Raw genomic sequence first — 288,358 nt, forward strand, 5'->3', positions numbered from 1 at the left:
TAGTCCAAAGCAGCAGAGTGTACTGAAACAGGCCCTGATTTGGGACCAGGGAGACCTGCAATTGGACTGTGATTTTATCATTTATCACCTAAGAGACATTGGGTAGGTAAGTGAGTTAACCTCCTAGAGACTCACCTTTTCCATCATTCAGCGCAGATCGTATTACCTGCCTCAGAGAATTAGTTTGTGGATTAATGAGATGAGGGCCTGAAAAATGGCTAACAGTGAACTTGGTCTACAATAGCTGTGTCAGGGACAGATCTGAAGGATGGTTTGGGAATTTTACCTCAAATTTTCTATCAGACTCCTCCCAACCATCCAAAGCAAACATCCTCTGTAAGTAAAAAGTAAGTTTGCTATGCAAATATGCCTTACAAATGCAGCCTAAGACATTTCCTAGTCCCTCACTTTCAGCAGAGCTTCTGCTCTTCAACCCTTCTCTCTCTCTCTCTTTTTAAAAAATTATTATCTATTTTTAGAGAGAGGTAGGTAAAGGGAGGGAGAAAGGGAGAGAAACATCAATCAGTTGCCTGGTTGCCTCTCACACGCCCCCAACTGGGGACCTGGCCTGCAACCCAGGCATGTGCCCTGATTGGGAATTGAACTGGCAACCTTGCAATCCACTGAGCAACACCGGTGAGGACCTAAACCCTTTTCTTATAGAAAAGGTTGGATACCTTTTCTACTGAGCATCAGAACTTGGTGGATTTGTCCTCAGAACTGGCATTCAAGGGCCCCCATTTTATCTTTGTTTGGTCACTGACTTCCCCCTGAAAATGAGGTTCATTTTCATTCTCTGGATATCAGCTTTTCCCTAGAAAGGGGTGAAGCTTGGTGCCCACCTCCCAAAGTAGTTTAGGAGGATCAAAAAACTAAAATAAAATAAATTACTAAATGCAAAATACTTAGTGAATTTCCTCATATCTTATATGTGTTAAGCATTGTTGAGCAGAGGTTGATAACAGCTTAAGCCCAAATCCTGCCCCCTCCCCAAACATATTTTTGTATGGTCTGAGAGCTAAAATGGTGTTTACATTTTAAAGGGTTTTTAAAAGAGAGGAAGAAAGGAAGGAAGGGAGGAAAGGAGGAAGGAAGGGAGGTAGGAAGGGAGGAGAGAAAGGAAGGAAAGAATATGCCACAGAGACATACATGGTTTGTAAAGCTTAAAATAGGAATTATCTGGCTTTTTACAGAAGAAGTTTGTGGGCCCATATTGTAGGGATAAAACTAAGGCTCAAAGAAAGGGAGGATAGTATATAACCTGAGGTCACACAACAAGGAAATGATCAACCTATGCATCCACTCACCCATCTAAAATATATAGATTGGACTCCCTTTATATATACAGATGTAAAACACCACGAAAACATGGGATAGTTAGTATAGTATTTCCCAAAGTGGGTCCCAAGGAGTCCAGATGCCAGGAGTTCCCCAGAAACAACATGTTCTCAGCTCAAATAAGTTCCTGAAACTGTGAAAACTCCATAACCTCCTCTTAAAAGGTCACTATGTATACCAGCACATCAAGGCTCTGAGAAGTCCTGCAGCAAAGAAAATAACCTGGTTCGTTCGTTGAACTCAGCATGTCCCAAATTTATTCAGCTGGAAAAGTCTTGTTTTGTTCTGTTTAATTTGATGATAGCTATGTAATATCATTCCTCAGAAACAAATTTTAAAATCATAGGCCAATCACTTAAGTTTGAAAGCTGGCCCAGTCATTTCCTTGCTTCAGGACCCTGAGTAAGTTATGCAGCCTCTCAGAGACTCATTGGTGGAAAACGCAGTCAGAGACTTGTTTCCACCTACACCTCTGATCCCCCATTTCCTCTCTTTAGAGCTGCATTTCCCACAGAGGCATTCTTGGCAATCTTCCATGCCATTGGGATTGGGTTAAAGGATGTTAGGGCTTTATTTTTTTTCTTTCTGGTTGGATATAATCCTATAATTTCCCCCAAAGACCAAGGCCTCCAGATTACACCAGCTGCACTTTTAAGCCATGTATGCCTTGGTAAGGGAGGATGGAGTGGGTCAGGTTCTAGAACACTCAATCTTAAAAAGTCAAGAATGCAGGACTCATGGACACAGATGGAACACAGCCAATAACAAGATCTGTCAACATCCAGAGACTGGCTGGAACAGGGTTGATTTTTTCCTAGAGGTGCTGATGAAGGAATTCGTAATATTAGAAGAATGCAACCATTATGGAATTCAGCCTACACTCTATAATTAACACAGCACAAAATCATGGAATTTCAGCAAGATCCTTGCCTTAAAATGGTAAGCCTGCTTCACGAAAAGATTCCTAAATAAATGTGTACTTGCTTCAGTTGGTTGGTTCAGTAAATAGGTTGGCTCTCTTTTGCCTCTGGGTTTTTTGTTTGTTTGTTTTTAATTATTATTTATTTATTTATTTTGGGGACCCCTGCTCTGTAACATTCCCCCTTCTCAGACTTAAGACCCTTTATAATCTTATAAAGGACAATGGGTGAAGGTCTCGTGCTCCTCTAGCTGCTTCAAGCTGGACATGGTCGTCGTCCTACCCACCCTTGGGTCCAGAAATCCCTAATAAGAGTGGGGGTGTGGAAGGGAGGGTGGCCTTCCCACATGGGGAAGGATCTTGCAGACTCCAGGTATGTTTTGCCTCTGGGTCTTTGCATGTGCTGTTCCCTCTCCCTGAATCGCCCTTTCTCTTGACTTTTGCCTGACTAACTTGTACCCTTCCTGTCTCTATATCAATGTTACCCGGACCCCCATAAAACTAAGGTAGGTTCCCTACCTGTTGCCATAAATCCTGTATCTTCTCCATTAGAGCGCTTAGCTGGCCTTCTGTTGACTTTGTCTTGCCAACTGGACTATAAGTCCCAGGAAGGCAGGGACTGGCTTTGTCTTGGTCACTGTTGTATCTGCAAAGCTTGGCATGCTTCTAGACAAAGGCACTACTTAACGAGCATTTGCAATAAACAGAGACATTGACTAAGTGTATATGTACACTCTTCGGACTCCTTGATCCTCAGACACATTGGGGAAATAGAGGCAGCTAGGCAGACTCCATAGAAGTGTAATGGAGCTGCAAATGGGACTGACATCCTCTGACAGTAGATGTGAGACTCTGTTTCATACCCCTCAGCCACATCTTAAATAATTTAGTTCCTCCCCAGCAGAGTGTCCATGGCCTCATTCTAGTCTTTCTTGTCATCACTGTAGAGGTTAAGGCTGTTTCAAATAATTATTTTATAACAAATGGGATATTGGGGTAAAGAAAAATTCACCACATTCCCTGGGGTAGGAGAAATGTGTGCCTTCGGACCTTGGATTTAAATAAGCCAGCAAATCCCTGCTAATTCTCTTTCATTGCTGCGTCCTGTCTGCTTCATATCCAGCAGAGAAAGCCAGCCTGTGTCACCCATGATTTATGCCCTGCTGTTTGCTCTCTTCCCCTAGAACATTAAACACCCTGAGCAGAGGGGGAAGAAGAGGTAATCTCAGGATGCCTGGCTGCCAGACGGGTGTCTGGGGCAGACTCTCTGCTCTGGTGGGAAATGGGAGGAGGCTGAAGCGCAGGAGGTGGGGGGAGGAAAAAGAAAAAGACCCATGGGGCTTCTACATAAAAGGAACAAGGGATCCTCTGTTTGCACTAACCTCTGCAAAAAACATTGGCCTCTAAGCTGAGAGACCTGGGTACTTGATTTACTTGTTTACTGAGCGCCTTTGGGCAAGACTTTCCTCTCTTTGAATCTCTGTTTCCCCAGTTATTAAAGGAGGGTCTGGAAGACTTGAGCTCCCCACTGCCTTAGGGATCTGAAGCTAGTTGGTGCACAGACCTTGCAAAGGAGAGAGGCGCATAGTGCAGTGGTTAACCACGTGGGCTCCAGCTTCACCTCCCACTGGCCGTGTAGACTTGGGCAAGCTCTGTTCCTCTCTGAGTCTCATCTGCATGATGGGATTCATCTCCTGGGCCTTCCTCATTGGGTTGCTGAGAACTAAAGCTTCCAATGGTACTGGCACTGAGCCAGTACTTCCTAAGAGTCAGCTATTATTGGGGCTGTTGTTCCTGAGATGGTCCCAAAATGTGGCCTTGGAGTTTCTCTCTACCTGAGTTCCCTGCCTGGGGCCTGGCTGGTGGGGGCGGGGCATCCCCGCCAGCAGTTGGAAACTCTGGGCAGAAGGAAGGAGGAGCTATTTTCAGTGGATTCTGGTTCTATTTGTGGCTGTGAGTTGGCCCAGGCTGCAGGGAAGCTTTGGGTAGAGCAAGCTGGGCGCTGAAACGAGTGTGTTGTCTTATATCAGGAAGGTAGAGAGAGGAGGGAGAGGAGACACGGAGGGGAGGTGAAGAGGAGGATGAAAGGTCCTCTTCTCCGTCATGGTCCTCCTCCCCTGAAATCCCTTTCTTTCCCGTTCTTGTTAATTTCATCTCCTCTGACTTCCCTGGGGAAATTTAGAGGGGGGTGACTGGGTGACTGGTCTTTCAGAGGTGGATTTAGTTAGTAACAGGAGCAATCCATCCATCCATCAATCACGTTAACACAGTGTTCTCAACCACACAGCACTGATTTTCTTTTCCCAGCAGAATTGCGAGTTATTTGTTAAGGCGTGAGTGGTGTCTAAACCACCAAACACCTAAGTCATTTATCAAAGTGTAGAGGAAGCATGCTCATTTCTCCACTGGATCTTGGGGCAGTAACTGGCAATAACCATGTCTCCCCTGCCCTCACTCCCTACCATGCGACAACGCAACTTGCTTGACTTAACTTCTCTGGGTCTCAGTTTTTTCATTTATTGAAATTGGGGGGTGGAGAGGGCATACCAGGGTGACTTTGGGAGTTCTTGAGTTCTTTCTAGCTGCAATTCTGTGATTCTCTGAGGCAATAATCAAATAAGGTTAGGCTGGATCCTTTAATCAGAGGATGGTTGGTAAGATTGGGAGGTTCCAAAGAGAAGATGACATCCTACCCTGTCATTTTCTGGATGAGAAAACTGAGGCCCTGAGGGTGGGGTCAGGTCAGACAATGAGTCAGCTGGGTCAGGAATCCAGGCCTCCTACCTCCGTTTGCAGCAGGCCTTCCTGACACTGGGACACCAGGCTGTCAGGCACCTCTCCCTGGGAGAACAGGGAGGAAGTACCTCTACTGAGCACCACTGTTCGTGTGGTCACTCATTTAACCCCCACAATAATTCATTTTCCGGCTGGAGTGACCCACATAGTAAGGTCTGGTGGCAGGCTTGCCTAATTAAAAACTCAATCACTATTGGAGTGCTTGCCCAAATCCAGTCCTTTGGGTACTATGCTCATTAATTTTTGACACAATCAGCTTTGTACTAATATTTATTTCATATTTTTCTTTAAATCAGTTCATCATTTTAAGAAAATTCAGCTTCATTCTAAGCAAAGAGATCTGTGATGCTGAGTTTGATCTATTATATTTTTCCAAATACATTACACATAACTATTTAAATTAAAATAAAATCCATGTACAAACTAAAAATGCCTTTGTGGTTGAGAAGTTCAAAGGAATACTTTAATTGGTTCTTGAATTTGTTGGCTTTTTAAAAAAAATTACTGAGAACCCTAAAAAGCTCTCGTTCATGTAAGTTATGTCAGTTGATATTTACCTTGCTAGGAATTAAAGCTGACAAAATATTATTTATTCATTTATAAAAATAACATGATTTTAAAAAATATTGTAAACCCATGATATGTTACCATAAATAACTTATTTTTATGAAAAATATTTTTTTAACACAAAAAGTTTAACGAGAAGAATGGCATTGTTTTATATATTTGCAGTTCTCATTAGAATTTGACTTAATAGAATAATTTTGCATTCTCATATTTGCTTCTGCATTACCTGTGGCAATTTGTTTTAGTTGCAATAAGAAGATAATCCAGCCTCATATAATTAAGACAATTGTGATTATTCTTATTTGGTCGTCGTCGGCAGCCGTCCGTCTCGAGAGACGATGGTGTAGCTTCTTAAGAGTCTATCTGTACCGCCGAGAATGGCTGTGCAGGCCGACTCGGGAGTGACACGGTATCTGTCTCCTCCTGTGTTGAATCGACATCTTGCGATGACGCTGGAGTGTCCTCTCCAGTGAAGCTACAGAGCCTGGGCAGGGTGATATGGAGGGTCTGCTGTTGCCCATGCAGCAGACCCCCCCTCTCTTCACAGCTGAAGGGTCCAAGGGAAAGACGGAGTCAATACAGCTTGGCTTCAGGTGCGCCGCAGGAGTTGCCGGTGATGACTACAACGTCAAACCGCCTTAGGGACTCCGGCTCCGGATTTTCTGTCGGGGTTTACTCCCTTAGCCTTTCCCCTGAAGAGGTATGCCGCAAGGCAGCGGAGGTTTTTTGGAGTCAGAGTTTTCCTTCTCTGTCTTTTTTGGTACTACACTAAAAATTGATAAGTAGTAGTTTCTTAAAGTTAGTTGCATAGATTCATATGAATGAATTTTTTGTACTCAGTTATACTAAAACCACTGATTTATCTTGTACTTTGAATGGGTCTTTTATTCATGCATGATTTGGTAACATGATGCATTGGTCATTTGGAAAATATTGGTTCACTGTGATATGCAGCTCTTCTGAATGTTGGCACATTTCATATACAATATAAAAAATGGACTTTTGTTAATATTACCACAATTTAAGAAGAAAAGACAACAGGGATTGGGAAGTGGTCAAGTTCATGGTGGAACATTCAAGTTTTCCAAAATTCTAATTAAGCTAGAATTTTACCATTGGAAACAAATACTATCAACTGTTTTACTTCATGTGACAAGCTCATTTTATACATTTTTTAGAAACTGACTGCCAAATACCCAAGTCTGGAATAACTGTAGTTTGCATATTGACCATTCTTTCAAGTAAAGTCAAGACAGGGTTTGTTTTTTCTTTAACACCACTTTCCCCCTGAAAAAGAGGCTACTTCGGCTTGCAACTCAAACAATCGCACAAGTGCTTTCCCTTGAGACAACCATCATACTTCTGCACATAGCAAAAGTGCTTTCCGCGTGGGGAATAACTGATAAGTGGGTATGGGGTTTTATTGTAAAGTGATGAAAGTGTTTTGGAACTGGGTAGAGGTGATGGTTGCACAATATTGTGAATGTTCTAAGTGTCACTATTCTTTACTTTAAAATGGTTCGTTTGATGCTAGTTAAACTTTGCCTCAATAAAACAATGAAACAAAGTGCTTTATGTGTAATTTCCATTTCATCTCAGAGACTATTGAATAGATCTAGAATTAGTAAGATTATTATTTTTTTACTGTTTTATCAAGGACATTCTTAAGTGAAACTGGCATTTTGTTCAGTACCAGTGCACATTAGTGAAGAGGATGATGGCTACTAGTATACATGAGTACCACTGCCTTGAATTGCTCCCCCCCACATTGTTTTTGCAGCATCAGTTCAAATATCAACATGGTTTTCAAAATATATAAATAACGTCTTAGTATTATAATTAAAATAGTTTTGACCCACATTGGTCCCCGAGAGAGTCTTAGGCTCCCTTGGGATCAGTGGACCACACTTTGAAGACCACTACTCTATGCTGAATTTGAGTTGAATTGACCCACCCCAGCAGTAGAGGTGCAGTGTGGAGCCTGGAAAATCCCTGGAGATTTGAATCACATTAATATGGGTCCAATTCTAGTTTCTATCTGACCTTGGGCAAGCAGTTCCTCAAAAGCTGAGAGTTCCAGTTACCCTGTCTGCTGGGCTGGGAGGTCAAGGAGAAGCTGAAGGGTTTTGAGAATTTGGGGGTAAACCACACAAAACACCCACTGAAGGGGAAGCGACTTTTATCATTAAGCAGCAGGACCTAGTTTTGAGAAGGCTGCATTTTGGGGCCTTCCAGAGGCCCACTTGACTTGGGAAGCCTCCATCAATCAACCTTGCCATCTATCTTGGGCTACTTCAAAGAGTCCCTGAGCAGCTGGAAGAACATTTTCAGCTTTGAAGATAGCAGGGGAAGAAGCCTGAAAGGGTAGTGGTAGGAGGAGGGGAGGAAGTTAAGGGGTAGAAGGAGCTTCTCACATGAGAAATAGGGTGGCAAGAAGCCCTTACTGAGCCTGGATTAATTTTCTCTTTTCTTGATTCATCACATAAAACTTAGGGCTTTGTTTTCAACCAAAGTCCCCTCAAGTCCCATCCATTGTTTGACTTTTCATAGGGTGCAAAAAGTTTTCAAACTCATTACCTTAAAGAACCCTTACACACCTCTGTGAGGTGAGTAATGTAGTGATTAGGATCCCACCTAGGCAATGAGAAAACTGAGGCATAGAAAAGGGTAATAAAGAACAAGTGGAGGCACTAAGATGCAAATTTGTCTTTAGATTCAGATGAGGATTCCTTTCCATTGCTTCTTGTTAGGCTCTGTCCTTTAAGGTAGTACTCAGGGCCGGGCAGCAGTCTTCTCTTTCTTATATAGAGATAATTTACTAAGATCTGCCTGAACAGTAAGCAGGTGGACAGTGGTGGGAATGAGGTGCAGTATGAAGTTTCAAAGTATGCTCTGGGAATCAAATAGTTAGGGTTCAAATCTTGATCTCTACACCTCCTATGTAAAGTGGGGAGAGCAACAATACCTGCTCACTGGGTTTTAAAAATTACATTAGATACACATGTAAGTCACTCATATAGCATCAGCACAACTTAAGGTTCAATCTTGTTAGCGATTATGAGAACAATGAGGCACAAATAATGATTTTATGGGCACAGAGAAATACCTCCTGCATCCTATATATTAGCTGAAGATTCATTTTAAAATTCCTTAGTCTAGATTAAAATCAAACACTGTGATATTCAGCCTGAAGACAGGTCAAAGTGATATGCCCACAGTTGGCCCTCTCCTTGTAGATTCCCGGGGAGCTGTGGGATTGGCTGAATCTTTGCCCTGAGCCTCCTCATTGGCGAAGTCATTCTAGAGTCAAGTGTTAGCTTTGATCTAAACAGAGGCCACCAACTATGGAAACCCATCCTTCAGCCTTTGCCTGAGCAAAGGTTTGGGTAGCAGAACTTATGCCCAGAGGGGAAACAAACTGATGGGAACCTGGAGAAACAGGTGGGAAACCCTGTATTTTATTTGATACTCATCTATCCTTTGCACTTTCTATTTTCTCTCTCATTCCATAAAGGCTATGATCATATAACAGAAGAGGGAAATGAGGATAGCAAATATAAATAAAAGTGAAAAAAGACAAAAAAAAAAAAAGAAAAAAGAAAAAAAAAAAAAAGGAAAGTGCGAAGTTGAGGCTGGAAGGAAAAACCACCTTTAGTATGTGGATCCAAAGTGCCAACAATAGGCCACCACTGAACTTCAAATTTAGCCTTGGGCTTTCTGGAAGCCAAGGTGAAAAGACACACAATTGGCTACATAACACTAATTATCAGAAAGGGAGCATACTTGTTTCTGTGGGAGTAAAGCAAATCCTTTCCTAACTTTGAACTCAAATGTAATTTAAAAAAAAATTGTTGTAGGACACCTAAAAGCAGTCCTAAGAGGAAGTTCATAGCATTATAGGCCTACCTAAAGAAGAAAAAAAATATTTTTCAAATAAACAATCTACCCTACACCTAAAAGAACTAGAAAAAGAATAACAAGACTCAGAGTAAATAAAAGGAAGGAAATAATAAAGATCAGAGCAGAAATAAATTACATAAAGACTAAAGAAACAATACAAAAGATCAATAAAACCAAAAGCTGGCAAAAAAAAAAAAATTGTTGTTCTACTACAGCTGTCCCCTGCCCCGCTCCCACACCACAGTCATTCCCCAACATGTTGTCAAGGTCCATGGGTCACTTTCAAATGTAATTTCTTACTTGGGATTTTATTTCAGGCGATGATGCCCTGAAGTGGGCAATACAGCATAGTTTTTGTTGTCAGGTGGGTTTGGATTTGAATTTTGTTTTAGTGTAGCTATTCTGGGCTGCAGCTTGTTCATCTGTAAAACGGAGATAATAACAGTATCTACCTATTATAGCTGTGAAGATTCAATTAGATGAACTGTATAAGTAAATATTAACTATTAGTTAATCAAGAAATTTGACTGTCCACTACTTGTCACGCGTAATCCTTATCTTCAAGTAGCTTTTTACATCGGAGTGGATAGAAAGATAATAAACATGAAAAAATGGATAAATTATTGCAGAGTACTGTGGGAAAAAAAAATACAACAAATGTAAGGATAGATTTCATTTGACTGGTTCTCTTAGCCATTTTCCAGTAAAGTCAAGGGTATAATGTTAAAATGCAACTCTGAGGAGGTAAATCTGTTAAGGGCCTAAGGTAATACAGTCCTGGTCTGTAGAATTCTGCAGGCTGTTGTGGATGGGTTACAATTTATTTGTTTGTTTGAATACTCACTTTACCCAGCAGAGCATTAGTTTAAGTAGTCAAACTATTTCAAAAATAATATTGTAGTTAGAACCTTGAGCACACAAAATTTACATGCTTATATTAAATCAGCTTTAACCTCATCACAACTACAGGTAAAATATACTGCGTACTAATTAATGTTCTATTTCACTGGTTAAGTAGAGTAAGGCACTGTCATATTCAGAGCTATAGAGCTAAGAAAAGATGCCTCTTAAAAATCTGTACGATCACCTTTGACTTTTCTTGTTTGCCCATTTCTCACCTGTTTGGCCCTCCTCCAGCTGGGCTTCTCGGCCGGCCTTTCGCTCACATGGGCTTATTCTTAAGATATGAAGCTCCGCCCTTACGGGGCGTGATCAACGAATAGGGCCACGCCCCTTCCCTACCCTCGGAGGCCCGCCTTCTTCCGAAGGCCCGAGTGTGCGCGCGCACGAGCGCGAGCGCGCGCCCCCCCCACAGCTCGCGGCCCGGCTCTACGTCGGGAGCGCGCTCTGTGTGGCCGCTGCCGCCATGTTGTTGTGGTTGTGAAAGGCGGCGGCAGTAGAGGAGCACCCCGACGAGACACTCCAGCGGCCCAGGCGCTCCCCCCCGCCGGCCCTGGCTGGGAGCCTCGTGGGGTGGCGGAGGAGGCCGTGCCGTGGCGGGCCTCGCCATGTCCTGCCGCCCGGTAAGAAGCCCACCACTGCTCCCCGCCCCCCCGTCTCCTCCGGGTGTGAGGAGGAGCTGGAGGAGGGGCCGGCCTCGGTCCGGGAGCCGCGGCTGTCACCCTGTGGAGGAGGCGGCGGCCCGCGGGGGGCTGTGGACGGCGTGCGTGGCCTAGAGAGGGGTTTTCTGGGCGGCGGTGGCCGCCGCCAGGGGAAAGCGCGGGGAGTGGAGGCCGGTGGCCTGGCTCGGCCCAGACCCTCGGCGCCGGGGAGCGGGTTCCCGGGCAGGGGCGGCCTTGCCGGACCTGGCGGGAAGGGCCCATTGGGTTAGGGGTGTGAAGCGCTACCTCCGGAGCGTCCGGATAAATGCCTGCGGACCCCCGGGAGGTGAGTGTGCAGCGCTCTCCTGGAGAGGGTTTGGGGGAGTCCCGCTGTGGAGAGAGGCCAGAGGCGGGGGGCCAGCGGAGCCCCTGTGGCGAGAGCGGCGCGGGCCCGGGACTTGTGGGAAGGAGGAGTGGCCGCCCGACTGTGTAGCTGGGCATCCTCCTGACCTGGTAGTACTTGGCTGGGAAGGATGGTTCGGAGGCGCTTGGGAAGGCTCGGGGAACACGGGGCGAAGAGCTCTGCAGATTACCGTGTTATTTCTTAGGTGGAAACCGTGCTGCTTGATGTATTGCACTGTGCTGCTGCGGAGCCCTAAGATCATACGGTTGCTTGTACTTTGGGCTGGGGAAAACTTAGTTAAACATAATGGGGTGCATTTAATTGGTAAATAATGGGGTTAGTTCCACTGTACTAAATTCCTCTGGGGTCTGATAATCTCACCTGTGACATTGGCGCATGAGCTACTGCTGTTAGGTGTTGATGTTTAGGTGTCCTTTCCAGAGCAAGGCCTAAATTCTTGACTGTTTTAAGTATCTTGGTATCTACTTTGTTATCTGATAGGATCTGTTTTTTTCGCAATGAAAAAAAAAAGTGCGCATACTCTTCTAGCTGAGGTTCAACTTAGTTTCTCATACTGTGGACAGTGATGCCATGGAGGCCTGGGTTGAATTACATGAGATGACTTTTTTAGTGTGAAATGCTTGTGGTTTGTACATTGAGAGGTGTACGCTGTCAAGGCACTGTCTGTGGGGCCAGAGTCATGGTCCGTATTGTTTTTGCACAGAATGACATTGTTTTGAGTAAACTCAGCCCAGTACGTATGCGATATTAAACTAAATTTGGAGGTTCTAGAATTTTAGGTTGGCTGCTTATGAAGGCCTCTTTCAAATATCCAGTTTTTAAAAAAACATTTTAAGGGGTTGGCAGGGGGGAGAGAGCGAGAGACAGACATCAACTTGTTGTTCCACCTATTTATGCATTCATTGGTTGCTTCTTGTATGGACCCTGATCAGATATCGAACCCACAACCTTGGTATTGGGACCATGCCGTAATCCGCTGAGCTACCCGGCCAGGGCTATGAAGGCCTCTTTCAACTCTAATTACCTCCCTCGTTTTCAGAAGACCCAGAGCAGTTTTTGTGACCAGCTGCACAGTCCTGTGTGGCCCCACTTGTAGTTAGTGGCAAGCCATGGTAGGACCCAAGTTTCTCAGCTTTTAGGCCAGATTCCTTAGTTCAGGACTTACCTAGTTAAATACTGGTCATCAATATTAACTGCCTGAAATGCTGGTTCCTGAGCCTCACGTAGGACCAGGTGAAAGAAGGATCTGGTCAGCCAGGTTTGTGAATTTCTGCTTTGGGCCACCTTTGCTATTCCAAAAGATTCTCATTAATTAAAACTAACGTGTGAGAGTGCTTTTTGTTTATAGATCTTTAGAATTTGAGAGGTAGGGGAGAAGGGAAACCTGAGAAACAAAATTGAAAATAGAGCATCTCCTAATATAATGGATTTATGTAGGGGAAACATTTGTTTCCAAAAGTTATTTGTAGATGTCTTCAGAAACACACTTGGTAAAATTAGGTGCAGCTTGACTGGAGGTATAGCCAGAGATATATGGAAGAATCCAGTGGAAAGAAGCAGAGAGGGAGAGGCAGTAAGTCTCCTCTGGCTAACAAAGCGGTCCACCAAAGGTGCTTCCCAACATCACAGTGTAGTAGTTTCTCCTAAACCATGTTTCTAGTGAAGTGAGGGTAGGGTGGGTGAATTAGCAGTCTTTTGAGACAAGGGTTGTGAACCAGGAAGGTTTATTGTGAAAAGTTCTTGAAATTTGCCCCAGTCCATGAGGAGTGGTAAAGTCAGTTTTTAAATCTGTTGTAGTTCCGGTAACAACCTTAGGTGGTCAAGTGGGAAGATGAGTTAAGAAGAAAGTATTCATATTGCAGAGGGGTTGTGAGGTACACCCAGCTGTGCAGTACAAGGACCAGAGGCCATGTCTGTTTAGCTCCTGGTGTTTCTAGTACATAAGTGGAGTTCCCAGCATAATACGCCCTTAGATACTTGTTGAGTAAATGAGTAGTATTGAGATGGGGAAAACAACTGTTACTGTGGTTGATAAAAACGTTAGTTAGTAAAAGCTATTTGATATCTTGCATTGGATTAAAGAGCCAGTTTTTAGCTCCTGTGGTTTGGAACTTTGAGTCCTTTAAGAGATTCTGTTTTCTAAAGACTGTCATTGGACACTATTTTGTCCCCTAGTTTTTGGGTCCTCAATGTGTCTTTTAAAAAATGTGTCTTCAAAGAACTTATATGCATGGCCCATGGACATGAACTAAGGCGGGTGGGACTGCTGGAGGGAAGGGGGGTACTCGGCGGAGGGGAGCAAAGGGGGAAAAATATTGGAACTACTGTAACAACATAATCAATAAAATATACTTAAAAAAATCAAGACATTTCTGCACATTGGATATAAAGTATAAAAAAATGTCTTAAGTTTTTTAGGTGTTAGTTACTTTCTTTAGGATGACCTTTTATTAGGTACAGAGACATTTAAAATAATGGGAAACCATAGATTGGCAGAGAGTTTGTGTCATTAATTGTGTGATTGCTGTTGGGAATGTCATTTATCTGGGCTTCAGTTTTCTCCAACCTGATTCTGCAAATCTTTAATAATTTGTAATTGTATTATTTGGTATCCATCTCAAAGATAGAAGAAACTTTTTAATTAAAAAAAGAAACATTCTGCCTGGATTCTGCTTTTAAGCTTATGGATTTTAGATGTCCGAAAGTACTCTGGAAATTGAGTGCAGTTGCAAGTGTTATGTAGAAACAACTTGCTTATGCTGTTGTAATTCACTTAGTGGTGAAATCAAAATGGATTTCGCATAGAGAACTTCATAATTTAGTGTGAAGCCACAAGTTAAGGATGGTTTGGGGGAAGTTTGTGCAATTTATGTGGCCAGTTGTTTCTTACAGTCCATCCAATTTCGTAATTTTCAATGGTGAATATATATGTAGTTTTATAATCAGTGAAATGTAGACCAAAGACAAAGTATGAGATCAAATCTGTACTGAATTGAACTAGTATTCCCAATAAATCTAGAAGCTACTGAAATTAACATTTATTACTACTTTTAATCTTAATTTTAAGATACCAAGATTGGTATCACGCATTCATCTTCACTTTTGTATCTACAAACTTAACGTACCTTTTAAGCTTATATTTGTATCAGATGTTTAAAATGAAAATTGTTGTAGCATGAAAGTGGATAAATCAGTAAATCCTGGGTTCAAGCCTAAGTTGTGCTCCTCATTAGCTGTGTTGTTTCTGGCAAGCTACGTAAGGCCTCTGAGCTTCAGTTTCCTCATTAGGAAAAGAAAGAAGAGCAACTTCTATCTTACAGTGTGTCAGGGAGGATCAAATGAAATGATGTATATGGAAAGCAATCTAAAAATGTAGGGGATGATATTTGAATCCTTTTGTGGTAGAATCTTGTTTTATTTTCTTGGTAGAGTTGGCTTATGAAGCAATGGTAAACTTGCTACCTATTCTCAAGTACAGAATTTACTAATGTAACTGATAATGGCAACAAAAGATTTCTGTTTCTGTACTTTGCCTAGAGAAACCTTTCAGCACTTGCATCTCATCCACCAATAGGAATAATCACAGTGTTGCCGGAACTTCAGAGGGATCTGGGATGTCTCACATTTGTGCCAGGTTTTAAACTTGGAACAGACGTGCTGGATTTCACCCATTTTGTTATATTGGAGCTGTGGTGGAAGGTGGTAAGGTCAAGGAGTTGAGTACATTCTGTGTGAAGTTGTGCTATCTTTTCTAAATGGGAGGTGGCAACGTCATAGGGGTAACGAAATCAATGTGATTTTTAAAAAGCATTAAAAAAGAAATAGAAATATTAGCACATCACAAATGATGGAAGTATGTATTGATTTGGGAAACTTTGGTATCTTTTTAAAAACAGGTGATTATATATTTACTGGTTTGCAACATAAAGTACATTTTTTCTTGAGTTGTGGTGAAACTTTGAAGCAGTTGCTTAGGGACTTGGTACCTGGGCTTTGCAGTTAGGCTGCCTATAAGATAGTAAGGCATAAAACAAATGAAAAACTACAAGGAAATTGTGAAGTTGGGTTAAATTGAAGCTATGCTTTTAAGGGTGAAATATCTCATTAACTGTGTTATAAATTGTTGATTTACTGAACGAAGTTAAGATAATAAACTTATGCTGATGTTCTTACTCTTTCCCCTTAAATGGACTGCTTTGTTGTTACAGAGACACTGTATTGTGTAGGGGCTGACCACTACAAAGCATTGTCTTGGAGACGTCCAGGCCTGGGTCTGTTACGTGCCTGTCTTCACACAAAGTTCAAAATAATTTTATTATGAGAGAACGTAGCACACTTTCCTGATTTCATTTCTCTGGGTTCTAAATTTAATTTATTTTGTAGCTAATGCTTTTATAGTTTAGTTGCAGAATAGAAATACAAGTTCATTTAGTTCTCTAGTATCAGTAGATAAGTAATTTGGCAAAATGTAAGGAATTATATTGATTAGTCTTATTATTTGGAGAGAATTACTATAAAGACAAGAAAGCTAACTTGGAATAGGGTTTTTATTTTTTTGTTTCATGTCTGTCATTTTTCTGTAAGATAAATCTGTAATTGTAAAGTATTTAGACTGGTTACACAAACCACATGGGGCAAAGTAGGGCGTTTAGATTTTATTTATCTTTAGAGAACAGAGAAGGGAGGAGGAGAAACAATGATGTGTGAGAGACACATCTATTAGTTGCCTCTCGCAAGCCTCTACTGGGGATCTGGCGGGGAATCCAGGCTTGTGCCCAGACTGGAAATCGAACCTGCTAAATTTTGGTTCGCAGGCCAGCACTCAGTCTACTGAGCCACGCCAGCCAGGGCCAAAGTAGGGTTTACAGAGTTTTTGGAAGTGCAATAGGCCAATAATAAGGAATTTAACTTAATCTCATTTTAAATTTCAAAATGAAATTGTTATTTCAGTTTATGAAAGCCATAGTATATATTCAGTGTGGAAATTTAAAAAACCTTCCAAAAAACCAAGAATTGAGTTAACCCAGGAGAATAAAGAAAAGTAGACAAAACCCATAATTCCACTTAGGTATAGTATTTGGTGTTTCTTTTTTTCTTATACATTATCTATTGAAATACTTAAAAAAAATATACAGCTTTCCAGGTCTGATTGATGTTCTCTTAATGGGTATTTAGTGTTCTGTGATAGGATATATCATAGTTTATAGCAATTCCCTGTTAATGGACATTTTCAATTTTTTTTCTTCAAACAGTGCTGTGATGAACTAGTTTGGACTTTAAAAAATATATAATTGTCCCCTGGCTGCTGTGGCTCAGTGGATTGAGCGTCTGCCTGCGAGCCAAGTGTCGCTGGTTCAATTCCCAGTCAGGGCACATAACTAGGTTGCATGTCAGGTCCCCAGTTGGGGGTATGAATGAGAGGCAACCACACAGTGATATTTCTCTCCCTCTCTTTCTCCTTTCCCCTCTCTCTAAAAATAAAATAAATAAATGAATAACGTTAAAAAAAAAAGTATATAATTGTGCTGTTTCCTTAGGCTAAATTCCTAAAGTGGGTTACATGTGTTTTTAATTTGAATATACTCAAGATTCCCTGTTGATAGATGTATTTTATTATTTATTTATTTGTTTATTTTAGGAGGGGTGAGAGAGAGAACAACAACAAAAAACATTGATTTGTTGTTCCACTTAGTTATGTATTCATTGGTTAATTTTTTTTTTTAAAGATTTTATTTATTTACTTTTAGAAAGAGGGGAAGGGAGGAAGAGAGGGAGAGAAATACCGATTGGCTGCTTCTTGTACATATCCCATGGGAACTGAACTGCAATCCAGGCATGCACCCCCACCAGGAATCTAACGAGCAACCCTTCACTTTGTGGGAGGACGCCCAACCAACTGAGCCATGCCAGTCGGGGCTCATTGGTTGATTTTTGTATGTGCCCTAACCAAAGATCAAATCTGCAACCTTGGAATATTGGAATGGCATGCTAACTAATAGAGGTACTCGGCCAGGGCTGAGAGATGTCTATTTTTTTATTAAAGATTTATTTTATTAGTTAATTAATTTTTACGGAGAGGGAGAGAAACATTGACAGGTTGCCTCTCACATGCCCCCAAGCCAAGACTGGCTGAAACCCAGGCATGTGCTCCGATCAGAATTGAGCTGGTGATATCTTGCTTTGCCAACCTAGTCACACCAGTCAGGGCTAGATGTCTATGTTCAAGTCCCACCAACAGTATATTAGGGTCCAATTCCACATGTTCTTGCTGGTGATTTATTATCTTCTAGCATGGTGGTAGGAGTTTAAAATAGTTTGGGAATGGTTTTCCTTTGTTCTTTTCTTCAACATTGAGTCTTAGCCTGTGTAGCTTATATCTGTGGAAGGGATAGGTAAAAATGAAAATGTAGTGATGAAGAGTGCTTTTGTGATTTCTAAACTTTTTGATTGCTCATCCCAACATTAAAAAAAAAATTGATTAATCCTCAATCCTTAAGTATTACTTAATTTACAAACAGTATGAGTAGCTGCTGGTTATTGTGCATCTTATAAAATATAACCTAATCCCCCCAAATTAACAAAGATGAGAATTAAAAATAACTCAAATATTTTTGTCCTTTATTTCAGTGGAGCATCTTGGGCACTCTTTCAGTTACATTATATACTCTGCTGTGGATATCACAGCTTTAGACTTCTTAAGATTTAATGTTGGGCTTTTATGAATGTTTTTGGGTGTTTGCACTAGTTCTGAAGATGGTCCAATCTAATTGGATTTTGATAATCTTTAGAGGTATCCCATGCTGTTGAGAGTCAGGTTTGCAGTTAGGGCCAACATATAAACCTTGTTCATATAGCATCAGTTTTGATACCTTTTGTCATTGTTGAGTTGGCTGAATTTGAAAAGGGCAATTAATAGGGCAGGAAACAGTCTAAGCAAGTATACTTCTTTCAGATATGAAGAACTGATATTGTGTAGAGTGTATTTTAAAATGTCTATGCTTTATGAAAAGCAGTTTGGTTATAACATATCCCTATTTTCTGAGACTTAAGTCTCAGAGATTGAGTAAAAGGGATGAATAATTGCTACTTGCTTTCCTTTGCTTGCAAAGTACCACAATTAACCTGTCACTCTAATTCCATTTGGAAGAGCCTGAGCCTTTAACTTTTGAAAATGCTTTCTCAGGCCGGAACTTTCTATGACGAATCTTAGATTAAAAGGTAACTTTTTTCTTAAATTTGAACAAATTTCTTTTGATTTGCCCCTCCACCCCCTATAAGTTATGAAATCAGGAAATTGTGCTTTTGCACTAGGAAAATGAGTCTCCCTTTCTTCTCCCATCATGGAGAACTTAATTTCAGTTACTTCTTTTGGGTTTTCAGAGAAAGAGAATATTGAAGTCTTAGATATTGTGAAAAGAGCAACTCGAAGGATTATTTTTTGCCAGTTAAAAGAAATGAGATAATTTATATTGAAGATGATTGCTATATACAGTGCTTCGGAAAAAAGTCCATGTATCCCTTTTTACTTTAGGTAGCATGATTTATAAGATTCTTTCACATAACACATCTTAGAACCTCATAAGGATTTGAAAGCATCAACTATTCAGGGGCGTTGTGATTCCTTTGGAGCCACATGCCTAGTGTTTGGCATCATATTTAACGAGGTAGACTGTAAACCCTGCAGAAATAGGTACTGATGGCTGTTCTCCTTCACTCCCCAGCACTTAATATATTGTTTAGTACAGAGTAAGCTATCAATATTTATGGACTGTTTAAATGCTTACATATTTATTTATACCTGTAAATAAGTTATATCATTGCACAATAAAATCAACACTCAACATTTTCTATAGTTTGTTCCTTCATCTGTTATGTAGAGAATATGTTTTTGTGAAAGAGGTCATTAATTTTACATCAGCCTTTCAGATATCTTATTTCCTTTTTAAAAAAATTTTTTATTTATTGATTTTAGAGGGTGAGGGGAGAGAGAGAGAGCATGTGTGAAAGCTTTGTTGTTCTACTTATGTATGCATTCGTTGGTTGATTCTTATATGTACCCTGACCTGGGATCGAACCAGCAACCTTGGTGTATTGGGACAACGCTCTAACCAACTGAGCTCTACCCAGCTAGGAAATTACTTTCTGTTGAGGATCGTTTCAAGATGACCAAAAAAAAAAAAATTACTCTTGATGTAGTAATTCCTTTTACTGTGTGTGTTCCTCATACTGGCAAGACTGTGTATGTATGTGTGTATATTTTTTATTTATGTAGTAGACTGCTATTTAAAAAGGAAACATACTCATTAGTCTTTGGATATATTATAATTCTTGAAACATGTACTTCAGTTGCTGTTCGGGCGAATGAATGAAAAGGAGCAAGTATGATTATCTCTCACTTGTCTTATTCTCTCCAGTTCCCTCTACACATAACCTGGCTTACTCTGAAAACACTGAAGAGCATTAGTCTGTCAGAGAATTAGTATGTTATTTCCTTTGTCTTGCTGGACTTAAGATCCTGTTTAGTAAGTGAACTAATACTTTTATACATAAGAGAGACCTTGGAAAGACAGGAATGAAAATATTAATAGTGATTAATTTCTGGCTGGTGGAACGGTCTGGCTATGTTCTGCTTTATATTCTTTAGTAAATTTCCCAGTTTTTTTGGTGAGCGTGTATTACTCTTATAATTAGGAAAAGCTGTTATTTTAAAGTGACTCTTACTGTCTTTAGTTTTCATTGGATGTCTTATGAAGCTTTAAGTTACCAGTGAGAAGGTGGCTAGTTTACTGGCTCCAGTTCCTAAGCAGAAGAGCAGTTGTGGGAAATGGTCTGGGAGGAGTGGGGCAGGCAATCTGATTTGAACTGTCTCATTGTAAACTCTGCTATGACTGAAACAGTCTGGGCTTTGATCATAATTAAACACAAGAGAACCGACATCTAAATTTTCTCTTCCTACTGAGCTCGTTGAGCACTATGAATGATGATGCCATAAAAAGAAAAATCAGATTCTATGAACTCTATAAACACAGCACTCAGACTGAATTCCCAGTTATTCTGATGACTTGTCATTTGGACGTAGGTTCTGTAGCCTTGTGTGTATGCATTTTAAATATCAAGTGGGACTATCGCAATTCATGTGATATGGATTTTGTACGTGTAATTTTAACTGGAAGATATTTAGATAAATGACTTTTATGGCAATACGGTCTTACTGGAATTTTGGTGTTAATACAGAGTTAGGAGTTGGGCCACTGTAAGTTTATATACTCATCTGGTGATATTTCAGAAAGATCTGTGTAATATATCCTATAGAGTTTAAGTGTTTAGATAGAGTTTAAGTGTTTTGCCTTTTTTAAAAAAATATATTTTACTGATTATATTGTTACAAAAGTGTTTTGCTTTTGCTGTTAGTTTACTGCACATTACAGTCTCTTAAATGCTGTGTAAATAGATGATATTCAGAATGTTTTCTGGGAAAAGACATTTGTAATTATCTGCCCTTTATTCTCTTAAAGAATAAGATTAAAGTTGAAGAGCAGTCAAGGTAATAAAGGTAGGTACTAGTACAATATATATGATACAGTGATTTTTCAACTAGTGTGTCGCAAGGATTTTTAAAACATGCAGTAATTATTTAGTCTGGGCACTGATCTCTTTATACTTAGATTTTCAAATTAAAAAAACAAACAAAAAAAACTACAGCTAACATAGAAATAGCTCTGGTGTAAATGAATCAAAATTATACCTATTTTTTGGTCAGATTAGCAAAAGTACAACATTTTTTGGTGTGCCTCAGAATTTTAGTAATTAGTTTATGTGTGCCATGAGATGAAAAAGGTTGAAAAATGCTGCCTTTGTATATACTGCAATTGAAAAGCTTGAAATTTATGTTGATATATGTATGCTTCATTTATTGTAATGGCCAAATAGTATTCAGTTGTGTGACTAGAACACAACTTTAGTCCCCTGGTGATGGGTATTTTCAATTATTTATAGATTTAAAAATTTCCCTCTAATAGGATCAAACTATACATGCTGATCTACAATTTGCTTATTTTCTTCCAATAATAATAGTGTATTGCAGACACCTTGCCTCATCACACAATGTAGTTTTACCTCATTCTTAAGGACTGTAGTTTTGTATTTTTTTAGGACGAAATGACTTGGAGCTACAATTTTTTTTTTAAAAACTTCTATAGATATACTACAATTATTTATCTGGTCCCCTACTGATGGGATTTTTAGCGTTGTTTTTCTAATATATTTAAAAGTGCTATTTGTGTTGGCTATTCTTGCATTTTATACTTTTGAAAACTTATGATTATTTCTACAGAAATAATTCTGCAGAATAAAATCCTGGGGAATAGAATTGCATGCAATAAATATCGATGCTTTTATATTAAAGATCAACCAAAATGTATACAGTATTTGTAATTTTCTTATTCCTGGGCTTAGGTCTGTTCAGAATGGGTGCTGTGTAAGAGGTGCTGAGATGGATGTTTTCAAAATACAAAGCAGTTGATATATTACACTTGCATAGTAAAGGCTAGAAGGAGTCCCAGCTTTAAATAGGTGAGGCACACAAAGCTGTGTTTGGGGAATAGTTTTAGTTTCGCTAGTACTGAATAGAAGATAGAGGATTCAAAGGTAAATTTGTAAAATGTGTTTGCTATAAATTGTTGAAATGAAATCATTCAAGTTTTTGAATTTCTGTTTATTCTCTGTACTGAGCTCTTTTAGGCTTTTGAGATCAAAAGCAATTTTGGGGAAGTTATGTCTGGTAGCAGTGTGCATAACTGGGAGCAAAGATTGGAAAGCAATGAAGAATCTGTACTGTACCCAGAATTAGGTAATAAGGATTAAGACAGTGGCAAGGTGGTAGCTAGATTAATGTAGAAGGTTGTTAATTGATACCCTAAAGGAAATACACAAATATTTGTGCAATAGTTGAATGGGAGGTAAGGGCAAAGATTCTGGGTTGATGGGTTCAGGGCCTTGAAGAATAGTGATAGTACAGAAACATGGAATTGGGAGGAGGAGCTGGTTTTAGAAAAGGACTAAAATGAAATCCTTTACACATTTAGCACTGAGACTAGGGGTTATACAAGTAAAAATGTCCTGTAGGACCTTGGAGATAATGGATTTAAAGTAGGAAGAAAGGTGGGCCTCGTCTGGACTAGCTCTTGAACCTAGAAGAGTGAGCTGAAGATTGAGGATCACATTTAGGGGGGTGGGAGAAAATAGAAAATAGAATTAAAAAAAATCTAACTTGAAATTAAGTTAATGAGGTATAGTGACAGTTAAGTTTGAGATGAAGGAAGATGAAGGAAGATAAATCCAAATAATTGGATTTGTGATCCATACTAGTCATTGGTCATCATTTTCTTAATTAATTTTAGCATACTAAGGGACTAGGGGTGAGGGGAAGATGAGGCAACATGTGTAGAGCTTCCTGTGATGATTCCTTCTGTCATCAGTATCTGCACTGTCCAGTACGCATTGAGCATTTAAAATTTGGCTAGTTTGACCAAGGAACTAAATTTTTAAGTTCATTTAATTTTAATTAATTTAACTTTAAAAGCCATGTGACTAGTGGCTACCATGTTGGACAGCGCAGTGTATGAACTCTTAATATGAAATAGTGATGCAGATTAAGAAGTAAGAGTAGATCTCAGGATAAAATGAAAGCATTTAGTTATTTAAAATTTTTGTTGTAGTGCTATTAAAATGTTGTTGGAATTATATATTCTAGCATAAACCAGATTTTTACGTTTTTATTTTTTATTATTAAAAGTTTTTTAAGTATGTTCATTGATTTGAGAGAGAGAGAAAGGGAGAGAGAAACATGGATGTTAGAGAGAGACATCTGTTGGTTGCCTTCCATATGCACCTTGACAGGGATTGAACCAGCAACCTAGATATGTGTCCTGGCCAGGAATTGCACCCCCACCCTTTGGTGTAGGGGATGATGCTCCAACCAACTGAGCCACACCAGCAAAGGCTACAATTTTATTATTTTTGTTCAGTGTTGACTATAATTAATTAATTGACAAGACCTTTTTTGAAGAGCAAAGTTAAAGAATGTAGTTTGAAGAGAATTATGGTCTAAAATCTCTTTATGACTTCCAAACCCTTTTTTCTTCTATCTAGCCTTTAAAAAAAAAAAAGTTACAAATCATTTTTTACTGATGAATAATAATATTTTTGAGACAATTTGTGTTTTTATTTTCTCCAACTAAAAGTAACTTAAATTTTCTGTCTCAGAAGTCTCATTGAGGAGAGAGGAAGTACCAGCTATATTTGACTTTAAATAAATCAATATCTTAGATATTTTATTGCTTGAGAAATGGTTTGCTTTAGAATGATTTATAGTTTAACTTTGAATATTTGATAGTTTGAGAGAACCTTTCTTATTTGACTTACTTAAATGTATTTTGTTTGCAAGAAGAAAAGTTAAAGCATTTGTGAAAGGATCTACTCTCAAGACAAGATACTGTGTGATTCCATTTTTGTAAAGTTTAAAAAACAGACAAAACTGGTAGATGGTAATGGAAGTCAGAATGATGATTATCTTTGGCAGTGTAAACAAACAAGGGAGACTGTAGGGGTGCAGGGTGCTTGCTGCTAATGTTCCATGTCTTGATCTTGGTAGTGATTTCACTGTGTTAAGTATACAACTCAATGATTCTCATAAACTGATGATATGTGCACTTTGTATGTATATTATACCTCAGTTTTAAAACTTTTACCCTCTCACAAAATTTTAATGAACATAATCAGCTGAATTTATCTCCCTTCGGCTTCATTAACTTTTCTGCTAGTTCTATTCTTAGTGAATACATTTAATGATGACACATATTTTACCTTTTAAAATTATTACATAAAATAAACGTACAGAAGACTGCATAAAACAAATGTATAGCTTAATGAATTTTTAAAATGAATAAATTGTAGGTCTTTTTTGGTATGTCATACCTGTGTCTATCAGATGGAGGGCAATAATTTTTGGAGAGAACAGTTTTGAGGAATCTCAGGATACCATGTCCGTATCTTGCAGAAGATATACTTTGGGCAAGTCATTTTTATTTGGGTCTCAAATTTTTCTATACAAAAGGATAATACTTAACTTTCTTTGCAGGGCAATTCGGTGCAATTCAGGTACAATTATAGGAACATAGAATAGTATTACTAGATTGACTTATAGGCCATTGAATTTAGGTCTTTTACCTTATAGAGCAGAATTATGATATAGAAAGGTAAAATAATTTGTCCAAGGACACATATCTGGTGATTATTAATATCATTCATTAAAACTTCTGAAACTTACATAAGTATGCCAGGCACTATTCTAAACGATTTACATGTACTAACTCATTCAATTGTCTAGGATTAGTCTCAGAGGTAGCTGTAATTATTCCAATGTTAACTGATGTGGAAATTGAGACAAAATGAGGTTAAATAACTCGCCCCCAGGTATTTGAGTTCTTGAACCTGAACTTTTAACCACTTTGCTATACTGCCTAATTAAGTGAAAGCACTTAAAATTTTTAGGCAAATTTAAGATCTTATAATAAATCTCTTAAAGGTTATATGAAGTAAAAATTAGGCTTTTTGAATCTAAATTAGGAGAGGAACCTCATTTGTTGTGACCATCATGATTCTGGAGAAAGTTGACATTAATGTTTATTGCTTGAATTTTATTCCCTCCTTGCGAAGCTCATTTTCTTCTAAAACCATCAGGATGTAAAAACTAGGTAGTTTTCTTTTAAAAATATATTTGTTTTTAATCTTAAGGGAATTTATGACTACTTTACAAATATTGTTTAGATTTCTAGGCAAAATGTTAATAGAAGGGAGTTTTCCATCCTGGAAGAGGATCTAACAAGGTTTAATGTTCCTGCTTTGGTTGTTTAAGTAGCATCTGATCCTTGTTTTCAGAGCAATAATTAAGATTCTATGGTTTAAACATTTTTTTAAACTAAGGTATAATTTACATACAGTAAAACTCACTGTTTTTGAGTATATTTCTGCAAGTTTTGGAAACTCATGATTACCACTATGATCAAGATACAGAATGCTTTTATCACCTCAAAAAATTTCCTCCTGACCCTTTGGAGTCAGCTCCTTCTCCCACCCCCAGTGCCTGACAACTGCTGATCTGTTTTGTTATTATAATTTTGTCTATTCCAGAATTTCATATAAATGAAATCATGAATGATATAGTCTTTGTCTCTGGCTTCTTTTGTCATAATGCACCTTGAGACTTCCATATTTTGTGTATCAGTAATTCCTTTTTATTGCTAAGTAGCATTCCTGTAAGGATGTACCACAGTTTTACTCATTCTTCAAGTTCACTTGGGTTGTTTCCAGTTTTTGATAACTACAAATAAAGCTGCTATAAAAGCATTCATTCTATCACACACAAATATACATGTATGTGCCCATGTAGGTGGGTATTTTTTTAATGGTTAAAAAAAATATGGTGTCTAGACCTGAAAAAGCTTATAATTTTCATACCATTGTAAATTACTTAGTGAAGTTCATCCTCCCAAAATCCCATTCTGGAATGAGAATAATTTGTTATATAAGTAATCTTATACTGTAAATCAGCAGTCCCTGACCTTTTTGGCACCAGGGACTGGTTTTGTGGAAGACAGTTTTTCCACGGACCAGGGTTGGTTGGATTGGGGGCTGGGGGGGAGGTTGAGCGTGGGGATGGTTTCAGGATGATTCAGGCGTATTACATTCAAGCTGACCTTCTGTGTGGCCTGGTTCATAACAGGCCCGGACTGGTACCAGTTTGTGGCCTGGAGGTTGGGGACCCCTGCTATAAGTCATTAATTTTTTTTTTTTTTTTTTTAGTTATTGATTTTCAGAGAGAAGTGGGGGGAGAGACAGACATCAGTTTGTTGTTCCATTTATTTATGCATTCATTGGAGAGGGAGACACACACATCAGTGTGAGAGAGAAAGATCAATTGGTTGGTTACCTCCTGTACACACCATGACTGGGGATCAAACCCACAACCTAGGTATGTGCCCTGACTGGGAATGGAACCCGCAACCTTGGCATATAGGGTTGATGATATAACCAACGGAACCAGGGCCAAAAATTTTTTTTTAAATAAGGAAGTAGGCACACATACTCAATGGATAAATTTAATTGTAAAACTCAGTGCATAATTTTATATTTGTTTTTAGTAACTCTTGAATTGTGAATCCTTGACTTTTCTTTTGTTCCTCTAAGTAGCAGAATGGTTATGTAATTGGTTATGAAAAGTCTGTGAGTAAAACATGTTTAACACTACAGAGTTCCCTCTCCCTGTCCTTCCCTCCCCCAAGGTGGCTGGAAGTGCTGTATTAATATTGGTAGCCAGAGTTTCCTGTAAATAAGACATAAGACATGTTTTGTGGTTTATGGTTGATGACTTGAATTAAACTATCTTTTTCATTCCTATGTAGTGAGCTTTCTTTTTCTAACAATGTAAAGCCAAAAAAGAGCATTTAGGACTTTTTTACCTTGGAAAGGAGATTGCAGACAATTTTTGCTAGTTAATGTTTTAAGGCTTCAGTTCTGACCGCACAGAGGACTACGGAGACCATCCGTGGCTTGACATGTTTGAGAATAGTATGCATGTTTGTATTTCTTTTACTTAGTCTATAATCTTAGTTTAAGCCCTTCAGATTTAAATGTACCCTATGATTGAGATACTTGGTGTACAGAACACTCTTTTAGCAATGTATTTCTTCTGATAAAATATTGGGAAAACTGAATATTGTGTTTAGAACCAAGAGATACTACACTACAAATATGATCATTTGGTAAGTGGATGATCTCATTTTTAGGCTGTCATGTTTCTAGCTATTTCACATGGAAATAGCTATCTGAAGATCCCCAATCTTGACAGTAACGGGGATTGCATATTAATAGTTGGTCATTGGTATGTGGTTGTTTGATATGGACAAGACTTAGGCTCTTTACTTCTCCTGAGACGACAGTATTTGTGCTATAAGTCTAGAATTCCAGAATAGAGTTTTCAAAATTAAAACCATGGGAAAAATGCCCTGGCTGGTGTGGCTCAGTGGATTGAGCACCGGCCTGCAGACCAAAAGGTTGTCGGTTCGTTTCCCAGTGAGGGCACATGCCTGGGTTGTGGACCAGGTCCCCAGTTGGGAGCATGAGAGAGGCAACTGCTTGCTGTTTCCCTCTTGCACATTATGTTTCTCTTCCTCCTTTCCCCTCTCTGAAAATAAAATCTTAAAAAAAAAGGGGGGAGGGGATATGGAGGTAGCAACTGTGAGACCCATGTTACAAATACATTTTTATTAGCTGTATTAGTTGCATACTTTATTTTCACTGCTAACTTGTGAAGCAGTTAGGGCAGGCCATTTTTTACTCTCACTTTACAGGTGAATAAACTGTGTTTCATACCTATCAGTATTGTTTGGGATTGCACTGCTTGTGAATAGCTGAACTAGAACCTAGATCTTCTGACATCAAATCAGATGCTCTTTCCTCTATTGCAATTTAATATGGTGATTAAGAGCACAGGCTTGGGTTTGAACGGTCCCTCCACCACTAGTATGATACCTATCTGTGATCTTAGGCAAATGCCATAACTTATCTGTGCCTCAGAGTTCTCATTCGTTAAAATGGGGATAACAATACCCACCTTTTGGGGCTTTTATGAGGATTCACTAAGTGCTTATTTACAGTAGCTAGCCAATAGTAAGCACTCCATGTATAATAGTTGCAGTTATTGCTATTGTTACTAGAGTGATGATAACACAGCAGTAACACTTGCCTGTTTCCACAGGATCAGTGTTAGAGTTGAAAGAAGGTAAATGCAAGAATATTTACAGGCCAGGAGAATAAGTAGCAAGGGGAATTGATTTTGGCAGAAAGATGGGAGGTGTTAGTGAGTGTGTATGTGTATGTGTGTTTTTTGCTTTTAATCATGTAAGCAATTGGATATCTAAGTACAAAGATGTTAGGAATTTGGAGCTGTAGGGCAAGGTTGAGAATGAGGACCAGTGCTGGAGGTAAATTTTTAAATCAGCATCCCAGATGGTGTATGGGAAATTTACTTTCTACCAAGACAAGTTGTTGCTCTCTCTCTATTGCATGTGGTTTTTAGAGCTATTTGTTCATAAGCAATAAGAAGCTTATCTTAAATTTGCCATTTTTTGTGGTTACACAGAGAATAATACAGAAACTCAGTACATATCCTAGTATAAGTAACAGAGAATCTAGCTCTTTCAAATTTCATAATTATTAAATACTTCTTGATCTCTTTACCACATGTATAACTCATCAGAGCTGGGAAATTCTGAAGTACAAATTAGAGGATTATGCCATCGGGTGTTTGTGTCCTTGTGTGTGGATGAAGTACTTCCTTGGCGTAAGATAATGTTCTTTTAAGCATTCTAAATTAAATGCAAGTTGTTGGAATTTACTTGTTACGGAATACCTGGCCTTTAATATAATAGCTGCTCTGTAGAAATATATATTTTATATATTCACAATGTTTTTTGAATTGTAGTTATAGTATACTTACACCTTTTCCCTCTTTGGATATTAAAGCAAGTTCTATGGGTTTTTGGCACATGCTTTAAATTTATACACTAAAAACATACATGAGCATATTTTAAATGATGGTAAGTTTCTTAAACCTGTAAACCTGTATATATTACCTTTTTAAAAGTCATTCTAGGATTTGGCCGGGTAACTCAGTTGTTTAGAGCATCAACCCAATACGCCAAGGTTGCAGGTTTGGTTTCTGATCAGGGCACATGCAAGAAGCAACCAATGAATGAAAAAATAAGTGGACCAGCAAATCAATGTTTCTGTTTATTTCTCTCCTGGTAAAAAGCCAATAAAAATGAAATTAAAACAAAAACAACTATTCTATATTCTTCTACTGACAAACCTGAAATAAGCTTTCAGCATCTCAAGGTCTAGATTCATTTTGACCATTTGCTCTCATGTCAGTTTTTAAAGTTTATAGGAAAAACTTTGGTGTCTTCTAAAGAGAAGAATGCCATACATGAAAACTTACTTTGTATACCCTGAAAGCATTATTACTGTCCATTATTTTATTCAGAGCTAGGAACTTTCCCATTCCTGCTCTGTGGAACTATTTTAATTGTACTATGTATACTTCTTCTCATACTCCCAACAGTGTTTTACTTCTCAGAACTAAGAGTTAATTATAAAAGTTTTTATTAGTGGGTCCCTTCAGAGATATTTCATGGACCTTCAGAATTCTTGGATATCTCATGGTTTTGTTAACTTCAAAATTCTTTTGTTCATTAACCTGATGCAGAAAAAGGTGACTTCCTTTCTCAAGGGCATAATAAAAAGCTTTTAAATTATTCATTTGCATAAAATAAAATCTACTTAAACAAAATTATCAGAAGCTTTTGCAGGACATTTTTTGACACTTGCACATGAGAGAATCTTTTAATATGATACTACGTAAACCCCCTTCTCTTACTAAAGCATGTGAGTGGCTTTGATAAACACTTTGAGGGAGTCTTTTGAAATGCAGTGTTCTGGCCATCATTTCAACTTTACAGAAATATGGTTTCATGATAAACTCAACAAAAAGCACATTGGCAGCAGTCCAGAAGCTGACTCACCAAGAAGTAATGATAGACACTTTGAAGGGAATGGCCTATCCCAGGGTCCTATTTCAAAGCTTCATGCTGATTACATCAAGTGAAAGGCAGCCAAGAAATCAAGATGAGATCTTGCTGTGCCTCCTGGGAATAATGGTAGAAAGGACTTCCATAGTAGCATGCAAGTAAGATTTTTTCACCCCCCAACACTTGTAGAACGTGGGATGGGAAACAAGGTGAGGATTTAGAGTAGTGGTTACTTTTTTTTGGGCTGCAGTGCTGTTTTCTTCTTGGGTTTGAATGAGAATAGTCTGTAGTGACTAAGGGTTAACTCAAGAAGCTCAGTGCTGTATCAGTTTTCTAGAGCTCAGGGAATATACTTAGCTCAGTAGTAAGCACAAGTATCAAGTTCATGTCAGACACTGTGCTACTGTTTCCTACTTGAACAAACCAGAAAAACCAAAGCAAGGCCAGATTCAGTTCAGTTTTGAGGAACAGACCCTTTGCCCACTGGCAGTACACATTATAGGAGTAAGAATTGTATGAAGGTGGGCTTGCTTCAGACCTGTGAAATAAGTAATACTAACTTGGATTGTTTTTGCAGATTAGAGTGATTGCAGTTCCATTTATATGTTCAATTTCATTGCTTTACGTTTTTCTGGGCGGTAGATTAATCTTTTATAATCACTACCAATGATCACTATAATGTCGACTCTGGAAATAGTTTGTCCTTTCATGTTGTTGAAATTTGTCTCAGAGATAAGAAAACATCTGAATTATCTGAAAATGTTTTTCATAGGTAAAGCTAAGGGAATATGCCACAGTGATAGGGTGACCCATTTTTGATTATCGTACTACTTTCTTTTTCTCAAAAAAAATCTATTGAATATGATAGTACTCCTTTCCTATTGAATATTGTGCAAGATTGCTTTTAGCAATTTGCTATGGGCTTTCAAGTATAATATTTAGGACTGAAAAGTTAGTTTTCAAACTGCTGTCATTTAATATAAGCTTTCTCCAGAATGTGCCTCTCAAGAAGTTAAAAGTGAGTTTCTTTTTTACTTAAGAAATGTTAGTTTGTGATATTTTTGTATAATTTGAGAATATAGATACCCCCCTCACCATGCCCCCCCAGTGCTCTGGGCCTAGCCATTTTATTGCACTGAGAGGAAAAAAAAAAACAAACAACTTTCTCTTAATTTGTGTTTCTTTTCTGCATTTTGAAAAGGAGTGCTTTGAAATTGGCTTCTTTGTTTTTGAATTGGCCTTATATATGCTAGTCCTTAATTTCTCGTATGGTTTAAACTTGCATCTGTAAATTATTTGTTAGCTAGTTTTATGACTTGGGCAAATTATTTTATCTCTTTGTGCCTTAGTTTCCCCCTTTGTAAAATGGGATAATACTTTGTTGGGTTCTTTTAAGATTCAGTGACTAATAAAATGGTCTTAGAAGAGTGCTCTGTGTGTCTATTGCACAACAGCTCTATGTTGGCTGTTGCAAATACTATAAGCAAGGACCTTGACTTTTCCTCTACACTCTTTGCAGCTTTTCATTTTTGTAAGTTTTTCATAGGCTCTCAGAATCTAACAGCTTTGTATTAAGGAATAATAAACATTACCTTGTATTTAATTCTTTATCATAAATAACTATACATTTGCTACATGTTAAAAAAAAGTGTCATTTTACTCTCTCATACTGAGCTTGAAAGATAAGCAAATTAATAGAACATGAGCCTTTTTTCTATGTCTTATACGTACCCAGATACTACTATATGTAGGTCATTGTTGAACTTGAATTCTTAGTGTACATACAGTTACGTTAACAGAAACAGCTTGCTTGGGACTAGAAGTACTGAAAAAGATGACTGGTTTAGTAGCAAACAGTGTCAGTTAAACTGAGTGATGGATCAGCAGATACTTTGGGGTTGCTGGGTTTTATTTGTACCACTCAATTGCTTTGAAATGATTAACCCTGAAACAAAGTAATTTAAAACTTAGATATGCTAGGAAATTTCAGATTCCTTTTCATTTAAAATAAGAAGTCTTTTAAGGAGGAAGCTTTTCTCCGGAGTCTTAGCCATGGCTGTTGTGATTTATAGTCACCAACAATAAGTTTCATGTTATACTTGAGTTTCAGATTTGTGCCATCACAGAGTGAAGTTTTAAAATGAGATTGCTCTGTTTCTTGCTAAACTATCGTGTGTGTGCGCGCACGCATGCACGCACACCCATTAAATTGACCTTTTCCTTTTAGGTCAGTGGTTCAGGGCCAGAGGTTAGATTTTCTTATTTTTTACATTTTGAATTATACCTGGAAGGTTATTGTTAAGTCCTAGATTGTGTCCTTAAATCAGATTTTTTTTGAACATTAGGAACTCCCCAGCACTTAATTTGTAGTTTTAGTAAAAGGAATAGGGTAGTCACTGGGTTTTGTTTGTGTTTGAAGTCCTTGCATTTAATTCATGGAATCAAAATAAATTAACTTATAGTGGTAAGTCAATTTTAGTTTATTCATCATGATTTCTAATTCCTCATTTTCTCGTTGCTTAAGGGTTATTAAACATGTGTATCAGGCCTGGCTAATTTTGTACCTATCCCACTTGTACTGATTGACATTTCACACAAAGGGCCAGTAGGTATTCTTCACTGGTATTGATTGATACACAGACTACAGGAGCAAGCTGTCAGTTTCCTTCTGGGTTTGTGAAGCCGGGGACTGCCTCTTGCAGGAAGCAGGAGGTCTGTCTACAGTGAGAGAGAATGAGGCCAATGAGTAAAGAGAAGCATGAGATAAAGAGATGTATCCGGTAGCACTGAGAGTTGGAGGCCCTACTGTCTGAAGTTCATTCTTTGTTTCTGTGTACCACCTCAGTATCCTTCTGTGAGCCAGTTGCTTCTGATTTTAAGTTAGCTTGGGTTTCTTTTACTTACAATTGAGAATTCTGACATATCTAAATCCTATTATTTAATATGGAGCCCACACTGACTTTATAAGTATTTAAAGATAGTTTGAACTTTAACCTCAGGATAAACATTTAATATACATAGGTGAGCTCAGTTCATATATGAATTTATCTTCAGAATCAGTGGAGTGAAAATAATGACGTATTTCCCACTTTCAGTGGTCTTAAAGGGCAAGTGTTCATGATGGGTATAGAATGGATTGGTATTGTTTTCCAACCATTTATACCTATACAGTGTAGACGTTTCCTTTACAGAGATTATCACCACAAATCAGAAGAGCAGAGAGATGAAATTGTATCGTAGTTATAATTTCACTGATTAGGCATAAATAGCCTCTTTAGTCCTTCCTTGCAAAGAAAGTATGGTAACTTTATGAAAGAATCAGAAAGAGGGAGGAGGAAAACTGAGTAAAAAATAGAACAGAGAAGAGAAAGTTGGAGAGGTGAGGTATATAAGCTAAGCATCAGTGAGCCACTAGTAATTATTGTAGGTTCCATAGATTGTCTACATCTGGATGAGATGCTGGGCTTCTGTGAAATGAATTAGTGATGAAGATGGAGAAAAGTCTGAATTTGTTTTCTTTACACTGAGGTTAAGGTTGATGTGGTGAATAAGATATTAAGAGCAGCTTTCATGTCTTGCTTAAGCTGTTGGCATTATGTTTTGCAAAATCTAGTTCTTTATTACTTGACCTTAATTGCTTGAGTGTAACACATTAGATGAGAATGAAGGGTGAATACTCAAAACTTTCAGAATTATTGTTTTGGAAGCCTTTGATTAACGAGATTAATGTGTAGGAGCCACAGTGAACATGAAGAACTTAAAATATTCCAGTCCCAAAATAAACTTGACCATTGGCAAGAATGTGGTAAGCCAAGTATTTGAGATGCCTGTGCTATGCTCTCCAGCTTTTAGTTTGATCTGTTTTAGCTGGCTTGCCCTATGTAAGTTGAAACTTCCTTTAAGGCTTCACTATGGGTTAAATGCAGTTCATGGAGCTTCATTAAAAGGATCTTAGTTATACAGATCCTCTTGGTCACCTAAAGCATACATTTGAGTTTAGATTTACAGTAAAATGGTCTGTATCCAAAAATATGGCTACTAATGGTTTGACTTTGAGCAAGTCATTAACGTCTTAGTGCCCTACTCTAAGACTTAGGAAAAATATCTTGCCTTACCCAGAGCACTTGTGTATATGCCTCTGAATGTTTTGCTACCAAATGGGGGGAAAACCAGCTTAATTGAAATATAATTTGCACAAAATAAAATTCACCGATTTTTAACTATAAAGTTTGAGTTTTTATAAATGTATAAGGTCATATAACTACTCTCTATATCATCACCCCTGAATGTTCCCCTGTGCCCCTTTGTGATCAGTTTCCTTCCCGCACCCCTGCCTCTGGTGGATACTGATCATTGTAACTATTGTTTTGCATTTTTTCTAGAATGTTATATAAACAGAATAATATAATATGTACTATTTTGTTTCTGCCCTCTTTCGTTTAGTATAATGCTTTAAGATTTATCCCTTCTGTTAAAAGTAGCAGTAGATTGTTTTGTTTAATTGCTAGTTAGTATTTTATTGTATAGATATTCCACAATACCTTTATTCACTAGTTGATGGATATTTGGGCTTCTAGTTTTTGGCTGTTAGGAATAAAGCTCCTGTGAACATATGCAAACAGGTCTTTGTATGGACATGCGTTTTCATCATTTCTCTTGGTTAAATACCTAGGAGTGGAAATTGCAGGGCTGTAAAGTAAATGTATGCTTACAGTTTTATGAAAAAGTGGCTATACCAGTTCACATTCCCATCAGCAATGGATGAGAATTCCAAGAGCTAGCTCTGCATACTTGTTAATATTTGGTATTGCCAGTCTTTGTTAATTTTAGTTATTCTTGTGGGTCTCTAGTATCAGTGTAGTTTTATTTTGTAATTTGCAGATGATTAATGATGATCAGTATTCTCGTGTGCTTATTAGCCATTCATTTTATCTTTTTATAAAAAAAAGATTTTATTTATTTACTTTTAGAGAGGAAGGGAGGGAGAAAGAGAGGGAGAGAAACATTAGTGTGAGAGAGGAACATTGGTAGGTTGGCTCTTGTATGCGGCCCGACCTGGGACTGGCCCGCAAACCAGGTTTGTGCCCTGATCGGGAGTTGAACTGGTGATCTTCTGCTTTGCCGGATGATCCTTAACGAACTGAGCCACACAGGTCAGGGCATAAAGGCATTTGATAGTGAACAGATGCAGAAAGAAGGCTTCTGGGAGTTTCCAGTATCTCTCTTTTTTTTCCAGCTTTTCTTTATTGATTATATTGTTACAATAGTTCCAATTTTCTCCCCTTTACTCCCCTCCCCCAGCAATCCCCGCCCCAAGTCCATACCCATGGTTCGTAAAAAATAACTATCCCTCCCTCTCAGATATTAAGACCCTTTGTAATCTTGTAAAGGACAGTGGGCGAAGGTCTCAAGCTCCTCTAGCTGCTTCAAGCTGGACATGGTCGTCGTCCTACCTACCCTTGGGTCCAGAAATCCCTAATAATAGTGGGGGTCCGGTATCTCTCTTAAGTGCAGAAACTTCTGGGAATGTGGCTGCCATGAATCCAGGGAAATTTTATGGCTATGAAGAAAAAAATGGATAAGAACACTCACATCTGTATAAACAAATATTATCACAAACTTTCTTATCTCCTGTTTATTCCCCTAGAAACGCATTTGTTCTTCTCATAGAAGTCTTTTCTTTCACCTTCTTTAATATTAAATTAGGTATATATGCTCTATCTATGGCTGTTTAGAGAGCACTTCTTTTGTGCAGCCATATGCACATGAACATCTCCTCTCCAACCCGGACCCCACCTTAATCTGTTAGTTTCAGTTTAATTCTCAGGCCTCCAGTATTGAATCTAAGAGAGCAGAGAAAAAGTTTTGTCCTTCCCAAAACTATTTACTTCATCTATTATTTTTTCTTCTTCTCCCCTTTTTGGGATTAAGTATTTTGTAATATTTTATCTCCTATATGAGCATATTAACTGTACTTATTTGTTTTTTTCTAGGCGCCTTATAGTTTACTGTAAGCATCTGTAACTTTTCACAGTCTGCCTTCAAATAATATTTGATGTATACCTCCCCCCTCCTCCTGTCCTTTGTGCTGTTATCATACTTTTTACTTTTATATAAGTTGTACAACCCATAATTAATTGTTGCTGTATTTGCTTTAAATAGTTAATTTATCTTTTAAAGAGGAAAAGATATTTTGTGTTTATCCAAATGTTTTTAGGCTTATTTTTATTTAAAGCTTTGTTAGGATGGGTCAAGAGAGCAGCCTTTGCCTTAGGGCTAGTTTAGCTCTGCTTATAAGTCTTAGGTTCAGTAAGAGCCTCAAAACCCCCACCGAATAAGTTGATTAGCAGGAAGTAAAAACCACAAACAATGACTATTGAGGAGTCCAGTGAAAAGTTCCTCAAATCTTGCAAAGCACCAGTAGGAGGTAGAACATTTTTTACTCCCTTATTCTATTCTTTTCCCCAGCAACATGCCCAATAAATCACCAAGTACCTTCTCCCGAACAACATACCCAACAGAACACCAAGTGCCTCGTTGTTCCCACTATTGTTCACTCCGTTACCCCCAGACGTAACCCATTGTTCCTGCCGTTACCCCCAGGCCAAACCAATCACTAGGCGCCCTGATACCCTGTTCCAGCCATCCTCTATCCCTCCCTTTAAAACCTTGTCAGCCTGTACGCCAGCTGCTGTTCTCTCCTTTGAGACAGCCCGGCAGGTTCCCCTTAATAAATTTTGCATCTCAGCTTCCTTGGTTTCAGTTTTTACTATTTCTAACAATAAGGTCTCAACTGAATGCTCTGAGTGTTCTTGTGGGCTCTTCACTCCTGCTGTCCAGGACCAGACATCTGTGACAACTCTGGTCATTGTTTCTGTTTATAGTTCCCAAGTAGTTGCTCCTTACCCAATGGTTTTTCTTTGTCCACCCTCGGGGGATCTTACCCTATGCATATACATACACAGCTTAGTTTAGTAAAGATTCAAGGATGCCCCAGAAATTACTGCTGCTTCAGCCTCTGGAAGTCACATTTGCATTTCTGATTGGGTTTCTGCTCTGTTTGCATTCCTCTTTTTTGGCCTGGGTGTGGAAAGTGCTTTGAAACAGTCATGTGTTAGGTCTCAGGTAACGTTTCCCTTTTCTCCGGGATTCCAGTCTGTGCTGTCTATTGTCTAGCCCCCAAGACTGTTGTGTTATATATTTTATATATTTTGTCCAGTATTTTAGTTGGTTATGGCGGGAGGGTTAGTCCTAAACCAGTTACTCCATCATTGTTGGACAAATTTTTTAGAAATTGCAAGTTTTTGTATGATAAAAGCTATTACAGACTTTGAATAAATTAATGTATTGCATTTTGCAGGGACCCTTTTGCAGCAGCTGTCCTGAATTAGCCAAATCCCTCACTGTAATTATTTATTACAGGATTTTATGTAAATTAAGGAATGTTTAGCCTTTATAATAGGATTGTAAATAATACCCTGAATCTGCTACTTTACCAATTGCTCACTAATGCTTACAATTGATAGCTGGAACTGTTTCACTGGCCAGTGTAACCACAATACTTTAAGCTTTAAGATATAATGTCACTAATTAATTATGGATTATTCTGTTCTTGTTCTGTAATATCCTGACACCTTCAGTAAAGGATTTTGTATTGGCTTCCACCAGCTGGTGTTCATTAGAATATGAAAATAATTAAAACAATAGGACTAGTCTCTTGAAAATCCCTTTTAACATTAGAAAATGAAAGGTGATGCTGAGTGACTTTTTTCATATGAAGGAGGCATTAAATTTTCACATTTATTGCCTAAATAAAAAGTTGTGTGGCCAAAGGTATCTCTTACATTAATTAGATCCTTGTTTAGGACTAAAGATTTCAGTTTTGTTTTCTTAGTGATATTATTCTCTCTCCATTCCTCATTACCCAAGAGAAAACCCTTCATAAAAGATTTTTAAAATTGTACTGGGATTTGCATTAAATGTTGAAACACTCAGTAGACTTGATAATCTTAGCATGTAATTTTCATCTAATTTTCACCTTTTAAATTGGACCATCTTTGTTCACTGGAACCTTTTATTTCACTGGAACAAGTCTTCAAGCCAAATTTGGCATCACTCAAGAAATAGTGCTAGTACTTAAATATTGGCAAAAGATGTTAAATAATCCCCCCTTATTTTAATTGTCTTCATTACTACTAGGTAAAGATGATAGAAGGTTATAAAAATATTATGCATTTATTAAGTACTTCTATTTTGCTTTCCTTTTATAGCTTTTTATGTTTTAGTAAAATGTCAACGTTATGGGTAAACTGACATATTGTGTCCACGATATACTTGATATGCCTGTAAAAAATCCAGACATTATAAATAGAACAAGAACGATTTGCACAACATCAGTGTAAGCTGGCAGCCAAGGAGAGTGGACTGGCTAGTCATTGGGGGTGGTAGTAAATTGCCATTGAGTGAGTATGCGTACTGTGTGACCATCGCTCTCGAAATGACTCAGTGAGTAGAGCAACGAATCTATATCAAATTTTGTGTTAAACTTGAACATTCCTCTGCAGAAACTGTTGGAATGATTCAGGAGGCCACAGCTGTGGACAACCGGTGGCTGGCAGCTTCATCATAACAATGTGCCTGCTCATGCATCACATCTGGTGCAGAGTCTTTTGGCAAAGCATCAAATCACCCGGTGACTCAGCTCCCCTACAGCCCAGATTTGGTGCCTTGTGACTTCTGGCTTTTCCCCAAACTAAAATCACCTTTAAAAGGGAAAAGATTTCAGACCGTTGATGAGATTCAGGAAAATATGACAGGGCAGCTGATGGCGATTGGGAGAACTGTGTGAGGTCCCAAGGTGCCTACTTCGAAGGGGACTGAGGTGTCATTGTCCTGTGTACAGTGTTTCTTGTATCTTGTATCTTCTTCAATTAATATCTCTATTATTCATATTACATGGCTTGACACCTTCTGGACAGACACTGTATATGAATAAGTAACTTGAAGATTTTATGAGTAAATCGTATTTGCTAACAGATTAAATGGGAGTTGGATAAAGTGTTAAGGGATCATTTGATACCGGTAAGTTGAGGCTTATTTATCTTGAAAATGTAAAATACTTCTTCCCATCTGAAATCATCCAATGTCTTAATGTTGCTAAGGCAGAGAGTTAGTGTTTCAGTTAGAAAAGATCTGTAATTGCTGTTGTTACCTAGCGTGAGATTTACCTGGAAGTGTGGGGAGCATGATGTATACTGTGCTGTTTGGAACTTTATATATATTTCTTTCTTACACTAATTTCCCAGTGTATGTCAGAATAAGGTTTTACTTCTTAATGTACTAAAAAATAAGTCTATGATGTTAAGCAAGCATCTCTACATTGGTCATATAATTTAAAATAACTTCTATGTGTTTAATTAATTTTGAACTTTAGCAGGTAGGAACTCTCTGAAGCATTTCCTCTGCCTTGAGACATTTTCCTCTTTCATGTCTTTGCCTGTTTCTTTCAAAGGATTTGCTTAGGGTTATTAGTACAATAAATATTTATCAAATGCTACCTATTTACTAGGCATTGTTATGCCTTAGGCCTCAGGGATAGAGTTACAAACAAGATTATAAGATATGGTCTCTGACTTCATTCACATTGTATGTAGCCTATAAAGGAAAAGGTATAGGCAAAGGAGTTGGGGAATTACTCGTGTAATTTTTTATTCTTTTGATTCAAGTGAGTAAAATATGTTGGATGGTTAAGATAGCCTTCTGTTTTATTTTGGTGCACTGGAGGTTTTACCAGAGTCTGTCTGGAAGTTCTCAGTCAACTGTTAATTTAAGACAAATATGTCATATATTAAGGGTAAAGGGAATTTTAACAAAAAAAAATTATATTTGTTGTGGATTCTCACAGGTAAGAGGTATACAGTATTATTTGCCTTTAAGAATATAAAGAAAGATGGAGGCATAGGTAGACACAGTTTGCCTCCTCACACAGCCATAGAAAGAACTACAACTGGATCTCAAAACTAGAAACACCCAGAACTGTCAGAAAATTGAGCTGTATGGAAGTTCGACAACCAAGGATTTAAAGAAGACACATTCATCCATGTGGGTAGGGGGGTGGAGTCACAGAGAGGCAGTGTGGCATGGAAAGGTAGTGGCAGCGGAATGGTCCGGAGAAATACCTTAGGAGCAAGTGATCCCAGCCCTAGACCAGACTGCACAGCTCAGGCTTCCAGCACTGGGAATGTGGACCTCCATTACTTTTGGCTGTAAAAACCAGTGGGAGGTTGGGGCGGTGGAAGAAACTGCTGGGTTTTTGTCACTTAAAAGGCCAGCACAGTCTTAGAACATACAGAAACCCATCCACTCCAGGATTCACCCCAGGGCAGCAGCTGGAAGGGCACCAGTTGCACACGGAAGGGGGTAAAGTGACTGGAAATGGAGAGTGAGCACTGGGCAAACCTCCAGAAGCCAAGTGGCTGCACTGTCCCCTCTCTGAGCCCTCACCACACAGCCACACAGCCATAGAGAGGTGGAGTGGGTTGCCTCACCCTGTCAATTACCTAAGGCTCTGCCCCACACTTTACAGGTAGGTGCCTTTTCTACATAGGCTACACTACCAAGATGGAATAAAAGCAGCTCTCCCTAATACACAGAAACAAACACAGGAGGCTACTAAACTGAGGAGACAGAGATATGGCCCAAATCAAAGAACAGAACAAAACCCCAGAAAAAGAACTAAGTAGAACAGAGATAGGCAACCTATCAGATGCAGAGTTCAAAACACTGATTATGAGGATGCTCAGAGAACTCCTTGAATACAGCAAAAAAATAAAGAAAGAAATGAAGGTTACACTAAATATGGAAATAAAGAATAACCCACAGGAAACCAACTGAGAAAGGAAGGAAGCCAGGATTCAAATCAACTATTTGAAACATAAGGAAGTTATAAACATTTAACCAGAACAAAAAGAAGAAACAAGAATTTGGAAAAATGAGGATGGGCTTAGGGACCTCTGGGACATCTCCATATGTATGAACATTGGAATCATAGGAGTGCCAGAAGAAGAGGAAGAGCAAGAAATTGAAAACTCACTTGAAAAAATAAAGAAAACTTCCCTAATTTGGTGAAGGAAATAGACATACAATTCCAGGAAGTACAGAGTTCCAAACAAATTGGACCCAAAGAGGACCACACAAGACACATCATAATTAAAATGCCAAAGGCTAAAGATAAAGAGAGAATTTTAAAAGCAGCAAGAGAAAAGCAGAGTTATCTGCAAAGGAGTTCCTATAACACTATTAGCTGATTTCTCTTAGGAAACTTGGGCAAGTATTCAAAATGATGAAAAGCAAGGATCTACAACCTAGATTACTCTGTCCTGCAAAGCTATCATTTAGCATGGAAGGACAGATAAAGTGCTTCGAAGACAAGGTAAAGCTAAAGGAGTCCATCATCACGAAGCCATTATTACAGAAAATGTTAAAGGGACTTATTTAAGAAAAAGATGATTATTAAAACCATGAGCATTAAAAAGGCAATAAATTCCCAACTATTGACAACTGAATCTAAAAACAAACAAACACATAGCAAACAGATCTGGAACAGAATCATAGATACGGAGATTATTTGGAGGATTATTGACTGGGAGTGGGAAGGGGCAGGATGGGGAAATGGTGCAGGAATTAAGAAGCATAATTGGTAGGAACAAAAATGACAAGGGATGTTAATAATATAGGAAATGGAGAAACCAAAGAACTTACATGGACATGAACTAAGGGGATGGGATTGCTGGAGGGAAGGGGGTTACCAGGTGAAGTGGGGGTAAAAGGGGCAACAATTGGGACAACTGTAATAGCATAATCAATAAAATATGCTTAAAAATATAAAGAAAAGATCATCTCTGTGTATGGTTAATTGAATTGTCTTATTTCTTTACTCCCCACCAGAGACATTTTAGTATCAGGTTAAAATCAACAATTAAAGCTCTTAACGTTTTGGGGAAAAATATCATATGACAGACTACATAGTTTTGCTAGTAGTCACTGGATCATTGTTTCATTTTATGCTTCCTGTCCTTCTCTTTTTTTTTTTTTTCCTGGGGGAAAAATAGTTTTCTCTGGGCCCCACCTCTTCTTAATTCTTTAGCAGGGCACATTTTTATTCCTTTGAAAAAAAGATTTTATTTATTTATTTTTAGAGAGAGGGAAAGGGAAGGAGAAAGAGAAGGAGAGAAACGTGGATTGATTGCCTCTTGAACATGTGCCCTGACCAGGAATCGAACCCATGACCTTTTGCTTTGTAGGACGACCCCCAACCAACTGAGCCACAACAGTCAGGGCATGTTTTTATTCTTCATTCCAAAAATGTACATACTTAAAAGTAATTGACATTTCTGTCTTGCCATGGATTTCTCACTGACACATTTGGTGAAGTGGTTTAAAGTGTCCACTTTTTAAAAAAGATTTTATTTATTTATTTTTAGAGGGGAAGGGTGGGAGAAAGAGAGGGAGAAAAACATCAGAGTGTGTTTGCTTCTTACACGCCCCGAACTGGGAACATGGTCTGCAGCCAGGCATGTGCCCTGACTAGGAATTGAACTGGGAACCGTTTGGTTCGTAGGCCAGTGCTTAATCCACTGAGCCACACCAGCCAGGACTAAAGTGTCCAATTTTATATACGTTAAAAACAAAAGCTAGCCATGAAGAGAAAAAGGGAAGTTTTTCATCAAGCGGTTAATAAAATTATTGTGGTAAAACAATAATAATATACCCACTAAGACATTTGGCTCTTGAAATTTAATAAGTATTTCTGGACTATTAATTATATTTACCTTTAAGCATTTTTCTAGTCTTGGTTTTAATATGTAGGAAATATTTTTCTAGATTAAACTCAACCCAGTATAATTATGTTTACAATGTACTTCAGATATATAACTTTATTTAGGATACTGGTTGATTATTTGTGAATTTTATTTTACTCGTGCATTTGCTATTCTTAAGATCTAAGTAATTTGCTCTACAAATTTTTATCAGATTATTTAGAACTCATTCGTTTTTCCTTATTGGCCAAAAAATTATGAGATCATGGCATATTGTTCGAAGTGACTCATTTCTGCTAATTAGACCATCTATAATAGACTAGAGAAAAGAACATTTTGTTAAGAGTTTTATTATGTAAAAATAAGTCCAGGAAATTTATGGCTAAGATTAGGACTTTAGGAATAAACAAGGTACTTAGCTGAAACCTGGCTCTGGGACTTGACTAAACAATATCTTGCTAAATTTGTGTATGTGTTCAGTTTTGGTGTCTGCTGGTATTTAGAATACATATTTGAATGTCGTATCATAATCATTTACATATTTATGTTTTGCATCTACAAAACAAAAGAAATGGTTGATATTTAAACTTCTTGAATGGTAGGAAGAGTCTTAGAGGCAAAGGAAATCATGTCAAGAACAGTGTAACACACCTATTATAGATAAACTTAAAAAAAATCTTATGTACTATATGTAAATGATTCTTTAGAGTAGAAATTGTTTAACTTTTGACATAAAACATAGATGTTAATAACCTCTGGCCTAAAATAATGATGCTGACCAAATGCAAAAGCTAAACCTTGTGAATTTTGCTTCTTAGTTATTTACTTATTTTTTGCTTTTTGGTATTCTTATTTGAAGGTATATGAGTGACTATTTTTTTCAGGTTTTACTAAATATTGCTTATTTTAAGATTTAAAACTTAAAATTCAGTGTCAGCTATAACAAAAACTACAGCATTTTTGGGGTGTGTGTGTGTGCTCTCTTGTAATGCTACAGTGTCTTAATGAACATTCTGTTACTATTTTAGGAAATTTTTCTTGTGGGTGCTTAAGATCTTTTATTTTATTTTTAAATGCATTGTTTATTTTCTGAAATCCTTATTTCACTTCTTTTACCTTGTGCACACATACATATATGCAATTTCATTGTGGTGAAATATACATAACATGAAATTTACCATTGTAAGTGGATAGTTCTGTATAGTACTAAGTACGTTCACATTGTTGTGCAGCTGTCGCCACTCGCCATCCCCAGAACTTTTTCATCTTTCCCAACTGAAACTTTGACCTATTAAACACTAGTTCCCCATTCATCCCCTTCCCTAGGCCCTAGCAACCACCATTCTACTTTCTGTCTCTGAATTTGCCTACTCTTAAGCACTTCATATAAGTGGACTTACATGGTATTTGTCCATGTAATTTTTAAAAGTATCTTTAATGCTTAAGGGGAAGTTTCATATTTTGACTGAAATGTCCATAGTATTGAGCAAGTGGTTAAGAAATGGGCGTGGGGTATAGGAAGTAGAGCATGTGGGGACCAAGTCACTCTGGAAGGCATCTAGTTTGGCTTCTATACAAATAGCCTTTTAATTTCTTCCAGTTAAATCAATTTCAGTAATTTTTTTCCATAGTATTTGATTTTCCAGTCATTTTAAAAAGGCTAAATTGTATGTGTATACTTTTCAGTCAACTTTAAGATGTGAACAACTGTTCGGCAGCCGTCCGTCTCGAGAGACGGTGGTGTAGCTTCTTAAGAGTCTATCTGCACCGCCGAGAATGGCTGTGCAGTCCGACTCGGGAGTGACACGGTATCTGTCTCCTCCCGTGTTGAATCGACATCTTGCGATGACGCTGGAGTGTCCTCTCTAGTGAAGCTGAAGCTACAGAGCCTGGGCAGGGTGATATGGAGGGTCTGCTGTTGCCCATGCAGCAGACCCCTCCTCTCTTCGCAGCTGAAGGGTCCAAGGGAAAGACGGAGTCAATACAGCTTGGCTTCAGGTGCGCCACAGGAGTTGCCGGTGTTGACTACGACGTCAAACCGCCGTAGGGACTCCGGCTCCGGATTTTCTGTCAGGGTTTACTCCCTTAGCCTTTCCCCTGAAGAGGTATGCCGCAAGGCAGCGGAGTTTTTTTGGAGTCAGAGTTTTCCTTCTCTGTGAACAACTGTATACACTTATAAAATCACTACTCCATTCAAGATGTAGAATATTTTCATTACCACAAAAAAGGTTTCTAATGCCCTTTTGTGGTCATTTCTTCTAGCTGCAGCAAACCAGCGATGTGATGTCTCTGTCACTATAGATTTGTTTTACCTATTACAGAATTTAATAAAAATGATTATACTCAGACCTTTTATGTGAACTTATGAGCTTACAGTTATGTTTGGTTTGTTATTAAGAAAGTGAACTTTAAAAATGATTAACTTTTAAGTGTTGGCTTAAAAATCATGAATTTATTTATGAATCGAGAGTGCTTTCTGAATGGTAACTTGGCAGCTTCACTGTATGCAGTAATTAGAAAAGAATTTGTTTTAAATTCTGCAGTGGAAATAGTGACACAACAAGGTTAACAGTACGCAGGTATCTGAAACAAGATATAGCACAGTGGAAGGGAGATAGCAGTAGCTGATCTACCCCTATCTATTTCTGCGCTTGCCTCTTAAATGTTAGTTTCATTGTACTGTTTACTTTTACATACATTGATTTTGGTTTCTATTGTCCTGTACATGTAGACATTGTTTGGAATAAAGGACAACATCTAGAGTGATAGAGCATTTAGTTTTTTCCAAAGCTGTATTTTTAAAAAATAACTTTCCATTTCTGTAGTCCCCTTAAAAGGGTTAAAAAAGTCCATGTATTTTGTTTATTTTTTTTGAAGTAGATTAAGACAGTAGAGGGGAATGTATCTAATCTAATTTCTAGCCCTTTTGCAAGACAGTGTTACAGATTCATCAAGATTTTATGTTATTGGGTAGGAACTTCTGACAGCCAGCTCTTCTTTCTGCTTTGAATGTGCCTTGATCTCATTGCACACCTTCTACTCAAAGCTCTGCAATGGTTATTCTTTTAAAAAGTACCCATCTCAGTGGTATAGTCATGTTTATAAGTCATAATTATAAATCTTGAGTGCCAGTGTGATCTATGTCAGCCTGTTGTACTGTAGGTTTTGGATTTGAATTGAGAACTTCTCTGTCCTCTGAAAGTACTTTCTGTTTGTTTCAATTCTATTTTAAAAATTAATACAATATTCATATAATAGTACAGTAACCTTAAATTAAATCTTGATAACTTTTTATATACTTACAGACCCATGTAACTACACCCAGATTAAGATAAAACATTTATATTTTGACTTGTATCACTATACTGCCTTTGTTTTTAGTTTCATAGAAGAGTTATTTTTTAAATGTTTCCCTTTTTTTATGTGGCATACTTACTCTATTAGTAAAGCTATAATCAGATTGTTAGGAAGGCATGTTAGTGAACAAGGCAAATTACATAATTTATATAACTAATAACATCATTCTAGGTAGCCTTATGCAGCCTCCTTTTGGTCAGAATATACTTTACATGGAACTAGAGTACAACTTATTTTATCATTTGGATTTTTAAATAAGGAAAATACAGAGTAATAATTAATATGAATATTCACGTACTTGCAGGCTAATTTAACAATATTAATCTTTTTCATGGTTTGGTCAGATTTTAATGATGTAACTTCAGATATAATAACAGAGGAAATAATACGAGGGACTTACCAGTGCCCTTCACCAGTTGTTTACATTTTATTTCATATGTATTATTATTATTATTATTATTTTTTTTTTTTCCCTGAGCCATTTGAAAGTTAAGTTGGAGGCACTGTGATCCTTTGTGTCAAAATACTTTAGTTTATTAAGAATAAGGTAAGGACATTCTCTTATATAACCACAGAGCAATCCTTTGTGTGTTTTTCTGGTTTAATTTTGAAGATAATCTTATATCTAAGTTCTTAGATACATCTCACAGTTGGCAGTATTTCACATATTATTTTAGGTTCCTATACGATCAGAATTTTCAGTATAAAAAGTTTGCTTTACTGTCGGTCAAGACATTTTGAAATTAGAGAATTAAAATACAGTATTCCCTCACTTATCGCGGGTATTACGTTCTAGACTTGCCCCCCCCCCCCCCCCGACCCCCTCCGCCCCAGGCAATAGGTGAAAATCCGCGAAGTAGGAACCTTACATTTATTTTAGTATTTATATATATTTTAAGGCTTAATAAATCCTTCCCACACACTTATAAACTGTTCACAGTCCCTTATTAACCTTTCTCACTCCCTTATTAACCTTTTCCACACTTATATAAACACTACTTACGTTCTTAAACATATTCTACACTCTTAAACCTATGTAACTTTAACAACATATGTATACAGTACTGCAAAGTCCCGCGATATAGCGAAATATCTGCTATAAGTAATTAAATACAATATTTTTAAAAATCCCGTGATACAGCGAGGCCGCAATAAGTGAATTGTGATATGGAGAGGGACGCTATATCGCGGGACTTTGCAGTACTGTATTACGTTGTTAAAGTTACGTAGGTTTAAGAGTGTAGAATAAATATAAGTTTCCTACTTCTCGGGGGGTGGGGGTGGGGCTCTGGAACATTATACCCGCGATAAGAGGGAATACTGTACATCTTGCTGACTTCTGCTTATATTTTATTGTCCTGTTGTCACTAGGTGTTACAGTATCTTTACATAGTTTTTGAACTAAGGAGTACTAATCAGACTTTAGTTGGTCAGTGTTCTTTGTACATTGATACTGTATAAAGTATCAAGATGGTACTATAAACCCAACAGAGCATTTTTTAATTGTCCCTTATCACCACCTCTCTCAGAGATGATATACCTGTGTTTGTTCAACTAACATTCTCCTGTCTATTCTCCCTATAATAGTACACATTTTTAGGGCGATTGATTTATGGATAAGGACATTTCTATTATGTATAAAAGCTCTGGAAGTGAGTAAAATTTCTTGTGAAAATTAAACTCGGGACACTAAAATTCTTTGTACATATCTAACCAAATGAGCAACTGTGCATATTGGAGTAATAAAAGAAGGCGATGGTTTTCCATGATCATGCTCTGTTTGTATATCCTGGAGCCCAGTTATTCTCGTACATGTAACATCTGAAGTTTTCTTTTGTTACATTTGCATTTTAAAGTAAAATTTACATCTCTTACCTTAGTATCTAAGTTTCAGTACTTTATACATTGTCATATTTGCAGAATTTGAGAAGATTCTATTATTTTAGGAGAAAACTGCATTCAAGTGATCATGTCACATCATAGTGAGGTGTCCGTTCTATGCTGGTATTTTAGAAACTAGAAATGTAATAGTTTTTTGACGTTGGGCAATTTACTTAATCCTTGAGAGACTTGGAGTCTTCACTATGAAATGGGCTAAGTATAATAGTACCTATCTTTAAATGTATACAGTTGATCCTTGAATAACATGGGTTTTAACTGTATGGGTCTACTTACACATGGATTTTTAAAAAATAAATATATTGAAAAAAATTTTGGAGATTTTCAGCAGTTTGAAAAACATAGACTTTATGATTTTCTTAAAAATATATTTTCTCTAGCTTACTTTATTGTAAGAATACAATATATAATACATATAACATAACATACAAAATATGAGTTAATTGACTATACATGCTGTCATTAAAGCTTCTGGTCAATAGTAGGTGATTAGTGAAGTTTTCAGGGAGTCAGAAGTTATATGCAGATTTTCAGCTATGTTGAGGGTCAGAGTCCCTAATCCTTGCATTGTTCATGGGTCAGTGGTATTGGTTTATTCTCCAATAATCCTGTCAGGTTGTTTGGTCAGGGGAGATAATTATATTTCTTTTGAGAAACATACCCAAAGAGTGTATGGTTTAACTGGTTATTAGTATATATCAGGGCATTTATTAGCTAGTATGTATAATTAGTAAGTGCCAGGGACACTTTTAATTGCTTCTGTGTATTACATCACTAAATCCTTATAGTAACACTATGAGATATTATTGATATTAGGAGCATGTAAATGACAAATGACCTGTTCAAGATTGCAGAACTAATGCCTGAATTAGGTTTTGAGGAAAGATCAGGCTGACTCTAAAGTTGTGCAAGAATGTCTAAAAACTAATACTCTTTAAAAATGCTGATGTACATTTTATTGAGTTGGCTAAAAAGTCCGTTTAGTTTTTTTCCGTAAAATAAAACACACATTTTTCATTTTCACTGATAACTTTATTGATTTGGATATTTTGAGTATGTTGGCTACCTCCTGCTATTGGCTTCTAGTGGGTAGAGGCGAGGGCTGCTGCTAAACATCTTCAATGCATAAGACAGCCCCACAGCAAAGAATTTGGCCAAAATGTCAGTAGTACCAAGAAATTTCACAAACCACTTTTGACATGTTCAATCAGTTACAGCACCTTCTCCATACACTGCACAAATCTTTTATTTATTTATTTTTGCATTTCAGTTGCATTTTTACCTTTCTTGAAATAATAAAGCATAATATGCTGAAAATGTTGCGTATTTTCTTCCATCTTCAATATTAAGACTACACAAAAATTCACTGGTTTTGTTAAGTTTCTTTTTAAGGGACGCTGATATGACAGCTGTCACATACAATCTAACAAAATTGTTTCGAATGAAGTTAAAGACAACTAAACTCTACTAGAGCCATTGTACGGGAAAAACTAAATGAACTTTTTGGCTAACCCAGTAAATTCTTATCTTAAATACTAATGTTCCCTTTGAAGGCTTTGTTTAAAACAGCAGAAACTGCAATGATACTGCAGAGTAAAAGCAGAAATCACATTCCTCCACTCTGCCACCAATTGTGAGGCGTAGAATAAAAGAAGAGAAGCAGAAGAATTAGTAATAAATTCTGACTTTAGCAAAAGAGTATATACCTTTCTGATTAGGTTTAATGCCTGGTTGAATAATTCCTTCTCTCCTTGTATCCTTTTATTTTTATTTTTAAAAGATTTTTATTTTTTGAGGGAGTGGAGGAGAGGGCGAGAAACATTGATATGTGAGAGCTACATTGGGTCAGTTGCCTCTAGCACACACCCAACCAGGGACCTGGACCACAACCCAGGCATGTGCCCTGACTGGGAATTGAACCGGCAACCTTTCAGTTTACAAACTGGCACTCAGTCCACTGAGCCACGCCAGTCAGGTCTCCCCTCTTATCGTTTTTTGGGGAAAAGTTTAGAAGCTGGAGACAAAACCAGCTATCTAGTCTGAAGTCCCTTTAGATTGGTTTGCATCTCTTCTTGTAATTTGGACCAAGATTAGATTTAAGAAAAATGAAGATTCCTTAATATCCCCAGCAACCCTAGCCTCATAATAATTTTTTTCTTGGAAGTCAGATTATTTGGGTACTTTTAGGTAGTTGTAGTCTCATTAATATACTGATCACATGGACCGAATTGTCCGGTCAATTTTTTGCTTCCTCGCCCTTGCATTTATTCTGTTGTGCTGGTACCCATAACAACACAAACTTACAGCCAAGTAATGCAGGGCAAGTAGACTTCCTTCCTACCCTGGAGCTTTTTCCTGTACTAGGTGCCAGCTCTGAGGATGATGAGCGTGGGAGTTTAATAAAAACCTGGTTTCCTGGCTTACTCCATTAGATTAGATTGTCTCAGTACTAAAATACAGAGGCTTTAAGAAAGTGTGTAGAAAGGTGCCCAGCTTGATAATTAATACACGTTGAGCTTTAAAGTGAATGGATTTTTTGTTTTGTTAACATCTCAGTAAATGTCAGTGGCTGTAATGTTATTATTTAATAATAATAGTATGTAGTAGAACATTATTTAGTTGACACCAAGTTTTCAATTTAATAGTCACTTATTTGCCTTGGTAAATTCTCTGGATTTTCCCATATCCCCCCATACTTGCTTTTCTTCACAGTTTTCTGAGTTAATTTCTTTGAATAAGATATATAATTATAATATTAAAAAATGTGGTCCCCTTATTCTTTACATTTGAGTTTTAAAGTGCTTATGTTTTTGATATTACTGACCTTTTGATAAAAGACATTCTGGAAAATTTGATCTGATTTTTGGATTTGAAGGTGTGCTGCTTTTCCAAAACCTGTCAAGCACCCACTGCTACTGCTAACAGAACTTAAGATACTTCCTGACAGCAGATTAAGCTTCATTATTAAGTTGTCTTATTTTCTATATTACCTTACTTTGTAGTCAGTTCTAATCTTTTAGCTTTATTGTATTTTATCTTTTAACTCATTTGGATTTGGCAGTTTTAATTTCTTTATTAGCAGGGCTGAATCTTTTTCTCAGGAGAAAGCTGACACTTTAAATGGCTATAAAAATAAGTTGGTTGAGTGCCTACTGAGTTCCAAGACTGGAGATTTCTTTATTTACCACACACCGTTTACCTTTGATCACAGCAGTCTTGAAGCTCAAGAGCTACTTGGTATCTCTTTTTGTGCTTTGTTTCTATAAAATACTGTAGGTTTTGAATGTAAAATTTAGTGAATAATAGCACTACATATTATTTTTGGGCCTAATGAAGTAAACATCAAAATGGATTTCATAAACGTGTAAGGAGCTCTAAAATCACTGAATGATGAAGTAAACTCTAAAAGCCTGGGTTTTTGTTTTTGTTTATTTTCAGTTGATGATGCTTCAGTAGGTTTAGACCTTTCTGAAATCTGAGTCTCTGATTTGGAACCATGTATGCTCCACTTATTGATGCATTCATTGGTTGATTCTTGTATGTGTCCTGGCCAGCCGTCAAACCTGCAACTTCGGTGTATCAGGATGACGCTCTAACCAACTAAGCTACCTGGCAAGGGCTCTTTTTCATTTTTTAAATGGTCTTTTTGATAAGCAGAGGTTCTAACAATTTAAAAAAAATTTTTTTAGTGTACATTTTGTTATGTGTATTTACTGTGTTATGTAACTGTCACTAAATCTCCAGAACTTCTTTATCGTTTCAAACAGAATCTCTGTACCCATTAAATAACAATCAAACCACATGATGTGTATAGTTTTCTTGTTACCTTTGCCCCTCTTTTAGTATCTTAATGTATTTGTCCCCTCCACCCCATTTAGCCTAAGAACTTATCATAGTTTTGGGTAACAGTTTTACTTCTTTCTGATTTGTGTGTTAACTTTGTGATAATTTTATTCTAGACCACGTATTCTCACTTGAAGTCATGTTTTTGATTATGACAGGGGAAAAAGTCATATTTGACTTTGTCTTATCTCCCTGCTTCCCATGAGGACAGGAAATGGATGGAGAGATTTTGAGTTGAGTTGAACAAGGATGGTATTTGTGGTCTTCCAAATAGATTCCATTATCCTCAGGACATCTGTAGCTTCTGGCATAAAAGACATCATGACTTTTGGAAACTAGACATCATTCTTTTTCTTATTTCTTTTTAAGTTTTGCAAGCTAATGTTGATTTGCTTATTTATCCACTCCCAACCAGTAAAAACCCTGTTCTCTTTTTCCATAATTGGTTGAAGTTTCTTGAATATCCTTCTCTTGCTCCAGAAGTTACACCATCACCAATTTATCATTCTGATGCATTTTTTTCCCTTCCAAGTTGTCTGTTTTTGGAAAACTTTTTGTAGTGAAATATGACACACACAACACATGAGACACAAAGGTACAGTGTAGTGAATGATAAAGTCACCACTACTCAGGTCTGTGAGCAGAACATCACCAGCACCCCTGAAGGTTGCATGAAAGTAAACATTTGTCTATGGAAAATACACACAGAGCCAAAAGGGAAGTAATCTGGGGAAAAAACTTGCTCTTGATATTACAGAGTAGGGATAAAATACCTGTGTGTATTATAAACACACACGTTCTAAGATTAATAACACAAATTGAGGTTTTTTATTGTACAAAGAATATGACCTCACACCTAGGATGAAAATGAATATGGATACTCTGGAGAAACAAGAAGGCAGATGTTTTCTTTAGGTGGTAGTAAAGTGACATTCATTGAGGAGAAAGTTCATTGTTAGGATTGTTAGCTGGTGTAAACAAGACAGAATACTAGATTAATAGTAAAATTGTTGAATGTTAACCAGATCATTACTTTTTTGTGTGTAAAACTTTATTTAAAGTACATCTGTACAAACTCTTTATCACAGAACATAAAAATTAGCTTTAATTGCCATTTTCAATTAACGTATTTCTGATTTAAGCTCTTTTGTGTTTGTTAAATAGATTTTTATTTCAGCCATCAGTATAATGAACTTTAAATTGTGCTTATTGCTGAAATCACTTCTGTCTTTGATTTATAATAAAAGATTTCTTCATAAATCAAAGTAATCACAAGATCCAAGTTCATTTATTTCTGGAAGTGAATTGTTTAAGTATTTAAGAAAATATTTGATTCTTTCAATATTCATAAATAAAGGTTTTTGCTTATTTGCTTATTTTGTTTATTTTGAGTACAGTAAGCACTCACTTAATGTCATCAATAGATTCTGTGACTTTAAGCAGAACAACATATAAGAAAACCAATTTTACCACAGGCTAATTGATAAAAAACAGAAATTACATTCCTACAACATCTCATTGATGCTTTAATGAAATGACATTCAACAAGACAATGTTATTTGAGAACCTGCGGTATATTAGAGTTTTAGATAATTTAGAAATTGATTTCTAACTGAAAAAATACGGTATAGTTTGAATTATAATGTTACAGAAAATTACTTTAAGTGAGTATTTTTGTCAAGAAGAAATCTATAAAACTAAAATCTTTAAAATAAATTTTTTTCTAAGTATGCAATATTTAATCAGAGTATTCTTTGTTCAGTTCATACAGGAAATAGTAAATGGAATGATTTGTATTTAAGTTACAGAAGTGCCATAATTTTGTCTCTTTGGTTGTTTATAAAAACCCGATATACATCATTCAGTTATGCTATTATTAAGGAAATCAGGCTGAATGTGTGGACTATCTTGTTCTTTAGGACTTTTGGTTGCTGGTGACAGAAATTGAATCAGAGCTTAAACAAAAAAGTACAGAAGGGAATCTTTATTGGCTAAATACTGTAATAGCTCACATAATTGAAGAATTACGGCAGGCAGCTTCGGGACCTTGAGGACTGGAAGTGGGGGTACAGTGTCTCAAGTATTCTACCTTTGTATCTCTGGGCATTGGTATGATTCTCCTAGGCTTCTTCTGGCTCGTGTCTGCATAGTCCAAAGTCTCTTCTTCCTTTTAGTGTCACAATAAGACTTTCCATGGCACCACTAGGCCAAAAGAAATAGCCAGCAGTTCCATTTATGAAGTGGTTACGGCTAAATAGCTTAAGTATTTATTTCCTAACAACTTAGATAATTTGAAAAATTAATACATAAAGTTTGAAAGAAAACATTTAATTTCAGTATGTGTTCCTGATGGAAACTGAACAAGTTCTTAGACCTTGGAATCAGATGAGACATTCCACTTCTATTTACTGTTCCACATTGATTTTTACATGGTACTTTGTTTTTTTATCATAGCAACTGCTAAAACTCCTGCTTCTTAAATGATGTCATTGAGAGGAAAGTTTTGTGAGCTAATGTTAAAATTATGAATGATCTCAGATAGTCTCTCGTATGGTCTGCTAATATCAGTTTGCTGTGTTTCCATCAAAAACTTTAAATAGTCCTGTATTGCCCCTGTGAATTCACTGGTTATCTAGTAGAAGAGGAGGATTCTTATTAGTTCCTTCTTGGATCGTGTGGTCAAGGAAATAGTTTATAATTTGGTCAACCTGGATTTACTCACCCATTTTTATGCTTAGAAGGGCATAATAGTCCATTGTCTGGATATATCAGTTTACCTATTTCCAGTTGTTTGAAAATTATAAAGTGACTGGGGGTGATGAATAATACAGTGTACAGATGATGTGTTGTAGAATTGTGCACCTGAAACTTGTAGAATTTTGTTAACGAGTGTCACCCCAATAAATTCAAGAAAAAGGAAAAATATTATAAATGGCATAAATTAACATGTTGTATATGACGAGGTCTATACAGAAAAAGTCCAGCTGTTGTTAATGGAACAAGAACAGTTTGTGCAGCATCGACGTAACCTGGCAGCCAAGGAGAGTGGACTGGAACGCACATTCATGAACAGTGACGACTTCACTGTACTAGTCATTGGGGGCCGTAGATGCAGCTGAGTGGGCACTTGTACTGTGTGACCGTTGTATTCAAAATGACTGCAAGTACAGCAACAAATCTGCATCAGATTTTGTGTTAAGCGTGAACCTTCCTCTGTAGAAACTATTGGGATGATTGAGAAGGCCACAGCTATGAGCAACTGGCAGCTTCATCACGACAATGAGCCTGTTCACGCATCACATCTGGTGCAGAGTTTTTTAGTGAAACTTCAAATTACCCAGGTGATTCGGCCCCCCTACAGCCCAGATTTGGAGCCCAGTGACTTCTGGCTTTTCCTCAAACTAAAATTACCTGTGAAAGGGAAGAGAGTTCAGACTGTCGATGAGATTCAGGAAAATATGACAGGGTAGCTGATGGCGACTGAGGGAACTGTGTGAAGTCACAAGTTGCCTACTTTGAAGGGGCCTGAGGCACCATTGTCCTATGTACAATGTTTCTTGTGTTTTGCATCTTCTTCAGTAGTCTCTTACTTTTCATATTACATGGCTGAATACCTTCTGGACAGACCTTGTACTGTGATTATTTCTAGCACAGATTCTTTTAAGACTCAACATTTATACCAAATAAAAAAAAAGTTTATAAACAGCTTTGAAAATATTATATTTGTGCTTTTAAAATGATCCTGGTAGCCGTGACTGGGTGGCTCTGTTGGAGAGTCGCCCTGTACACCAAAGTGTTGTGGGTTTTATCCCCAGTCAGGGCACATACTTAATTGTGGGTTTGATCCCTAGTCAGGGCGTGTACTGGAAGAACCCGATTAATTTCTCTCTTTCTCTCCCGTTCCCCCCTCAAATCAATAAACATATTCTTGGGTGAGGATTAAAAAAAAATTATCTGGCCCTGGCTGCTGTGGCTCAGTGGATTGAGCGTTGGCCTGCGAACCGAGTGCTGCTCGTTTGATTCCCAGTCAGGGCACATGACTAGGTTGCATGTCAGGTCCCCGCTTGGGGGCGTGTGAGAGGCAACCACACAGTGATGTTTCTCTCCCTCTCTTTCTCCTTTCCCCTCTCTCTAAAAATAAATAAATAAACAAATTATTTTAAAAAATTATCTGGGTAATTGAAGATCAAAGACCTAAACCTGAGAGCTTGAACTATAAAATTAGGAGAAAACATAGGGGAAAAGTTTTATGACATTGCATTTGACAATGATTTCTTGAGTATAACATCAAAAGCACAAGCAACAACAAAAAAATAGATAAATTGAACTTTTATTAAAATTAAAAACTTTGTGCATTAGAATATACTATCAAGAGAGTGAAAAGGCAACCCAAAGAATGGGAGAAAATATTTACCGATCATATATCTGGAAAAGGATTACATATCCAGAATATATAAAGAACTACAACTCAAAACCTATAAACAACACAACCAGAAAATAGGCCAAGGACTTGAATAGACATTTCTTCAAAGAAATTATACAAATGGCCAGTAAGCACATGAAAAGATACTCAGTATTACAATGCTAGTTAAAACTACAAGGTAGCGCTTCATACCTATTAGGATGGCTGTTAACAAAAAGTGGAAAATATTGATGAGTATATGGAGAAATTAGAACTCTAGTGCATCACTGGTATGAATGTAAAATGGTGTGGTTGCTGTGGAAAACAGTGTTGTGGTTCCTCAAAAAAATTAAACAATTGCAGTATGATCCAGCAATTACACTCCTAGGTATCTACCCAACAGAAGTGAAATCAGGGACTCGAACGGATATTTGTACACCAATATTCATAGCATGATTTACAGTAGCCAGAAGATAGAAATAAAGAATGTATAAGCAAAGTGTGGTATATACATATAATGGAGTATTATTCAGCCTTACAAAGGAGGTTTGGATGATGTAAAAGTTCTGAAAATAGGTTGTTGGTGGTAATTGTACAACAGTGTGAATGAACTTGAGGCCCTTGAATTGTACACTTAAAATGGTTAAAACTGTAAATGTTGTATATATTTTACCACAGTAAAAAAAAAAAAAAAAAAAAGCTGAAAGAAAACATGCATTTTAGATATGTACAATTTGTTATACTTCAATTATATCTTAAAAAAAGTTTTAAAATCTTGGGTGAATTCATCCAAAAATAATTGAAGACTTTCAATGTGATGAAATAATTAATTGCATAGCTTTGAAAAACAGTTTGTCCTAAAAAGTAATATCATATGATGAGGACAGGACTGTGGAACAGAGGCAAGTGGTGAATATATTTTAACTTTAGGAAAGTTTTTAATTATCTCTGGTGGCACCTTCATCTGTAAGGGATGGAAGTATATCTTATTGCTAAATGGTGCAAAACAGATTATAGGGTCATATTCATTGTTGCTGGTGGTTTGCTGTCAGATGAGTGTGTGATAAATGGTTTTATGAAGGGGTTAGGATTGGGCTCTCTATGATGTTCTTGTGTTCTTAACAGTGATATAGGTGATGAAATGCCCTGGCTGGTTTAGCTCAGTGGATTGAGCGTCGGCCTGCGAGCTAAGTGTCGCTGGTTCGATCTTCCAGTCAGGGTACATCAGAGAAGGAAAACTCTGACTCCAAAAAACCTCCGCTGCCTTGCGGCATACCTCTTCAGGGGAAAGGCTAAGGGAGTAAACCCCGACAGAAAATCCGGAGCCGGAGTCCCTAAGGCGGTTTGACGTTTGTAGTCAACACCGGCAACTCCTGCGGCGCACCTGAACCCAAGCTGTATTGACTCCGTCTTTCCCTTGGACCCTTCAGCTGCGAAGAGAGGGGGGGTCTGCTGCATGGGCAACAGCAGACCCTCCATATAACCCTGCCCAGGCTCTGTAGCTTCAGCGTCATCACAAGATGTCGATTCAACACGGGAGGAGACAGATACCGTGTCACTCCCGAGTCGGACTGCACAGCCATTCTCGGCGGTGCAGATAGACTCTTAAGAAGCTACACCATCGTCTCTCGAGACGGACGGCTGCCGACTCGAGGTGATGAAATGGGGAGTATGCTCATTAAATTCATAATGACTTGTCAGCCCCTTGGAGGATAGATTTAGAGTTCAGAATTATCTTGACGACTGAGAAGAGGTTGTAAAGAAAAGGGTTTTAGGAACAAGTGTCAAATAGTATATACTTGCGACAGTAGATAATAAAACAGTGATGAAAATCTAGTTTTATGGGAGAATGAAAGTGAGTAAAGCTTATACTATTCTTTGGCAAATATAATAGGATATGCAGTATATAAGAATTATATTCTCAGTATTACATGGACTCCTTACTTGGTTCTCTTTATGAGCAGTATAGTTAGCATCACATTTTACCGTACTAGCAAACTTTATTTAATGGAGAGGCAGTGTGGTGTAGATGTTTACAATGTAAACTGCGGTGCCAGAGTCCCTGGATTTGAAGTCTGACTTCTCTGCTTATCTGGTATAACCTGGGCAAAATTACTTCTATTTATCTATTTATCAATTCTGAATGGGAACAATGATGGTTACTACGTTAGAGAATTGTTGTGTGGCTAACTGAGGGTTAGTACACATAATACTTTTAAAACTACCTCGCCTATAGGGAAGTGCTCAGTAAAAGTTAAACTGCTAATGAAACAAGCCTAACAGCTGGTCACAGTCCCCTCATTAATGTAAGGTTGGTTGGTTACACTTGTATTGATTGGAAACGTTTCCTGTCCCTTTTCTTGCTGTTGCTTTTTAAATGTTTTATTTTTTAAAAATAAGTTGGCCTTGTTTTTTCGGGGTAGCAGTGCCGTACTTTCCAATGCTGTAGAGTCAGCTGTTCATCTGAATGCAGTGCCATTCAGGTTCCTTGCTAACTATCAGCATTAAATGTATATGTCTGAAAAGTTGTCTTGGCCTCATGGTGGAAGAAACTACGGTATAGTCTCATCTATTCGTGAACCTGTGTGCTCTTCCTTTGACAGTTCAAAACAGATTGAGAAAAGCACAGAGAGGAATCCAAGTTTGGTGGTAGAAGCAAAATTATTACACAAACAATGGAACATATTTATGATTTAGGAATGGCTTGATTGTAAGGCCTCAGAGAGATCAAAGAGGAGGATTAAGACCATTTTCCTCTTGTCACTTTTATATTTCATATCCTTGTCTTGAAGCAATATTTTTACCTTTACAGAAACCACCCTTATTTTGTATAAAAGGAGCATATTGATAACAATTCATGACTGATATTACAGTTGCTAAATTATGTGTGCTTGCAAAAATGCAGTCAAAGTTTAGTACTTGGGATGCTAGAAGAGTTCTGGGGATATGGTTGGTAGAGGAAGAGCCGGTTTGAGTATAGGAAATAACAAACACCGGCAAGGAATTTGGAATGAACGTAGAATGCCCTAGAGGGGAAGAGTAACACTCTTTTGGGGAAGACCTTGTCTTTGAGAGGGAAGGTCTTTGTTTTACGGACATCTTATTGTTGAGAGGGAGGGTCCTCACTGTGAGGAGACCTTGATAAGTACTCTGATAGTTCCCTGCGTGTATCCCGAGAACGCGTGGGGAATAAATCAGCGTTGCTTGGCTCACCCAATTAAGTGATTTCTTCTTATGAAGCCTTAAATGCCTATGATTAAAATTTTTGCTTCAGCACAATCACATATTTTTAATTTTGGACTTTGAAAGTTTATAATGAGTAGTGAACACCTAAAAAAATTTAAATCCTAAGGATTTTGTTTTGACCTGAAAAAAGGCACAGAGAGATGTTGCATTTATGGTAAGAACTACAATATAGTGGTTTTAAATAGACATAGGTATGCTTGAAACATTTATTCAATGGGTGGGTAATAGAAGGCCCCAGTTAATTTCTCATATTTATCTAAATTATGTTTATTTTTTATTCAGAAGAGTTATTGAGTTATGTTCTTCATCCTCATTAGAATTAGCATTTATTTAACATCTACTTGAAGACACTAATACAGTAAGTGTATAATTCTAATGTTATCTCCATTTTACAGATGAGGAAATGGAGTGAGCTTCCTTCCCAATGTAACACAAGTAAGCTTGTAGCCACAGTTTACATCAGAAACAGTCTGATTCAAGAACCTGTCCTCTTACCCTAATAATGCTCTATTGTAATTCCTCTCATTAGCAGATGTGTAAGGCCCTTGGGTTCAAATGTTGAGTAGGAAAATGGCCTGTCTAGGATATCATGATCTGTCTAGTAGGACAGATAGAATTGTAAATAATTATAATGAGTGTAGTAGGTGTTACAAAATAAAGCTATATCAAAAGTGCACAGTGAACTCTGCACTGAATCTTTCATCATGAAAGTAATTTTCAGTACAAGAATTGAAGGATACATAGGATTTATCCAAGTGGATAAACCGGTATGAGTAAATCAAGCAAAGGTAAAAGCAGTAATAAAAGCTCATGCATGAAAAATTTAAAAGCAGCCTCAAGTTGTTTATTCTGGATATGAAGTTTCTGAGCAGGGATGTTTTAGTGAAACTTGGGTTGATAGGAATGGGATATGCCAGGTGATGCTAAAGAGGAATTGACTATAATCAGTTTTGCTGTAAGTTCAGTTGTAATTGGTTATTTTGCTTCTTAGGTAATTGAAGTCTAAATAAATTTAATTCAGAAACATGTTTGAGGACTAGTTTACTAGACCAAATGGTGGTGACACTGGTGGCATCGAATATAAAGATGGAAATTGAGCATTTCAAAGAAGCAGTGGGAATTGGTATCAGATTTTGATTTTGGAAATGGAGTCAAAGGTTTCTAACCTTGAAGACCTAGGCAGACCAAGATTCCCAGTGGAGTAGTATTAAAAAAAAGACATGGTGAGGGATAGGGGAGGGGATCTGTGATTCTGTTCAGGATAGGTAGAGTTTGGAGGTGCTACACTGACAGTCCAGAGGATATCTGGTACTCTGCTAGCAGTGGCAGTCAGGGTGGGGAGCTCTGTGGGGGAAGTAGAGGCCTTGAAGGCACAGGCTGAATCTTCTGCTTGAGTGAAGGACTGGATACTGTCGCATGTGGCCCTGGTCAGGCATGCTTATGGGTTTCAGACTTATGGATTGGAAAAATAGGTTGTATGAAGGAAAATGAGAGAATAAAAGTAGCCTGAAGAAAGACAGTTATATAGCAGTTTCTATACATGAAGGTTCCTCTGGTGGCAGGTCAGCCACTGTCAAAGTCTGGCCTTGACCCTTCTCCCCTGTAGGAGGCAGGAAAGCCATCAGCCTGACGAAGACGAACGTTATGGCTCAAGGCACGGGGACTCCCCCATGCATCACCATCGACGGATACACCCTGGAGGTTGTCAACGACTTCACTTACCTCGGGTCCACCATCTCGAGCTCTCTGTCAGTCGACTTGGAGGTCAACCGGAGAATCGCCAGGGCAGCCACAGTTATGGCCAAACTGAACCGGCGAGCGTGGAACAATTCCAGCCTCACTGAGAAAACCAGACTGCGCATCTACCAAGCCTGCGTACTCAGCACTCTCCTCTATGGCAGCGAGACGTGGACCACCTACGCAAGGCACGAAAGGAAACTCAACAGCTTTCACATGAGGTGCCTGCGACGAGTCCTGCATGTCGCCTGGCAGGATAAGGTTCCCAACACTGAGGTGCTGAAGCGAGCCAACATGAGCAGTTTGCATGCAGTTCTTAGTGAGAGACGCCTCAGGTGGCTCGGCCATGTCAAAAGAATGGATGCAGGCCGTATTCCCAAAGACCTCCTCTACGGCGAGCTAGCAGAAGGCCAGAGGATGACAGGGCGCCCAAAACTGCGGTTCAAAGACATCTGCAAAAAGGACATGACACAATGCTCCATCAATCTCAACACATGGGAAGTTCAAGCAGACGACCGCCTAGCCTGGAGGCTCGCGGTCAGGCAAGGTACGTCACGCGCAGAGGCTGCGCGCAACGAGGAGGCGGTCCAGAAAAGATCAAGGCGGAAGCAGCGTCAGCAGCAGCAACAACGGCCATCTGCCTTCACCTGTAACAAGTGCGGCAGGGATTGTCACTCCCGAGTCGGACTGCACAGCCTTTCTCGGCGGTGCAGATAGACTCTCAAGAAGCTACGCCATCGTCTCTCGAGACGGACGGCTGCCGATGACAATACATGAAGGATTTGTACTAGTGTACAGTGCAGTAGCACCCAAACCTACATGATTTTTTTGCAGTATCTGTAATACCAACTGGGAATGCATCTTAAAATCAATGGCATATTATAGTTGGCAAGGTTTTTCCTTCTTAATGGTGTGTTAATTTAATGGTGTGTCTTGAATTCAGTGGCATCTCAGAGTCAAAATGCACAATATTTTTTCAATGTTCATTAGCATAAATATATAGTTTTTGTTTTTTAAAAGTATTTGTCTATGTTCCATTTAAGTGTTTTTAAATGTTACCAATAGTATTATACCACACCATAGAAACACTGATAATTGAGAAAATAACTGTATGCTGTAGAATACAGAGTTAGATGTTGAGTATATATAAATTAATAGAAAAGAAAAAATATAAACTCTTTCCAAGGTCTTTATACATCTTTCATTTTGGCATATCTAAGTGTCCTGACTTAAAACAATAGTACAGAATGTGTTGTCCAGTCATAGGCCTGATATACCAGAGAGCTTGAATATATGCATTATTCATATCAGACATTAGTTCCTTTGATAAGCTATTGTTATTTTGGAAAATTCAAAGAAATATATGAATAGGTCAGATTGACCTTGAAAGTATGATATTAATAGTTATGTTCACATGCTTATTGGAAACTTGTGTGGACTTTTTTTCATGCTGAGTGGAACAGTATTTTAGTTTTTGATGTATAAAAATATATTCCATAATGTGTATAGGATAGGTTTATATTAGATTGTATGTTTGAGAAGTTTTTCATTTTGTTTTAGAGAATATTTTACCAATATTTTAACGTATTTAGTGTAAATGAAATTTAGACAATATGCTTTTTATAAAGCAGCTTCCCTCTTCACATTAATGGGTTAAGCAAAATGATAGTTTAAGAATTTTTTAAATTTAAGGGTTGGTTTTTGTTTTCAGTGTGAACCCATGACTAGTCTGAGTTAATTTAAATTTAGTCCTGTAAAAACAAAAAAAGGAAAAATAAGCGATTAAGCTGATTTCTTCTTAGCCCTGACTTAACTTAGTACTTTTGTCCTCCATTCCCTAAGTAAATAAAGCATGTTGCTGAATTCTCCATTTTTAAAAAATTTTTTTTATGAATTCTACTTCTTGACTTTCACCGAATAGTCCCTTTTCTTGCTGTATTTGGTGGCAATCACGTGTGTCCTTCTGTTTAGGTGAGATAAATATTAGTAGTAGTTTAAAAGGAAGGGTTGGTCTTTTTCTGGGAATCTGTTGAATTGTATGGTTTTAAAGGGATTCTTAAGAAGATGGTGTTACAACAATTTCTGTTTCTTTGTTTTTCTGGCTATTTAATAATTGAGGAGAACTGCTTTGAAAGAGTAGGTATTTGAACTTATCATTTTAAACAAAGCCTACATTGTAGTGTTTAGTTATTGAAGGATTTTTTTGTTTGTTTTTTATTGGCTTATTTTAAAAAAATATGAGTAGCCCCCTACCTATTTACCAGTATATAAATTTTAACAAGGCTGGTAGATAGTGGATTCTTTTCATTGCACATAGCCTCTACTATTTGAATTTTGTCTCTCTCTTCTTAATGGACCTATTGGCTAGCTGGAGTGAACAGTTTTTAATTGTGATGACAGCAGTTAAAAATTCAAATCTGCTTTTTCATTGTTAAGTTGTATGCTTAAAGGATGAATTTGCATTTTTAATAAGCTTTCTGATCCTTGTCCATTTTGATGCCTGTTACTCTGCATAAAACTAAGTGGAGGGACCCAGAATTTGAAGAGTCTTTTTATAGATGGAGAAAGGACCATTAAGATTCCTAGTATGTAATGTTAATAACAGACTAATAAGCCATATGCAGATTAGCTAGGTTTGGGATACTGATAGCTATTTTTGCCTGTAGTTTACTCCCATATTTTTTCTAGAATTACTGTTGAACATCTCAAGTACATAGGCAAAATAGGAAAATTAATGCTTATTTATACATGAGTATACTTTGACGATTTATGGTAAACTTACCTTCAAATTAAGTTGTCTTTCTAGAAAAGAAATATTTTGTGCAGCTTTGAAGGGATGAGGATTGGTGTAACAAGGGAGGGATTTGGAGATTCTGTTTTTGTTCCTTTAGGACAGGGTCCAGAAGCAAAGCATATTACAATAAATAGTATAAATTTGCAGGTTTCAAAATGACATTGGTATATTGAATTTTGCCTAATTTTTGAGTTGCCTTTTTAAAGGAAAATTACATTTTTGGTTTTCGCTACCTATTTCATTGATTAGTTTTCTTTTTCTACTCAGTTCAAGAGAAATCAAAGTGATTATAAAGAGCAAGTCAAAACACAAAGAGAAATGTTTACATTCTTTTTTTTAAAGTATGTTTTATTGATTATGTTGTTACAGTAGTTCCAATTTTTTTCCCCTTTGCTCTCCTCTGCCCAGTACCCCCTTCCCTCCAGCAATCCCACCCCCCTTAGTTCATGTCCATGGGTCGCTCATTCAAGTTCTTTGGCTTCACCCTTTCCTATACTATTCTTAACTTCCCCTTGTCTATTTTGTACCAACCAATTATGCGTCTTAATCCCTGCACCATTTCCCCATTTCTCCCTCTTCCCCCTCCCAGCTGACAATCCTCCAAATGATCTGCATACCCATGATTCTGTTCCTATTCTGATTTGCTTAGTTGGATTTTGTGCTTGTTTTTTAGATTCAGTTGTTGATAGTTGTGAGTTTATTGTCATTTTAGTGTTCATAGTTTTGATCTTCTTTTTATTAAGTACGTCCTTTTGACATTTCATATAATAATGGCTTGGTGATGATGCACTCCTTCAGCTTTACCTTGTCTGGGAAGCACTTCATCTGCCCTTCCATTCTAAATGACAGCTTTGCTGGATAGAGTAATCCTGGTTGCAGGTTGCCTTTCATCACATTGAATACTGCTTGCCAGCCCTTTCCTGCCTGCAAAGTGTCTTTTGAGAAATCAGCCGATAGTCCTATAGGCACTTCTTTGTAGGCAACTCTCCGCCTCTCTCTTGCTGCCCCCAGAACTCTCTTTATATATTTGTCCTTTTTAACAGATTGTATGTGATCTTTAGTTTTAAGCTTTCTAGTCACCACCAGAAATATCTTCACCAAGACTTCATGGGTGATTTATTTATGCATAAGGATTAAGTTAAAAGGAGAATCCTTGTAAAATAAGTGATTTTAAAAGGTACACATCAGATTTGCTGAAGTTACTTTGATCACAGTTAATCTTTTCTGAGAACATGGTTAAGGCTTGCTTTTGCTTACTTGAGATGTAAAAGCAATAAGGTGCTCCTGAAGTTGCAATCAAATCTTAAAATGCGAGAGCACAGTTACAGTACTTTGCTTTTGATTTCTCAGATTTTGGGGTCAGTATTTCAGCCAGTTAAATGAAGACAAATGATCTTAAGTCTTGATCAGTCACTGACTGTTTGACATTCTCTTGCAGAACCTCCTTTGGAGGGATATACTCAGAACTTCTCCCACATGAAAAAAACAAAACAAAACACAAAACACCTATCTCTGCACCCCGTGCCCCCCTCCCGCCCTAATGAATCACACTGTGCCACTACTGTAGTCAGTCTGCAGTCACAGAACTACCAAGATCTTTGGTCATTATCTATTGAAATGGAGATTTTACTTGTTAGAGTGAACATTATCATAGTGTTGGTGGTTCAAGAGACTTTTTAACCAGTAAAAGACTTTTTGATATAGAAAAATGATTGTAACATGGAGTTCAGCTGATGATTTCTGACGACATACTGTATTTTATTTTTCAAGGAGAAGGTTGTGTTTATAGCTTAGGAAATGATAATATTTTAGCTGTTTATCTGTGTCCTGCAGCTGGCAGAGGAATGCCAGTACATTGATTGTGAATTTGTGTTAGGATACCTGAAAACTTTGACTTTACTTAGTGTTTCCAGAAGAGGTAGAAAAGAGAAACAGATTAAAAAAAAAAAAAAACATCTTGTGTGGGGATCTCAGAGTCAGGATGCTGCCTCAATTTCATATTTAGTGTTCTTTTTTATATTTTTCAAAGCATGGTTCTAACAAGCAGGGGGGAAAAGTCACACTTGAGTGCATTCAGCCTGTGAAATATTCCAGTTGACACTAGGATTGCAGCTCCATAAGTGTAGGAACTTTGTTTTGTTTACTACTGTATCCCCAGTGCCTAGAATTGTGCTGATCACCCCAAAATATTTGTCAAATAACTGAATCTCTACCACAGTGAAGTTATGAGAGGTGAATGCATCTGTGCTTTTAGAACTCATTCCTTGTTTCTGTTTTTACCTATAGTTCACTTCAACAGCAAAGGTTTTAGAAAAATTGAGGTTTGGGATCCTATTCAGGGAGTAAGACCAAGCCACAGTTTTATTCAGCTGACAAATGCTTGGGTTTTGGTTACCATTAGTGATTAAATCATTTTCCTACTGTGGAATAATTCTACCCAACATAACACAGAATCCAAGTTCGGAAAGGAGATATCATCCACCAGATATCTGAAGTTATTAGACATAAATGAGGAAACTCTAAAGCTGAGACACTCGCCCAGAGCAGTGACAGTTGTGAAGCTACTTCTTAAAACTTAACACCTCTGAATTACTTTGTATTACCTCCACACTCAAGCTTGTTATGAATGTTTCTTAATATGTAGTGCATGGGTAAGAAAAGCCATTTCTTTTACATCGAAAATAAAAAAATATTCTTTAAAATTATTCAGTGTTGCCTTCAGAATGTTTTGGAACTCTTAATTATCCTGCACTTGAAAGTGAGACAAGACTATGCAAAAAAAATTTCTTTGTCCTTTTGAAGTGAAAATGTACCCTAGTCAAAAAGAGTACAGCTTAACTCCCCTCCCCGCCACACACCACTTTTAGTTTGGATTTTTTAATTATAGAAATGATCCAAATTGGTGTGCTTCTTTGCCCTTGTTGTAGTTGATATGGTAGGTGGTATAAGGTGATCACATAAGCTGTCTCATAGGTGTCCATTCCTTCTTGGCTTTCTCAGGGCTTCCATGCCATTTCCTCTTAGTCATTACCTCATTGTCTTCCATAAAGGGACTTTGTGTTAGGTTCTCCTGTCTAATGCTCTCAAACACAGTAAGCCTTAACGAACAGAGATAGCCAGGGCAGTATGGTGGGACAGGGGTTAATTATGGTCATCCTTAAGTTTCATCTCCAAGGGGAAGTAAAAAAATATTAGAAGTTATCTGAAATGAGAGAAAACTTTTACAGTCACATATTATACTATGGATAGGATTTTATCTATTATAAGAAAACTCTAAAGAGTAAAAATCAATATTAAATAGATAAGATTGGATACCACTGTGGTCTTAAAAGCTATCCTCTCTTGAATTACTCCTGTCCCTTTCTCTTTACTTAAATTCCACCCAATTTGTAAGATCCACTTGAAATTCTCCATTCTCTCTGAAGCCTCCCTGGGCTGTCCCTCCTCTGAATTCTGTGCTCATGCATGTCATTGGATGGTTAAACTTAAAGTAACTTCTTTACTTACAGTGAGCTATGTCACATCGTGTTTTGTATGTACAGTAGTCCACCTCTACCCGCAATTTTGCTTTCTGTGGTTTCAGTTATCCATGGTCTGAATTACCTGGGGCCAACCTCAGTCTAAAAATATTAAATGGAAAATTCCAGAAATAAACAATTCATCAGTTTTAAGTTGCACACTGATCTGAGTAGCATGATGAAATACCAAGTCATCCTTCTCTGTCCTGCCTGGGATGCACATCATTCCTTTGTGCAGCATAGCCACCCTGTATATGCTGTCTGTCCCTTTGTCATGTAGCAGCCATCTTGGTTATCAGGATAAGTGTTGAGGTATTACAGTCCTTGTGTTTGAATAACCCTTATTTTACTTAATAATGGATCCAAAGAACAAGGATAGTGATGCTGGCAATTTGGATATGCCAAAGAGAAGCTGTAGAGTGCTTCCTTTAAATGAAAAGATGTATATATATTGGAAAAAACAGTGTATATAGGGTTTGGCACTGTCCATGGTTTCAGGCACCCACTGGGGGTCTTAGAATATATCACCGTCAGAGAAGAGAGACAAGTATAATATTAAGTGGAATGTGCCTTCACATGTACTTGTGTGTGTGCATGTGCGTGTGTGTGTGTTTAACAGTTAAGGACAAAGAGACCCAGCATTTGTTGCTTTTTTTTTTCAGTTACAGTTTACATTTAATATTACTCTGTATTAGTTTCAGATGTACAGTATAGTGGTTAGACAGTCATGTACTTTACAGAGTGGTCTATTCGATATTTCAAATACCCACCTGGTCCCATACAATAGTTATTACAATATTATTGGCCTTATTCCCTATGCTATAATTTACATTTCTGTGACTTCTGTAACTACCAATTTGTACTTCTTAATCCCTTCACCTTTTCTACCCAGTCCCCAGACCCTCTTACCTCTGTCAATCATCTGTTCTCTGTATTTATCAGTCTGTCTCTATTCTGTTTGTTCATTTATTTTGTTCTTTAGATTCTATTTGTAAGGGATAGCATATGGTATTTGTCTTTCTCTGACTTATTTCACTTAGCATAATACCCTCTAGGTCTATCCATGCTGTCATAAACTAGCATCTGTTTTTTTTTTTAAACAAATGTTTATTCTTCTAAAGTAAAATTCACGGATAATATAATGTACCTACAGTCATAATTTTTAAAATTTGATAATAACCTTAATATAATATTAAGGAAAAACAAAAGGAAAAAAATTATGTATTCCAGTATTCAAATACTCAGCAAAAATTATACTATAGTAAGAAAAGGTCCTAGAAATTTACAAATCCCTCAACTTTTCTGCTGTACTGTGTTGTTCCTTCTTAAACAATTTAATAAGACCAGTCTTGAAACTTAATATGTTATGTATCTGAGGTTGCAGATTATGAGTAGCTTTATTTCATTTCCAATACAGTGTGTAGTTAATATGGCATGAGTTAAACTTTTTAAATTAAAAGTTACTGGGAGCCAAAAATACTGCTTGTAAAATAGTTAGAACACTTTATTATTGCATGGTTAGGTCTCCCTTTTATGGTTCTTACTTAGTTAAAAAAAAAAAAAGTCTGGAGGTTAGGGGAATAATGTGCTTTGCTGACAGACTCCTTCATTTTAGGATTTAGATATTTTGTATAGTCTTATTCACATATGTGACTTTATGTTATGTAATCATCAGCCCCAAAGGATGAGTTGTCTGCAAATAGTGAGAGACATCCTTGCAAAAGGAATCAGATCGATAAGGTCTTTTATTTCTGTAGAGGTCACATTGTTGCCTAGTTGTGACAAGAATTCTTTGTATATAGGCTATTCCCTTACCCCCATCCCAACTCCCCTGACCATTTTTTTGCTTACACATAAAAGATCCTTTATTAAAACACCGTAAACTACCAAGTCTGAGCCTAGCCTTTTGTAATCATAGTTTGTTTTTTAAAATTTTCATTGGAGGGCACGCTTATTGGTGTGAGAGAAACATCCATTTGTTGCCTCTCTTAAGGGCCCTGACCTGGTTGGAACCCACAACCTAGGCATGTGTACTGACCGGGACTTGCACCTGTGACGTCTTGCTTTACACTAATCAGCTGAGCCACACTGGCCAGGGCTCTTGTAATCATAGTTTTTTTAAGCATTTGTACTGTAGTGACAGTTTTAGTTGAGAAGCCATTAGAATGATGCTTTATTGATTGAGGAAAACCTTTAAATAGGAGTATCTGTAGGTTTCTAGAAAGTTCTGTCAGTACAATTCTGCAGTTTCTAAAGGTATGCTGAGGTCTGAGGGGCCCATTTTGTTCAATTAAACATTCTAAAATCTTTGGTTCACTAACTAGTCCACATTGTAACAATTTTAAAAATAATGTATTATCCTGGCATTCTAACTTGTAGAGAAAAGTCATGTGGACAGATCTAAGTGGTTTAACTTGATTCTTAGGGTATTTTTCATTGTATAAAACTACTGGTTTTTTCTATTGCAGATTTACTTGTGAAACCATCTAGTAGAAAAAGTTCCTTGGACAAACTTCATTTGGTAAGTTTGGTTTCCCTCCACTACTCTCACTGCTGTTTTGAGGCAGCTAAAACGAATTTACAGATATATTTTGGGATCTGTTTGTCCATGTACACAATTATTTAGATAAGCTCTTATATTTTCTCTTTAATGTTAAATCTTTAAACATGTTTTTTCATTAGGACTCAAGCAAGATTGCCTTTTTCAAATGAAATTAATTATATTGTGCATGGAGACATGTATTTAGGTGGAGATTAAATGAGTTGTAGCCCTAATCTTTTGTTCCAGATAGTCCTTAACATCATGAGTTCTTTTAAATTGAAACATGATTCTTGTTTTGAATTTTCTTAAATTGTTGTTATATATCTGTATGAAAACTTAGGCCTCATTACTAGACCTAGTGGTACTAATCTGATGTTTAGCTAGAAAACAAGTTCTAAAAATTTTTAGTTCTCTCCTCAGCATGGATATTAATTCCAGAATACCTCTCACATCCTTACACTTTTACTCCATCTGTACTGCATTCTAAATCAAGCCACCTTTCTCCTTCTTGTAATTGTCTCCTGCTTCTCTCTTTATTCTTTTTGTTCTTTAATCCAGTTACTACACAGTAGCCAGAGTGATGTCAAAATCAAATCATGTCACTCTGCTGTTTAAAACCTGTCAATGGCTCCCCATCACACTTGGAAGATAGTTTATACTTCTTACTATTTACGTGATCTTTCTCTTAATACATTTCTTCACCTTTAAGTTGGACAATCTTTTGACTCAGTACATTTTAGCTACACTGGCTTTCTTCTTTTAGTCCTTCAAAAATGCATGCTGTTTGTTTTCGGTACCTTGCCTTGCCACTAGACCTTTTCCGACCACCTTATCTAAAGTAGAACTCCAATAACCGTGCCCTCACCCCACAGTCTCTGTCTCAGTGTCGTTTGTTTCCTTCATCACATTTAGCAGTTTATAATTATTATTTATTTGTTTCTGTCTTCTGTACTGTAATATGAGCTCTTTAGTACAGGAACTAGCCCAGTGTTGTATTGTCTGACACATGCTAGGTTCTCAGGTAATTATTGACTGACTGATCCACTGAAGAGTCTTTATTTGGTGTAGAAATGGAAGGTGGTCCCCTCCTGTGCTTCTGACACCTTCCGCCACAACAGTCTGTCTATTACCACCCAATAGTGAGAGCCATTCTTTAAAGTAAGTCACTCATGCCTCTCTGCTCACAGCTATGCAAAGCTCCACATGTTCTGGGCCCTGCTGCTGCTTTATTGTCCTCTATTCCCTCACATGAATCTGAAAGAGTTTACTTTTAGTATTGAATGCCAGACTCCCTAAAATATCCTGTATTCATGGAGGTTTAGCAAACCAGAAATGTTGGCTTTGCATGAAAGTAATTTTTTAAGGCAACTTCTTAAAGATGATAGTGCTCTTACTAGCGTGTCTTTTAAGTTTTTAGTTGGGTATTCCTTCCCAACCCCTTTTGTTGTTTTTAAAAACCTGGTAATGGTATTAATAACACAGTTTATGTGAATTTTTAGATGAGTTTAGAATACTGTGGAAAGAACACAATTTTTTCAGATTTTGTCTACTAAGCCAGTTTGGTTCTCACAGATAGATCAATTTTGAATTTATAGATAAAATATCCTATAATATTACAAGAATATTGTTTCTATGCTAGCATGTTGGTTTTAATCATTATTGCTGTATTATTTTCATCCATGGTGTATAACATTTTTCATATTACTAGCAACACTGGGAATGTGAGCCCTTGCTACTTTTTAGTCCAAATAGGTTAGGCCCAGGAAGATTTTCACAAAGCCATATGGAGTTTACCTTTGACTAGTGAGAATTGGCTGGGTAATATTCAACTTTTTCTTGGCTGACTCTGTTCAGGTCTTTGGTTCTGTGTATATGCAGTTCCTTTAATTAGGATATAACCAAATAGGGGGAAATTGCCAATTTTGTCCCTTCTCCCTCTTTTTAAAGATCCAGGCATAAAGGAAAGAAAAGCTTTGTCAAACACTGAAGAAGGGAAGGGGATTTATCCTCCCAATCTGGGCCTCCTGTCATGGTAAGTAAATAACAAGCAAATGACAAAATTGGAATTGAACTCTTACCTTGACAACTAAGTGAGCATTAATACACCCAGAGTTACCCATTTTTGTTGTAATCATTTCACTTTTCCTTTCCCAGAACTCTTCTTGTCTCCTTTTATTGTTTACTTAATAGTAATAATTATAGAATATTCTAACTTTTAATTCTGTGAGTTAGATATTATCTCTCTTCAGTCAGGTAGTAGATGGAGTCAAGCCTAAAACCCATGATTCTTGGACTGTAGGTTTCTTTTTCTTTTTTCCCCAAGAAGCAAGATGAAAACGTGTACGTGTGTGTGTGTGTGTGTGTGTGTGTGTGTGTGTGTGTGTGTGAGTGAGAGAGAGAGAGAGAGAGAGAGAGAGAAAGAGTGTGTGTGTGTGTAGAATTATGATACGGTCATACACTATTCTTTACAAATTTACCTATCTGGGTGGAAGCAGTTCTCTATTTTCCCCATTCTGTTTAAGGCAGTATTTTTATCCCAAAGAAGGTGAAGAAGCTCTGCACACTCCTCCCCACATCTTTGACTCAAAGAGCATTTAATGGACATTTCAGTAACTTGTGGGCCATTTAAGACCCAGGCCCAGTCCAGGCAGAGAAGATGGAGCAATGAGTCAACCACATTTCTATCAATCCAGAGAATATGTAAATAGTGCTTTAAGGCTTAAAAAAGAATGGTCCTCTGGAATATTGTCCTGCTTCTACCTTGTGATATTTCCTGGATGCAAACTGTTTAATGCTGGTGCACAAAGAAGGAATTGAAAAGGCCATGTTAATTTCAAGCTTCATTAGGGACATGAGTGGAAAATGCTTTGCAAAATTAAAAACAAACTGAAACAGAAAAACTAGTTGTGCAGAAATGTCATATTAAAAGGAGGGGAAAGGTAACTGCTCTCATCTCAAGCTGGCCAGTTTTTTCTTAGTTTATGGGCATGATAACTATGTATCTTAGACCCAAACACTGATGTACTTTTAATGTACAGAGAATAAAGAAGGACTGAGTTGTCTTTTTTTCTCCCCCTTTTAAAAAATGGATATCTTGTAATTTGAGTAACATTCTCTCTTATACTCTGTTAAAAAAAATAATTTGTTTGTTTATTTTTAGAGAGAGGGGAAAGGAGAAAGAGAGGGAGAGAAACGTCGCTGTGTGGTTGCTTCTCACTCGTGCCCCCAACTGGGGACCTGATGTGCAACCTAGTCATGTGCCATGACTGGGAATCGAACCAGCGACACTTGGCTCACAGGCCGACGCTCAATCCACTGAACCAAAGCAGCCAGGGCCTCTCTTATACTCTTAAAGATTCTTGTATGAGAGATTGAAGTTTGTCTTTTTTGGGAGGTTAAGCATTAGGAAAATTTGTTTTCATGTCTTGTTATGAAAAATCTCAAGCTATACTAACAGAGAATAGTATAATGAACTCATATATGCATCAGTCAGCTGTAGTAATCCATAGCCACTCTTATTTCTTCTTACTCCCTCACCCACACCTATTTGGATTATTTTGAAACAAATCTCAAGCTTTATATCAAGGTAAATTCTATTTTTGATGTTCTTCAATACCAGTTAAGAATTGTAATTGGAATTGACAATGAAACTGATCCTTTCACTTTTGCATTTTACTAAGTGTTCATACACATATTTCATTTCACTCTTAGGAGTAGATACAATTTTGTTTTGTTTTGTATTTTGGAATCCTATATTTGAGTTTAGTTAATAGCATTTTCATTCACCAGCAGTCTCTGCTCCCCATGTTTTTAAAATATTTGTCTCTATAATGTTGACTTCCTCTCTGAGGTGTGGGTTTACCTCTCTTACCTGCATATTTTAGCCAGTAGGAGGAAACTACCCTGAAACAATGGTCTCTGATCTCTTTTCAAGATTTTATAGGTAACCCCTCTGACCTTATGGAGCTGGTGGAGACTAAAAATGCCAGATTCCACAATGCCTGGTGTTCCTCAGCAGTACCAGGAAATCGACCATATAGAATACATTCTCTCTAGTACTAATAAAATACTGCTTATATATAGTCTAGAGGAATTTTGTTTCCAAGCCTCTTATCATGCCAGCACTTGCTAGTTTGTTTCTTGCTTCCCTTTGTCTCCTTTCAACTCCTTATTTATCTCAAGTTTGGCCTCCTTTTTTACTTATGAAATTCAAAAACTGTGAAAAATATTAGTTAATTCAACTTAAGTTAGCCAAGTGATTTTTTGAATCACCATTCTTCTAGAAAGTTAATGAGTAGTTTGTCCTAATGTTAATTAAATCCTTGGGGATTAAATGCATTTTTGCATTGCTGGGCTAATTTTCAGTTCTCTTAGGTTGAGAATCATTCATTGCATTTTCAGTTTTCAAAAGCTGTTTTGATTATATACATTGGCCTGGATTAGCACTCAAGTGAGTGTGCCAACAAGAATGAAACGGTATTTTAGCTTCTATTTTTTTTTCTAAGCCTGTTACATAATTTCAATCCTGTAATATTTAAAGGTCAGTAAAATAGGTCAAGGAGTCACTTAAAGAAATAATGGGTACCTCTGTAAATGATATTGAAGAGAATAAAAGTTTAGGACATGCATTTATCTGAGTTAAAAACTAATGTGATGCTGAGGAAAGCATGTTTATGATATACTTTTATGTCATAATGTTTAAAAAGTTCTTCCCCATATTTTCTAGCATTTTTTACCTATCTCCTATTGGTTTATGAGAAAAAGCTTTCTAAGTTTAAGATTCCTCAGATCTTTTCTCTTCAGTTCTAAGTGTAAATACTCAGTGTTCTTTTAAGTCAAGAGCTACCTCTTAAGAATGGAAATAGAGGACTTCCGGCCAAGATGGAGGCTTAGACAGACATGCTTGGTCTCACTCTACAACTAGAAAGGAATACAACTACCTCAAAACAAAAGATAACCAGAAATTCCAGAAAATAAAACTACATGGAAGCCCAATGTATGAAGTTATAAACCAGCGGTGCTCGTCCAGACGGGTAGGAGGGGCGAAATCGGAACTGGAACCCAAAGGTTGGGCGGCACTGTTTGTGGTAGCAGCGGGGATAGCGGCAGGGGGAGCAATCGCGGCTGCTGTCGAGTCCCGGCAGCTCGCGACCCCAACGCTGGGAAAGGCAGCCCCCTTCATTGCCTCGGACGGAGAGGCCCAGAGGGCGAGGGGGACGGATCCCGGTCTCCCAGCGGAGAATAATGGCAGGAATCCATCTTGCACCCCCACCCCCACACAAAGCGCCACAGCGCAGAGAAAAAGGTGCAGATCGCTGCTGGTCGCCGGGTAGTGACTAGTACACGGGGCTCCACCCCCTACAGCCTGCCCAGGAAGCAAAGCAAAACACAGATCTGTCAAAATGAAGCAGACAAGGATTGAAATCCTGGTGACGCAGCTCACCAGGCAGCAGATGAGGAACCTGACAGATGAACAAATAGGAAACCTTTCAGAGGCTCAGTTCAGAGCTATAGTTATAAGGTGGCTTACAGAATTAACAAAAGATTTGGAACAAGACAGGGAAGGAATGAAAGTCACTCATACTGAAACAAACGAAAACACATATGAGACAAGTGGTAAGGAAATAAAATCCAGAGATCAAATCAACAAACTGGAACACAGGGAAGGAACAAACAGTCAACCAGTGCAGAAAGAGGAAACAAAAAGTAAGGAAAGTGAGGAGAGGTTCAGAAAACTCTGGGACAGCTATAAGAGACTGAACATTCGGATTATAGGATTGCCAGAGGGAGGAGAAGAAGAACTAGAAATTAAAAAATTATGTGAAAAATATAATGAAGCAGAACTTCCCTATCTTGGGGAAGGAAATAGACTTACAGGTCCAGCAAGCACAAAGAGTTCCAAAAAAACTGGACCCAGGGAGAACCACTCCAAGACACATTATAATCAAACTGTCAAAAATTAAAGATAAAGAGAGAATCTTAAAAGCAGCAAGAGAGAAGAAAAGAATCATGTACAAAGGGGTCCCAATTAGACTATCAGCTGATTTCTCAAGGGAGACCCTACAGACAAGAAGGGACTGGCAAGAAATATTCAAAGTAATGAAAAGCAAAAACCTATAGCCACGAATACTCTATCCAGCGAAACTGTCATTCAGAATAGAAGGGCAGAGAAAGTGCTTCCAGGACAAAGTGAAACTGAAGGATCATCAGATCCAAACCACTGTTATATGAGATGTTAAAGGGACTGGTTTAGAAGAAGGAGGATCAAAACTATGAACATTAAAATGAAAACTGCATCACGAGAACCAACAATAGAAGCTAGGGAACTGAAACAAAGGCAAACTAAATAGGCAATGAGAGTGGAAAAAGAACTATAGGTATGGGGAACATATTGGGGGGAGGTCAGCAGGAAGGGGGAAGGGGGAGAGGAAGGGAGATGGTACAGGAATTAAGAAGCATAGTAGGAGGGAGTGGAGTAGACAGGAAGAGGTTGAGAAGAACTATATGCACAACCAATGGACATGGACTAAAAGGGGGGGGGACAACTGGAGGGAGGGGGGCCACCGGGTAGAGGGGAGCAAAGGGAAGGGAAATGGACAATTGTAACAGCAAAATCAATAAAACATATTTTTTAAAAAATGGAAATAGAATTGGTTACAAAGAAAGCTAACACTTATAGAAAAATGAGTTTCTTTCAAATATGACTGTCCCTTATTATTCCTTCACTCAATCATTGACCTCAGAGGAAATGACTGGAAAAGCATAAGAAAAAGATTCTTAGATGTTCTAAATTAAATTACAGCAGCTGGAGAGTGAGAGACAGGAATAACCAGTTAATAGCTATGGGTCAACTAACAAAAGACTGCTCACATTCCTGAATGTAAATTGGAGCTCTGAATCAACCTCCAGGTCTCTGTTAGCCCCACCACTAGATGCCACAGTATCTTGCATATGTATGAACATTTAGGACTATTGCAATCAAAAATAGTAAATATTTCTTCCTTTCAGACTGTACCTCCCATAGAGCTGCCCCCCACTTCATCTTTCCTGCCTCTTCTCTGTATCCATTTTTTATGTTCTTTCAAAACAGCTTACATCTTTCTTTACCAAAACATGATATAAAAGCACTCATCAACTCCAGGATGGTGGGCATCTTACCTTTACCTAGCACTGTTGCTGGTGGTTTAGACTTGGTGCTGTAGGACCTGGTCCTTTTCTGGCTAGTGTATGGCTCAATAAACCCCTTCTTTCAGAAAAACTTTCAGCTGGGAAAGTTCATGGTGGTTGTTGCTGTTTGTTTAATGAGGATAAAATGGAACAGATTGACATAAAACTTTTCTTATTTATTTTGATGTTTATAGGAATGGAGCCATTTTAAAAAATGACAAAAGTCTATGCTTAATGACGTTTTAGAATTCTTGTAGCATTTCATGAACCATTTATAAAGTTGTTAACAATTTTATTTTTAGAATTTGAAGCCACTGATTTCTTTCTACACTTTAAATATCAAACTTTTAAAAAGGACTTTGAAAAGCTTGTGCCTCAAGATAAAATGGCCCCTTAGAGGGGATAGAATGGGTTCAGTGAGCTAGTAGCAAAGACGCTGTTTTTATGGGTATTATTCAAGTCTCTGTATGGCTCTACTGTCATAGATTAGCAGCAAGAGAATGGTTCTGAGAAAGCCCGACTTCAAATGATACAGCTTTAATTGGTGTTTAATATTGGAGTGTAATATAGCAGCAGTACTCAGACTCTTTCATCTGAGGACCTCTTTTTATAATCTTAAGGTATAGAGCAGTGGTTCTCAACCTTCCTGATGCCGTGACCCTTTAATACAGTTCCTCATGTTGTGTTGACCCCAGCCATAAAATTGTTTTCGTTGCTACTTCATAACTAATTTTGCTACTGTTATGAATCGTAATGTAAATATCTGATATGCAGGATGTATTTTCATTGTTACAAATTGAACATAATTAAAGCATAGTGATTAATCACAAAAACAAAATGTAATTATATATGTGTTTTCCGATGGTCTTAGGCCACCCCTGTGAAAGGGTCATTCCACCCCCAAAGGGATCACAACCCACAGGTTGAGAACCGCTGGTATAGAGGTTCCCAAAGAGTTTATTTATGTGGGGTATATCTGTGTATATTTACTGTATTAGAAATTGAAGCTGAGAAATCTTTAAAATGTCTATAAATTCACAAAAAAACCCCAAGCCAATTAAATGTTAACAGAAATAACATTTTTTATGAAAAGTAACAGTTTTCTAATCCAAAAACAATTAGTGTAAAGTGTCATTTTACATTTTTACAGATCTCTTTAATGCTTGGATTAATGGATGATAGCTGGATTCTCATATCTATCCCAGCATTCAATTGCTTACAACATGTTTTTTGAAATATATGAAGTAAATCCAGCCTCATGTAGATAAGTTAGAAAAGGGATGTGTATTTTAATAGTTTTTCCAGATAATGTGTATATTCTTCTGTATATTACACCAAAACTTGGCATGTAATAGTTCTTTTAATGTTGGTTGTAGTCTGTCTTGCAGTTTAAATGGATCTTTTTATCCATACATGATTTTGTAACATCATGCATTGAGTAATGCAGATCTTCCAAATATAGACATATTTCTTTAAAAATCACATGTTAGTATTAGCACTGATCTCATCAGAAAAGTCTTAATTGGGAAATGGTGAAATTCATGGTGGCAGATGACAGGGTTTCCAAAATTCTGATTTTCATATAAAAGCTTTAACATTGGTAACTAATAATGTTATTTGGAGGAAAAAAATCTGCCAAATGCTTTAAGCTGAATTACCATAGTATGTCAGTTATTCTTTCAACTAAAAATGGTACTTAAAAGGATTAAGCAGTAAAATTGCCAGTTATAAAAACAATCACAGGGATGTATGCCCTGGCTCGTGTGACTCTGGGTTGAGTGCCCTAAAGGTTGCATGCCTGGGTTGCAGGCCAGCTCCCTAGTCGGGGATGTGCAAGGGGCAACTGATAGATGTTTCTCCCCCTCTCTTACTCCTTCCCTTACCCTCTCTCTAAAAATAAATAAAATCTTAAAAAAACAAACAAAAAAACAAAGTGCTTTCACATACAATTAAAAAACAACAACACAGGGATGTAAAGTACAGCATAGGGATTATAGTCAATATTGAAATAACTATGTATGGTGTCAGAGGGGTACTAGACTTAAGGTGATCCCTTTGTAAATTATATAAATGGCTGATCACTATGTTGTACACCTGAAACTAATGTAATATTGTATGTCACTAACTGAAAAGGTAAAAAAAATTTTTTAATGGTACTTAAATGAAATTCATCTTGTAGCTGCAGCAGTTGCACAAGTGATTTGCCTTGAAACAACCATAATACTTCAGTATGCAGCTTAAATATTTCATGTGTATTTCCAATATAAAAAAGACTTTACTTAAGGGTCAAGATTTAATAAAATTTATCATTTTCTCCCGCTTTATCCAAGTACCTTGATTATACTAGGGTGCCAGCAGTTTTGCCCACCAGTTCTTTTTGCACGGTCAGTACAAATGTCAGTGCAGTGAAAAAAGGCAGATAATGTCAGTATTACTGTGAAGGTGGTTTTGACCTCATAGAGCCCCTGAAAGGCTTTCAGAATCTGCAGGCATCACTTGGAGAACGCACTAGTAGACAATATTATGGTTTTAAGATTAAGATTGCTCTTTGGTAAAACCTTAAGTGTTATTTATAGGTAGGATTTTTTTCTCTCTTTGAGGAGGAAGAATTGTTGAAATTGTGGTAAGTAGCATATACAGAAATGTCTATCCACTAACTAGTGGTTTTAATTCTTAATTCTGTCAGTTGAGAACCATATGACTCTTGATCTTACAAAGTTTGCTGTGTAAACAGATTGCATCATAATTTATACTTGGACTTTTCTATTATATTGCCTTTCTCTCCTGTCGTCTTATATCAAAAATTTGTAATGTAAAAGACTTTTTTTTTTTAAGATTTGATTTATTTATCTTCAGGGAGATGGAAAGGGAGGGGGAAAGAGGGAGAGAAACCTCGATGTATGAGAGATACATTGATCTATGCCTCTCGCATGCTACCAGCTGGGGATCCTGGCCCACAGCCTAGACATGTGCCCTGACTGGGAACTGAACAGGCGACTTTTCGGTTTGCAGGCTGGCACGCAATTCACTGAGCCATACCATCCAGGGCAAAAGACTGCTTGTTTAATACATATTAATAAGCTCAATTCAAATGCCATGCAGATTAGAGTTTATTGCTGCCTTTTTAAAAAAAAATTGCTTTAATAGAAATAAATTATTATGGAATATATGACATACTAAACTAGGGATAGTGGTTCATACATATACTCAGTTTGAGAAATTCAGTTCTTAAGCTTTGTATTATGGAAATTACACATATAATCAAAGTAAACACAGTGGTATAATGAACCTCCCTTTACCCCGTTTCATTAGTCATCCCTCATAGACAATCTTGTTTCATTTATGCCCCACTCACTTCCTCCCTATCTTTCCCTCTACTTATTTTGAAGCACATTGCAGATACCACATCATTTTATTCCCAAATAGTTCTGAATGTAGCTTTCAAAAATTAGAAGGTTATAAGTTAAAGAATAAAACCACTGTATTTTGGTTTCTCTGACAAGTAATGTCCTAGCAACTTATTAGTGTTTAATATAAATGTTTTCAACCTCTGTTTTTTCTTTGCATCAGTGTGTTCTCTAGCTAGAGGTACCTAATATATATTGGATGAATGTATTGGGGATGAATATTTGTTTCTTAAGTTTTCTGCCTATTAATTTTGGTCACGATTAAAACATAGCTGAAAAACCAGATACGGTTTGAAATTATTGAAGAGTTTTGTATTTTTTTCAGGACGAAGAGACTCGGCACAGCCTTGAGTGCATCCAGGCCAATCAGATCTTTCCCAGGAAGCAGCTGATCCGGGAGGATGAGAATCTTCAGGTAATTACAGGTCACTTTGATTGTAAAAGAAATATTTAGCATCATAGTAATAATGTAGCAGAACTCGTCGTCGGCAGCCGTCCGTCTCGAGAGACGATGGTGTAGCTTCTTAAGAGTCTATCTGCACCGCCGAGAATGGCTGTGCAGTCCGACTCGGGAGTGACACGGTATCTGTCTCCTCCCGTGTTGAATCGACATCTTGCGATGACGCTGAAGCTACAGAGCCTGGGCAGGGTAATATGGAGGGTCTGCTGTTGCCCATGCAGCAGACCCCCCCTCTCTTCGCAGCTGAAGGGTCCAAGGGAAAGACGGAGTCGATACAGCTTGGCTTCAGGTGCGCCGCAGGAGTTGCCGGTGTTGACTACAGCGTCAAACCGCCTTAGGGACTCCGGCTCCGGATTTTCTGTCGGGGTTTACTCCCTTAGCCTTTCCCCTGAAGAGGGGAAAAACCTCCGCAAGGCAGCGGAGGTTTTTTGGAGTCAGAGTTTTCCTTCTCTGAAAATAAAAACATCACTAGAACATCAGCAGAACTAATGGTTTGAAATAATGTATTACATATCGTTTTTCCCTTTTAAACCATGCACATAGTAGAAATGCAAGCTGGAAAACATCTCCTTTTAGAAACACTTATTCCCTGAAAATTCACTGTTTGAGATGATCATCTCTGTTTCATTCCTTCAGTATAGAATTTGAATAACTATGTATATTTGAATGACATGGATATAAATACAGTCTCTTGTAGGTCCCTTACCCACTTACATATTGTGTTTTAAGTTTGAGTGACGGAGAATTTATCATCCTTTCACCTGATGTATGTCTGAAGACTTTGGTTTACTGCTTCAGAACTTTGAAGGATTTCTGCTTCCATTTCAAAGGTTCCTTTCCTTGAACTTCATGGAGAAAGCACAGAGTATGTGGGCCGAGCTGAAGATGCCATCATTGCCCTTTCAAATTACAGACTTCACATCAAGTTTAAGGAGTCTCTTGTTAATGTAAGTGATTACCAACTAAAGTAGATAGAGAAGGGAAGTCAAAAAAACTTGTTAATGTTCTCAAAGAGAGGAGTGTTACACAGGGTTGGGTGTGAAAACTGTGCTGTGCTTTTCTCTCAGTTTAGAACCCTGGAGGCACTAGGTTAGCAACCAGTTGTAATGCTTGATTTAAAGTGATGCGCGTGGTTGTCAGCTGAGGTGTCCATTGTTTAGTAACACTGAATTGATTTGTGCTAGGTAATGCTGTGTCGTTAAGCTCTATAAGGGTGCAAAGGCTATATAGACTTACTTTTCAATCTTTAATAGTTACTTCTGCCTCAGTTGAGACAGTTTGCTGGACCTTAATGGGAAATGATGAGATGTATTGAATACTTTGAGTTCAGTGCAGACTATCATAGAATAAAGTTAGTCTAATGGCTCCTTAGTGGTATAAGTATAGATGTTAAGTACAATGTTTATTTGTTTAATGGACTGTGTATTACTGAGAAAAGGATGCCTCTCAATTTCTAAGAGTGCATTTACCCTTCTTAGTTATGAGGGTACTCTTAATGAACTGGTTCTTCCAATGCACTGCCATTGTTGATAGTTTTAGTTAATGTGCCCTTTAATACAGAGGCATAAAAGTTCATGTACATGCATCAAATGAATGCCTTTTTCCTTCTTTACTTGCTAGCATTGTGCCTTTCTGTACTTTGGTTTTAGCGAAGAGGAAGTGTATTATGACATCTTACAAAAACTCAGGACTGTAATTTCATTCAGATTGTGTGTTTTGAGGTTCATTTGGGATTCTTTGAAATCTATCACTTGAGTTTATTTTATTCAGTGGTCCAAAAGTTACCTAGCTCCTTCATCACTTTTTTCTTTTTTCTTTTTTTGGTCTGAAGACTCAAATGGCTGCCATTTTCTTTAGAGTCAGCTTTTATTATTTATGTAGTTTTTTTTTTTTTTTTTTGTAGATAAGCATTTATATCCAGGAGCCATTGTGGCCTGAATTCCTTCTGGCTGCTAGATTTGGGCTATGATCATAGCTGTTATATAAGTTTTCTGTTCGTCATCTAATAATACAACATCAGATTCATCCAGGAAAGAGGCATGCTGTGCTTTCATACCATATAGCACTGTGTTAAGAAGAGTCCATTTGGAATTGGGTGGTCGTCGTAGGAGGGGACAGGATAGAAACTCCCTGTAAAATCCCAGCAACCAGAAATCCCTTACCAGCTACTGTGAAAGTAATGACAGCCATATAGTAGTTCTTGCTGTTCACAGTTTTACTTTCTGTAGTTTCAGTTAGCTGTTGTCACCTGTGGTCTGAAAATACTAAATGAAAAATTCCAGAAATAAACAATTCATAAGTTTTTAGTTGCACACCATTCTGAGCAGTGTGACAAAATCTTGCACCATCCCTAATAGCCCCAAAGTGCAAGAGTAGTGATGCTGGCCATTGGGATATGCCAAAGAGAAGCTGTAAAGTGCTCCCTTAAGTGGAAAGGTATGTACAATAGTTCCCCCTTATCTATGGGGAATATATGTCAAGGCCCCAGTGGATGCCTGAAAGTGTGGATAGCGCCAGACCTTAAAGAGGGGTGGGCAAAAGTAGGTTTATAGTTGCTTGTGTGGAAGACCATATAATGCAAGAAGAATAATACAAGGATAAACTCTTGCATACTCACAACTGTAAACCTGCTTTTGCCTACCCCTGTATATATTGAGATACTATGTTTTTCCTATACATACATACCTATAATAAAAGTTTAATTTAGAAGTTAAGCACAGTAAGAGATTAACAATAGCTAATAGTAAAATACAATAGTGATAACACTACATGGTAGTAAAAGTTATGTGAATGGCTTTGGGGCCATTATTAAGTGAAATAGTGTTATGTGAACACAAGCACTGTGATACTGCGACAGTCGATCTGATAACCAAGATGGTTACTAAGTGATTAATGGGCAGGCAGCATATACAGCATGGATATGCTGGACAAAGGGATAAGTCTTGTCCTGTGCGGGATGGAGCAGAAGGTGTGAGATTTGATTACATGATGATACTTAAAATGGCATGCAATTTAAAACTTATGAATTGTTTATTTCTGGAGTTTTCCATTTAATATTTTTAGATCACGGTTGACCTGTGGGTAACTGGTATCACAGAAAGCAAAACTGCCAAAGAGTGTGGTGGTGGTGGTGGTGGTGGTAGGGGCAACTGCGTGTATAGGAAAAAACATAGTAGGTTCAGTTCTCTTTCTGGTTTCAGGCATCCATTGGGGGGTCTTGGTATATATCCCCCACAGATAAGGGGGAGCTGCTGTAATAAGTAGAATTTCTGAATTTAATTTTGTGTTTAAGTTATGTTTAAATGGCTGGAATCAATGAAATTCTACTTAAATTGCATGTAAGGATGATATAGTTTCATATCACTGCAATTTTTCCATACAGTCCTCTTATTTCTCAGCTTACTGGTTTATGGCAAAGTATTTTAGAGAGTATTTTTAGATTTATTCTGGAATAGGGGCTGTTGGAGAGAGAGCATGGATTTCATCATGTCATTCATCAACCTTAAAGCCTTTCGGTGTTTCTTTACAATTGAACGCTTTAATGATGAAGTTACTTAGCATGATGTCAGGGTAAGTGGCTCTTGGTCACTGCCAGCTTTTCTATTTCCCTCTTTTCTCTCTTCTCCCCTTGGTGTTAATAAAACTACCCTCCTTGAACTGTTCAGCCATATCTCACCCTCTGAGCCCTCTCTCTTCTCTCCTGCCCAGGGAACTTCTCTTCATCTCTTAAAACCCAAATCAGGCTATCACTTCTTCTGTGGGACCTTTGTCAGTCCCTGGCAGTTTATTACACTCCTGGCTTCTTCTGTACCTTGAACATACCTTTACAGCATTTACCAAATATGTTGTAATATTTTTGTTACTCATTTTTGTGTCTTCAGAATCCAGCATATCTCCTGGCACCATGATATTTAGTAAGTACAGGAGTGGGCAAAAGTAGCTTTGCAAATAATATAACTAAATAATACAATAGTAAATAATAATATGAGAATAAACAGTTTCATGTACTAACAACTGTAAACCTACTTTTGCCCAATCCTTTATTATGTGAATTGAAGTTACAGTGGGCTTGAAATGGTTATTAGATCATTTATAAACCCTTTCTAGGTTTAAAACTCATTTTAAAACAACATCTGTATTATAGGCCCATGTTATCGTCTCTAAGAATAGCTGTGTAAGTAAGTTGTTTGCTGGAATTGTTGGTCCCCCTTTGTGATTGAGGTATATACTTAAGAAAACTGATCACTGTACATACTTTTGACCCATTTCCTCACCTAAAAGTTTTTTCTCAGATAGCATCGTAACCCTCTAAGGCATAGAGCCTCCATGTCACTTAAAAAGCCCAAGATAATGACTTTGTATAGAAAGATAATTGTGCAAAAGTATTTTGGCATTGCAGTGACTTTAAACATTTCAGATGGAGAGAGACTGGGAGTTCTCCATACAAATAAATTAATTGCATCACAGTTAGTGCTCAGGTTCCTAAAACCTGTGGTTACTCCAGGAAGTGGGCCTTCCTGCTAGGTGTTGGATGGAGACCAGAGAGTTGGTGTAGCCTTTCCCTCTCTTTTCCTCCCTCAGCCAATAAGTATTTCAGTAAAATATGTGAGCTCAAGAGACTCCCTTTAAAGGTTATTAAATCTAACTCAAACACATTTCAACTGTCAAAGCCCAAATGTGGTAGTGTATATTGTGGCATGCTTCAGTTTGCATCATTTTGTGTGCTTTTAAATCAATAAATTTAGTGCTTTAGAAAATAGCTTGTGAAGTTTTAAATAGCTATGTGATATATATTCTCATAAAAAAATTTTATTGTGGTAAAATTGGTATACAAGATTTCATATATATATATTAGAGGTACACAACATAATTCAATATTTGTATACACTGCACAAAATAATTGTTTACTATTTATCACATACATTCTCTTTTAATTTCACAGCATATTGAGTGAAAGTCTATAGACTTAGATACCATAATATCATTACTTTAATCCACACTTTCACTGGATATCAAGTTTTCAATTTCTAGGGTCACGAACCTCTTTAGTAGAGTTTATTGGTGGCATTTAAGGTATGAGTTACTCCCATTCTGTGCTTTGCCCAAACTGTACTTTTATATATGTACAGGTATATTTCTCTAATGCTCAGCTAATTTTTAAACAAGTAAGTGTTCAAGTGGAATTCATGAAAGTTTAAAACAGTTTTTGTTGTGTAATTCAATAGACTTCATCCCAGTCTACTGCTTCTGAAATCACAGTAAGTAGCATGAGACACCTAGATGGGTTTGCACATGTGCTTGGAACAAATTGGTTTTGAATGCCAGTTGCTCACCTTGCAAGTCAGCAAAATGCGTCCTTTCTGCATGAGTCTCTTCCCTCTTACTAGACAAAGTTGGAGAGGTACCCTATAATGAGAACAATTTGTGGGGTGAGGATAAAGCCCCACAGCTTATATATAAGCAGGTAGACTTGTGATCTTCAAAAAATGTAAGTAAATATCAACTAGAAATCATTTGTAAAATCAACATGAGTATTTCGAAGGACATTAAAACTTCTGTTTCTAGGGCTATCCTGTTTAGTGCGTCTGAGGAACAAGGTGGGAGTGTAGCAGCTGGAAACACCTTTCTTAGCATTTTTCACATTTTCCATTGTCTTAACTGTAGTACAGCAAAAATCTTTATTTCCCAAACATCAGTAAGAGGTTATCATTAACACTTAATGCACTTTGGCCTTAGTATTCATATACCAGTAGAAGCATTTGAAACCAGTGTTGGAAAAGTAGATTATGAATACCAAAGGAGAGCAATAAAAATTTGTGTCTTTAATTTGCGACAGTCTTCCTTTTAGGACTGGCTTTTAAATGATAAGATTTAGTGCCCAGATATTCCATAGTTTATTACAGATTTTAGGCTTAGAATCATTACTTGATTTATTTTCACTTAGTTACTATCATTTTTACTTCAAATGTGTATAAAGATTAGTACTTCCCATTCAGGCTTTAAAAAGGACATTTGTGTTTAAAAGGTAGAAATTTTCCCACTTTGAAGTGTTAGTGCTTAAGAGCAATACACATGTGCATGCGTGCACACACACACACCCCACAGAGTGAGGCAGTTCTATGGCTCTTTAATACCTGTGCATGTCTACTAAATTTTTTCACTGCTGTTCTGCTTTTTTGGATTGATGCTCTTACGAATTTTGGCGTTCATGATGTATCTTCAGGTCTTCTGGGAAATTGATTAACAGCACTGTGTGTGTCTGATGCATTACTTTGAGCAAGAGTTTGGTGGAATTTATAAGAGGAAGAGCACTGTAAAGGGCGTTAGAATTTCCTGGCAGCTAGAAGGTAGAGGAGAAAATAACAAAAAGAAAATTAGTTGCTACAAAACATTTGAATTAGTGGACTAGAGAGGATTTGAATGTGACTAGATTTCTTACCACTCTTCCATGGATAATCCAAATCGCCTCTAAGGAATCTTGGTTTAAATTCCATTTTCCCCTTAAAGATCCCTGGTGGAGAGGCCTTAGTGTGATAGAAGAGCCAACATAGCGCTCATAAAGAAGGGAAGGGCAATCTTAAGAGAAGGTGCACCATTACTTACATAATGGAAGGAGCCTGGGCTGGAGAACAGGCATGAATTATGGTCCTGAGTTTGTCACTAGCTTACCTTCCTGGGCTGTAAAGTGGTCTGGCTCTCGAATCCGTAATTGTTTGCTTATGAGATTGGATATTGGATATATTTAGTTATAGAAATGGTAAGAGGTCCTCTTCCTCTGTGAGGACAGGTGAGAAATCTAAAGCAATGGAATGGGACTTAAAAATGTAGAGAAGCTTAGTATGTTTTGGTTGGAGAAATGAAGAGGGAAAGAAGGCCAATAGTGCCTTTTTAGAAGAGAAGGTACTCTGTGGAGGGAACAGTGAAGATGGGGACATAGAGGGAGGAAGAAGAAAAAAGGAAGATGTTCATTTGATATAAAATCAGGTATTTTTCTTTTACATGTTCCTGTTCTTGCTGCGTATTAAACTTCAGTGCATGTAACAGTCTGCATGAATATTAAAATCTGCTGTTTTTTTGTATCTATGCCTTGAGTACATGTGATGTACTCTGGTGGTTTCTAGTATCTGCATATTAGCAACTAACATTTTTATTCTTTTCCCCTAAATTTGTGATGTTAAAATACGTGAAAATTTGTATATCAAGTGCATTTTAGGTAGCAGATTTTTTGCATGCTCTGAGATGTTTCATTATTCTTATTTTGGAAGTCTGGGCATAGGTCCTTAGTCTCTGGTCCAATAGGAGGGATATAAAACTTACCTATTCTCTGTAGCTAAGTAGCACAGGCTGGTGTCCACTTTCTCCAGCAGCTGCTAATAGCATTAGTTGGTTTTCAAGTGATCAGAGGGGACCTGGGATGCAGGTGACTGCTGAAATAGCAGCCTCTCCATGAGGATTTGTGAAGCTCACTCTCGCTGCACCCCAGGCTCTTCCCATTCCATCTACTTGGGAATTCCTAAGTCGTGACTATATGAAATTCAGAAAGCAGAGGCTGGTGGCATATAGGAAGGGGGGAAGCTCGTCCAAGAAGTCTGGAAGCATGCAGAATTTTAGTTGGTAAAATTATAGAAAATTGAGATTAGAACTCAGGCCCCTTAATTGTCAGTCTTACAATTTTTTGCCCAGGGCTGAGGGGGATGATGAAGGGAGAGGGCGGTACATTAAAAAAGAAAAACAATATGAGAGTCTGTTACAGAGCACCCAAAGGACTGTTCAGAGTGAGAATGAATCAGCATTCCCTTCTTAATCTCCTCTTCCTCCTTTACTGAAATACTGTCATTGTTGTTTTCCTTTTTAGATGTACAGGTGTTGAAAGAATTTTTAGCTGTATCAGCTGCAGTTTCTCCCAGCACATTGGGGCTAAGGACTTAAAAACAGAGGGCCAGTGCTCCTTTTTTTTTCTCAGAACACAGGCACGATGTCATAGTCTTTCTCTTACTCTCAGTCCTGTTACAAGTGTAAGGGAATTTTGTAGATTATAGACTTAGAATTAGACAAGAAGGCTCTGGTCCTCAGGTAGAAACTTCCAGCTAATATTTGAATGTTACTATTTTGCTTTCTTCTCTTTTTAAAAAATCCCTGCCCCAGTTTCTATTTCTTTGTCCAGCACTGGGCTTATTTTTGATCGCCACATACTAGTTCCAAGGGTTCTCTGCTAACTTTGGCAACTGCATGGTGGGACAGGGTTTCTGAAACAGCTTAGCTAACATGATGAGGGCCACCCTCTGCAGGCAGCACTCCCTTGTTTCTGTCTGTGTTGGAGAAAACTGCCTCCGTCTTTCTCATGCTAAACAAGAATTGTTGGAATGCTAATTGCAACTCCCATAGCTGTATTTTGGCTAGCATGACACAAGTGATAGTAGGTCTAACCTTTCCCAGGGAGTAAGGGTATCCACTAATTTTTTCTTTAAAAACCAGGCTTTCTTTAGAAGTGTTGAAAATTGCTTTTTGAAGTCAGGGGTTGAGTCCAGATATGTGGAGGGAGAAGGGGAGGAGTTTCATGTCAACTTGAAGATTTTTCACCCTATTTAGATGCTTTTCCTTCCTATCAGTCTTCTCCCTTCTTTGATCCCCTTTACTGTTGTATTTATCCTCCTGTGTTCATTGAGTAGAGTCCGCTGACCTGATTGACAGGGAGAAAATCATTCTAGTTTGCTCATTTCTCAAGTTCCACTTGGCAAACAGGGCCCCTCAACTGGTCTTTTAAAACAAATTAGACCTAGCTAGTTTTAGGGCTGTTGCCCACTGTGTGGCCTGCTCTTTCCTCCTTGGTACCTGTGTCCTGTTCTACTGAGCAGAGAGCCTGGCCAGCAGCTACTGTCTTGTTGTCTTTTCTGTGCAACTTACACGGCAGTTTAGACTTCCAGTCTTTTTCAGGATGCTCCTTTGCTGAAACAAAGCCACAGGCTCACTTTTGTCATTTGGGTTGAATGAATGACAACTATAGTCCCACTAGCATTTGATCTGCAGTTCTTCTCTGTAAACAAGACAGGGTCTCCATTCTGGTTCCGTGCAGCTTTTGTGTCATTACCTATCACAGCTGGTTATAGCATCTCAGGCAGTACAGTACTTCGAGTGATAAGCTTGTGAGTTTGGTGCCTGAGAGATGGCATATTTCCCTGTTCTTGCAGAGGTGGTACCTTCTCTTCCTGACTCCAGTCTTTGATTTAGAGATACAGAAAGGGAAACCCTAATTTACTCGGGAGTAAATCACCTGAGTACCATTAACCCAGATAAGTTTGCAGTTCTGTTTGCTCCTTTCCCCTGTGGAACTTTCTAATCACTCTTATTGGACACACTGACGAACTGCAGGGTCAATGCCTTTTTGACTAAGGGGACTTTATCTCTTTTAATTGCAGGTTCCATTACAGCTTATAGAAAGTGTTGAATGCCGAGATATATTTCAGCTTCATTTGACTTGCAAAGACTGCAAAGTTATCAGGTATGTGGTATGTTTATGCTGCTGTTCAGTTTGTAAATTATTTTTAAAGAATGGATCCAGCCCTGGCTGGTATGGCTCAGTGGATTGAGTGCCGGCCTGTGAACCTAAACTAAAGGTCGTCAGTTCAGTTCCTGGTCAGGACACATGCCTGGGTTGCAGGCCAAGTCCCCAGTTGGGAATGTGCAAGGGGCAACTGATTGATGCATCTCATTCATCAAGGTTTCTCTCCCTCTCTCTATCCCTCCCTTTTCCTCTTCTGAAAATAAATAAATACAATCTTTAAAAAAAAAGAATGGATCCATGGTTTGGTAACAGAAAAACAGCTTTTTGAGGATCATTCTTGTTAGGAATATTCTTCTGAGTACTCAGTGTCTGAAATATTTTAAGTTACTTTGTTATTTGAAAGGTATTTTGAAATTTATTATTTGGAAATATTTATTTACAAAAAATTGCAAAACAATAGTACAAAGAATACCTGTATTGTTAACATTTTACCCCATTTGCTCTGTTGCTTGCAGGGACCGTGTGTATGAGTTGTGTGTGTGTGTGTGTGTGTGTGTGTGTGTGTGTGTGTGTGAGAGAGAGAGAGAGAGAGAGAGAGAGAGAGGGAGGGAGAAGAAAGAAGGAAAAAAATAGGGAGAAGGGGAGAGATTCTTTTACTGCATTATTTGAAAGTAAGTTAATATAATCATGGCATATCACCTTGAACTACTTCAGTGTACTTTCCTAAGAATAGGGATATTTTCTTACATAATCACAGTATTATTATCAACTTCACTCTTTTACACTTATACTACTTTTATCCAATCTAGTACTCTTGTTCCAAATTTGTCATTTGATGTAATAATGCCCTTTGTAGCATTCTGCTTCACCCCCATCTGGATCACAACAGGATCCAGACAAGGTCAGGTACTACATTTAGTTGGCATAATTCTACAGCCTCCTTTAATGTGGAACATTTTTCACCACCTTTGTTTTTATGACATTTTGAAGAATATTATCTTTTATTTTTAAAGATTTATTTATTTTTAGAGAGAGGGGAAGGGAAGGAGAAAGAGAGATACATCAATAGGCTACCTCTCACAAACCCCCAGTTGGGGACCTGGCCCGCAACCCAGGCATGTGCCCTGCCCAGGAATCGAACCAGTGACCTTTTCGTTTTCAGACCGACACTCAATCCACTGAGCCACACCAGCTAGCGCTATCTTTAATTTTAATAGACTGTTTCTTATTGTGTCTCTCTGTGTTTCCTCATGATTAAATTTAGGTTGTACATTCTCAGCTGTTATACTATATGTATGAGGTTGTGTTCTTTTCAGAGTATTGTATTACGTCTGGAGGCAAACAGTGTCCATCTGTCCCTTACTGGTGATGTTAACTTTGATCACTCTATCAAGGTGTCATCTGCTTTCTATATAATTTCTAAATTTTCTCCTTTGCAATTAATAAATAGTCTTTGGGAGGCATCATGAAACAATGCAGATTCTTTGTTCTCATCAAATTTCTCCATAGATTTACAATCCATTAATGTTTTTATTTGATCTTAATCTTTAATGGTTGCAAAATGATGCCTGAAATGCCTTTTTAAATTTAATAGCTCTGTAAGTTTTAAATTCTTCAAGTTTTTAGTTTATCTCTTTGGCCTATTCTGGAGTGCCAGTAAACATTGTATGTGGGCATATTGATGAGCCATATTGATTGGGACAAGGGAGAGTTTTAAGTGACATTCCTAGATTTAAGGTAAATATTTAAAGTTGCTTTTTAACCTTTGAGATTTGGCTTGCTTTTGATAGATACTGGCTAACAAAATAAGTTTTCCACATGTCCAGGTTTCTTCTTTTTGATATTTTGTACCATTGGCTAAAATGTGTTGGCCTGTTTTTATTATAAATTATAAACATGTGAATGACCACCGCTCATGCTTCCTTGACTGCAGTTATCATTTTACCATGAGTAGGCACTCTTGAAATGTGGCCTCCCTTAGGTTTCATTGCTGTCTGTCTTCTGATTATATCCATACTTGTTTGGCTTTACAAAGGTGTCAGTTTTCAACTTTTGAGCAGTGTCAAGAGTGGCTTAAGAGACTGAACAATGCAATCCGACCACCTGCTAAAATAGAAGATCTCTTCTCATTTGCATACCATGCGTGGTGTATGGAGGTCTACGCGAGTGAAAAAGAGCAACATGGAGACCTGTGCAGACCAGGTAGGCCTTTTCTAAAATATGCAAATAGTGGCTTAATCGAACTTAACATGAAACGGGACTCCTGAGCATCCATATATTCAATCAAACGTATATTTTATACAGCACCTAGCATGTGAACATCATCCTCCTAACCTTAGTAAAACATGTTTCCTGCCTTTCAGAGGAAGAATAGAACACAAGATTTGACATCACAATGTACTGAACCTACAAACCAACTATATTAAGATTTGATGGTGGTTTTGAAAGCCTGGTGGAAAGGAGCAATTATGAGTGTTGTATACAGGTCTGGGAAGACTTCATGTAGAAGTTGCTTTGAAGTTCGAGTGAGAGTTCATTGATTAGAGAATGGGGAAAAGAATGATAGAGCAAGGAGCATGAACAAAAGTATAGAAGTTTTAGGTTAAGCCACATAATAGTGGAGTACAGAATGGTCTTTCACTGTCTTCAAATTTTCAAGTCATAGAGGACCTGTTGTCACCCCTTTCATGCCAAGATGATGAAACAGAGGTCCAGAGAGGCCAGGTGACTTCCTTGAGGACAAACAGAAGCTGAGCCTGTACTGGAACCTAGACTTCCTGATTCTTCATTGAATCTTTGTCCCATTTACTATCTTTCTCCCTCAGAAATGACTTTTACTAAGTTCATGTCATTTCTCTGCATGTAGTTGTCTGTGAACTTTATGTTGCTATAAATTGAATCTTTAGTGTGTCCAGTTTGGGAGCAGTCTTGAATTCCTAAGCAGTAAAGTGTTCTGAGCTTTCTTCCAATAAAGTTTACTCTTAGGACGTTTTTCTTTAAACCTCAGTTATGAATCCTGAATCTTCAGTCTTAAGAGTTCTGCCTGGGGTAATTTGAAATGTTTGAGGCTCATCTAGCTGTGCTTGCGTTAGCTTGTTCCTGCTCATTCACTGGTTGAACTTTTTGGTTTATATACTTATTTAAATAAAACATAACAAACATTATCTGATTTTTAAAGATCCTTTGATATGTATTTTTGTTTGGCCCTTATGATCTCATCAAATAGGCAGGATAGGTTGGTATCTGTTTTGGGAGCCAAAGAAAAGGAGACTTAGAAGTGATGCTGTTGCCAAATCCCACTGGTAGGTAGTGACAGAGCTAGAACTTAAACCCAGTTCTCAGCTATTGAAAGCTGACTATATGAGGTGCTGTGGATACAGAGATGAAAAACAGAGGCCCCTGCCTGCCCTTGTTGAGCCTCAGGAATCCAAGCTTCCCACAGGCTCGGTCAGGCCAGTGGAACTCAAAGTCATCTGCAGGCAGTTGTACAACTGTCTAAGACCCAGTAATATGCTGTTTCTGGTTAGACAAGATGTGTTTAATTGGCATTTCACAGAAGAGACGTCAGAGAAGTGGGCCTGATGCTACTATACAGAACTACTCAATTCATCTGTCAAGCCATCAGATTAATGTTGAAGTACAGAACAATCACCAAGAAGGTCATTACAATGAGAAGGAAGCTGAGCATATGCGAGACAAGTGTTAAGCTTTTAGCCCATTTCTTTCTTAGCATTTGAAATGGAACTAAGAGCAGAGTCAAGAGGTTTGCAATGGCTTTTTCAAGTTTCATAGATGAACTCCTAATAGCAATGCTGATACTTCTTCCAAACTAGATTAAAACTTAGAAGACCCAGAACTGTGGTCACAGGGTGGCTGGCTTAACTATGACAGGTTCAACAGTCAGAAATTTAGATTTATATGAATACAAGATAATAATGTAATTTTCCCAATTCCTTCCTCTGACCCATTTTATTCTTAATAGGATAGGCAAAGAAGAATCCATAGACGTCTTTACTAACTGTTGAAAGACTAATCTAACTTCTACTACTCAGCGTCCATGCTTGTGATCTCATGTGTTGGGGCAGATTATACAATGGCATCACTTAGAAATATTTCAAGTGCTGCCTCATCCTAAAGCCAACTTATAAAAATGTGTTTGTCTGGTATACACATTTTGGTGAGTAATGATGTTGCTGCCACCAACATGCAACACTAGTGAGAAGAGACAGAAAAACCAAGTTGCCTGGCTTTTAAAATGCCACCATGGTATTTTTCAACAGCAAATTTTTCCTCTATATTTCACAGTAAAAATATATAAAAGGAAAAAGCCATATATACACACTCATGCAAACCAAGTCAGTGAAGTACAATAAGATTCCATGTGACTGGTGGTAGCTTAACTTCCATGTGGACTGTATATACTGGGAAGAAACAAAATAAAAACTTTACCTAAGTTCCAACTAATTAGTTACAATGGCATGGCATCACCTTGTATATTCATAATTTCCAGAATGTTTTCACAAACATGGCACATAGGAGGTACACAAACATTTACTGAATTGAAAACTCTAGCATAGCATATTTGATCTTCAGGATACCCAGATCAGCTTGGGCAGAAGAAAGAACAAGAATGTCCCAGTTTGAAGAACAAAGGAAAACTAAAATACAGAGAGGACAAATGTTTTACCCATTTTTTTTTAAATTAAATGGCAGAGTATGAATTTGATTTTAGTTTTCCCAGTTCCTAAGTGAGTACTTTACCCACCAAATGCCTCTATCCTTCATAAATTCATGAAAAAACAGAGGACCCTGTGGACAGTTGTAAAGGCTGGTGGCCGAAAAATACCAAATATCATCAGGAAGGGAAGGATCTGGGGACCAAAGTCATCCTAGCTCAGGACGAAGCCATCCATAATTAAAGACTAAAGTGAAGTTCTGACTTGGCGTATCTTAGGAATATCCTAAGAGCTGGCTCAAATTCAAAAGATGCGACTAAAATTATCCAGGGAATAAGGAATCATCTAAAAAGGTAAAGAATTTTCAGTCTGTGGTTGTGACAGCACAGGTTAGGAGAAAGCCAGCCTTCTTGACTAAATGCTGGCAACCTGAAACTAGGGCAATACCTTTGAAGTTAGGAGTCTTAAATCAAATGTACACATAAGAATAGTGCATTTCGTTGTGTATAAGCTTTACTTTAAACAAAAACTTGAACCAACAAAGAAATAAAAATTTAAAAAATACATTGACATCTCAATAAAGAAGAAAAAAGAAAATGAGTGATGCAGTGATGCTTGACAGATGAATTGAGTAGTTCTGTATAGTAGCATCAGGCCCACTTCTCTGACGTCTCTTCTGTGAAATGCCAATTAAACACATCTTGTCTAACAAGAAACAGCATATTACTGGGTCTTAGTTGTACAACTGCCTGTTTAGTATAAAGTAAAAGCCCTTGCCAGCAGAGTCTGTCTTCTGAGTTTGAATATACCTTCCACTAACTATACATTAGATGACTCTACTGGAACTTTTATTCATAGAAGAGAATGATCCTTCATATTTGAAAATTAGGAGAGCTAGTTCTCACCTTCTCTGACTTCAGTACTGTTCTTCATGACATAGGTAAGGGCCTAGGCCTTCTATCCCAGGCCTTTAAGCTGTGTGTAATTGTGGGCTTGAATATTGAGAATCAGCTAGGGATCTAGAATTTTTTTTCCAGTGGGATGGAGGTGGTGGTGGATTTTTAGACTATTGCTTGACACTGGTTGTGATAGAAGGACTTACTGCTTTTTAAAAAAAGTTTTCATTCCCATAAGAACAAGAAATACTAAATGTTAAAAAGGGGAAAATCCTCATTTGAAGATGAGGGTGGAGAAGGCAGACAGGAAGGGCTGAAGTGGAAATGTAAAGCCAAACAAAAAACTGTGACCTTAATATTTAAAATAAATTGGGATGGCTTCTGGTCAAGATAGTGGTGTAGTAAATGCAATACTTGAACCCTCCCACAATCACATCAAAATTACAACTAAACTGTAGAACAACCATCATTCAGAAATGCCTGAATGAAATCTAGCTGAAGGGAAATCCTATAACTAAGGATATAAAGAAGACACATTGAGACTGAACCTTGATTTTGTTTGGGGTCAACCTGTGCCCAGGAAGAATGTCTAGCTCCCCAGATCTTTGAAGCTAGGTTTGGCTGTGACACAGTTGTGGCTAAAGAGATAATTGTGGACTTGCCATCTGGAGATGTGAGACCATGGAAATGGAGCAGACATAGTGAGAAATGAGGCATTGAACATGAGGACCAAAGCTAACTCACTAAGGATGGTGTTGAGGCTAGAAAGCCTGGGTCTTGCCAACATTGTAGAGCAGAGACAACAATCTTAGATTGCCTACTTCCAGATTTGCTAGTACATTTTTAAGCTACAGTTGGCTGAGCTCTCTCTTACTTAACACACTATCCTGAAACATACAGGTGGACCTCAGCTTTTACCTCATTTATAGAGCAGTGCTCTCCCAATTCACTGTAAGTTTCCTGAGCGCAGAAACAAAACCTTCTTTATCTAAGCGTTCTCCATGGTGCCTAGCTAAAAATGCTGAAGATCTAGGGAATACTGAAATAATTTTAGATTATAAAGGGATACAAGAAATCTAAAGCTTCTTTTACATTATTGATTCTTAACCAGGATCATACATCAGAGTCATTGTGTGTGTATATATGTGCATAGAAATACAGATTATATATATACACACATGCATACACCACACACATATATGCAAACATATGCATACCTGGGCTCCATTTCTAAACCAGATCAAGAACGTCTGAGATGGGATTCTGGCATCTGTATTTAAGAAATAACTTTATATGAGATTGAAATTCTATCTTCTTAAGGTTGCCAGGAAACTTGGCTTTAACTTTATGTATTATACATATCCACCCATCTCTGTCTCTCAAATAGTACCATCTAGAAAAGTTTGTCATTCATGGGCTCCCTAAATTTTTCAGTCATACTTGGACCCTAGTGGCCAGAACCCTCTCTCTTCCCCAATTAATGAAACATAGTTAAGTATGTATCCAGAGCCTTTTATATTTTAGCCATTTGAGAGGAATACAAATTAGGACAAGCAAGAATTAAACTGTGGCTAGCTAGTCTAGAGCATTTTCAATGAGGAAGCCTCAAGAATGTGCCTAATAAGGAGTTATAATGATAGCATCTCTTAAGGAATTAAAAAATTTCAAGGGGACTAAATAGTGCTGGCTCTGGAAGGGTTAGAGTAGGGACATGGGTGCAAACCAATCAGGTACAGGTACTCTGGGGCTTCATAGTAGGACTATTTCTAAAAGTGGGTGGTAGGTCTATGGATATTTGCTATCTATATACCTTGCATATGCATTAGGTATATGCTTGTATGAAGTGGTTCATTAAAATATTGAGTAATACAGGCAAAAAAATTAAGTTAGGATATTAAGCATATCTAATGTTGAATCAATGAAGACCGAGTTCTGAGAGGGATATCCTTAAGGGAAATATAGCAATATATGTGCTTTGTATTCACTTTTGGGGCTGAATAAACATAAGTGAGTGTCTTAACAACTTGGCAAAAAGCCAGTGAATTGATGCAAGATCTGTAGCTAGAATTTTTTCAGAAAGTAGTGGTTTTCAAACACAGGGTATGATCCACTAGTGGGTCATAAAATGAGTTTTAAGAAATGAAATATGAGCCTGGCTAGTTCAGTTGGTTAGAGCATCATCCCCATACTCTGAGGTTGCAGGTTTGATCCCCAGCCAGGGCACATATAAGAATCAACCAATGAATACATAAATGAACAACAAATAAAAATTTTTAAAAAGAAAATAAATATGAAGTGTAACATTTTGTATAGAAAATACTAACATGACATCACACATAGTAAGAGTGGGTATTATTTTGTGAAACTTTAAAAAATAAACATGTATTGAATTGTGATGTAAAATATAAGTCTTATTGTGGGTTGTGATGGTCAGTTTCAAAGTTTATGAAGTCACTGCTTTAGAGATTACAAATATAATTAAAACTCACTCCTTGTTCTCAAGGAACTTGAAATAACATTTTCTGTGCTTCCTACTCAGTATATATTTCTTCGTGTAGCTCAGAATTTCATGCTCTAGTTGGTAGTTCTAAGTCCTTCTCTATGTAGTGAGTTGCCAGTGGTGGTGGTGGTTAGGGGTGGTGGTGATGATTATTTTGCCAGTGCTTGTTTTAAAATTATAGGATTCTTTCAGGGTATCGATGTGTTTAACTCTAAGAGGTACTAATGTAAAAAGACCGTTAATTAAAGTACTTTAACCTTTTGCAAAGAATTGGAGATGTGTCACAGGATGGGAAAACTTTTCTCATTAATTAATGAACCTGGAAGTTGCTGTGGTGTTACAGCTTTTAAATTAGGACTCCCTGTCCAATATTCTTTTTTTTTTAAGATTTTATTTATTTATTTTTAGAGAGAGGGGAAGGGAGGGAGAGAAACTTCAGTGTGCAAGAGATACATTGATTGGTTGCTGCTCTCACACCCCCAGCTGGAGATCTGGCCTGCAACCCAGGCATGTGCCCTGACCGGTTATCGAACTCGCCACCTTTTGGTTCACAGGTTGGCACTCAGTCCACTGAGCCACACCAGCCAGGGCTGTCCAATATTCTTGATGGTCACTGTTTCTTGAAAGTTGTAGACAGATGGCACCCCAATTCAGATCGCTATTTTTCTATTTGGAAACCTGCATTGCTTCTAAAACTTTTCCAAAATGGAATACATTCAGCTGATTACTTATTCTTGCACCTCTGAACCTCATCTTGTTATAGCATAAAACAGATAATACCTAGTTTAGTTAAAGCTCAAGAATAGCAGTTTAAATGGGAAGTAGTTTTATAGAATTGTCCTTCATTCAAATAATTGCTGTTTCCTATTTTGAAGCTCCTCTCCCAGGGAGAGAAAAACTGTACTTTGATCATCAAAGTAGTCCGTTTTGTGCTTTTATTATTATAGTTTCTCCTAGCCCCCACCAAGCTTTATTTTACAACATATAACACTGTATATTAGAAGTACTGCTGAAGAATTTTTTTTGTCTGCTTTTTATAAAATTACTGCCTGAGTTTTAAAGGAAGGAAGTTATTTCACATTTAATGCCTTGTTCCTCACTATCTTAAGGAAGAGAAAGCCAAATTCATTAGGGCAGATGTAGACAGGTTACACATGTTTGGGTGGTCAGTCTTACAGATGCTCAGCACTTTACATGGCAGTATGGTGTTTCCTGAGATTCTTAGGTACTGGCAGTTATAGAGTTCTCAATTCTCTTATCTGCAATTCTGTAATCTATAAGACTGAAATTGAAAGATTTTTCTTATTTCACTTCATGGCTTGAACTGATCTGAGCTAACATGACACTATTTGTTACTTTATTTATCACATTTAGTGTGAATTATCCATGCATTTCATTGTAGAAATACTAATGTTTGGTTAAGTAGACCCTGTTGAGAGTGTTAACCTAATACATGTACCACCTCAACATCCAGAAAATTATCAAGTTCTGAAATCTTGACTAAAGGGTTTCTGGTGGGGAGTTGTATATCTATATTACTGGGTTGGCCAAAAGTCTACTTAGTTTTTACTGTAAAATAAAGACACATTTTTTTTTTTCATTTTCACCACGAACTTCATTGGTTTGGATATTTTGACTATTTCCCTCAATGGTATAATGTTGCTTGATCTCAATTAATGTCTCGATTTGATCACTATCAACTTCAACTGGTCTACCCAACTGTAGAACATCATCCAGCAAGAAATTTTGCAAACCACTTTTGACATGTTCGATCAGTCACTGCACAAATCTTTTTCTGTGTTTCAGTTGCATTTTTACCTTCCTTGAAATAATAAAATTATTGCCAAAAATGTTGAGTATATTCTTCCACCTTCAGTATTAAAATGGCTACACAAAAATTCACCAATTTCAATGTTTTTTTTTTTTAAATGCACGCTGATATGACAGCTGTCACAATACAATCTTAACAATGTTTTTGAATGAAGTTAAAGACAACTAAGCGCTACTAGAGCCATGGTATGGAAAAAAACAAACTTTTTGGCTAACCCAATACTACGTGAACTGTTGATGTTATTTCTTATGTATACCTTCGGTCTGAGTGTGGAAGTAGATAAGCAGCCAGAGTAGTGGCAAGAATATGGGTTTGGGGACCAGACAGACCTGCCACAGTAACCTCTCTCAGTTTCAGTTTTGTCCTCTGTAAAGTGAGCTCAGTGATAATTCCACTCAGAGTTGATAGTAGTGATTAGATGAGTTAGCATACTTATTGATCAAAATTAATTTCCTTATTCCTTCATTTAGTCTTACCCTGACAGGGATTTTTTTAAAAACTAAAATATATGTTGTTTTATTTATACAATATCCCCCCACCCCACCCCTTAAAAAATAAGTGAGCAGGCAGCCATGCTTTTATTCCAGGTATTTTGCAAAATGGTATTTATTTTTTCTTTTCTGCTGTTTGGCTTCCAGGGGAACACGTGACATCAAGGTTTAAAAATGAAGTGGAGCGGATGGGTTTTGATATGATCAATGCCTGGAGGATTTCCAACATCAATGAGAAGTATAAGTGAGTTGTATGGGCCCCTGTGGACTGTGTTTTACAGCCAGTGCCTTTGCAGAAACCCTGTTTCTCATGTGGCAGAACATTTGAACTTAGACCTTCTCATTCAAATGGAGTTTGATTTATTAAGTCTAAGTGCATAATCTTTAGAGTACTTCTTCAGCCTTTTGTTCCCATTGCTGTCACTGAAGTGGAAAGTGATCATTAATAGGATTCTGGAACCTTCCTTTCAACCCCTTCCAGATCTCTCTTCTTCCTGGCACATGCATGTCTAGATAACACTGAGCCTACCTATATGATTTCATAGCAGTGATAAAACACTTAGGAGCTAGTATTATGACTGTTTTACTTCATATCCCATGAAATAGACATAAACACTATTTTGTTCTTTAATATATATATTGATCTAAAACTAACTTCACAGCTATGGTAATATTTAACCATTAAATATTAATGTAACCATTATTAAATAATTCTCATTACCTGTTTCCTTAACAGGTATAAATACTTTGGTGAGGGAGGGTAGTTAACCTCTGTGACTTTTGTGACTTTCTCTAAAACAAAAGAAGATTGTCCAGAAGATTTAAATTAATATACTCCTCTCAAGTTTTCTTGCAGCAGTTGGAGGCATTAATCATACTGTTGTCCTTTGAGCTGCCACAAATTATGATAGAAGTTTTCCTGGAGGTTTTGTGGCTAGCCATCAGAGCATTTCATTTTTCTGGGAAAAACTACAGCTAATTACTGTACACAGTTCTTAACATGGACCATGGCCAAGAAGTTAAGAACCTGGGGTGTTGTGAAGAATTGGGAGCTACAGACCAGTCACACTGTAGCCTGTTCTCAGTGATAAGTCAAAACAGAGAAAGGAGGTGGAGACTGGAGGAGGGGCTGCAGAGAGCATGTGGCTGCTATAGGCTGCTCATGTGTAACTCACCTTTCCTATACTGGAAACTGCTTATCTATAAGTGAACAGCTAGTACTTGCTGAAGAGCTGATTACTAGGTGGTGTTATGTATGGGACAAGGAATATAATGAACAGAAAATGGTGAAATAAAAAGAACTGAATTAAGTCAAACTTGTTGAAAAAAAATGTGAGTTAAAAAACCATTGGTTTTCAAAAATCCTTATTTTATATAGGTTTTAAAAAATTTAACTTCTTGTCTATGAGCCCACTACTTCACCTCAAAACTAGTCTTCAGGAAATTGAAAAGCTTTTTCTACTATAAAAATGTATTTCTAAATTTAAAACAAGATAAAATGTACAGGACTTATGGTAAGAATATTAACTATGATCACTGCATCCTACATTATTTTTAGGAGTTTGTGGGTAGGTGTTAGGAATTTTCTAGAGCTACTCTTGTTATTAAATTCCTGATACTTAATCTTCTGGAAACAGAATAGGAGAGAGAGATTTAGTGCAGAATGATCGAAACCCCCCTATTCCTAAGCCACTTTGTGTTTTTTCTGCCTGTTCCTGTAATGCATAGGATAGTTTAGGGCAGGTAGGGTGGTGGTAGTATAGGTTTAGGTGTAGTGGTAGTAGTAGTAGTATTTTAGGATTTGGATTAAAGGTCTTAATTGCATTCACTGTTGAAAGGAATATTGGGTTACTCGTGGAGAGACAGCAGATTGTCCTGTAAGTAAGAATCCTATCAGAAACCCTGCTTCCTAGGGCACCAGCTTGACTGGTGTGCAACTACTAGTATCTTCACGAATGAACACAGTGCTTTTGTCCCCTGAGTGTAGTTTGTTATGAAATATATTTTATAGAAATTATGATTAGTAGCTTATTAACATTACTGACTTGGCGGAATGGGACTACGATATATATGCAAATAGACTGACCTGTGGTAGTTTCTGTATACCCCTGGCTGCATCTGTTACCTATAATTAGGACACTTGTTTGGTTCACATCAAAGAATACGTTAATAATCCTATGAGGTCTCTGGAAACTTGAAATTGAGGCCTCTTGTCCTTGTTTCCCTTTGACAAAAGCCTGAAAGACTGAGGGTCTGGTAGAGGTAACACAGACACTCAAGTTCTGTAGTTGGACTGGGCACTTGTATAGGTAGAAATGACCCGTGTGCATCTGTTAGAACAGAGAGTTACAGTGGAGTAATTGCCTCTCAACTCCCTGTTTTTCACTAATAGCACTGGGGAACACAGTTTTTGTTGAGTTAGCTCTGACACTTGTTTTTGACTAACTTGGCATCTGAATCTAAAAATGACCCGTTTTTCTCATATCATGTCAACTTTTTAAGGTACAGGATACCCTCCCTTTGTCCCAAAAACTATACAAAATGTCCATACAAAGGAAAATTTGCCTGAATATACTGTTTATTTAGTTATTTTCATATAAAGACTGTATATTGTTACTATAAGTCAAATTGTGTACAAGTAGTCAAGTTCTGCTACCAAACGTACATATTAAGGTATTTTATCTTTTCAAATGACAGGCTAGGAAATGCCAAAATGAGATACTTGGAACAGTCTCCTTCAGTTGGCAAAGCTTTCACAAATTGCTTCATGAGACCCAGTTTTATGTGCAGAGGTGGGATTATAATGTTCTTCTGTCAACAAGTGGCTCCTGTAGAATGTTTGGATCACCAGGTTTGAGGTCAGATCTTGGAGGCCAATTCGACTCCACCCAGTGCTTCTCATGAGCTCTGCTGTCCCACATACACAGAAAACAGGGATACTTGGTATATCTGCGTTGCTGACCAAGAAGGAAGGAGACCATTTTGAAGGAAGCAGACCATTTTAAGGTCAACACAGATGATCCAGTTGTGCTTGTGATATTGCCACAGATCAGTGACTCTGTATCTTTATATTCTTCATGAAAACAAACTGAATGGCCAATTGGGACTGCACCAAATAAATTGCCATTGTGGAAGAGCACACACTTCAAGCTCTGCTTTGAGCTATTGATGAACAGTCGCCATTCAGTTGCATTGTAGATTGGAATTCCCAATTCTTCCATTAAACCATGTATGTTATAGCAATACACAAAGCCACCATCACTTCAAAAGTACTGCAGAAATGCACTTTTTATTGATTGAAAGTAGGATACCTTCTCTCCTTTTTCAAGCAAGTTTTTCTCATGCAGTCTTGATGCTAGGAGTTCTGAAACCTTTTTGCATAGTCCCAAATCTCGTGCCAAATCATTCAACTCATGCTGATCAAATCCCTTATGAACTGAGTCATCTTCAGTTTCAAAATCTTCAACGTTGCTGTCACTTAGATCTTCACCATACTCTTGTTTTTCAAAAGAGAGTAGTTCAATGAAAACTGGCACTGGAATTTCACTGAATGAGGCACTGGGCATATAGCTGATGGTAGAATAGGGTACTCTATTTTACATTTATTTTTCTTTTTATATCCTGTTGTTTTCATTATACAAAAGTAACAGTCACTTGAATGATCTCTGGGCTTTCTCCAAACCATAGGTATACCAAATGACAATTATCACGTGTTCACTTCATCCACATCCGTAAACTCTAGACACGCTGCTTGCTCACCTTGTGAGGGGCCCAAGACTTATCTTGATCACAAGTTTTACTTTAAAATAACGCAAAATGGGCTTGCCTGACAAATGTGCTAATGTTTGTCCTTTGACTGGGAATGGTGAAACTGCCACAGATAAAACAAAACGAATCAGGGTTGTTTAGGCACTTACGATGAGAAATGGCAGAGGCAGACGTGATCTGAAGGAAAGGAAATAAGTATGTATGTAAATAAAAAAAATTAATTCTGCTAACTCCTTGTATACAGACAAGAACTTGGACTACACTTCGGAATACGATTCACTATATAGAGCAGCACACAACCTCTCACCACACTGTCTCATGTGTAACTGAATAGCCCAGACAGGTATGAACCTGTCGCTGGTCTCCAAGGTCATCCCCCACCCCTCCGCACTCGAGGGAGGTTTGCTCTCAGCCAATAGGAGAGCACTAGTGCTTCCTTCGATCCAGGCTCGATCCAGCCTAGAGTGGTCGCATTAAGATAAGCTGTACAGAAAAAACTTGATGTGATAGAAGAAAACTAACTGCAGTTTTGAAATCAGCATGCCTATTTAAGTCTAAAACAGCTGAAAAATTGAATTCAACAGGAATTATGTTAAAAATTGTTCCCCTGTGTAGTTAGGACTCTAGATTCCCAAAAGGCAGCATCAAGTGGAACAGTCCAAGACAGTATCACTTGATATACTCGTATGTATAAGTAAACACATAAGGTAGCCCATTCTGCTGAGCAGCCCAAGACTCAAGTAATACTTCTCATTGCCTTTAACTGGCGCTGCAGTGACTTGATCAACATCCTTATGCTGACATTACCAAGTGTTTCTCCCTTTTTCTTACCTTCCCTGTTAGGCTATGTGGTAGCTATCCACAGGAGCTTATAGTGCCTGCCTGGATCACTGACAAAGAACTAGAAAGCGTAGCAAGCTTCAGGTCCTGGAAGCGCATCCCTGTTGTCGTCTACAGGTAAGTAAGCCTGGCCTGGTTCAGCTTGGTCTGGTGCTACTGCCCACTGCATGTGGTCTGCTACCTCTGATGTTGCTAACCTGGGAAGGAAGGGGAGGGTTCAGGAAACTTCCAGGCAATTCTGTGCTTCCTTATTGCTAAATGCGCTGGTCCAGTCACACACCAGTAATTATTGCAGCCAGAGCACTAGCTGATGATAACAGTGACACTGTTAAAAAAAAATTTATCAGAAGAGTGCCAAGTCTTGGTATTTTAAGATTCTTGTGACAGTCTATGGGAGGGTAATATGCTTATTGTATTTAGCTTCAGATGTTGGCCTTTGGATCGAGAAAGATGAGTCCTAGAAATTTGGGAGTATAGAGTTGAGTCACTTGTGATTGTGGCTGAAAAACTTTGACACTTGGAAGAGCTCTGTTTTGAGAGGAAGCATTAAATAGGCTAGAAGATCTTGGCTGGATAGAAGATTTTATAGATCAAAGACAGGAATCTTAACATGCATTTACTGAATTCAGTTGTCTGTAGATTGCAGTAATGATTCCTGAGGTTACTAGCAGGGAGGCAGGTCCTAGGAGGGGGTGGTAGGGTGGGGACAAGCACAGGTTTTGGAGTTTTAAGTCTTTTCTCTAATATTTTTTGCTACGGCACCTCGAGTAAGTTTCCTAACTGACCTCAGACTGTTCCTAACTAGTAGAATGGGAATGATGTTCTTACATGCACATGTGCTGTGACATCTGAATGAATCTATAAACACTAGACTTCTGAGCAGTATCTGGAGTAGGTTGTATTTCTGATGGCTGCTTTTATAATTCAGTAACTATTCTTAGTTCTCACAGAATCACGTTAAAACTTTAAGTCATTACCTCTTATTTTCAAACTGTTCCAGATGTCATCTCCTTGTAATATTCATTCTCTGTTTCATTTCCCCAGTTTGAAAACTGTTCTCTTAAATTGGGACCAAACCAGTGAGGCTTAGTTAGAAACTCTTTCATGCTGGGAGGCGTTCCATTGAAATAAGTGAAATTGTAGGAAAGGATTTATCTCTTTGTGTAATTCCCACTGAAGTAACCAACTTGTTAATTTAGTCCCCTGAAGGCAAGTTCTGATAGCCTAGGGGAACCCATTAAGTTTTCAATCTCAATTTCATCACTGTTGTTGTCAGTCACTCCTAGAAAGTAGGTCACCAAATTTACCTATCACTCGAGTCGTAAGGATGACACAAGAATTAGAGAGCAGTGAAAAATGAAAGGTTTTATGAGCCTCATCAGTGATTGGCCCAGCTCAAATGGGGAAAGCAGCCAGCTGCTGCTCTGTGGCCAATAGCTGTGTTAAGGCAGCAACCCTGGCATTTGTGTGGTTTGCTGACTTTGAACGTAAGGGGGAGGGGTTTTCATTTTCAAAGTAAGGGGCTTTAGGTGAATTCTCCCTGTTGGTAGAGAAGCCTAAAGGGGCAGGTTGAAGAAAAACTTCTTAGAATAAATATGGGGAGCCTTTTTTTCCCTTCTAAAATATATTCTAGAGGGCATGAACCATGGGTCCCTGCACCCCTTTCTGGAGACCATACAGTATATATAAATGAACGTTTTTTGTTTGCAATTCCTCAGAGAAAATCTCTCAAAAGATTACAAATGAAAGTTTTTGCTGTAGTCCACATAAAATCAGACAGGCTTCCAGGAACTGGCCTCTGTGTCAGAACATGTGTCTTGATCTCTGAGCTCCAGACTGAGTTGGTAGATTGAGGTAGTTGAAGAATGTTTGGGGATATTTTGCCACTCTTTGCTCTGCCAGCCTCGATGGCGGGGTGCTTCTGAATCCAACATGCATTTCCTGAATTTAATTGTCCGTAGACTGCAGTAATGATTCCTGAGGTTGCTAGCAGCAGTTACTTGACATCACCAGTTGATGAGTGTTTTCTCCTACTGTGATGAGAGTGCTTAATTGAATTTTTCATTGAAGACAGAGATTGCTCTAGCACAGCAAGATGGTGTGAAGGGCTACCTTCTTCATGCATTGAGTATTTATTACAAACTTCTAGTCATTTAGGAAGCTGGCCTAACACCAATTTAGGGATACTTTAAACATTTCATTGTTTAATCTTTATACCTTTTTAATGGTTATGTTTGTTAAAATGATAGAAATGCTCTTTAGTGATTTTTAGCTTTAGTGCTTTAGTTCTCTTTCTAAAGCATTTTCTAAGACTGCAGAAAACCTGCCTACTGCAGTAGTTCAGTTGCAGTCTCGCTACTATGACATAGCCCTTAAAACCCAAAACCCAGGATGAAGACTGCCATCTACTGTTCTTCCTGGGTTCTTCTGGGAGGCATTGAAGAGAGAGATGTTCAGGAAGGGCCCTGCCAAGCCTCTTAGAGGGTTGGCATCAGTCAGCTCATTGGTTACCCAGCACCTATTACCATATGCTAGTAGGCATTTTAAGAATCAGTGAGGTTTTATTTTTAGTTTGGCTCCATTCAGCAGGTGAGCCAGTGGAGTGTGTTGGCAGTACACAGTATTTGTCTCCCAATAAGGGAGGATTTAAAAACTACAAATAAACTGGTGGTTCCAGTAAAATTTGATTACTGCCAAATTTAATTTATTGCTTGTAAGCTTTAGGATTTAAAGCAAATAGATGTATTAGTATGTTTTTGTTTAAATCCATACGTATGCTCTACATGTGCATTATGTGTGTATGCACATATGTGTTTAGAAATAATTTTATTGGGAGGTCAGACATTGGTGGTTTCCTCTGGGATATATAGTTGAAGGACATTTAAATTTTTTTGCCTATGAGCTTTTTATTCTACTAATTTATTTTTACAGTGAACTGATTACTTTTATAAATTTAAAAAAATGTCTTTATTGAGATTCCCCCTAGTCCTGGGTTACCACTAATCTACTTTCTGTTTCTAGATTTGCCTATTCTGCACATTTCATATAGATGGAATCATACAGAATGTGGCCCTTTGTTGACTGGCCTCTTTCACTTAGCATAACATACTCATGGTTCAATCATGTTGTAGCATGTATTAGGACTTCATTTCTTTTGCTTGCCAAATAACAGTACTTTATAACTTTTTAATTGATGAAATTGCCTAACTAAAATTCCTAATTAGGAAAAACTGGGTTTTAATAGAATCTTAAAGTAGACTGAGTATTTTTTCTGGTCTTATTTTTTGAAAAAGGATCTATGAGAGTATGGCTTATTGAGGTTTATGCTGCTCCTTTCCGTCGGAGAGCTTAAGGAGGGTAGAGGGTAGGTGGCTCATTGATTTGTCTGTAATAAGAGCAGTTTGTGCTCTGGGAAATCTCAGGAGATTTTGTCAGCAAGTTTTCTTGGGGACAAGTAAGTGTTTTAGTCCCAAAAGTGGGATCTTGTTTTGAAAATAATCCCCAAGCCAGCCAGTTGCTGCGGTGGGCCCTCAGAAGTCAGGGAGGAAACAAACTTTCTGTTTTGGCATCTACTAGGTTATTCAGGTGCAGTATAAAAAGAAAAGGTGCTTCATTATTGATTAGCAGAATTAGTGTAGTATTTGTGGATTGTTTTTTATCTCATTTTCCAAAAAATAAATGTAAACATATAGATATTTGCTTTATGAATATTGACTTGTTTTCTAAGAGTACACATTTATCTTTCTTTTTTTTTTTTTTGTAACACTAAAGAGATTTCTAAAATGGTATGTTAATTGAGAAAGGTCCAGGTAGGTTTTGTTATTCATTCTCGGTGCTATATAAGATTTCTGCCCTGAGAGGACTTGAAGCTAACTCATCACTTACATGTAGTCAAGCTATTCATTAAGGTGTTTAAAACCCACAACTTCCCTTCTGGTATGAGCACAGAGTATCTGAATGGGGCCTCTGGGATGATACAGTTGTTGTGTCTTGTTCCCTCCGCAGGCACCAGAGCAACGGAGCTGTCATTGCACGCTGTGGACAGCCAGAGGTCAGCTGGTGGGGCTGGCGAAATGCTGACGATGAGCACCTGGTGCAGTCAGTAGCCAAAGCTTGTGCCTCTGACTCCCGATCAAGTGGCGGCAAGCTGTCAACTCGAAACAGTTCTCGAGACTTTCCCAATGCAGGAGACCTCTCTGATGTGGAGTTTGGTAAGGTGCTTCCTAGACCCATGGCAGCAATTTTTATAGCATATAAGAGTGTTTTCTTCAAATGGCCTTTTCCTTATGAGACATAGAATTTATTTCATAAAAAAAGAGCAAAGCTTCAGTTAATGGGATTGTTTGAGGAGTCAAATTTGGCTTAAGAGGACTAGAGTGTGTTTTGTCTGTCTTGCCACAGTGACGAGAATGGAGTATATATGTAATAGGGGACCTGCAGTGTTTCCAGACTATGGGGGAAAACACCAGGCTTCATTAAAGGACTACCAATGTAGAAACATGGTATAAGAGATTGTAGGCAAAATAGGAAATAAAGAGAGAAATCCTACGTATCAAGAGTTCTGGTTGGGTGGATTTTACTTTTTTTTTGGTACTGTAATATGTACCTGTGTTTCTTAATTTGCACAATTCTGGGAGAGACAGGTCATTAGTATTTCCCCCTCACTCCTGATGTTCCTAGATTCTTCTCTGTCAAATGCTTCAGGAGCAGAGAGTTTAGCCATCCAACCTCAGAAGCTTTTGATCTTGGATGCACGTTCCTATGCTGCAGCCGTTGCGAACCGAGCCAAAGGAGGAGGCTGTGAATGCCCAGGTGAGGTGTGCAGTGCTTTGTCCCCCAACATTCTTTCCTTTTGAGTTCAGCCTGTGCCCAACTAGGTCTTAGTTTTTAATACGAAATGAATGGCAAACCATATTCCTCACCTATCTTGAGAGAGCCAGAGCTCCTTGAATTCTTTTTTTTTTTTTTTTCTTTTTTATATCCTCACCTGAGGACATGCTTATTGATTTAGAGAGAGGGGGAGGGAGGGAGAGAAACATTGATTGGTTGCCTCTTGTACGCTCCCTGACTGGGGACTGGACCCATAACGTAGGCATGTGCCCTGACAGGGAATTGAACCTGTGACTCTTTGGTTTATGGGACAACACTCTAACCAGCCGAGCCACACTGGCCAGAGTCTCTTTGCATTCTTAACACTACACTCTTTTTAGGGGAGAAGCAGAGGAGGAGGTGTAGTGAAACCAAATAATCCTCCTTCCCTGTGCCAACCTTTGGGTGATAAGGAAAGTCAATCCTCTTCCATAATAAGGTCTGTTCATATTTGGAAGCTGCTTCTTTAGTGGTTCAATTTCTCAGCCTTCTAAGAGCTTTTTGTTGCCTTTGACTAGTGGGTATGCTCATCACTGGTCTCACAGAAAACTCCTCACATGGCTTCTACTTAGAAAACCTGGTGTGGAAATTGAAGCAGTTAAATACAAAACTCTAGGAGAGTGCCTCTCTCCTAACCTATGACATCCCTACTGTTTGAATGCTGGCTTTCTCCTTTGATGCCAGTTGTGTGTCAGTGGAACAGATAGAGGCACCAAGCTCCTTATTCAGTTGTCATCTAAGCTGCAAATTAAAAGCAGTGGTTCCAAGGTGAAATATGAATGCATGAAATGCATTGTTCTGCCAGGTGCTTTTCAAAGAGATTCCAGAACTATAAGTTAGCTAAGGTCCTGGAGAATATTATGCTAAGTGAAATAAACCAGTCAGAGAAAGACAGATGCCATATGATTTCACTCATATGTGGAATCTAATGAACAAAATGAACTAACAAGGAAAATGGGGACAGACCCATAGATGGAGAGCAGGATGACAGCTAGTTGCGGGGGGCGGGGGGCGGAGGGGTATAAAGGGCCCAAAAGGTAATGGAAAAATATATATAATAGACTAAATTTTTAAAAAGTTAGCTAAGGTCAAAAAAGTAAACCTGAAATGAGACAGGAGTATATAGATTTTTTTTTTTTTTAAAGCAACAGCATCTATTTTATGTCAGTATCTTCACAAATCTAACCCTCCTTTTTGCAAAACCAGCTAAAATTCAAGCACTATTTTCCTCTCATAATAAAGGACTGGGCTAATATAGGCATCAAAACACTGCAGTTTCATTAGCAACTACAATGGGTTTGTCAATAGGCATTTTGCTTCTTTTAAATTTGGCTGTGTGGGCTTTAAAATTAATGTATTTGTTTTCTATTTGTTGTTTTTCTTTACAGAGTATTACCCAAACTGTGAAGTTGTGTTTATGGGGATGGCAAATATTCATTCAATTCGGAGGAGTTTTCAGTCTCTGAGATTGCTGTGCACACAGATGCCAGATCCGGGAAAGTAAGACCTTGGCCTTGGCTTTACTTTTGCATTGCTTTTTTTTTTTAAATGAGTTCAGAGGTGTTTTTTCTTCTATTTCTTGGTAAACGTTCGTTTTCTTGTCAGTCTGTGGGTATTCTTTCTGCATTAGGAGCATGGCAGCATAAATGAGGAGCCGGGATTAAAATCTAGCCCTTTGAAAAGTTTAAAAACATGCAGCATATAACAAACCTCAGCCCTCAGATGGAAGCATTACTTTCTTGTTTATCCTGAAACCTTTTCCTTCTCTTCTACATTGTTTCTGGCCCAAAGTAATGTAATTCTTTGGTTTCTGGCATCCTGTAGTGACACTTACCTTCTGTGAACTGAGATGTTTACCATGAAGAATCAAAATTTATTCATCATGATCTAAAAAGGGTTAAACTTTTAAAAAACTTGCTATTGGGTTAGTTCCTTTTACATATGCTTCTGATTTCTAAACTGCCCTCTCATTTTTTTAAGAACGTTACCATGATTTTTATTGCTTATTAAAAATGAATGGCTGGCATTTGCAGTGAGGAAGGTGAAATAACACCCCCTTCTCCTAAGGGAACTGTTTGAATATGAGATGAATTAGGAGGAATGCTCTGTAAAACAAATATGGACAGATAAATATTTAAAAGCCCCCACTTCACTATTTTAGGAAGCCAGAAATGGTGCCAGAGAACAGAATTTTTTCTGGTATTTGTACGGGAGCCCGTAGCTATTTCCCTGGGTTCTATTTAGTAGATCTCATGATCATATCAAGTTTTGCAGCATTCTTTGATTTATTAAATCAAATAGCTGACTGAACCACTTATGCTAACTCCTGGTAGCAAATGATTAAATTCATCACAGTTGCAATCAGCCCAGAGGGTGAAGCACTTGTCCTTGGGGAGAAGCCTGACTGAAGAAATGAGCTTGCTGTTCTGCTTTGAGGATTAGCAGCTTGCATCTGATATATATTTACAGAACCCAGTTAGTAGCATTCTCTTCCTTAAAGGTGGGGCATAGAAAGGAGGATTCAGGAGATCTGCCCGACAGGTTGACTTTGGTCAAGTGGCTTAATCTATTCCATCCCTTTCATTTTCCTATTTAGAAAATGAAAGGGATAGAATCAGTGCTACCTTAGCCTCTGATATCTTCCATATATTAAAATTATAAAGCTATTTTTTTCAACTCAGTCAAAAAAATGTAATTAATGCTTGTCTGATCCAAATGGGGGATTTTATTAAAGAAGTAGGTAATGCTGTCTTTTTTTTTTTTTTTTTTCCAGTTACAGTTTACATTCAGTATTATTTTATATTACTTTCAGGCATACAGCATAGTGGTTAGAATACTTTACAGCCTCCCTGTGTTTGTTTCTATGTATTAGGTAGAGCTTCTTTGACCCCTGGTATTAGCATGGCACGCATAAGTTCGGTGAGGCGGATCCTTAGGTAATCTCCTGGGTGGGGCAACCCTTGTGAACTAGGTTGATGGAGTCTCAGCTATGGTGGCACTGCTCTGTGTCTCTTCGTGGGGAAGGGCTCAGAAAAGGGACAATGGCCTCTGCCTGGCCTCTAGAGTTTTGTCGAGGAAGAAGCTGTCCCCCGGCACTTGCCCTGATGCCACACACTTCAGTTTCTCCCTGTATGCCACCGGTGCCCTTCAAGCTGCTGCCCCAGTTCTGGAGCCCAGAGGGAGTGAGTCTGCATAAGTTCTAAGTCCATTGTGGACTGTTAAGGGGAAATGCCTGAGAACCCCTCCATTTCTTCTGCTGTCCAAACCCCCACTGGTTTTTACAGCCAGGAGTTATGAGCACTTGTCTTCCTGACACTGGAACCCTGGGCTAGGGGTCTAGTGCGGGACTGGGATCCCTTGCTCACAAGAGATATCCCTCCCAATTTTTATCCATACGTGGGTGTGGGACTGCCCATTTTCATGTCTCTGCCTCTCCTATGTTTGAATGAATGTGACTGCTTTAATTCTTTGGTTGTCAGATTTCCACACAGCTCAATTTTATGATGATTCGGGGTGATAGTTGTTTTGTAGTACAGTTGTAATTTTTGCTGTGGTTGTGAGAGGTGAGCTGTGTTTACCTATGACTCCATCTTGACTAGAAGTCTGTATGTGTTTTATAAAGACACAGCTTTTCTGTTTGTTTGGCAGTGTTTCATTTGGAGGGAAAAGTCTTTGGGAATTGCTTTTTAATTTGACAGGTATTTGGCATGATACAGTAAAGTAAATTAGAAGAGTCAGCATTTCCTTATCCCCTTCTGTTTTTATTTTTGTAGTTGGCTCTCAGCTCTTGAAAGCACAAAGTGGCTTCATCACCTATCCGTGCTTCTGAAGTCAGCGCTTCTGGTAGTGCATGCTGTGGATCGTGATCAGCGACCGGTGCTAGTGCACTGCTCAGATGGCTGGGATCGCACCCCTCAGATTGTGGCATTAGCTAAGCTCTTGCTGGACCCTTATTACCGAACCATAGAGGTGGGTACATCCAGGAAGTAGTATTTGGTACTTCAGGGTGAGTGAGGGAAGTATTGGAGGGTTTTATGATCAGTTTTGGTCATGTGGTTAGTTCTAATGCAAGGGACATCTCCTTGTTTTTAAATCATTGCTGTTTTACTTTGAGCTAAATTTGGTGGTACCACAGTTCTTGCCTCTTAAATTGGGAAGATTGTAGATAACTAAGTATTGAGAATACAGACATATTTTCCTATGTAGTCTGCCTACTTGAAAAAGTTTTGGCTAGCCCAGGAAAATGGGGCTTCTGGAGAAGGATCTCGGTATACTTAATATGGTTGTAGATATCAGCACAGAATGCTCTGTGGAGGAAGAGTTCTACTCTGAAATAACCACCTGTCGGGTTAAAGATGTAAGATAAGCCATAAATGTATGCTAAAATATTGGGATGGCCAAAAAGTCTGGTTAGTTTTTTTCTGTAAAATAACAGACACATTCTTCATTTTCACCAATAACTTTATTGATTTGGATATTTTGAATATGTTGGCTACCTCCTGCATGGTGTAAGGTTGATTGTTCTCAGTCAATGTCTCGATTTGATTGTTATCAACTTCAACTGGTCTACCCAACTGTGGAGCATCGTTCAGCAAGAAATCTCCAAAATGAAACTTCACAAACTACCTTTGACATGTTCGATAAGTCACAGCACCTTCTCCATACACTGCACAAATCATTTTGCGTTTCAGTTGCATTTTACCTTTCTTGAAATAATAAAACATAATATGCTGAAAATATTGCATATCTTCTTCCATCTTCAGTATTAAAATGGCTACACAAAAGTTCGCTAATTTAATGTTTATTTTTTAATACACGCTGATATGACAACTATCACAATACAGTCTAACAAAATTGTTTCGATTGAAGTTAAAGACAACTAAGTGATGATACTAGAGCCATCTTAGTGGAAAAACTGAATGAAGTTTTTGGCCAACCCAATATATGTAAATCATGTTAGGAAAGGATTTACAAACATGACTTTGTAAGTATAACATGAAAGACAAATTAAAAAATAAAAAAGAAATTTAGAAAAAAAAGTGACATTTTTATAGTAAATGAAAGAGGCTGAAAATATACATTGACTCAAGAAAGGCCTAGATAAATGCTTAGTACCCTTTTAATGAGTATGGAATAGAGTTGAGGGAATGGGAAAACTGGCTTAAGCATGTGTCTTATCAGGAATGGAGCGTTTGGCCTTGAGGCTGGATCTGGGGTTTCTTCTGATGGTCTTAGTGGGAGGCTGTAAAAAGGATTCACTGCTAGTGACTCCAGGCTCAGGACTGGCACAATCTGGATAGATAAGCACAAATGGTCTCTCTTGGGTGCTTCCTTGCAGGGTTTCCAGGTCCTCGTGGAGATGGAGTGGCTAGATTTTGGTCACAAGTTTGCTGACCGATGTGGTCACGGGGAGAATTCAGACGATCTGAATGAGCGTTGCCCAGTGTTTCTGCAATGGCTTGACTGTGTTCATCAGCTTCAGAGGCAATTTCCTTGCTCTTTTGAATTCAATGAAGCATTCCTTGTAAGTTTGGGCATACGATTCTTCATTTGGGGGCCTTCTAAATTCATGGGGCATCAATGCAAATGTTAGTGGGCCAGTTTTCCCTTGAAACTGCATCCTTTTTAGAATTTAATAGAGGGGCCATTCTTTCTCCTTATTTTTTAAGATAAAAAACAGTAATAAGCAAGTGTTTATTTATTCCCTGAATCCAGGTGTAGTAGGTTTGTAAAAAACCTTTGAGTTGGTTTAAACTAAGCTTTTAAAATGGATGATAGAAGCCCTAAATAGGAGCCAGAAATTGAAACAATAGAATGTCCTCTGCTCCTTCCAATTCATCTACCACACCTTCTATATCTGTTCTACTCTCTGTCTCTTCCCCTTTGACAGAGAACATGCTATCCTTGCCTTCCTCCAGCATCTCTTTCCCTCCACTCGCTTACCAGCTCCTGTCTCCTCTGCTCTACTCAGCTGCATGGCTCCAGCATTTTTTCTCTCTGCCTTTTGCACTGGCATAGTTCCCTCTACCAGGTAGTTGCCATCAGCATGCAGACATGGTGTAGTGGCTCTCATTTCATCACACTTTTCTCAGTCCTGCAACCCCCTCTAGCTATTATCTCATTTCTTCACAGCAGAGCTCCTTAAGTCTTCTATACTTACTATCTCATTATTCCCATTCTCTCTTAAACCCACTCCAATCAGATGTTCACCACTTTATCAGTGCTGCTCTTGTTAAGGTAACCAGTGACCTTCATGTTGCTAATCTAGTGATTAGCTCTAAGCCTTCATCTTTTAAAAAACATTTAATTCCCTTTTATTTAAAAGTTCTATCTGTGTACATTCGTCTCTTTTATAAATTGAGGAATAATTCCCATTTATTTAAATGGGAATTATTTAAAAAACATTTAATTCCCATTTATTTAAAAGTTCTATCTGTGTACATTCGTCTCTTTTATAAATTGAGGAATAATTGACATATAGTTTCAGGTATATGGCATAATGATTCGATAATTATATATAGTGTGAATTGATTACCACAGTAATACTAGTTAACATCCATCACCATAAATCGTTACTTTATTTTTTCTTGTAACAAGAACTTTTCAGATCTATTCCCTTAGCAACTTTCAGATATGCAATACAGTATTATTAACTAGTCACCATGCTTTACATTACATCCCCGTAATTTATTTATTTTGTAACTGGAAGTTTAATAAACATTTTGACTGTCTTCATCTTTGATCCATATTTAATATTTGGCACAATTTAATCAATTCTTTCTTGAAACACTTGAAACAATTGACTTTCAACATGTACTCTCTCTTAGTTCTCCACTTCACGAGCTGGTCCTCTCTGTCTCCTTTGCTGGTTGCTCCTTACCTGCCCAGTTCTGAAATTTGGAATGCCCCGGGTCTCAGCCTCCAGGCTACTTGCTTCTCTGTATTTCCTCTCTAGGTATTTCATCCACTCCAATGGCTTTAATTGCTTTCTGTGATTCCCACATTTCTACATCATCAGCTCAGACCACTCCACTTAACTCTAGTCTCTCATATCCAACCGTGACTATTTAATAGCTCCACTTCAATGTCTTAATGGTATTTCAAACAACATTTTTGAAACTTAGTTTTTGATTTCCACATCTCCCTACCACCAAAACCTGGTCTTTCAGAAGTTTTCCATCTCACGAAGTAGCAACTCAGTCCTTCCATTTATTTAGGGCAAAAATTCATCATCCTCAACTCTCCTCTCCCATAGTCCACATTCAGTCTGTGAGCAGATTCTGCAGCTCTGCTTTTAAAATATATCTAAAACCTGATTATTTATTGTTGTCACTGCTGTTTCCACCCTGGTCTAAGCCACCATTATCTCCTTGCCCCAATTTGAGAGAGTCAATCCAGCAGCCAAAGGGATCCTTCTAAGCATAATACAGACCATATCATCCTTCTGCGGAAAAACCTCCAGCAACTTTGTTTTATACAGTAAAAGTCACAGTCCTTAACTGTGGCCTGCAAGGCTCTCCTAGAGGTTACCTGTCTAGCTTCATTTCCTGCTGTTTCCCTTGTGCAGTGTCCGTTAGTCACACTGGCCTCCATCTGTTTCTCAGAAATCACAGGCATACTCACCTTATGATCGCTGTGCTTGCTGTTACCTCTGCTGAGCATTTGCCGTCCAGATACCCACATGACCTGCTTTCTTAATTCCATCACGTCTTGGGCTGGGGAGGCTTTCCCACACTGCCTTGCATGTGTCCTGTCCCTCTTACTCTGCTTTGTTGTTGTCTGTAGCACTGGTCATCCCTCTTTCACAACTCGAATAAGCGCCATCAGGGTAGGAAAGCTATCTGATTATTGTTGTATATCATCCCTGTAGAAATGTCTGGTGTATGTGAGAGGCTCTCTAACCATTTTTTTTGAATGAAAAGTTGTTTAGAAGTATACTCTCAGTTCAGACTTGGGTTGCACACTGACTTACTCCTGTTTGGTTTATATGCTCTTTCACTCTTGAGAATGACCATTAACTTATGACTTCAGAGACTTTTTGTCAGGGAGGCAGGAGGAGTGGGTATGCCAATTATCTCTCCACTCTTTTGATTCTGGAGTAATGGTGGTTGGGGTTGGCACTCTGAAATTGGCCTTGTGAAGAGGCAGCTATTGCTTGGTTTTACTTGGTTTTCCCATCCTTACTTAGTGTGAACTGAAATGCTCTCAGGGGTGTCTGGAAGGACGTTTCCCTGAAAATGTGTACCCTGTTGCTTGATTTTTGCCTCATTGGACTCCCACAGGTGAAACTGGTGCAACATACCTATTCCTGCCTCTTTGGAACATTCCTGTGCAACAACGCCAAGGAGCGAGGGGAAAAGCATACTCAGGAACGTACATGTTCCGTGTGGTCGCTGCTTCGGGCAGGCAACAAGGCTTTCAAAAACCTCCTGTATTCCTCTCAGTCGGAAGCCGTATGTATCCTTTCCTCTGATCAGCAGGAGGAATTTGCGGGTGGGGACACATGGGAATTTTTTTGAGTAGTGACTGTTTTCTTGAAGGCATCTCTGTTGTCTCTGCGTGGGTTGGTCCCATTTTTTTCTACCACTCTGTTCTGAGAAAGTACTATTTTTCTGGTGATGCTCTTACTTTTTGTTCAGGGTGGTTTGATTTAATATGCATCTCTACTTTGCCCTCTAAACATCAATCTTTTTTGGAACTTCTGCCCGAGTTAACTTACTCCTAGGGTGTTCTGTCTAATGAGTGGTAGAGGCACTTAAGTTGTTCTCTAGATGCCCCAATAGCTCAGAAGGAGCTGCTTCCAGGCCCCCAGCACCCTTTCAGCATCAACAGGTGGTGATATCCACTGCAGTGTCTCTCAGAGGGCAGAAAACTGACATTAGCATGTGTCGTCTTTGTGATTCTCTGCTTACATGGAGAACTGGCAGGCACTCTAAGACTTTGTTCCTCAAAGGCACACCTTCTGTTAAGCAAAGGAGGCACTTACATCTCTGTGTTTGATACATGGTAATGTTCCTTTTGTCAGAATGCATCTTAAATTCTAAAGTCAAAAGGAGGCTAATTAGGTTATATTGCTTTGCTGGACTATTAATTTGCTTCTCACTACATTTAAGTAAAGATTTAAGCTAACTGCTTCTCTCTCTCCTTCACTGTGCCTGCTGGGGAAGTAACAGTACAGGAAGAAATTTACCCTTTTCACATGATTAATTTAAATGATCCTATAAAACAGGTTTGACAGTATCTTCTAAAGCCAAGTTTTTGTACCAGGGAACAGACAGTCACCATCTAGTGAAATGACTCATTTTCTTATGCAGTATAAGCAACAAATTATAAGCTGATGAAAGTCAGTAAAGGTGACCAGAGAAGTGGATTTTTAAAAAACCCTTTAGATGTTCATGCCCACAAGAGCCTCTCAGGTGGAAAATGTTGCAAAAAACTCTTGGGAGATAGACTTGTATCCACTGATGCTAACTCCCTTTGGAGATATGCCAAGACCTGTTGGGTGTTTCAGTTTGGTGCTTGTTCTTAACCCTTCTTTCTAGACATTTCTAAAAGACTTGTTGGGACTTCCTTAAACCTGTGTCCTCTACTCTCTCCTCAGGTGCTGTACCCTGTGTGTCACGTGCGTAACCTGATGCTGTGGAGTGCAGTGTACCTGCCCTGCCCATCCCCGTCCACCCCTGTGGATGACAGCTGTGCACCATACCCAGCCCCTGGCAGCAGCCCTGATGATCCACTCCTGAGCCGGTGAGCCCAGGATTCATGCCAAGGCCTTAAGTCTTGTGTGGTGTATTCCTCTGTTAGGACACGCCCAGGGTTGGTCAGAGATCCTGCCATTGGCTGGCTCCACAGGTTTTCTTAGATCTCTGAAGTTTTCTTAGGAAAGGATTTAGAGTTCTGGGCTACTAGGCACCGAGCAGTTTCTGTGAAGCAAATCCTATGGGTTCCTTCTGACCCTCTGGCTTCTGCTTCAGCCACTGAATTAACTTTATTAAATTCAGACTGACAAAAAATTAATTTAAGATAATGTAATATCAGAAAAATAGCAATACTTACTTTCCTTTGCCACTAGTTGAGAAACACAGCCTTGAAGAACGTCTTTTTAAAATAGCATTTGCTATTAGCATGTTTGTGTATATCGAACACAGGTTAGGGGTGGTATAAGTGGGAAGCAACAGACTTAAAGGATTGGTCCTGGAGCTTTGCCCTTCTAGCAGTGTGAGCCTCACTTCAGAGATGCCATAGTTATATGAGTAGTTACAGTGGACCCAATTATGAGACAATAGCCTGTTAAAACCTGTTGTCTCTTACTTCCCTCTCTGAATAGCCTCAGAATCTCATTTCCCCAAAATTCCTTTCTTTTAGGCTACCAAAGACTAGATCTTTTGACAATCTGACCACAGCCTGCGACAACACAGTGCCTCTAGCCAGCCGGCGCAGTAGCGACCCAAGCCTGAATGAAAAGTGGCAGGAGCACCAGCACAGGCGCTCATTGGAATTGAGCAGCCTGGCTGGTCCTGGAGAGGAGCCTCTGGACCCTGACAGTGTGGGGAAGCCAGCCAAAGTGCTGGGTGGCGCAGAGCTGTCTGTTGCAGCTGGAGTGGCAGAGGGGCAGATGGAGAACATTTTGCAAGAGGCCACCAAAGAAGAGAGTGGGATAGAGGACACTACCCACAGGGGGAGCATGGAGCAGGAGGTCACAGAGGAGGCTCTCTTAGAAGGAGGAAGCAGGGGGAAGGTCCCTGAGGACTCTGCCATTGTACTTCATCAGGTGCCACCACTGGATGCTGCTGTACTGAGGAGCCCTCCAGACATCAACCTTCTTCTCTTCTCACAGGGTATTCCTGAACAGCAGGGTGGGCAAGGTGTTCTTCCCGGTTCTCTCCAGGAGCCCCCCAGGGAAGAGGATGTACAGGAGGTCCCTGTGGAACAGCTTCAAAGAGGAGCTGTGGCAGAGGACAGGGAGGAAGCAATTCTTACAATGCCAGTAGATGCAAAAATTGGTTATGGTACCTCACAGTCAAGTTCTCTGCTGCTCTCACAAATCCCATTTGAGGCCAGAGGACCAAACATAGACAGTTCCTTGGACATGTTAATGGAAGATAAAGCGAAGTCAGAAAGTGGGCCCCAAGACCACCATAGACCTTGCCTAGTAAACAGTAGCAGGTTCAGTGGCAAGGACATGCTTCCTCAGGCCATGGAGCCCAGGACTCCGGAGAGGAGCCTGGTTGAAAGGCCTCAAGTGGGATCTGTGGTGCTTAGGACTTCTCCTGGGAGCACCCAGCACCCAGCACGTTCTCTTTGTGCCTTGCCTGCAACCGAATGTAAAGAGGGGCTTGTGTGCAATGGTGTTCCAGAGACTGAAAATAAGGCCTCAGAGAAGGCCCCAGGGCTTAGCGCCCTCCAGAAGTACCCCACCCCCAATGGGCACTGCGCCAATGGGGAGGCTGGTAGGAGCAAGGACTCACTGAGCCACCAGCTGTCTGTCACAAGCTGCAGCTCTGCCCATTCACACTCGAGGAACTTGTACCACAAGTGGCTGCACAGCCAGTCTGGGAGGCCGTCTGCAGCTGGCAGCCCTGACCAGCCTTCCCGCAGCCACCTGGACGATGACGGTATGCCTGTGTACACAGACACTATCCAACAGCGCCTGCGTCAGATTGAGTCAGGCCACCAACAGGAAGTGGAGACCTTGAAGAAACAAGTCCAGGAGCTGAGGAGTCGCCTGGAAAGCCAGTGTCTAACCAGCTCTCTACGCTTCAATGGGGACTTTGGGGATGAAGTGGTGAGTATGCCATGGTCCATACCTGCCCAAGGAAATGGGGCACACTGAGGCTGGACACCTTTTGTGACTGGTGCATGGTGACTGGTACAGAGTTCTCAGAGAATTCAAAAGGTCCAGAGTACCCCTGCTGGAGAGACTGGAGATCAGCCTGAGCCATGTGAAGGCAGTCTGCCTCTCTTTCTGCCTTGCTTACTTTCCATGGGTGTCTTGTTTAGGCAGTTAGACTAAGGAATAAAGTTAGCACTCACTACATGGTTGGTCACATATCTTTGGAGAGAGGATCATATGTTAAGAAGGGCATGGACTCCTGGGCAGAATGACATTTGTAGGGCAACGTCAAATATTCCTGCTAAATTGTAGTTCCTGTTCTACTCCAGTAGCTAGTAAACTATTAGAGCCCCCAAACATGGGCTGGACCTTGTGAAAGTTTAGTTCTTTCTTTTTTAACAGATACTTGTATCTACTCCGTAGTGGGTGATGGCAGTAGAAATGGGGAGAAGTGATTGATTTCTGGCACTGTCAAGTTAGCACTGCTGGAGCCTGGTAAATGGAAGTGGGAGTACCTGAGGCGGGGTTCTCAAGGAGGCGCTCTCCTCACTGGGTGCATTGATATTCAGGTGTTGAAGTACAAGTGTGAGCCTGGCTCTGAGGCAGTCAGCGTACATTAAAGGCGGGCTCATCAATGACTTTCAATTAAAACTGAATTCTTGGTTTTTCCTTCATACTAATGATGATGTCTCATTTCCCAGAGTCCTTCAAAGAAAGGAGGACATGCACAAAGCACTCATTTTCAACACACAGATTATAAGTGGCAGGGTTGGATTGACAGGCCCACTGGAACAGCTGACACTGAGTTCCCACTCACTTCCTGGCACCCAAGGCCCGTCTTTGCACTCCAGTCACTGCACACAGCCGTAGACCTGTGTGTATCTCTCTTCCAGCTGAGCTAAACCCTCTCTCTACACCTGCTCAACCCAATTCTTGAAGGCTGATGTACCTATAGATTGGACAGCCGTAACACCCAGGCCCACCCAAAGTCCCCAGTACTCCCTTCTTTTCCAAGCCCTTTCTTCTTCTGGGAGGAGACCAGGTTCATTTTCTTCAGCTGTATTTGTTTGCCAACAGACTTCAATCCCCGACTCGGAAAGCAATCTGGATCAGCACTCTTTGTCTCGCTGCAGCACAGAGATTTTCTCTGAAGCCAGCTGGGAGCAGGTGGATAAACAGGACACGGAGGTACAGGCTCAGCCCCTGTTCTGAGTGCCATCCATGCAACCGTTTTGCAGTTCTTCTCCATCCCATCCCTGCCCCCTGCCCCCTGCCCCTGGCACAGTTAGCCTTGAGCCTCTGTGAATCTCAGCACCTGTGAATCCCCATTGAACCTAGAATTTCTGAGCCAGGGAGACTCAGCAAGCTGGTCCTTTCTCATTGCCTGTATGAACTGGAGCTTTGCTAGCTGTCCGTAGTGACCAAAGTTGCTGCTTCCTGCCATTTTATCTCAGGGGAGTTTGGAGTCCCCTCCAGGAAAACGATTTGGACGCCTTTCTTGTACTGCTGACATCAGACCTGCTGGTCTGGGGCCACCAGAGCCAGAGTCCTTGTGACTTGCTGCCACCAGCATGGCTCTGTTGACTCCAGCAGGATGGCCCATTTCCTGTCATTAACCTGGCCCCATCTGTTTTACAGATGACCCGTTGGCTCCCTGACCACCTGGCTGCCCACTGCTATGCGTGTGACAGCGCCTTCTGGCTCGCCAGCAGGAAGCACCACTGCAGGTGCCACTGGGGGGCATGGTTGGGTGGACCAGGGTGTGGGGCTGAGATTTGGCCCACGGAGCCTGTAGATTGGAGAGGTGCAGGCATCTGGCTGGCAGTATTCTTGTCTAAGGCAGGCTCCAGGGTCCATAGGACCCCCAACTCATGCTGTGTGCCTCTGAAATTGGTGTTTGCAGAACTGTGTTTGGTGTCTTCCTTCCAGTTCAGTGATCATGACTAAATTTTGAAATGTGCAAATTATGTCCCTTTCTGTTTCATTTTGCTTCCCAGATGGGTGGAGCAGCAGCCACCATCCAACCACCATTTCTTACTTCTAAAATAAAATTGCTTCCCATTGAACAGTTTTCCTGCTGTGGCAGGGAACTTCATTTTCCTGCTCCTTACTCTGTTCCCTGACCCCATACTTGTTTTCCTTGTGCCAGTGGTGAGCAGAAGTGGTTGGGGGTAGTAGTGGGACAGCTGAGGACATAGTCTTTAATCCTTAATACTCCTGACTTTTCCTTTCCTTCCTTCATGATTAGGTAGTGAGTTGCTAGGGATGCTTTGCCCCAGCTGGGGTGGTGACTGGAGGATGTTCAGTGTTCTTGATACAGGAAGTTTATAGGAATCATGGCATAACTTAAACACCTGAGTGAACCCATATTGAAAATGGGACCACCTCTTTGTCTAGTAATGATACTTCTAGAACTCGGTATTTCCCCACCCTGCACCTCAAGCTCAAATGTCTTTGGTTGGCTTCTCCTCTGAGCTCTTTCTCCCCTCCTTGCAGGGACACTGACCGTGTTGATCAAACGTGGTGAGCATTTGCAACAACCTGTCTGTAATGTCTGCGCATCTACAATAACTTCACACTAACACTCCCATTTCCCCCTCTCTGCACTCACTGGGATGTAACCTGGGGCTGGGAGCACAGGCAGGCAGGTGGGCTTGGGAGAGAACCAAAGCAGCCAGCTGAGGAGACCATTAGAGCTGAGTCAGGCTCCAACCCTGTACTCCCCTCCTGGATGGCACAGGTCAACTGATCTGTCTTGTTGGAGACAAGAAGCATTGCTTCAGCAGGGGCTGGTCTTGTGGAGTAGCTTGTTGAATTTTTAGACCTATTTCTTTTGGGCCAGTCATTCTTTGAGATGCCAGAGTGATGCTAATAACTTCTCAAACAGCATCACTACTCTTTCTATTTTTTTGTTTGTTTTTTTAAGAGACCGAAATTGAACAGAGGTTTTCTTTCCAGAGAACTGGTGTAACATGGAAGACTTTAAGGGAAGACTCCACTTAGGGTCTGTCAGGGTCTCCTGAAAGAAGACAGATTAAAAAGCTTAACTGATTAAATTCATGTCAAACTTTTGAGCTGAACTCTAGCAGGTATGTTAAAATGTAAATATTCAGAAATAGGTTTAGGTAATTTTTCTGTGTAACCACAGGTTCTTGCTGACTTAGGCTTTTCAGAAACAGAGTTGTGAAGTACTATACTACTATATTCTAAAAGATGAAGTTTGTGCGTTTTAGTTCTGTCCTTCCATTGCCCTGTGTCTAAACTTTTCCTTTTGTTGTATTCTTTTGTCCTGAAAGGGTATTCAGTATCCTCTCCTCCAGGCCTAAGTGGTCCTTAATCCAGTAGTGGACTTGCATTCTGAGGAGTGTAAATGAAAAGATAGTGGTTTTGACTAAGGAGAATTTCCCTTTGCTGCTTTCCCCAAGTCTTTGGCAGCTGCGTTAGGCTCCTTGGAGTCTCCTGTTCTTGGGCTCATTGGGATTGATTTGTCCTGTAGGGCCCAGCAAAGGTGGGTTTATAAAGTGAACAGAAACTCGTCCTCTGCCAGTTCCCTTTCCTGTTAGCTGTGAAGAGTATCTGTTTGGGTGTGTAGACATGTGCTGCAGACACATCAAAGTCGGGTTTTCAAGTGGAGAAGAGGGAGGCCTGGGGCCTGGGTGTAGTCAGGCCTTCAGGTAGAGCTCTGATAGTCCCTGGAGATGCATGGGGGCAGGGGATTGAGCCATAATTGACTGATACCTATCTAATGGGGTCTGTGTGCACGTGTGTTCATCTGTGTTCTTGTACTTTCACCCTGAGCATGTGTCTGTCACTGGTTGCTTGTCTTCCGGCTTTGCATGTGGGAAGCAGAGCAGTCCTAGGTGGTAGCAGTTTATTCTCCCTGTTGCTGTTGCTGCCTCTGAGCCTCGGGAGAAGTGGTCCTTTGGTCAAGGCTCCTCACTCCCCAGCTGGGCTGGGTATGTTTCTGTCATCTGCTGGGCTTGTGGGAGCTTCATTGGACTCTGGCCTCTGGCCTCTCTGTGATCACAAGCTACATAGATTCTGTTGCCCAGGTAGTGTGGCCACTGGGTTTTCCTGGGCCAGGACTTAACCCATAGAGCTAGCAACTGCTTCTGCCCTGGTTCATTGGTTCTCACAGATCTCTCTTGAGCAAAATCCTCCTGTACACCTGGTAACCTTGAGCCATAGTGATGAGACAGCCAAGTGAGAAAGTGGCTGTTATTGCTAGGTAGGGATTCCCTCCCTGCCTGGCTTTTTCTTGGCTAGACAAATGAAAGTGTTTGCTCTTAGAGGAGTCTCCAGCATATCTGAATTATGTACAACAAAATTCTGTCTTCTAAGGTTGGTTTCCCCACCCATACTTCCTACTGAAACTAACTTGTTTCTTCTCCTTTTCTCAAGGAATTGTGGGAACGTATTCTGCTCCAGTTGTTGTAACCAGAAGGTTCCAGTTCCCAGCCAGCAGCTCTTTGAACCCAGTCGAGTGTGCAAGTCTTGCTATAGCAGTCTGCATCCCACGAGCTCCAGCATTGACCTTGAACTGGATAAGCCCATTGCTGCCTCTTCAAACTGAAGCTCAGTGACCTGGGGCGGGCAGAGGCCAAGCTGCTGTTCCTCTGACAGGCCCACACAGCCTGGGCAGATCAAGGCCCGTGCACTTTGGAATGGGGGCGTGGAACCACCTATGCGGAGTGACAGAAATTTGGGATGTACCACTGGATTGTAGATTGATTTTTCTTTCCTGTTTTTTTTTTCTCTCCCTTTTCCATCCTCCCTCTGCCTCCCCAAAAGAACAAAGTCCCTTGGTTGTCTTTAAAAAAAAAATTTTAATGGAATACCAGAGGTTGCCAGCCCCCCTGAAACTATAGAGCTGCCTGTTGTCAGGAGATGCTGAGGGTTGGCTTCTTCCTCAGGATGGAAGGAGGCTGGTCAGGAGTGGAGGCCTGAGATAGTGAATGGGGAAGAAAGCCAGTGCTAACACCTGCGACCATTCCTCATGCCACCACCGCATCAGAGCTGGTTGGGAAAACCTCTGCTGCTGAGGAGGCTGGAAGCATCTTCCCTTGCGAGCACCACCCTGGGTGCCCTCTCCCTCTCCTCTCACAGACAGATGAATGGGGTTGGCATATGGAGGGAGGAGCAAAGCATCAAAGGATTACAGTGAAAGGACCCCCCTTGGGGGAAGAAAGGTGTATGCTTCTCTGAGGCAAATGAAAGGGGAGGGGCTGGGGGTGGACTGCCAGCATGTTTTCCCGCATGGGATTCTGTTTTTAATTTGATCCAGACTGTCTAGGGCTCCCTTCACTGTCATGGGTCTGCCTCCCTCAGCCAGGCTGTGTAGTGCTTCCCACCCTCAGATAGAAAAGTGCAGACTGGTCAGAGCACAGTGTCCTGTTGCTGTGGCCGAGGACAAAGCCTGCTCTGAACCCAGGCACCTGGAAGCCCCCTCTACGTCTTGGTTCCCCAAACAATCTCTCTTCCTCAGCTAGCACAGGGAAATCCAGACTCAGGGTTCCAAAAATTCCCCATTCCCAAACCAAACAAATCATGGACTCCCCCTTAAGGGGTAGAATCAGCCTTCTGGAGTACAAGCCTCTGGAAAAGGGGGCATGTCCCATACAATCAGCCTTCCTCCTCCTGTTCTTGGAGCAGCAGTGCCCCGCCCTGCTCCTGTGCTGCTGGCCAGCAGTGAGGGCCCACTTGGTAACTCTGCAGTCCCTAGGGAAGTGACACAGTCTGTAGGTAATTCAGGGCCCCTTTCCTCAGTAAGCTTTGATGTGGTCCAAAAAGAGCCTTAAATCAAGAGTATTTGTGGTGGTGGGTATTGGGAAGGGATGGAGAGTATTAGTTCGTGCTATGTAATCTTGGCATCCATGTTTTGTGCCTGCCCTCCCTCTCGGGGGAAGGGCTCTGCTTGGCTCTGCTAAAAGCTGCTAACTGGTAACAGGGCGGATGATGGTGAGTGGTGGAGGTGAGACCAGGGTCTCTTCTGACTCTTTGGAAGCCGTTCCCTGGCCAAGGGCAAGTTCTGTCTCAGGAAGGTGGCTCCTGTGTGTGCCTGGATGTAATTAAGACGTGGCCCAGAAGCCTTCCCTGGAGCAGCCAGTCCAGGCAAAGCCAAGAGCATCTGAGCATGTCTCCGACTTCCCAGTGGCAGCAGGTTGCTCGGAGTTTGAACTTAGTGAAACAGGGTGTAGTCCTTCTCCGAACTCTGTGTGGTCTGCCCGTGCAGGTAGGGAGAAGTCTTGTCTAATTGGAGATTGTGCAGTTCTTAGTGACAGGTGCCAAGAGGTTATGATACGGGTTTCTTGGGTCTGATGTACAGTGTGAATAAAACGCTTGCAGCTCTTAGCCCTTTTTTGATCAATGAAGCACTTTTTTATTAATGTTTTCCTTTGTATGTAAAGGAGGAACCGTAACTCTCCGTAGCTGTACATATAACCCTTTTTTCCTAAAGAGGAGTCGGTCAGTGCTCCTGTATTTTTCATTTTTTGTCAAAGCAAGAAGTAAATACTTTAGAACTGTTAAATATATAAATAAAGTGAATAAAGTTTAGTGTTCCGCATGGTAGCATTTGCTCACACGTTCTGATTCTTTCCCTGTGGTTTATCTCCTCTTTATCCCTTTTCCCTCTTACACAGAAGCAGTTTGAGGTGCTTCTGGGAAACTGGACTTGGGCAAAGGAAAACCTGACTTCTTTTCAACTCTGGACTTTGGCAAGGAACCATCCAACGATGCCCAAGCACTAAAACACATCTCCTTGGTGGTTCTGCCCGTAGCATCTCCAGAGCTGGAAAGACAAAGCAGCCAGGCATCTTAACAGTCAATTGGTTTTTTGGCAGCTGCTCTGACTTTAGGGCAGGCAGTGCTCTGGCTCCTTAAACCCACCTACCCAGGGCACATTAGCTGCCCCTCTAGCCTGCATGGAAAGATGTTGTGGGGAGAGTGGCTAGGAAGTGCTTCTGTGTTCTTGGATGAGAGCATGAGTGGACAGAGACCTTGGGGTAGAAACTAAATTGAATGTGACTGGATTATGTGCCTAACTAGAGGACTCTCCTCCTTCCACAGAGGGAAGAGCTCTATTCCTTAGATCTGCAACTAGCTGAGCAAGGCCATAGCTTCTAATCACGTCTTGGCTAGTTCTTGCTCTTTACAGAGGTAAATCTTCTTTACCCTCTGTCACTGTTGGGCACCCCTCAGGGAAGGTACGCTATGCAGTTCCTCCCTAGGGAAGGTTGGTGTTGAGTGGCGCTCAGTGCTGGGGTCCACAGCCTGACCTCTCTGTGATGAGTTGGCTGGGCTTTGAAGAGTGACCTGCTCAGAGCCCCTCTTGAGGGCCTTAACTCTTTGGGGCAGGCTTTCTAGAGTCACTTCCTAGATGGATGTACTCTGCTTAGAATACACAAGCATTTAAAAACAACTCAGCTGGTTCTAGTGTGAAAGCTGAGAGTGCCTTCCAGCCCATGTTTGAGAATTGGCCTGTCCTCTGGAAGGAGAAGGTGCTATCTCAGCTGCCTTCAGTCTAGCAGGGAGCCTAGTCTGTGTTCAGACCAATTTGTAAAAAACCTATGTGTCCTAACCAACGTGTGTCTACACACAGCTCCTACTGTTTAGCCCTGCAATCTCTGGTTATTATTGACAAGACTGAAGTAGATAGTTGAAAGACGGATTAATAGAATATCAAACACCTGCTTTCAGTCCTTATCCTCCATATATCAGGTAAGAATCATCCAAAGGTTATAGTCACTAAAATTATTTTATGGTGAGAACCACTAGCACGGAGTTGCAGTGGGGCTTGGTGACCCCAGCACTGAGCTAGAGCCTCTAGATCAACGACCCTGAGATACCTGCACCAGTGTGGTAATGGAGACCTTACTGTGAGGTCTCAGGCAGCCTAAGTGAACACATGTTAAACACCTGAATGTACACATGAAAGACAATGTTTTAATATTTAAAATGACATTTGAACTAAATGTTTGCAGAAAGCCCTTGAAGCACTGCCACAAAACCTAGTTTCAAAACCCACTATTTGGTGGGAAGAAACTGGGTTCTGAGCCCACAGATCGGGGATGGAATACCAGCCTTGTAGCTCTAGCTGAGTTACCCATGGGCAGGTGAAGAACAGCATTTCCTCATCTAGATAGAGCTCAGCATGTGCCACGGGAGAGGGGGTTGAAGGTGGGTGTTTAGCAAATGCTCCCCTCCCCACTGTCCATGAGATGAGATGGCATTTGTCTGAGGCAGACAGTACCTCCATTCCCCCTCATTAAAACTAAAGGACAGCTGGCCCCGCCCTGGCTTCTTCCACCTTACAAAGATAAAATTTTAACGTTGAAGCATTCTTATCTGAGTTCTACAAATTTCAGATGTATCACTGGTTGACTTTAAGGTTCATATATGTATTTTATTAAAGAATTTAAAAAAATTATTTAAATAAATTCAGGTCTGCAGGTACACTAATGCTTTAAGACCATGAAAGCAATGGGACCTGGGCTGAAAAGAAACTGCTTGTGGGGGTTGAGGCGGCATCTAAGAATTGAGTCCTGTGGAGACTTATGTGGCCTTGGCTGAACAACTGATGAGTTTTAGGTTCCTGACTAAAGACCAAACCATATGATGTAGACTAGCTGTCCAGGCTGGGGAAAGGGGCAGGCAAAGCAGCTGGGACCAGCTTGTGTGGTCTCTAGCAAGAGAGCTCCTATGAGGATCCCAGAACCCAAGGTTAGGAAAGGAAGTGCAGACCTTGATGCAGATGGTGGTCCTACCACCTCCAATGCCACAGGGTCCAAAGTGGCTGAATATATTTAAGGCTTTGTCATCCACGTTAAAACAGATGTGAGTTAGTGTTAAGTGGTATTCCCACTGTATTCTGCCAGTTCCTAGAACTGGAAGTTCTTTAAAGTCACCCAGGAGGCTCAGGTACCAGCTGACACACTTTTGGATGGCTCCCATTTTTGAAGTCCCATTAGCTATTGGGACATGACCTCAGGGGTAGTATGATTCTCTTCCTTCATTTGACTTGACAAATCAGCCAGCTAATGCCTCAGAGACTCCTACTGCTTCTCTACCCCTTCTCAGGTGTCCCCAAGGACTACCCACCCATACACTCCAGCTCCTGCCCCAAAGCATTCCTTCTCTAGCAGCCACAACGCCACAGCCACAACACAGGCAACCTTGATAAACCTGCTGGTCCTGCCCCTGCAATTGGCCTACAGGGGCTCTGCCTGACCGTCCCTTCCCTGCTCCCTAAGTATTGTAGGTGTTCTTGAAGTTCAGTTCTCTGCCCTCTTATATATATGCTTCCTTGGAGATTTGTAAGTCAAGTATTTTAAATGGAGGCTTTTTAAAACCACACTGCCAGGGATGCAACAAAGACCTCCATGGGCTTGGGAAACTCTGAGCATCAGGTGTTTCCTCCTGAGCCAGTCTTTGAGGCCATGCCTCAGGTGCACACCCCTCCACCTCCAGGCAGCTCTGAGGCATTAACGGGGAATAATTCTCATGAACCTAAGAATTCTGCCAGCCCAGGCTTGCCAGTTGAAAAGAGGGTTCAGCTCTCCTTTTGGTCCTCCGCATGCAGGATATAAAGCACTAAGGTGTTATGGTTTTTTCCCAAGTAGTCCTTGGAGTGGGGGTGAACATTGGTGCCAATTTGCCCTCTGCCTCCTCACCCCCAAGTAGGAAATTAACCACCTTTTCCCAGATTGTAGTTGAATTCCTCCTAAAACCCACACCTACCTTCCCTAGGACTGGGAAAATCTCCATCATTCAGTTTGTTTATGAAGCTCAGTCATAGGAAGTTCTGAACCATACCGAGCAGGAATGAACCAGAGCACCTAAATTCACTGCAGACCGCTGCCTGCTGCCCCCAGGGAGGGCAGAAGGGTGGTAGCACGGGCTTCTGCCTCTTCTGACCATTTGTCCTAGGTTACCTTTGCCACGCTCATAAGCTCCATGTAGCCCTGCCTTCCAAGGTATTCCGGACTGGGAGATCACTGTCAATGCCTGAAACCCCAGATGTGGACTGAGGACAGGAGCCTGGGTATCTGAGGTCACCCAGTCACCCCTCATTGCTGGGGACCCTGAGGCCACCAACGGTCTCTGCTTCTAACAGCTCTGGATACACTGGGTGGCTCATTTATGTAACAACTGAGGGCCATGGCATTTGTCTGTCTCTGGCACTGTTTGACCTCAAGTGTGCCAACTGTTAGGAAAGACTGGGCAGATAAAGAAAAAAATTAAACTCTCCCAAAAGAACTGGAATCTGAAAAAGCCTCTTAAGAGTCAACCCACTTAAAAGTGGAGACCATATTTCATATGGTAGATAATGAAAAAGGTTCGCTTGGAACTTTATCTTGCAAAATGAAACTATTACTAAAATAAGTATCTGTTAACAGCAACTATAGGCTATTTTAGAACAAAGTATTTACATATATTTCCCTCCCACAATTATATAATTGCACAGTAGGACATTCCAGATTTGATTTCCACAGTGCAATCCATCAGGGTCATTTTTGCAAGTCAAAGACTTCCTCACTTTTCCTGAGGGCCTCTCTTAATCCTTTTGCCCTTTGATATTCAAATCATCCTCTATGATGCACTTAAATAGATTATATGCAGCTTTGCTCTTCATTTGTTAATGGATCTCAGATCTTATTTGCCAATGACTACCCATTTGAGCATCAGTTTTTCCACCAATACTTTCATGACTATGAAATTCTACATGTTTGGCAAAACTTAAATTGTATTTTGGCACCTATTTTGTTGTTTTCAGTGTCAGCATTTTACATTTCACAATCGGGGGAGAGGAGGGCTGTAATGGATGGAGGTTGTTAAGCAGGGAGAATACGTGGAGCACAGGGACAGATCTGCGTTTCAGGTCAGTTGGCAGGAGACACTGAATCTACTGGGTTGAGACAACTCTCAGCCTAAAGAAGTGAGAGACTGGGGTCTCCCTGGGGAGTGCCTATGCGTGCATAGCTCTGTGTTGCTCTGACCCAGGGATTGTGGGGCTTGTGTTCTAACACCTTGATCGCTTATTTAGGGTATGGCCTTCACCATTCTACTCTGCTTTAATTTCCCATCTGTGGGGATGTTTGTCCTATCAACCCACCGAGGATCCAATGAGGAAATAGCTCATGTTTTACAAAGTCTAGATGCTCTGCGGTGTGATGGGTGGCATCCTGCCAAAGCTCACGCCTGACTGTCTACCATGACTCCCCACAACTTACCTGATTTCCAGTGTAGGTCCAAGTTGAAGGAGGCAGAAATCCTGCTTGTTTCCATGCAGCCTGCCTGCTCCGAGGCAGGGGCATGCTTCCCTTTACCTGTAGCTGCCAAACCAGAGAGAGGAGGGAATTACGGCAGGTCTTTCATGTTAGGGCCAAAGACCCCATGTTGCCTGCCCTGTAACCTGACACCTGAGCCAGGCCTGGCAAAACAGGCTACGACCAGTGGTCACTGTGTCCTCGGGAGCTGTGGCCTGCAGTCACACAGGACCGGGGCCGCTGCCTGTGCTGAAACAGAGGGTCTGCGTCACCGGCCATGTACCCACCCAATCACAAGGTTCCCTCCGCATTAACAGAGGTGACTAAGGCATAGCTGCCACATCCTGCTGAGAACTAATTATACCCCACTTTGCCCCTTCCCCTCTCCCTTAATCATTTCCAAGAAACAAACCTGACAGCAATCCCTAATAAGGGACATTGTTCTTTCACAAACACCTATACCCTGGACTCTGGAGCCTACCAGCAGGGTGACCCATCCCCCTTGAGGGTTTGCTCCAAGCCCTTAAAAATCCCTCTACTCCTTTCCTTGGTGCTGCAGCCCACTCGGACTCAGACGCCTGCTTAAACGTCCTTCAGTAAAGGCTTTGAACTGCTCCACCCAACTTCCTCCCTTCATCCGGGCACAAACCTAATATTTCAGAGGACAGTACAGACTCCCGGCCAACCCCAGCTAGGATGGTCCCCAAGGTGACAGATGCAGTCATTATGGCTGGAGTGTTGCAAGGAACAGGTTTTCTGGCTAGGGTAGGGAGCTCTGCCCTAGGGTGCTGGGAATCTCCAAGAGATGGGCTCCAGGGCACAGCCTCCCTGTTAGTGCAGGGGAGGGCTGGGCGAGCAGGTGGGCTCTGACTGCCTTACCTCCGTTCTGGCTAGTGTGCGTGTGCAGTGGGTGATCCCTGAATTTTCCTTTTTTTTAAAGATTTTATTTATTTACTTTTAGAGGAAAAGGGAGGGAGAAAGGGAGAGAAACATCAATGTGTGAGAGATACATTGATTGCCTGTTGCACGCCCCCAACTGGGGACCTGGCCTACAACTCAATTTTCCTGACTGGAAATTGAACAGGCGACCTTTCAGTTTGCAGGCTAGCACTTAATCACTCAATCCACTGAGTCACGCCAGCCAGGGCGATCCTTGAATTTTCTGAACACAAATCTTTATCATGTCCATCCTGGGAAAGGAGGGGCACCAGAAGTGACTCCTTGGCCAGTTTGTGGTGTTTCTTCTGTTGCTATAAGCTGCTTTGCCTGGCCGCCTTTCTGTGCATACAGAGATGGCCCTGCACCCCATGGGAAGCAGAGAAGAGGTGTTAGGCAGCAGGCCTGCTAAACCTGACCATGGCTTTGGGCAGGCAGACCATGCCGTCAGAGGTAAGTGCACCCCTCTAGACTCAGAGTAGATGCACACTTCAAAGGAGCCCTCCTGTGCCCTTTGCTCTATGGTACTCTAGTCCTGCTTTGCATGTCAGTAGCCCTGCCTGACCACAGTCCCACCTACCAGTCCCCCATGCCCACTGCTGTGTCTGCTTCCCCTCCCTTCCCTTCCCCCTAAACTCCCATAGTCTCTGAAAGCCATCCAGGACAGCCTTACACTAAGGCATGGAAAATGCACAAGCCAGAAACAGCAAAAATGTCCATCAACAGGATGAGGGATAAGTAGTTTGTGAAACATGCACAGACTAGAACATAGCAATGGATGAATCAACTAGTGACACATACAATCACATGGATGAATCTCAAGAAATACTGAATAGAAAAAAGAATAAAATTATGCATAATACGATTGCATTCTTTTAAAAGTTCAAAACAAGGCAAAACAGAACTATTATTCTGGGATCAAAGATAAGATAACTATACAAGCCAGGGCCAGTCCTCTCTAGGAGAATGGAGCAAGCAGGTTGGGGAGGATACGTGGGCTGTGGAGTGCTGATGTTCCAGGTCTTGGTTGGAGTGGTGGGTTTCGGGGATGCTTATCTTAGAATTCATCAGCCTCCACAGGTGGTTTATGTACTTTTCTAAATGTATGTTATTTTCTAAAGCTAAAAAAGAAACCAGCCCTCCCCATTCCCTGCTTTGGGCATCTCAGGGTGCTGGCCCTTTAATGTGCACATCTTTTGTGCAGTTGGCCTAGTGGGAAACATCAGGTGGGGAGTGACCAAGACCTGAGGAGAAAGGAGTTGGCCCAACTGCTCAGGTGGCCCTGGATCAGTGAGCCAGAGAGTTCCACCTTCATTCCTTCTTGTGGAGTGTCACCTGCCCCTAGTGTTGTCACACCCCTGCCTGGCCCCAGTGTATTCTCAAGGAAGTTTGGCTGTGCTGCCCTGGCGCACCTGGTTTCTTGGCTGCTGTTAAGGCTTGCCTTGGGTGGGCCTTACCTGACCTAGGTCTGTTTCTTATGGAAGGGCTCTGCTATGATGAATAACCGTCAGAGCAGGTTTAACATACAGCTGGTGGGATACTTTTGGTCTCCATTGTTTGTTTATGTTAATGTGGTCATCTGTCCACTTATTTATAGTTGGGGGGACATTACAGGGACCCCATGCCTGGGAACCTTTGATTATGTATGAGGATACCATTCAAATAGAAAAATATGAGTTCCTACTTCATGTCAGGCACCTCATTAGAAAGCCAGGATGCTTGTCTTCACGGAGAAGGCTGGTAAGTGTGATGAACGCCGCAGACTAGCTGGTGGTCTGTGGGAACTTGCACTGAATCTGTGGCAAGTCAGGGGAGGGACCCCAAGGGAGTAATGTATAAACTAAGGTCTGAAGGATGAAGAGAAAGAGACGCTAATTCACTGAGTGCATACTGTGTGCTAAGCCGCTTGCATCATTTCATTTAGCCCTGACATAGGTATTATTACTTTACAGATGAGGAAACTGAGGCTCAGGAAAGTGAAGACACCTACCCAAGGTTACCCAGCTAACATCAAGCAGAATAAGGACCTAAACTAGTTTGCACGATTCAAACGCCAGTCAGGGAGGAGGCTGTTGTCATGGTAATGGCCAAAAATGATGGTGGTAATGTCAGTGGCAAGAGGTTCGGGCTCAAGAGGGACACTGAAAGGAGAATTGATGGGACTTAGTGAGCGGTGAAGATTTAAAAGAGGAATCAGTCAAAGATGAATCCTGGTTTCTGCCTTGATCCACCCGGTTGGATCGTTTACCAAGGTGGAGAAAGGGGAGGAGCAGGTTTAGAGGGAAAAAAAATCATTCATCTACTTTGATACATTCTACTTTAGTGTTTTAAAGAAGGCTGATTAAATGAAAACAAAAAGGGAAAATTCCATGCCTAGAAACTGCCCCCTCTTCCCACCTCCTCAATCCCAGCCCAAGCAGATTGGGACCAAGAGGACCAAGAGAACACTGTCCTTGGCCACACCACCCACTCCCTCCTTGGTGCTCTGGCCACCCTTTGCTTCCTCTGGGTCTTTCCTGACCCTCCCTTCTCTGCAGAGGGTCTGCCAGCAGGGGAGCTGCTCATGTGCCTGAGCTCCTTGGGGTAGAATCCCCCTCCTCCTAGTACTCAACCATTGGTGTGTGAGCAGCCTCTGCAGTTGCACCCCATGGGGAGCACTGGACGCCATGCTCAGAAGGGCCTTGCCCTTGGTTTAAAGGTCTATTGCTGTAGTCTTGAAACTCCTACTAGATTTAACAAGGGCCCCACATTTTCATTTTGTACTGGGTCCTGCAAATTACGTAGCTGGTCCCATATATGTTTGCAGTGTAAGGATGTGAGACAGTGGCAGCCTATCCCATCTGGGAATGAATCTCATTTCTAACTAGAAGACCTACTGCTTTAAATCAGAGGGAGATAAAGGAAAAAAAGAAAAAAGAGTGCTCTTCCTTTGTCTCAATGAAGTACACAGTCTACATGCAGTTTTATGTTTCCTTCTGGGTAATAACTTAGGAGGGAACCTTGAGAATAGAATACAGAAATAACAAATTATGGGCCATTAACTGTGGTTAATTGTTTCTTTATAGCTTAGAGCAGTGATTTTCAACTGGTGTGCTGCAAGAATTTTTAAAACATGGAATACTTGACTATTTAGTCAGGGACATTGATCTCTTTTCCCTTAGATTGTCAAATTAAAAAAATGACAACAGCGAACACAACAATAGCCACCCAGTGTGAGTGAATCAAAATTATACCTATATTTTTGTTGTCAGATCAGCAAAAAATATATTTTTTGGTGTGCCGCAGAATTTTAGTAATTAGTTTACGTGTGCCATGAGATAAAGAAGGTTGAAAATTGCTGGCTTAGAGTGGAGGCACGTCTGAGTTGCTCTGGCACTCAGTTACAGGTAGGAATGTAGTTCTGCTGAAATAATAGCCTAGGGTCCCTCAGGAGGTGGAGGGAAAAGCAACCGAGTAATCTTAGCCTGGTTTCTGAAGCCGAAACTGCCACCAAGGCCTCACGTCTGGTTAGAGTGTGTTCTCTCACAAGCCTAATCACTATGCTGTTAGGGACCCTTACCCAAGATCCCCTCAGCTCTGCAGCATAAAGGTGGCCTGTGTGCTGTATGGACATCCAGCTGCAGCAGCCTTCAGGGTGTAACTCAGACTTGTACCTCAGGTTGGTCTCATCTGCCACTGAGGCTCCAAACAGCTCCACATCCTTGCTTGCTTAGGCAAACGCCTGCTAAAAAAAAAAAAAAACAAAAAACGACACCCCCCCGCCCAAATGTTTGGATTCCTTGCTTTAAAAAATGCAGAAATGCTTCACTGCCTATAATCAGAGCCCTTTGCATTCTAATGAGCAATGGATGAAGCACTACGACTGCTAAGTGGAAAGTCGTCCAGTGTTATTCACTTACAGTAGTAATAGCAAAGACTCAGTAAGTGTAGTACCCAGAAAATATAATCTACCCCTAAATCCCTTGTTCTCAGAGACATAACCAGTATCAACCCAAATTGACTGTTGAAAGCTTTTTTGAATGTGCTACATCATCCCATTTATTCTCCAAACTTTGCAAATCACTTTTGACATGTTCCGTCAGTCACAGCCCCTTCTCCATACACTGCACAAGTGTTTTTTATTTTGCATTTCAGTTGTGTTTTTTCCTTTCTTGAAATAATAAGGCATAATATGCCAGAAATGTTGCATATGTTCTTCCATCTTGCACAAAAAATCACCAATTTTGGTAAGTTTTTTAAATGCATGGTGATATGACAGGTGTCACAATAAAATCTAACAAAACTGTTTTGAATGAAGTTAAAGACAACTAAGTGCTACTAGAGCCATCGTATGGGAAAAAACTGAGCAAACTTTTTGACCAACCCAATAGGATCTTATAACCCTTTTATATTACCCAAATTAGAAATCTTTCCCATTTCTCACCTGTGACTGTTCTAAACTTTACTTTCTCTGAGATTCCTAGATCATATTTGACCATCTCACTCTGAGCAGATGAACCCTAAAAAAGGAAGAGAAAACCCTAATGCTCTCTCACCTGACCTCTAACACCAAGATGATATTGGTATATTTTTACCACCTTCAGTCTTGTCTGAGAGGATAAAGCCCCCCTCCTTTTTTCCAAGGCAGGGAAGTGCTCCTGGTCCAATTCTCTCCTTCTTCCTCTGGAACTTTATGCCATTAGTCACTATTATCTGCAGTCACTCCTTTGACACAAGATTGTTCCCAGTTTACCAATATGGGTGTCTCTCCTCCAATATAATCATCCTTGCTTTTTTATTTTTTATTTTTGGGAAAATTTTGCCTGGTTAGGGGGAAGACAATGATTAAAGCATATTTAGAAAGAAAACCAGTATAGTTTAAGTCAGAAAGGGGAGAGCTAGGAATGAGTTGCTCAGTTCGGATGTTTCTACAATAATCGAGGTAAGAAGTAACTGGGGCCTGAGATAGAGTGATGACATGAGAATGAAAGGAGGAAATGATGCAAGAAAAGGTATGTAAGTAAAACTAATAAATCTCAGCAAATAATTGCAACTGGGATAGAGGGAAAAGGAAGAATAAGAATGGTTTTCAAGCAGACTTCTATGGCCACATGTCAAGAAGAATACAGACTTTACAGAATTTGTTCAGGAAAGTCACTAAACAAGCAAATAGCAACAAGCTCTGCAAAGGCAAGGGATCTGACTTCCAGAGTTGCCACACTACATTATTTTAAATGTCCAGTTTTCATTAACAATTACAAGACATGCAAAGGAACAAGAAAAAATCATGTATACACACACACACAGTCAAGAAATTATCCCTGAAGAAGCCCAAACACTGAACTTACTGGATAAAAACTTTAAGTTAAAAAAAAAAAAAAGTTCAAATAAATAAAGGAAACCACGGACTAAAGAATGAAAGGAAATGTGAGAATGTTTCTCACCAAATCGCTGATTAGTACACTTTAAAGTGGTGAATTTCATGTATATCAGTAAAAAGGACATTTTAAAAAGAGGATGGTTTTCTGTATGTACACTATCTTTGAATAAAAAGATTCACATGTACAAAAATAATGGTTTCAAATGAGGATAAGTGGAAAAGTAATACAATCAATAGAAATAGGAAATTGAAGTGCATCTTTTGATAGATCAACCCTATTATGCATAATGTGAATACATCCTAGTTAATCGCTTGGATAATATTTGGATTCTTCCAACAACATATGTGCATTCACTCAACATGTATTTATTAAACATGTCTTATGTCTATGCACTTTTCAACAAATAAAGGGGACGGGGATGTCCACAGGTTATTGGTAAAGTCATACTTTGAATTCTCACAATGCCTCTTACTATAATCCATCTTTCTGTTCTGTGCACTGTGACTGAGGCTAAGATAGCTCGTGGCACATCTGAGAATGTGGCTTTCACACAAATCTGGCTTTCTGGGATAGTTTTCTTAGGTGCAAGTTAAAGTAAACCTCTAATGATGCTTTCTTGCAATTCTTTCTCCCTTCCATTCTTAAAGCTATGTAGGTAATCCTTTTGTGATATCTTACTCACTTTCTAGTTTTTCAATCTTTCTCTGGGTAAGAAGGTATTGATTTTTGTTTGTTCGTTTGTTTAATGAGAAGAAATGTTAGAAAAGCCTGCCTTCGATGTTTTGTATTATTGCATTCACAACATGTGAAGATCGTAAGTACTCTGCATCTTAAATTAGGAACCTTGTCATCAGAGATCATTAGTACTTACACATGTAATTTATTATTAGTTTAGTATAAACTAAGGAAGAAAAAAGCCCCTCTTGTGGCTGAGGCTGCACTATGGTCTCATAGGAATTCTAAACCATTTTTTGCTGTCATTTTCTAAGCATCAAAATGTGTATGAAGTAAAGGGCCTCAAAATATGGACTGTCTACTGATAAATTTTGATCACCTCATCTCAGATTTCTGTGCAGATGTACCAAGTAACAATCATAAAAAATCAGTTTAAAATCTATTCATTTGAAACTTTTTTCTATTAAATGATAAACGTTAAGGGAAATACTATCTATTTTACATGTCACCAAAACTTCATAGTCAGCAAAAGAGAGAACCAAGTAGTCAAATAGAATATTGCTATAATCTTTGAGAATTCAATGACATCCTTGACATCCAGTCATTTCTTAGTGGGGGCACTCATGCAGGCAGCAGCCTGTCACTTACATCCCCTGTCATTTCCTGTTCCAATTCATTAAACTCCAGTCTTTCCCCAGAAACACACAACCCACTTGGAGATTCTTCAGCCAGTCAAAAAAGAGCAATTCAGGAGATGCAGAAATTGATATGCAACTCTTGAATAGGCAGGAGGGCTATAATAAATTGCCACCTACACATGGAATTATATTTTGTAGGCTGACAGTGAGTAGGCAGAAGCAGTAGGAATGCATATTTATATCTTATAGTCAGGACTTATATCATATTGATTGGCTTCTCTTTGGCTGCCAAAGAATGAATCAAGTTCAGGAGCTAAAGCCAAGTTGGTAATCTTTTATCTGTGCCGTTCTCTTGGGGAAAAAAACAAAAACAAAACTAAGTTAGGCAGTATAGCACTTTACACACACAGGCTTTATTCAAAACCTCAGTTATCTAAATCATTTTGCCTCTTTCCTTCTCAATACTTAAAATTTTAGGACTCCAGAGTCACATTCAAAAACACATTTATAAATTCCACTGACTACCCCTCCCCCAGTCACATGACTACTGCAAGCCCAAGTGGAGACCAGGATAAAATAACACCCTAACATAGAAATGAGAAGGCTTGAAATAGTACAGCTGACATGAGAGAGCCATATTTGACTTAACTTCAGTGAGGAAGACAGAGATGAAACAGGACTCCCTTTTCAGCTCTTAACCATGACTGAGGCACTTGGGGTTGCAAAGGCAGCGTTTAGCTTCCAGAAGAATGATGCTTCCAGGAGTGGAAAGAAAGGATCTTACACCTCCTTTACTTTAGTTCTAAAGTGGTGGGCAAATGTCTGCCTTTATTGGTTTGAAGTAGTCTAACCATTGCCAAAGAATGAGCAAAGGAAATTATATGCACAAGCTGTCCTCCTAAAATGCCAACTCCTCTGTGAAACTGTCTTGATTCTCTATTCAGAAGGCACAGCTTCCTTCTCTACACTCTATCATATAATTTATACCTCCATTAATATTTGCAAACTATTTTCTTTGTGAGTAATGTGTTTACAATTTTCCCTCTCTTATTAAACTGTAAACTTCCACAGCTCTGGGACCAAGTCATTATCTCTCTGGTCCTCACAATGTCAAGCAGAATGCTTTACATTGGTAGGTGCAAAATAAATGCTTAATGAATGAATATATATGGTGGTGTCAGCTTTATGATAACTGCAAGTTATGATGATTTTAAGAGTTCTAATAGAAGTTGAATGCAGCCCTGGCCAGTGTGGCTCAATTGGTTGGAGAGTCATCCCGTAAACCAAAGGGTCACAGGTTAAATTCAAGGTCAGGACACATGCCTGGGTTGTGGGTTCAGTTCCTGGGTGGGGGTGCTAACAAGAGGCAACCAATCGATGTTTCTCACATGAATGTTTCTTTCCTTCTCTTTGTTCCTTCCTTCCACTCTCTCTAAAAATAAATAAATAAATAAAATCAATAAGCATATCCTCAGATGAGGATTAAAAAAAAAAAAAAAAAAAAACTTGAACACTGGTTGATGTGGCTCGGTGGATTGAGTGCCAGCCTGCAAACCAAAAGGTTGCCAGTTCGATTCCCAGTCAGAGGTGTGGGAGAGGGAGCTGATTGATGTGTCTCTCACACACAGATGTTTCTCTCCCTCTCATTCTCCCTCCCTTCCCCTCTCTCTAAAAATAAATAAATAAAATCTTTTAAAAATTGTTTTAAAAAAAGTTGAATGCAAAAAGGATAAAGAAACCACACTTTCTGCTTAGATGTTCCCTCCACCTCAGTCTTTTCTCTGTATTAGGCATCACTGTATACTTTGAAGAGGCAGACGCATCTAGAGATGTCCCCTTGGGAATACATTTTATATTCACTATGTTTATTTTTATAACTCTCAAGTAAACCATCTTTTGAAGAAGATTTCCAAGGTTAAACTGAACCTGATGGGGAAGAGTTTCAATCAGCCAGGCAAGTAGTATCTCTGCGTCCTCTGACAGTCTGCTGTCAGATGCCTGAGAAGCAACTCCAAGATTCTGAAAGCTGACAGCATGACTCCACAGGACTGTACTAACTAGGTATTGTCTATATAAAATGATCAAGAAAAGAAAAGGAGAACCTGAATTTCTTTTAATTGAGAAGGAAAAATGGTCTTTAGTTCTCAAAAAACAAGGGTCTAACTAGAGATTGACTAATGAGGAGGGACAACTATTTCATGTACAAAGAGTAGAATGAAATGGGTCTAAAGAAAGGTCAACTTTAAGCAAAGAAAGTCATCTCAGATAAGATATCTTCCCCCTCTATTTTCATCTGTTTCACGTTTTACAGGGTTTGGCAAAACTTTAACAACTGGTTACTTGGAAATTTCTAAGCAATTATCATTTTCTACCATGATATACAGTACATTTTTTTTTTTCTTTCCAAAACAAACAAGATACTTTGCTTTGACAGGGACAATTTCCAATCGCTTATCAGTAAAAGATACAAAAAAAGCTGCGAAGTTGCCTGAATATCACACACCACTCTTGAGTTCATTAGGCCTTATCCCTAGGCCTGGATTTAATCAAAAGATGAAGAGCACAAGCCCAAAAGCTTTTAGGTGACTGGAAACAAGTCTTTGTCTTGGGATTTTTGTGTTTGAGTTATAAGCCAGGTTCACAGAAAAGTAATCAGAAACGAGACTGACTGGAGATAAAAGAGCCTTGAAATGAGAGGTGTGAGACCATAGGCTGTACTTGTGACTTGGTTCCTTAAGCTTAAGGACCTTGGGCAAATTACTTAAACTCTAAACTGTAAAGAGACTAGACGTGGATGATTTCTAAAGGCCCTTGTAGCACTATCAGTTTTTAATTGTCTAATATACCTTAAGTTATAGATTGGTTCATTTACTTATCTATTTGAATACCATCAATGAATATAATAAAGGACAGTGTCATTAAGGAGTTAAGTCAGTGAGAAAAGCACAGATTCTATCTATACACAGCTCCTAAAACAGTTGCTCATTCATCCACTCAAGTTCTAAACCAGGGTTACAAGGAAACCAACAGGGAATGAGGATAGAAAGGAGTAGGAGAAACTCCATAGCTCGTAGGAGGAGGAGAGTTTAATTTATTGTTTCTGTCCAGCAATGTTTACTGAGTGATCACTGTGTACCAGGCACTGTGCCGGGCACTGGGGATCCTGGGGTGACCATGATAGACCAGACATCTAATGAAGCTTACTTACATTCTAGAACGTGGAGAGAGAAAAACAGGCTAAAATAAATCCATACTGAAGAAAGTAGTAATAATGAGAGAATAACTGTATGGGAGATGGGGGTGGAGCATAGGGCAGAAGAGGAAGGCTCTTTGGAGATGGTGGTAGTTGATTGAGCTAAGACGGGAAGGCAGATGAGAATGAAGAGGGCTAGTGACTCAGGCAGAGGGATGCAGGTAACTGCTGAGGTTGGAAAGAGCTGGAACAGAGAGACCATCTGTATGGTTGGAGCTTAAAGAGCAGTTAATTCTGGAAAGGATAGGATTAAAGCAATAGTTCTCAATTAAGGGCGATCTCCCCCCTGCCCCCCAAATACCACCACCAGGGAACCTTTGACAATGTCTGGAGACATTTTGAGTTGTCGCGATTTGGGAAGGGGGTGGGGTGGAAGTGTACTGCTGTCGAGGCTGAGAAATGCTGCACTAAAAGGACTATCACAGCCCCAATTTTGGTTTTAGTCATTATGTTATAAACTCATGTTTTCACCACCAAGTTGAATCTTCTTTTCCTTCACTTGCAGAAACAAAGTTAAAAACAGATTTCAAGTAGCCCAGTGCTTCATTCACTCCCTTAGGAAATCTCATGGCAGAGGTTCAAGGGACGCCAGGAACCTTAGAAAAGCTCCACAGGAAAGGTACAAGACGTGCACCTGAACACAGGAAAAGGGATCTGGGGTTACCTCTGCGGGAGGGGCCGGGATTAGGGCAGGTGTAGGGAGAGCAGATTCATGTTTGAGTTCCACGATTACAAATTAATGTTAAAAACAATGCGATGTTGGGTCCAAGCACAGGGAAGAAGGGGAGATGCGCTCAAGGACCGAAACCTCTGTCGCCTGGACCTCTAAATGCCCCTTCCGCGTTGACTCCGGGGCCTCTAGGCTCCAGCTTCCTTTCCCCCTCGCCACCCGGCGCTGGCCTCAGGCCTCTCTGGGACCCAGGACCCCGGGTCTTGGCCCGCGTGAAGCCCAAGGTCCCTCGACCTCTAACCCAGGCCCCTACCCGCCCGCGAGGGCCTCCCCGCCGCTGCTTCACCTTGGAGGGGAGGCGCCTCCTCAGGAAGCCCCGCGACACGTTGTCTTCGACGTCCTTGTTGCTCAAGTTGAAGGCACCGTCGGGTCCCTGGGTAGCCTCCACCCCGCGTTTCTCCCGGCTCCGCGAGCTCGGCGCGGGTCCCTCGGGCCCGGGAGCGCCAGACGAGCCCTCGGAAGGGCGGGAAACGCGGCAGCAGAGACGCGGAGCCGGCGCCGGAGGCCGGAGGGCAAGTGGACTGAGAACAGGGACCGGGCACGCCAGGGTCCTATTAGCCGCAGCTCCCCCTCATTTGCGTATTCATAAGCCGGAGAGAGCCTGGACACCTGAGCAAGCAGTGAGAGGTAATGAATTATTCATGAGCATCCCCGCCCCGCCCAAGATCTCGTTAGTTATTCATGATCCCGGGAGGCCGATTTGAGCCGGAAAAGACCGTTGAGTCCCGCTCTGAGGGAGTGAGGCCCCCCAGCGGAGGTGAGGGCTGACCAGGCGCGGTCTGCGACAAAAAGGCCGCTTGAGGATTGTTAGTTCTCTCGTCTTTTGTTAACTTTTTTCTTTTCTTTTTACTTGAGAGTTTAAGTTTGATTTGAAATTATATCGCTGAGGCCCCAATTACTGTGAGGAGAAGTTTCGGGAAGTCCGGGGCTGAAGAGAAAGACAAGGGGCGGCTTCTAGGTTAACATCTACCCGTTAACGTTTGAGGATGAAAAATTTCACATGTACCAGGGGGAAAAAAAAGAAGTGGAGAAAGTTCTCCTGGGAACGCGCGCATTCCTACCCTCTAAGTGGCTTTTAAATTCAGATTTTGGTGGTAGAGAAGGAATCAGTCTTGGAGAGGAAGCAGCCCCGGTAATTAGCTGCCGAGTGGGTCTGTGTGTTACAGAGAGGCGGATGTGGAACTTGCGGGATTTATTTTAGCTAGGTCAGGTTTTCTCCAGCCATGGAGGGCTTCTGCCCGAATCAATGCCTGGCGCAGACCGAGAGGTGGGGATGAGCCCCTACAAATGACCTACGCTCTTCTTTCACTTTATCCGGGATTTGCCATTTAATCTCTGTGGACTTTAGTCCCCCAAACAGTAGAGGGGAGAGAGTGTCTTCAAACTCAAGATTAGCCAATCACCAAAATGTGTCCGGAGCACTGGACAGGGTGTGCAGTACATCATGTACTTGGCTGATGGAAATGGGGGAGAAAAAAAAGAATACTTATTGCTCTTAAAGGAGTGTTTAATTTAATTAGGATGATAATCTAATTTCTCCCCCACTGGGCCATAAATTTAGTGAGGTGTGAACAGTTTTTCATCTTTGTAATCCTAGGGGAAGCCTGGCACATTGTAGTCGCCCACTAAATGTTGAATGAATGAATAATTCAAGTAGCATGAAGATGTTAAAAAACCAAAAGAGCATGAACAAATACTTAGTTAATATAGTGGAAACCATTTACTCTTAGTGAACATGGAGTAGGGGAATTATGAGGGCCAAATGGGATTTGTTAAAATGGTGAGTAATGATTTGGGAAAACAAACTTCGTGAAAACCTTTGAGTCACTGGTAACCTTTGGCAAACCGAGTCTCCTCACTAGACTTCACTTTCCTCTTTTTTATAGTTTTATATTTTAAATTTAAGTTCATGGTTCATTTTGAATTAATATTTGTATATGGTGTGAAATTTAGGGTGACGTTCTCCCCCCCCCATGGATGTCCTATTGTGTCAGTACCATTTGTCATAAAGACTAGTCTTTCTCCACTGAATTATTTACCCTTTTCCTTATAAAGAAGGGATTGGATTAGTTGTAGAGGATGTCTCCTGTTCCTCCCAACTCTATATTGTGGAGCCCACTGATGTTGATTGACATGCATTTCCATTAAGTAAAGCCAGACTTCATATTATGCACATGTAAGGGAGGTCATCTAGTAGCATTTTAGAATTGGATTTTGTTCACTCCATAAAACTGGTATTTTCTTGTTAAAAAAAAAAAAGTGGTTGTGGAAGATTGGGAAAGATAGGTGGAGAGCTTTAGGAAATCAACTATTACTGTCTTTGGGCGAACATAATAAAACTTTAGTTTTTGCTCCACTCAGAATGGCCAAAAGAAAAAAAAGTGGCTTAAGGCCTTCATAAACTTAACAACAGCTGGTTTATCTTTATCTGAATCTTGGATTCACAAATAAAAGGGCAAAACAGTAAGTAACTGTGCCACCATTTAAGACAGGGCAGTTGAGATGTAGGTCAAAAGGTAAACCCAGAGTGAGTTCTCATTTGAGAAACCATAGGAATCTTTCCTCTGATCCTTGTCACAGAGTGGACATATCAAGAATAACAGTGAATGCTATTGATGCCCTCTGAAGTTTCAGATGTTTGTGGATCCAATAAGCAAGCAAATATATAAATAAAAGACTTTGGAAAATTAGAGTTCTGATCTTAAGATCCATAGTTATGAAGTCACTCCTGGATTTTTAGATGAGTCAGAACAAGGTGATAAAAAATTTAGTTATTTTGTAAGAGTTCATGATTTTTAGAATCATACCACATGAGAGACTGTCAGCTTGTAAGCTTTCAAAATTAAGCAGTTTGTAACTGGATAAGAAGCCACTACAAAATACCTGCTCAAAGGGAAAACAGCAGTAGGAACAGAATAGTTAGAGGTTGAAAGGGGTCTGGCTATTTAAAAATATTATTTAGATCTTTTTTGCCTTCCTAAAGCTTATTCTAGAACACCAGAAAGAGACACTACAACCACTTTTAGATATAAGCAAGCAAACCCAACAACAAGTAAAGGTTCTGGTAGTGCATCATTTTAGATGGAATAAAAGCAAAGGGAGGCAGGAGAGAGGTGCTGGGCAAAGGGGAGGAAAAGGAAAAGAAATTGGGACAACTAACAGCATAATCAATAAAATGGTAAAAACACAACAAAACCAAACAACCAACCAGGAAAAAAAGAGAAATTTTATTTTGGGGAGTCATTGTAGAGCAACCCCTAAATTGTGAGTCAAAAGTCTTGAGTTTTTTTCTTAGTTCTGCCACTAAGTGGTTGATTGACCCTGGATAACTCAATTGACTTTTCTGAACTTTGATTTATTTTCCTAAATAATCAGACATTTAAAGTTCTTTCTGCTTCTAAAATTCTATAATTCTTTTCTAGACACTTAATTTTGCCTTGTTTTTGTAGTGCTTCTCTGTTGACTCAGCAAATATTCATTGAGCATTTATGTAATTTGTTCCAGTACTTTGATGGTGCTGAGGATTTAAGTATGAGCTAAACTAGACACAAAAGGTCACATATTATATGATTCCATTTATATAAAATGCCAAGAATAGGCAAATCCATAGACATTAAAAAGTAGATTAGTGCTGGCAAGGACTCAGGGGGCGGGGAGGATGGAAAGTGATTGCTAATGGCCATAAATCTTTTGGAATTAGGTAGTAATGATAGTTGCAAAACATTGTGAATAAAACCCAGTGAACTATTGTTATTGCTGACGTTTAAAAAAGAACTTTAAAACATAAATAATGAGCTAGATGGACACAACTTTGCCCTCATGTTAGCTCATGATAGGGTGGGGTGGGTGCATAAATGCAACCACGAAACAGTCTAAATCGCAGTAGGCATATAGGCCAGACTGCCCTGGCTGGTTTAGCTCAGTGGATTGAGCGTCGGCCTGCGAGCTAAGTGTCGCTGGTTCGATCTTCCAGTCAGGGCACATCAGAGAAGGAAAACTCTGACTCCAAAAAACCTCCGCTGCCTTGCGGCATACCTCTTCAGGGGAAAGGCTAAGGGAGTAAACCCCGACAGAAAATCCGGAGCCGGAGTCCCTAAGGCGGTTTGACGTTGTAGTCAACACCGGCAACTCCTGCGGCGCACCTGAAGCCAAGCTGTATTGACTCCGTCTTTCCCTTGGACCCTTCAGCTGCGAAGAGAGGGGGGGTCTGCTGCATGGGCAACAGCAGACCCTCCATATCACCCTGCCCAGGCTCTGTAGCTTCAGCTCCACTGGAGAGGACACTCCAGCGTCATCGCAAGATGTCGATTCAACACGGGAGGAGACAGATGCCGTGTCACTCCCGAGTCGGACAGCCATTCTCGGCGGTGCAGATAGACACTTAAGAAGCTACACCATCGTCTCTCGAGACGGACGGCTGCCGACGAATATAGGCCAGACCTAATGGTAGTGGTGAATCGGGAAAAACTTCTTGATAAAATTATACTGAGCCATGTCTAGGAGATGAGTAGGAATTGGAAACAGAGGAGGATGTTTCAGACAGAATGAATATTACAAAAGTCTGAAAGCTGGAGAGAATATAGTTCTTCAGGGTAATTAAAGTAAATAAGAATAGCTGATGCATAAAAGTGTAAAGGGGGAAAAGAGTGAGGGAAATGGTTAGAGATGCAGCTACAGAGGCATGAGCTAGATCTTGGAGATATGGAAGGAGTTTGGATTTTATCCTGCGGGTACTGGGGAGCCACTAAAGTATTTCCGTCTAGTAAGTTATATAATCAAGTTTGTAATTTAAAAGGAAAACTCTGGCTGCAGTACAAAGAACAGACTGGAGAAGGGTAAGATCAATAACAAGCAGACTGGTGGTTGGAGTGGTCCACGCAAAACAAGGCTGATCTGATCTGAAGCAGAGATGACAGTGTGTTTCAAGTGAGGAGTGGACATTTGAGAAATATTAAGGAGACTAGATATGGGAATGGTGGTGGAGGTAGAGGACAGGGTTGAGTCATAGTTTTTAGGACTGAGCAATTAGGTATTTGATGGTGTCATTCACTAAACAGAACAGAAATAGGTTTTGGGGAAGAAAATTCACATTTGAGTGTGTTGGGAATATCAAAGTGGAACTGTCTCATAGACAGAGGTCTTGATCTCCAACTCCCCAGAGAGACCAAGACAGGGATATATATATATATATATATATATATATATATATATATATATATATATATATATATATGAATCATTAGAAGAGAATTAGTAATTGAAATAATGGGAATGTATTTATACATCCAGGGAGTGTATTTAGAAGTTAAAAAAAAAAAAAGAGCTTCTAGGACAAAACCCTGAAGAACTCCAAAAGCTAAAATTGGTGAGGGAAAAAAGTCTGAAGAGGACAATGAAGAACAACAACTGGGAGGCTGGAAAAACCCAGGAGTTTGAATATTAATACATTGTAAGATTTTTTAAGAATAAAATCCTTTATTACATATAGTGAAATGTGTATGGGACAGTATTCAAAGTGTCTTTCAAATAATGACTCATTTAGTCCTTACAACAACGTTATGAAGTAGGTACTATTACTATTCTTATTTTACAGATGGAGAAACTGAGACACTCAACTTGCCCAAGATGCAAGTGAATTGCAGACTGAGATTTGATCCTAGGTAGTTTGGCTCCAAAAGAGTCCACATGCTTAACCACTATGCTGTGTTACCTGTCAAGATAAACACTTGCCTGGATAAACAGTATAAGAGCCCTGAAAAGTTAATTTATTGTCTTCATTTTACAAAAAGGAAACTGAGACCCAGAGAGATTAAGTAATTTGATCAAGTCACAGAGGTACTAGGTAATTGAGCAGAATTTGAACCCTGGTTCTTTAACCCAAAGCCTCTTTCTACTAAATTACACTGCTAGTTATTTTTCTCTGTATATATATGTGTGTGTATATAAAAATTTAACTTTACTTATTTTATAAATGTTAATTCCTCAAGTATTTACCAAATGCTAATAGTGACTTGCTTTAAAATCTTTCTCAAAAGCAAATGCCCCTTAATAACAAAATAAACTAACAAGCAAAATAGAACCAGAGACATAGAAACATGGAATAGACTGACAGTGGCCAGAGGGGAGTGGTGAGGGTGTTAATGATGTCTAGTCAAAGAACATGGACAACAGTGTGGGGGTTGACTGTGGGAGTGGGGGGTGGGCTCGGCAGAGGAGGGCAAAGGGGGAAAAACTGGGACAACTGTAAAAGAATAACAACAAGAAGAAGCAAATGTCCTGAATGTCTCAGAATTTTAAGTAATAGCATTAATTTAATCCAGGTTATTTGTATATTCTAAAAATATGGATATAGTAATGCACTGTGTTCTCATCGTCTAATGCAATTCTTAGAGCTTGATTCTCTAGAACTGTCATCAGAATGTCTTATTTATGATCATAGAGTAGTGTTTTATAAACACCAATAGAGAAAGCTATTTAAAAATCATTATTCTTGTTATTTATTGTCCTAAGACTATGTTTTGATGGGCCAGAACTAGAGCTTAAACTCTTGTAGTTATTTCCCCCCATTTTATTTCTTGAAGTTATTAAGGGAGAAAATTGATATGTTGAGTCAGATTTGAAGGTTATACTCAGAAATGAAGGTTATACTGTGAAGTCAACAAAAGATACCTTGGAATCTTTAAGGACCAAAGCAGTATTAAGTGATTTTCAGTCTCATATAAAACATTGTAAAAGAGTGGCCCCTAGTGCTGCTCTGAAGTAGTATGAGAGAAATTAAATATTACCTGTTTATTATCTCTGTCACCACCTTGTGGCCTGAAATAATTCTGCCCTCTTTTATTGCCAAAATCTTTCAGAACCTTGCATTAATCTACACACAAAAACAGATCACAGGCTATCCTGGGTGATCCAGAATGGAATTTCTTTAAATGGATTATTTTAAAAATATTTTGGTCAGAACTGTATAAAACCTTGAAAAGAAGCCACAATTTAAATTAAAGCCTTTGAAAAGAAAAAGGGAGCTTTCTTTCTTTCCTTTTCTTTCTTTTTTCCTTCCTTCCTTCCCTCCTTCCTTCCTTCCTTCCTTCCTTCCTTCCTTCCTTCCTTCCTTCCTTCCTTTCTTCCTTTCTTTCTTTCTCTTTCTTTCTGTTAGTAAAGCAATGGAAGGGAAAGCTAGAAGTATTTTAAACAATGTTTTTTATTGTGTTTTATTATGTTATGTGTTTCACATAACATAAAATCCACCATCTCAGCTATTCTCAAGTGTACAATTCAGTGACATTAAACTCATTCACAAAGTTAGACAACCATCATCACTATCCATTTCTAGAGAATTTTCATCATTCTGAACAGAAACTCTGTGCCCATTAAACTTCTCATTCCTTCTGTCCTTCAGTCTTTGGTAAACACTATTGTACTGTCTCTATGAATTTGACTATGCTCCTTATATAAATGGAATCATGCAATATTTTTCCTTTTTGTCTGGCTTATTTCACTTAGCATAATTTTATCCATGTTACAGCGCATGTCAGAACTTCATTCCCTTTTAAAGCTGAACAGTTTTCTATTGCATATACCACATTTTTAAAATCCAGTCAACTGCTGATAGACATATGGGTTCTTTCTACCTTTTGGCTATTGTAAATAAGACAGCTATGAACTTTGGTGTACAAGCATCTGTTTGAACCCCTGCTTTCAATTCTTTTGGGTATATACCTAGAAGTGGAATTGTTTAACTTTTTGAGAAGCTGCCACACTGTTTCCACAGCAGCTATACCATTTTACATTCCCACCAGTAGTTTTAATTTCTCTCCATCCTCACCAACACTTGTCATTTTCCATTTTTTTTTGAATAGCCATCCTAATGGGTATGAAGTGTAAACATTAACTTTTGAATTGACTTTGAAAATCAATTACACATGAAGTTAATCAACAGATTTTTTGTGGTGCTGCTGTATACAACGTACTGTTACACTCTGAGGGAAGAACAAGAAAGAATAAAATATATTGTTGCCTCATTAGGTGATTTACAATATTTTTCTCCCCAAAATGTATTTGTAACAAGTAAGTAAACTTCATTTTCATTGGGTGGTTAGAAAAAATAATCCAGAGACTTGATGTCAAATTTATAGAAGATTGATAGCAGAGATTAGAATGTTATTAAACTAATTTTTCCAAACAATATGATCAAATGCTAGTAATATAGTTTTTCTTCAGAAAATTCACACAAGGATTATGTTAGACAAGGTCTCTAATTGATTTTTTTTTTTTTTTTTTTTTTTTTGCAGGTTAGACTTCTTAAAAGAATCCTGATACAGTGCTATGATGGCCACTGCTCAGCTCTCTCACTCCATCAGAACTCACAAGGAATCTAAGGTATTTATTAAGAACTAAAAGAAAATCAATGACTATTTAGTGAGTTAGTTCAGAATCAGGACTTTAATCTTTGGCATTTTTTCAAAATGCAGCTTTATCAGTTAATTGGCACAAAAATTTCTGGCAGAGTGTGTCTACATTTTAACTGCCTAATGGACCAAAGATGTTCAGAAAATTAGTATAGATTCCTACAAAATACCTTACTGAGTGCTTGCTTCATATTTATATATTTAGATTTTTCTAGGGTAAAAGAAATCAGAAACGAAAAAGATGCCTAAAGAGAATGGTTCTTTGTTACACATTCACTTCCTGCAACAATTAGGAAATTTCTGATGCACAACATGAGGTAGTTATAAACTGAGGAGAGAACAATGAGAAAAACTTGGATGCTGGGAACCTGGGGGAGCAGGTCAGGTCTCGGCAGCCTTGCTGGGGTTCACCTGGACAAGTTTATCTTGTCCCGTGGCATCCATTAATCAATCATTTATGTATTCATTGAGAGCTTAATATTCTATAATAAATACTGTAATACTGTGTTATCCTCTGAAAGAATAAAAAAAAATCGTTATCTTCCAGAAGTTTATAATCTGGTTAAATTCAGACTTACAGGAGTTAAGGCAATATATAAAGTAGTATATGCATTACATATATGTGAAAAAGAATAAAGCAATACAAATTAGAAGAATTTATAGCCCTGGCTCAGTGGATCGAGTGCCAGTGAGGGCACATGCCTGGGTTGTGGGCTGGGTCCCAGGTTGGGGGACATGTGAGGGGCAACTGATCAATGTTTCTCTCACACATTGATGTTTCTCTCCCTCTCTCCCTCCTTTCCCCTCTCTAGAAATAAATAAATAAATAAGAATTTATAGATTTTGGATAGACTGGCATAGTTTGTATATTCCTTATGAAGAATATGCAACTTAAGGGGGACGTTGAATGATGAAAATTATTTGGAGAGAGGAGAGAAAAGAGAATTCCATGTGGAAAACCTAGAGTATATCTTGGCTCAGAGTAAAAAACGAGCATGACATGTTTTAGAGAATAATGAAGAACCATCGTTACTGGAGTGGAGTGTTATCCTGTTGAACAGATATAGGAAATAAAACTGAATAGGAACTTTGGGGAAAAAATAATATGGATCTTAATAGCCAGGCTTAGGAATTCATGCTGTAGTCTGCAGTCAATAGAAAGTCAGTGGATTTGGTAAGGAGAGTGAGAAAAATAATTGTTTCAGGAATATGAAGCTGTAGCAGAAGTAGAAAATATGGAAGTTGAAAGAGAATTAGGGCAGAGAGAAAGCAGTCATCTTTCTGGCTCAAATTCAACATATTCACCAAGCAGCCCCCTGACCTCATTTAGTTTTCTAAATGTGCTTCCTTCATGAGGGGAAAATGCTGAGCTGAGTATATGAATTGCTATCAGCTTGGTAATTATTTTTCTTTTGATGTAAACAGATCTTTGTAGTTTGGATGGCATGAGTTATTTCCCCAGTATAAGTGACTGTGATTTTGCTATTCAATGCTTACAATAACAATAACTATAGAAGCTAACACTTATTCATCACATACCATGTGCTGGGCACTGTGCCAAGGGCCTTATATTATTATTTCAATTAAACCTTGCAATAAGGAAGAAACTAAAACTCAGAGAAATAAAGTAACTTGCCTTAGGTCGTGTAACTTGACAGCTACGCTGTCAATCATCACTTATGTCATTCGTATATTATCTTACTCAAATAATTTATAATAGTGTTGTTTTATTATGAACCAACAGTATTTTCATGTATTAGATATTTATAAAAACGATGATAACCCTTAAAATACTAGACCAGCTGAGCTGAAAAAACAAAAACAAAAACAAAAAACTCGGGATATAAAGAAGTAACAGAACTCCAGAGGCCTTTTCTTACTGTTGATTTTAATTACTGCAAATAGGCTTTTAGATTCTATTGTTAAGGTAAACATTTTTATACTTTCAGGTTATTTAATTTTACAAATAATTATTACTCAAGTATTGCCTCTAAGTTTTGGCATGTTTTAAATAAATTACTATATATGCATGTCATGCCAGCTATTACCCAATTACCAAAAAAGGGCCTTAATTTTTCAGGATCCATGGGTATAAAGATCAAAGAGCAATTTTCTATAAAATCTTATACACACACCACATACACATCAAAATCTCCTTCAGCTTCAATATCTCCTACTTCTGCTACAGCTTAATATTCCAAAAACAATTATTTTACTTACTCATCTGATAATACCTGCTGACTTTCCATTGATTGCAGAATAAAGCATAAATTCCTTAGCTTGGCATGTAAGATCCATATTAATTTCTCCCTAGAGTTTGTCATACTTGCAAGATTAATAATTTCATTACATACCTTTTATTTAAATTCCAGGGAGAGAGGAAGCGGGGAGGGACGGGAGAGAGAGAAAAGGGAAAGAAACATCAATGTGAGAAGAACATTGATCATTTGCTTCCTGTATGCACTGGCCCAAAACCTAGGCATGTGCCCTGACCAGGAATCAAATCTTTTGACTGAACCACACCTTAGGGGTTGGGAAATGAGGCAGCAGAGCTAGGCAAGGATAAGATTTAGATACACAGTTCTCAAATGCCACTCTATGGCACTTGAACTCTATTCTGTATTAACACTGGGAGTGTCATGATAAGATTTGTATACTTTAAAGTTAATGAGGGCAAAAAAAGAGTTAATGATGGCAATACAAAGGACAGATTGAATAAGAGGAACTGTTGGCAGGGAGATCGGGACTATTACAGTGATAAACGGGTGAAGCGACTATGCCCTGAGCCAAGACAGTCATAGTAAAAAGGGAAAGGAGAAAGCCGATTTGAGAACTCTTTTAGAGAAAATTAATAGAATTTAGTGATTGGATATGGGGTATGAAGGAGAGAGAGAAGCCAGAGATGACTCTACTAGTATCCTGGATAACTGGAGTGATGCTGATTCATTTGTCTGAGAATGGATCTTGAGATCAGGTTTCAGTCAGGGATGATAGAGATAAACTGAGTTTGAGGGGGTCTACAAAGTGGTCTAGGTGCAGATGTTCAGAAAATAGAAATATAGAAGTGGGGCTCAGAACAGAAATGAGGACTCAGTCTTCTTTGTATTAGGCTATGGCAGAAGCAGTGAGACTAGATGAGATTACCCAAAAAGAGAGCTATGAAAAGAGTCAAGAACCGAAGACAGAATCCTGGGATGGCACCAACATTTAAAAGGCAGAAAGACTGGAAAAAATAAAAAAGATTGCGATATATATGCAGAGGGATAGTGAAAAGTCAAAAGAAAATAGTGTGAGGGTAGCTGAGAGAAAAGAGGGAGAGTGTAGGCAAAAGTGTCAAGCACTGCATGAGGGTGGAGAGGAGGCGGGTGGCAGGTGCTTGGTGACTTTGAGGGAATGGTAGAGAATGGATGAGGTACAAGACAGACTGCAGTGGGTTCTGAGGATGATGTGAAAGGGAAGGAGATTACAGCAGTCCCTCTCTATATCGTGGTTCACTTATCGCGGCCTCACTGTATCACGGGATTTTAAAAAATACTGTATTTAATTATTTATTGCAGATTTTTCGCTATATTGCAGGATTTTGCACTACTGTATATGTATGTTGTTAAAGTTACATAATACAATTGTTTAAGAGTGTAGAATAAATGTAAGGTTCCTACTTCACAAGGGGATCTGGAACGTAATACCCGCGATAAGTGAGGGAATGCTGTATATAATTATAATTAAACTCCAGTTTTGCCTTAAATCCATGGGTCATTGTGAAATGAATTATGTTATTGAATAGTTCTGAATTACTTGGGTAACTGTCTCTGTCTTTCTCATCTGCCTTGTGGAGATCTAATAGGATGCAATATTTAAAGCCTATTTCCTTTTGATTACCTAGAAAGGTATGAGATTTAAAGTCTTGAAAAATCTTTCCATCATATCTGTGGTAATAGTGCGATGGGTTGACTATATTAAAGAATACTAATCTTTTTCATCTTTTTTTTTCCCCAGGAAACAACTTTCCCATCCCTAGTTACTAATGAGCATGAGTCATTGATAATGGTGAAGAAACTTTTTGCTACCTCTATCTCATGTATAACATATTTAAGGGGTCTGTTTCCAGAGAGCTCTTATGGAGAACGCTATTTGGATGGTAAAGTTTAAATGGTTACTTTGGCTGTTTTAGCCCTTTTCTCTATTTGGCAGGAGTAAATCTTTAATTTCTGAGAACATGCTAATTCCAAGTCAGTGTCCTGTTCTTCAAGAACAATTTGCTAATTCATTTTCCATTTAAATTTCAGCATAAGTATTGGTTATACTTATAGGAACCATTGATTTCTGGCTAAATACCAAATGACAGACTGAGGAGAAAAGGTGTGTTAACCTAGATGCATAAGAACAATGTATAGGGCTTGCTTAAGGTGAAGATAAACCTTTTACTAAAGATGTACGCCTGCGATGTGACTACCCACCATGACTTGCCCAGTTAGGAATTTATGATCAGATCACCCTGTTGCCAGTGGAAATGGAGTTCTTGAGATGTTACAAAAAAATCATTTTGGAGACCATGCATGGGAGGATGAGTTGTAGTGGAAAGATTTATAGAAGCTGGAGCAAACACAAAGGACTGTCCCCAGGTGTACAGAGTCTGTGTCTTATCCATGGCCAGGTGGTTCAGCCCCAACCCACTGTGGAAGAAGTCCAACTTTGTCTTCATCAAGCCCAGAGAAAGACCAAGGTCCAGAAATTCTGTGTCATTAGTTCAGTCCATCCCAAAGCTTAGTCCAGTTTCGTCTCTGTCTCTATCTGGCTAGTTTAGTCTCTGGTCCTAGCTGTGCTCTGGCCAATGCTGCATTGCTGTACCCAGGCTCACAATTGGAGCCACACTTGAAGCCCACACTTTGGTCTGTGCCTCTGCTACAGAGATGCCTCCGTTGCTATGGAGAGGGAACCTGAGAGTGAATGAATGAGCCAATGAATGTGACCTAAGGCCTTTGTTAAGCTTTGATTATATTACCTTGGGCTTGGGGAAGACCAGGCATCCTTTTAAACTAACCAATCTCTTTCCCAGTTCTTTGTGGGCTTGTGCTGGGCCCTTTCCCTAACCAATCCATTTCCTAGATCTTCCAGGTTTCCGTGTCCCTTATCCAATGCACTCCTTTTCCCAGGCTAGACTAACAGGCCTTTATGTTTACCATCTTGGCTGCTCCTGTGCATGCCTCATAGTAAAAGGACTTCGCCCTGCACCATCTTGACTTCTACTGGGAATGTGCCCAGCAGAGGAATTTCCCCCTTATTGTTCTATCTCCCTGCTCCTGCCTCACCCTGGAGGGATGTTAATGCCTTTGTCAGGGCAATTCAGCTATTCCCTAGAATGTGTGAAGCAGTAGCTTCTCATATAATTAAGCTTAGTCAATTTTGCTCCCTTCTCTATTATTAATATCTAGCTACCTATGCTAACAACTCTGTGAGGTTACTTTTAGTTAATGGACTTGTCAGATGTGTTACAGAGCCTCTTTTTTGTCTACACCTAACTATGTAGTTGAATTTCAGATGTAAATTAATATCTGAGAATAATCCATGGAAAAAATTTCATTCTTTTGTTCACTGAGAGGAAGAGAAATATCAGAGAAGTGATTTGAGAGTGTGGTGTATATTTTAAATTAGAGATGGTCCAATGCAACCTTCTGATTACTTAGAATTCAACAAAAGCAAAGAAGTAACACAAGTTGATTTTGTAAGCAGTTTAGTTGTGCAACTGTAGGGAATGAAATTTTTTTCTTCTACGCCTTTAAATTCTTCGAATTGTCTAGTAATTACGTTGACATAAAACAGATTAACACGAGAAAAACAAATTTAATTTTGTACATACAAGAGCCCCATACAAATATGAGACCAAAGACAGTCAGGTAATTGAGGCTTATATGTCATCCTGAGCTAAGGAATAAGATAAGGGCCTGGGAATTTCAAAGGGGAGGAGGGCAATTCAAGGAAGGAAACAGGAGCAGGTGTTTGGTAATCAGATGTTTTTCCTGTTATGCAGATAAATTTTTCAGATAAAAAGTGGATTGAATGCTGGCCTGTGAACCAAAAGGTCATAGCTTCAATTCCCTGTCAGGGCACATGCCTGGGCTGCAGGCCAGGTCCCCAGTTGGGGGCATGCAAAAGGGAGCTGATTTGTTTCTCTTGCACGTTGATGTTTCTCTCCCTTTGTTTCTCCCTCCCTTCTCCTCTTTCTGAAAATAAGTAATTAAAATCTTAAAAAAAAAATCTCTGGTAGTAGTTCTCTTTCCAGGCCAGGCCCCCTATCTAAATTCTTTTAGTAAGGGAAAGGGAAAAGTTTACCTTGAGTCAGTTGTCTTGATTGTCATCAACTCCAAATAATCCACAGGCTAAAGTGGCACATTTTGGGATGTCATATTCTGCCCCCCTTCGCTACATTGTGTCAGAGTAGATGACTACACTGTAATCAAAATTGGAACTAATCTACGTATCAATGTAGAATTTATTTTTTTGATATTTAGAGATTCTAAATGTTTTTATTAGCTATAAAACTAAGTTATGTAAATAAAATAGTTGAAGGAAATACCTTTATTTACCATGGATAATTTTAGTACAGCAGTCATTTAGTAAATGAAAATAGACTGTGTTTTTGTATTTTTGTAGACCTCAGTATAAAAATCCTCCGACAAGATAAAAAATGTCCGGGGTCACTGCATATTATCAAATGGTAAGTAACTGAAATTTTACAAAAGTTCAACATTATTTTTGTTATGGCTGAAATAAGTCGAAAGACTTTATTTAGTAACATCATGTCTTTAATATGATTTATTTCTGTCTTTTTAAAAGTAACTTTCTACAAATTTGTAACTACTATTCAGTATTAAGATACTGATTTAGCATTGTTTTTAAAGTAAATGGATTTTCATAAAGAAAGAAAAATACCAATCAATAGTTAATTACTCATCATAGACATGTTAGTGTCCTAAACACCATGGATGCCAACAAGAAAAATAAGATGTGAATCTGTACCTCAGAATTGCTTACCTATTATTTATAAAGTTCTATCAACATATTAAAAGGTGCTGGGAGGTTGGGAGGTTGTTTTTTTTTTTTTTTTAATCATCACCTGAGGACATATTCACCAATTTTTAGGGGTGGGGGGAGAGAGAGGGAGGGAAGGAAACATTGATGCAAGAGAGAAACATGGATTGGTTGCTTCCAGCATGCACCCCAACCAGGAATTGAACCCACAACGTAGGCATGTGTCCTGCCCTGGGATCAAACCCGCAACCATTTGGTGTGCAGGGCCACACTCCAACCAACTGAGCCACCTGGCTGGGGCAAAAGATACTGAGAGCTTTAAATAATTGATTAAATGGGAAGGTAAATGGTTATCAGTTTAACATACTTCAAAGCAAAATATGTAAATCAATTTTGTGCTCAGAAATCTTTTGGCTTTACCAAATTGACATCAAACATTTATTTCTTGACAGGATTCAAGGTTGTTTTGATGCTTTGGAAAAGAGATACGTAAGAATGTTTTAACATTTACACTAGGATCAAAGACTTGTCTTTTATCCTTTAAAAAAGTTTAGCCTTATTTTGTGGTTGTGTATTAACAGTATACTAGTGCCTGCATTTGCATTCATAAACCAGTTTCTTTTTATTTTATATCTTTGTTGTCCCATTGATGTCTTGTTTCCATCAATTAGAAATGAAACCCTCATTTTTCACTTTTACATACTCATATCTTTTGACCACAGAATTTCCTCTTAAGTCACTGGAAGGGATCCACAGGATGTGGGAGAGGGGAGACAAGAATCTGGCATTTAGCACACTGAACATGTTCAAAATAGTGGTGATTTAATTTGCAGATATGAAAGGCAAAAAATGGACTTGAAAAATCCATTTTTATGTTATGTTATTTTGTTAATTATGTTTGGTGCATATATATAACTTGCGTCCTCAAAATACCTAGTATTGTAGCTCAAAGTTTTTAGAAATGAGCTTGAATTTTAACTGCATCAAATCTTTTTTGCGGCCCAAGACAGCTAGAAAGGGTGTAAAAATGGAAGCTCTAGTCCTAGTTGAAGAGACAAGATATATATAAATGAACTTTCTATCATTGCTTCCCCCCCTTATCTCCATCTGTGTCTTCTTTTCACTATCACCTCTATCATAAGTATAGTAACCATAATGCTCATTAGAAAGTGATGCATGCTAAAGGATTGTGTGCCATGGAAGTATGGAAAAGGAAGGGTTACATCCAGTAAGGGGCAAGAGGGAGATCTTTGGGAGAAAATGACTTTTGAGCATGAAAGGCGCTTAGAATTTGGATAGGCTGAGAGGGGCAGAAGGTCATCACCAACATACTGAACAGCGCCATTCATTCTTCTTCATTCATTTAGCAACACTCCCTGAGTGTCCATCATTGAGGGGCAGTACAATATAGTTAAGACCTTGAGTTCACTTAAGGATAGACTTAAGTGAATCCAGTTTTGCCACTTGTGAACGGAAAAACGTCCAAACCTGTAGAAAAATTTTATAAGAGTTTATTTGATACTTCTAAGAATAAGTTTTGCAGTTTCTTTTATGCATTTGAGATTAAGGAGGGAACTAAGGAAGATTACATGAAGGTGGGAGAAAACAAAGTGGGGGCTGGATTACAGGACTGTAAGATTATATGCTCTCTTGAGGGTGGTTATTTGAAAGGTGTGTTAATCCTAGATACACAAAAACAATGGACAGGGCTTGCTTAAGGCAAGGATAAACCTTTTCATAAAGAGATATGTCTGGAGCATGACTACCCAGCTTGACCTGCCCAGTTAGGAATTTATGATCAGATCATACTGCAAGGTTAATTTCTGTAGAACCCCTTTTTCTGTCCACACTCTTTCATACCTGCGTGACCTTGGAAAGTAACCTACCTCTTAGTACCCTAGTTTCTTTACATATAAAACAGGGATAACAATAGAATTTAGCTCTTAGGTTGAGAATTAAATGAGTTCATCTAAATCAGTGGTTTTCAAATGTTAGCTTGCATCAGAATCACCTGGAAGACTTAAAACACACATTGATAAGCCCCACCCCAATTTTTTTATTTGAGAATTTGCATTTCAGACAGATTCCAGGTGATGCTGAAACTGGTGGACTAGGGACCATACTTTGAGAACCACTGATGTAAAACGTTGAGAAGAATGTCTAGCACATAATAAGCACTATGTAAGTGTTCTCTTCTTTCTCTCTCCCTCATCGCCTCTCTCCCACTCTCCCTCCCTCCCTCTCTTCTTTTCTCCCTTTTTTCCTCCCTTGCTATTCTGTGCCTGACAGAAACCTGAATCTGATCATGTCATTCTTTTGCCTAAAAACCTCCCATGGCTTTTAAAACAAAGTTCAGAATCTGTCACATGATCTATAAGGCCTGTATGATCTACTCTCCATCTGCTTTTCCAAGGTGTCACTCACCATTGCTCACTGTGTTCAAGCCACACAGGAATCTAGAACATGCCAAGTGCCTTTTACCTTTCTACATATTGTTCACTTTTGCCTGGAAAATTCTCTTCCCCACCCAATACTCTTTACCTGGCTAACTCCAATTTATCCTTCAGGTTCCTGACAGCTCTGGTCCCCTAGCCTAGACTGTCCCTCTGTTTAATGTTCCCAAACATCCTGTGCTGCTGTTTCTTCATAGCAATTAACACAATTGACACCATCTTTGTGATTTGTTTGTTTGTTTGTTTAACATTTTCTTCCTTGCTCATATGCATGTTCTGCGAAGGGGCCATGTTTATTTTTAACTGAATGAACTTTTAATTAAATAATTAATATAAAATAGAGTTGCACTGTGTAGTCTTAAAATCAACTGTATGCAGTAACTAAAATAACCACACAGTGTCACTAAAGTTTTAGTCCTTTGGGTGAAATAGGTGAATAATTTGTTATGAAATTGTAGTCCTGAAATTTTCTCATTTGTATTCTAGTTTTTAGAAATTTATCATAGGCTTTATTATATCTCTATATAGTCACCCAGAGAGAATCTGTTTATAGTAATGTATATATGTAGGGAGAGCAAGGGTTTTATAGATTTATATCAGACTTAAAGCTTTTTACTTTAGTAGATTAATTTCTAAAGGCACATTTTTTTGAAATACTTGTGGCATATTTAATTTTAGTTATAATAAATTCTTTTTATATATTTTACCTCCCAAACTATGGTATAACTTATAGAGAATAAGGATAGTTTTTTTCTTTTTTCTTTTTAAATCTCTCCTCTTGCCAGCAAAACCCTGGGTGTCTAATAGGCACTCACTTGAATGAATAGTTAGTATCCCTTTTTCTGGTCTTCTGCATAATATTTTATTCTACTTAAATCTTTGGAACCTCTCTGAAATCAGATTTTATTTAGCCTTTAATGAAAATAACAATAAGATAGGTGTGAGTATATAAAATATAACAACAGTTTTTTTTTCTCTTTAAGCTACACATGGCAGTACTTACAGTAAGTACACATTTAAAGGCCAAGCCTCTGTCTCTACTTCATTGCCTTTTGGCAAGTGAAGTATTAAAACAGTACTCTCCCTCTACCCTCTTGAATTTCTTTATCTGTCCTATGATATTTTGGAATTTTTAAAAAATAGAATATATCAGAAGTTTTAATAAAAGATCACAAACTATATATTTCTTTGGTATATTATAGTACATGGGAAAATATATAGAATATGCTATCTGCTTCCTCTGTTGGCTATCAGGATTTCTTTTTTTTTTTTTGGTTACTTTACAGATTGAAGTTTTGTAGACTTTTGAAGTTCTAGATACTTCTGGGTATAACATGGTGAATGTAATTAAGAAAAGAAAGAAATTATTTAAAGTTTATTTGTAGCCCAGTACTCACAAATACCTGGTTATCAATCTCCCTATAGTCAGTGTTTACAGAATACTCTATAGACTATATTTACAAAATGAACTTATTCTATCTCTAGCTTGAACTATATATTTTAAGATATCTATCTCAGTACTCAATTAATATAGCACAAATTGAATTCTTCACATAGAACATGTATTCTGTGAGGAGTAATTAATATCTTTCAGAAATTAAATGCTGTTAATTTTTCCTTAAACAGCTTTACACAAATCCCAAGGAACCTGAGGTAAGAACACACATAGAGATGGACAATATATGTACATTATGTTTTAATATTTTTACCTAAGTTGAGGCCATAGATTATGTTACTAGACTACCATATGAGCAAAGTAACTCATAGCTCATTCAGGGTGTTTTATTATAAACTTCACCAAGTTTATGAGATTTTAAAAACCTACTTAGAGACATTGAAAAAAAATAGCATTGAGTAGAACTGAGCCTATTCTCTAACATATTACATTAAGAATCTCTGTATAAGTCGCATTTTATATATTTTAACTGATTGTGACTCTTTTCTGTTTGTGGCCTTTCAAAAGATGTGGCATAGTTCTAAACTTTTTTTTTGCCAGCTAAATTCTCCCCCTTTTAACCTTTTCATAGATTTCCAGAGTTTTACCTCATTGCTTCTTTCTCCAAATTTCTTCCTTTACTTATTGAGTTCTGTTCATCCTCAGGCCAGCGTAAGTCCGGATATTTCATGAAAGCCTCTTCGCCTATTCTGTTCACACTAATGTCTTTTCTAAATTCCTTTTTCAGCAGGTTCCCACAATTTAACACTCATTTTTGATTCATGTAGATTACTTTATTTTCCCAACAAGATTGTAAATTCTTGAGGACGAGAGTCTTATCTTCCTTTCTGTCTCCCAAAGGAGCTTTGAATGGAAGCTGTGGCGGTGGCACAGAAATGGAGGGAGAAGCCTTCCGTTCTTCTTATTCTATTCTCTTAATTTTCTTACTAGCTTTCCTTTCCCTTTCCTTTGCTTTCAGTTTTCCTTCTCCAAGCCAATGGATTTAGCCAAATTAGTGGCATTCAAGGCTAAATTAAGCATTTTTAGTCTTTATATATCCTTTCTTGGCAAGATTATAAATAGCTATTTGAGCAAGGTGGAAGAAAAAACTGGTACCTGCAGATGGCCTAGTGCCAAACTACCTCTCTTTGTCTTTGTCTCTGTGTAATTTCAAAGTGGTTTTTTTTTCCCTATAGGTTTAAGGGGAAGTTTCCCAAACTAAACCCTCCTGATATATTGTTAATGAATTGGTCACTTCCTTACTGCAATAAATTATTATGTTTTCTTATGCATGCAAAACTCCTACTCTGAAACCAGTGGTTTTGAGGTAGTGAAGTGCTAAGCAAATTGGGCTACTACAGAAAAATCTTACAAAGTCAAAGAAAGCTATTAAATGAGTTTTGCTACATGCATTTTATATATATATATATATATATATATATATATATATATATATATATATATATATATAGTATAGTCTGTCCGGAAGGTATGCAGCCATGTACTATGAAAAATAGAAACATTTATTGAAGAAGATACAAGATAAAAGAAACATTGTACATAGGAACAAGATACAAGAAACATTGCACATAGGACAGTGACCCTCAGTCCCCTTCAAAGTAGGCATTTTGGGACCTCACACAGTTCTGCCAGGCACTATCAGCTGCCCCGTTGTATTTTCCTGAATATCATTGATGGTCTGAAAGCTCTTCCCTTTCAAAGGCGATTTTAGTTTTGGGAAAAGCCAGAAGTCGCAGGGCACCAAATCTGGGCTGTAGGGGGTTGAATCACCTGGGTGATTTTAAGTTTCACTGAAAAACTGCAGTTACCAGTTGCCCACAGCTGCGGCCTTCTGAATCGCCCGAATAGTTTCCATGGAGGAATGGTCAAGCTTAACGCAGATGTGTTGCTCTACTTGCTCAGTCGTTTTGAATGCGATGGTCACACAGTACACACGCTCACTCAATGTCATCTACCGCCCCACTGACTAGTACCGTGAAATCGTCATTGTTCATGCATGTGCATTCCGGTCACTTTCCTTGGCTGCCAGGTTACAGTGATGTTGTGCAAACCATTTTTGTTATATTAACAATGGCTGGACTTTTTCTGTATGTGTGTGTGTGTGTGTGTGTATGTATATACAAAGTATTGAGGTTAAGAAACAAAACCTTATTCCATATTATATGATAAGTTCTGAGCCATCATTTATGACCCAGAAAAAATATTTTGAGTGCTTACAGATTCTTCCCTATAGCAGTGATCCCTAACCTCTCTGTGTTCACAGCACACTCTTGAGTACTAGAACATTTGGCAACAGGTTTGAGGGTATTTAAAGACTCAAAAGGCCCCCCAACAAGTAAGCAATAATTACAGTTTATCTGTGGTGTAACAATGTTCTTAGTGTCTGAAAGTACCCATGGGGTTACACTATTTTGTGGTTGCTGTTAACATCAAGTCACTAATAGAACTATTTACGTCACCGATCTCATTCTTTTATATGCTCACAAAACACCATTCTCACATAAACACAGTCTTTCTTTGGCATTTAACTGACATTGTACCATGTTTCTTGACTCATATCTGTAGAAGTATACCCTCCCCTAAACAAAACTTCACAAACAAAACTAATATTAATATATACCTGAAGTAAAAGTACATTTTACACATGGATTAAAATTTGTAGCATACCTGTGAAGAGTCTGTCATGGTACAATTGAGACCTCATGTCTTAAATAAAGTGTGCTTACTTAGTCTGGATGCCAACAAGAGTTTTGAGCATTGCACAAAGTTGTGGTGCTTCTGCACTTGAAGTTTTGAGATGAGCTGACTAAAGTAACTGAAATAGTCAAGAGGGATAGTGTAGCTTTTCTACAGAAACACACTACAAAATGTGTCGAGTATATTAGTAAGAAGTGTAAGCCAAAATATAAATATGTTAAGGAAAGATTTCCATAACTCAATGCATGATAGATCCATAAAGAATTACTGTATATGAATATTGTGAGGATACAGTTCTTACTGTTTCGCCCTCTATTCCTTTGCGCCCATTGGAGGTGGTTCAACACCCACTTTTTTCTAAATAATTTTTTTGTATATTGATTATGTTGTTACAATAGTTCCAATTTTCCCCCCTTTGCTCCCCTCTGCCAAGTACCCCCCTTCCCCCAGCAATCCCACCCCCCTTAGTTCATGTCCATGGGTCATGCATACAAGTTCTTTGGCTTCACCCTCTCCTATATTCTTCTTTAAAAAAAAAAATTAGTTTTTTATAACAATAAAAAATAACAATTTCCCCCTCTCAGACTTAAGACCCTTTATAATCTTGTAAAGGACAATGGTCGAATGTCTCGTGCTCCTCTAGCTGCTTCAAGCTGGACATGGTCGTCATCCTACCTACCTTGGGTCCAGAAATCCCTAATAAGAGTGGGGGTGAACACCCACTTTTAATAGACTGCTTCAGGAACTGAACTTGAGATGGTTCCTGTTTCTAACCACAGTATGCTTTTAGAAACTTCATTTTAAATTTTTTAAAAGATTTTATTTATTTTTAGAGAGAAGGGAAGGCAGGGAGAAAGAGAGGAGTGTGTGAGAGAAACATCCATCAACTGCTTCTAACAGTTCCCCAGCTGGGGACCTGGCATGCAACCCAGGCATGTGCCCTAACTGGGAATTGAACCGGTGATGTTTTGGTTCTCAGGCTGGCACTCAATCCACTGAGCCACACCAGCCAGAGCAATCTTAAAGTTTTTAAAATCCTGTTGAAATCCTAATTAAGTATGAACTTTATCTTGGCTGAATATTTCTTCATTCAGCAAGTATTAATTGGATTTTCTCTGTGCCTAGCACTGTTCAAGGTATAAAAACATAGGAGTTAATGGGATAGATAAGGTACCTGCTCTCAGGAAGCTTAATTCTAATAAGGGAGTATAAATAGTACAAAAGTAAACAAAGATTAGCAAGCCAATTTCAGACAGTCATAATGCTATGGAAAAGATAAAAGAAGGTGGCCTGCTGGAGAGTGCTGAGGTGGGGAGTAGAGGAGAAAGGAAAGGAGGACAGTGCATGGAAGACCTCCCTCAGGGGCTACTGTTGGAGCTGAGGCTGCACGGCCAGAGCAGTCAGCCTACGCAGGTCTGTGAGAGGCAGTGGCAGGTGACTGGCAGAATTGCCTTGCAGGTGCTGGAGTCAAATCCCAGTTCTACCACTTGTGTTGCTTCATCTAGGATGATAATACCTATCTCGGAATGTTGGCTACGTAAGAATGAAGAGATGTAGAGAATTTAGAGCATGTTTCAGAGTACAGCTGTGCAAAGGTCCTAAGGCAGGAAGACTTCTCGTGTGTTTGTGGACAGAGAGACCGTGCTGAGCCTCTCTAGGTTAGTGGGAGGGAAAAAAGCAGGAGATAAGGTCAGAGAGATAGGCAGGGGACAAATGAGTAAGGTCTTGTGGATCAACATAAATTTTGGTTTTAGTCTAAGGGCAGCGGGAAACCACTGGGAGTTTTAAGCAAAAAAGTAACCTTGTCTGATTTGTATTTTCAAAAACTCTTTTCGTCTTTAGAACAGAGAATGTATTATAAGAGGAGTCGTTCGGAAGCAAGCAGATCAAACAGAGACAGATGGTGGTGGTTTGGACAGGGCAATAGGAGTGACACTGAGAGAATCAGTTAGGCCTGGGATATGTTGTGGAGACAGATCCGAGAAGATCTACTTTTTTGCCAGTGGTTTGGAATGTGGTGGGAGAAGGAAAGGCTGTATACGTTGCCATTGCTTTGGTCTGTATAGATATATTCGGTGTAATTAATAGAAACCATTGATAAGTAGTTTAAAGGGTCATCTTTTAGGCAACACGTTAGTATAAAAAGCAGGAGAACATTTTATGTGGGTGTTAAGAAGAGACTAGTATATATATCTTCTGCTGTAAATATACCTTCCTTGATCAATCAGTCAGATTGACGTTATTAAGGATTAGCATCTTTTGTAAAGCAATTACAAACATAAATCTTTTTTTTTTAATCCTCATCCAAGGACATGCTTATTTGCTTATTGATTTCAGGAAGAAGGAAAGGGAGGGAGAGAAGAATCAATGTGAGAGAGAAACTTCGATTGGTTGCCTCCTACACACTCCAACCAGGGAATGTTCCTGCAACCTAGGCATGTGCCCTGAATGGGAATTGAACTCATACCTTTTGGATTATGGGATGACGCTCCAACCAACTGAGCCACATCAGCCAGGGAGAAACATAAAACTTTTATTAGTTGCTTCAGCAACCAAATAATCGTCGGCAGCCGTCCGTCTCGAGAGACGATGGTGTAGCTTCTTAAGAGTCTGTCTGCACCGCCGAGAATGGCTGTGCAGTCCGACTCGGGAGTGACATGGTATCTGTCTCCTCCCGTGTTGAATCGACATCTTGCGATGACGCTGAAGCTACAGAGCCTGGGCAGGGTAATATGGAGGGTCTGCTGTTGCCCATGCAGCAGACCCCCCCTCTCTTCGCAGCTGAAGGGTCTAAGGGAAAGACGGAGTCGATACAGCTTGGGTTCAGGTGCGCCGCAGGAGTTGCCGGTGTTGACTACAACGTCAAACCGCCTTAGGGACTCCGGCTCCGGATTTTCTGTCGGGGTTTACTCCCTTAGCCTTTCTCCTGAAGAGGTATGCCGCAAGGCAGTGGAGGTTTTTTGGAGTCAGAGTTTTCCTTCTCTGATGTACCCTGACTGGAAGATCGAACCAGCGACACTTAGCTCGCAGGCCGACGCTCAATCCACTGAGCTAAACCAGCCAGGGCCCAACCAAATAATAGGCTGTTAAAATTATCATCTACTAAAGGATCTACTCTTGATATAATTTAACAAATGAAAGATAGCTCAGAGCATCAAAGCTAGAGTTGGTTGAGAAACATGGGCAGGCAGGAAGAATAGACATTGTTTGCTTGACAGGGAAATTAACACCCACCATCAGTGGAGAGAGGACACTGTGTAACTAGCCTGTTTGAAGTGAAGCTGTTGCTATAGGTGCCTCTAGCCCCACATATCTCCCCTGTTGTACAGTGGTCCCTTAAGATCCTCCAGGGATTGGTTCCAGGATCCCTGTAGATACTAAATCTGCAGACGCTCAAGTTCTTTATATAAAGTGGCGTGGTATTTGCATATAACCTACGCACATCCTCCTGTACACTTTAAATCACTTGTAGATGACTTATAGTACCTAATACAATGTAAGTGCTATGTAAATAATTGTTATACTGTATTGTTTAAGAGAATAATGACAAGAAAAAAAAGTCTATACAAGTTCAGTACAGATGCAATCATCGTAGTCCTGATTACATTGTGCACGTCAGCAACCACGTAACATTTTTTTTTCCGAATATTTTTGATCCGTGGTTTGTTGAATCTGCAGATGTGGAACCTGCAGATACAGAGGGCCGACTGCACTCACAAAGCAGCCCTCTGAACTGGTTTGACTTCTCAAGTAGACCATCTTGCTGGAATAATATTTTTTCTCTTTTAAAATCAGCTTTCTTATAAACCAATCTTCTTCAAGTTTAAGCAAATGAGCTAATTTCCCTAGGACCTGATCACCTGTGATTAATGGGGTATCAGATCTTATAACAGAGGAAAGTAACAAGAACATTGAGACTTTTTCTGATCAATCTAATAACTCACTCCCACGTTGTCAAGAAACAAATAGTGAAACAGATGAATGAAGGGTGTTTGTGTGTGTGTGTGTTCTGACTTAAACTCATACCTTTTGCCCATCTTTAATGCCTTCTCCAGCTCTGTGGACACCCTACAGTGTATCTGGGCCTCCAGCTCTATGGACACCCTACAGTGTATCTGGGCCAAATGTTTGCTTCAGCTATTAGACAATAATTTTATTTTAAGTGGATACATCTATCACGACGAAATATGCCCTTCTTTATTTTTAGCTTTTTTTTTTTTTTTTTTTTTGTATTTTTTTTTTTTTTAATTTTGGTTTTTCAATTACAGTTGTCCCCTTTTCCCCCAATTTCTCTCCCCCACCCAGCCCACCCCCTCTCCCGCAATCATATCCCTCCCCGCTGTCCATGTCCATGAGTCCTTCATACAGGCTCTTTAATTAAACCCTTCCCTTACTTATCCCCCTTCTCTCCCTCTCCCCTCCCCCCTATTGACTGCTACTCTGCTTTTTGTTCTATTTAGTTCCTTTGTCTGTGTTGTTCTTTAGTTTCCTGTATTAGGTGATATCATATGGTATTTTTCTTTCTTTGCCTGGCTTATTTCACTAAGCATAATTCTCTCTAGTTCCATCCATGTTGTTGCAAATGGTAGGAGTTCCTTCTTTCTTTCTGCTACATAGTATTCCATTGTGTAAATGTACCACAGTTTTTTGATCCACTCATCTACAGATGGGCACTTAGGTTGTTTCCAGCACTTAGCTATTGTAAACAGTGCTGCTATGAACATAGGGGTGCATAAGTTCTTTTGAATTGGTGTTTCAAGATTCTTCGGGTATAATCCTAGTAGTGGAGTCGCTGGTTCAAAAGGCAGTTCCATTTTTAATCTTTTGAGGTAATTCCATACTGTTCTCCATATTTTTAGCTTTTTTATTAGTGAAGAGGGCAGAGAGTGGTAGTACCTAGTTTTTAGTGCAGTATCCAAAAAACAAGTCCTGAAATCATAGATCTTAGTTCCTTTTCTAATTTTCCCAGTTTTCCTGTTGCCATTTTAGTCTTCCCTGAATTATTGCAGTGGCCTTTTAATTGCTCTCGTGGTTTCCACTTCTTCCCTTCTGCACTCCTAAAATAGCCACGTGATCTTTAAAAACGCAAATCACTCGCATGTATAAAACCCTTCGATGGACTCTGGTTTACTTAGAATAAAATTTAAACCCTTTACTGTGGCCAACAGGGCTCCCAAACCTGTACAACCTCATCTGCTACACTCTCCCCTTTGCTCACTATTGCCACCCACTCAGCCTCCTCTCTCAACCTCGAAGAGGCTTTCTTTCCCAGTTTAGAGCCTTTGCATTGCTATTACCTCGGCCTGGGACACCCCCATCCTCCCCCTGGTCTGCAGGTGACTGACCCCGCTTGTCACTGAGGCTCAGCTCAAACATGACCTCCTTAGCAAGGCCTTCCTTGGCCCTTCCAAACCAAATCAGCACCTCTCCCCTTTTGTACTCTCTGCACAGCTGCATATGGCACTTATTACTATCTGAAAATATTTTATTTGTTTACCTAGTTATTGACTGTCTTTCCCACAAGGCTGTATATTCCAGAAAAACAGGGACCTTTCTGTCATGTTCACCACTGTGAATTCAGTGCCAGACTCAAAGTTCAGTAAATATCTGTTACATGAATGGTTTCTCAGCTGGTTCCACTCTCAATTTACCTGTGCTGGGTCACATACTTGACTCCATGTCTTAGTTTTTCCAGCTTTAAAATGATAATAATAGCACTTGCCATCTAACTCATTTTTAGCACGGAGGAGAAAAATTGTTATGTCTATATCTGCAAATATTACTCCTGAATAATGTAAAGCTGTGAAACAAACAGGTATGTAGGAAGTACAGTAGATATGCAATTAAAATGTTTCTTATCTATTATCAGATAAGATTCTGGATTTCTTTTTAATGTATTGTTTATTTTTCAATTATAGTGTACATTCACTATTATTCTGTATTAGTTTCAGGCGTACAGCATAGTGGTTAGACAATCATATACTTTACAAAGTGTTCCCCCCTATATTTCTAGTACCCACCTGGTTATGTGCACAGTTATTGCAGTATTATTGATTATATTTTGTATGTTGTACTTTACATCCCCATGATTATTTTGTAATTACTAATCTGTACTTCTCAAAGAATTTCTTTTTAAAAGTAATTTCTTTTTCTTTTTTTTTTGATGTTTCTAGAAGGTGACTGAGATATACCAGTTCAAATTCAAATACACAAATGAAGGAGTCAGTATGGATTTTGACAGGTAGAATATAATTGTTTAATGAGAAATATATATGATCGAGGTAAACATAAGCCTCTTGAGGTCAGAGATAGACCTTTTACTTCCTATGTAACTTTCCCAACAATCCTACCAAAACAAAAAACAAAAAAACAAACCTGTTAAAAAGAGGATTGTAATAATTGTTTAAATTTCTGGTGGGAATAGGGGCTTCCTTTGCTTCTTTCCTCTTTTTCTCATAGGTATGTTAGTAGGGGCTAAAGGCAGTTACGTTTCGTGGTTAAGAGTTCCAATTCCTAAAGCACAAAGATCTAGCTGGAACCCTAGCTCTGATTATTACTGATAATATAACTTTGGACAAATTACTCAGCCTCCCTAAATATTAATATTCTCATCTGCACAGTGGAATTAATAATATTTACTGCTTATGGTTGCTGTGATTATTAGTTATAATTCATATATAATGCTTTGCTCATGCCTGGCACATAATAAACACTCAGTCAATGGTACCTAGTGGTGGTGATGGTGGTGGTCCTTGAAGGCAATGATGCTTGGTAGACAGTATGGCAGTAGAGATTATTTATATTATTATATTATTTATATTAATGAGGATGTTCATTAAAGAACTTCATAGGCTCTATCTATCCACTGAACCAAAACTTCTCCATCTCAATGCCAAGATATAGATCCTCTCTGCACTCAATATAGCCAGATTGAACCTGGGGTAGATGAAACCCTTGAGATATTTGCTTATAGACACAATCATTCTCATCTGCTTACCTCAGAATGTCATACAAATATAATTTTCTATGTGTGTCCCAGTATGGAAATGACTGGAAAGCATTATACTTTTCTATAAAGTCTAAAATTCCAAGTTTTAGTTATACTAATGGGTTAAATAGCAAAGACAAGGACATTTGCTTCAGAAGGTCCTTAGTGCAGATGGAGATTTTTGTTGAGGAACAACATTCATGTTCTTCCCAGGAGTTTTTGGGTTTAGATAGAGCTAAATATTGCTGACGAGATGGGATAGAAGTGGAAGGGGTCGGAGATTGTGAAAAGTGCTGGGTAATAGAGGACTCCATGTCAGGGGATGAGTTTCTCTGAAAGGAATGACTCTGAAGAGAAGTGTGGCCTGATTCTAAATTTTCCATACTATTAGCTCTGTTTTATCATTTACTTCAAGTTTGAGGATTTCTCTCTAAGATTTACTTCCTTAATTATTTTCTCATTTGTAAAACTTACAAATGCCACTAGGATGGATGTAAAGAGGAAGTTCTAGGAATGAGAATTAAAATACTAACCATCATAGCTAACACTTGTATATAGCACTTTACAGATAGTTCAGCACTATTCTCTTACATAAAACAGTTGCCCTATATTCTCTAAAATTCAAATATAAGTACTACTGACAACCAGACTAATCTCTTTTGTTATGAAGGCATTTATGTCAAGAGGTGAGCAGTAAAACAAATAGCCAAATATTTCAGCTACTAAGAAGGAAAGAAGGTAATACGTATTACTAATTTCCTAGAAACCAAAAGTAGACATTTGTTTAAATGATCATGGTAAAGATAATTTCCCTTTTAAAAGAGTACAAGGGAGTCTTGAATATGATTTTACATAAATATGATGTGTACTAAGGATCCCATGAGCTTACATGGCTATGTCTGGTTACCTATTTCAAATTGGTTAAGTCCTCGTAGACAAAACTTAAAGTCGTTCAAAACTAAAATAGGAATAAATGTATTTACTAAATAATGTTTGTTTTATGAATTCACACTGCTTCCAATAGTTCAATTACTTAGGATTATTTTTCCGTATTGAGTGCTTACTATGTGAGAAGCATTGTGCAAATATATTATAGTCACACTTCTTCCTGGAACCTACTCAAATATGAGACTAATTGGAGAAGAAATTTTTGGAGAAAAAGAAAGAATGTTTAGAGTTGGGAGGTAATTTAGTCCAACTTGTTCATTCATTCCTTAATTCAACAGATGTTTATTGTGTACTTGCTGTGCTAGGCGCCAAACAGTCTGTGGAGATGGGAGGTATAGCCGTTCACAGTCTAGAGGCAGACATACAAACAGTTATAAACAAGGGTGAGGAATAGAGTTATCAGGGAAGACATTCCCAACGAGGTGACTCATGAGCTAGTGTTAAAGGATGAATTTGGGTGAGTCGGGAAGAGAAGTGGGAAAAACAAAATAAAGCAAAGTGCAAATGCACATGGATTAGAAGTAACTGGGTAGCAAGTGCAAATGAAGGCGGAGGTGAGGGCATGGCTGGTCATGAAAGGCATTGGACCATTCTCAGAGCTGATTGAAAAGTGATGGGTGTAATAGAAGAATTTTTTAAATTTTCTTTTTTATTGATTTTAGAAAGAGAAAGGGAGAGCGAAACATCAATTTGTTGTTCCACTTATGCATGCCCTCATTGGTTGATTCATGTGTGTGCCCTGACTGGGGTTCAAACTCACAACCTTGGTGTAGTGGGTTGATGCTCTAACCAGCTGAGCTACTGCACCAGGGCAGTAATAAAAGAATTTTAAGGAAGAGAGTGACATGAGCAGGTTTTCCTATTAGGAATATTATTTCAGCAGTGGTGTAGAAAATATTTTTCAGTGTGAACAAGAAAAAACAGGAAAAGCAGTCATTGTCATAACCCATGTAAGAGTGAAGAGGGAAAACTCCTGAGAGATAACCAGATGATAGAAAGGCCCAGAGCTGATGATTGATTTTATACTCGAAGAGGTTTGGAAATGTGTGTAAGCTTATCTTACAAATGAGCTAACTGATCTAGAGAGTCTAAGTGATTTGACTGAAGTCATTCAACTGGTTAGCAGAGCCAATATTAAATGTCAAGTCTCCTAATTCTAAATCCATTGTTCTCACCATTATAGCATGTGGTTACTTATAAGTCAGATTTTAAAAAGTCAGGTCCTGTTTAAAATACCTCAAGGGAACTTGCTATGTAAGAAGCCCTTTGTATATACATTGCAAACAGTATAATCTCAAATTTACATTCTAAAAATTGTCTCAAGAGTGTCCAGATGTTTAATTTATATTTATTTGATCATATAATAAAAAGTTTTGGTCCTGACTGGTGTGGCTTAGTTGGTTGGGCATTGTCCTGAAACGTGAAAGGTTGCCAGTTTGATTTCTGGTCAGGGCACATGCCTGGGTTGCAGGTTTAGTCCCGAGTCGGGGCGTGTATGAGAGGGAACTGATTGATGTTTCTCTCCCTTTCTTTCTCCCTCCCTTCCCCTCTCTCTCTAAAAAAATAAAATTATATATATATATATATATATATATGTACTTTTTCAATATTGTATATGATTGAAAAGTATGCTGTTTTTCTTTGTGATTGTAGCAGTAATACAAGCTTTGAAAGTGGGACGAACAGTGAAGATATTAAGAAAGCCAGTATTCTGCTGATCCGTAAATTGTACACGCTGATGCAGAACCTTGGACCCCTTCCTAATGATGTTACTCTTACTATGAAGCTCCACTTCTATAATGCAGGTAAGTGGAGACCTCTAGTCAAATTCCTTCTTAAGTGCTGAAGTAATATTTTACGTAAATAGAAGGATTTTGCAAGCTTCAGAAAAAGATGTTCGTTGCTACACATGAAAGATTAATCTGATTTGTTCTGTTGAAACTCAGTTTTCTTGTTTTCTGCCCTTCTTATTTTGCAGTGACCCCACATGATTACCAACCCCCTGGTTTTAAAGAAGGAGTAAACTCACACTTGCTGCTGTTTGAGGGGGAGCCTGTAAACCTGCAAGTGGGAATGCTCTCAACTGGCTTTCATAGCATAAAATTAAAAGTCACAACCGAGGCCACCCGAGTGTCTGATTTGGAGAATAATCTCTTTCTGGAGAATAGCACTACTGAGATTTCCCATCAGGGTCTGGACTGCGATGAGGAAGAAGAGGAATGCAACAATCATGTAAGGCAAAGCTTTCGTAAGCCTCCATTGCTTCAGTTAAACACAGTTGATGTTTTTCAGTTACTATAGAGGTCATATCACAGTATCAGGGTCTAATGGAGAATGCCAGGTATAAAAATTGAAACAAAACTACCCCCTAACCTTAAGGAGTATTTATTCTAAATGAGTACTGTCTTTAAAAAGGAAATATAATACACTTCGTTAGATAAAATTGTCCATGACAAGGAGAAGAAAAATACTTTCTAGTATATTTCTTTTATAAAAGATACCCATGAATTTAGAAAATTTTGGATTTTCTTTCTTTCACTTACAAGAAATAAACATACTCAAAAAGAATCTTGAGACGTTGCTAAAAATAAATGAGAGATTTATTCAAGGGTCTTAGCATTTGCAAACTGAAAACATAGCTAAGCAAAAACCTAGAAATGTTCCAAGGAGAAGGAAAAGTTAGAAGTTGTTATGGTGAAAAGTACATTCTTGAGAATTATCAGTCCTTCATTCTTAACCCTAGGGTTGATCCAAGATAGTTATCAGTCAGATAACAGGCACTTAGAATGTTGGTTGCCAGGTGGTCCAGAAGATGGGTGTGATGAGGTCTGGTCACACCCCACTGGCCAAGATAAGGATGTCAGGTGGATGTATACGTGACTCCTTCAGGGGGTAATTAGTGTGTTACCTGAAGGTCCAGATGTATTTCTGGGCGTTGACGCAGGACTGGACAGTTGACATATATCTAGGCATTACTCAGAACTGGAAAATACAAAAAATGTAAGTCTCCAGGGTAGAATAACAAGAATAGTGTCTTTCCTCATGCCTCATCTTTCATAATGTTAACAATTTTAGCAGCTTGGTTAAAGTGACTCTATTTTATATATTCCCTGTCTTCACTTTTTTCTCAGTATTTTGGAATTAAAAAATATTCTAGGTGTTTATTTTTATTCACTGAAAGTATAAATAAGTTCTTGATTCCTGGGGTAATTAGGTTGCAGGCGGTGGGGGAGACAGAAGTTATGGATAAACTGAAGTCAGAGCGAAAACAAAATAATAGTCAACTCCTGGTTATGTGGATAGAGATGAGCTTTGGGTTGAGGTCTCTACAGAGAGCCAGGGGACTGGGGAGGGGCCCCTAGAACCAAACAGACCCTTTACCTTCCTACCTCCTCCAGGGGAAGCTTGGAGTTGAGTACTTGTGAGGGCCCCACTGTGTTCTAGGTAAATCCACACTCTGTTGTCTGGATAATAAGGTTTACTGAATGCCAACATTGTATTAAAAGGGTTTTGAGATAAACATGAAGAATTTTCAGATGCCTAGTAGAAGAAGATGCTATAAAATCTTTCTAAGGACTATGTTAAGATCAAGATGCTAATTTATTTGCCTGAGATAGTTTGAGGCCTATTTAAAGTAGATGTCTATAGTAGGTAACCTTTGAAGGTTCCTGCTCTGTATTATGTTTAATACATTGAAAAGTCTTAATTTAATTAATATAAATAACCAAACAAAGCGATTTTTAAATTTTTAGTAAGTATTTTCACAATGTCACACGTGATAATGGCTTTAAAATTTGATACAACTTCCTTCGGATTCTGGTCAAGGAAGATATAGCTAACTAACATAGATTGAATTAAAAAATAAAGTTTAAGAAGAGAATGAGCATGTGTCATCTGGACTTTTATCTTTTAAAATTAAGAGTTGTTTTTCCTGACTGAAATGAAAACAGGACAGCTTGAGAATGAATAATTCAATTGATAGATTTAATAAGACATGTGATGACACTCTCTAAGCATACATTTAGTAGGAACCACATACAATTGACCTTTGAACAACATGGGTTCGAACTGCACTGGTCTACTTATATGCAAATTTTTTTTCAGTAAATGCCTGTACTGTTTTGGATCCACCCTTGAGAGTTCATGGATGCAGAGAGCCGACCTTAAGGGTTAATCTTATATTGGGGATTTGAGCATCTTTGGATTTTGGTGTCTGTAGTAGTGGTGGTAGGGTCCTGGAAAGAATCCCCAGCAGACATGAGGGACAACTTAAGTTTTGGGTGAGTTAAAAAAGGACTCACGGACAGGGACAACATTGTGGTAATTGCAGGTGGTATAAGGGGACTAAATGCTAATGGGAAAAAACACAATAAAAAATTTAAAAATAAGTTTGGGGTGAATTAAAAGTTATACTTGGATTTTCAAATGTGCCAGGGTTGGCACCCCTGACCTCCACATTGTTTAAGGGTCAACTATATACAAAGATCAAGACTTTGTGGTAAACTCTGTCAGTTCAAGTTCCTCTCTCAGCTCTCCAATCACATGAGAGAATAATTTTGTAAGTCTAGTGAAATTTTCTGACATTTTCCCACTAAGAATTCTATTGTTCCTTCATGGAATACACACACATACACACATTTGTATGTACAACCCTTTATTGCTTTAAAAATTATTTTGGAATATATCATGCATACAGCAGAGTATATAGAAACAGTATGTACAGTTTAAAGAATAATGAGAAGATCCATATTTCCTCCATTCAGGCTGAGAAGTAGAACATTGTCACTACCTTAGAAGCCACCATATGACCTTTCCTTATTGCACCCCCTCCTTCTCCAAAGGTAACACTCTACTAAATTCTATGATGACCCTTCCCTTACTCTTCTTTATAGTTTTACCACCTATGAGCATATCCACTTGTTTAAAATTTTATACAAATGTAATCATACTTTAGGTATCCTCTGATTTACTTGACCATCAAAAATGAAATTTGTCTATTTGTTTGCCGTTGTTCATTCATTTTCACTGCTGTAGAATATTCTGTCTACTCATAATATACATTCGTTTTAATTGTTATAAACATTCATGTACACACCTCATGGTACTCGTGTGCATGAGTGTCTCTAGGGCATATACCAAAGAGTCCTAGGGCTTGTAATTTTCAACTTTATTAAGTAATGCAAAACCGTTTTCCGAAGTAGTATCAATTGATACTCTACTAATGGTGGAGGAGAATGCCCTATGTTCTTGTCAGTACTTAATATTATCAGAGTTTATTTTTCTACCTATCTACTGGATGTAAAATAATAATATCACATAGTTCTGATTTCCATTTCCCTGATAATTACTGAATTTGAGCATCTTTTCATGTGCATTGGCCATTCTGATTTTCTTTTATATAAAATAACTTCAAGTCTTTCATGCATATTTCTATTGGTCATTCATCTTTTCCTCATCAATTTTAAACATACATTCTCCATAATAATTATTTTTTGTGTCTTAAAATAACATAAATTTATTACTTTATAGTCCTCTAGGCCTGAAGTTTGATATGGTCTCACCAGGCTAAAATCAGTATTCTGCCAGGCTGTGTTTCTTTTTGGAGGTTGTAAGGGAGAAGGGAGAATCCCCTTCTTGCTCATTTGGATTAACTGGCAGAGTTCAGCTCCGTGCAGTTGTAGACCAGGGTCCATGTTTCCTTGCCGGATGTGAACTGATGATGATTCCCGACATCTAGAGGCTGCCGCTTCCCCTTGCTCATAGTCTCCTTCCTTTATCTTCAAAAGCATCAACGGTGGGTTGAATCCTTCTCACGTCACATCTCTCTGACCTGCATAATTATTCTTTTTTACTTTTCCATGTCACTACTTTTTTTTTTTCAAGTTTGTGGCTTTTTTTTTTCAATTTTAAAATGTCTTTTGCTAAAGAGTTCTTAATTTTAATATAGTCAAATATTTTCCTGTAATGTGTACTTTTGAATATTCTTAAAGAAATCCTTCTTTACCTGAGTCATTTATAATATTCCCCTATACTTTATTCTAAAAGATTTTTATTTTTACATTTAGGTTTTTATTCCACCTGGAGTTTATTTTTATTTGTGGTGTGAGGTAGACCAGACCCCTTAACACTTTTTAATCCAAATATAATATATATACAGAAAAATACATCATAATGATATAGCTCAATAAATATTTACAAAATGAACACCAGGGCTGATGGGAGGGTGAGGCAAACAAGGTGAGAGTGAGTACCTCCTTAAATTTTGCCTCCTAGGTATCTTGTTTGCCTCACCCTTGCCACAGCCCTACCGAGTAAACATGTTAAATCAACAGCTAGATTGAGAAACAAAATACTACTAGTCCCCCCTACCCACAGAAAACCCAGTTTTACTTTGTAGTCACTGTTCCACTCAACAAACATAACTCTCTCCTGATTTCTATTCGCATGCATTGGTTTTTCTCATTTTTATTTTACAGATGTAGACATAGAGTATGAACCATTTTTTCACTCATCATTCTCACTCTCTGTCTAGTCTTACAGGCATTTGGGTAATTTCCTATTTTTGACAATTACAAATAGTATCTTTCTGAACATGTTTTTTAGTGAAATATGTACACATCTCTGGTAGGAATAGAATTGCTTAGGAGTAGAATTTCTGGGTCAAAGGATATGTGTAGATTTAGCTTTTAATAGATACTACAAAACAATTTCCAAAGTGGTTGTGCCAATTTACACTTCCATCAGCAACATACGAGAGTTGTGGTTTCTCCACATCCTCACCAAACTTTGGCATTTTCCATCTTTTTAATTTTAGCCCTTCTGGTGGGTGTGTAGAAGTATGTCATAGTGGTTTTAATTTGCATTTTGCTGAATGACTAATGAATTGAGCACCTTTTCATACGTTTATTGGCCATGTTGGATATCCTCTTTTGAAAGTGTCTTTTCAAGGTTTGTCATTTTTTTGTCTTCACATCTATTGAGTTGTCTTTCATTCTTATTGATTTGTAAAAGTCGTTATACATATTGGTCCTTTGTCAGATACATGTAGTGTAAATATCTCTTTGACTTTGAGTGTCCTTTTTGCTCACTTAATGGTGTTGTGATAAAAAGAATATTAATTAAGTAATCTTAATAGTCAATTAATTTGACAGTTTTTATTTAAAATATTTTGTCTAAAGTTTACAAAGGTGCACTCTGTTTTTCTCTCAAAAGAGGAAATAACTACCAAAAAAAAAAGAGATTTTTAAAATTAAAAAAGACTTCCATGAATAACTTCATACCAAAAAATATAAATACCTAACTTTTCTCTTCACCACTTTCAGGTATTCATATATTTTGGTATGATTTATTTATGGAGGTTTCATAATTAAAAAAAAAAATTTCTGTTTCTGTAGATATTTCCCTGTATCCAGTGCTGTTTATTTGTGTCTTGTGTGTTTTTCTTGGTTATATTGGCCCCAAATCAGTATTTTTAATTATTCTTTTCAAAGTCATCTTTTCCTAGTACTGATCAGTTCTACTGCTTTTTTAAATTTGTTTTTATTTTATGAGTGTCTTACTTTTATCTTTGCCTTCTTCTATTTCTCTGGTTTGGTTTTGTCTCCATCCATTGATCTTTCCATATATAGATATATATCCTACAAATACCTCAAATCCAACATCTCCAAATGGAATTACAGATTCTGACTAAACACACTCTTCTCCCTCCCAGGTTCCTTTCCTTGGTGTTGCATCATCACTGTACCAACCAGCTTGCCCAGGAATGCGTTCAACTCTTCTTCTCTTCATACTTCTCCCATCCTTTTGTTTACCATTTCCATCTGTTTTGCCTTTGAAATATTTCTCAAATCTGGACCCACTGCTGCTGCGCTGATTCAGGCTGTCATCATTGCTTTCCTGGTGCACGACAGCTAAGTCTACTAATAAGTCTCCCTGATGTCAGCATTGCCTCTCTAATCTGCCTTCCAGAGTGACAGAGAGTGAGGGCACTAAAACTATGATGGTCATATTTAAATACTGCGAGTTGATTTATTTTGTGTAATTTCAAAGGGCAGAATGAAAGTCAGTAAATTAAAGATAGTAGTGGGGAGAAGAAAGAGGTTGATTTTGGCTCAATGGAAGGAAGAACTTTCTCTTTAAAAAATTTAAAGCAATACTAAAATAACATTAAAGTAATTTAAAAAGCAATGCAGATCTTCCAATTGTCCTATCATCCTATCAATACTGTTTTTGTTTTTATATGTTCTATCCCCTCCAGTTTTTTCCCCACAGATATACATATTTGTATATAGTTTTAATCATGATGTATATGTAAATTTGTTTTACTTTCATACTTAACATTAATTTTATATATATATATCCCACCTTAATCTTCATGTTTTTAATTTTAATGACCTCTGTTTCATTTAGGTACTTGCATTACCATTTTCCTACTTTTAAACATTTAAGTTAATTCCTGATTTTTCTATTATACATAGTGTTGTAATAAATAACTTTGTATGCATGACAGAATTTTCCCTTATTTTCTGAGGATATAGTATTAGGAGTTAAATTTTCAGAAACTTACAGCTTCTTCACGTCTTCAGAATGAACTTTCTAGCAATGACAACTATTTAATAAATCTGGCTGTCTTGAGAAGGGTGAACTCCTTGACACCAGCTGTGTTCAAGTATAGAGATATATTGTGTGCAAGAAAGAGTATAGATGATTGTCTCTAGGGTGTTAAAAGAGAAAATTATGACTTAGGGGGGAAGGTTAAACTAGATTGCTCTGACCTCTGATATCCCTTCTATGCTAAGATTCTCTGAGATATTTTTTAATTTCTAATAAGAGCATAATGCCCGTCTAAGCACTGTGAGGAAAAGAGATATGTGAAATACAGTCTCTACCTTTGAGAGATGTTGCTAAAGAAATAATAACCATCCAATATAATGAGCAATAATATTAGAGAATGTGCGAATGATAGAAATAATATTAACTAGTAGTATTGAGCATGTTCTCAGGGCTTTACATGTATTATCACTTTTAATATTTCCCACTATTTTATATTATTATCCTGATATTACAAATGAGGGAACCGAAACTCAAAAATTAGGCGAAGACTGCATACACAGTGAATGAGTAGCAAGGCCGGAATTCAAATCAAGGCAGTTTGACTCCAAAATCTGTGTTCTTAGGATACAGAAATAAGGATAAATTGGCACTGTGTGGGAAGGTTTCATTGAGTTGGTAATTTTATGGATGAATCATATTTTTATTGGCAGAGATTAAGGCAGAAGGCATTCCAGGCAAGTTGGAAAGAACTTCTGTCTCTCTGACTTGGAACTCCAATACTGAACTTAGCACACCTTTCCCATAGCCTACATGACTTTGCTGAAATCTCTATTTTTGGTAACCTCTAACTCAAAAACTTTTTTAAATCATAAAATTTTTCTATTAAAATAGGAAGTTCATAAAATTTTGATCAAAAAGCTTATATTGCTTTTTTACCAGTGATCCATAGTTAAGAAGTGATTTAACATAATCATCTTCTGAGAGTATTGTAAGATTGAAAAAAAAGATTTTAATATAATTTTCTTTTGCAGGTTATTCCTTATCTTGGTCACAGAAAGACAAATATAAACATATTTGTACCAGTAGTTGAAATTATTCAATATTTGTACTATTAATTTTCTGGTGTGATCCTTAAGATCTGAGGGAAAATGTAAAAGTGAGATGGTAATTTGGCAGTGGATTCAGAAATGATAACAAGCATACAGACTTGAAATTTAAAAATTCTTAAATTGGCCCTGGCTGGACAGCTTACTTGGTTAGAGCATTGTCCCAATGTGCCAAGGTTGTGGGTTCGATCCCCAGGAAGGGCACATACATGAAGCAACCAACGAGTACATAAATATGTGGAGCAGCAAATTGATGTCTGTCTGTCTGTCTGTCTCTTTCCCTCTCTCTCTCTCATTAAAAATTTTAAAAATTCTTAAATTATGACAACTCTTAAAACCTAATTCCACCTGGTAAGTAGGACATGGAACTCAAGTAAGAGACCAGCAATCCTAGGACAAAACAGGGTATGAAAACACTATCCTAAATGTGTCCTTATTTAATCTACCTCTGTCACACCTTCATCTCTCATGGGAATTAAGGGGTGATTTGGGCTTAAAACTTGTGAGTAAGGCCACACAAATGCAATGGCTGCTTCACAGCACTCTGGGAACTTGGGCCTATTTTCTCTGTTGTAGTTAATTGGGCAGATAGCAGTAGACATACACACTTGAAAGAGACTCCTGGATAGTCTTCTTTGAAGAACTCACCTATATGGTGACAATCAACACATGTTCTGGAATTGGATATAGAATATTATTTCACCTTTATGTTAATGCTGAGGGAAAGATACTTCTTTCTAATAGAGGTAGTTAATCCCGGCTCCTTAAAAAGACTAGTAATTACTGACACATACAGACAGCTATAAAAAATGGAGGGCTAATGTTGTCTAGGTCTACTTTAGAGACAGATGGTCCTAGTTTATTAAGTCATTACAGCACTTTGGTAATTCATATTTTAATCAAAATTTTAGTTACGGGTCTATATGCAGTAATTTTCTAATTTCCTGAGATCCTTATGAGTTCTTATACTTCATGTTAGAAAGGTTTTTGTCTAGGCATTTCCTTTGTACTTAGGAATCTTGATCCATAATGGTATACGTTTCTCATTTGTAATGCATTAATTCAACTGAAGCATAAATAATTCGTATAAATGATGTTCTTTTTAGGATGACAATTTTTTTTATTATAAGAACCACAATAATTTCTAAAGAATCAATTCCATAGTTAATCATTTGATCTAGTTAAAATGAATAGTCTGCTTTTTAAACATATGTTTAAACATACACAACACATATATCCCACTATTTCCCAAGTGTTTGCATTTTGCATTGAGAAAATATCTATACTTTTTTGGTAAATGAAGGTAAAATAAAATAAGCCACCTAATAGTCTCCCAATATATAATTTAATCTGAGTTATGTCAATAACTTGTGCTTATATTTTTATAACTAGAATTCTGTACAGAACTGCGTTGTATGGTAAGCCATGATCGCTTTTCCTTTCTTGCATAAGGTTTTGTTTTCCCTGTGGTTAATAATTGTTTTCATTTTCTTAGTTTTCTCTATACTTATTCCTAATTCAACTTCATTTTTTTTTTTTGCTGATTATCTAAACTTGAGCTGTCCAAAATGGTATTCATTAATCACATGTGGCTATTAAAATATAAATTAATTTTAATTATGTAAAATAATTTTAGTTCCTTGGTGACACTAGCCACTTTACAAGTGCTCTGACTAGAGACTGCTGCATTAGACAGTGCAGATAGAGAACATTTCCATCATCAGCGCTGGTCTAATCTCTCAGATGTTCAGAAGCAATAATTTTATCCTCAGTGAGAAATTTCTCCTGGAGTGTTTCAACTTTGACCAAATCTGGATGATGCTGTTTCTGCTTGGTACCTGCCTCTCATCCTAGAATCTCCCTTCACCATTTCCAGGGAGTTATTTGTGTTAGATCTCCTATTTCCTAAATTGGTTTACTCTCTCATTTTCATGTAGTGTATTCTCTGGTAAGTTTCATAGAAAGGTGTGATGGAAGGTAAGTTTTTGAGGGCCTATAGGCCCTACAAATATCATTATTCTATCCTTAGAGCTGATTGAGAGTTTGGCTGGAAATAAAAATCTAGGAGGACAATTATTTTTCATGAAATATTGCAGTCATTGGTTTTTTTGTATTCTAGATTTCACATTTACTGTTAGGAACTTAAGCCATTCTGATTCTGTGTTTTTGTATATTATCTTTTTTTTTTCCTGTGTGGAAGCTTTTTTCCTCTGAAATTTCATAATGTTGTGCCTTGGTGTAGGTCTATTTTCATTTAATATTTGTGCTTGTCACTCAGTAGCCCATTTGAATCTGGTAACTTGGGTTTTTCTTTAGTTCTCTTGAATTATTTTCTTGATAAAAATTGTGTCCCCTCAAATTTTTGTTCTTTTTTCTGGATCACCTAATATTTAGAAGTAGACCTCCTATACAGATACTGTCTTTTTAAAAAAAAAAATCTGTTCTAATTTTCCATATCTTTGCACTTTTGTTCTGCTTTTATAGATAACTTCTCAACATAATCTTACTCTTCTACTTTTGCTCTTGTGTTTTCATTTCCAAGAGTCTCTTGTTGTTGTTCTCAGAATGTTTTCTTTATGGCATCCTGTTCTTCATGTTTACAGAATTGTCTCTTACCTCAGAGGATATTAATTCTCTCTAGATAGATTTATTCTTTCTGTATGTCTGTGTTTGTTTTTTCTGTTTCTTTGCTGTTCAGTCCTCTACCCTCACCACCTCCCCTAAATCTCTCTCCTCAGAAGTCCAAAGATGGCTGGTAGCTCTTGGTTGTCTGCTCATATTTAAGAGTGAAAGGACTAGAAAGTTCTGAGCTTGTGGATGATTGTGATTGTGACCTTCATTGTAGAATGATCTGGTCAGGCCTTTGGGAGAATTCTCAATATCTGTATTTTTAAAATTTTCCTGTGTCAGTTTCCTCAGACTATATGTTGGCCGCCAGTGTTTTGGGAGTCAAAGAGCGGGCTGGGAGTCTCCACATCCAGTGTGCATACTGTCACTTAATTCTCTGTGTTCAGTGCCATAACCCTGCCTCCACTGTGCTTTGTAGCCACTGTCCAAAGACCTCTGCCACGCTCACCAGAGAATAAACTTCTGATTTTATGCCTAGGTGGGCAAGGAGCAACTGTTTAGTTCTGTAAAGTTGAGGAAGGTATCTGAGGAGTCCAGCTGTTTCATAAATGTCTTTCAGTTGGTCTTATTTTACCTCCTCCACCCACCCTCTTTATTCTCTCTTCCAAAAGTACCCGGCGTTGGAAATTCTTTAGACTAATCTATATTTGGATGGTCCTTGGTTTGCGCCACTGCTGGTTTAAGTTATCGGCTATATTGGTTACCTCTCATCCATCTGTTTTCCAGCTTCCAAAATTTCATTGCTGTTATTTTCTCTCTTGTTCTTTCTGTTTTTTGAGGTTTCTGCTCTTTAAATAAATCTCTTTACCGTCATTCTAATGGGGTTTGGGGAGGAGACAAAGTAACATATGTGTCAATCTACCATCTTTACCTGAAGTCAGTAAATATATTTCTTGAAACAATGTCAATAATTAGTTTATAAGACAAGCAATGAATGTTTTTCTTTAGGCATTTTGGTGACGAATAAAGATAATATTACTTGCTTTATACAAGGTTTTTGAGAATTGATAAAGTCTTGCTTAACAAATTTAACATGAAAAACACTTCATAATACTATAAAAATACCACAAAATTATATTTAAAATAATTTATATCTAAATGGTCTGAAGAAGAGAATTTTAGCTTATAGTCTTCCACTTGGAAATAAACACCTCAGCTGGGTAGAAGGCCACTGGATATAATCATATTATTTGAGCATTTGCATCTTTTTGCTTTTTTATAATATGTTTGTTGATTTTAGAGAAAGAGGAAATGAGAGAGAAACATATATTGGTTGCCTCTCATACATGGGATCAAACCACAACCTAGGCATTGTGTCCTGACCAGAGCGGAACCCCCAGCCTCTTGGTATACAGGATTAATGCTCCAAACAATTGAGCCACACAAGCCAGGACCATTTATCTGCATGTGTGGTTTTGTTTTTATTTTTTATGATTTGATTTATTAACTATTACAGAGAGGGGAAAGAGAGGGAGAGAAACACAGCATGTGAGAGATACAGCAAATGGTTGCCTCTCATATGCCTGCAACCAGTGGCCTGGCCTGCAACCCAGGCATGTGCCCTGACTGGGAATCAAATTGCCAACCTTTCAGTTCATAGGCTAGCAGTCAATCCACTGAGCCACACCAGTCAGGACTATTTGCATGGTTTTAATTTCTCATCCATACTGTATTATTTCAGAGCTTGCCAGAGCATCTGTAGTTTGAGTTGAGGGAAAAAAATATTGGTAGAAGATAGTTTGAAAGTCTACAAAGATACTTTCCAGTTAATTAATTATTTAATTAATTAATTTTTGTGTTCAACAACAATCTATTATGCATGTACTTATTATAGCTATACTTTAGAAATGATATGCTCAAACTTTTATATCTGAAAGTGTGACCTCTCATTTCCAGGCCCACATAAACCACATATACAATCAACCCAAGTTAGAATCCCTAGTGATACTATACAATACTAAGATGATCTTTAGATTTACTGATTTGGTCAGAAGAATCAAACCAAATCAGAGAGCAATGACTTTCCAGGTGCTGAGTCATGTGGGTTCTTCAGGGTTGCTCTGCTGACAGAGAGAGGCTCACCACCACATTTGTTTTCTTCAGGTCAAAAAATATGCTTTAAAATTAATATAGATCATCTACCTTATGCTGTATTTAAAAAAATAAAAATCCTGGGCTTATAGAAACTTCCGGTATATAAGGGCTTTCACATGTTATCTTTATTCTTCACAATTCCAATTGGTTTACACTTACACAGCTAGTAAGCAAAATACCTTGAATGCAGACCTGTTGGTTTCAGTAGTCTTTTTTTAAAAATAATTTATTTATTTGTTTGTTATTTATTTTTAGAGAGAGGGGAAAGGCGAAAGAGAGGGAGAGAAACATCACTGTGTGGTTGCCTCTCATTCACGCCCCCAACTGGGGACCTGACATGCAACCTAGTCATGTGCACTGACTGGGAATCCAACCAGCAACGCTTGGCTCGCAGGCCAACGCTCAATCCAATGAGCCACAGCAGCCAGGGCCTGGTTTCAGTAGTCTTAATGCTATACCAAAGACAGCTTTTTGAGAGCTATAGATGTCAATAATAAAAAATGTATGAGAAATGCCTTTTTACCTCTTTAAGGAAACTAGATTTTCTCGTGAGTCACTCTCTCCTTTTGGTAAGAGAATGGCAGGCAATACATGTAAAGCAGGGTTCCTCCTCGCCAAGAGACATTCCAGGAGTTCATCCCCAAGCAAATTGCAGTGTTTGGGATACATATTATTTTCTTTAACTAAAATTTCTGGTTCTGGCCTTGGCTGGTGTGGCTCAATGGATTGAGCACCGGCCTGCAAATGAAAGGGTTGCCGGTTCGATTCCCAGTCAGGGCACATGCCTTGGTTGTAGGCCAGGTCCTCAGTTCAGGGTACGTGAGAGGCAACCACACATTGATGTTCCTCTCCCTCTATTTCTCCCTCCCGTCCCCTCTCTCTAAAAATAAATAAATACACTCTTTTTAAAAAGTAAAATACAATTTCTGGTTCTGAAAGAAAAGTGATCAGCTCTTTTACTTTCTGTGAAGAGCCTTGAGGGAAATCTTCATCTACTAGCTTGTTCTCCTCAAAATACATCATGTCCAGAATAGCCTGTGTGTAAAGTTCTAGTAGATTTGATGGATTTGAGCATTCATTGTCTTCTCCACACAAGAGTTTTAATTTTACTAGAGCTGCAGAAGTCTGAGTTAGAAAGTGATCTTTGCCAGCGGCCTTGCTGAGTTGCTGTGTGTGGGCCTGAGCTAGGTCCCCAAACTGCTTTACACTGGAACTTGCAGTCACCATGGCCAAACAGGAGGGTGTCCCCTCTATTAATTTGTAAGAACACACAGAAAGATCAAATTCCTCCTCTTGGTTTGGGATGCTTCGTGTCATAATTCCAACTTTGTTCAAAAGCCAGACTTGGAAGTTCTCAGAGTAGAAGGAGAGGAGGAGAATTCGAATGAAGTTAATCCCCTTATGTAGAAAAGCCTTCGTATCATGCTTATTACACCTCTAATTAGTGTGCTGTTTCTTTCCTCACCAAATTTCTCACAGGATGCTGTCCATTTATTGCGCCCCTCCTCACCTGCTCTTCAAAGAAAGCTGGTTTTTTCTCTTTGTTTTCGTAACTACTCTCTTCAAATAAACAATGAGTTTTTAATTAACTGATCTCACAGTCTTTACTTATGTTTTCGTTCTTGACCTATTTTGTGATGTTGGCTGTAACTCCGTTTTAAATGTTTCTTCTTATTTCTACGATACTTTACTGTTCTCATTCTCTTTCCAACTGTCTTACCTGTTATCGGTTTCTGTCCCTTTTGTTCCTCCTCCCACTCCTAACTGCTAGTGAACCTGACATCACCAAGGTCTCTGACCACGTACTTGGCAATCGCTACATACTTTCCTTTGGAGGATCTGTCTGTTTTCAGGGCTTCAAGGATCACACGTATGGTGTTGACTCCCAAATGTCATTATATTGAACCCTGACCATGCCCCAGGGCTCCAGTTCTATATCTTTAACCTTCTCTTGGATATTTCTGCTTTGATGATTCACTGTCATGTCAAATCCAGTGTACTCATCTTTCTGTTCACCACTGCCCTGTGTGTTTCACACCCAGAACAAGTTTTCCAGCCTCCCAGCATCACCTTTATCCTCTCCACGTCTTAAGTTCAGAATCCTGAAGTCATTCTCCTTATTTAGTCAGGTATCAAAATTCCCCCCAAAGCTTCCCTTTCCAGTCTGCTCTTTCTGCCAAAACTCGAGTCCAGGCCTTCATCCTCACATTTGAATTGCTGCCACAGCCTCCAGGCTCTCCCACAGCCTCCTGCTCCATCCCGCATACTACGGATAGTCTAATCGTCTTTAAATATAACTTTCATCATATCACTTCCCTAATTAAAGTATCTCATGACTCCTACTTCCTACAACATCAAGTCTAAACACCTCTAACTGGCTTTTAGGCTGCTCATGATCTGGCTCCATGTTGCCTGTCTTATTTCCCACTGTTACCCAACATGTTCCCCTTCCTTGTTAGGTTAGGTTTTCTGTTGTTCTTTTGGTTTTGGTTTTTTACTGTCACAAGAACAAGCCAAGTTAATTTCTGTCTTCATATCTTAATAAATATACTTTCTCTTGCCTGGAACACGATTCTCCCTTTCATTGATGCCAAATTATACCTATCTCGCAAGAGAATTGTCTGTGCTTGCTGGAGTCCACTTCCCTGCTTTCTATTCTCTTTCACCTACCTTAATCAGGTGTGCATTCCCACCACTCCACTGTCCAGTTCTCATTGTTTTCCTGTCAGCAGTCGCTTCCTCAGTCTCTTCCATCTCAGTAAATGACACGGCCATTTACCCACCTGCTCTGACTAAACCCTTGGAGCTGTCCTTAGTTTTCCCTTGTAACCCACATCCAGTCCACCAGCCAGTCCAGTGAGCTCTCCTTTTAAAAAAAATACTCATCCAAGGACATGCTCATTGTTTTTAGAGAGAGGGGAAGGGAGGGAGAGCGGGAGGAGAGAAACATCTATGTGAGAGAGAAACACTGATTGGCTGCCTCTTGCAGGCACCCCGATCAGGACCAAACCTACAACGTAGGCATGTGTCCTGACTGGGAATCGAACCTGTGACCTTTTGGTTTATGGGATGACACTCCAACTAACTGAGCCACACCAGCTAGGGCCAGTGAGCTCCCCTTTTAAAGCATATTTCAAATCTGACCACTTATCATGATCTCATTGCTACTCCTTTAGCCCAAGTAAACAGTACTGCTGGAATGGTCTCCCTGTTTTCATTTTGCCCTCACAGTTTATTTGACGTAAAGCATTGAGTCATTTTTTAAAGATATGACTCTGTTTATGTCACTACACTTTCAGTGGCCTTCAAGGCTACACCTGATCTGCTCTAGCCCAAGGCTCTGACCCTAGCTCCTGCCAATTTCCCCTCATTCCTTCGCATCCAGCTTCTCTGACCTTTTTTTCTGTTTCTAGAACAAATCAAACTTATTGACACCTCCCTTACACATGGGTGGACACATTTCAAAATAATCACTAGATAAATTTGAACAGAATAAATGTCTTCAGTTTCCACGATATTTGTCTGTAAAATATGTATTATGTTAACAGGAAAAAATAAGAAAATGTATAATCTTTTTAAAAATTAATATTTTTGTATAAATTTATTTTTATTTTGAAATACTTTCTAGCTTATAGAAAAGCTAAAGTACAACACAGATGTTTTTTCTGAACCATTTGCTACACCATTCCAGAATGCTGCAGTATACAATTCCTAGAAGCATGGACATTCTCCTATACAATCACAATACAGCCATGAAAACCAGGAAATTAATTTTGGAGATTAATCACTACCTCAACTCCAGCAGGTCACAAGGAAATTAATCTAACCCTCAGACTCCATTCAAGTTTTTCCAGTTGTCCCAATAATGTTCATTATAGCAAAAGGATCCAGGTTAGGTCACATGTTGCATTTAGTTGTTAAGTTCTTTTTAGCCTTCTTTAGTTTGGAGCAGTTCCTCAGTCTTTCCTTGACTTTCATGACTTTGGCATGTATTTATAGAATGGGCCAGTTATTTTATTTTGGGGGGGCAGTTATTTTGTAGAAGGTCCTTCAATTTGGGTTTGTCTGATGTTTCCTCATGATTAATTTCAGGGTGTGCATCTTTTGCAAGACTACCACTGGTGCCAGGTCCTCATTGCTTCCTGTCAAGTGGCACGTGATTTTGATCTGTCCATTACTGATGATGTTTATTTTGGTCACTTGATTAAGGTGGCTTCTGCAAAGCTTCTCTACTGTAAAGTTACTTTCTTCCCCTTTGTAATGAAAAAGTAGTTTGTAGGAAAGTACTTTGAAACCATGTAAATTATCCTGTCCCTTATTCAAGTTCCCATTTATACATTACTTGTTTATATCAGTATAGACTCTGGGTGTCTATTTTATCCATTACTGTTATTTATTTTGATGCTCTCACTGTCTCAGATTTTGCCAGCAGGAGCCCCTTCAAGCTGTGTTTTTTGACATGCCCCACTTTCTTACATTCTGGCACAATAGGCTGTTCCAGGCTCACCTTGCACTTGCCCTGTCCCCTGGTTTTTTAGTGATTCCTTTTAGTCACCTAGATGGGGAATCTTTCAGTGAAGAGAGCTCAAGAATATATATATGAACACACCCACACACATAGGCATATACACATATACATCTATATTTGTCTCTATAGAGAATCCATGAGTTCACACCTATATGGACAATTCTGATTCAATACTATAGAAATTATTCTAGTTTTTTTCACTGTCCATGCTTGTAATTTCTCCATCAGTGAGAAACCTGGCTCCCGTTATACTTAACATATTTACTTGTTTTTTATCAGTCCCCTCAACTGTAACCAAACTTTCATCCTTGCCACCTTCCCCACCGCATATAGATATCCATCTCACCCCTCTAGGGCTCTGGACCTCTGCCCCTCAGACACCCTCAATACTTGTGAGGCCCTCCTCACTCCATTCAGCCTCTGGCTCCTCTTGCCAGGCCTGTCCTCCACGTGGACACTCTTCACCCTGCTCAGGTTCTGACACCCTTCCATGGGTATGCCTATCTTGCTTTGCCACACCCAACACTGGCATTAGGACTAAGCTATTCATCAAGGGGTGGGAAGAGGAAGAAGAACTAAGATCAGTGTTTTATTTATCGAAGACTTCCTAGTTAGTGTAGATTTGACTACAAGTACAGAAGGCTATGACATTTCTGTTCCCTTTCCCCTAAAAAAGCATATCAATTAGTCTGAAATAGCATTGTAATCAGTGGACAAGAAACCAAATTATATCTGAAAGAACACCCAACCTAGATCAATGTAGAAACAAAACATCCAGATTTAAAATAAAAATAAAAATAAATAGATTCCTCACATTTTTCTATCTGTTGTTCAAATATTTTGGTATTTAGACACAACCTCAGAATCACTATTAAGTGCTAATGGTTATGATAAGTTTATGAACCTTACATTTTGAAGATGGTAGTTTCGGATGCCTGAGACCCTTGGATCAAAATTAATTTTATCTTTTAAAACTGAGAAATGCAAATATTTTGTCACAATAACATTACTGTCAACTCAGTTTTACCACAAGACTTTGCAAAGCAATGTCTACATTGAATTAACTGTCTTTGGAAACTTTAGAACTAAAACCTCTGCAAGATCGCCCTTGATAACCATTTCACAGATAAGAACCCCTGGTGAGGAATCAGGATATTGCCTTCAAAGAGACTGCAACTCCTGGCGACTACAACTTCGCTAGCACAAAAATACCAAAGTTTGCCTCCAAACCCTTTAAAGATATAAACTAACCATTTCAAGAAGTAGCTTTCTCATTTCTACTCTTCAAATTTTCTTTGTCTGAGAAGGGCAAATTTAGCCTTTCTTCTAAATCAAGATATGATATGACTGGACTTTTGTTTAATTCTAAGCCAAAACATTCCCAAACTCCCACCGCATTCCTGTGAAGCCCTAAATGCTATTGAAGTGCTCTCCTGGCCATGTCTCATTGCTTTAGGGAGTCAAGCACTCCCCATTCTGTACCCTCTTGGAGACCATGAAAGGGAACACAGCCTCCATGACTGCTCCGACCAGGTGGGTCAGATTAGCTTTACAGTCCACTTACGAGGAAGCTAACAAGTCTCCTCTGTGGGTGTTTGATCACACTTCACAAAATTGCTGATGACCTCATGAGCCAAAGAAAGCAGGTCTCACATTGTGGACTAAGCCTAAATATTAATACTACTTTATATTTATGTAGTGTCTTTTTTCCAAGGAGCTCCAACCTCTTTACAGACATTATGTCATTAATCCTCAAAGCATCGCTGTTTGGTACATGGCAAATATTCTCCCCCTCCCTTTTTTTTACTGTGATGGAAACTTGCAAGTCAGTGATGGAACCCAGCCCCCTAGTTCTCAGTCTTTGCACTATACCATGAAAAAAACCAGATGAATAATTTTTCAAGCTTATTCATTGCTTCTTGGGTGGGATTTGAGAGGATGTCTCAGTTTATATGTATTTCAATTTTCAGTGTCTCTAGGTTCTTCATTTTAAGTTAAGCATTTTCAAGCATATGTAGTTCATCTTCCACTATTGCATTTATAGAAACACTAGAAATTTGTAGCTGAAATTTGAAGTGACTTTGTCACTGAATATGTAATTTTACTTATCACTCAGAGATCCTTATATTTCTCATGCCCCAAGACAAGTTAGATTTTTTTTTTTTAATCTCCATGTCAGCTCAGGACACATTTCATTTAGAGCAACCACATATTTAATTTATATTGAGTAATTAACATGTACCATATATTGTGCCAAATATTTTCAAATACATGTATAATATTCCATGAGAACCATTTAGATTAAGTCTCGTGTGTGGAAACACTCTCTTAGAATAGGGCAAGAAAAAAAAAAAAGCACTAATAGAAATATGGCCTCAGCTGCTATTTAAAAAAAAAAAAGCTCAATTAACTTTAATTCCCTTAATGGAAACCAGTGTAAATATTTCCACAAAAAGGGAAAATGTGGGTAAATTCTAAAAACCACCAGGAATTAGCTCAATACACCCCCCTCCCCTACACACACACACAAATAAAACTTAAAAGATTGGTTCCTGCAGACTCAACAATTAATGCAAAGCAGAGAAAAGAACAAAACACAGCTGTATCTAATGATGACAAATATTTCTTGATTTCACTTGGTTAGACACTTCCTAATCAGGAATATCAGAATAGCGAATTACAAACTACAGTGGCATAATTTTAAACACTCACAAAAATCAGTTTCACATCTGATTTTTAAAAATCTTTTATATGACCAACGATCTTGCTGTTGCCAAATTGGGGGATGTCTGTACATTGCTGAATTAGATAATGGTGGTGAAAAGAAATACTGGGGAGAAAAATCAGAAAAACTCCTCTAAAATGAGGAGAAACTTTCAACTTTTAATCATTAAATTCTGAAAGCGTCAGAGTAAAGCGTGCCAGATGCCCTGCAACAATAATTCTAGTCTACTCTGCTCCCTGGCCCAGCCTGATGTGAAATAGCCCTATATTTCTAAATAAATAGTGTTTAATTTGAAACTTAGCAGCCCTACCCCATCATGGAAACTCTTCATAGGTTGGAAAATATGTACAATATGTCATACTTTAGGTATATAATCTAGCCATATTCTGTAGCATAGCTACACTGCAGTTTATACTCAACAACCTTGAGTTTTTAAGAAAATATATTCATAACATTCTAAATGTTTTTTTTTTCTTGTCATAGGAAATATTAGCCAAAAGGAATACCCTGTATTCCAAGTAAAAATTTAATGATGGGGAAATTTCGAAAGTGGTAGTCGAAAAAGCTGATGTTTGCCCTAGAAAGGTTGCCATGCATGGTTGTATCGCCTGATTGTGAACGGCTCAACTCCAGGGATACCTAAAACACAGAACACAATAGGAGTGGTGTCCCCTGGAGGTGAGCAATGCCTGGCAGCCCTGATTTTAACTAATTAGGAAAGCTTTTGAAAAAATGCTCCTGTTTTTTCATCTGATTCACAACTGAAGACCAGTTGCGACCTGCAGTAGGACTTTTATTATTCCTTAGGTTTTTTCTGTGTGTGTGTGCAAAGTTCTTAGTTTTTCCTCTCCATGTTGGTTCCAAAAGACTCCCCTCCTGACTGAGCTTCAGCACGCTGTTCTGGCATTCCCCCAGCTCTAGGTTTTCCTGAGTCAGGGAAAACGTGCACAGTTTGAGAAGAAGCTCGTCAGACGTGCTCAACCAGCCCCGGACTTACTTATGAAGCCCCTCCCCCTATTCTCCTTCGTCCTCCATTCCTGTGTTAAATGTTGGTTCAAGTTTGTTGTTTACACGTCTGTGTCCCTTACTGCCTTGCAACACTCTGCTGCCCATTCCTGCTGCGCCATCCTGCTTTCCCATCACCAGCACAGAACTTAGCACGGTACCTTGAATCCCTGCTTTCCTGACCCTTCTCTCTTACCCTTCCACTCTTTGATTTTCTTTTATTTTCTTTAGTCCTGAGGGAAACCTGTGGTCTCTAGACAGCAAAGATAACTGGAGGCAATGGGAAGAAAGCCCATCTCCATAGAACATGCGATCGGGAGTGACCCTGCAGATTACAGTGCTGTTTGGTCATAACCCTCCGCCTTCTCACTTATTCTTACTGTGGCCAGGCCTGCTCCCCCTTTAGCAAAACAATTTGAGGAGAATGATAGTGTGAATTGTATAGCAGTTTAAGTTTTTTAGTGGTACGATTGATTTCAAAATGAAAACAACATACAGTTTCTGGAAGGATGTACAAGAAAGTGGCTGAAAGTGGTTGCTTTCTAGGGGGGAATCAAGTGGTTCTGGGTGGCAGGGAAAGTCTCACTGTACCTTTATTTTGCCTTTTGAATTTCATACTATGTGACTGTGTTAGTAATTGAAATAAATAAAAAATGGAAGCAGGCAATTAAATAACTAGACTTGAACTGAATTGATGCCATAGAAAATTCTGTTAATTATCAAAAATTATTCAAATATGTTAAAAATAGAAGTAGATCAGAAAGAGAGGTATGATTGTTTTCATTTTGTTTTAGGAACTGAAAAGGTTTCACTGTTTGCTGGAAAAGTAAAATACAAACTAAGTGTCTGTGCCTCATATAAAACTTATCCTCACTCTAAACACCTAGCTATTTCTCTTTAGGGTTTTTTTCTTTTGGCTTTTTATTCAAGTGAACTTAAGGCCAATTTAAAGTGAAAATCTGACTTTATTGCATGGATCTTTGCCACTTTGCCTCCACCTTGTATGGGAGAACGAAGTATTCAGGGGATGCCAGAGTTCCTAAGTGTCATCTCCTTTGCCCTCTTCTTCCTGCCAGCGCAAGAAGGCTGTTATGACCTGAGGTTTGGATATCACACTGATAGAGCTTTTCCATCTCACACCAGAGAGACCGTTTTCTGTATATTTTATGGCACCAATCTCTATAGTCATTTCTGTACTTACTGTGTTCCTTTCAACACCTGCTAAAGTCCTTTACAGAGACTCTGATTCCAGCAAATGACCTACATAGCAAGTCTATGAGAAGCAGGGTATCACATTTCCACTTCTGTATCTATTATCTGTTTATCTCTTTTTTTGAAGAATCAGCAAACCTATGTCTAGTGTAATTAATATAACCATCATGTCATTGCCTGTTGGTTTCCTCCTACATGCCACAAACCAAGAAAAAAAAAGGTTTTCATTTTTATAATTACTTCAAGAATGTGCTTGAGTGTGATTTTTTTAAACTAAATTTATTGGGGTGACGTTGGTTAATAAGGTCATATAGGTTTCAAGCGTACATTTCTGTAGTACTAGGTCTGTATATTGCACTGTGTGCCCATGTGCCCACCACTAAAGTCAAACCATCTTCTGTCACCATATGTTAGGCCCCCCTCCACCCTCTTCCGTCTGGCAACCACCACATTGCTGTCTGCGTCCATGAGTTTCGGTTTTACATCCCACGTGTGAGTGAAATCTTACGGTTCTTAGCTTTTCTGACTGACTGATTCCGCTTAGCATGATATTCTCAAGGTCCATTCATGTTATTGCAAATGGCGGTATTTCATCTTTTCTTGTGGCTGAGTAGTATTCCACTGTGTATATGTACCACATCTTCTTTACTCAGTCTTCTATGGAAAGACACATTGTTTGTCTCTGTGTCTTGGCCACCTTGAATAATGCTGCAGTAAGCATAGGGGTGCATATATCTTTGTGAATACATGTTTTTGAGATTTTTGGGTAGATAACCAGGAGAGGGGATTGCTGGGTCATATGCTAACTCTAGTCTTAAATTTTTGAGGAACTGCTATGTTGTTTTCCATGGTGGCTTTTCTAGTTTACATTCCCACCAGCTGTGAATGAAGCTTCCCTTTTCTCCACACATGTTATTACCGGTCTTGTTGATAATAGCCATTCAAACAGGCGTAAGGTGGTATCTCATGGTAGTTTTGCTTTGCATCTTTCTAATAGCTAGTGAGGTTGAACATTTTTTCTGTTTGCCATTTGTATGTCTTCTTGGGAGAGGTATGTGTTCATTTTTCAATTGGATTGTTTGTTTGTTTGGTGTTGAGTGTGTTTTTATGTGTTTTATATGCCTATCTTTAGCTCCCACAGAATTAATAATTACTCAGGCATTTGAAACTAGGAAAGTATCACTTTTCTATTGAAAAGTATATAATAACATTTTTGAATATTTTATAACTGAAAAGTAAGCCAAATGAAGTTTAAGGTTTTCTAATGTTCTTTCATTAGCTTTTCAGTTTACAAATAAGAATAGTTTCATAATAAAGCTTTCATCACTTTGAAATAAAGGAAAACAAAGAGATCAAGTAATAAGCATGTTGAATATAAACATATAAAGTAATAGAAGACATAATTTTAACATAATTAAGAAGCAAATTAATGTGGTACTTTATGTTTTAATTTTAACTTTAATTATACAAGTTACATGTGACTACATTCTCATAGATAATTTAAAAATTACCAATAAGGATATTTCATATCTTTGACTTTGTATTTAAAGCACACACACCCACACATACATGCACATAAGATAGCTAAATGTGGCTATTAAGAACTTGAAATGTGGCTAATTTGAGTTGAGGTGTGCGGTAAGTACAAAATACACTGGATTGTGAAGATGTAGTAAGAAAAAATATATAAACTCAATAATTTTTATATTGATTACATATTGAAATAATATTTTATAATTTGATTAAATAAAAATAATTATTAAAATTTAATTTTACTTGCCTCTTTTCACTTTTAAAAATATATTTACAAGACTATTTAAAATTATATAGGTGGCTTGTAATTGTGTCTTGCATTCTATTTCTATTGGACAATGCTATATATGTATTTATGCATATATATAATGTATATACATATATACACATATACATATGTGCATATATTTGATTTGTGGACATTTTTAAAGCATAAGTATGATAATACTGTCTTTTTCTGAAACTTGCTTTTTTCATTTAATATATATATCTTGGAGATTTTTCCTTGTCAGTATATTTATATTAACCTCACTCTTTTTAATTACCGCATAGTATTCCTTAGTACTAAAGTACTCTGGTTTACTTCAATTTCTGGTATTAATGGAACATTTAAATTGTTTTTGCTTTTCCTTAGGAACATTACTTCAGGGAATGTCCTTGAACGTGACTCTGTGTGCATATGGGAGCATGTCTCTAGGGCAAATGCCTAGGGATCAGAGGATATGTGCATTTGAAGTTTTGTAGATTGTCCATCTCTTTTATTGTATGCCATTCTTAGTTTTACTTTTTTATTGTGGTAAAATATACAAAACATAAACTTTATCATTTTAACTATTTTTAAGTGTACAGTTTGGGGGCACTAAGCACATTCACGTTGTTGTACAACCCTCACCATCATCCATCGCCAGAACTTTTTTCATTTTCCCAAACTGAAATTCCACACCCATTACACACCAGCTCCTCATCTCTCTCCCTAGTCCCTGACAATCACCATTCTACAATACTTTCTGTCTCTGTGAATTTGACTACTCCGGGTACCTCATATAAGTGAAATCATACATTACTTGTCCTTTTGTGCTTGGCTTATTTCACTTATCATAATGTCCTCAAGTTTCATCCATGTTGTTGCATGTATCAGAATTTCCTTCCTTTTTAAGACTAAATAATATTCCATTGTATGTATATATCACTTTTTGTTTGTCCACTTATCCATTGATGGACATTTGTATCGCTTCTACCTTTTTATTTTTCTTTTGCAATACAACGCAAAGTTTTTATTCATTTTTTGTTTTTTTTAAGTGTATTTTATTGATTATGTTGTTACAGTTGTCCCAATTTCTTTTCCCTTTGCTCCCCTTTCCCCAGTATACCCCCCTTCCCTCCAGCAACACCACCCCCTTTAGTTCATGTCCACAGGTCATGCATATAAGTTCTTTGGCTTCACCCTTTCCTATATTATTCTTAACTTCCCTCTGTTTATTTTGTACCAATCAATTATGCTTCTTAGTCCCTGCACCATTTCCCCATTTTTCCTCCTTCCCCCTCCCAGCTGATAACCCTGCAAATGATCCCCATACCTATGATTCTGTTCCTGTTCTGGTTGTTTGCTTAGTTTGTTTTTGTTTTTATTTTTTAGATTCAGTTGTTGATAGTTGTGAGTTTGTTGTCATTTTAATGTTCATAGTGTTGATCTTCTTTTTCTTAAATAAGTCACTTTAACATTTCATATAATAATGGCTTGGTGATGATGAACTCCTTTAGCTTTATCTTGTCTGGGAAGCACTTCATGTGCCCTTCCATTCTAAATTATAGCTTTGCTGGACAGAGTAGTCTTGATTGTAGGTCCTTGCTTTCCATCACATTGAAGACTTCTTGCCAGTCTCCTCCTGCCTGCAAAGTTTCTTTTGAGAAATCAGCTGATAGTCTTATAGGCACCCCTTTGCAGGTAACTCTCTGCTTTTCTCTTGCTGCTTTTAAGATTCTCTCTTTATCTTGAACTTTTGGCATTTTAATTATGATGTATCTTGATGTGGTCCTCTTTGGGTCTAGCTTGTTTGGGACTCTCTATGCTTTCTAGAGTTGTATGTCTATTTCCTTTGCCAAATTTGGGAAGCTTTCCTTCATTATTTTTTCACATAAGCTTTTGATTTCTTGCTCTTTCTCTTCTCCTTCTGGCGCCTCTACGATTTGGATGTTGGTACGTTTAAAGTTGTCCCAGAAGTTTCTAAACCTCTCCTCATGTCTTTCAATTCTTGTTTCCTCATTCTGTACTAGTTGAGTTTTTTTTTCTTCCTTATGTTCCAAATCATTGATTTGAACCCTGGTTTCCTTCCCTTCACCATTGGTTTTGTGTGGATATTCCTTCATTTCATTTAGCATAGCCTTCACTTCTTCCCTTATGTGTTTGCCATACTTAAGCATTTCTGTTAAGTCTGTGAGAATTTTTATCACCAGTGTTTTGAACTCTGCATCTGTTAGGTTGGCTATCTCCTCATTTGTTAGATTGGCTATCTGCTCGTCACTTAGTTCTCTCACTGAAACCTTGATCCATTCCCTTTTTTGGGGTCATACTTCTCTGTCTCCTCATCTTGACAGGCTCCTGTGTTTGTTTGCCTCTGTGTCTTAGGTAGACCTGTCACACCTGTTAACATTGTAAGGGGCGGAGCCTTAGGTATTCATCAGTACAGGGCAATCTGTTTCACCACGTTGTGGCACTGTGTGTGAGGGAGGGGTCTGAGAGGGAACAATGCCACCTGCTCAGCACTCGCCCCTTTTCCAGGCACTTCTACTTCCATATGGGACTGACGCCTCTCTAGCTGTTGCCCTGGCCATCATTCCCAGAGTGGGTGGGTTTGCAGACATTCTAAGATTGTGGAGACCCTTTAAACAAGCGGGCTCTACTGAGAGACTGGCAGTGTTTGCCTTTGCTCCAGCCCCTACTGGTTCTCACAGTCAGAAGCAATGAGGCTTTATTTTCCCTGGTGCTGGAGCTGTGAGCTGTGTGGTCTGGTCTGGTGCTGGGAACGCTCCCCAGGTGTCCCTCTTAACTTTTACTGTGCTTTCCACTGGCCTGCCGCCGCCGCCGCCGCCGCCGCTGCCACCTCACCATGTCCTCTCTGCCCCGGCTCTGCCCATCCTACCTGACTGGATGAGTATTTCTTCTTTATATCTTTGTTTGTTGGACTTCCATGCAGCTCCATTTTCTGGAACTTCTGGTTGTCTCTAGTTTTGAGGTAGTTGTATTCCTTCTTACTTGTGGAGGGAGAGGCAGCATGTCTATCTAAACCTCCATCTTGGCCAGAAGTTCTGCTTTCACCTTTTGACTATTGTGTACAAGTATCTGTTCAATTTCCTGCTTTCAATTCTCTTGGGTATATATCTAGAAGTGGAATTGTTGGATCATATGGTAATTCTATTTTTAATTTAATGAGGAACTACCATACTGTTTTCCAAAGCAGCTGTACCATTTTACATTCCTACCAGCAATGCACAAGGGTTTCAATTTCTTCACATCATGCTCAGTACTTCTTTTCTTTTTTTAATAAAAATAATAGCCATCCTAATAGGTGTAAGTGATATCTCATTATGGTTTTGATTTGTGTTTCCCTAATGATTAGTGATGTTTAGATTCTTTTCACTTGCTTTTTGACCACTTTTATACCTTCTCTGGAGAAATGCCTATTCAAGTTCTTTGCTCAGCTTTTAATCAGGTTGTTTTTTGTTGTTGAATTTTAGAAATTCTTTATGTATTATGAATGTTAATTTCTTATTAAATATATAATTTGCAGATATTTTCTTTTATCCAATGGGTTGTCTGTTCACTCTTGGCAGTGTCCTTTGATGCATAAAAGTTTTTAATTTTGATTAAGTCAAGGTTGTTTGGTTTTTCTTCTGTTGCTTGTGTTTTTGGTGTCATATCTCAGAAATCCTTGCCAAACCCAATGTCATAAAGCTTTCCCCTATGTTTTCTCTTATGAGTTTTATTGTTTTAGCTCTTATTTTTAGGTCTTTGATCCATTTGGGGTTAATTTTTATATGTGGTATAACGGTCCAACTTCATTCTTTTGCATGTAGATATCCAGATTGGGATTGTATTGACTAGATACAATAATCTTAGGAAAATTGATATTTTTATAATAAGTCTTTGCATTTGTTGAAAAGATTTTCCTTTCCCCATTGAATGTCCTTGACACCCTCGTTGAAGCCATTTGACTTTCTAAGTGAGGTTTTATTTCTGGGCTTTTTATTCTATCCCTTGGTCTATATGTCTGTCTTCATGTTAGTACCACAGGTTTTGATTACTGTAGCTTTGTAAGTAAAATCAGGAAGGAATCAGGAAAGGGGAGGCCTCCAGTTTTGTTATTTTTCAAGACTGTTTTTGGAATTTCAGGGTCCCTTGAGATTCTATGTGAATTTTAGAATGTGTTTTTCTATTTATGCAAAAAAAATGTCATTAGAATTTTGACAGGGATTATATTGAATCTGTAGATTGCTTTGGGTGGTATTCACATTTTAATATTAAGTCTTCCAATTTAGAAACATGGGATGTCTTTCCATAGTTTTATCATTTTATATTTTGCTTAAGAATGTCTCAATGCTGAAATTATAAATAAATTTTTCTAAATTTTATCTAAGAAGTTTCTATATTTGCTTTTTACATTTGTCTCCTTAAACTAGCTGGTTTTTGTTTTTGTTTTTTCCCAGTGTGAGAACATTTTCCCATTGTGTTGGTACCACTTGAGTTGTCTGCCTTTTCCTTGATAATTTGAATGCCACTTTTTATCATAAATTAAAAACCCATGGATCCCTGGCCAGCTGGCTTCATTGGTTAGAGCATCGTCCCATACACCAAAAGACTGTGGGTTTCATCCCTGGTCAGGGCACATACCTAGGTTGTGGGTTCGATCCATCAATGTTTCTCTCACCTCTGCCACTCTCCCTTCCTTCCTCTTTGTCTAAAATCAATAAACATATTTTTTAAAAAACATGGATGCATACGTTTGGTTTTAGACTATTAGTCTATTTCACTGATCCATATGTCTGCTTCTATATTACTGCTATCATGATTTAATTACTCTAGCTTTATATTATAACTTGTTATCTGAAAGAGCAACTCTTTCAGTAGTTTTAAGATTTTTTCATACATTTTCTCTTCTGGGTGACTATTAGAATCAGCTTTAAAGTTCCAACAATACAATCAAAATTCCAAAATATTGGAATTGGAATTTTGATAGGGATTGTATTGACTAGGTACAATAATCTTATGAAAAGTGACAGTTTTATAATAGTAAGTCTTTGCTGTCCTGAGGAAAAAAGCATTCTAGTTTCTGTATTTCTATGGCCCCAAGGAAACTTTATGTTTGCTTGGATTACACCTAGATTGCCTCTGTAAAGCAATTCTGTGCAACTGAACTTTCTGTGCTGATGAAAATGTCCTGTATCTGTAATGCCTAATATGTGTTATTGAACCCTTCAGTTGGACATTCACATGTGGCTATTGAACACTTGAAATGTGACTGATGCAAATGAGGAACTGAATTTTTAATTTTATTTACTTTTGATTAATTTAGATTTAAATGGTCACATGTGGCTAATGGCTACCATAATAGATAGTGCAGCGCTCAGATATGTGGATAACTGTGTAATTGAACATTTTTGTAAGTGGCGAAGGTAGGTAGCAAAAAAATTATTGACACCTACTGTTGAAAGACACTGCGTAAGGGATTGTAGAGAGTCTGAAGACCATAATATTAAATACAAATGAATTCCTAAAGAACTTAAAACTCAGTTCCAGGTAAAGGACAAATTGCTTAAAAATATTTATGCTGTGAGAAAAACACAATTACAAAAACTATGCCATGGGGATTTGCTAAAGAAAGAAAGCTCGTATATGATTAAAGGAGCAGAAAAGGCTTTGTGGGTGAAATACTTTTAGAGACTGACCATGAAGGAATTATTCAAAATTTAAAATGAGTAAGTGATAGAAGATTTTTTTTTCTGAAATGTGGAAGAAATAAAGGAGAGGAAAAGGAATGAGGTGTGTTTGGGGAATGTAACTATATTAGCTTCCTAGGGCTTCTGTAACAAATTACCACAAATTTGGTAGCTTAAAACATCAAATATATTCTCTCACTAGAGGTCAGAAGTCCAAAATAGGTGTTCCTGAGCTGCAATTAAGGTGTAGACTGAGGCATACTCCCTCTGGAGGCTCTAGGGAAGATTCTGTTCTTTGCCTCTTCCAGCTTCATGTGGCTGCTGGGATTCCTTGGCTTGTGGCCACATCACCCTGTCTCTGCCTTGGTGGTCACATTGAAAAATGGTGGCCCATTCTTTAGCCTCCTGCAATGATCCAGTCTGACTGGAGCATGGGATACCTGAGGCAGTAGGAATGATAACAGCCATTAGTCACTGAATGACTTGCATATGTATTATGTTTACCAGGTGTTCTATTGTGCCATTAGATTTACTCATTATAAGAACTCTGTGTAGGCATTAGGGGATGAGAGAGGAACCTACGGTAACTATGTTTTTGGCCTTTGATGACTGGGAAATAGTGATTAACACAAATTGAAAAGGCATGAGGAAAAATTGGTTACAAAGGGAAAACAATGAACTTGGCTTTGGCTGTGTTTAGTTTGAGGTCCCATTAGTTTATGCTCAAAAAGGATCAACCCCAGATTAACTCTATATAGAGTTCTGATGGCCTCACTGGCAATTTCCTACCTTTGTTTTCCTCTTTGGGTTGAAGAAGCAAATTAGGAGGAGCATTAAATTTGAAATCAGGAGGTCTGGGTTCAAGTCTTTCACTTACTAAATGTGTGAACTAGACAAGTCATTTCACTTCTCTGAGCTTCAGTTTCCACATCTGTAAAAGAGGAATAAAAACCCCCTCCCTGCCCTCACACTGTTATTGTGGGGAATAAAGGAGATAACATTGTTCTTACCATAGTATACGGTCTGTTTTTAGCATTCAAATGTTGTAAAAAGGAGAGCAAAAATTTTAATATGTCAAACTCAAGTTTTAAAATTTTTTTTATCACATTTTAGGTTTAATTTAAAAGGAGCCAATGTCAAACTTAATTTTTAGTTTGAAGGTGATATATCTGAAAGTTCTCTGGATCCTAAGCAACAGTTAACATTAATTTTAAAAGTCTATTATTGACTCCCTTTTCCATTGTCCATAATTTCACAAAATGTGTCTTAAGCACCACCCAAGACCAATCCCCCCACTTTCTAAGCTGATGACCTAAACACTACTTCATAGAAATAATCAAGGCCATCAAGTGTGAATCATTCTATTTCCTGTTCCCATATTTAAAGATGTACCTATGTTTATGTGCCCTTTTATCTCCTTCCTTCTAGACCTCAACTAATGTCATATCTCTTGTCCAGAGCAAATACATCTTTCTATATGTGCTCTTGATGCTATTTCCTCCATCCTGAGCTCCAGGACATATAGTCAGTGCCCCAGTGGACAGCACCTGTAATTCAAAATCTTAAAACAGAGTCATTATTTCTCACTCTGCCCTCCCCACCGTGTTCCCATCACCCACCCCCTCAGCTTTCTTTGTTTCCCATCTTGGGCAATGGCATTACCAGAAACATGGGTAATTTTTGTCACTTTTCACTCTTTGCTTTGCTATCCCTGTGCCCATTCCAATCAATGATCAAGTCATGTCAGGGTTTGGGTTCAGCGTTCATTCTGTCTCTCCTCGGCCCTCTGCCTTATTAGCCCTGTCCTCTCCAACCTCACTGCTGCTCTGTTCTCGCTCAGAAAAGTTCTCACCTGAAGTAGCCTCATTGCTTCTTGTCTCACTCCTCCCCAGTCCACTCTTCACACTGCTGCAATAGGGCCTTTCAAAAACAACTATGTCCTTCGAATCCTTGGTGGCACTCCATTACAGTACAAAGTCCTATCTTCAGAGAATGAAAATGTCTAACCCTGTGCCCTTCCTGTTAGCTCTACTGAACTATTTCCAATTCTCCAGAGGTATTTTGCTTTATATCCCTGTACCTGTGCTCCTTTTGTCTGAAACGTTCTCTCTGTAACATCAATCCCTAATGCCACTTGCCTGGTGAATGTCTGCCCTTCTTGCACTACTTAGTTCAAACTTCACAACCCCTTTGAAGCCTTGCCAGGCCTCCCCAGGAAGAGCTGATAAGATGTTTTTGGAACCTTTGCTTTACCCTATACATGGCTCTATCATTTCATATGTAACCAGTTTGTTTCCCCCACCAGGCCCTCTTTGAGGACATGAGTGTGTCTTGACCAACTTAGTGTCTATAGTGCTTATTAGCATGTCTGGCACAGAGAAGGTGCTCAAAAACATTTGTTGAATAAATGAATTAATTATAGAACTTTTAAAGCCATATGATGCCTTAGAAAATGTGGAGGAAGAATTGATATAATAACTTTTGAAGATTAATAAAAATATGTGGTTACGACTATAAGGACAATACGTATTTACCTCTTAAATAAAGATAACCATAGTCCAGAACCCTGGTTATAAACTACAGAAAATCAAGAATGTAAACGAATGAGCAAACTTCATTAATCCCAGTAAAACATGAGACACTTCCCAACATATCAGAGGGCTCACAGCTCCACTAGAGTTGGAGGTAAGTGTTCTTTTTAAGCATTTGATTTCTTACTCCCCATTTATCACATGTTAACACAAGCTACATTTATGCTAATAGCATTTATTTTATAATTGCCATTGATATGCCTTTTATTGTGCAAGAAAGGTAAATGTCAAGGGAAAGGAATCAAAACTACAATAACATTGCTGCTATAGCAACTTACTTATAGGGAACAGACCCTCTCTGAATCATAAAATGTCTTGATCTGGTAACTTCCAAACTCAAATATTCTATACTTAACACTTGATTATAAATCTATACTGGTAAGGAAGGAACTGGTTTTCTAAACTTGCCAGATTTGACCTGACAAATTTTAAAGTAAGCAAATTTCACAGCACTTTCACCCCACGCACATAAGCTATTCGCTTATTTCCTGGTTGCCTGGGGCTGCCCCCTTGCTCCCTGCCTTGGTTCCCCACACATACCTACTTCTTAATGCGAAATAAGTACTGTGCGCTGACTGCTCTCTCTATGCCGAAACTTACCTGTCCTTGTTTCCAAAGCCTGTGAGGCCCTGCTTTCGGCAGGCTGCCACTGGGAGACCATTTGATGAGTTCACTTACACTAACATCATACTGAATAATAATTCCAGGGGGATTTTCATTTTTAACGGAAGTGTGTTATATGCATAACATGTCACCCTAAGAGCCCATCTAATAAAGGGACATTTCTCACTGTCCCATATACCATCCACATCTTTTCATGATTCAGTGTCTTTAAACATGCTGAATCCTCTGCCTAGAATAACGTCTCCTGCCCCATCCTCCTACCATATCCAGCCTGGTGACTTCCTATTCATTCTTTAAGATCCAAGTCAATATCCTTCTGGTAAGAAGCCTTCTCTAAATTCCCCAGGCTGAGTTGGTCATTCCATCTTGACTTTTATAAAACTTTGTATACTAGCTGTCTCCATTTCTTTTATTTACTTATTAAACTTTGTGTACTTGCTATCTCAATTTTAAAATATATTTTATTCACTTTCTTCAACTGACTTCAAGGTGACTTCTGCCCCCACCGATCCATTGCACCTAGTGGTCTCCGTGTGGCTAAATCAAGTGGACATATTTCAGTCCTCATCTTTCTTGACCTCTTAGCAACACCTGGAAGTACTGATCACCACCGTCACCCCTTTTATTTTCTCTACTCCCTTTTCTTAAAACTCTCTTCCATTGGCTTTCTTTTTCTATTTTTAAATTAAATTTATTGGGATAACATTGGTTAATAAAAGGATGTATGTTTCAGGTATTCATCTGTACTCTGTATTGTGTCTGTACCACCCCAAGTCAAGTCTCCTTCCAGTCCCTTGGCTTCCTTTATATGACAATTTGCTAGTCTTCTTTTATCTCTCTTTCTCAATCACCTTGGTTGGCTCATCTTCCACCTAATCTCTAAATGTTGGAGTTCCTTAAGCTATGTCTTGGCCCCTTTCCCTTCTCACGGTCTGAGCTCTCAATAAGTAAACCCTTCCACGCCCATGGAATTAATTAGCCTCCATATCCTGATGACTCTCAAATTTATATCTCCAACCCAGACATCTCTCTTGAGCTCCATACTTCCATATACAGCTACCTATTCAATATGTCCACTTGGGGTTCACAGGTACTTCAAACTCAACAGGTTCAAAACTTTCATTGTTTTCCACCTGTGAGAATTGTACCTCCATTTATGAAGTTAGCTAAACCAGAAACTGGAGTCATTATTGGCATACCTACCTCTCCTTTACCATCATACACAATTGGCAATTTTTTTGACTCTGGCTTCTAAATATTTCTCACTGTTGACTTCCCTCTACCTGCGCTACTATCCAAATTATCACCTGACTACTACAATGGCATGACATCACCCTGTATCCACTTCATGCCTCAAGTACCTTTCTACACTCCTGGAAGAGTGCTCTTTGAAGATTCATTCACTCATTGAAAATATTTATTGAGCCCTTACTAGGAGCACTTTGTGACCAAGACCCTGATCTCCTAGAGCTCTATTTAAGAGCATATGATTGGGGGGACCTCACTTAATTGTAATGGGGGTAGGAAAAATTCAGGAAATATATTTTTATCTGAGATATGAAGATTGACTAGAAATTAATTAGGCAAAGAGAGGGCAGGTGGAGGGGAAAGAGCATTTTAGGCATAAGGAACATTATATGCAAAGGTCCGGAATCATGAAGAAGGAAGATATAAGAAAACAGAGGGCAGAGAGTGAGGAATAGGGTGGAAGAGATGAGGTTGGTATTGTTGGGTACAGCAAGGCCCCGTGGGGTAGTGACTCTAATTGGGAGGTATTCAGGGGGTTTCGGAGCCCCCTCAAATGGCCTGCTACAGTAGATGAGTGGGTGAGCATTTTCCTTTCTTTCTTAAAATTTTTGTGAGCATTTTTCTGCGGTGAGAGTGCATAGCTTTCACCCAGGTCTTATAGCCAATCTGTGACGCCTCTCCCTCTATAGAAATGTGAAGAACCACTGATGGTGTATGAAAACCAAGGTATGGGCTTGGTCCTAAAGGCAGTGAGATGCCATTGGGAATTTATAAACCAAAAGTGACCAGATTGTAAAATCTACAGGGCAGGGATTTTAATCTCTTTTGTCATTGGTGGGCCCCAAGCACCTAAAAGAGTACCATGCACAGAACTGACACTCAGTAAGTAATTGCTGAATGAATGAATGCCTATGTGGTTATTGAATGAACGTCTATTATAGTGTATTACATTATACTTTAATCATGTGCTTTATGCTTCTCCCTTATAAGACTCAATTCTTGGTAACAACTGTGTCTTTTTCATCTTTATATTACTAGCATTATAGTACTAGTGTACAGCACAATGGCTGGCTTAAAATCAATTTCAAAATGCATTTATTCATTCAGCCAGTAATTTAAAGGCATCTCCAGATGCCAGGAACCTAGAAATAAAAAGATGACTAATATAGTATCTGGATAAGAAGACTGGTAATAGGCCTGATAATACTATGCAGTAAATGCTACAGAAAGGGTAAGAACAGAACACAGCCCTAGAGGTGAAAGGGAAGGCCAGTAGACAGAAGAAATGCAAGGGCTGGCCCTGGGCCCGGTGATAAAGGGAGGAGCAGAGCATGGAAGTGGGCATGAAAGGCTAAGTCTAGAGGGCAGAGAGCAGGGCCCACTGGAGAACTGCAAGTGGCTGAGAAAGTCTAGGGCATGATGATGGGCCAGGGCCATAAGGAGTCCAGATTTTATCCTGAGGAAAATGGGAAGTCACGAATGGGTGAATGATGAATTAGAAGAGTGATGTGGTCGCATTTAATATATGACTACTTAGGCTCCAGAGCAAAGAATGAATTGGAGAAGCAGTCATTGCAGGCGTTCCAGGCCCAGTAATTGGGAGAGGTGATGCTGACTGGGCTAATGCAGAGGCAGGGGCAACAGAGAAAAATGGGTGGGCTTGAGAGATGTCAAGGAGGTAGGATCAGTAGGAATTATGACCAGTTAGATATTAGGGTGAGAATGATGGAGCAGCCATGGATGACTTTGGTTGTTAATTTGGACACATCCAAGGGGACCTCAGAGGGAAAACAGATTGGGAGTAGGCTCAGGGAAGCAAATAATCAAATTCAGTTTGGACACATTGCATTTGAGTTTTCTTTGGAACATGCATGTGGAGACTTTTAGTAGGCAGTTGGTTACACACACGGACCTGGAATTCAAAAGGCAAATCTAGGTTAAATATTTAAATGTGGTGATCTTTTCATCTTTAGCTATGCACATCTAGTAGTTTTGGTTTTGTTTATTTATTTGTTTGTTTATTTATTTATTTGTTTTTAGAGAGAGGGGAAAGGAGAATGAGAGGGAGAGAAACATCACTGTGTGGTTGGCTCTCACTTGCACCCCCAACTGGGGACTTGACGTGCAACCTAGTCATGTGCCCTGACTGGGAATCGAACCAGCAACACTTGGCTCGCAGGCTGACGCTTAATCCACTGAGCCACACCGGCCAGGGCACATCTAGTAGTATTTTGTGTTGGCTGCTCCACTGTTCTTTGTCAGCCTACAGGAGGAAAAGCAAGGCTGACGGAAGGATGCTCCTTCAGAAGGAAGCAACACTGAAAGCACAGGAATTGACACATTTGGATACAAAAAAAAAAAAAAAAATGTGAGGATCTTTGCTTGTACCTGGGAACTGATTCCTGAGAATCACACCCAGTGAGTGTAGAAAGGAGAAAATACAGCCAAAGACAGTCACAAACACTCAAATACCAAACTATTTTTAAAGTAAATGAATAAAGAAATAAATAACAAGTGGGCTCATTTAAAAGAAGAGACCCCTTCCAGTGCTATTCAAACACTGCTACCAACTCAGCTAACTGTCCTATCTGTGCTTAAGGCAAAACCTGCTCATTGTCTTCCTTAATGGAGAATACATTAGCAAACCAAAAATGGAAAGTAGGAAATATCTTCAGGGCCCTTCCCAGACATATATGTAGATATTCTACTCCTGAGGCTCTTTTGTTAAGTGGATCATAGTAGCTTCTTGTTAGTCTGTGTACAAGAAACACTTTAAACAATATTTGTTTAAAGCAGTGGTTCTCAACCTGTGGGTCACGACCCCTTTGGGGGTCGAAGGACCCTTTCACAGGGGTCGCCTAAGACCATCGGAAAACACATATAATTACATATTGTTTTTGTGATTAATCACTATGCTTTAATTATGTTCAATTTGTAACAGTGAAAATACATCCTGCATATCAGATATTTTCATTACGATCCATCACAGTAGCAAAATTACAGTTACGAAGTAGCAACAAAAATAATTTTATGGTTGGGGTCCACCACAACACGAGGAACTGTGTTAAAGGGTCGCAGCATTAGGAATGTGGAGAACCACTGGTTTAAAGCATGATATGACATGCATTAGAAATCATTTGATGATCTTCGATGTTGCTTGAATCACCCAGAGAAGCTGTCTAGCCTGCCTGAGCATTGACCCTTTGCTTGCCTCGTTGACTTTGGCATCAAAGGTGCAAACTCAGTCCATTGACAGACACCTGAAAAACGTTTTGTCATATGGGTGTTTGTTGGTTTATATAGTTCATATAGATTATTCATCTATGTTACGGAATGTCTCCTGACAGATCATGTACTTGCTTTTGAAACCACTAGCTTTCTGTAAACCATTCAGTGTCCCCAGGCCTCACTGGTTTCCTTGAGCTTGTATACATTATTTAAAATGTTGCCGTTAACTCACTGCAATGAAATTATAGTTCTGAAACTTGTAATAAAACTCTGGTTTACTTTTGAGCAAAGAAGAAAAAGAGAACAAAACTATCAAACCATCAGGTCAGCTTGTCATTTGAGGATTTGTATATCCATTTTCTTCTCTTTTCAGTGTACCCAGACTTGACAGAAGTAAGGATAATTTAATGAAAAGCACGCCTGAGTAATATTGCTAAAAAAGCGAATCTTACCAAGTACTTTTTCTTACAGTCACACTGTAACAAATAGATAAAGAAGTTGGTTTCTGTGCTGTGAGTTTTTATGTTGCTATTTCCCTTCCTTTAGAGCAAAACATTTAAAGCTTTACATATCTAAGCAAACCAGTTATTTGGTGAGCAGCTCTATTTCTTTTCTCAGAGTTTTATTGTTTTTATACTCAGTGTCTTAGTTTAAGCCAAAGGGAATTTGTGGTTTCTGAGATCAGAATTTCAACTGCTTTCTAAAACGAAAAGAAAAGTTAGTGGTTAAATTAACCATTTGTAAACCAAATTTTTTATTCTAAATGACACTGAAATGTTTTATTGACATTCCCACTATTTTGTAGTAATAACATATCAATAATAATAATAACCTATATCTATAACTAAAAAGAAAAAGGATAACATTGGAGCCTCTACTAGATATTCTGACAAGTCTTGCTTAAAAATATTTATCTTATTTTGTTTTCCTACCAAAGAAAGAACAGAGGACATGCAAAAACCTTTCCTCTCATCTAATGGCTAGAAAACATAAAATTATCCTCTATATGTTTTCTGGAATTCCAGGCATTAGAAATTGTCTGACAGATTATAATACATTTAGTTGTTCATTCAGTTAAGCAAAAATAAGTTCTAAAATCTTTACCAAAGCTGAGTGCAATGGAGAATTATATACCTATGATGACTCACTAATCAACTTCCCTTTAATCAATAACATATCCTTCTCTTCGAGAAGGAAAAGGAGGCCCTGGCTGCTGTGGCTCAGTGGATTGAGCATTAGCCTGTGAGCCAAGTGTTGCTTGGTTCAATTCCCAGTCAAGGCACATGCCTGGGTTGTGGGCCAGGTCCCCAGTTGGGGGCGCGTGAGAGGCAACCACACATTGATTTTTCCCTCTCCTTCTCCCTCTCTTCCCCTCACTCTGAAAATAAATAAATAAAATCTAAATAATAATAATAATAAAAGCTAAAAATAGAAAATATGTTTTTTAAAAAAGTATAAGAAAAAGGACCATGGTCCTTCCCAATTCGTGAGTCTAACCTATGATGGAAAAGATAAGCCTATATATTTCTGCTAACTGAAATTGGGACTTAAATTATATTTATCTCTGAAACAATCAGTGCCTTAGAACTCTTCTGACCCTTAATTGCTTCTTGTTGGCCCCCACCTTGACAACTCTTCCCTCAAGAGTTGAATGTGCTGAATTCACTAAAGAGCGCCAAGAGACTGTCCCTGAAACTGGCTGCCTCCAGGGGACCTCAGCTCCTGAAACTTGGAATACCAGACTCTGATACTGGCAGCAGGGCCAAACCAGCCCACAGGAAAGCAGGTCTGGATCCGTTATGCAGCTAAAAGGATTAATACTTGGTCTCCCTGGCTTGTATGTGCCTTGTGCAAACGTCAAAATCTTTGCTGAATTGTGCCTCTCTCTGGTGATTCTCACAGATTCAAAGAACGAATATTGTATACAGTCAGCAAAGTTCTGAGAGCTCCAGGAAGAAAAGGAAGGCCAGCGAACCAGCTAAAGTCTTCGTCCCTGACAGAAAATGAAAGTTAGATGCCTTTGCTACATTTATTCTAAAATAATTTTGTTTTGCAGCAAACTGCATGATATGTCTTAGTAGGAAAGTAAGTTCCTATCACAAAAGCCTTTTACTGAATTTGTTGCTCAACTTATTTAGTCGGGTTACTAAGTGGTAAATTACTGGATAGCACATGTGTTCACTTCGCCACAGGGAAACACGGTCACCAGGGCTGCCTTGGGATAGCATTACTTCAAGACTGACAGAGAGGAGACACCCCTCATATTTAGAAAAGAACCACAGCCGCTATTTTGAAAAGAAATAAGCTGTTGTTCTCAAAGGAAAGAGGGTTTTCTTTGCATAGTTAAACTCCCCAGGTATTTAGACTACTGTGAACTGTTTTAACTTGCTGTAACCTGTGTACTGGAATCCCTCTATAGCTCTATTAGAATTCCCACAGAATTGCATAGGAAGTATGTGCTGGTGCTTATCCAGGTGTGATTTTTGTGTTAACTTCAGCCACAGGTTGATCAGCTAACTGTTGAACCAAAATGCACTCTCCCTGTGAAGCTGTTCACATCTGGCCCTAAGCCCTGAGCTGCTGGCTGACGTGAGACTGGGCAAGAGGCTGCCCTGCTGGAGGCTGCATCCCTTTGTAAGGCCCGGGTGGATTGCTTCCCAGCAGATCTTCAGTTTACACATTAGTCTGTAACTTGCAGGTGATGTTACTGGAAGAATTTTGATAGACTTAATGAATTATAAATGACTTAAAGTGTTATTTTTATTATTCATATAACATGGAATGTAATAATTTAATTTAAATGGATAGGATCAATAAATGAAACGTTAAGTATTCTGATTAAATAAACCAAAATGCAAGGTGTTTTTTGCTCATCTTTTCTTCTTCGCTTACATTAATGTTTCTCCATGTAGAGTAGGACATCAGCACCTGGGGTGCTTCTTAAAATACAGTTTACAAGGCCTGCTTCATTTTTACTGAATCAAAATCTCAGAGCATGGGGACCTATGAAAAACTCCCTGAATTCTAATGCACACAAAAGACTGAGAACCTGAAACCTCTGACCCAGACTAATAGGAGAATCTCTGGGGCCTGACATGCACTTTAGCTAGCAGAGGGCTGTGTTATCATAAGAGAGGAAAATCTGAGGGAGCCTGCCTGTCCAGCACTGACCTTTGCCAGACTCTCGATAACTTCTGACCTTCTGTAGGCAGCTTACAAACCGGGGTCTTGGATTGGCCTGTGCCCCAGGGCCCGCCATGAAGGAGCCTTTTCTCTTCTCCCAGCATATTAAGTGCAGGCATATAAGCTTACTTTGCCACTGAAAGGAGAAGGAGGGGAAAGGTATTGCGTTTATTGTATCCTTGATAGAATTGTAGCCTGACTCACCACAATTTCTTTTAAGAGAATCATATAAAGAGATTAGCTGTCTAGTAGAGGGATTAGGTTTATTTTGTGTCTCTCCAAAGAGTAGATCTAAGACCAAATTGTTGAAAGCTACAGGAGGTCAATTTGGCTCAGTATAGGGAGGAACTTTTTAACTCCACAGGCTGTCAAGATTTTGAAATGGGCTGCTGCCTTGCAAGATAGTGAGTGTACCTGCAAAACAAGTGTTTGAACACAAAAAAAGCTTTACAAAGATTTTAGGAGCCTTTCACAAAGCAAATTAGTTATATGGAATAGTCAGTCTGGATGTCAGAAGGAACCATTTTCCTTAAAAGGAGAATTTAGCTCTCAATCTGTGCTTATAATTTTCATAAACTTAGCCAAAGGTTAACAGATCCTTTAAGTCGAAGTCTAGAATCTGAATCTGTCTAGAAATTTTTTCTAGTGATGTTATCGTCTTTACTAACACGCCCTGTCCCAACGGCACAATCTTTTATCGATGCCAATAGGTGGAAAATGTATGTCTAATGCAGGGTGAGTGAGGCAACAGAGAGAAGTTGCTGGGCCTGTGCCCTCGGCCGGGTACACAGGGAAGGAGATCTGGTATCAGGAGGACCTGAGAACCATGAAAATGGGAACCAGCTGATTTTACACAGCAGAGCTCATGTATGCAACCAGGTATCAAGATTGGAAGGTATTCAATTCTATTTACTGAATGATTTATTAAGAGAAAAAAAAATCTTTTCCCTAGTCTGTTCATTTCTGTCCTCAATGGTAATGAAATGAGCAAACACAACTTTCTCAAGAAGCTGGAACTTCATTGAAAAGAATGAAAAATGGGACCCTGAGCCAGGGAGCTGGGACTGCCCCTCAGGAACCATTCCCTCACCCTGGCTGTGCTTGCTTCACTAGCGTGATTACCAAGATTAGATGACGGTATGGCTTGGAAACTGGGACATTGTTAAATTAAAAATTATGCAGGGGAAATTTGACTTCAGCTGTTTGGGGGTTTTTCTGTCTTTACAGAAAGTTGGTCTAGCTGGAAAGTGATGGGTTAGGCTCTTGACTGCCGCCAGTCTTTGAAGCCAGGCACCAAAACCGCACCTTCATTTCCCCTTTCTCAGGTCCTTCTGGTGTCTGGGTGCTTTTGTTCTCCAGCTTACCTCTGCCAGGAAGAGGCTGGAAATGAAGCCACACATTTTATCAGTGTCAGAGCTGCACTCACACAAGTTCAACGTCATGTATGTGTTTTTAAAATAACATTACCCATTAGAGCCAGTTTTCATTGGGTCTTAAAATGTTCAGTTAGCCGTGGCTGGTGTGGCTCAGTGTATTGAGCGCTGGCCTGTGAACCAAAGGGTTGCTGGTTCGATTCCCAGTCAGGGCACATGCCTGGGTTGTGGGCTAGGTCCCCGGTTGGGGGCACGTGCGAGGCAACCACACATTGATGTTTCTCTTCCTCTCTTTCTCCATCCCTTCCCCTCTCTCTAAAAGTAAATAAATAAAATCTTAAAAAAAAAAAAAAGTTCAGTTAATTTATGGTTTCAAACCCAGCAGTCTTGGATCCTTAGAGATCTCCACAGATTCTTAGAGTAAAAATAATTCTTAGTTTTAATCACCATCCTTCAGAAGAAAGACCTAGATGATTAAATGAGATATAACATGCTCTGCTTGTAAGAGTTAAGATAAAGTCCTCCACATGGTATGACTCTAGATTCTATACAAATGAGAAAATGCCTTTCTTTGTCCCAAACGTATCCTCTTTAGAAGTTACTAGTTTATTTTCAGGGTGATTTTGTGTTTGTGTAATGAGGCCCTGGCTGAGACTTGCTATGAAGTTTTCAGTTTCCATGGAGGACAAGAGCCTGAACAGGCCCTTTAGTTACTCATTGGAAGGCCACGGCTATCCAGAAATGGAGAGAGTTGAGGTACTAATCTGCTCATATCATTTCCCCTTGGGTGTCCTACATCTTTGCAAGTAGGGTTTGACCTTCTGGGAATGTCAAGGTTGTTGAGACTGACTCATGTAGGAGGAGGTGGTCTCACAAATACTGCTGGTTGACTGTGTGGGGGCAGTGGGTAGACTGAACTGGCTGGAAGCAGCACATGAGATTTGCTCAGTAGGGAACCCTGGGGAAAGTCTCATTAAACATTTTAGTCTGGTTTTAACTGTGCCATGAGGTTCAGCACTACAAGGGTTTCCCCATGGCAGGAGCTGATAGGCAGGCTGATTAAGACAGCCGAAGGCATCTAGGACAGGCTGGTGGAACACAAAGCATTCCTCAGGGACTCAAACACTTAGGGATAGAAATCTGGTATAAGAGCAGACTTTTTTTGGGGGGGGGTCTTTATTTGAATATTGCAGGACTCCTCAAGATGGGAGAAGTTGGGGCATCTAGGTTCCATTTGGATACTTACTAATCAGTTCTAGGGTAAGCAGGCAAGTTAGTTTTTCATCTTTCTTTTAGAAAGGTAATTAAGAAAAAGCCTAGGTTGCTGACTTCAAAACCTGACTGCAATTTTTTAGGCAAGTTAGAAATTCTGTAGCCCTCATTTTACTCAATCTGTAACATGTCGATAATAATGATACCCACCTAGTAACAAGCTTGTCCGGATTAAGTGAGGCAATTCAAACAAACTGGCCAGCACACATACAGTCAGTGCTCAACAGACGTTCCTCATAATTGCTAATTCTTTTAACTTGGCGTGCCTTCTTCCTCAGAATCCCTGTGCCATTTTTTGCCTGCCCAGAGATACTGCATCAACTGCTTTGAGCACTCTCTCCACTCCTTTCCTCGGATCAAAACTCCCTCTCCCACAAGACAGTTTGATGGAAGGGAGCATCAGATTAAGCTTAATGTGCTGCTCTTCCACATTTGCATTTTAAAACAGAAGCTTGTTAATAAGAACAATTAACCTCACCTAGAGAATGCAATAGAAGAAGAGACTGAATAAGCAGGGAAGAAGAGAGTCTGAGAACTTTGTGGCTGACTTCAAATATACACGGAGCTGTTGTGAAATGCAGGGAAACACAGACTTGATCAGTGTTGTTCCAAAGGCAGGACACAGACCCTGTGGGGATAAGTTGCAAGGAGGCAAATATCGGCTCAACATGTTGAATGAAGAATTTCTCCCCCATGCTCTAGCAAAGTGCCTAAAACTTGGAAGGTGACCAAGATTTTAATATTTTTGTTAGAAATTTGAGCTGTCAGCCAGCGACTGCTTCTAGCTGTAATGAGTTCCCCATCACTCCAGGTGTTCAAACCAAGTTGTCCAGGATGCTGTCCCTTTGGATAAGAATTGAATCAAATGTATATGGAGGCCTCTTCCAGCGTTATAATATTTTATAACAATTTTATTAATGGTAGAATTTCAATAGCAGTATTTTGGAGCAAAGGAATATTTTATAAGTCCTTTTCCCAAAAAACAGTAAAGTGGTTATAACTGAAGATTCTGGAGTTAGACATCGCTTGGGTTCAAACCCTGGTCATCCTACTTACTAGCTGTGTGTCTCTAGGTGAGTTATTCGCACTCTCTGTACTTTAGTTTCCTCATCTGTAAAATGGGAGCAGTAATAGTCTTCCTCACAGAGTTATTGTGAGAACTAAATGAGTTAACACAGGTAAAGCACTTAGAAGAATACCTAGCACTTAGAAAGTTAATGCTCAATACCTGTTAGTTATGAGGTATTACCTGATACCCTTGCCACTCTACAGCTTTTTACAACTCTTCAATATGTGGCAGGAGGTTCTTTGTAGCATAATCGACCCTGACCTTGTTTTCTTCCTCAATCATATGCCAGCCATGGCCATTGCAACCAGCCAGGGGACCTTCTGTCTCTAGCAAGCAAGTTTTCAAGCTAAACAAGCAGAGAGGACTGGTGATGCACAGTTCATGAGGGCTCCCCCCTGATGAAACACAATCATGGCCTTGGACCTCTTAACCCTGTTACAGGCCTGGCAAGTGGTAGAAACCCAGTGAATATTTTTTAGTTGCATAGATTAACTTGGCAGGGTTCTTATTTCCTACAATGTATTTATTTATTTTTGATTAAGTAATAAATTCACATGATTTAAAATTCAAAAGGAATGAAAGGCTATAGTGAAAAACATCCCCCCCACCCTGTCCCCAGCCACCTAGCTCCCCTCCTTGTAGCCAACTAACATAGCCACTTTCTCATCTATCTTTCCAGAGCTATTTTAGGCATTAGTAAACAAACAGCAAGTCCTCCAATAACATTGTTTTGTTCAATGTCATTTCATCATAATGTTGATGAGATGCCATAGGAGCCTATCTCTTATTTATATCAATTAGCCTATGGTAAAATTGGTTTCATTACACGTCATTTTGCTGCAATTCCAAAAACTACCAATGACGTTTGGTGAGGACTTACAACTTCACTAGCATAGCACATTCGTTTCTTTCCCTCCTTTTAAAACAAATGGCAAAATACCCTGTGTTTGGCATGTTTATTGAAGTGGTCGCAGAAGTGGGGGTGAGCATAGGCACACTAAGGAGGAATTAGAAAAGAAGAGCTCAGAGACAGAAAATCAACCAGGAGACTTTTGTATTGACCCAGATGTAAAGTGATTAGTGGGTAATCAGGGAAAGAATTGTTTGATTGGGTTTTCTTTTTTTAAAAAAGCTTACACCAGGGTAACCACCACCACAATCAAGATATAGAACATTTCCGTCACCCCCAGACATTCCCTTGTGTCCTTTTATAGCCAGTGTTCCTCCCCAGGCCCATACACCCACTCCTCTGCTTTGACAGTTTTTTGGCTTCTGTGTTTCAGACCTACGTGGCCCAGCGGGACCTGCGCTCAGCAGAGCTGATCCTAGTATCAGTCAACATCAGCGGTGCTTACTCTGGGCCAGGCCCTCTTCTAAACACCTCCATGTGCTTATTCATTTCATCTTTTCCACAACCAAATGAGGCAGGGACTGCTATCCTCTCAATCAGATGAGATATCTAAGATACAGAGAAGTTAAATCACTCGCCCAAGTTTATACAGCTAGTAAACAGCAAAATTTTGAACCCAGAGTAATCTGCTTCCAGAGACCAGATATGAAAATAATCCAGACAATATTCAAACTCCAACAGAAAGACTTTAGTGCTATTTAACAAGATCGGGGGGGGGGGGCAAGAAAATTCTTAGTAGGCTAATAAAAAATGGATTTGTTCAGCCACCTTCAGGTTTGCTTTAAATGCCGGGTAGCCTTTTTTGATAGGTGTTAGCAGGGAGAGTTTCATTCCCTTTCCTTCAAAGTGCACGCCAGCCACGCTGCTTTCTTCTAAGAAATTATAACATTTAGAAGTATCTCTTTATGTTAAAGAACTGGTGCGGTCAGGGCATTACTGAGAACAACTATCTCTGCCCATCTATGGGTCCCAGAATATGCATGTCATTCTGAAACCACAAGGAATGCGGTTAAATCCCCCTGGTCACATCTCTCATCAAAGATTTATCTGTTTTGCTTTGCCTCCAAAGAGCTTTTCTCCGGGACTAAGATGTTAATTCATAGTGATGTCTACTAATGGGCCCTTGCTAAAGAGGAGTCTATTAAAGGAATTAATTACATTGCAGGCTCAGAAACTTCCCAGCATAATGAAATGACTCCCCAGCTGTAATAGTATGAGAAACCACTGAACTAAATCATAACTGAGACAAGTTCCTATAAAGTGAGAGGCAAGTCTGCTAAGATAACTGCAGAAAAGAGCGAATCAGGATAGCGAAAATGTTAATAATGAAACCAATTTTCACTCACTTACATACCAATCATATTTTTCCAAACATGTTCAAGTTGTTATTACCAACTCTTATTTGAGGCCCATGTTTGCCACTTATTAATATTGCCAATTAACCTTAAAATGCAACACTGATGTGTTTTTTAAATAAAATTATCTCCAGTGAACATAGAGTATAATAAAATGGCCTTCGGTTGCACTCTGTGGCGTTCAAATTTGAGAGAAGGTGGTGAATTTATCTTTTCTTAAAGTCTAGGCTGGCTTCAATACAGTGCTGCCTAAAGCCTGGGGAATAGATTAGATGACTTCCTGGTCTCTTATTCTTCTGTATGGCCCATTTTCACACTGTCCAAATTTCCAGAGATGTCTACAGCAGAAGAAAAAGATAATGGCAAAAGGTTAACTATAGTGCTAGGGATTGTGCTAGTTACTGGTAAACCACCAATTCTTTGGTTTCTAGGTAGATTGGGGACGGCTATGCAGGGTAGTGTGATGTAGTGAATTTACTAGAGATTTGTCAGTTGAAATCTGGAGTTCAACCTTAATCATTGTTCTTTTTTTTTCTGGACAAATCATTTATATTCTCTTTTCCTCTGTTTTGTCAGCTGTGAAATGCGGATGGTTGTGACCCACCAAGGGTTTTTAACAACCAAGAGGTAGAAGCGGTGAGTGGTGGCAGTCTACCCCGAACCAGGAGTGGTGCTTGAAGTCCCTCTGCCTGGGCTCTGGGATAGCTTGGAGGAGGGGGATTCAGAGCTCCCTTGGGGGACCAGCCCATTCATCAGTGGTTCTAGAGACCAGACGATCTCTGGCCCCTCCTCCAGACGTTGAGATTATTGTTGAGCAAAAGTGAGACTCATCTGAACCTAGACTAAGGTGAAGTGTTAACTGAAACACAGGCTTCAATCAGATGAACTCAGCCTTAAAGATGGGGCCCAGGGGAAAGTTTTTTTTTTTTTTTAATTAATGAAACTCATTTATGATTACAGTGTACATGGAAATCATTTGCATGCTATAAACTTTTTAAGAGATACTGATGATGACACTATATAAAGTGAGTTTGAAAAGTTGCAGAGGTTGCAAGATGATAAAACAGCTTTCGTTACTTTGCTCTTGCTTAGATTTTGTGTTTCTTAGAATGGACAAGCTACATAAAACCTAACCTAGTTCTAGCCAGAAATCTAACAGTTCTAATGGAAACTGTTAAACCAATTCTGTAACCAAAAAGATAAATAGCTTAAAACTGCCAGGTATCAGAATTATTGTAATATTCCCTTTATCAAAAACCTATAACTGAAATTTATAGGTAAGAATTTACAGTAAGCAGCAGTACTTGGAAACTTGTCAGTTAAGGTTTCCCATTATAGAAGAACTGCTGTAAGCTTTTTAACCCTCTAAAGTCAGAAAATTAAAAAAAAAAAAAAAACTTTCACAATTAGTTTCTAAGGAAATTATATAAAGGTCAAGAGAAAAGCTTTATATTGTCATTGCCAATAGGACTCAGATTTCTAAATAAAAACCAGCTTTTTTTGAGGGGTGGGGTGGGGGGATATATAAATAACAATCAATTTTGTTTTCTTGATATATTTCTTAAAAAGATAGTTACTAAATCACGTTGAAGTGACTTCATTTCTTCCTTCTTCCCCAACCTCCTCAAAATTGAAAATACAACTAATATTTGCATAGGTTTATTATTCACGTTTAATCATGAATAATTCACTTTGTACAGACAGCTGGGTAAACAAGAGATTTGGAGTTTCCTTCTTCTAGAATATTTTTCCCTTGGCTGAAAGGAAACAACATCAGTGTGGTTTTAAATGATTTTCAGTGCCATCTTACCCTCCCTCCCCGGGCAGGAGGCACCCCCCTTTGGAGCTGTTTACTTCTTTTTTTTTTTTTTTAAGTTATTTGTTTCTGTCAGTTCTTGGCTACACCTTACCGAAACACTTTTATTACAAAATGACAAACGAGCTCAATCATTCAGTTCTTTAGTCTGCAAGACAACATCAAGTATGTTTATGGATGTGCTTTTGTGTAGATACTCTCCTAATGTTGGGAAAAGATCTTTCTGAACTCATTCTGCCTCGTCATTATATCCTTCATCTTCTCCTATCACTCATTAACAATTTCACAATTATTTGATTATCTACCACAAAGCCGGTTCTCATTTCCCTCTGCTCCTCCCAGGCCTACGTGAGGAAGTGAAGCACGTATCACCCAGCACAGGTTTATCCAGGGCATTTCAACCTGGGCAAGGGGCATAATTTACCAAAGGTCAAGGATCCTTTCAGTCCTGTGAACGTCATGAATCAAATTGTGATGGTATAACTTGTGGTTTCGGAGAGAATTAGACTTGCTGTAATTCAGCTATGACCAAACTGGCCGGGGGGGGGGGGTGTCACAGTATACCCTTGGGAAATTCCTGCTCTTTGTCATAACCTGGCAAATAACTTTTAAGAATTTAGCCACCCATCAAATGTCATCTACCTACCCTAACTATATTAGTTGACAGCAAACATAAACATAGGGATATATATATCCTCTCTTCAGCAACACGTATCATAAAATATAAATGTAATAGAAACATGGTCAGTAACACTCCAGAGAAAATCAACTACAATTTGACTAAAATTAAAATTAGTGTTTTCTTCACTTAATAAACACATAGTGCTTACTATGTGCTAGACATTTTCTTTTCTTTTCTTTCTTTTCATTTTTAGAGAGAGGGGAAAGGAGGGAGAAAGAGAGGGAGAGAAACATCAATGCGTACCCTGAATAGGAATCAACCAGCAACCCTTTGGTTCTCAGACCGGGGCTCAATCCACTGAGCCACCCCAGCCAGGGCTAGACATTTTCTAAGCACTTTATACATATTAACTCTTTAATTCTCATAAAAACCCTATAGACAGGTACAATCTTTATCCCCATTTTACAGATGAGGACAATGAGACACAGAAAAAATAAGTAATTTGCTTAATGTCACCACAAGAAGTGGTAGCGCAAGGATTTGAACCAGTCAGCCTGGCTGCTAAGTCTGTGCTTTTGAGCACCGTGCTCTACAATGAGTATGATACCTGCTTACGGTGGGAAGTTTGGAAGACTCAGAAAAGCGTAAAGAAAAATACACCCATTTTAGTGTATTGCCTTTGTGTATGTGCGTGTGTGTGCGTGTGTGTGTACAAAAAAGCATTTAACTTAGTGGAATCTCTCTCTCCCTGGCTGTCTCTCTCTTTCAGTTAGCTATATCTTGTGAACATTCTCCCATAGAAAGGTACTAATTGGATTGAACATTCAAACAGTTTTCTTAGTCTGCTTTGTAGATAGAAGCCTAGCCCCGTTTGGAAGCACTGACCATTGGTGCGGCTGATGGGGCTTACTGATTTAGTAGAAGCCTGGTTTCCCCACACTCAAAGAGCTTCCCTGAAAATCGATTACGCTTGATTTCTTTTAAGCGACCTGAAAAATGTGTCGTAGCCTAAAAACATAGAGTGACTTTTCACTTCAAAGCATTTCATGTTATGTCCACTTCATACTGTTCAGTTTTTTTAGGGGCAGGACAAGGGGGTTAGTCTTGGTGCAAAGAAAAAATGTAGGCTAGTCAACAGGAAACCTAAAGTCCTTGATACAGCACAGTGGCCTCCAGTCATACCCTGGCATGGCTGCTTTTTTTTCTTTGATATGTGTTGCAAAATAATAATTTAAAAAATGTTTGAAAAAACATCTGGTAAGCAAAACTGTTATTATATGCCAAGATATTGAAGAGCAGTCTCTGAAGCCAAGACAGTAATGGTCATTGCTATGACCCGCGATAGCTTTTGGCTCAGTCACGTGCCGTCCTGTCAACAGCCAGAGAGGTAAACAGCACAGATATGTGCTGACCTAACCTCAAAACCTCTAAGGAGCACAAGGAAATTGGCTTGAAGAGACTGTTTCTCTTTTTTCCTCCTAGTTAATTGAATTTCTAGCTCTGGTTAAAGAGGCAAAAACAGAAAATAGTATTCAAGAGGGAAAGTCAAAGAATGACACCGATCTATTAAAAAAAATTAGTCATTGAGTCATTAGAGACACAGCTGTATCAATCTTCATTCTTTCCTTGAGCTGTTTCAGCCATTTGCAGGTGAGGAAGTAGAGAGGAGGGCCAAGGGCCAACCTTTTCAAAGGGCCCTCTCTGGGAATCACTTTCGTATGCACATAAATTTCCACAATAAGTACCTTCTGGAGTTTGCATGAAACTGAATTGCTCTTTCAAGCTTCCTGTCCAATGTTCTAACTTGAGTTGTGCTACCAGAAAATCAGGTGTATCTCAACTGCTAAGTCCAACCTGGCTTCTTTTTTTTTTTTTTTTTTGGAAACCCTAAATACACCCCTCTTCCCACCCTCTTTTCCCTTTAAATTACCTTTTACCCAAAGTGACTGGTCCTAGGTCCCCTTGGAGCTGTTGCAGACAGGAGTTATTTGAAATTTAAGATATAATACCAGGGAGCCAAATGGATGAAATGAACCTTTCCTTTGACCCTAAAACTAAGGTCAAATCTGCTGTCTCTTTGTCACAGGTGTTTTGAAAACTAGTTCTACTTCTTTCTGTCTGAGTCTTCTAGTCCTGGGGGGATGACAAGGCATTGGGATAGGGAACTGATCACCCCTTCCAACCCCACGGCCTGTTAGCTCTGATTCCATAAAGACTCCTTCAAGGGTGGGATGGAGGTTCTGGGCAGCAGTGAATGATGAGGACCAGACTAACAACCTATCTCCAGAAAGGGCTTGAGTAAATATAGAGCCCCCCTTGCCGTAGGATTTACAGCGTGCTTCTTTTTTTTTTTTTTTTTTAACTCTTTTCAAATTTATTTGGTTCTGATTTTTTCCCCCGCTACTCTTTTTTTTTTAAGTATATTTTATTGATTATGTTGTTACAGTAGTTCCAGTTTTTTTCCCCCTTGCTTCCCTCTGCCCAGTACCCCCCTTCCCTCCAGCAATCCCACCCCTCTTAGTTCATGTCCATGGGTCGCTCATACAAGTTCTTTGGCTTCACCCTTTCCTATACTATTCTTAACTTCCCCCTGTCAATTTTGTACCAACCAATTATGCTTCTTAATCCTTGCACCATTTCCCCATTTCTCCCTCTTCCCCCTCCCAGCTGACAATCCTCCAAATGATCCCCATACCTATGATTCTGTTCCCATTCTGGTTTGCTTAGTTGGATTTTGTTCTCATTTTTTAGATTCAGTTGTTGATAGTTGTGGGTTTGTTGTCATTCTGATGTTCATAGTTTTGATCTTCTTTTTATTAAGTAAGTCCCTTTGACATTTCATATAATAATGGCTTGGTGATGATGAACTCTTTTAGCTTTACCTTGTCTGGGAAGCACTTCATCTGCCCTTCCATTCTAAATGATAGTTTTGCTGGATAGAGTAATCCTGGTTGTGGGTCCTTGCTTTTCATCACATGAATACTTCTTGCCAGTCCCTTCTTACCTGCAAAGTGTCTTTTGAGAAATCAGCTGATAGTCTTATAGGCACCCCTTTGTAGGTAACTCTCCACTTCCCTCTTGCTGCTTTTAGGATTCTCTCTTTATCTTTCACCTTTGGCATTTTAATCATGTGTGTCTTGGTGTGGTCCCCTCTGGGTCCAGCTTGCCTGGGACTCTACGTGCTTCCTGGACTGGTATGTCTATTTCCTTTGCAACATTTGGGAAGTTTTCCTCCATTATTTTTTCACATAAGTTTTCAATTTCTTGCTCTTCCTCTTCTTCTTCTGGCACCCCCATGATGCGGATATTGGCACGTTTAAAAGTTGTCCCAGAGGTTCCCAAGCCTCTCCTCATTTTTTTCAATTCTTGTTTCCTCATTCTGTACTGGTTGATTGTTTTTTAATTCCTTATGTTCCAAATCATTGATTTGAACCCCGGTTTTCTTCCCCTCACCATTGGTTTTGTGTGGATTTTCCTTTGTTTCACTTGGCATAGCCTTCACTTCTTCCCTTATGTGTTTGCCGTACTCAAGCATATCTGTCAAGCCTGTAAGCATCTTTATCACCAGTGTTTGGAATTCTGTGTCTGTTAGGTTGGCTATCTCCTCGTCACTTAGTTCTCCCACTGAAACCTTTATCCGTTTCCTCTTTTGGACCATACTTCTCTGTCTCCTCATCTTGACAGGCTCCCATGTTTGCCTCTGTGTCTTAGGTAGAGCTGTCACTCCTGTTACGTTGTAAGAGGTGGAGCCTTAGAGATTCTTCAGTACAGGGTGATCTGTTTCACCATGTTGTGGCGCTGTGTGTGTGGGGGGGTCTGAGAGGGAACAATGCCCCTTGCTCAGCACTTGCCCCTTTTCCAGGCACTTCTCCCACTTCAGTATGGTTCTGGCTCCTCTCTAGCTGTAGCCCTGACTGTCAATCCCAGAGTGGGCAGGTCTGCAGGCATTCTAGGACTGTGGGGGCCCTTTAAACAAGCAGACTATGCTGAGAGACTGGCAGTTTCTGCTTCCGCCCCAACCCCCACTGGTTTGCACAGTCAGAAGCAATGAGGCTTGATTTTCCCCAGTGCTGAGACCGTGAGCTGCGCGGTCTGGTCAGGAGCTGGTAACGCTCCCTAGGTGTCCCTCCTGACTTTTTAAAACGTGTAACTGTGCTTTCTGCCGGCCTGCCGCTGCCGCTGCTACCACCACACCATATCCTCTCTGCCCCAGCTCTGCCCCTCCTACCTGTCTGGATGAGTATTTCTTCTTTATATCTTTGTTTGCTGGACTTCTATGCAGTTTGATTTTCCTCCAGGAAGTCCCTTTCCTCCAGAAGTCTGAGTTGCATCAGATGCCTTTCTCTGTGGCCCTCTCCTGTCCTTCTTCCCACACTAGCACCTAGAGCACACTAACTACCTGGCTGCCCACCCCCCTTACTTGCCCATAGCTCTCTGGGGGCCTGAACTACGTCGGTCCCAGCCCCTACTGCTGACTCAGGGGGCATTTCAAACCCCCCACCCTTTTCTTTGCATTTCAAAATCCCCTCAACCTTCAATGCCTTACTCCAAATAGAAGAGTAGCTTTGGGGTATTAAGTGTAGCCAATAAATACAATATTTTTTAATCCAAGTGGGGAAAGAGGGAACTCAGATAATAATAATACCATGAAATAAATTAGCATTAATACTTATATGGCACATTCATACAAATATCTCAATTTATTCTGATAATACTCCAATGAACTGGATTGGACTTCTACTTTACAGGGTATAATACTTATAACTCAGCAATTGCAAGTGGCAGAAACCGTCCTGAGTTAGCTTAAGAAAAAGAAAAAGAATTTGTTATAACTGTGCAAGACTGCTCTGGCTGATATGGCTCAGTGGATTGAGCTCCAGCCTGTGAACCAAAAGGTCACAGGTTCGATTCTCAGTCAGGGCACATGCCTGGGTTGAGAGCCAGGTCTGCAGTTGGAGGTGCTCAAGAGACAACCACATATTGATGTTTCTCTCCCTCTTTTTCTCCCCCCAAAAATAAATAAATAAAATCTTAAAAATAATAAAGGCATTATTTAAAAACAAAACAAAACTGTGCAGGACTGTCTTGTGGAAGCCAGGGCATGCAGTCAGCTGTTGGAAAGGTACTGAAGCTGGAAAGGGCAAGGCATTTAGAAACCCAGAGTACCTGGGGTCTTATTTCTGCTTCTTTCCACACGTACAACTCATTCTTCTCTCTCTACGTAATGGCTCTTTCTGCTACCCAGTTTATTGATGAGGAGAGGGGCTGGGAGGGTAGGGAAGTTCCCAGAGAAAAAGGGTCTCTTGCAGAGAGGGTAAGAGACTTGTCTGAGATCAAACAAGGCTAGGTGGAGCCAAGATGAGAGTAGGAAACAGACACTAGCTTTACCCAAAGGTCTTCAAATATATTTTATAATCAAGAATTAGAATTATTGAGATTAGGCGGAGTTATGACATGTGGATCAAACTATGCATCCTACAGGGCCCATGCAGTACAAAATGTACGCACTAAATGTCCATTTACAGAAATGGCCTGTTGGCAGTTTGGCAGGAGAAACATCTAAAGCTCTATGGAAACCTTTTGCCAGAGCTTAAAATCAAATTAAAACAACCTCATATTAAATCCCAGGCAAGAGAATTCAAAACCAATTAAGTTTATAAGACAATCATGTTTAAAATGCAATGATAATTCCAAAATTACATTTAGTAATTTTGAAATTCATTTCATTTCAGTAGAAGTGGTTTTTAATATGATCCGACTGGTTTTCAATTTGCTTTTAAGAATTCTGTAGACTCCTAGAGGCAAAAGAGATAAACCAAGTTCTGCCACTGGATTTCTCCCTTGCTCTGGTCCCTGCACCCATCCATCTGGGAGTCCCCATCGCCCCTCTAGGAAACCCTGGTGTTCTTCTGAGCAACGGTGCAGACCCATCTGAAAAATTCTAGTGGAGCCCTGATGGAAAAATAAAGCCCAGAACAGGTTCTTGAACCTGAATATACAAAAATAACTGGGGAGCTTTTTAAATATATATTATTGATCATGCTGTTACAGTTGTCCCAATTTTTCCCCCTTTGCCCCCCTCTGCCTGGTAACCCCCTTCCCTCCAGCCATCCCCCCTGGGGAGCTTTTTAGAAATATAAACCCTCAAGACAAATGCAAGGAGTCTGTCATCATTCCCTGGTGGCCCAGCTGGTTCTGACACAGGGGCTCCTCTAGTCCACTTTGGCAGGAGCCATTGGTCCGAGGTCACCTGCTGCAGAGCTGGAACCAAGACCCAGGTCTCCTAGCATCCAACCCAGTGTTCTTCTCACCATACACCACCAGCTCTTCAACTCACCAATTGTTAAAATACAAACTTCACTATTTTTCAAAACCAGAATCAATCAACAACAGAAGAGTAAATGAAACGTGGTGACTGCATACAATGGAATATTATGCACCCTTAAAAATTAAGAAAGAAATTCTGACACATGCTACAACATGGATGAAACTTGAGGACATTATGCTAAGTAATATAAGCCCATCACAAAAAGACAAATACTGCATTTATTCCACTTATATGCAGTACTCAGAGAGTCAAAATCCTAGAGACAGAAGATAGAACAGTAGTTGATAGGGGCTGGGGGAGAGGGATGAACTGGGGATTAGTGTTTAATGGGTGCAAAGTTTCACTGAGGGAGAAAAGAGTTCTGGAGATGGATGGCGGTGATGAATGCACGTATTGCCACAGAACTGTATACTTAAAAGTGGTAAAAACAGTAAAATTGTATGTGTATTTTACCACAATTTTAAAAAAGGAATTCACCTTTCTTTGTACTTCAAGCAGATTTCATCTAACATTTTATGGGTGGAAAGACACATTTACAAATCAGCTGTTTTCTTGATGAGGGTTCTGGACACCACATTGATCCAGCTGGTTTAATTGTGGGCCTTCAGTTGAATGGTTCTGTCTTGAGGTCACTTCCATGATGTTGCCTTTTCATGCTGCTGTTAAGTTCTGTGTTAGCACCTGTTCACACCTCGGCCTAACACCTGCTAAGGGGGTGACAGAGGCAACCATGCTCTTGTATGAGGCCTGTTGTGGAGCCTCATCCCAGATGGAAAGAAGAGCAAAAGGAAATGAGGGAAGGACAAGTGGAGGCTGGAAAGAAACTGGAAACAGTGGAAGTGGCCCCAAGCCCACATGAGGTGAAAGCCAGTAAGTATTAAGATTGGAAGCTTTAATGTGGCCCTTTTTCTAGAACAGCTATAGCATTGCAAGTTCCGAGAAATATGGACAAACTTGTTGAAGATAGTGACACACTGAATGGAAATAACTGGAAAATGGGCTTCCTCCTGATCTTGGAATGTCCCAATATGCAGAAGTTATAAAGAAAGAGCAACTCTTAAGAGCAGGCTGAAAATCCATGTTTTAAGTTCTTGGCCATAGCTAGGAACCCAAATTTCATTCTTAGCCGATAAAAGGAGCACAGATTGCCCGTGAGCAAGACAGAGGAGTGAGGAAAGAGCGAAAAAGAAACGAGAGAGAGGTCAGTGCCAGCTTTCAAGAGATGGGTTTTCTTTCCCTTCTCTGAGAAGTTTACCTGGTGGCCGTAAGTTCATGGTGTTGGACAATTTTCCCGATTTGGGGGGAAGTTACTTATGAGGAAGAAGCCGGCTCCAGACAGCTCAGTGGGAAATGTGAAGAGTCAGTGCCTGGGTGGTTTTCATACTAATCCAGGGTTTATTGAAGCTCAGAAAGCAAGCAGCAGAGAGAGTTTTTTAAATGAGATTTTTATAAGGAGAGTCATCGACACTTCGATAAAAAGGAAAGTTTCTCTCTGGCCTGAAGGTAATGGCCAGCCCCAGGAGGCTGGGGAGAGGTGGGGACTTCTCTTGTGAGTGCTGTGGCAGGTCCAGGGAACTCCCACGTGGCAGAATCATTCCTTTCTGAGCCCCCTCCCAACAGGGAATTAAGTTTTCAATTGCACTTGGGAGGAATTGGCTTGGATGATCTCACAGAGCTAACTTTTTCCCCTCAGAATGGTATGATGTGGCATCAGCATCTCTGCCAGGTTCTGCTGCTCCTCTGGGGAAGGGAAATGCAGGTGGACTGCATTTGTAACATTTATTTCTTTCCAAGTTGTATGGGAATGAACTCGTTTTAAATCTACAAAGGCAGTTAAAGAAGCCCTATTTGAAATCTTTTGTAAATCTAAACATGCTTCTGAAAGGTGAGTTAACACTTTTGAGAATATTTTTTGCTCAGAGCTCTGAATTTTGATTTGTCTTCTTTGCTGCTGGAACATTTAGGATGCTGTAATGTTGTAGTTTGGATTAATCATCTATCACTACCCATCTTGATCTCCCAGAATGTTATAGCAAACAGATTGTTTTCCCTTAGTGTGAAAAAAAAAAAAAAATCCAATAATTCTACACTTTCCTTGGGGTTTATAATACTTCACTAAATTTTTCTTTTACCCTCCCCCCCCCCAATATATATATAATTTTCAAATACACTGAAAGACCACATCATCTGGCCCTTGAACACAGCTTAGGCTGAAGTTTATTTATTTTTTGTTTGTTTGTTTGTTTAAATATTTTATTTATTTTTAGAGAGAGGGAAAGGGAGGAAGAAAGAGAAAGGAACATCAATGTGTGGTTGCCTCTCACTCGCCCCCAACTGGGGACCTGGCCCACAACCCAGGTACGTGCCCTGACTGGGAATTGAACTGGTGACCCTCTGGTTTGCAGACCTGCGCTCAACCCACTGAGCCACACCAGTCAGGGCTTAGGCTGAAGTTTTAATGAAGGGTGTAAGTGGATGCTGATTTTAACTGGTCAGCTGAATCCACACACTTTGTTGAGTAAGGGTCTGTGCAAGGAACAGGCTGGACATCACAAGGGGAAGAGCTGTGCCATTCAGAAAATCTGCCCAGGTAGCCTTGAGAAGCCTCAGGGAGGATAGGGTTAATGAATTCCATAGGGACTCAGAGCAGAGAGAGGCCTGGTATGGTAAGGGACAACTTTGTAGAGGGGGTAACTTTCAAGCTAGATCTTGAGAAGTCAGGATATAGATACTCAGAGTCAGGTAGGAAGAGCATTTACCAGCAGAAGGAACAAAGGAGCGACTGCTCAGAGGTGTGAGGATGGAGGAGCATTCTGGGGCAGAAAATGGACCAAAGTGGCACTGTTGACAGAAAGGAGGGGAGGGTAGATCCTAGAAAAGCTTCAGTATAAATTACGAATTAAAGGTTTGTAAAAACTTATAAAAGAACAATGATTGTTAGGTTTCACTAAATATGGATTCACTAGAAACTAGTCATTTATTTATTTTTTGTAAGGTTACTAGCCTGGAAAACTAGAGGTTGTTGTCAAGGAGATTCTTGCCATTTGGCTGGAAATTTCCATGGTCCTGGAGTGGAATGGAAGGCCCTGGATTCTGCTGTGCATCTCAGTTTCTGCAGAGCATCTGTCATGGCCAGGCCCTCAGTGAGATTCTTGTTAAGAGCATGGTTGGTATGAGTAGACACATCACCAAAGGGAGTTGGTGACTTAATGGGTTCTATCTTTGCCCCATTTCATTTTCCCATGTTCATTGATGTTTGCCAACGACATAAGGAAGCACACAAGATGCATCTATCAGAGTTTTGGATAACATGAAACTTGAAGGGAAAAATAAATGTACCAGGCCCTGGCCAGGTAGCTCAGTTGGTTAGAGCAGTGTGCCGATACACCAAGGTTGGGGATTTGATCCTCGGTCAGGGCACATACAAGAAGCAACTGATGAATGTATAAATAAGTGGAACAACAAATCAATGTTTGTTTCTCTTTCTCTCTTTTCCTTCCTCTCGCTTTAAAAAATCAATAAATTAAAAACAGAAAAATAAATGTATCAGTCAATATATCAAAAAATGTCTTCAGGGGCTAGAACAATGGATAAAAACAAGCAGCTGAAATACAATAGGCGTAAATATGTAATACTGTATTTAGGGTAAAAAAAGTCAATTTTTCAAGAAGGCATTGGAGAAATGTCTCAGCCACAGTTGATATGAAAAGAGACGTGGGGCTTTTAATTTGCCACAAATGACCCAACAGTGTGATGTGTTGGCTTCCCAGTGTCAGGCACTGCATTGGGCAGAGAACACACTGGAAAACAAGACAAATTCCCTGTCCTCACGCAGCCTGTAGTTTATTAGGGGAAAGGAACTAATAACACCCCCCCCAAAAAAAAATCACTAAAATATGATGGGACTGGCAAGACACAAACAAAGGCTGGAAAGAGTGATAAGAGACCCACTTTTCCTGGGTTGGTAAGGGCACACTTCTCTAAGGAGTGGCTTGTTCATGCTGAAGGAAGGAGAGGCAGGGAGGCAGACATTTCAGGCAGGACAAGGAGTGCACTGGCCCTGAGAGCGAAAGGAGTTTGAGGGGTTCCTGAGACTGAAAGACCAATGAGGCTTGTCCATATTCACGCCTACCAACATCCATTCTCCCATCTGCCATGGTGTTGAGGTACTACATTTCCCAGCCTCCCTCGCAATTGAATATGGCCATGGGACTGAGTTCTCCTTAATGTGATGCTAAGAAATGGTCTGTGTTGGGAGCTGGAGTCCTTAGGAGCCAGGCACAACGCCTCCTCACACTCTGTTCTTTCTTAAAGACTACATCTGGGACTTGGCAGCAATCCAGCTTGGAAACATCCTATAGAATATTGAAGCCCCAGGTAGAAGGAGCCTGGGTCCCTGAATAACTGCAGACAGCAGCGGCCACTTGCTAACCTGGATCGCTCACCTCAGACAGTTACCTGAGAAAAAAGAAAAACATTCTACAGTTCTTTAAGCCACTGAAATACCGTCACTTCTCTTACTAACCTGTTACAGAAGCAAAGGAGATACTTGCTCTACCAACTGGTCCACACTTAGAACACTGCATTTAGTTCAAAGGGTCGTTTTCTTTAAAAAGAAACGTTGACCATTTGAAGTGTGTTCAGGGAAAGGTAAGGAACATTTAGGAACCCGAAAACCAAGTCAATGAAAATCTGTTAAGGACACTGCAGTTGGTTAGTCTGGAAAAGAGATTCTCAGGCATGGCAATGAGGGCTGCCTTCAAACCCCACGGAAGCTGAATGAAGCTGAATTGGAGAGGCTGCTATAGCACCGAGGGTAGCTGGGATTTATGATGAGGCAGATTCTGATTCAACATAGGGGAGAAGTTTCTAACAATCAGGGATGATTTGAAAAGTATCAGTGACTTCTCCCCACCACTGTGTCCAAACAGAGACCTTCTGCCCACTTGTAAGGTGACGTTTACAGGGTGATTGTAGCATCGTTGTGGAGGTTCTAGCAAATTCTAGGATTTTAGAAGGGGTAGATAATGCAGGTTGAAGCCAGGTCGTAACAGGAATTGAATGTCAGTTTGGATTGAATCTTAGAGGTAAGGGGAATCTTGAAGGTTTCTGAGCAGAGTAGCAACATAACAAAAGCAAGGAACATTGCTTTGGCCAACATAGGAGGAAGAAATTCTGATTTTCATAGCCCATGTTGGTTAATTGGTGCTTGCATTCTCTGAACCATAGTGATTTAAGGAAAGCCAAGATTAAAGAATGTTGACTTTAATTACTTTATTCTTGGATAATCAAAAAAATACTTGGGGGCTAGCAGTTTTTAAAACTTGTCTTCCAAGATAAATAATCATTTTAGTCCAAGAAACTCAAAGTACTTTACACCCTAGTATCATTCAGGCTTGTCACATAACTAAGCTGCTATGTCTGGGGCAAGATTGTCAAACCTCCTCTCTCAGATGAGGAAGACTCACAAAGAGGGCCAGTGAGTTGTTCAAGGTCATGGTGAGTCAGTGGAAGGGCAGGAGGCTTGACTGAGGTCTCCAGTACTGCCCCCAGCCCATGTTATAAGGGCACCCTCAACTAGGAATATCTCCCACATACCAGAAAAACCAACATCAACCAATAGTCTTTCCAGAATTGGAAATTACCCAAGACGTTTCAACTTCAACCAACTTCATTTTGCAAATAAGGAGAGTGAGGCTTAGTGAGGTTGCACAGGCAAAGGCCCAGCTATGACTTGAACCCAGTTCCCAGGATTCCTTGTACCACCCCACCTACCCATACAATGGGAGGCCCAGGAACACCCGGCATGTAATTACCGGGAGTCAACTGGGCCATCACCACGAACCCCACTGTCTGGAAGCACAAAAGGCTCGGATTGGCTTTGGCCACCAAAGACAGGAAACCTTCTGCAATCCTTGAAAACGCACAGCTGAGGGGGTGGGGAGAATTGTCTGAGCCTCCTACTACAAAGTCAAAAGGGAAAACATGTGTTTCCCATTTGTCGGGATGGGAAAGAAAAACTTTTCCTTTCACTTAATCTCAGTTTAAACAAACAGAGAGCCTGCCCTTTTTGTAAACTCATCCAACGTCAAATATTGTTCACCCACATGGCATCGGCTTACTAAGCCACTACAGAGCCTCTTTCCTCACGTAATGCCCTCAATTAGAAGGCACTTCAGCTTGAAGAGGGGCGACTAAAATAATACACGTTTCCTCTGATGAACTGGGCCAGAGTCAGCTGATGGAATCAGATTTCCAAACCTATAACCTCTGGTTTCAGCCAGAGACCCAAGGCAATACAGCTTCAGTCATGACTCAGGATTTTGGGAGTGAAAGCAAGCACGTCAAGTGATGTAAGAAAATTTCCCCATTCCCCCATCCCGCTGGTGTCCTCCTCCCTCGGGAATTCCATCTGAGAGCGTGGGGGGAGGGGCTGCCTTGTCACCGGGTGCCTGGGTGCCCGGCACACCTCCCACCACCGCCGCAGTGGCCAGCGTCAGCGCTTGACAAAGGAAGTACTCAGTTACAATTGCTTTCCTGTTGGCCTGCGCGCTCGGATAATTGCTCCGCGATGTGTGTGAGAACCTCATAAAGTAAACCAAGAAACAGAAGGGCCAGGTCTGGGCTAAAGGGAAGTGTCAAGTGGGGGAGGCTGGTGATGCAAGCCTACCTTTGAAGTCACTTTGTTTGCGAAGAGTCTGCTGTGTTCTCTCTTAAGGAAACTCCACTGGAATGAGGTTTCTGTGCATGTGGGGTTTAGGGCTATTGTTTTTGGCTCGGGTTTTCACCTCAAGCCCTAGCTAGGACATGTATAAATCCCATAACAACAGCCTGACATGAAATTGCTCACCCTCTCATTACATCAGGGGACTTTTACTCAGGCGATTTTGAATGCCTCATTGTTTAATAGGACAGGAAGTTTACTCTTGGTGTAAATGAGGAATCTTTATTTTTTTTCCCTCCTTACCGCCTTGGAAGATTTTTACAGAGGCCTGCCTTGTCATCCCCAGTCTAGCTCCTTCCATGTGCTGCCCAGGTTCCTTCTCAGAAAAGGGGTTTTTGAGGACCAGACTTTCAGGCAGGCTTTTATCTGGAGGTGATGATGCTGGGTGATGGGCGAAGGGCCACCCAGGGACAGGGAAGGGCTGGATCTTCCGAAATGGGTTGGCTGTTCTCTTTTCAGTTTCTTCAGTTCTGATCTGGACCTTTGTTTATTTCTTACACACACGCACACACACACACACACACACACACAGAAACCCCATCGCCACACCTCGTGATGCTTTTTTCCTTGGGATCTGTCACATGGTGACCAGCACACACTGGGAACATCAGGCTAGGACTCTGAAGGCAGAATGTGTCCGACTAACTGGCCTTAGCATAAAGATATCTAATTCAGAACCATGACCCTCCCCTGGAGCAATTCCCTGAGAAGAATAGAAACTTCCAGAAGAAGTCTTGCAGGCTCCCCATCTCATGACATAATCTGTAGGCAAACGTTTTTTGAAAGGCACAAGGAGAACCCTTTCAACCTTTTGCTGATGACCGCAGCCAAGAAGACCCTCAAAGAAAGAAATGGTTCACATGTACAACTACTTTTAGTCAGAGGAAACCAGATAAGAATGATGAAGAGGTAAATGACGGCGACACTGACCTTGTAGGATGAGTAAGCTCTAGGGATTTTTTGTTGTTGTTGTATCTGCAGAATCTTTTTTCCCCTACATACCCAGAGAGACATCAATAATGAGTTAAAAAGGAAAAAAAGCCAAGCACTGTGCGTAAGTCCTAGAGATGAGTTAAAGTTGAAGCATCATTGCAATTGCCCTCTGCATGCAGCCTCATCATGAGCACATCCCCAGGACTCCCAGTGATACCTGACAACATACATGCTTAAATATTTCCTTTGTTTAAAACTGCAATATTGACCGGGACTTCTACATGCACACGTGTGCATATGCGTGCGCATGCTTTCATTTGCACCAGGTCTCTTACAATTAAGCAAGAATCAGCAGCCTCATTCCTGTCCTAAACTTGTTCTCAGAACTGCTTTCACACTAGAACAGCGGTTCTCAACCTGCGGGTCGCAACCCCTTTGGGGGTGGAACAACCCTTTCACAGGGGTCACCTAAGACCATTGGAAAACACATATAATTACATATTGTTTTTGTGATTAATCACTATGCTTTAATTATGTTCAATTTGTAACAATGAAAATACATCCTGCATATCAGATATTTACATTACGATCCATCACAGTAGCAAAATTACAGTTATGAAGTAGCAACAAAAATAATTTTATGGTTGGGGGTCACCACAACATGAGGAACTGTATTAAAGGGTCGCGGCGTTAGGAAGGTTGAGAACCACTGCACTAGAATCACCTGCAGAACTTTAGTCATGAGACACTGAGTGTCTCCCCCAGACATTGTGATTTAATCAGACTGCACTTGGGATCCAGGCACAGTTTTGTTTTTTTTTTAAAGCTCCGCAGTTATTATAAGGAGCCTCCAGAGTCACTCACTATCCACTGAACTGGGCCAGCCCCCTAACTGGCCCACAGGATTAGCCACGCCCACCAGCTCCTTGCACAACAGCCCTCTTCTCTGGTATTTGTCTCCTCTCCCTGGTCCTAACCCTGGCTTCACTCCAGGAGTCAGCATTTGGGATCTGGCCTCCCCTGTGACCATCACCATGGCAAAAGTGCTCTTGAAAACACCCTCAAGTATAACAACATTTTAAGTCACAATAACAATGACCGTGGCACTGTGTAACACCTCCAGTCATTCTTACTGGAGGTGAGAAACACCATGCTGTGCTCAGTGGCACTTGTTTGCCCGGCCTGACCAGGCTGGACTGTTCCTTGGTGAGTCTGAGTCCCAGCTTCACATGGGGTCAGTGCAAATCCATCCCGTGCAAGGCACAAATAACTACATGTCACGAACTTTCAGGGCCATGGGCCTGGCCCAGAGCTTGGCACATCATAGATGCTCAGCAAACTTCTGATGAAACTGAGAATATTAAGTCTGCAAATTCAGGGTGTTTCCCTAACCTAATTTGGTTCTGGAAATTCAAATAAATGGATTGAGAAAAAGATGTCCTGGTGATTACAAAACCCCCTCTCAGAGAACACAGTGAAGTAGCAGAGCTCGCCAAGGAAGTGCAGCAGCTATCAGCAGATATGCATATGCACCGAACCCTCCCCGCCTCTCCTACCTGGAAGCTATGGCATTTCATGCCATGGCAGAGAAAGGACTCAGCTCAGGGGCTTCCTTCCTACGAGAAAGCAACTTAGTCGGTGGGGTTACAAACCCCTCTGGGTGGAGACGATGCTCCACGCTGTAGGTTGGAAGTAGGGATTTTCTCCAATCTCTGAGAGTGCCCCAAATTCTCAACATTGCCGTTTTGTCTTGGTTGGGCCCTGTCTTACATATCACGCCTCACTTTGAGGTCATTTCTGGAAGGGGATAATAGACACTGAACCAGCATCTGTTAGGGTATGGTACTGTTTTGCATCATATGCCTGAGTATTTTTAGTTCATATGTTCTAATGTCTGGTCTGACACGACTCTCCCAACCCCACCTCACTCTCTTTTTACAGAATTGTCCTTGCCATTTTCTCTCATTTATTAAATACAGATTTGTTTCTTAAAAAAAAAAAAAAAAATCAGTGAATCATCTGGGGTTTTGATTGGAATCATAATGAATCCACAAATTAATCTGTTGCTACAGAAATGTTTGAAATTGAATTTTTCCAGTTAGCAACACCTATTTTCTTTGACTCTCTTAAATTTTCCCAAATAATTGTGTAGTGTTCTTCATCAGGGTCCCACGCAGGTTTAAGGGAAGTGGTTTATGGCTTCAGATGCTAATGTGAATGGGATATAAGGATTCTCAGCTTACTGATGTACAATAATGCCTTTACCTGGGTGTGTTTATCTTATGTTCAGTCATTTTTCTAAATATTGCTATTATTAACACCAGGAGTTTTTAGATGGTCCATTTAAATTTTTAAAGAGTGAAACCACTGTGTTACCAAGTGTGATGTTTTGTAGTGAGGTACAAGTCAGGGGGATAGTGGCCCAGTGCATTAGTGTCCTGGGGCTGCCATTCCAAAGTACCATAAACTGAATAGGCTACATCTAGAATTTTAGGTCCAGCTCATGCACTGTATTTCAAGATGTCCATTGAAAAACTTGCTCTTATCTGTATGATATGAAGAATGGTTGTGGAAATTACATTCAGCTTGAATCAGGGAGGCATTTAGAGGAGGATCATGTCTACTTGGTTATAGGGCTTTTGTGGTACAACTAATCTGTGTTGTTCCAGAGCGTGACTGACATTCAGAGGGAAGCAAATTTGGGCGCAATAGAATTTGACTCAAAGATCCAAGGGAGTTCTTAGATTGAGGCCATCTACCAGGGCCTCTACCTGCAGCAGTAGTAAGTTATCTCATCCTGCCCCCAGCTGACAAGTCCCTGCTGAGGCCTAGTAAGTGTCAGGCAGCCGGCCTCAGGCCAGATGCTGGGGTGATGGCAGGCTCCTGAGAGATACAGGTCTCCCCCTCAGGACGCTTACATTCTAGTGGCCCCAAAAGGGTCCCGGCAGGTGGGGTGGGCATGATGCTCGACATTATGGAGACGATTCTCTATGACGAGGGTGCGGCCAGATGACCACTGTGCCCTCTCAGAGCTGAGGCACTATAGCCTTTAGGATCCCTGAGAGGTGAAATGAATTTAAGGAAAAATAAGAAAGGGTTTAAATGAACACAGAGGCGCTTTCACCAGCGGGACACATGCAGAAAAGCAGGTTCCCTCTTCCTACCACGAACAGCTACCCTGGCTACTGCAGAGGAGAACTTTTATCTGCATAAGCCTCAGGCTTCCCTCTCCTGCTTCCATTACAGCAGTTCTCAGCCTTACCCCACCCACCCTCAGGAACAGACGCTCAACAAACAAACAGCCCAGACCCCCTGGGGCTGCTGGGGCTAGAGCCACTTCGGTGGGGAAACCAAATCCCTCTCCCCATCACAGCAGACAAAACAGCCTGGGCCCTAGGTGTTTCCCCTTCTGCCTGGGACACGCAGCCAGGGAAAGCAAAGTGAGAAGCTCTAATTCAAGTGTTTTCAGCAGAACCAGGCCCGGGGGTGGAAGGGAGAGGCCTTTGCTCTCAGTGGCTGCTCCTCCTTAAAGAGCCAAAACACAGCTGATGCCAAGGAAGTTAATCTGCCCTGAGATAGGGGCAGCCACGCCCTGAAGTGTAGAGGGAGCAGGGCCCAGGGCACCCGGGGCCCAGGAAGCTGGGTCTGCAGAGCTGGTGATGCTCAGCAGGGAGCAGGTCCAGCCCTCCAGGAAAAAGACCCCCTCTCTTTGCTTGAATGCTGCCCTTTGACCATGTGAAAAGATAAACACACTTTTAAAAAAGATCTGTCTGTCGTCGGTGCTGGGAAACGTCTGGTACTCAACACCAAGGAGGTCTGCGAAACAAAGAATCCATCTGGTGGTGATCAGTGTTCCCGCCCCCACCATCCATCTGCTCCCTGCTTCCTGACACATGCGCACAAGTGCGCACATGTGGCTGCACGCACAAGCATGAGCACATATCCTCCCACATATACATATATAGGCACACCTGGCCGCACACACCAGTGTGCACGTGTTCACCCCATGTTTTGCCAGTCTGTGCATACACCCCACACATGTCATCACACATGTGTGCATACACACGTGCATGTGCCCTCACACATATGCATCCACACACTCTGCACACACCACCACACATAAATATAGACCCTCAGTCCTCATGTATGCATGCAGCTATATATATGCACATGAGAAGATAAATACATGTTTTTAAAAGATGTGTAATAGGTGCTGGGAAATTCCTGATACACAACACCAAGGAAGTCTTGCTAAGTAAAGAATTCTCATGCACAAGCACACACATTCTTACACATAACTGCACCTTCACATATAACACACATGTGCGTACACATTCTCATACACATGTCCTTGCACATGTGCACACATAGGCTTGCGTGCTTATGTGTATCTTCAGACACACACATCCTTACATAAACATGCACCATCACAACTTTACACATGAATGCACACTCCACACACACGCGCGCACACCTTTTTTGCTGATGGTCCTCTGGGAGTCGATTTGACTCGTTCCTTCTTGATGAGGCAAGGCCAGTGACTTGCTTATTGGGCCAGGTTTTAATCTGAAGCCCACGGTCTGTGACCCAGGTTGTAGATGGCTGGTAGCAAAGGCCCAGAACCCAGGCCACGCACGGACTGTAGGCATGCTCCCAACATCTCTGTCTGATGGTGAGAGCCAGACCTTCGGAGGGGGGCCCAATTGGGCCAAAATGGTCATCTCGTAGCTCAGTGACCTTGGACAAGTTACACAGCTTCTCTGACTTTTAGTTTCTTGTTCAAAAAAAGGGGACTAATATCACCTACTTCAGGTTTGCTAAGATCAAGATGACGTAGGTGAAGCGGGCTCACATAGTAGGCGTTCAGAAGAGAGCTCCTTCTACTTTGCTGCCCTTGGTCTCCAGAACTCTCAAGGCCACCCTGTCCCAGGGCCTTGGGCACGTGGGGGACGGGGTGGATGAACCCCGAGTCTGAAATACTACAGGCAGTTAGTGCTGTTTCTGGGAAAAGGACCCTTTAATAAGGTATCCAGCTGTCCCAACCCTCCCTTTGTGACCGGCCAAAACATTTCCGGGGATCTTCTGAGAAAGAGACTGTGGTCAGGGATTTCAAAGGTGTTGAGAAAGGTGTAGTTTTTTGTTTATAAAGCTACGATGGCCAGTTGGGGAAAGCAAAGAGCATGGGAAGCTACTGGAAAGGAGATCCAACAAAACAGAACCTGAAAGAACTCCACAGGCTGCTTCGTGAAACATCTGGAAACACGCTAATGCGCACGAAGGAAGGAGCGCGGCGCCAAGCCATCTGCTGGCACGACCTCTGAGAGCTGCCTGAGGGGCTGGAGCAGACGCTGCGGGACTTTTCCCTGAGCTATTGCAGCTTCCTCCTGGAGCCTGCCTGGCGTGGCAGCTGGGACAGGGAAACATGGTCTGAATTCTCTTCCCACCAACCACCAACAAGCCTCAGTTTCCTACTTCGTATGGCCAGGAGTTCAGTGAAGATGAGCAAGCCCATATTTCTGCGGAAAAAATTAAAACATCATGTTGTGAGTGCTAGACACCATGCTGAGTTTTGTGCATGCAATTGGTATGTCCATTTTATAGACAGTGTAACTGCTCAGAGAGGGTATGAGCCTTACCTAAGGTAACAGAGCCAGCAAGGGGACAGGGTGAGGCTCTGAGCCCAAAGCCATTTGTCCCCTCATCCCTGTGCTCCCCTAATGAAGAGGAACAAGTGTTCATCGGCCTGGCTCTCCTCCGCACTCAGGAGCCAGAACCCCACCCCCACCCCACCCCCGGAACCAAACTGCCGGAAACACATGACATCAGCCAGCATCCTCCTTTCACAGACACCGAGAAGAGTGGAGAAGCCAGCGCATGGCCCAAGGTCACGTCGCGCCCTGTGTCCCCATCCTCATTCCCGGACTCCACTCTCCCCAACAGCCTCTGGACAGAGCCGGGGAAAAACCTTCAGAGACATCCCTGGGGAGGACAGCTGGAAGCTGCTCAAGTGACGCCATGATGGGCTGATGATGACAGGACTATATCTCCCCCTTCTGAGAAATGCTCCGGCAAGGCACGTCCTGGGGGGCGGTTGGAGGCACTGGGCAGGGTTGTGTTTACAAGTCATCTGGAAGCCAATGTGAGGACCAGAAAAAGCTGCTGCCTATTCAGTGTAGTGTCATTCCCTGAGTGTGGTCACGGGAGGGTCAGCTGTGACAGGAGTTATTCAGAGAGAGGTTGGCTCTACCCAGAATCCCAAAGGAGGGCAGGGACATTGCCACTATGCCGTTTGCAGCCTTTGCACTGTGGGACCCAGCGAGGGCCCATTACGCACTTGCCCACCTGCCCGGAAGAAAGTCTCACGTCATTGCATCAAAAGGGTGACATTCTAGCACAAATCACCATTGTTAAGCAACTCCCGTGTACCGGGGATTGTGCTCGTGTCTTACCCACATCCTCTTGCTTCATCCTCGGTACTAGGAGTGAAGTTGGAACCCTTATCCACCTCCGTTTCCACTTGAAGACACTGAGGTCCAGAGAGGTTTGATGAGGTTACAAAGGTAATAAGGATGGAGCCAGAATTCAAATCCAGGTGCTCGAGGTCCTGACCCAGGCTCCCACCCACAACACCATGCTGCACCTGTCACCACTTCCTGGGACCTCAAGTGACACCTGAGCATCCCTGAAGCAGAAACAGCCTGGCCATCATGACCCCCTGCCCCACTTTCTCCTCTGAATTAGGGACCTGGACAGAGGCAGAGCTCCAGGAGATTCCACCCATCCCCTTGTCTTGGCCTTGCTCACCCACGGATGAGTCAGCTGGAATTTTTGGACATCCCAGGCTCACAGCCATGGTACCAGGAGCTGTCAGGAGGCAGGAATGCATGGAATGCCGCTCCCTGCACTCCTGCCCGCCTGTGCCCTCCTCCCCACCCCCCACCCCCAGGCCAGATCCACAGAGAGGTTGGGAAGGTGAATGACACAATGTTTGTCAAGGGTTTGGGATGACAGGTGCACCCGAAGTTGAGGACAAAGACTGATTCTTTTCTTGAGGCTGCCGGCACAGTTTCCCATCCCTCCCACGCACGTCTGCGTTCCAGGCCCGGATGCTCCAGGCCCTGAGCTCTGGTGAAGGGCAAGAAACCACTGATTAGGAAGCAAGAAGAAAAAAAACATCCTGGGCTCTTAAAAAACGAATGTTCAACCTCTTTGCTCAACTGTGGCTCCTCCTTGCAACTCTGCCATCCTGAAACAGGACTTGGATTTTGTCACTCGGCTGCTCTGATGCCTTTACACGTGCCACCTGGACTTTTTCAGCACTTTCTCTGCACAGGGCTCTGCCCCGGCACTGGGTAGAGAGCGGTGATGAGGCAGCGACAGTCTTTCCCTCTTGCAGCTTTCCCTCTAGAGGGGGGTTCAGGAAATAAACAAATTCAACCAAGGCAGTGAGGGAGACAAACCAGTTCTGGGATAGAAAGGGGTGAGGGTTACTTTAAAATAAAATCCAACCCTCTGGGCCGTGTGCTGCCTGAATCTGTCACCTGCTTGGGTGCTTCTGCGCACGTCATTCCTCTGTCCGCCCCAGTTCCCTTTCCTCCCACCTTTCCAGGGGAAAGCAGGGTGTGCGCTCTGCCACCCTGAGACCTTCCTCGCCCACTCGCCAATTTGCCCTGTGGCTATTGGCTCACCTCCCATCTCCCTCCTTGGCTGTGGGTCCCTCGGGGGCAGGAAACATAGTTAGCTCATTCACCGGTGCCTCTCGGGAATTCCGTCCGACATGCCCCAGAACCTTTTATTTTGGCACCAAGCAGTGGGGAGACACATACTAAATACTTCTTCAGTGAATGGGCAACCCCAGACTCTGGCTAACTGTGGAAGGTTGGGAGGATGTGGGGGTCTGAGCAAGGAAACCATATGTAGGAAATGCTTGGTTTGGGAGCCAGTCTGGAGCCCCAGGGATTCAGAGGGTCTACATCACACACATGCCACTCAGGGGGGAGGAAGGGTTGAGGGTAAAAATTGTTTGATCAACTTCTTTTCTGGAAGTTGAGGCCCACAGATGTTGCCTTGATTACCTATCGAAATGAGCAAAGGCCAGAATTCACCCAAGGCCTTGCTGACGCTGCGCATTGGAGGGGGAGAAACCGCTGGGCTGATTATCTTGGCTTTATCCGCCACATCTGTTTTAGCTCAGCATCTCTGTGTTTCATCTTTAAAGAGATGGCTGCAGCAATAGAGAATCTTAGGGCTGGAAAGGGCCTGAAAAGACCTCACGTCTCATCTCCTCCCTTTGTAGACGAGGGCCATGTCACTCGGTGAGGCTGTGACTCAGCCACGGTCACACGGCTGGTGGGAGACTCAGGCGGGACCACACCGTGGCTCTCGCCTCCCAGGCAGGAGCTTTTCCCGGTTTTCCAAGCTGCCTCTAAGATCGTGCCAGGTCATTTCCACGTTCACCTCCGTTAGGCCTCATTAGCAAGAGAAGCTGGCCATGGCCCTTTCCCCTCCCTCCGCACTGCCTCACAGAAAAGGAAAGCAATTTCATTCCAGAACCAAACAGGGATAGTTTTCCTTGTCATCTGATGTCTTGTACTGTCCATACCAGGCTCCCCTCCAGGGGTGCATTCCCTGTCCTCACGTGGTGTCATAAAAGAATGTCATTCACCCTCCCGTCAACCCTGAGAACAAGAGGCTATTTCTCAGCTGGTAAATCAAGCCACCGTGCATGCCAAGGCCTCAGAGGGACTCAACTTCTCCCTTACCAGCCACACATTCCTTGGCCAAGGCCTCCGCTTGGAGAGTGGGTTCTCCCTAAGGCTCTCAACCCCATTTCCTAGTCCCTCTGTTGGGACTGTCACCTCCCTTGAGGCCAAGTTGAGAGTCTCTCTGGAAGTTGTTTCACATCCATGCTGGAAGAGAGGGGTTATTATTCCCATCTGCATTCTATTTATTTAAACAGATGTAGAAGTTGAGGCTCAGAGAGGTGAAGTTACCTGCCCATGGTCACCCAGTGAATAAGTGGTGGAGTCAGAATTTGAACTCAGGTCTGACTCCAAAGCCCACCTCTTTCTACAATGCCTTGCCATGTGCCTCAAAGGAGCTGGGGGGCATCTCAAGACACCCCTGAATGCATGCTCAGAAATAGTCCCCTGACCGCCTGCCCAAGTGCCTGAAATCTCTCCACTGGAGTCCCCATCTCCTGGTGGCCCCAGCCTTGGGTGGCCAGGTGCTGTTTTCTAATAGGAGAGGCCAGAGATAGGCACGAGGAAGGTTTACAAGAAGCCCCTCAGCAAAGGTTTGATTATGGCAGGACCCACCTGAGGCTTGGCAGCAGGGCCCCAGGGTGAGGGCTTGGAGAGGTTTGGGGTTGACAGGAGGAAAGGAGGGGGAATGGAAAACTGGCCCTGGAGAGAGAAGGCTGACCAGCAGGGCCCAGAGGTTGGCAGGGGCAGTGCATGAGGGCAGCACCAACAGCGAGGGGGAAATCTCCCCCAAAACCCAGCAGGGCTGGGTCCGGGTCAGGGGCTGGTTTTGGGGTGGAAGGGCCCAGCATGGCTGGGAGGCATTAGTCAGCAGCGGAGGTTTATGAAAGGAAGGATTGTCCGAAGTCTCCTTACTCACCGAGCCAGTTGGGTCGTCCCCAGAGCCTGGGAGCAGGGCTGGTATCAGAAGGGGCCTGGGAACTCCATGCGGCTCACTGCCCAGGTTGAATGGCTGGAGCATCGGGGCCAAGTGTGGGGGCTCTGTCCAGCCTCATGGCCTGTGAGTCACAGCCCAGGCTGGCAGGCTGAGTGTCGTCATTGTCCACTCGGCCATGGGACAGTGAGGCCAGAGCCCTGATCAGGGACCCAACTCCCTCCTTTTATGGCAGAGAAAGTCCAGGACTGATTCACGGGGTGCCTGCCCCAAGTTATTACCCTGCTGGCCTGCTGCCCCCTATCCAAACTTCACAGAGCTGGAGTCATTCCTGGGAGACCCCTAGTATTCACCCACCTGTTCTTTCTTCAGTCATTCACATCATCATACTTTTTGTTGGCTTTTTAATCTTTTTTTTTTTTCTAAGTGCAAAAGGAATCAATTGAGTATTACTCAACCTTAAAAGCGAATACAATTCTGACACGTGCTACAACATGGATGAATGCTGAAGATACAATGCTAAGTGAGAGATGCCGGTCAGAAATGGACCAATGCTGGATGAGCCCACTTACATGAGGTGCCTTAGAATAATCAAAATCATAGGGACGGGAAGTAGCGTAGTGTTTGCCAGGGGCCGGGGGCAGGGGGGAGGCATGGTGAATTAGTGCTTAATGGTGCCGTTTGAGTTGGGGAAGGTGAAAAAGTTCTGGAGCTGCTGGTGATGGTTGCACAGGAGTGCAGATGTACTTAATACCACTGAGCTGTACACCTGAAATGGTTAAATTGGGAAGTTCTACGTTATGTGTATTTTATCACAATAAAGAAACACAAGCCACAAAAAGGAATCATTCAAACAATACATACAAGTAAAAGATAATTGGGAGATGTCCTCATCTTACCCTCTACAATTAACAGTTAGGACTGTTTCAAACCTTTTTATGCCTCTAAGACAGTCACGTATGTGTGTAACCAAAATCGGCCCCGAGGTAGAAAGGAAACGTGGTCCCCGGGTACCAGCCACGATCCTGGGCTCTCTCTCTCTTTGAAGGACAATGTCATATCTGCATCTCACTCACAAACCCCAGGTGCCAGCTCAGGGCCAGGGGACAAGGTCACACCAAGTTCATGGCATTGACAATAACCACCATCCAGTGAGAGATAGCTGTGTCTGACTCACTGCTAAGCTCTCACGCATGAACTCACTGCGTCCTTCCACCAGTGCGGTGAGGAAGGGCTGTTTTATGCCCCACTCAAAGCCCATTTCATAAATGAAGACTCAGGCTTTGAGAGTAAGGGCGGTGCCCAGCTCCCATCACTAAAAGGAGGCAGGAAGGGAGGTACTTCTCCACTGAACCGTTAGCTCTACTTGGGACTTACAGAGATGCCTCGGCAGCCACAAGCCCCCTCCTCGAGCAGAATGAGCATTTATAAGGCACTTTCTCACTCTGCAGTACCCTCTTAATTTCTGGCCTCCCAGGGGTTGGGCTTCTGTGGTCTTGTTCACTGGTCCTCTTTGAGCCCTGGGACCCAGTAGGTGTTCAACAAATATTTGCAGAGACAATAGTTCTCATTCATGTCTCTGTTTGATCTTCCCTCACACCCCTGTGAGGCAGCCAGTTAGGACATACGATTGCTGCTACTATTAGTCATCTGGCTGGTGGGCAAGTTAGGGTGACTTCCTCCTCGTTACCTGACTGGGCCACCTAGTTGGAGCCCTGGCTTTCCCAAGCCTTTCCAACTCTGCTGTTACCACCTGAGCTCCTGCTGTTATGGGACAATGATAATAATTGGGAGGAGGAATCCTCTGAGTCATTACTAGCAACAATAATACTAATTACCGTCATACTCATCATAATCTTTATTTCACATAAGCTTTCTATCAATAGTACCGATGAGGTTCTATTACTATCTCAGTTCTATAGTTAAGCCCAGAGAGGTGGAGCCACTTCCTCAACATAACACAGCTAAGAAGCGGCAGAGCTGGGATTCATGCTGCATGCCTCTAACATTTCAGGATCAGTTAGTATCCTTGGTTGGACCCAACAAGGCTCACAGCAGAGCCAAGCTGAGCATTGGCGAGGCATGAGCCTGAATGAAATGTCCACTCATTCCTTTCTTCATTCATTCTGTCAGTCAGCGAGACTTCACTGAGCACCCCCTGAATGCTCCACCGAGGGTCTGGACCCTCCCTGCCCCCGCCCAGAGCCTTTGTCTGGCAAGAGAGGCCAATGTCATAATTATGCGGTTAATTGTTTCATTAGGGCAAATATAAGTGCCACTGAGGAGGGTCAGGGTTCTGCCAGCCCCTCATGGACACAGGCCGGGGCTGGGAGCTAGGAAAAGCTGCCTCGCGGAGCCGACATGTCAGCAGAGTAAAGTGAGCAGAATGGGAGAAGATTCCAAGTAGAGGGCATGGCCTGGGCAGCAGCTGGGCTCTGACCAGGTAGAAAGACAGCCTGCGTGGCCAGAGCTGGTGTGAAAGGAGGAAAGGAGCTGGGGTGAGAGATGCCAGGGCGCATGGGTGGCACCAGCCTGCCTAACACCCGAGTCCTCCCTTACAGAGCTAGGGCTACTGGAATAGTCTTTACTTTCTCTATCATCCTTTGAGAGCTAGTGGGAAAGTGAGTGTGAAGAATCTCCATCCCTCCCCAGCTACCTGGGTTTGGGTAGGTCCTCCAATAAGCATTTACTCCACCGTGCCATGAGCTGGGGCAGCTCTCTGCACTTGACAGTGTGCCCGCTGTGCTGTTTGACCCCCACAGCCACCTGGAGGGGAGAAAGGACAGCGGGCATCAGGCCCCTGTGCAGCAGAAAAAACATGCCTTCCCAGCGTCATGCCTTTGGGACTGTCTGAGGTTCAGACCCTCCGTACCTGGTGACCTTTCCCCCTCCTTAAGATGCACTTAGTAGCTACTGCGTCTCTGGGTTGCGTAACATATCCAGGCAGTGCGCTACCGAGTCTCTGGCGTTACGTGACATATCCAGGTAAACAGCGGGCAGGTTAAAAGCTCAAGGCCAGCGTTCAGGACACAGTGGCTGCCACCATTATCATCGTAACCACCATCCTTACTCTTGTGATTCCTGCAATTGCTTCTGTCTGAACACTTTGCTCCTGGCACCCTGCCAGGCTGTGGGAGGCAGAGAGGTGTGGGATGTGTCCCTTGATCCTAAGGAACTTTTGGTCTAACGGGGGAGGCAGTTACCCAGCCACCTGAGGCAGTGAGAAGGAGCCAGGCTCAGGGCAGGCATGGCCGGGGGAGCCCGGAGGAGATGGAATTTGGGAAGCACTTGGACGGCAGCTTTGAACCTCAGGAAGGAAAGGGTGGGTGAGGGACACCTCACATGGTGGTGGGCGTCCCGGGACTGCAGGGGACGGGGCCTACGGAGCTATCTGCCCTGGTTAGGAAGGGAAAGGAGTTTCAGGGGCCAGGCAGTCCGGGTGGTGGCGGAAGGGGCATGAGGGGACCTTCCATCTGTCTGGTCCTGTGCTGCTGTGGCTTTATCAGGGCGCTGCAGATCTTGACAACCGGCCGCTGCCCTTCTGAAGCCAGGCTTCTCGGAGCACAGGCCTGTTGCCCTTGAAGAGATAAGGCAGCCCATTGCAGGTCATGTGGCTGTAACTGTTGGTGACCAAGCAGAAGCCACAGCAAACCGCTGGACAGCTCTGCGGAGGCCCCACCAGCGTCTCCTGACCACCTTCCTTGGGCTGCCCCGGGTAGAGAGGTGGGAGGGAGGAGGGCAGATCTGGCCAAGGGAAGAGCAGTAGGAATGAGAGTCAAATCCCTCAGGTTTGTGCTGCACTTTTTGGTTTTCAAAGTGCTTTCCTCCCCATTCTCGGCATGAGAAGGAAAGGTGGGGCCTCGGCGCTGGCCTAGGGTCCAGTCCTCAAGCCACCACTCACTGGCACTGTGATGATGGGCAGGTGACATCACCTCTCTGAGCCTCAGTTTCCTCATCTGTCTAATGAAAGCAGTAACACCATCTCTTTTTTTTCTAGCTTAGTGTCCTTCCAGTCTGTTGCCACCTTCCTCCTGGCCCTGCTCCCTCCCAGTCACCTCCCCTTTCCCCATAGGGCACCACCTTTGCATGGCACCAGACACCGGGCTTTTGCCAGGCTGGGAGTTGAGTCAGACCTCAGTCCACCAACATGCTGCTGGGGCGGATGGGCCCAGACAGCCAGAGGATTCTTGTCGCAACTCCCATCCGACAGCCAGTGTTTGCCAGGCCCAGCAGAGACTGGATGAGAGGGAGGGCAGGGAGGAGGGGAGCTCCCAAAGAGGAGGCTCCAATTTTGCCAGCAAAGGCTTTTGTGCTCTGGAATGCCAGGCCAGGGCGGTCAGCTCTGCCAGTGAGGAGACTGGCCTCCAACAATAATGTTTTTCCCTGGGTTTTCCAGAAGGCATCAGCTGCTTTCTAATTCAAACCATCAGGAGCAAGCTTACATGTGCTGAGTCTCCAAATGCCTGTAGAAAGATAACTGTTCTCCATGCCAGACAAGAGCTGGCCTGGACGGGGCTTTAGCCAAAGGGCCCCTGTCATCCAGGCCCGGTTCTTAGCTGGCACCCTCCCCGGGACACTCTTGCTGCTGGTCACTCCACCCACACCCACACCCACGAGGGCCCTCCATGTGCCAGAAACTTCGAGGCTTTTTGAGTGATCATCATAGCTTTTACTGTAGTTCACAGTGAGCACGTGTCCTATGCCAGGAGCTTGGCCACCTACCATTATTCCATTCCACAGGAGAGAGCCATGACGCTCAGCAAGGTGGAAAGACCTTGCCTAGCCCTGGCCGGGTGGCTCAGCTTATTGGAGTGTCATCGCGTGCACCAAAAGGCTGCAGGTTTGATTCCCAGTCAGGGCACACACCTAGGTTGCAGATTCGGTCCCTGGTCAGGAAAGGAGGCAACGGGTCAATGTTTCTCACTCACATCAATGTTTTTCTCCTTCTCTCTAAAAAAAATCAATAAACATATACTTGGGTGAGACTTTAAAAAAAACTTCTTATCTTTGTTGGATGAACCTCTATTTAAGAAAGAGAGAGTGAGAGAGACCTGCCTAAAGTCCCCAGCAGAAGTGAAGAAATGGGCTTCCAGCCCTGGGTCTGCCTCCAGGGCTCCACTGCCCGGCAAATAAAAGATGTAAAGCTCAACACCTCACACCCACTAGAATCAAAAAGTCAAAGAACTGGGCAGGATGTGGAGAAGCCCTCACACACCGCTGGCGGGAATGTAAAATAGTGCAGCTGCCACAGTTAAACACAGAGTTACCACCTGACCCAGCAATTCCACCCCTAGGTGGATGAAAACATATGTTCACACAAAGACTTGTGTGAGAATGTTCACAGAAGCATTGTTCATAATAGCCAAAAGGTGGAAACAACCTGAATGGATAAATGTGGTCTATTCATACAATGGAATATTACTTAGTCATAAAGAAGATTGAAGTCCGATACACGCTAACATGGATGAACTTTGAAAACATGCTGAGTGAAAAAATTCAGTCACAAAAGCCAACATATTGCATGGTTTTACTCATGAAATATCTAGAATAGGGAAACCTATAGAGACAGAAAGGAGATAGCGGTTGCTCAGGGTTGAAGATGGATGATAACCAAAGAGTATGGTCCTTCTTTTTGAGGTAACGAAATAGTCTAAAGTTGACTGTGAAAATGACTCTAGTATATTTGTGAATATGCTAAAATGTATTTAAATGTGGCACTTGTATGGTGCATCAATTCTATCTTAATGAAATTCTCTTAAAAAGAAAAGGTTTATGGCGCAGTATTTAGGGAGCTCACAAGTGAGGGAGGGCAGAGAAAGAATTTCATTCACAGTGCTGGAAAACACAGGCCAGGATGGAGTGAGTGGGACTCACCAAGAATGAGTATTAGAGCCCTGGTGTGAAAGTAATGTGTGTTTTCACATGAAACCATGTTTGTATAGTGCTGTAGAAAGAAGGGAGAACACTTCTTGGCCTAGGGAACTGGGGTGATGGAGAGGCAATCCAGGTAGGCTTCCTGGAGTAGGTGATACTGGGCTGAGTCCTGAGAAATGAATTGGGCAAGAAAGTGAGAGTGAGAAAGATAACACAGGTGGATGGGGCAGAAGCTCATTCTGAGACTGTTCTGAGGGACTGGGTAGGAGTAGAGGAGAGGCTGAAAAGGATTTCTGCCTGGCATTGTGGGAAGGGCAGGGGATCTCCATCTGCCCATACTGGGCTGTGTTCCCTCTCGCAAGCCCCTGCCCCTCCCTGGACCTGTAATCCCACAAAAAACCCTCCCATCTCTGAAGCTATGAGTCTCTAAAGCTGAGATTGCAGTGGAGAGGGCAAACTGATGACACATAGGTTGTAGAATGGGGGTGGGGGATGAGGGTGCTGTCGGGTGTCAGGGCCCGGAAACAGAAGGACCGGGGCCTCTCAGATGTGAGCTTCCCAGCCTGGTGGAGCCAGGAGACGACCTACTGCCCTCGGACCACGCTCCCACCTGACCTTCCCAGGAAACACGGGTGCCTGAGGAGAAATTGAAACAGAAACACAGGTGTCTCTGCCTGGGCAGATTCCAAGAAAGAAAAGAAAGTGGCTTCTAAAGGAGAGAACCCGTGCTCTTTGAAGGGAGGAAGGAAACCCAAGCCGCGAGAGGAAGCGAAAGAGCAGGGGAGGTGAGAGAGAGAAGCAGGTGCCCTGGGTGTGGGCCCATGGCCACCCCTCCAGTCGTGTTTGGATGAACCCAACTGCAGTCAGCTTCAAAGGGATGAGAGAAGGGTGTGAAGAAGAAGCAGGCCCTGGTGACCATGGGGTGCTCCTCATCGAAGGAGTCTGTGAGCCTCCCAAGTCTCCTCAGTCTGACACTTCTTTATTTCTCCTCTGCCGCTGCAGCTCTGGCATTTATGGTCCTGAGTTTGGAGCCAGAGGATTGTGTTCAGTATTTAGCCCTGCCGTGTCTTAATTGCAGTCTTTGCCCCTCGTTTTGCTCATCTGTAAAACAGGATTACTAACGCTGCTCTGCCTCTGCTATCAATGAATAGGGAAGAGGACAGTCACATACATGAACATGCCTGACCATCCATGGAGATCATCGGTACATCGTGAGCATGTGTAATGTTCTGTGCAGGGTTCTCACCTTTCAAAGCGTCTTCCTCTCTGTTACCTCCTCTAAGCATCGTGGTGCTGAGCGAGCAAGGCCCAGGCAGGTGACCTACCCATTTGACAGAAGACAAAACTGAGGCTCGGAGAAGCCATATGACTGAGAGCAGCACGCAGCAGGTAGGAGGTTCGGAGCCTGGACCTCATCGTTAGCTTGCCGTGCTGGCTTGTGAGTGGGAGCGGTGACCTCCTTGTGCTGTTCATACAGGCAGGGGACCACGCCCAGGACAAACCTGCCAGGTCCCATGGACATTGTTCGGCCCAGAGCAGAGAAGATTCACAAACATATGCATGGATATTTGAAGGCCTCTCATGAAGACGCTGAATTAGGCTATTTCAGGGCCAGATCTAGGACAAAGGCTTGGAGGTTTTAGAAACATGAAAGAGGTTTCAACTCATTGTGAAAAGAGGAACATTGTGAATACACTGAACTTACAGATGGAACCAACTATCTGAGAAGTAGTGAGCTCCCCATCACTGAGGGGTGCTCAAGTGAAGGCCTGACAGCTCACAGGGGAGTAAATTTTGAGGGAGGTGAGCCAAGAGCTGGGCTTCGCAACCTCAGCCCGACTGACATTCTTTGAGGCAGGAGCTGCCCTGTGCACTGATAGGATTTTCAACAACCTCTCTGGTCTCTACCTACTTAGGCCCACACCATGGTGTGCCCCCCCCCCCCAGCCCAACCTCTGTGACAATCCAAATGTCTCCAGACATTACCAAGTGTCCCCTGAGACAAAATCACCCCCTGCTAGAGAACCAGTGGCTTAAGTGACCTTTAAGGTCCCCCACTCTGTCATTCTAGACAGAGAACCACAAGAATGGCTGTTATAGTTTCAGTCCCTTGTGGCCTGTCTGATGCTAAGAGTCTTATATGCATCATCTCATTTAATGTCGCAATCTGCCTTGATCTGTCTGTCTTTTTACACTACTCCTCCCACCCCACCCCCGCCATGCCCTTGCCTGGCTTACTCCAATTCCAATTTCCAGTGTCATCCCCGGCAATTGCTCCCCTCAATAGCACAAAGTCTGAGTGCCTCCATCTCCGTCGTCCTGCGAGATGGTGGGCTCCTGGAGGGCCCACCTGGGTCTTGCTCACCAAAGGGCCCTGCATAGCAGGGACTTCATACACACATGAGGGAAGGAGACCAAGATGGCATCTCAGTGCATTGCTAACCTACCTGCTCAGCAGGGCTACCTAAGTCTGCAGCCTGAGCTGACCAGCGCCTTGGGCTGCCCATGAGAACCCCAAATTCCCCTTGAGAAGCCAGCACCTCCCAGCTGCTCCCCAACTCGGCCCAACATAGGTCTCTGACCCAGAGGACAGCTGGTGTCCAGACATCCAGCTCCACAGGAAGGACGAAGCGTGGGCTGCATGGACAGGCCACTTCCTCCCCTGCTGAAGGAGGTAACCTGGATGGGGACAGTGACCACAGACTTGCTAGCAAACCTCATGAACCCTGGGTCCCTGAGCAGGTCCATTTCTGCAAAGCTGGAAGGAGGTCACTTTGGGATAAATGAGGGAAGCCCAGGCAAGTCCTGGCCAGGGGACTGTCAGGGAAGAGGGTGTTCTGATTCCATGGGAGCCGTGGCACAGGATGGCAGGAAGCCCACCGCCCAGCTCCCCCTACACAATCAGCTGGGAGACCTTTGCCAGGTCACTCCAGTGCTTGGGATCCCAGAGGTTTCTTTTGTAAAGTGAGGAAGATTTGAACTACATTAGTGGTTTCCAAGCTTTTGTGAGTGTTTTTATTTTGTCTTTAGAGAAAGAAGCCCCCCTTCTTAAAAAAACTCTCATGTGATACCCCAACATGTAAAACCCTGTTCCCTGCCTCACCCCAGAATACCCCTGGCTCGCCTCCCCACCTCACAGGGTTCCTGGGGCCCAATTTGAAAACCATAGGAGCTTCTTCGAGGCTCCTCTAGCTCCAGCAGTCTGCACTTCTATAACTGACCCCACTAACTAGTGAAATGCAGCCAAACTCCATGGGGGTATGTGTGTGTGTGCATCTATGGTGGGCCCTCAGGGTCTTGCAAGGCCCAGGGGACAGCTGTGACTCAGGTTATCTTTGAACAGGCTAGATGGAAAATTCTGGTCACTCGAGTATTCTGTTTATTTCTGTGGGTACATGGATAAACACAAATTCACAGTACCCAGCGAAGATAAACTTACAGAGCTCATTACCCCTCAAAGGGTTACAGGCCAAGGCCACGAGCAACCCCGAAGAGGCCCTGCAGTGCTTGGATGACAGAGACCAGAGAAGTGACACCCAGGCCTCATCCCGGCCTGACAGAAGCAGCCACAGCCCCAGGAGAGCAGCTGTCATGAGGCTGTCACTCTAGAATGCCACACAAGCACTTTCTGGTCCCTTTGAGGTTTGCGGTACTTTTTTTCTTTTTCTTACTGATTAAGAAACTGAGGCTCAGAAAAGTAGGATCACGTGCAAGTGGCTGGAGTCAGAGCTTCAGCTCCACCGTCAGGGGCCGCCCACACCATCCGCCCAGTTGCTGTGAGCAGACCCGGGCTTAGTCTCCTCACTTGGAAACTGGAGGTGTTTGACTGGAGCACGCCTTCCCATCAACACACGTGGGTCCGAGTGATTGCTCTGGGCTGGGGAGTGAGTTAGATGCTGATAGTACAGAAATAAAGACATGGCCCCTGCTATGGGAGAGGTTTGAGAGTCCAAGAGGTGAGCATTTGGAGAAGGTTTCATCAAGAAGGGAATGTCTGAGCCCACTTGGAGGCTGAGTAGCCAAGTGGCAGATGGGGGCAATGGTGAACAGCACTTCCCTCAGAGGGAACAGCCAGTGCTAAGGCATAGAGACATGAGGGAGAATTTCAAAGGATTCCTCCAGCTCTAACCACCTCAAGTATTGGTAGATCATTAAGAGATGGTGAGGGGGGAAGGGTAGGTGTTCCGAGATCAATATCTTAGAGAAAGAATAAGTTGTCTTCTTCTAGAGTCATATTCTCAGGCTTCAAGGACCCTGAGGCTGCCCATGGGAACATGCCTGATAGTTGTGAGAATCTCTGACTCAGTCCTGTTGGCAGTCAGAGAGCCCGTGAAGGATTGTATTAGTTTCCCATGGCTGCCATAACAAAGTACCGCAAACTGGGTGACTTAAAACAATAGACACTTATCTTCTCACACTTCTGGAGGCCAGACTCCGAAATCAGGGTGTTGGCAGGGCCGCGTTCCCTCTGAAGGCTCTAGGGAAGAATTCTGCCTTGCCTCTCCCAGCTGTCTTCTAGAAAGGGACTGCAGGCACTCCTCAGCGTGTGGCTGCCTCACTTCAGACTCTGCCCCTGTCTTCACATGCTCTTCTCTTCCGTGTGTCTCAAACGCCCCTCTGCTTTTCTCTTATAAGGACCCCTGTCATTGGATACAGGGCCCACTTGGATAATCCAGGATAATCTCCTCTAAAGATTCTTGACTTCCTTACATCTGCAAAGACCCTTTTACCAGATGAGGTCTTATTGACATGTTCCAGGATATGGATGTATTTTTGGGGAGAGGGACCTGCCATTCCACGCACAACAGGGATCAACAATCCCACAGCCTTGCCCTTGCTGGGTAGCTCGGTTAGTTAGAACATCGTCCTGATGTACCGAGGTTGGGGGGTTCAATCTCCGGTCAGGGCACATATAAGAAGCAGCCAATGCATGCATAAGTAAGTGGGGCAAAAACAAAACAAAACAATCTCACAGCCTCATTTTGAGGCTGGGGCTGCTGAGCCTCAGCTGGGAAAAGGTTCTTGCCCATGGCTAGCCAGTCAGTGACAGAGCTGGCACAGGGACCCTGGAACTAATGCCACCATTGTCATCATAGCATGACATGCATATCGCTCAGCACAGGCCAGACATTGTTGTGTGTTGAACATCTATAAACACAGAGCGACTCACTCTACAGCAGAGAAGGCACAGAGAGATCCAGAAACTTGTCCAAGACCACACAACCAGTATGCTGCCTTCACTCATCCCTGGGATACCCCATGTGTCTCCTGGTATGAAGGAGTCAGTACACATTTGTAACTGTCAGCAATGAAATAGTCCTCTGGGCAGCTCTGAGGCCCTGAGGGGATAAGACAGAGGTCTGTGGTGTAGCTGGGGAGATAAACTCCTTCAAGATTGTTTCCTAGAATGTGAGGAAGAGGCCAGCCTGGGGCTACAGGGAGAATTTGCACAGGAGAAGAGGTTCACATTGAACTTCGAAGGAGAAGTGAAATCATACAGAGGAAAAAGCATAGGAAGGGTGTTCTAACCATGGGGACCGGGCGCACAGAAGCAGGGAAGCAGTTTGATTTTGCTGGAGCATAAAGCAGCAAGTAATGGGGCTCAGAGATGGGCAGAGCAGTGGCTGAGGCTTTGGACTTGACCTTGAGGGTACTGGGTAGCCCCTGAGGGTTTAAAACAGAAGCTGCATCGGTCAATTCATGTTTCAGGAAGATTATTTGAGCCCCAGCCTTGACTCAGACCCTAGTGCAGCTGGAAGTGGGTGGGGGCATCTCTGCAGGGACCCCTCCTGTAGGCGCCACGTGCCCTGCCCCTGGAGTTCAGCTCCAGTCCCTGGCTTGACGGGTGTGAAATGAAGCTGAGACTTGGGGTGTCAGGAGCTGTGCTCAGGAGACTCCGCCCTCTCCCTTGCTATTCAAGAGGCCCAGGGCATGCTGGAAGTCTGGGGGCATGGAAGAGAAAAGGTCTGCAGACAGATTTATCCCTGCACCAGCCTTTGTGTGGGTGATGCTGGTGGTGGCCTTTGGGACAGACGCCTAACAGAACATTAAAGGTAGTAGATGGATCCGCACTTCCCAAACTGTGCCTACGGGATGTAGTCCTGGAAGACCCACAAACATGCTGCATGCTCCACCCCACCCGACTATCCTAAAGGCTCTGAGAAGTCCCGCAACAAAGACATCGTTTTGATTTTGTTTAACCCAGTGTTTCCCAAACTTTTTGGATACAAAGTTGTTGTTGTTGTTTTTCTAATTCTCTAACCACCAATGAACTTCCCTCAGGAATGGAGAGCAGTGGGACCCATTTTGGACCATGCTGTGCAGAGGAAGGAATGACAGAGCAGGAGTCAGTGGACTAAGGCAGAGTCGGTCCAGGCAGGGACAGACACCCACCACATCTCTGAGGCTCCATTTCCTCCTGGCTCCTTTTGGCAGTTGTCTTCTGCATTACAGTGACCACATGGCCTCCTGTAAAAGGGATCTTGTGTTTTCACTCTGAGGTTCTGGTACCAGGCACAGAGCCAGGTGCTGAATGAATACGTGAATGAAGGTCTAAAATGACACCTGCCTCTCTAGTAGGGCTATTATGAAATTAAATAAATGAATGCCTACGAGATGAGTTTTACATTAGTAAACTTTATAGCCCTGCTCACCTGTAAGGGACTATTTTTTTTATATATATACACTGTAACCCAAGGGGCCTTACCCCCCACCGATTTGCCATGTGCCTGAAATTCCACCATTAGTCACTCGTTTGCCTTAGGGGGCTCTCGGCCCCAATTAAAGTGCAAATGTGTGACCTAGTGGTGTCTCTACTGGGCCACCGGCACCTCTGACATGGCATCATGCCATCATTGCTGGCAATTTATTCATCACATTAATCCAGCAGAAACTGGTATGGATGAAAAAACTCAGAATTAGGAGGCTCTCAGATGGAACAGGGAATGTGGGGCATAAAACAATGTTGCTGGAGGTTTGGGGGTACGGGGAGCATGGGTGAGGCTATAAACCAGGGTTACTGCTGTTAAAACACCACCCTCAACAACCGCTACCACCCAGACAGGCCTGGGCCATATTCCTTACCTTCCAGGACATCCGGGCAGGTGGCTGTGAGTGAGCCTCTGGCCCATTCTGCCCAGGGCTGCCCAGCACAGGGAGGTGAGCTGTGCTCTGCAGGAAGTCCATTCAGCACACCCCTCCCGGTTCTCCGGCCTGGCCACTAGGGTCAAACCAGCTTGGCCAGCTGTGGGCTCAGGACAGGACACTCCTGGGAACGGGTACAGGAAAACAGGAAGGGAGGTAGCTGCTGGCCATGGTCAGGATTAGGGCCTTCCTACCTCTGGCCTTCCTACCTCTGCCCTCCTGACCCTCTACTTCTCACGCCCCCACCGCTTTCAGTGGCCCCTCCTCTCCATGCCAAAGGGTGAGATGAGAGGTGCCTCTCTTAAGGGGTCTCATGCAAAGGGGTCTAGGGGAAATGTTGCCTCTTGGCCAGAGCTGACCGATTCCTGCCCTAAGCAGTCTGGGCAGCCCGAAAGGTAATAGCAGATGAAGAAATGGAGGCTCCTCCTCCTTGTTAGGTCTCCGCTCCGAGGTCATCTCTCCAGCCACCAACTTTGCCGCATCATCCTTGGTATCTCCTCCAGGACACTGACACCAGCTGTCTAGTTGTGGACATTTTCATCATCTCTCTCCCCACAACTTGAAGCCACGTGAGAGCAGGACCTGTATGCCGTGGCATCTAATGTATAGTGGGCATTTAATAAATATTTGTAGAACAAATGAAGGGAGTTAGGATCGGGCCCAGAGAGGGGAAAGGACTTTCCCAAGATCATTCAAAAATCAATGAAAGGCCAGGTCTAGGTCCCAGGACCCTCTTCCCTCAGGCCAGGGTAGGCAAGAATGCCCGACTTCCTCTGCACTGTATCTGCTCTCTGCACTGCCCCAGAAGGGGGCCTGTTACTCCATAGGCTACAAACACATACCCCACCACCCTGAGACAATTATTTCCCGACATAGTTCAGCGCTCAGCAAACTTTTCCTGTCAAGGGTCAGATACTATTTCAGGCTTTGCAGACCATTAAGTTGGATCTCCTTGACTCTACCCGCAGCACAAGGCACCGAGAGACCATATGGGAACGAATGGGTGTGGCTACGTCCCAATAAAGCTTTATTTACAGAGGCAGACAGAGGCCAGGATTTAGCAAATAAAAATACAGGACATCCAGTTAAATGTAACTTGCAGTGTCCTGCATTTTATCTGCAACCTCGGGCTGCTGGGCCTCGGTACCCAAACCCCTGAGGACATTCTGGGTTGGCGTGAAGCTTGGAAGTGACAGGAAAAAGAACAGCTGTGGAATGCATAACATACAGGTGTGCCTGTGCTGGGCACCTTCTGTGTTTACCTCTTTTTGTCTTCCCAACAGCCCTTTGAGGTGAGGCATGGGGTCCCCATTTTACATATGATGAAATGGGGATTCAGTAAAGGAAAGTATGGAGCCCAGGTTCCTGTAGCTTGTCAGGGACAGATCCAGGATCCAAAAGCCTATGCTCTCTTAAACCAGTCTCATTTTATAATGTCAAAACTGAGGTTCAGACAGGTGAAGTTGTGTGTCTGGGGCACACAGTAATGGGGAGAGGCCTGTCCAGAACCAGGATGAAGGCTTCCTGGCTCTCTATCCTCTGAGATTTCCAGGGGCCACCCAATGCTTCTGGCCATGAATCGGTGTTGTTGTTGACCTCTTGGGTTACTCTGTGTGTGTGTGTGTGTGCGCGCGCGCATGTGTGCACACACATGAGCACTAACAAACCTGAAAGCACAGGCCTGATCAGTTTCTGGGGAGGGTGGGTTTTATCTGGGAGCAGATTAGATGCTGAGAAATGATGAGCCGATCGATGGATTCATTTTGACTAGGGCTTCTCAACCTTAGCACTAGTGACATTGGCGTCAATGAATCTTTGTGGTCCTGTGCATTGTAGCATGTTTAGCAGCATCCCTGGCCTCTACCCACTAGACACCAATAAGTAGCACACTCACCAGTAGTATGTGACAATGTCCCCAAAAGTTTCCAAATGACCTGGGGTAGGGAAGGGGGAGGGGAGTGTTGGGACGAAATTGTCCCCAGCTGAGAACTACTGATTTCGACTAACTCAGAGGTTTAAACCTACCCAAGGGTCTGCTGGGGGAACCTGTACTCATCCTCAAACCTCCCTAGGCTTCTGGTAAAAACATTCTGGATATCCAGAAAGGGACCATTGGGAAACCCTAAAAGTCAGAAGAAAGGGTTTGTCTTGGCCACATGGTGATATAAGTCACTGTGAACACAGTAGAAACTACAGCGCAGGCATGCTGTGGGCTGCGGGCAGGGGATGATGGGAGCCAGAGATGCCATGATCCGCCTGTGCACCAGAGCTCTCCTGGCCTTGTTCGAAGGCCTGCTTGGGTCTGTCCTCGTGAACTCGTGCGGACTCTGGAGGGTGGTCTGGGGATCTGTCTGTCCCATGTTTCTTTCTGCTCTGCCCACCCAGCTCTGTGCCCTCAACAGGTGTTTAGGGGTCACTCATGAGGGCCCCAGGAGGGAGTGAAGTGGAGAGACCTGGGGGCCCAGGGCTGCTGCCAGGGAGGTTTGGACAGAAGACTTGGGGTGCAGGCGTCCTGCCATGTGGGTGGCTGACTTCTTTGCATTGAGCTGGTCTGGTGGAGAGAATGACCTCACCTGCTTGGAGAAGCCCTTGGCGAGTGCTGGGATCTGGGGTCGGGGAGGGGTCCTGAGGGCCAGACAGAGAGAAGCTTGGGGGCTGAGAACACCTCCCCCAGGCCTGGCGGCAGCCCAGCAGTAGCTGCCTGTGGTCTGGCCCCAGAGCAGGGGACAGACCTCCCCCATGGCTGGCACCAGCTCAGTGGCCTCTTCCCAGCCGCGGCATGGAAAGTGAGAGGGGCTGACGTGGGACTGACCTCACACCGGCTCCCCCTCCTCCAGCACCTCCCTGGGGGGGTCCACTGCTGCTGGGAAGCAGGACCTCCCAGGGGTCCTGGCGGTAGGGGAGGCACCTAGAGGATGTGGCAGGCTGAACTAAGTGGGGGTACTAGAGTCCCAGCAGGTGTGGGGGAGACAGAAAGGCCCCCTTGAACCCCAAACCTCCTCTGCTGCCTCTAGGAGATCTGAGGTTTCATTTAGAAGAGTCACCATTGTGGGGGGCTTTTAAAAGTTCTAGAGGGTAGAGGGGACTTGGACATTCATATGCTACCTAGTCTACTTGCCCTCTGTGCCAGGCATCATCACATCTACTTCTGTCAATGGCCATAGGAGTTCATGTGATGGATGAGGAAACCGAGGCACAGAGAATTGAAAAATGTTGCCTGAGTTTCCACAGCTGGAAAGGATAGAGCCAGTATTCAAATCCTGGCACGTCATAGCCCTAGCTCTTTGCTGGGTACTGTAGGTCAGCCCTTCTCAGACTGGAATGCACAAAGTCCCCTGAAAACCACACTGAAATGCAAATTTTGATTTGGTCTGTCTTAGGTGGGGGCCTCGATTCTGCATTTCTCAGCTCTCAGGGCTGTGGACACAGCTAGTCAGTGCTCTACTTATTTTACAGAAGGTGATATGGTTAAGTGCCTGGTATGGGCCTTCAGTAAATGGAAGCATTATTTCTATTACGTGTTGGAAGCTATTATTTCTATTACCTGTTAAAGTACCTAAAACATGCTCTGTGCATGCTCAATAAACAGTAGGTGTCATTGTACCTGTGAAACACGATCACCTAAAGGAAGAGCTTGGTGAATTCTAGAGCCCTGTGCCAACATATAATTGAGCTAAAGTGGACTTAAGTGAGTTAAACTGAAGGGGTCAAGGAAGACTTCATGGAAAAGGTGATATTTGAGGTGGGCCTTGAAGGACCAGAAAGAATTTTCCATGTAGCAAAGGAGGAAGAACATTCTAGACAAAGGGGAGAGCCAGAGCAAAGGCGTGGAGAGGTGAAAAAATGTGACATTTAACAGACCATCAAACCACATTGTGGCCAACGGGAAGGGGCTTTGGAGGAAGTGAGCCGAAAAGGTTAAGTTGGGCAGGACATGATTTGCAAAATGAAAATGGATGGTCCCTTGGTGGGGGATAGATGGTCAGATTAGTGTCCTCCAGCGGCTGTAACACATTATCACAAACTGGGTGACTTAAAACAGCAGCCATTCATTCTCTCACAATTACGGAGGCCAGAAGTCCCAAAACCAAGGGGTAAGGCTGAGCTCCCTCCAAATGCTCTAAGTGCAGGTCCTTCCTTGTCTCTCCCAGCTTCCAGTGGCCCCACGCATTCCTTGGCTTGTGGCCACACCACTCCAACTTCTTCCTCTGCCTTTCTATGGCCTTCTTTCCTTTTCTGTTTGTCTCTTCTAAGGACACTTGTCCTTGGATTCAGGGCTCACTCGAATAATCCAAGATGACCTCATTTAATCACATCTGCAAAGATTCTTTTTTCCAAATAAGGACACATTTACAGGTTCCATGGACTAGGATGTGGATATATCTTTTGGGGGGCCACCATTCAACCCACCGTTGCTGGCGATGCAGAACAGGCAAAGGAAGATGCTAAGAGTTTTGCCTGTGGGCTGCCTGTGTCTGGCCTTTGCCTGTGACACACTCTTCTTCAAAGTACTATCCTTCTGGGGATTGGGAGGCTTCCAGCTGGCCTGCTGGGCCAGAGGGGTGGGGCCTTGGTGAGCAGGGCCAGAAGGAAGCCTGCTGACAGGTAGAGCCCTTCCTGGCTTTGATTCATTGACCGTCTGGGCAAGAGCTGGACCGAGCTTCTTGGAATTACAAAAATGCCTCGCACATATTTTCCTCCGGCTGGTGGTTTTGTTCTCAGTCTGCAGAGAAGGCCTGTCTACTCGGTTAACCCTGCTCAGCTCCCCATCCCCTCTTCTGTCTGCATGCCGCCCACCCCTTCCCCTAGAGACACCCTCTCTTCACTGCCCGGTCATTGAGGCTGGAGTGGGCCAGGCTTGACCACGTCCTCATAATTGAAATATTTGGCCCCTGAAGTGAGGCCAAAGCAGGGTGGTGCTTCCCCCAAGTCAAAGGGAGGGATTCAAGCTGGGCTCCGCTCAGGCAGGATTGGGGCGCAGGAAGTGTCCTGGATGCTGAAGCTGGTGGCCAAGCAAAAGGCTTTCTGCTGGGCCACAGAGGACCCAAGTGGTCATGGGATGAGGCCAGGACAGGGACTCCAACCCCCAACCCTCAAATCCCAGCTTATGTACTGGTGCCATCATTCCCCCCTCCCTTGTACCCCACCTGGTATCATTCCAGCCTCACAGAATCTTCCAGGAGGGAGGAAGTTAACTGATGTTGTAGACAGACTATTGATAAAAAGGTTTTTCAAAATCCTGGGGACAGGGGGAGCTTCTGGGGCATATTTAGCCCCTGCCTCACTCTCAGGACTCAGAAGTCCACTTTTGGGTCAGGCCAAAGACCCAATTAATGTCTGTGCCATCCTGGATTCTTCTAGAAGCCCCCTCACTGGATTGCATTGGATACTGGGCATTAGCTTTTGCAAAGATCACTGCAGAAACAGCAGATAGAGCCCATTGCCTACCCTCCATGGGTCTCAAGGGAGAAATCCCCCTCAGAATCTGTTTTCTCTCAGGTTCGAGAAAGCATCTTTCTTTCTGACCGTAGGAACTGCTGATTGCAGGTCACATTTCTCTTTTTCCTTTAGCTGCCAGGAATCTCAAGCCAACTTTGGAGCTCAGCCATGGTAATTCAGTGGTCCCTCGTGATCCGAAACATTTATTTTCTTTCCTTCTTGGTCTTAATTCTCTTACTCTATTGATATCGTCACTGATGCTGATTCACTTTATCTATTTTATCAGTATTTTTGTTAAGTGCCTTCTGTCGTAAGCTGCTTTACATGCTGTTTAGAACAAAGAGGATCATAATTAAGGACAGTGGTTCCATTATGACATCAATTTTATCGCTGAAAATGTGCTTGTTGAGCGTGATAAGTGAATTCCCCTTCTGCAGAGTCTGAATTTAGAGCAAGGGTGACCAGAGAAGCTGCCTTTCTTCTATCTCTAAGCCCTTATCAGTTTTGACCAGGTGAGTAAGCAAATATTTCATAAGCTGAGTGATATCAAGATAGTCCCGTAGCCTCCCAGAGCCTCAGTCTATAGAATGAAGACAGTCACCTAGTCCCACCGTCAGAAAGGTTGGGAAGATCTGATGAAGGGCGACAAAATGCTTTGTAAGCTGTAAAGCACAGAGCCTGCGGCCTTGTGCGTTCACGGGCCATCATCCTCTTGGGTGGGGGTCCCCCTCTCCTCTTTGACCACCCAAAAACCAGTATGGCAGAAGATTCAGCTGGGTCTCTGGGCTGCCCCTGACGGCACCACCTCTCTCAGGAGCGGAAGCCTCTCCGTGTAGGTCTTCTCCAGAACTGGAGCTCTGGGTACTGTCAGCTGGAAGTGTGTCCACCCCGCCCACCCCCTTCCCCATCAGCCTGGCCCCATGACCTTGGACCCGAAGTTGCTAGACCCTCCCTTCTGCATTCACTGGGGGAGAGGACCCCCTTTGCCCCACAGAGAGGGCATCAGTGTCTGAGGCCCCTCTTTCTCCCTCTCTGCCTGTGGATGGGCCCAAGAGTCCTGACTCCCGCAGCGTTTCCGTCTCCTGAGCGCCTTTCCGCAGCCTTGTGAAGCAGATAGGACAGCATTCATCACTGATTCCTCTTGCAATTTCACAGATAAGGGAGCTGAGCTCACCCGGGAGGTCATAGGACTGCTCTGCAGCAGAGCCAGAGGAGGACCCGAGTCTCAAGGCGTGGGGGTGGGGATTTCCCTTCCTCCCACCAACTGATTGTTTTCACCTCTTATTGGGAGGGTGACCCAATAACCAAGTAAAAGTTCTTTATTCTCTCTGGCCAGGGCAGGGCAGGGCAGAGAGGGCCTTTCCTCTCCCCAGAGACCGGGAGCTCCCCAGGCAGAGGTGAGGAAGGACCCAAGGGCCCAGGGGCCCCACAGGGCAGCAGTTAGAATCTGACATCCCTGTACGTCCCTGAGTTTTGTGCTTTGGCATTTGTTTTGTTTTCCTCTCGTTTTCTAGTGAAGTTTTCTTTTGAAAAACTTCAACCTTGCCTCCCATGAGCGAAGGGGAAGGGAAAGGACTCTAGCATTTAGCCTGCCCAGAGGGGCCCGGATGCTGGAGCTGCTGGAGAAGAGTCTGAAACAGCTGTGCACCGGGTTCCTGGAGTCCATGGGCCTCACCCGCCCAGGTGGCTGCCAGCACAACCCTTGGCGATTCGCACCTGGCCTCTTAATAAACTCAGGAGGAGTGAGAGATGGACAGAGTGCATGGTGACCTTTCTCAGACATTAACGTGCACACGAGTCCCTTGGATCTTGTTAAAAGGCAGATTCCAACTCAGCAGGTCTGGGGTGGAGGTGGAGACAAAATTTTGCATTCCTGATCAACTCTCAGGTGAAGCCAAGTTTGCCCAGTGTGGGTCAAGCCCCTTCATGGTACAGAAAGCAAGGAGCCTCCTGGCCTGAGTGCCCTGCTGACACCTAGAGCAGTCTCTCCACCTTGGCCTTGGCACCTGTATGTGCCTCTTCCATTACATCCTGCCGGATGTGCTCACTCATTGTCCCCACTAGCCTGTGAGCTTCCAGAAGGCATGGACTGTATCCTATTCACCTTTGGAATTTGACACTTACAAACATTCATGAACAAGTAAGTAGGTGAGTATCAGAAAAACTGCTCAGGTCCCCAAATGAATCTCTGCTGGGGGAGCCCAGACCCAAACCAAACCCTAAAGCAAAGTTTGGCGAAGATATTTGAGTCTGCCCCAGAGCCCCTCTATCTGTGCTCATCCAGTTTCAACCTCTCTTGTCCCCCAAGGAAGGGGTCCCTGAAGGCTGGGAAGAAAGTTGCCCTGGTCCCCAGGTGTGAGACAGGAGGATAATGGCAGTGTCCACTGTGGAGAGCTGCTCAGGCCCAGAAAAACCCAACGGAAAAGCCCAGGTTCTGGCCCCAGCATCCTGCGTGATTCCAGACAGGAACCTTGGACTTCCTGCTCTAGAGTCATTCATGCCCGCTCCCTTCATTTCCCTTCGAGTGATCCATGGGCCATTCCTTCAGGACAGAGACCTCAACAGCTGGCATCATTTAGGTCTCTGAAGTTTCACGTAGGAGGAAGTTCACGAGATTTGGAGCTAGAGGGGTGGCCCAAAACACCTTGCCAGTATGATCTGGGCAAGTGGCTTCGTCTCTCTGAGCCTCAGTTTCCCCCTGTGTTTAATGAGGATGATGACTCTTGGGGACTCATGGGACTAGAGTGAAAGGTTAAGTAAGGGGCTGGGAGGGACGGAGCTAAGATATCAACTAAAAACCCTCCCCACTTTTGGGGAGCCCATCCCTTCTCTTGCCCATGATGGCACCCTTACCAAATGGAGGGGCCCCCTCTTCCCACCCCCTGCCCTCTGCCAAACAGAGCCCCACCCAACTGGGTGCCCCACACAGAGACCTTCCCAGCCCCTCCAGCCCCATTCCCCACATCAGTACACTCTGGAGAGCTTGCCAAGATCAGATTCTTTATTAATTTCTCTTTTTTCTTTAAAAAAAAAAAAAGGATTCCTTCAGTATAAAAAAATAAATACTTTAAATATGACATTGAATAAATAAAAATAGTTCTGTCAGTATGAAACATTCCCACAGGGTACATTCATCAAAGAGGAATTTGTCCCCAAGGCCAAGTCCTTTCCAGTAGAAAGGAAGGAGGGAAATACAGAAGGACTGATGGAGCACAGAGCTGGCAGTGTGGGTGGGAGAGACACCCAGGTACTGGGATTTTGCGGCGGGGGTGGGGGGTGCCCCTGGGGTGATCCAAAGGTAAAAACAACTGTACCATCTGAAGGGAAATGAACTTGTCACTGGATTCCAGGCTCCAACCCCACATACTGTGTCTCTATTCTGGGGGGCCATCCAGACAGAGCTGGATTGTTTCTGTCAGGGAGGATGTCCCCAAGGAGGGGACAAGAAGGGGAAGGAGGACAACAATAAGGAGGAGAGACAAATAAATCAGCATTTTTGTTTAAACAATTTTTTAAAAATAAATAAGGTCCCCAATAGTCCTCTTTTGATAAACTGTAAAATGACTATGCTATGCCCTCCTCTGCTGAAGGCCTCTTCCCCCACCTGGGCCTGGCCAGTGACCCAGGATGCAAGTTGGGTCAACACCAGCCTATGAAAAATGAGGGGAAGGGCAGCTTCCTGCACTGCAAAGGCAGAGTGTGGGGAGCCAGGGGCAGTACTGGGCCCAGGAGAGGAGATTTTCTTGGTCTCAGCCTCAGAGGCTGCCCAGGTTGGCCTGGCATGTTCACGGGGTGATGAGATGATGGGAGAGCCAGCCTGCTCCAAGCCTTCAGAACCACGTTCACCAGAGGAGCAGAGATTGGGGCAGGCAGCAGGCTGAGATCCCTTCCCACTTTAGGACAGCACTGGAAAGCATATGACTGCCACCGTCCCCTCCACCATCCCCCTTACAGCTTAAGTCTTGCCAATGGGACAGACCACTCCCAACTCCATCCCCTACCCCCACCCCAGGCCTCAGGGCCTGCCTGCGGCCTGTTCACCTGCCCTCTGGGCGGGTGTGGATAAAGTACTCAGAGAAGACAGAGAGGTGCAAAGTGAGTGCAAAGTACCATCATCATTGCATTGGTTGAACTGCTCGGACAGCAGCCCGCTCAGGGTTTGAGAAGAAGCCAGAACACTGCTCTCAGCAGCGGCCCCAGCTCCCAGCCCTCCTCCCCTGTTCCCAGACTGGAGGGCGTTTCTCCACTAGCCTGGCCCCAGCACAAAGGAAAAGATCAGGTTCCCTGCCTGGGAGCCCAGACATGGGTGGGGGAGTGGGGGGAGGTGAGGCAGGAGGGACCACAGCTTCCTGGTCCGCGTCCCAGGGCCTCCCTGTCCTCTCTGGAGCAGGGGCCTCCTCCCTGCACTGCTCCAGCGTGCTGAGGTCCAGCCGGGCCCTCCTGCCCTCTGTGGGTGTCCGGGCCACCAGAGAAGGAGCTTCCCTGCTGTGTGCGAGCGTGCTGGGTGCTGGGTCAGGACTGTTCCAGGGCGCCTCGACTGCTAGTCCAGAGGCAGGCAGCCTGGGGACAAGGACACAGCCGCAGGGCCGGCCACCAGGGCTGCCTCGCCCACTGCCCCTCTCAGCACAATTCCAGGGGCCACCTAGAGAACAGTGTTGAGTGACTTCCTGGGGCCAAACAACACAGTGGCCCTGGAGAAATCCCCCACCTCCAGCCACTCCACAAAGTGTCCCAGCCTGCCTTGCAGCCAGGATCCGGATACCCTTAAAGCAAGTCACAGCTGGGGCGAAGGGATAGAGCTGTGCCCCTGCCATCCCGCCCAGGCTGACCAGTTTTCTCAGATTCTGACCCTTCTCTGACCTTCACCCATAAGGCTGATCCTACTTGTAACATCTTCCAGACCAAGCCCTGCTAAGTCCTGGCCCTGGCCTTGGCTCCTAAAGGAGCCATCATATTATTTCTATTGTGTTGAGAACAGGGAAAAGGAAATTAACTTTGCCATTTAAAGCACCAATAAGTTAATATAAATAGGGCATCATAATAAATAGACAATTGTGCTGGGTCAGACACACAGCACTCTTGGATCTCAGGTTTCCCTGAGACCCTGACCTCAAGTTCTGCTGTCCCCTTGCTCTGGGGACCAGAGATGTTCTCTCTCCCCCTCAAGTACCTTTGCATGACCTCACGGGGCCTCCATAGGCCTTGGATGTGAGCTGCCACTCTGAACTACCCCTTCCATCCCCTCCATCACAGACCCTCACCCAGAAGGAAGACCCTGGGTCCTGTCAGAACCTCCTCTCCTGACTTTGCCACCTGCCCATCTCCACATATCCGACGTCCAAGTCCAGCCACCAGCCCCCGGCCACCCTGGGCTGCAGGAAAGACTGCAGGGAAGAGAAAGGAGAGGCCCTCAAGACCTTCAGGGCCTCCTTCCTTCCAATGTCTTCCTTCCCAGACCTGAAGGTGGCTTCTCTGCCTCCCCAGGAGCCTGAATGCCAGTAACCTCCTTCTGGAACCTTCTGCCTAACAGTTGTTGGGCCTGAGCTCTCCACTTATGCTCAAGAGAAGGCAGCATCTCAAATCAGAGCTCCCTTCTCTAACTTCCACTGACCACACTAACGGAGGCCAAGGAGTCCTTCCAGATTCTAGCCCTTCTGCCCCGCCCCCCAACCAAACCTTCCCAAGTCTATCTAAGGGGCAGCAAAGGCAAGGCCCCTGAACCCTGCTCTCCTGCCCTGTGGTCAGGGTCACTGTAGGTAACTTGTTCAGTTTGGTCACAAAGCCCCTGGCTGAGAGGGTAAGTGGGAGCAGAAGGCCAGCCCACATTCCCCTCACCAGCCTTACACCCCGGGGCCTGGCTGCAGTCTCCCAGAAGAAGGGGCGCCTTCTTCCAGCTGGTGCTGGGTAGAGACCCTGCCTATGGGAGTTTTGATTCTGCTTGGTTTCATCACAGTCCTCTGTGGACAGGCCAGGAACCCCCCAGGATCTGCCAGCAGCCTGCACTTGGGTTTGGCGATGCTTTGGGCCCTGGCCACGGTTTGACAGGCACCTGAGTCTAAGATCTGAGTCACTGCACGATTCAAGACCTCCCACCTAGAAGGTCTGGGCCAGCACAGCGATGACCTGCTTATACTTCCTCAGGAGCTGACAGCCCAGCTTCTTCTTCTGGAAATTTTCCTTGCCCGAGGTATCAGGGCCATAGGCCACCTCCACATGGGCCACATGGTGCTTGCTGCACAGGCGGCAAAGTATGTTGCTGAGGAGGCCCCGCATGATGTCCGAGGTGTCATTCAGTTTGCGGTGGAGGCTGCAAGCGTCGGGACTGAGGGTCTTCTGATCCCGCGTGATGTTGCCCAGGGAGGCGCTAAGATAGGCGATGATGCGGTACAGCTCCACCAGCCGGGCCTTCTCTGTGCCGTTGGCGTGGAAGGGTGGGAAGTCCGTCACGTTGGGGCTACACAGCTTGTCCAAGTTGTTGGGGAACGGCTCCCCCTGGGCCGTGTACTGAGGAACAGAGGGATAGAGGGGAGGTGACAAGGGAGTCGGGGACACGTGTTCCAGCCCTATCAGCAGTCCTCTGGGGAAGTTATCATGGGTGTGAATGCACTCGGTAAAGAATCAAGCCCTCGTCCATGAAAGGTATATCATAGTCATCATCAGGACCATACAGGGACAGAGAGGGAAAGGCCATGTCTCATCTAGAACAGGTGCACCACACGCTTGCCCTCTCACCACCAGACACCAAGGCCACTGTCTCTCCCAGTTGCGCCTCCCCATCCACCTCACCACCTTTCTCTCTTTTGTCTCTCATCAGCCTCTGGCTCCATGTGGGGGGACTCCAATCCCCCCAACTCTGCCCTACCTAACTGGGCACCCTGGAAAAGTGACTTCCAGTCTCTGAGCCTGGGCTGGGAGTGGGGCAGAAGCTGTGGGAGTCTGGTATGGTTGAACCAAGTCTCCTCCCCATTCTCACTTTCCAGGTACAAAAGAGTCCCTTCTGTGGCCAGCCCTGCCAGCCCAGGTCAGTGCAGCAAACACCCCTCCCCTTCCCCCCTCCCTCCTTCCTTCCTACCTGGGGTTGACTTACATAGAGAATGAAGAGCGCGTTGGCACTGCCGTTGAGCTGCGCCAGTTGGCTCCTGATCTGGTTCATGACGTTGTTGTGACATGGGTGGCGCGTGACACAGGTGGCATTGTCAGGGGTGATGGGAAGGGGGGTCCCCACCCCGTGTTTCCAGTGCAGAACCAGCAGCAGGGGCACGACTCCTGGGAACAGGCAAGAGGAAGTCATGAGCAGGGAGGTGGGGGGTCGGCAAGCGGCTGGTGGCAGTGGATGGGCCTCATCTCCCCTGGGACACCAATGTCCCCTCTCAGCCTCCAGCTCCGTCTTCCTCTGGCCTGGCCGTTTCCAGTTTTCACCATGCCACTTAGTCTCTCTGTCTCCCTCCCTCCAGATCCCTAACTCTCTGTATCTGCTCTGTTCACCTTCTTATCTCTCCCTGCTTCTTCCTGAGAAAGGGAGCAAAGGGGAAGGACGTGAGTTGTTCTCACCAGTGAGAAGCTGGATCCAGAAAGACACCAACTATCCAGCCCTTTCCCTCAGGAATGCAAAAATCCCTGAGGCCACCTGCCCTCTGGCAAGAAGGAACAGTGCCCAGCCCCAGGAGGGTCTAACGAAAAGAAGGGCCCTATCTTCCCATCTCCCGGGATGGTCCAGATTCCTACGCCTTGTTTCATAGGTCTTCGGCTGACCCACTTTCCCTCCCAAACCTGTCACATGATTCTGGGCCATTTGTTCTCCAATTCTGTCCCCTCCACTCTGACCCCACCCCCCTCATCTCTTCTATCTCTGTCCTTTTCCAAATGTGGTCACTCCCCTACTGGGATCCTCACCTCCATCCAGTTCTGTGGCTCTGCTCCCTCACCCATCCCCAAATCATCATTCAAGGACTTTGTGTCCCCCAGCCCTGCCCAGCTCCTCCTCTCCATGCCTCCCCCTCCTGTCTGCTACTCCTTGCCCCAGACCCTGGGTTAGGACAAGGAGAATCCAAGGGTCCCACAGGCCCCCAGAGCCTTGGGGAGGAAGAGGAAATGGTGCAACCAGAAAAGGGAAAAGGTCACAGGCAGACAGGTGGGCGGGGGAGGAAAGAAAGTGAAAGGTGACAGGAGAGCTGGGAGCTGTTGGGGCCTGTCCTGGTTGTCCCTCCCCCAGGGTGCCCGCTTTCCCCCCTTTACTCTTAGGTCCCCTCAGAGGGGTCTTTCCAGGTGGCTCAGCACCAGGGGCTGGGGGGGAGGTCAGCACATACCCCCTGCTGGGACAGTGGCAGCCTCAAGTTCACTTTTCTGGTTCCCCTGTTTCTACCAGCATCCCCAGGCAATGCTGAGTCCCCGGGGTGGCTGGGGGACCCCCCACCGCCCTCCCCCAGCTCACCTAGCACAGACTGCAGCTTTTCAGGCACTAGCAGATGGAGGCGGCACCTGCTCCTGTCCCAGCCAGAGTTTGCAAGCTGCTCAGCCGGCCAGCGCCCCTCCCAGGGAGCAGCCAGGACGCAGTTGGAAAAGAGAAAGCGGAAAGACCGAAAGAAAGAAAAGAGGGAGGGTGAATCCAGGAGACAGCAGATCGGGAAGGGCGAGTGGCAGCACTGAGGAGGAGGAGGAGGAGGAGCAGGAGGTGGAGGAAGGCTGCGGCGCCCCCTCCCTGGCCCGCCAACATGCTGGCCCCTGGGCGGGCGGCCGGGCTGGGCGCGCGGTGCTGGAACCATGTGCCTGCGCTCGCCCCCCGGCCGTCACCCAGCGCCTCCAGCGGCCAGGCCGGCAGCGCGGGCGCCCCAAGTGTCCGTGTGTCTGCGGCGGGTAGGTGTCCCGTTTGCGATCGCCAAGTGCCCCAAGTTGCGGCTGCGCTAGCAGCGGGGCGCAGAAGCCAGCGCGGGGCGGGTGGATTTACCTGCTGCCAAGACCTTCATTATGGGCTGGACTCCTGAGGGCCTTGGAGGAGACCTTAGATGCCGGCAGTTTTCAGAGGTTCATGCTCAAATGGGGAATTTGCCTGATTTATATACTGGAGCCTGTGTTGTAAGACAGAGAGAGAAACGGCTATATTTAGCAGGGATCCCTGTCCAGGAAGTTGTTTGAGGTGCATCATAGGAAATTATGAATGGAAGAAAGTGAGAGTGAAGGGGGGGGAGTGAGGGAGGAGGGTGGGGAGAGCAGACTTTTTCCCTCTTCTAAGAATTTGATTGATAAAATTATAATGAACTCTTCGACAAAACACCCTGTGGTTTTCCTGAGTGGCTTGCCCCAAAGATGAGGAAGGGGAGGAGGGTCCCCAGGCCGAGTCATCAGGGTCCCCGGGTAGTGGGCGCCCCAGACAGCCCTGACTCACCTGGGTTTGGGGAGGTGGCTTGAGACTAACCAAGCTGATGGAGGCTGGCACCTGTGGCCCCTGGATTGGGGGTTTGGGGGGACAGTGGGAAGGAGGTAGCCTGGGGCTTGGCTGAGAAGGAGGTTCCAGGAATTGGGGCTGGGACCCGGCCTGGACTTTAGACAGTAATAAAGCGGAACTGAACGTGGGCGCTGGAAGCCACCTCATAGGTAACCTCCTTCAACCTGCCCATTGCCACTGGGCAAAGTAGGGCTCCAGAGGGCACAGTGCGCAGGGTCCCTTGGAGCCAGGCCTCCTGACTGCCATCAGCAAGCCTGCACTGCTGACCACGGGTACCTGTGAGGCTGGGGCAGAGGCCGAGAAGATGGGGGTGGGAGATGACTGTGACTGGCTTATTTGGGGACAACCCGGGGAAGAGCTTCTGGGAAGGCGTTTTGTGTCTGGAGTTTACCTAAACTCTTTGCAATGAATGCCACCTCCCCCTTCAGGGGAAAGTAGTCCCACATTTCTACTCTGGAAGGACCCCCAAGCAGAGACCCAGGGGGACTTAGCAAAGCGGACCCAGGTTTCCTCCTCAGGATGCAGAGGGATGGCTGGGGAAAACAGAAATATGTGCCCCTCCCAGACCTGCCTTGGAAGCCCCTTGGGAGCCTCAGAGAATGATGGTGGCCCCAAAAAGGTGCTTCTAGAGTCTCTAAGGCAGGGGCACAGTCTGTTGTGGTCAGGCAGGTTGCTAAATGAGTGAGAAGAGGCAGGAAAGAACCGTGGGGACCAGGGCAAAATGAACACAGGGGTTCCTCCTCTATAGAAAGCATTTTTTAAAAATGAGGTGGGGACGTGCTGGGCAGAAAACAGACATCTGGGGCCACATTGTCCCACAAGTTGCCAGGGGTACCCCCTCTCCCAGAAAATGTCTCGTTTCTTTGGGGACGCCACTGCAGCCCTCCCACCAGACCCTGGCCAGAACACAAGGCACAGGAGTTGGTTTTCCAAGGCCAGAGAGCCCCACAGCCTTTCTCTGGCCTCTAATGCCCTCTTCCCACCCCTCCCCCATCCTCCATGGATGCCCCCCACTCCTGCTTCTTGCCATATCCCAGACCTGCCCTGCCAGGTGCTCCTCCCTCATCATGCCAGGATGGGTCCTAGTGCCTTCTGCTGTCCCCCTCACCACATGCACACCCTGCCCCATCCAGACTCGCTTCCCCTGGGGACCTGGAGGTAGGATGACAAACCTGCCAATCTCACCTGGCGCTTCCCAGCAGGGAGGAAGCTGGTAGAGCCCCAGCCAGCTCTCCTTCCCTTTCCCTGCCGCCCCCCCCACCCCAATACCTTGTGGAAGGACCCACCTGGCACTTGTCCTTCCCATACACCTGCTCTGAGGTCAGCATACACCCCCGGGATGCCCACCCACCCCATCCTGGCTCAGGCAACCCCACAGCTCAGGAATATCTCAGCTCACCTCCCTCTTCTCACAATTCCCCATCCCCAGCTTCTCCTGCACAAAAGCCCAAACACTTGGAGCACACGAACTCAGGATCAGCCTCTGGCCCCGTCCCCACATCTGTCAGCCCTGTCACCTGACTCAGCCTGGCTCTTTCGACATGGACCCCAAACCCATTTGACCACGGTCCCACTGTGCCCCATGGAGGGATCCCTTTGTTTTTCGGCCCAAGTCTCTCACTAGATGTCCTGATTCTCCTGGGGTCGCCTGCACCCCTGCCCCGCCTCCCTCCTGCTCCAGTCTCGCTCCTGCATCCTTCCACGTGGACTTCCAGGGCCTTACACCGCCCTCTGCCCCCTGACCCTGCATCAGCCCTATAACCACCCCACTCACTGTAAAACTCCAGCCCCACCCCACAGGAAACAGGAAGTGGGGGCAGAGTTTAGGAGACACTAAACTCCTGTCCTGACGGGCCCCTCCCATGCGTGTTTCCCCTCTCATGGTACCTGACTTGGTCCATGCTCCCCACGTGCTGTGGGCCCCTCGGCACCCCAGGCCCAGTCTCCCTCTCCTGTCCATGTCCAGGCACCACCTGCACTGGGCCTCTGGGGTCAAGGCTGGGCAGGGTCTCGCAGACGCCAGGCCGTGAGCCACCCGCAACGTGGCGTTGGTCCCCAGGAATCGGCAGCCCAGGCCGCGCTCCAGGCCAGCCTGGTCTCCTGGAGTTTGTTTTCTTCCCTCCTTCCCTGCACTGCTGTGTGTGTGTGTTTTCCCCAGCTTCCTCACAGAAGGTGGCCTCCCTTCTTGGCTGCCTGCTCCCTGGGTTGTGACCCCAGGCCCCACCCTGGAGTGGCAGCCCCAGCCCGGCCCCTTCCAGCTGTGACCTCATCCCCAGCCTGTCCTGCTCCTGCACATCGGGCCTGCTGGGGATTTGACTGGCCTCAGGGTGAGGGGACAGTCGGAGCCCACATGGAGCCGCTGAACCAGGGTCCTGGGTGGCCATGCCGTCCACTTGCCCGTATCTCCTCTCCAGAAAATGAGCCTGTGTGCCAGCCTGGGGCCTTCCCAGGGCCCCCCAAGCTCTTTCTCATACACTCTTTGGTGCATGCCACCGCCCAGGCCCTCCTTTCCTGCAGATTCTCACCCCCAAGCCTTTCCTAGAATATCATGGATCTTTTATTTTCCAGGTGTGAAAACCGAGGCTCAGAGTGGTGAGGCACTTGCCCAGGGCCACAGAGAGTTAATGAACAGTAGACAGGGTCTGGAACCCAGACCCCAGGCTGGCCAGCCACAGCGGTGCCAGCAGCCCCCACACTATGAGGGGCACTGAGGCCACTTCTTCCGGCTGCCCCCCATGGCCCAGATGGGCTGAGTCTGCCCACTGTCCTTTCGAGTGGGGACATCTCTTATTCCCCACTCTTTGAGGACCTAGATGGGGTCAGATACTCATTTGTATTCTTGACAGCACCTGGCTCAGGGTTACACCAGAGTAGATGCTAAGTATTATTATTTTTTAATTGATTTTAGAGAGAGAGGAAGGGGGGAGAGAGAGAGATTTGTTGTTCCACCTATTTGTGCATTCATTGGTTGATTCTTATACGTGCCCTGAGTGGGGATCAAACCCACAACCTTGGTGTATCGGGATGACATTTTAACCGACTGAACTGCCTGGCCAGGACATGCTAAGTATTTTTTTAAAGCATTTTATCATTTCTAAAAGCTGTCTGTGCCACATCTGCCGTGGAGAGAAGGTGTGGAGTCTGGTAGTTTGAAGCTTGGACTTCGGCCTCAGTCAGAGCTGTGTTGGAAGTTTGGCTCTGCCAGTTATGAGCTGGGTGACTTTAGGGAAGTGATCACCTCCTGATCTCAGTTTCTTCATCTGTAAAATGGGAATTATGACACCTACATTATGGGTTTGCTGTGGGGGCTCAGAGCTCAGTGCAGTTCTGAACACCCAGCAAGCCCTTTACAGATCAGCACTGGTCCTCACCACCTCCCAGTGAAATAGGGGTTCTTGTCCCCACTTAATAGATGAGAAAATGTGGGTACACTCCAGGGCTGAGGGGAAAAAGCTGGACAGGAGAGGGACCTGTCCACCCTCTTCTGATGGATAATGCAGGCAAGATGTCCTTAGAGCCTCCAGCTTCAGGGGAGCTTCAGAGAAATCAGAGGGGTTGTGTGTGGAGCCGGCATGACAGTGTGTGCTCACTCTCCCCCCATGTCCCATCCTGGCCCCTGGTCCCCCCCACCCCAGGCCTGAGCTGAGAACAGTGGCTGACCCGACCTCACCGCCCCCAGGAGCTGATTCACACACCCCCCCAGGCCCCATCTGAGAAGGAGACTGTAACTCAGCTCAGAGGGGCTTGAATCACCAGCCGCCCCCTGTGGAGCCCCAGGGGGTGCGGGGGCGGGGGCCAGCCCCCTGCGTGTCTGTCTGTCTCTTTCCCAACCCCAGGGCACTCGGGGGAGAGGGCAGTGTGGCAGTGGCCACTGGCAGAAGGGTGGCAGGGAGGTACCCTGACAGCCAGGCATCCTGTGTGGTCAGCCAGCAGTTAGTCACCAGGTAAGCAGCTCTCCGGGCACTGGGGAATTCCCCAAGACCAGTGACCCAGAAACCCAGCACTCTGGGCAAGCCCCACTGCCCAAGCTGTCCCCTTTCTTTCTTCACCATCTCCCTCCCCTGCGCCCAGCTAAGGTCTCAATTCTCTGAAAACCCAACCAGCAGCCGCTTTCAGCCATCGGTTCGAGGCCAGCTCCTACCTTGATGTTCTCACCTGGGAAATGAGCACAGAGGAATCAGATGGCCCCGGGAGAGGAAGTTTGGGGCCAGAGGCTCTGGCCCAGGACCAGGGCTGGTGAGTGGGGCAGCCAGAGGAGATGGGACAAGCTCAGGAATTTCTGGCACAGCCCTGGAAGTTGGGTGTCTTGTCCAAAAAGGCAAAAGCACCTCATTATTCAGCACTCGAGAAATGAGGGTGTAACTACACCTGTGGACCCCTATCTCCACCCCGTAGCATCACGGAACCATCCACGCACTCTCGTGGACTTCCCTGTGGCCCCTGGCTCAGCTTTGCAAGTCAGCTTTGGGGCTAGGCTGTGATGGCACCTGCGGGGAAGGGTGTGGCTTAGAACCAGGTAAACCTGGGTTCAAACCTAGGCCCACACCACTTTCCGCAGTGTGACCTGGAGCAACCAGCCCCCTCTCTCTGAGCCTCCATTTCCCCTCCGGACATGGGGATCACTGTAGGGCCAGCCCCCTGAGGCTGCCTTGAGGATGTTAAGTAGGAAAGGCAGGTAAAGCCCCAAACAGGTGATAGTCGTTGTAACCAGGGCTCAGGTGGGCTCAGGAAGGGATTGGGTTGGGCCCGGTCTGGGTGTCTGTGCACCACCTGTGGCCTGAGAGTATGGCCAGGGAAGGCTCCTGGGTCCTCTCAGTACACAGAGCATGGCGTGGGTCCTGGGGGAACAGGCAGCAGCTCAGAGCCTCACCAGGAGGTAAGCAACATTTCCCACCTTGGGGCCCTGGGGAGCCCAGCAGTCTTTGGGGCTCTTTAGACCCAACCTCTGGGCCTGTTGTCTGCCCCGTTTCACACTCACTCCATCGACTCTCTGGCAGGGACCAGTTATACCCCCTGGAGCCAAGGAAATTACAGAAGCTGCCCTGGGCTCCCGCCAACTGCCCCCAGCATTACCCTGACATTTCCCCACTGGTTCTGCATTAGGAATCAACCCCCTGGAGGTGAATCAGAGCGACTGCATTTTTTCTTCAATTCTGATAGAAGCTGTAGGGGAAGCAGCAGCCCAGGGAGCTCCCATCACTGGCAGGGCCAGAGGGTTGGCCCCAAGGGCCATGCTGTTTGTTGCGAGCTCTGCCCTCAGCATCTCCATCTGCAGAGTGAGTTGCTCTCCTCCCCGCTCATTCATTAGCACTTAAGGGATGTGGCAATTTTGCCTCTGCAAGCACTTTGACCTCCTCCGGGCTCTCCCTGAATCTCCCACTAGTCCGAGACTGTTGCAGGCCAATGTAGAGTGATATTTTCACAGGGTGGGTCTCTGCCTCTTAATGGATCCTAAATTCAATCTAGAGGGTTGCCGCCAGCAATTTTGAAAAGGAAATGGAATAGCAAAGTCACCCGGCATTGCCTGGAGCAAGGGCAACGTCTGCTCCACGGAAGTTTTTCTTTCCGTTGTGTGTATGTGTCAGCGGTGCATCATCATCCTCCCGCTGCAAGGTGCAATGTATTCCTAACTGTGGGTCGCAATCAAAACGCTTGTGAGCCGCTGGCATAGTGATGAATGCCAGGCCCTGAGGGGCTGAGGAGTGACTTGCCTAAGGCCAGTCAGCAGTTGTGAGCATGGGACTTCCGACTTGCACCTCAGCTGCCATCCCCTGCTTCTCAGGAATGGGCAGGAGGTTCTGTGGGCAGGGTGGGGCAGGCAGGTGTTCATGGTGGGGAGGGGGGCTGACATCACCTTATACAGCGACATAGGCCCTCCCAAGGCCAAGCCTCTCACTGTCCACTCCCTTTTGTAGCCTCAGACCCCCTGGGCTCCCCTCCCTGCCCTGCCCCACCCGGGTGAACCTCAGGGTAATCACAAGTCTTTCCTCATTCTGCCATGCTTGGGATCCCTTCAATCTTAAGGAAGGCAGCAGGAAACCAAACCCTGGAGGCCCAGCCTACGTCTGGGAACCCCCAACAGGGTCCCCATGGGCCTGTATGTCTGAGCCTGAGTGGGCATTCTCATGTATGTGTGGGTGTGGTAAGGGCCTTTATGTGCCTGCACATCTGTGTTCAGCTGTGTCTGGCCCTGTGTATGTGCATACGTGTGTCTGTGCTGTTCTGTTCGACTGTGTGTGGCTAGGAGAGAGCTGAAGTGTGCATAGCTCTGGCTGACTTTGTGAGCCCTTTGGGTGATTGTGTGATCGTGTGCGTGAATCCTGTCTGTGGGAGTCTGGGCATGATGGGAGTCTCTGGGCATGAGCAGGGAGGTATGACCCTGTGCATGTGTGCACATGTGCCCCGTGTGTGTCTCTGGCGATCCCTGCTCTTTACCCTCCAGCCCCCGCCCCTGGGAACCGAGTGGCAGCCTCACGTCACAGGGGCCACCAGCAGCTGGTTTCCTCCCCACCCTGCCCCAGGGCTCCCTCTGCACCCCTCCCCCGCCACCCCCACCCGCCCTACCCCCCGCCCTGGCCACCCTGACTCTTGGCCCAGGGACAAAGCTGATGTCAGAGCTGAGCTGACAGCTTCCTTCTCCCACTAGATTTTCCAAAAGAGAGAGACCACAGCTCTGCTCCTATTAAATAATCTCGGGCAGGGGGTGGGGGAGGATGTTTCACTCAATGATTTCCTGAACTCAGAGGCAATAAACAGAACAGGAAGCAGCCCCACGGACCCACTCAGCCTGAAACTGGCCGGCACCAAAGTGGGGCCTGTGGCCTCCCACCCCCCACCTTTCGCCCGGAGACGGCTCACTGGGGCCACCCTGTCTCTACCCAAGAGACGATGCTGGGGAGGCAGCCAGGCCCTCTCCCCAGTCTGTCCCTTGGTGCCTGCAGGGACTGAGGGAATGTTTGGAGGATGGTGGATGGGAGGTGATAAGATGGAAAGAGTAGAGTGGTCCTATCCCAGTGGGTGGGGAGGGTAGAGGGAGTGAGGTCTGGTTGGGGTTGAACCATCCTCTTCCATGGGAAGAGAAGAAAGGATGAGCTCCCTGAAGCCAGGGGAGAGGAGCAGAGGATGGGAACAGGTGGGAGAGCAGCTTGTGGGGAGCTGGGATGAGAGGGCCAGGCCTCCCCCTGCACCCTTCAGGCACCCTGGGTATGATGCCTATCTCCACCAAGCCTGCCCTGCTGGGCCACAGCAGCCCGCTTCCCTCCCTCTCTGAGGCATGTGGCTGGCATGACGCCAGCCCCAAAGGCTACATCCCCCAAAGCAAACCATTGCAAAGTGCTTGCTAGAGTCCCCTGTTATCTCCAGTCCTAACCCCCATCAACAAGGGAGGCATTTTAATCCAGGTTTTACAGGCATGGAAACTGAGGCTCAGAGAGTGGAATAATTTGTTCTGGGCCTCACACCGTGTAATGGAGTCAGCACTCCGCCCATGCCTGCACAGCCTCCCAGAATCAGGAGCCAGGAGGCCAAGTGTGGTCTGGGCAGCCTGGCGGGGCTCACTGGCAGCAGGGGGAATGGGGGTCCCGAGGGTGGCTCTCCCCCAGGGAGCCCCTCCTTCGGTCTGGGCTGGCCTCTCAGCTGCTTATCAGCCACAGGACTCCATGACACAATCCTGTTCTGATCTCCTGCCCAGCCGGCCTCCTCCACCCTGCCCCACCCTGGACCCCATTTCCGCTTCCTCCCTTTCTGGGTGGGACCAGCCAGCCTGCCCTGGGATCACAGTGGGCTGTCTGGAGAGCCAGCATCCCACGCAAGCCCCTCAGTGGCCATGTCTCCCCCAAGTCTACTCCAGCCAGTGAGCTGGCAGCAGGGCACTCTCATAGAAGGAGGATAGTGGCCTGTGGTTCCCATCCTTGGGCTCCCTTCCCACCTACCTACTGAAGTGATATCAGCCTGGGGGAACTTAAGAGAGCAGCCCAGCCTCTGCTGGGCTCAGTGTCCCCACTTGTAAAGAGAAAAAGCTGGAAAGATGAAGCTGGAGAAGTGGGGAGGGGGTACTAGGTGGGCTCTGCAATCAGTCAGACCTCAAGTCCAGTACTAGCCCTGCCATTTTTAAGCTGTGTACCTCAGATAGGTGACCTCGTCACTCAGGCCTCAGTTCCAACCTCTACAAAATGGGACACAATGTTATCAACCTATGAGGTTAGCAACACCCTTTGGAAAGCCCTGGCAGTCATCAAAGATGTGCCTGAGTTACTGATATTATCTTCACTGTTAAAACTTCACAGGTTGGGCCCAGAGAGGTGAAATCACTTTTCCAAGGAAACACAGCAAATTAGTAGCACATCCCAAACAGCATGTGAACTGCTTGCCTCACCTGAACTCCTTAGACAGGGAGTCAGAAACCGTAGATTTCAGCTCTGATTGGCTGTGAGAAATCCAGAAAGGAGCTATTGGAGCCTGCTTCCCCATCTGTAAAAGGGCCTAGAGAAGGCCAACAGTCTTGAACGAGCTAGAGAAGGCTCTTCAAGGAGTGGACTATGGGGTGAATTGTAGGGAAGAGAGAAAACCTTGCAGGCACCCAGCGGGAGTGAGGGCCAGGGCCAGGGCCAGGGCTCACTGCCCCGAGCGCTGAGCCGCTGAGCTCAGCTCCAAGCTGCGGACTGCAGCGCCCCCAACTGCCTAGCAGGCAGCAGGCGCTGTGGCCAGGACACCACTGGCTCCAGGCCGGCCGGGACTGGTCAGGGCCTCTTCCAGAGCCCCTCACAGCAGGATTTGGGGACTGAGAAGGTGGGCAGGGATGCCTGAGGCTTGGAAAGGAGGGAGGGCAGGGGCCATTGACCAAGACGGGGTAAGGAGACGCAGTTCGAGGGGTTCCGGAGGAGTCTCCTAACTGCCCAGCACCTCCTGAGAGGAAGGAGTGGGGAAGAGAAAAGGTAAAGGCCGACCGCTAGGGGGCGCCAGGACCACGCGCACTGGGCTTGGGTTGGGTGCCGCTGCCTCGGCCCCGCCGGAGCTCTGGGAGGAGGAGGAAGAGGTGGAGGAGAGACGCTATTGCCCCTTCCCACCCACCTCAGACCTCGGGACCACCTAGTCCCTACCTAGGACAGGCCCTGGGGACGGTGTCTCCGCCCTCCCGGAAGCCTATCTGCAGTCCTTGAGAACTGTTGATAAGACTGGTTTCAAGATCCTTCTAGGATTATTTGTGCCCCAACTCAGTTTCTAAGCTTAGTGCAGACTTTGTTTATGTTTTTCCTCCACCCCTGAGCTGCTGCTTCCACAATTGGGCCCATCTTACAGAGTAAGCCAAGCACAGAGTGGTTGAGTCTTAGGCTGGCCCAAGGTCAAAAACGAAGGGGCCATGACCTTGACTGACCACACTCCCCACACCCCAGAGCCTCCCATAAGGAACTTGACTTTGGCAAAAGCCACCATGACCCTTCTCCCCAAAGCACAGGCAGACAGGTGCCACACCACGACCCACCACAGCCTCTCCTGGAGGGACAGGGGCCAGGACCCTTTGCCTGCCTCATCTTCCTCTGCAGAAAAAGGAACTTGAAGATCCCTTGGGAATCCAGGAATCAGTAATCCCAGAGGGGTGACTTCGCTAGTGTCACAAAAAGCCAGGATTCTGTCATCCCTATCTAGGCTCTCACCTCTGCCCTTTAACCCCGAGATGATCTTTAACCCCTCACGTGTCCACCTGGCGTTTTCGCATCTGGTCTGTCCTCCTTACCTCAACATCCTAAGAGAGATGTGCAGGGCTCATCTTACCATGCCCGTTACACAGATGGGAGGACTGAGGCCTGGAGGACACGTGGGCCCCCAGGTGTCTCCCAGACACACAAGGGAGGAGGAGGTAATGTTTGCCCTGCTGAGGATAAATTTGGGGGCTGGCTTCTACCCTACGCCCAGCCCTGCCCCATCAGGGAAGCCTACCGTGGTCTGCGCCCACAAAGGACCCTCCGGTGTCTTGCAGGGTGAATGCCAGATCTTCAGTGGGACACTGCCGTCTTCGGGGCCAGGGCCCCCTCTGCTTCCCTCTCCTGCCGAATCTTCTCTGGAGACGGCTCCTCACCCCGCCCCCACTTGACTTCCCGTCAAGGGCCGGGTGGCTCTGAGGCTCCCCCCACTTCTACCCCCCCCCCCAGATGAAAAGCTGGGGGCAAAAGGGGAAGAGAACCCCAGATTCCTGGCCAGACTGCACCTGACACAGGTAAGGCAGAATCTTCAGGATGGGTGAGGGGAGAAGTGGGGCCAGAGGTGGGGAGGGGGCGTCCCTGTGCCTCAAGCCCCTGCCCGGTGCTGTGTGGCGAGGCTGTTGAGACCTGAGTCACAGCTGACTGGGCCGCGCCCAGGCCTTCTGGGTGACCCAAGCGGGCATAAGGCGATGACTGGGCAGCCCTCCGCATGACCGGCCAGGGTCGGCCTTAGGTATTTTGACTCAGACCTGCCACAGGCCGTGTGCACCAGGGCCATGCTCCCTTGTCCCTGTCCCCAGAAGAGTCACAGGGCTGCAGCCACCCCCCTGCACACAATCCCATTCCAAGCCACCACTCCCTACCCTGGCACCCACCTCAGAACCCTGGAGCCACCTGACCCATCTGGTCTGCCCTCCTCCAGACTCCAGGGCCCCACCTGCCCAACCCCCTCCCTCCGAGACCTTCGCCCCTCCCCGAGCCCAGCCCTTGGGGACGCCCCAGGAAGCAGGGAATGGGGCTGGCCTTGCCTAGGGCCTCCCCACTCTGGACTGTGACCCTTCCCTCAGCGTGGGAAAGAGGTTCTATGGACAGTTCGTGTTCCGGGCCCAGCGTGGGGGCAAGGGGTGGAGGGGACAGGGATAAGAGCTGTGAAGAAACAAAACCAAAGG

General features: G+C 41.6%; 3 protein-coding genes, 1 long non-coding RNA gene and 2 pseudogenes across 10 annotated transcripts; 3 read left to right on the forward strand and 3 right to left on the reverse strand.

The window, feature by feature from the left end:
• Positions 1–10,850: 10,850 nt before the first annotated feature.
• Positions 10,851–129,098, forward strand: MTMR3 (myotubularin related protein 3). Of its 6 annotated transcripts, none has more exons than XM_090292046.1 (21): positions 10,851–11,043; positions 70,215–70,267; positions 72,236–72,320; positions 81,188–81,277; positions 82,153–82,269; positions 90,739–90,821; positions 92,860–93,026; positions 101,366–101,462; positions 105,830–105,943; positions 109,832–110,037; positions 110,507–110,638; positions 112,084–112,195; positions 114,469–114,664; positions 116,034–116,219; positions 118,978–119,148; positions 120,297–120,442; positions 121,061–122,480; positions 123,606–123,716; positions 124,167–124,255; positions 125,025–125,051; positions 126,930–129,098. In XM_090292046.1, the coding sequence occupies exons 3-21, from the start codon at positions 72,318–72,320 to the stop codon at positions 127,099–127,101; spliced, it is 3,639 nt and encodes a 1,212-aa protein (XP_090148172.1). In that variant the 5' UTR covers positions 10,851–11,043; positions 70,215–70,267; positions 72,236–72,317; the 3' UTR covers positions 127,102–129,098. The 6 variants fall into 6 exon arrangements, with proteins under 6 accessions (XP_090148172.1, XP_090148174.1, XP_090148176.1 ...); XM_090292048.1 differs by having other exon boundaries at positions 110,531–110,638; XM_090292047.1 differs by lacking the exon at positions 10,851–11,043 and adding an exon at positions 11,092–11,407.
• Positions 117,180–138,448, reverse strand: LOC149997007 (uncharacterized). Its single transcript, XR_016514167.1, has 3 exons — positions 138,291–138,448; positions 133,760–133,861; positions 117,180–119,657 (listed from the first exon to the last, which is right to left on the reverse strand). It is a non-coding gene; the product is annotated as an uncharacterized LOC149997007 (long non-coding RNA).
• Positions 138,449–145,714: 7,266 nt separating this feature from the next.
• HORMAD2 (HORMA domain containing 2) lies at positions 145,715–217,175 on the forward strand. Its single transcript, XM_090292053.1, has 11 exons — positions 145,715–146,014; positions 153,676–153,763; positions 157,789–157,930; positions 160,444–160,507; positions 161,274–161,310; positions 164,258–164,278; positions 164,901–164,927; positions 173,601–173,668; positions 177,017–177,168; positions 177,342–177,595; positions 216,275–217,175. Exons 2-11 carry the CDS (start codon positions 153,710–153,712, stop codon positions 216,377–216,379), a joined length of 924 nt encoding a protein of 307 aa, XP_090148179.1. The 5' UTR covers positions 145,715–146,014; positions 153,676–153,709; the 3' UTR covers positions 216,380–217,175.
• Positions 187,757–190,971, reverse strand: LOC149997009 (RAB7A-interacting MON1-CCZ1 complex subunit 1 pseudogene; annotated as a pseudogene).
• LOC149997010 (small ribosomal subunit protein eS27-like pseudogene) lies at positions 212,812–213,466 on the forward strand (annotated as a pseudogene).
• Positions 217,176–271,036: 53,861 nt separating the features above from the next.
• Positions 271,037–277,189, reverse strand: LIF (LIF interleukin 6 family cytokine). Of its 2 annotated transcripts, XM_090291007.1 has the most exons (3): positions 276,994–277,189; positions 275,137–275,315; positions 271,037–274,553 (listed from the first exon to the last, which is right to left on the reverse strand). In XM_090291007.1, exons 1-3 carry the CDS (start codon positions 277,010–277,012, stop codon positions 274,143–274,145), a joined length of 609 nt encoding a protein of 202 aa, XP_090147133.1. In that variant the 5' UTR covers positions 277,013–277,189; the 3' UTR covers positions 271,037–274,142. The 2 variants fall into 2 exon arrangements, with proteins under 2 accessions (XP_090147133.1, XP_090147132.1); XM_090291006.1 differs by lacking the exon at positions 276,994–277,189 and having other exon boundaries at positions 275,137–275,340.
• Positions 277,190–288,358: the final 11,169 nt, after the last annotated feature.

Source organism: Furipterus horrens, unplaced genomic scaffold, assembly GCF_987537825.1.
Source record: "Furipterus horrens unplaced genomic scaffold, mFurHor1.1.pri manual_scaffold_11, whole genome shotgun sequence".
Taxonomy (NCBI): Eukaryota; Metazoa; Chordata; class Mammalia; order Chiroptera; family Furipteridae; genus Furipterus; species Furipterus horrens.

Excerpts from the sequence above, each read along its gene's own strand:
- MTMR3 (XM_090292046.1), top strand. Across the intron at positions 114,665-116,033 it reads CTTATTACCGAACCATAGAG|GGTTTCCAGGTCCTCGTGGA; the intron begins GTGGGTACATCC and ends GCTTCCTTGCAG. Across the intron at positions 123,717-124,166 it reads TGGATAAACAGGACACGGAG|ATGACCCGTTGGCTCCCTGA; the intron begins GTACAGGCTCAG and ends TCTGTTTTACAG.
- HORMAD2 (XM_090292053.1), top strand. The coding sequence starts at position 153,710 with ATGATGGCCACTGCTCAGCTCTCTCACTCCATCAGAACTCACAAGGAA. Across the intron at positions 160,508-161,273 it reads TCACTGCATATTATCAAATG|GATTCAAGGTTGTTTTGATG; the intron begins GTAAGTAACTGA and ends ATTTCTTGACAG. Across the intron at positions 164,928-173,600 it reads CAAATCCCAAGGAACCTGAG|AAGGTGACTGAGATATACCA; the intron begins GTAAGAACACAC and ends TGATGTTTCTAG.
- LIF (XM_090291006.1), bottom strand. The coding sequence starts at position 275,340 with ATGACTTCCTCTTGCCTGTTCCCAGGAGTCGTGCCCCTGCTGCTGGTT. Across the intron at positions 274,554-275,136 it reads ACGCGCTCTTCATTCTCTAT|TACACGGCCCAGGGGGAGCC; the intron begins GTAAGTCAACCC and ends TCTGTTCCTCAG.